The 262785-nt window shown below is 37.1% G+C and overlaps 10 protein-coding genes and 1 long non-coding RNA gene across 20 annotated transcripts; 6 read left to right on the plus strand and 5 right to left on the minus strand.

The window, feature by feature from the left end:
• Positions 1-2545: 2545 nt before the first annotated feature.
• Positions 2546-3607, minus strand: LOC139118093 (melatonin receptor type 1B-B-like). The gene has a single exon (XM_070681387.1). It carries the CDS (start codon positions 3605-3607, stop codon positions 2546-2548), a length of 1062 nt encoding a protein of 353 aa, XP_070537488.1.
• Positions 3608-25022: 21415 nt separating this feature from the next.
• On the minus strand, positions 25023-44814 carry LOC139118898 (uncharacterized). Of its 2 annotated transcripts, none has more exons than XM_070682460.1 (8): positions 44411-44814; positions 41024-41193; positions 39608-39710; positions 34555-34666; positions 32878-33075; positions 31735-31895; positions 29769-29880; positions 25023-27387 (listed from the first exon to the last, which is right to left on the minus strand). In XM_070682460.1, the coding sequence occupies exons 1-8, from the start codon at positions 44693-44695 to the stop codon at positions 27260-27262; spliced, it is 1269 nt and encodes a 422-aa protein (XP_070538561.1). In that variant the 5' UTR covers positions 44696-44814; the 3' UTR covers positions 25023-27259. The 2 variants fall into 2 exon arrangements, with proteins under 2 accessions (XP_070538561.1, XP_070538562.1); XM_070682461.1 differs by having other exon boundaries at positions 44558-44812.
• An 11778-nt stretch (positions 44815-56592) lies between these two features.
• LOC139118897 (interleukin-1 receptor accessory protein-like 1) lies at positions 56593-85952 on the minus strand. The gene is made up of 8 exons (XM_070682459.1): positions 85862-85952; positions 85431-85565; positions 73848-74141; positions 72010-72229; positions 70880-71010; positions 67844-68011; positions 58882-59028; positions 56593-57827 (listed from the first exon to the last, which is right to left on the minus strand). Exons 2-8 carry the CDS (start codon positions 85552-85554, stop codon positions 57196-57198), a joined length of 1716 nt encoding a protein of 571 aa, XP_070538560.1. The 5' UTR covers positions 85555-85565; positions 85862-85952; the 3' UTR covers positions 56593-57195.
• Positions 85953-86227: 275 nt separating this feature from the next.
• On the plus strand, positions 86228-121760 carry LOC139118896 (GRIP and coiled-coil domain-containing protein 2-like). Of its 4 annotated transcripts, none has more exons than XM_070682455.1 (24): positions 86228-86358; positions 96075-96224; positions 96586-96670; positions 99031-99110; positions 100287-100391; positions 101016-101120; positions 102384-102488; positions 103477-106450; positions 107024-107124; positions 107320-107442; positions 108307-108432; positions 109269-109460; positions 109779-109871; positions 110283-110546; positions 111753-111878; positions 112867-112998; positions 113163-113293; positions 114114-114236; positions 114819-114921; positions 115216-115413; positions 116294-116497; positions 117896-118039; positions 118606-118714; positions 119302-121760. In XM_070682455.1, exons 2-24 carry the CDS (start codon positions 96147-96149, stop codon positions 119373-119375), a joined length of 5775 nt encoding a protein of 1924 aa, XP_070538556.1. In that variant the 5' UTR covers positions 86228-86358; positions 96075-96146; the 3' UTR covers positions 119376-121760. The 4 variants fall into 4 exon arrangements, with proteins under 4 accessions (XP_070538556.1, XP_070538559.1, XP_070538555.1 ...); XM_070682454.1 differs by having other exon boundaries at positions 86307-86445; XM_070682458.1 differs by lacking the exon at positions 102384-102488.
• A 1911-nt stretch (positions 121761-123671) lies between these two features.
• On the minus strand, positions 123672-129066 carry LOC139118899 (mitochondrial fission 1 protein-like). The gene is made up of 4 exons (XM_070682462.1): positions 128935-129066; positions 127610-127819; positions 125902-126007; positions 123672-125574 (listed from the first exon to the last, which is right to left on the minus strand). The coding sequence occupies exons 1-4, from the start codon at positions 128977-128979 to the stop codon at positions 125483-125485; spliced, it is 453 nt and encodes a 150-aa protein (XP_070538563.1). The 5' UTR covers positions 128980-129066; the 3' UTR covers positions 123672-125482.
• A 1918-nt stretch (positions 129067-130984) lies between these two features.
• LOC139118900 (uncharacterized) lies at positions 130985-157295 on the plus strand. 2 transcript variants are annotated; one of them, XM_070682463.1, is made up of 17 exons: positions 130985-131063; positions 131683-131780; positions 132239-132283; positions 133604-133711; positions 134152-134262; positions 137126-137239; positions 140210-140315; positions 141122-141255; positions 142514-142718; positions 143603-143734; positions 145197-145404; positions 145635-145750; positions 147026-147157; positions 147807-148049; positions 148404-148553; positions 150537-150671; positions 151858-157295. In XM_070682463.1, the coding sequence occupies exons 1-17, from the start codon at positions 131009-131011 to the stop codon at positions 152256-152258; spliced, it is 2493 nt and encodes an 830-aa protein (XP_070538564.1). In that variant the 5' UTR covers positions 130985-131008; the 3' UTR covers positions 152259-157295. The 2 variants fall into 2 exon arrangements, with proteins under 2 accessions (XP_070538564.1, XP_070538565.1); XM_070682464.1 differs by having other exon boundaries at positions 133607-133711.
• A 1133-nt stretch (positions 157296-158428) lies between these two features.
• LOC139118901 (uncharacterized) lies at positions 158429-182654 on the plus strand. 2 transcript variants are annotated; one of them, XR_011548815.1, is made up of 12 exons: positions 158429-158611; positions 161884-161981; positions 162349-162393; positions 163437-163541; positions 164034-164144; positions 165018-165131; positions 166801-166906; positions 171075-171193; positions 177529-177655; positions 180322-181127; positions 181532-181660; positions 181885-182654. XR_011548815.1 is itself a non-coding variant. In XM_070682465.1 (9 exons), the coding sequence occupies exons 1-9, from the start codon at positions 158557-158559 to the stop codon at positions 176919-176921; spliced, it is 885 nt and encodes a 294-aa protein (XP_070538566.1). In that variant the 5' UTR covers positions 158429-158556; the 3' UTR covers positions 176922-176966. The 2 variants fall into 2 exon arrangements, 1 of the variants encoding a protein (XP_070538566.1); XM_070682465.1 differs by lacking the exons at positions 177529-177655; positions 180322-181127; positions 181532-181660; positions 181885-182654 and adding an exon at positions 176790-176966.
• Positions 182655-206740: 24086 nt separating this feature from the next.
• On the plus strand, positions 206741-212208 carry LOC139118903 (uncharacterized). The gene is made up of 4 exons (XR_011548816.1): positions 206741-206849; positions 207058-207155; positions 208013-210836; positions 212104-212208. It is a non-coding gene; the product is annotated as an uncharacterized lncRNA (long non-coding RNA).
• A 3625-nt stretch (positions 212209-215833) lies between these two features.
• LOC139118095 (uncharacterized) lies at positions 215834-226518 on the plus strand. The gene is made up of 10 exons (XM_070681388.1): positions 215834-215880; positions 219278-219519; positions 219794-219922; positions 220774-220984; positions 221411-221526; positions 221843-221974; positions 222268-222510; positions 223054-223203; positions 224849-224983; positions 225297-226518. The coding sequence occupies exons 1-10, from the start codon at positions 215834-215836 to the stop codon at positions 225695-225697; spliced, it is 1806 nt and encodes a 601-aa protein (XP_070537489.1). The 3' UTR covers positions 225698-226518.
• A 2325-nt stretch (positions 226519-228843) lies between these two features.
• On the minus strand, positions 228844-256144 carry LOC139118904 (ankyrin repeat domain-containing protein 42-like). Its single transcript, XM_070682466.1, is given in 18 exon segments — positions 228844-232240; positions 235677-235697; positions 237196-237216; positions 238322-238457; positions 239421-239547; positions 242447-242590; positions 245310-245528; positions 247526-247621; positions 248173-248229; positions 250719-250742; positions 250745-250843; positions 251320-251352; positions 251577-251744; positions 252314-252449; positions 253459-253578; positions 254498-254605; positions 255121-255275; positions 256009-256144. Coding segments are annotated over 18 exon segments (1884 nt in total). The 5' UTR covers positions 256103-256144; the 3' UTR covers positions 228844-232114.
• Positions 256145-256297: 153 nt separating this feature from the next.
• LOC139118905 (GPI mannosyltransferase 4-like) lies at positions 256298-261119 on the plus strand. 4 transcript variants are annotated; one of them, XM_070682470.1, is made up of 5 exons: positions 256302-256435; positions 257001-257118; positions 257721-257940; positions 258572-258720; positions 259107-261119. In XM_070682470.1, exons 4-5 carry the CDS (start codon positions 258609-258611, stop codon positions 260744-260746), a joined length of 1752 nt encoding a protein of 583 aa, XP_070538571.1. In that variant the 5' UTR covers positions 256302-256435; positions 257001-257118; positions 257721-257940; positions 258572-258608; the 3' UTR covers positions 260747-261119. The 4 variants fall into 4 exon arrangements, with proteins under 4 accessions (XP_070538570.1, XP_070538571.1, XP_070538568.1 ...); XM_070682469.1 differs by lacking the exon at positions 257001-257118 and having other exon boundaries at positions 256298-256435; XM_070682467.1 differs by lacking the exon at positions 256302-256435 and having other exon boundaries at positions 257001-257940.
• Positions 261120-262785: the final 1666 nt, after the last annotated feature.

The raw sequence follows: 262785 nt of genomic DNA on the forward strand, positions 1-262785 counted from the left end.
AGTTGATGGCCTCCGAACGACGGAAAACGACACACATCCACTGATTAAATAAGATCCGCATCGCTGACAAAGGAGCTAAAAAGCTCTTTCTATCGCTTTGGCCTTTTAATATTATTCATTTTTATCGCACTCTTAGCTTATTGATTGTATCCTGCTTTGTATCCTGACACATTTTTGCCAAATGCAAATGCACTAAACGATATTGCATGCTGTGTGTTAGAATGTTCACCGACGGTGGAAACATGATACTGATGTCTCTCTTTTTTGCTATAACTCGCAAAAGTGGTTTATTCTGGTAATTTATTTAATCGCTTTTGTCATTGATGGTAAATTACGATAGTAATTCATTGAACCCGTCAACCATCACACCATTCTATAAAGCTTTATAAATATTACCATTGAGACAGAAAGAACCTTATCTGAGTTCCAATGGATTCCCTTGATTGAAGAGATGGACGGAATGGTGTCCATGAATTATACTCAAAATCTCTTGAATATTTTTGGCAAAGGTATGGCGCATTCCATTCAAACAGTCACAAGGCTTCTTCATCTTAAGGATGGGTTTTCTAGGCGTCGTATTATGACTGATTTTGTTTGGTCAATTGGAAAATACAGTAGGTTTGAAAGACTTAAAATGTTCTCCCGGGATACCCATGGGAGTAATTCTTTACACTGTTTCCAGACATGGACAGGATCAATAACTATTGGGTATCAGTACAATGATACCAACGAAAACACTTTAAATAAGTGATGGAGGGATATAATTCAGATAGGAAGCATTTTACACTTGCGCTGATGATTCACGACAACAATAATTTATATTTAGAGCCAAAAATGAGTAATACTTTCTTCTGAACTCCACACGAGAATATTCACTTGAGTACAATAATACTGCTATCATACTAGGTGTCTAAAGGTTGTAGGAAACCATGCATTTCATACATACTTACAAAACGGAGTCTTTAAGCCGACAAATAAAAGTGGTTTTAATGGTGTCTTTATTTAGTAATATTGGGTCTTCGTGCCACTCTTCTCTACAAAAAAATGGTCATGACAGTATAATTACAGCATAAGCAACTAACGAAAAACCGTTCAGATTTACATGTCAGTCAACATCTTTCTCAATCCTATAGAATGAATTACATTTGTAGGTAGTTATTTGAGAGCATTGTATGTAGTATTTAATGTTTGACTTTAAATCATGTAAATGAATAACCTTGTTACACTAACCACAACAACATTAAGACAAATCAGAAGGAAATCATATTCATCTTCAGTTTATCAGCTCTCATATAATAAACAAAATCTCTAGTTTCGATTTATTTCATGTTTTCGTTCATATTTTCGATCCGTTCAAAATGGATAGAGCAAGACATCTTGCAAAATTTAGTGTATGTGCGGCAATATTCTTTTCGCTCGTGAGAAATTTGAAATTGTCTGCACCATGACAGCAAAATACGAGAGCAAAAATTTCGCCGCATCATTTATCATGAACATAAAATTCCATTAAACGATCAACATCAAAACCGATGTAAGAAGCACTTTACGTGACTAATGAATGTCATGATGATGAAAACCAGGCTAGATTATTTTCATTCTGCCCTTATTTCGCTTCACTGAATGAAATAGGTAAAGTTTTGATGATAGAGAAGTAATAATATGGTTGTAGCTCTGATCATGGCTGTGTTTGATCTTTAATCCTTTCACAATCATAGTTTGACGCCACATCATTCCTACTAGTTGTTATTAAGAACCTATTTACAGAAAATTGGGGGGATGCGATATGAACAGCTAATAGAGGGAAAACAGTCTTAGAAACGGGATATCTTCCTATAAAAAAATGATACAACAGAGATCAAAAAGTGAGATGAAAAAGAATGTGTTCCTTTGGATAATCATCCAATCGAAATAAAGTGTAAGGTTCCTCGAAACATAAATGTTGTTAATTCACAGAATGGGAAAGAGTTGATAAGCAGTACAGAAACAAACTGACAGAGGGACTAAGCTGGAGAATTTGTCTTAAATAGAATATCGTCACTACGTTACACTTGTAGCCGCAAATTTTATTGTTGACCAAAAGGTACGAACGATAGCGGGTTACATATGTGTCATACAAGATGAATCCGAGAAAATGTTTAATAACTGTGCTCCTTTACAACTCTGTCAATGCAAGTCTGCTATTAATTTTGGAACACGAAATTATTCGAATATTACAATAGTCTATACAAAACGAACTATAACAATACACGAATTTCGATCTATAACTTAGTATCGTTCTATCCATATCATCCTATCCCAATTAGGTTTGGTTTGCTGGGAAACTTTGTGAAGTATTCTCTTCGGTGCTTTACAAACATTTTGAGCAAAGTGACTTATTATTACACTATTATGAATACATCTGGAAAATAATTGCAACACAAATATCGAGTATTTGGCTCGGACTGGGTACAGTTTCGTTCATTTTAGCGCTCTTCATGTTCCGATGCTCGTTGCCAACCTCTCGAACATATGACCTTTGCAGTCCGCAGTCAAAAAGTTTGTTCATTTACACGTTAGCACTATTGTTCGTACCGGGCAAAGTATCATTATCGCCGTTGTTTCCAGGAATTCTCAAATCTATCGCCTGCGTTGGTACCACTTGGTTCTTTGACCACAAGTATGAGCAGAGTATTAGTCTGCCCGTTAGTAGTTCTTTGTACGCCTCTTTGAAATGCCTGTTATTAGCTCCGTAAAGCAAGGGGTTTATGGCTCCTCCTATGTGTATCAAGGGATACGCTAGGACGGCACTCTCCGGTAACTGCCTCCGCTCGCTTACACTTGAAACGAGGAGAATAATGGCATACGGCAGATAGAAGAGAAGTATCAGTGCAAAAACGGCAAATATCGTGAATAGCATGCGCAGCTCTTGTGGAGATGGACCTGAACTTAAATTTGAGCTTTGAGGCTGTGTGGCGGCATGGGCCCGCACACGACGTCTGCTGTGCATCACATAAGCTATGATCAGAGTGTACGACAGAAGGACAAGACATGAAGGCGTAAATGCAAGGAACATAACTATGAACGGGGTCCCACTCATTCGACAGCGCAATATAGATGGGTCATAAAAAGACAGCGAAGTGTCTTGGTACACCGTGTAGAACGACACTATAGGTGTGCCCCAAGCAAAGGCTATAGCAAGACTCACAGTGATTCCGCTGGTCAGTCGCTGATATCTCGTGTTAAAGACAATGAACACGTAGCGATTGATGGAAATGAAAGCAGTCAGCCAGAGCGAGGTGGACATCATGAAAGGATGAAGTAAATTGTGAATGAGGCAGTACATTGATCCAAAGTGCCATTGCCGACGGTAGAAGGTATAGCTCATCGGTAGACAGAGGGACAGTGCTGCTATGATATCTGTAATGCTGAGATTTACCAAAAACACGTTCATCCACGTTCTCAGTTTCTTCTTAAAAATGACTATCAGGATGAACAGGGTGTTACCGATTAGGGCTCCTACCGCAAACAGGAGTTCCACAGTACCGCAGAGTTGTGTTACCCAATAACCCGGCACATCATCAGTAGACCAAGTGTAGTGTTGGTTGCGTGTAGCATTCGTGTCGTTCATTGCGTCTGCGGTCTTAGAGTCAGTGAGCCAGGTGCATCCAACCCTGTAGTTGTTAGTTTGAGCGATTCACTTGTCCCTTTGGAAAGCTTCGATATGAAACCCCAAATAACTAAGACATATTTATATAGGAAACGTGGCAACTTCTTCGGTCAATAATCAGGCACAACTGAAAATGGAAAGGTTATTGAACTGCCTAAACACAAGCACCTGATTTAGCATTTGAAGTCATTTCGCTTCTACTGTCGTGCAAGGCTACGTTCACAAAAATGTTGGGAGGGGGAGCTGGCGGAATCGGAATTCAAATCCTATTTTTTTCAGATCCCCCTTAAATACCCTAAAAATGTTCAGGTCCCCTCGTCTTTATGATCAAAATTTCTCAAGTCCCCTCCCCAAAATTATAATATAGCCGTATTTTTATTAGAAATTTAGCAATGTATGCAGAGTAAAAATGTATTGCGTAGTTCTGCTCGCAAATGTTCGACACTACCTCTTATCAGCTTGTTGTAGAGCCATAAGGCAGTTTATTAAAATGATTCATTTTAAATGCATCAGTGGACTTTTTTGATTTATCAGTCTAGGCCGACTTGAGTTTATTTAACTCTGTCCAGGGTAACAGCACCAGTTGAAGAGCACAAAAAATGACAATCATGAAAGAGTATGCAAATTGTGAATTCCTGGCTACATTTGCAAAAATGCGAAAAACCGGACACAGTGACATACCGAAAACATATTGTTCCAAAAGTACTTGATATATAGGACTTAGATGCTACGTATGTTCTACAAAATTGGCAATACTGGAAGGTTAGAATATTCCATCAAATAAACGTTTGAATCTCAGAAATTTTGGGTGTAATAATGGCAATTTTTTAAAAAAATGAATGGTTTCATTTAGTCACACATTTTTCTATTTAAATTCGAGTATTTATTTTTCAAAGTTTCACTTTTGCATTATTGTGCTATGAGATGTGTAAATTTCTTGGACTGCATGAACTTGAAATGAATGGGTTTATATATTTATTTAAAGTGATTTTCGAGAAAAACAATGACTTTTCATCGTACTTTTGTAGAAAATCAAGCATGGTGACCCCATCTAGTTTCTCTAATATTTGATTATTCCCATATGCCAGAATTCGAAAATGTATGGTAACTGTTAAGTCTCGTAGTCTTTCATGTGTTGCTCTCTGGCCTGATTAAATTTGTGCACACGTATGTTTTACTGTCAATTGAACGTCCTGTGACCCAAACTCTTCTTTAACTACATCAGAGTCAGCGCTACGTGTGGCACTGTCACTGCCAGTATGCAGTGGTAGTTACACTTCCCGTACGCAGTAGCGCTGTGAACTTTGTATTTTGACAATATTTTTGTACACTTTATACAACTGTGTTCTTGTTCTTCTCCTTACAGCATGTTGAACTGTCCAGTATTCAGCTAACCAACACAACCTGTGTATGTTTACCGTGCATTTGTATCATTGATAAGATTTCAGTCTGGAATCTAATTCCATTATCACCACTATTTAGATATATAGGCCTTGTTGACAAACTGATGTATTTCAGCACGCTATTGAGAGACACCAATAAACTGTATTTGATACATTGCATAGAAATATTTAAAAAAAAACTATCAACAGTTGCAGCTCTGCCTCGTTACAAGGCCAACTTGTCGTTTTTATGAAGTTCATATATATATTTTTTTAGATTTATTCGAGAGTAACGTCTTAAAGTGCGACAAAATGGTTCTAGATTTTGTTTAATTATTACCAACATTGGAACCATTTGATGACATCAAAATGTTTGGGACTAAAAATGTTTTCAGGTTTCCCCCCTGTAGGCAAAGCAAAACTCTCAAGTCCCCCCTCGAATACCCCAAGAATTCCTCCAGCCCCTCTCACCGTTTTTGTGAACGCAGCCCTAGCTCCAATGAAATCAACACATTGTTAAAAATCAAAATCATTGGTGAAAGAGCTAAAAAGAAATCAGGGGGCACGTTTCCTTGTAACTCTGGAATATTATAAAGTTTCAATGCCAAAGATGACGATTCTTGTCACAAGATTACTTTGTAGATTGATATGCGTGCATTAACTTCAACAGCATGGTATTCTTCCTTCTCTCTGTATAAAGTTTAACGGTCACCCAGCCATTATGAGATGGAGGCTTTCAAGCAAAGTCATTTCTATTTTCTACAGTCAGGCCTTGAGTGACTGCCGTCGGACATAGAGGCTATCATTCACATGTTCAGAGTAAATGCAAAATGAATTTAGACTACTCAAAACGAGATGACAATGAAACATGAACATCGTTAGGGGTGTACCATTTGATATCATAGGGGTGGTCTGGAAGATTGATGAGGGAGTATTCTTTTTAACCTGATCCATTGTATATAATTTTGTTCCACGCTCTGATTTCTGGCAACTATTTTTTGCACTCCTTATTTTAGTAGACTTTTTCCCAACAACAAATGACGAGAGTCCGTTACCGCGTGTGGATTAAAATGTCGTACATTAGATAATCATAATAAATTGGGGCATAATATTTAGACATCATAATGATACTTGTTTAGTTATTAAAGTTCATTCTGTCGGTAAAACCCGTCTGCCTATCTCTGTCGGCACAAGGTTCGATGGATATTCATGAAACACGAAAACGTGTCGAAAAATGTCCTCTATTAGTGCTTTGCAGGGATTTTTGTAGAGCTGTCTTGATATCCTTTTTGTCTGTGATGCTGTTAAACTTTTCTATTCAAACGAGATAGACATCATGTTTATCCTGGATGTGTTCCATTTATACCTGTGGTCCGGGTTTAAGTTATTAGGCTTAAGTTGATTCAGTTCAAATTAAATATTTGTCATTATCCGTTAATTTAAACTATACCTTTGAGCAAGCATATGACCGTCACGGATAATCACTGTTTCTTTGTCAGGTGTTCGCTAAGTATTCCCTATTTTACGTACCAATGCAAGCTGCCTAAATGAGAGAATTCTTATTATTCACATTTAACTTTGCGATGTCAGACATCAGCGAGAAGAAACAAGCTAAAAAACTGAACAAAAAGTTGTAAAAGCAAAAAGTTACTACATTTACTGGCCACGATTATACCCTTTGGATCCAGCTATGAGAAAGATACATTGTACTCTAAACATAATCCCCTTACCAATTTCGCCAACGAACCATAGCATATATGACGCAGCTCAAAATTTGCGCCCGAAGGGCGCCCTGAAAATAAGAAATGTGTTCAAGAAGTAACTTTTGATGGATTTTGATTTTCTTTTATCTAAGTGCGTCATCTTTTTTTTGCCAAGCCTTCTCTTGCAGATGATTTTTCATCGACATTTACTGTGAAGCTTTTTCTTCCGAAAATTTTCCAGACCCCGAAGGATATCAATTTGTCCATCCCTTGGTTCTATTTCATAAGGATCAACGTCATTCGTTTACGTAACTGAAGTAAACTGTGCCTCAGAAGAAACTTCAGAAGTAACTTTCGATGGATCTTGATTTTCTTTCACCTACGTGCGTCATCTTTTTGTGAGGCCTTCTCTTTCAGATGTGTTTTCATTTACATTTACTCGGAATAACTTTTTTAAATCTTCCAGACCCCCCAAGGATATTAAATTGTCCACCCTTTTGTTCCATTTTATAAAGATCAACGTCATGCGTTTACGTAACTGAAGAAAACTATGCGCTAAGAGGCCCTGGTGAAGATTTTTTTCTGTGGATTCTGAATTTTGACTCTGACGGGTGATGCAGGAGCCAAACTTTTGAGATACTTGGTATAACATTTGCACTTTGACGATGCATTGTACATTTTGATCGTGACGAAAACCGACATAATGGTTTTGAGCACGGAATCATCGCTGAACATATCACCTATTGCTCCTAATACTTCAATGATGACCATTTCCGAAATCAGTGGCAAAATCGATGGAAGTCGACCGTGCTTGCGCTCGACGAATTTGTAGAAGGTTGCTTGGCAATAAGTGATGGTAATAACTATCCCTGATTGATATTATTCCGCAGTTGGGTATTCAACTTCAGCTTGAACAATTTTAATATTGGATGTGAACACAGGTATTTACACTTTGAAGGACGTTTACGTATAGGTTCAGAAAGGGAGTAGCAGTAAAATATTGTCCGGAGGGTGTAAAATGGGTGTTCTTCATATAGTGAAAATACCCTCAGCCCTTCATAAAAGTTAGGGACTGAACAGAAATGAAAGGGTGGGGAGGGCCGTTGTTTTGTCAAAATGACGCTGCGCTAAAAATAGTGACCCTTCAAAATCGTTTGCTCAAAAAATATTAACCTTCCCAAATTTCCATGCGCAAAAGGATAAAACAACCAAAAAAGTAACCCTTCTCGTGCATGACACATTCCATGTCAATGTTTTAATTTTACTCTGATTTCTAATTTGACCTTTGAACATTCAAATAATACTTTTCAGCCTTTAAAATAATCACTTTTATGCAATTTTTTTCAAGTAATTCAATGAAAAAAGATCACATCTCACAATAAATAATTCTATCAACTACTTGCAGTACAATTGACTATTCAAATCAACAAGGACAATAGCTGTAATTGTTACCTTTATTTATAGACTGGCTTGTAATTGTACGGAGAGCACTATTATTGTTTGTCAAAAAACTTATTACAGCCTATAAGTCACTACTGAAAAACATTGACCTATAAAAGGACAGATATAGCAAGTTTTGTCGGAGAAAATGTTTTATAGTTTACCCCTAGACTACAATGAGAATTGTATTGATATTTTTAGCTTAAATTCCGACATTTGTTTTCACATCTGCACTTTCAAACACCCTATCCTGATCTAGAACATTTGTATTAACTGCCAAACACTTATAAAGCAAAGATTTAGTTATTTTATTATTGTAAAAGATTATCCATAACTTTCTCATTGGCTACAATGTATAATGAAATTTGTATCAGTGAGATTCGAATCTCAAATTTCTTGTACACATATGCACTTGTAACTACCCTTTTCTAATCAAGTACATTTATGTTAATTATCAAATGTCTATAAATGCACAGATTTAGCTAGTTCTATAAGCAAAAAACAGGATGGTTGGACAGTCTCATATACATTACGTTTACTTTTTTGTACGTGGCACACAAGTTTTGTAGATAACAAAAGAACCGACTCATTTGAGTGTCGGGATAGAACACACGAGGGAATGGCTAAATTAGTTATAGAGTTGATCATAGTGACCGAAGTTAATTAGGACAGCACTCTGGCTAAACAATACGTACTGATGCCAATCTGTTTTTATAGACACACAACGATAAACATCGGAGTGGAGAGTTACATGATAAGCATTTCACTCAAATGAGTCGGTTCTTTTTATCTACAATGCTATCTACAAACTTGTGTGGGACGTACAAAAAAGTAAACGTAATGTATATGAGCCTGTCCAACCATCCTGTTTTTCGCTGTATGAATAGTTGTATCATAGGCTCCCATGTGTAGTGAATCAACACGTTTGATGAAATCCAAAAATCAAATTTCTTGTACACACATGCCCACTTCAAGCAATGTACATTTATACAAATTATCAAACATATATAAATAGCTTATTATGAAGTGGGAAATTGTTAATAATTTGCCCAATAGATTCCAATGTATTATGGTTTGATCTTTTTGGGTGAAGCACTATATCGGGCATATCTTGCCTTCTCATAGGTGCGATAGTTGTGCAAAGAAGATGACCCTCCCCTAAAGGCATGCGTGAAATTTCATGACCCTTCAAAAACGCTTTCGCAAAAAATGGCGACCCACTCCAAAAAAAAATAAACAACCACAAAAAAACACAAAAAAACACAAAAAAACCCACCGGCCCATCCCCTCCTTTAATTTCTGTCCAGTCCTCTATTTGATCATACCAACGCGTACACCTACCTGTAAGCAGTTCTTGTTACAGTGAAAATGTTTTCTATACTGACATGTTGAACTAAGGGGAAATATCAATACTATCTGAACAATAGGAGAATGGAAATGCAGGCATAGAATGTATGATAAAACGGCGTTATTGCACAAAGCTTGGTCGGTATCGCATCGTATTCTCGTGATGTGTCAGCATTTTGATCCATTGCTACGTTGCGAACGCTTGAATACGATATCGACTTTGATATCGACCACACTTCGTGTAAAACCCCCTAAATATTAATTCCGACCTTGTTTATTTTGTTATTGCATATGAGATTTGAAGTTGAGATGGGTAGCAGATCCGTCGAGTCACTCCGATAATATCGCGATAGAATTCGGATTAGCAACCACCCCCCCCCCCTTCACTTTTAAGAACTCTGTCCATTAGTAATCACATTTATTGCAGAGATGTCACTTCTCCTCTTGTGCATTGAGGTGTTGTGATGTGTTGTCTGCTCCTGTTCGCTGCACATTACAAGAAGACACATTTGAAGAAATAGCGCAGTGGAAAATAGCCTTGACAGTTGGCTGCAGTAAGTGCTGAACAATGTGATAAAACTTGGGTATATTCAATATTATGAAACAGCATGTTGCTATAATTAGAACGCTTGAAACGTTTAAGTCAACAAATATACATTCAAATCTTGGATTGTTATTAAAATATGGAATTTTACCAATTTTAGCAACAACCATAATTTTAGGGCGCGTTGTTCGAGCGTAGTGTTCAGAAATATTGCCGCAAGTCATGTATTGAAGTGAAATAAACTTTCACAAATAAGTTTTATTGTATCTTAAAAGCGTTTCATTCACATTTAGTGGGAAGTGTTACTCTAACGCCGAGTGATGAAATTCATGGGATTGTATTCTGCCCAGATTTGTTATTTCCAGTTTCTATTGACACTCCCACATCTTAATACCAGTCTCGGTTACCCAGACTTATCTGTACTTCCGCAGCGCTACAGGGAGTCTATCTCCCCTGTAGCGCAGCGGAAGTACAGAGAAGTCTGGGTAACCGAGACTAATCTTAACACAAGCCTGGAACTCTCCATCTGGAAAGCGTTTCCGCTTTCCAAAACAGAGTCTCACGTGATCACTATAAAACATTTATTTGCGTATCCAGCAGTGTCTAGTTTACTCGGAGCAACAAAATTAAAACAATCATCATGGCTGTAATCAAATCACTTGTTCCACCGGATTAGTGACAGTAATGTTGCATTTTAATATCACAAGGAAGCCTTTTGCCTGTTTATAGCCTTTCAGTGCAGTAAAAAATATCTGTATATCGGATTTGCCTTGTTTGTTCGGAGCGGATCTCTAAAGCACGCTGATAATACATGATTTTAATTATGCTGACGTTTGATAAGCGTGGTTTTCTGATCAGTAGCTCATTTGCATATTCAATGAATTTCTTTGTAATATTTGTGATTTTTTTAAACAATCTTTGCTCTCATTTTGGTCATGTATTTTATTTCTTCAATCATGATCAGCGCGCTGAGACGTACATGTATTGCGCTTTAAAGAAACTTTTAATAATAATAATTATTATTCTGTAATAAGGCTATAAACAATACTTAATCCTCTGATTTATGCGAGACCCCTTATATATATTTATCCACGGTTGTTGAGTGACCATGATTTATCATACGAGGGTTGGATGAAAAGTTTTGAGCCTAACTATGAAGTCCTACTGGAATGAGTTTCTTTGCTATTTATTTTTCAACATAGTCCCCCTTGCTGTCCACACACTTCTGCCAGCGGTGCTGCAGTGCTTGGATCCCTGTTTTGTAGAAGAACTCATCTTGGTCGTCAAAAATGTGCTAAACGGCGGATATGACATCATCATTATCATCATCATCATCATCATCATCGTCAAAATGCTTTCCAGCTAATGTTTGTTCATGTTTGAGAAGAGATGAAAGTCTGAGGGTGCTAGGTCCCCGGGGATAGGTCAGGAGAGTATGGTGGATGTTGAACGAGTTTGAAGCCGCAGGCACGCACTGTTGCCATGGCAATGACTGACTTATTGGGTGGAGTATTTTCCTGATGGAACTAGACACCATTTTTCTCAACTTTCCTCGTCGTTTTTTATAGCCTCCCGTACTTCTTGTATAAACAGTCAAATACACAGCGAACTGAAAATAAACCATCAACTAGTCAACTAAATGTAGAATGCACTGATTTTGACCAGGCCTCTGATATCCTTGATCGATCATACATTAATTTAGTTATGCTAAAGTGTGATAAGCACGACTTTCTAATTCTTGGCTTGTTTGCATATTTAACGAATTTCTGCAATTAGGTCATATATCTTTACTATATACACCAATTTCAATAGGACCGCTTGGATTCATTTGTAATACATAGAGTTGGTTAGTTATGTTGAAAGTTTGGTGAGCAGAACATTCGAATTGTGACCTCATCGAAATTATTCATGAATTTCTGCAATTAGGCTATCTGTCAATACTAATTTTGTGGAGGGACCGTGACTCTAACTGCACTGATTTTAACCAAACAAATTGAACATACTTAGGTCTACCCATGCTGAGAGTTTTATGAGCACAACTTTGTAATCATGTGCTCATTTGCATATCTAATGATTCATTGTTTATTGATCAATACTGAATTCACCGGAATTGGCCAGACTTTTATTCTGCTGAAAGTATGGTTTGTATTGTTACAATGTAGGTGATAAGTTTACGGTGGACCGGCTGCTCCTTAGCTTTGGAGAATAATTGTTTAGTTCCATCAGAGGTACTCGGAATCTTCAAAGTATTAAGGGACGATTCAGAATTTACTTCCAGGGGGGGGTGGAGGATTTTCAGGGGGGGCCACCCATTTTTCCCAAGAAAATTTAGGGGGGGGCCAGACAAAAATACCACAATCTTTTAGGGGGGGGGGCAAGGAAAAAAAACATCAATTCAATATTTGCCCAGAATTTCTGATCTCTACAAAAGAGAACCATAGATGCTACCTGGGTGACAGATAAACTCAACGTGTTTAGTTAAACTCCTTTAGCTGCCAAATTCGGTAATATTCACAGTGGTTTGTTTTATGCATCTACTGCAGTATTTTGTTCTCCTCCCTGAAGCGTCATGAAATGTCCAGTATTTAGCATGTCAACACAAACCATACAGTAAACAGTCCGAGTCGGGGTTGTTTTTGTTGAAAAGAGATCTCGAATCAAGTCCAGGCTAGAATACATTTATCAACAATAACAATGGTCATTTATGTTCACACTGGTATGTTGCTAAATACAGCATTGGGTGTTCTATGTAGTGATAGAATAACAAACAAATGCTGATACACAGAGATGAACATTGAACAAATGCTAAAAATTACAGCAAATATTCAGCATCATCAGGTTGGGTTTACCTTGTAGCTTGTAAAGCAGTGTAAAGTTGCATGATAAAGAAGTGTTAATTTGTGCAAATGTATGCAAATCACTCGATTTCTTGGCTTCTTTTGCCTCCCAATTTCAAAATTTCCGAAGAATATAACTCCACTCCGACTGGGTCAAATTTTCTGAAATTTCACATTATGTTTTTTAAATGCTATATAACAAAACGACTATCAATTGGTTTTGTTTGGCAATAAAGCTCTTACATTTTTAAAAAGAGGCATTTTGAATAAGAGGCATTTTAATTTTGCTGATCATGATTTTAATCAATTATTAGAGTGTCAGTTTTTAAACCCCTACAATTTTAAAATGAGGATGGATAATGCCAAATAAAATAGTCGTTTTATTCTACATATACTCTCCTTTCAAGTGAAATATTACATTTCAGAAAATACTGTCTAGTTTTTGACTTAAATAATTTTTATCATTAATACCAAAATTGAGGTTTTTTACCCAAAATATACACCCACTTCATCCTTTGAGTAACTACTGCTACCATACTAAACTTTAGAGTCTCTGCTTTTTGAAAATATATGGTATGAGGGGGTTTCCTTGTCATCTTTGATGAGAAATATTGCTTTGAAAAAAACTGTGTTGGCAACATGCAGCTCCACCTTAATTCAAAACAAAACGACTTGCTACTCTGCCACTTCTTAAAGTAACATGGTCACGTTGGTTCTCTGGGATTTCGTCAGTTCAGTGTCTGTGTCACTATTATATTCAGAACCAACACCATCATCATCACTCTCAATGACTCCAATGACAGAGATTTCCAATTCAGAGTCACTGCTATCTGACTCTGACTCATCTGTGACAGAAGTTGTTACATCTTTCCCTGACAGTTTTCTTAAATTGAATGAAGATTGTGCATGTATATGTGCGGTTATAATTTGAACTTTTTCAGCTTTCAATTTTTTTGTTTTGGTAATTTATGTTTATCAAGGTATTTATCTAATTCTTTTACGTTTAAATTTGAAGGTTCCCACTCAAGAGCAACTTTAACCAGTCATAGTCCTCGTATTTTTTATCCTCTCTTCTTTTCTGCTCCTTTTTCTATGTTTCATTCTCATCAATTTTACCCTTTCTAAATTTTTTAAATGTTCTACATAACTTTTTACAGTGCTTACATCTACTATAAACTTTTTTGAAAATAAATTTATGGCCGTCTCATCTTCAAGTTGCTTTTCAGCGAATAGTTTTTTAATGTTGAAAATAAAAATATTATGTATTACTGTCAAAAATATATGGTGAAAAATTTACAAAAGGGTTGATTTTCCAATAATCCTGTATGTGCATCCAGAAGATCATGTGGCTCTGCATCAATGCTATGGTGTCGGATTGTTGAAATATTGTGTACACAAGAAATTTGCTGTAGTCCAAGAAGTGATCTCAGTGTGTATGAGGCTAGGAGAAATATGGATAGGCTTACACATTGTGTATTGATGCTAATACTTTTGTGTCCCATTCATTCTGATATGTATAATCAAAGATTTGTCAGTGGCGGCTGGCAGAAAAGGCAAAAAAACAAATTAACATGTATTGTTTCATGTCATCTGAAAACATGCGCATCATGACTATTTTAAGATTAAAGTTTGTTAAAAAAATTTGAAATATGAATGCTCTGTCAATTTTGAAAAATACTGCTGACAAAATGTGAACTTTGACTTACACAGGGTTATCTGCATTTTAATATGAACATTGGATTGTTAATGGAATGAGCAGAATAACATGTGAATTCATGTTTTGATAAGGTGTTTTGTTCAAGAAATGATCTAAAATATTCCTCAGCATTGTTGCTTTCCATGGCAGCTACTTGGTTTATGACAACCAAATTAGAAAAAAGAGAAAATTAAAAACAAGTTGGCTTTCACCAATTTATTCCTAATGTTTAAAACTTTCACCGTGAGTCTGCATTCAGCATCATCAAATGAAAATGTATGCTGAACTTGTGCATGTACATGTACATCTTACTTTCCAGAAATATCTGGATATCTGCAAATGATGTACAATTAAACTTCTAGATATATATCACTTTGCCAATTATCTGCTCCTCTGATTTCCTGTTCACCATTTCTAACTGACATCTTTGCTTGTCTTTGTGTGCATCATATGTATCAGTGAGACATAACGAAAAAAGTATTCATATTTGGTAATTAACTTTTCTTCAGAAATTTACAACCAGATATGTTTATTGCTACCCTTTCCAAAAGTGTGCCACTTGCAGTCCCTGCAAATCATTCTTTTTATAGTCACATAACCCTGAAATGATTTGTTATATAATCGATTAAATGTCCACTACAGTTCCTGCAACTTGTTAGACTGGATATGTCTATATTTTATATGCATGCATGTATATATTAGGGGGGGGGGGGGGGGCCATGGAAAAAAAACACGAAAGATGAGGGGGGCCATAGATTTTTTCTATAATTTACTAGGGGGGGCCATGGAAAAAAATCACCCAGAAAATAGAGAATCCTCCACCCTCCCCCTGGAAGTAAATTCTGAATCGTCCCTAACTCTACGAGGCATGTACTACACGGAAATGATTCGTAAAAGACAAGCTTACAATAGCTATCGCCCAAGGTATAGCTTCTCCCATCTCTTGGAGTGTCTCCAAGTCGGTGAATAGCGCAGGTTTGGGTAATTGTTCGCCTGTCATACTGAGGAAGGATCATCTTTCAAACATGCGTGAAAGGCATGGGTTCAACCACAGGCGTACGGAATGTTTCCTAGATCGTCGTCGGATGGGAAGTGACTGACACTGTACTGTGAGGCCGAAGGCCGAACCTCGGTACTGTATTCTTATACAGTACCCGAGGTTCGGCCTTCGGCCTCACAGTACAGTGTCAGTCACTTCCCATCCGACGACGATCTAGGAAACATTCCGTACGGCATGGGTTCAACAATACACAAGGTTTGAATTACTTAAAGATAACAGACTCCTCAAATTATATACACATGCGATGGTTTATACACATTAATGCAAATTCTTGACGTGATCTCCTAGAAGTGTAGTGTTAATGACGCAAAACTCCTTCGTGAGTACTGATGATCCTCAGTAATGAAGTATTTCTGGCCAAACTTCCGATCAATGGCCAACACCATAATCACTATGACAATTATTGACCAGTTAAATTTCTCTAGATCCGTACCGCTATTGAAATCATTCACAGTTATAACCTGATCACTGACCGTTACGCAGAATTAGTAATATAAACAGAATGATATTGCAGTTAGGATAAATATCTTTCTGCGACAATGTGACATGCTTATTCATTACGGTCTTTGTTTATTTATGATTCTCTCCAATGTTGCCATAAATTAAAACTGAATAAACTAAATTTGATGATTGGACTTCAACAGGGCACTGATTATACATAGATTATGTCATGCTGGAAGTTTGATGAGTGGACATATCTTAATGTACTTATTTGCATATGTGAGAGAGGAACAATTAACTGCGACGCAGACTTTGAATGCGGACACATAAGTGAGAGAGAAATAATTGAATGCGACGCAGACTTTGAATGCGGACACATAAGTGAGAGAGAAACAATTGAATGCGACGCAGACTTTGAATGCGGACACATAAGTGAGAGAGAAACAATTGAATGCGACGCAGACTTTGAATGCGGACACATATGTGAGAGAGAAACAATTGAATGCGACGCAGACTTTGAATGCGGACACATTACATATGTGAGAGAGAAACAATTTAATGCGACGCAGACTTTGAATGCAGATATATGTGTGAGAGAAACGATTGAATGCGACGCAGACTTTAAATGCGGAGAACACGTAGTTTTTGGCCACCGTAGTATATAGATAAATAGATAGATAGATGCATACACTCTTGTAGCTGTGGAAACGCAGATCACTAATTCACTTCCGGGTTCGAAGATAGTTCGGAAGAAAAATAGTGCAGACCTTGAAGTTTTGATATCTGCATGGATGCTTGTTTAGTTTGAACTTTAACGTCAAGAATTTTTGTAAAGATATTTTTCTGCCTGAATCAAAATGCAGACTGTTGTGAATAATGGCTGAAGCATTTGGTGGTAATATGAGGAGTTCTAGGGCTAATAGAAATCATAACAATAAGCCTGAAATTTGTCAGAAACACCACTGAGGGCGCTATTTTCATCGCTATCTCAAAATTTCCGTGGACTTGCCCACACGAAAAATTAATCAGTAGTTAAGCTGACATTGACCTAACACCTGTTAAGAGGATTCGTGCCGCTGAATGTTTTAAAATAGGAAAATCGAGCTCAACGCTACTGTGGTGGCCTATGGGAAATGAATTAGTGGTCTTGTGCCTAATTGACGGCCCATAGGAAGCCCTATAGGGGACATATTTCAGTACGTATGATGTCCTACGCTGAAAATAACAACCTTTTGCACTTTCTATTACTCCGAACAATACTTGGAAATATAAAGGTATGTGGAAACCAGCTCAGACACTAATTTTGATATACTTGGGGGGGGGGGGGGGGGGGCCTAATCCCTGGGGGCCTAATCCCTGCTGGCGGCCATATTGGACTCAGTCAGGAATAGGGGTATGGCATAGCTTTTTGTCAATTTCTCCCCTAATTCAACTTAATTTGTCAAACCAGTACTTTATTGTTTAGACATACAATTTCTTTCTTTTATATCAAAAATTCGTGCAAATCCATTCATAGCGGTTTTCTACAGAGAAATTTATTATTCAAAATTTCCGTAAAAAGTCGATGAAAATAGGCCTGGCCCCTGAAACCGGGTTTAATTTCGGGGAGAGATACTATTTGTGAAATCATTATCTTTTTTGGGAAGAACACAACTAAGCAATTGTAAAAGTATTCTGATATGAGTGTTTGGGACACAAAATTTGTTTGCCAGGAATGTGTTTTCATGTCATGGTGTCATATGGCTTGGTACAGAGGTGACGCAAATTGCTGCCATAGGGCCGATGAATGTATGTCATGAGGCAGGTGTAGCAATTGAAGTGTAAGGTTAAATTTTCTTTGATTTAGTATTTGAGTCATATCCACCAGTACTTTGATTGGTGTTAAAGTTGTGCACTTTTGTCAATTTAAGGTTCACTATATTGGCACAAATTCATATCACCACCCTTACCAAAAACATAGCGCTATTTTCAGTAGGTGATAGCGCTATTTTACAGAGGTGACAAATAGGTGACAAAGAGGTGAAAGTTTTGTGTACAGAGCTTTATTTCCAACTGAAACAATGGATATCTACTTGAAATCTACCTACAACTATTACAAAACTACAAGCTAACAGGTAGGTCTATCATAGGCGATAAGTAGTAATTTCAGCGAAATATTTATGAGATGCAAATTAAGTCATTTAAATATCTACGAAAATCTACTGCACACCTACCACTTGCCTCACCTGGAAAAAAAGGATTTCAACCTACATGATACCTACAGAAATCTACTAGTCACCTACTGAGACACCTACCTTGTACCTAGTACAGACCTACGACAGACCTACTAACATGCCTACATAAATCTGCAACACACCTACTAAGATACAACTAGCACCTATTAGTGACCTATGATAGACCTATGTATGTGACCACAGTAACTACATTCTAAAAAGCACGGAAATGCACATTTGATCAAGTAACATTACAATTTATGAATTGAGAATTTTAGCAATCTTTGGTTCGAAAATTTTACAAGAAATTTATTTTTTTATGTGCTTGTGCTTAGACTCCAGTTAACTTACCATGCTTGTCTTGTTTCTGTGGAATAATATCGTCCCTTGAACTTGACCATGGTTACATCCACAGACAAACATCGCTCAGAATTTTCTAAGATTACACTGGTGATCATGTTCCACGAAATCGACGAATTTTCCAAAGCTTGTCAATTGCAGGCTCACCTCTTTTATGTATTACTCTGTCACTGTCAACAAAGTTAATTAACATGTCTCTCGGCACAGTAGCACTGAACTGAAGGCAGGCAATGGATCAAGTTGGCCAGAAATTCAAGCTAAAATATTTGAAAAGCATACATGCATATCAACCAGACCCATCTTGGTGTTACTAGTCCGAAACAAACTTGAAAATGTTCAATCAAAAATGTTCCGGGTTATCAAGATGTTCTCAGGCCATTTTGACTTAGAATCATTTTGCTTCGCCTCCATGCTGTTCAGTTAGTTCGCGTATCGTTCTATTCCCACATCCAACTCATTGTACCTCCATGGCTTCGGGTAACGATGTAGTTCAATATTACAACAGGTACCGTCATTCTCCGATTACGAACTTCCCGCCATGAAACATCAATGTTCTTTATCGTCAAACCATCTCTCGTTTCAAATTCATGACTCCACTCACCCAAATCGTCGTCAGAATTACCGCAACTTGAAGTTGTTGAAGCATACGATGTTGGTCTTGAATCGATGTTAGCGTTATTTCCGGGTTTGTCATTGCTGCACTGTCTTCGTCAACTTTTAATATTGTCAGTCGATTCATGGCGATCACATAGTCGAACCAGAGACTGAGAGTATGTCATCCTCGATGTCGGGACTTGGTAAAACCATAAAATGACTCACTGCTGCTACCACAAAAAATGTCAGCAAAGCGATGTCCAACCTCCGTGCTATCGCTCAGATCGGCCAATTTTAACATTTGGGTCGAAAACAAGCGCAAAGGTCACATAAATATTCACCAGCCTGCAGCCGACAAACTTTTATCATAAGAAAGGCCGGGAAATCCCCTAAGCAATGATCAATTGGGTGTACCCCTGTAGGCAGAATTCTTTATTCAAATAGGGTTTAAAGTTCAACCACGGCTTTTACGTTTGTTTGCCTGTGAGGGCGCCTCAATTTTCCTTTAGGTGTATGATAGGTCTATGTAGGTGTGCTTTGCCTACACAAATCTATTTGTCACCTACAGTTGATCTATTACAGAAGTAGGTGTAAGATAGGTGTTATTAGGTACTAAGTAGATGCATAACAAGACTTATTCCTGGAGACCTACAAGTAAACTGACACCTATTTAACACCTCTTGAGATCTACCAAAAACTCCTAAGAACCTACAAAAATAGTGCTATATCTACCATAAATAGCGCTATCTTTTTGGTAAGGGTAATTCACTTCCGGGTTCGAAGATAGTTCGGAAGAAAAATAGTGCAGACCTTGAAGTTTTGATATCTGCATGGATGCTTGTTTAGTTTGAACTTTAACGTCAAGAATTTTTGTAAAGATATTTTTCTGCCTGAATCAAAATGCTGACTGTTGTGAATAATGGCTATGAAGCATTTGGTGGTAATATGAGGAGTTCTAGGGCTAATAGAAATCATAACAATAAGCCTGAAATTTGTCAAAAACACCACTGAGGGCGCTATTTTCATCGCTATCTCAAAATTTCCGTGGACTTGCCCACACGAAAAATTAATCAGTAGTTAAGCTGACATTGACCTAACACCTGTTAAGAGGATTCGTGCCGCTGAATGTTTTAAAATAGGAAAATCGAGCTCAACGCTACTGTGGTGGCCTATGGGAAATGAATTAGTGGTCTTGTGCCAGCTGTGAGAAACGCAGCTATCCGTTGGCGGGGTAGCGTGCGTTGCTATGCGGGTCAAAGGTCAACCCCGCCATGACCTTTGACCCGCATAGCGACGCACGCTACCCCGCCAACAGATAGCTGCGTTTCCACAGCTAGCACTCTTGCACACACACATGTGCTTGCACACATCCATCCATCCATTCATCCATCCATCCATTCATATAACCAAAACTAAAATAGGCCTTGAGCTAGCTAAGTATACTTTAACTGCCTAAAACTTTAACTACTCCCATGGTTATTTATAAGAATGATTAATGTGAAATTCTCTTTAGCAACTATTAAAATCAATAACCTTTACTCTTTCAGCCGACTATGTCTATAAGCATGATGGGTTTCTACAGTGAGGTACTAGCTGCCTCATCAGCATTTTATCATGCCTTTCGCATATGATATTGGCAGTGTCAATTCATTGCATGCATGGGTACAACTCTACGCCAGTGAAAAATTCAAAATTACCTCGTGATGTTTCATTAATTAGTTGACCTAAGGGACCATTTTATACTCATGCATGGCTTTGGAGAGTTGGGTAAAAATTGAAAGAGGACTTTTTTAAAGTGAACACACCTGTACAGATGGCATGAAGGAAAAATCATAACTTTTGACTTTAAGTCCCTGCTGCGTGGATAAACTTTTTGGAAGCTGTGACCCCTGTTTGGATTGTAAACACCTCTTGTCTGTGATTGGTGTATAAACTGTTTTTGGAAGCTGTGATCCCTGGTTGGATCGTAAACACTTCTTGTCTGTGATTGGTGTAATTACTGTTAAGTAGGGTTGTCCCAAGTGAATGGTAAATTTTTACTCATGGGCTGAATAATGAGAAATTTTAAGGACTGACTGACCCATTCTGTTATGATATTGAAACCTCACAATCTGACTATGGTAATATCTTGGAGTTGTTTCGATATGATGTGCCCAGTAGGTAGCTCCAGGGTGCATTAACCCTCTGAGTGCCAAAGTCAATTTTTGTCATCTTTATAAAATATACCCTTGTCAATTTTTTTGAGATTTTTGCAAAATTTTTGATAAAAATTAGTAGCTAATGGAAGTTGATGTACATTTGATTCAAAATTATCAAAAAAGTTACAGAAAAATTCATAAAATTGGTAAAATGTTGCACTAGTATTTTGGTGGGAAAAAATTACACTGCACACAGGTTTAATCATGGACAGCATCCAATAAACCCAGGTAACTGTAGAAATTAAGTTCTGGATTTTGGTACATTGATGGTGTGCTCCACTTCATGTGTTAGCTTCAATCTCAATTTCACAAGAAAAATTTTCCAGAGCCAGACTCAGGACAGCATAAAAGCATTTTCGTGGGGCAATCTATGTAGCAGTGAAAGATTACAAAATTTTGGTGTAGAGAATATTCATAAAAATCTCCGAAAACTTCGTACTTGTAAGTTGTAGACAAATATATACTAGAGTATTTGTGAAGGAAGCATTTCAAAAAATAAAAATCGCTTAAAACAAGGCATGCTTGCCATTCTAGTGAATGCTAAATTATACAGATATGTAGGTAGCAATGTCAAACTAGACTCTTGGACTTTAAAGCCCCAAGAGCTGCGAATGTGTAATAAACCCCATCCTGGGTTTTCTGAGTTTTCTTTGAATAACACCCATTAAAGATTAAAAAAAAAGAGTATAACACAGTCATAGGTGTTGACAGTGGCATGTAATTTCAAATGTTTTAACATCATTTTAGATCTCCCTAATTGTGTGACAGAGAAATTAAAGATTACAACAACAAAATATTGGCCATTGTGTGTAGTGCATTCAAGTAATTGGCATTATGCTTGTTCTCTTTATGATCATGATGTGTATATGCAGGAAATACTGTTTTTTGTACTTTACCATGGGGCGCCATTTTATGAGTGCGGCACCAGTTTATTTGTTAAAAAGCGTAGGCATGGTCCAAGTCAGTCAGCAGTGATACTACGATACATGTCCTTCAATAAGCACATTTACATGAACCAACTTTGGTTTGAAAATAAAATCATGAAAATAATGTATAAAATTTGCTGCTATTAGGGCTTTTATATACCTGGCCTCATGACTTGTCTGAAAACCTCAAAATCCTGAATAGATTTGCTCGCGTCCACATTCAAAAAGACAAGGACACCAGGTCAAATAATTTAATTTCTGGTACATTTTTAATATAAAGAATTGTAAAAGCATCAACAATAGCAATAAACCTCTGGTTAAGTGTTAGAATATCAAAATCTGTGTACTATTTTGTAATGCCACAAGGAAATCTGAAGGACAAATGTTATTTCAATTATTGCAATGGCAGTAGTGTGTTATTTTGATTGCCTGATTCAAAATATTCAGCAACCAATCAAGGCAATGAAACAAACTGGTGAAATGAGATGTTATAGAAAGCCCCTCAAATTTTTATCACTATTTTGTACTCTGGCTTCTGGTGATAGTGTATAGTTTTGCCAGTAAAATTGAGAAGATGATTGACAAGATATTTGGTCACTGCAAATTTGCTTAAGGCCAAAGTGACTAAATTCCTTGTTTTGCGCCCCCATGAGATTTTCATGAAAATAACACTGTATTTGAATAGGACAGTGTAGCTTTTCTGTCTTCAAATCTTTGTTTACAAATTTTTGTAAAATGTACTTGAAAACAACTAGTGCTTTCAGAATGTCACTATGTACCAGTGTAAATTATATGAACAAGAAGCTTCTTCTTTGATTCTTATATAGACACTCATATTACATTGAAACAATCATTGGTATGTATTAAATTTGCACGCATAAAATTTTCTATGTGTGTTTTGAATGGTTTACTTATCAAAATTTAGAGAGAACGCAAAACAAAGAATTTAATCACACTAGCGTAATCCATATCTGGTGAACAAAGTGTGTTAGCCATATTTACTCAAGGAGCGCCAGTGGCAATCCGGTATAATGGTGGCGCACTTCTACTTGCCTTAATAGGCCAGTCAATGCACCTGAAAATCAGTGATTGATTCCTACAGATACTGATAACCACGCTTCCTTTAGCCACCATACAGTTTTTCATAAGTACTGCAATCTTTGCACAGAGACGGCAATGCATGTCTGAAACTTCTTTAAAAAAAGTCATCGTTGATGACACAGTCCCCACTTGTTAATCGGTACTTTGATTACAGGTCCTCAAAGAGGATAGAGTCCTCTTCATTAGGTCTGTGATAAAAATACTTTTAAATGAATTCGCTTGATACATGTGTGAGTTATGGTTCAGGACATGAAAAAAATCGTAACAAAATGGTCGCACAGCGGCCATATTGGATCGTATCACAAAACAGATTGACGTGCATATGTATGACATAGGTCAATGTCCTTGTACCAACTTTGAATAAAATCGGTTGAAACGTGCCTGAGTTATGGCTCTGTACATGAAAAAATCGTAATAAAATGGCCGCCTGGCGGCCATATTGGATCGTATCACAAAACAAATTGACATGCATATCTATGACATTGGTCAATGTCCTTGTACCAACTTTGAATAAAATCGGTTGAAACATGCCTGAGTAATGGCTCTGTACATGAAAAAATCGTAATAAAATGGCCGCCTGGCGGCCATATTGAATTGTATCACAAAACAAATTGACGTGCATCTGTATGACATTGGTCAATGTCCTTGTACCAACTTTGAATAAAATCGGTTGGAACATGCCTGAGTTATGGCTCTGTACATGAAAATCGTAATAAATGGCCGCACAGCGGCCATTTTGGATTGTATCACAAAACAAATTGCCGTGCACAGCTATGACATTTGTCAATAAGCTTGTACCAACTTTGAATAAAATCGGTTGAAACGTGCCTGAGTTATGGCTCTGTACATGAAAAAATCGTAATAAAATGGCCGCCTGGCGGCCATATTGGATCGTATCACAAAACAAATTGACATGCATATCTATGACATTGGTCAATGTCCTTGTACCAACTCTGAATAAAATCGGTCAAAACATGCCTGAGTAATGGCTCTGTACATGAAAAAATCGTAATAAAATGGCCGCCTGGCGGCCATATTGGATCGTATCACAAAACAAATTGATGTGCATATCTATGACATTGGTCAATGTCCTTGTACCAACTCTGAATAAAATCGGTCGAAACATGCCTGAGTAATGGCTCTGTACATGAAAAAATCGTAATAAAATGGCCGCCTGGCGGCCATATTGGATCGTATCACAAAACAAATTGACGTGCATCTGTATGACATTGGTCAATGTCCTTGTACCAACTTTGAATAAAATCGGTTGGAACATGCCTGAGTTATGGCCCTGTACATGAAAAAATCGTAATAAAATGGCCGCCTGGCGGCCATATTGGATCGTATCACAAAACAAATTGACGTGCATCTGTATGCCATATGAAGTAATCCTTGTATCCAGTTTGAATGAAATCGCTCCAGGCATCTCAGAGATATCTGCGTGAACGGACGGACGGACGGACGCATGCACGGACGGACGCACGCACGGACATGACCAAACCTATAAGTCCCCCGGACAGTGTCCGTGGGGACTAAAAATGACCAGAATTTTTTCAAATTTATCTGATGTATAACAATATTGCAACGATTGATGACTACAAAACTGAAGAAGACGCATGCTTTTGCATTAAGAGGCACACATTCTGACCCTGCAAGAGAGTTCAAATTTTAAAGCTGCTATGAAGTTTTAACTTATCCTTTGTCACAGGAGAAATATTTTTCATCTCAAATTTTCTTCACAAGAAAGAGGACATTTTGATAAAGTTGACAATCCTTACAAGTTTGTAGCCAGCTCACATATAAAAAAATGAGAAAATGAACTTGCAAAATGTTAAAATACAGTAAAATGGCAGTCTGAAAAGTCTCCCAGAAAAAGGTATGAAAGTGCCACAATTCTTGAGTTACATAGAAGTTAATATATGCATTCTAGTGTGTTCAATTATATATGGAAAATAAATTGAATAAATTGATAAAAATGTCGGTTAATGTTGGATGAAACTTGTGAAAATACTGGCTCAAAACTCTATATTTCAATAAGCAAGTGAATAAAAGCTATCATTTCTAATAAAGAGTGTGTAGACAGCTTTCAAGTGTACTTGGTAAATTACAAATGTAAACTTTGTTTGCACAATACAAAATGTCCAGATATATAACATTTAAAACTCTAAGTCTCTTTCAAAGAGCCTTCTTCAATAAGTTTGTGGTCTTGAAGGAACATAGATTATACTTTCATCAAACCATTTGCATGGCTAAATTTTGACAAGATTCTTTTAAAGGTATACAGTCACCTGTAATCTAAATATGCCCACATATGGTTCCTTGGTATTCAAAATGCCCATGTGAGGGCGCTGTTTTTAAAAAGCAGCCATCCGCTAAAAAGCTGTGATTGGTTAGATTTTCACTTTATATGGTAACTGTGGCAAAATTGGAACAGGTGAAAGTATACCTTTAAACGTAACAAAATTCCCAATATCCCAATAGTATCAATACCTGAATGGGATCATTCTAAAAATCAATCAAAATCTATCACAAAAAAGGACATACATAATATATCTATCTATATATATATTGATGGTATTGAAAATATGATAAAAACAATTTCAAATTTTGATAATTTAATTTCTTTTCTTCTACAGTCTTACAGAAAATCTTTGCTGTGAATAAAATTGGAATTATAAAAGTTTGAAATTGGAATTGTGTAAAAAACTACTTTCACAGTAGTGTCATATGACCATTACACCATCCGTATTTTCAGGTAAAATGTACATGTACTCTGTCTCAATATTACCAGTTATAGTAAACAAGAATTTTCATATGCAAAGTAAATTGTAAGTTTGGACAGTGTCTTGAAAATGGCATGTACTGGGCATATCCGTGAGAGTTTTCACCAAAAGTCAAGAAAAATAGAACACTAGCAATAATAAAATTTCTCTATGGACGAATTTATACAATCTTTTTAATTTGTCAAGCATTAAGAATTATTTCATGCAAATAGAACATGGCAATTAAACAATATTCTGGAAACTAATTCTAGATATTGATGATACTCATCATAAATATTTACACCTCATAAGTACACAAATCAAGTGTATTTTTCTACAATCTAATTCACAGAGTAAAAATTAAAGATTTTCATGTTTGGCTGCAGTACAGGGTGTTCCGTTCAAAATGCACTGTTCCATGGAAAGTGAGGACTTCTTTTTCAGGCCTATAGCTAGAGAAAAATTCTTTCCCATTTTAGCATTGAGGACCGCGACTAACCATTTAAATAATGCCCCTTGATGCATTTATCAATGAGATACTGGTGAGCTGCAAATTTGTATTGTTTACAATTGCTTTTTTCTTACCCAAACTTAAGGTAATAATTGAGTTGATGTACCTGATAACAGAATTGGCTTATGTCATTCATGTGGTATCATCCCTGCAATCGTAGAAATCAAATTTGAAAGTTACCGATCAAGTAGTTTTCTACACCCTTTGGTATCATGCTGAATTCTCATCAGCTTTAGGAGAAATCATCGTCTGAAAACCAGGGTTAATTTCACTCAAAAGAAAAGGAGATTTATTTGATCGCATGATCAGTTCATGATGGGATTTTCAAATCTCCGATACAGATCACCAGTTTTGTGTCTCGATAAATGTGCAAGATCAGAATGCACTTTTAACAAGTCAATGTCTGGGCCATGTAGGCCATGAAAACCTGACTTCAAAGTCATGGCACCTTACATTTTTCTCTCTTCTATATAATCCTGCTGTCAGTGTGGTTACTGCTCACACATGATTGCTGATAGACTGGTCTGCATCTGTGTGCAGACTGAAGGCTGTGTTGAAGACATAGTTGTCTGGATCACTCTGTTTCATTAACATTATACCTTTGCCACTGACAGCTAGGTAGTAGCCTACAACAGATCAAACGAAGAATTTCTATCTGTAAGTTGTGGGATCATTATCATTCCACTATTTCTGTTAAGAATCATAAAGATGTGAAGCAAACGCCGTCTTTTCTGCAAAATCTTTGAGGGCAATGTAATGAACACAATGCTAATTCTTGTGAATGATAAATAGCGAATATGTAAGTAGGGATTTTACATGATATTGATAGATAGCTACAATAATGATAATTTATATTTCAAAAGAAAGTTCTCTTCAAGACCAATTGATTGCATTTTGTTTGATGAAAGTTGGTTCAGTACGTGCAGAGATATGTCCTGTTGAATTTGAAAAAATCAGCTTCCTATTTAGAAATGATGCCATGGTAGACACCTGTAGTTTTCATTACAACCAGGTGACCCATATTGAACATTGTTTGAGAAACTAGAATTGCAATTTCTAGTGCTTTTTGCAATAACTCAAGCATTTCTTTTTGAAAACTGATGATTTTTTTTGTGGAAATTGCTGATGAAATGTTCAATGGTTTTTAATTTTATAAATGAAAAAATTATTTAGAATGCTGTTTACAAGGTACACAAATAAACAATACCTGTAAACAATCAAATGATACCTGTGACATTGATCACTGTATGCATTATGTATTGTGAACACCAACAGAAATATGATAATCATATTCCATCATATATTACTTTGCATATATGAAAAAGTTATTTAGATTTATGTTTACAAGGTTAACAAATAAACAACAATACCTGTAAACAATCAAGTGATACCTGTGACATTTTAGAACTTTATTTAAATTTAACAAAATATTTTTTTATATTTTTTTTAATTTGAACTTCGGAATTTTTTTTTAATTTTTTTTTTGTGTGATTACAACTTTTATTAAATGATTATGAAATATGTCTGATTAATGTAGATTTTAAGTTTAACAATTACAGAGAACTTTTCCAAAAAGTCAAAAAACTTTGTTCTCAACCCTTTTTCTACGCCGTAAAACAGCAACACGCATTTATAGAATGAAAACTGCATTAAACTGGATGCAAAATTACGCTGCCCCGGAAATACCATAGACCCTCAAAGTCAGTGGTCCGAAATACAAACCAGTATAAAAACCAATTTTTCCAAAGTCCGGAACACCATCAATGAGGAAAGAACAAATTAATAATCTACGGCCTTTTTCTTCAGAGAGAACCAAAATAGTCCCCTTCTCGGGAACTAAAGATCGAAACTAAAATTTCAGTATAGTATCGGCAAAGTGCGGTGCACGTGAGAAGTTCAGTGTGGTATCGGCAAAGTGCGGTGCACTTGCGTATGCCTACACTGCAGTGCTGGCTTGTCATCTTCTCAGTGTCTATCGAAAAATATCACCCGGAAATCAAACTACTTCGAACAAGATAACGTTTGAAAGGGTAAAGTATGTAAATATATTTCTAGATCCTTGCGTTTAATAAGAAATCAGACAAATCTAGCTGCAAAATCGTGAAAGTCGGAACTCAGCTTAGACCGCCTAACACAGAACATGCAGCGAAGCGCTGATTACTTGTATGTGATTCCTGGGAGTGCCTGGATGTAAAGTTGGGGTTAAATCATACTCGCTATAAAGGGCCTACTTAAGCATCATTTTTCGCATCGTCAGACTTGTAATTATTGCAGAATTACAATTAATATTTATCATAAAATTAATTTTTGGGCCGAATGTTTAAGGAAATCAAGATTTTCTTTCAAAAAAACACACAACAAAACACAAAGTTTGATCATTGATTGAGTTTTTCTCGGCCGATTTTAACGTTTGCCCCACAAAATGAAGCCCATGATCTCGTCTTTCGTACCACCCCTTAAAAAATAGTGATGCGATCGGAATAAGTCATGCGTAGAGCCTATCAAAGAGGTATATATTCGATCTCTTTCGCGGGACATTTGAGATCACGGCACAACGCTCATAATGGACGCCAAATCGCCGGTACGCGTGAGTTTGTAGTCGTGCTGCTTTGCCATTTATCGTAGTACAAAAGTGAAAATTTACCAAAATGAAGTTAAAATAATAATCTTTAGCACTACAGTTTCATTTTCTCTGATTATTTGGTCTATTTAAGAATTAACATGAAAGTTCGGACTAGACCTGCATCGAACGCGTACATTCAACACAAATGTCATGTGACCTAAAATCGCGAATACCGTAAGTGAAATGGCTAAATACTCCATGACTAGAGTAAAAACTCACAATTTATTCATATCTGCTTGATTTCACAAAAACCTTATTTCGCATATCATTTTTTGATGCCAGACTGAAATATTCAAAGGACCAAATGATCTGAAAGAAGTTGCTTGAGTACTGACGGATAAAATTAAGACGAATCAACATGCCAGATTTTTGTATTTTTCTTACCTCTAAAACAGGCAGATTCAAAGACATCTCTGTCGGTGTCTTTTGCCCACTTCCTTCTGTAGAATATCCTTCCATCAACATGTTTCACTTTGTCCAGGCTTAAGTGGGGCTTCTGAAAGATGAAGATAGAGGCTATTTCACCAAAGACTTTCACAATCAATTCCTAAATCAATGTTAACCCTTCCACCCCCAGTTCCCTGTATACAGGTCCAACTTTACCATAGAAAACAATGGATTTGGGACAAACCATGGTGGTGAAAGGGTTAATGAAAGCAAATGGGCAATTCAACAACAATGCCACTATCTTTTGGGGCTTTTATCATGGTTTCATGCAGTCATTTATTTTCTCCTTGTGATATTATATGATTAATTTTATGTATATAGTACTGAATGGTACATGAACTAACAAAGCCACGACCATGAGATATATCACTTTGATTATGGCTGCTTAAGGCCAGAAGCAACAGTTCTTCTTCTCGATGAAAAACATACAAAAATCTCTTGTACGAGATGAGCAAATTCACTCGGTATTCCATTGTTCTGGAGATCTGTATCAATGAAAGCTTAGCAGTCTAGTTTGCTAGTCTCACAGTGTAGTTTGCTAGTCCTGTTGTCTAGTTAATACTAGTCCTGCAGTCAAGTTTGCTAGTCTTGTTGCCTAGTTTAGTAGTCCTGCAATCTAGATTGCAAAGTCCTGCAGTCTAATTTAGTTGTCTGGCAATCTAGATTGTGTGTCCTGCAATCTAGTTTGCTAGTCCTGCAATCTAGTTTACTAGTCCTGCAGTCCAGTTTGCTAGTCCTGCTGTCTAGTTTGCTAGTCCTGCTGTCTAGTTTGCTAGTCCTGCAGTCTAGTTTGCTAGTCCTGCAGTCTAGTTTGCTAGTCCTGCTGTCTAGTTTGCTAGTCCTGCAGTCTAGTTTGCTAGTCCTGCTGTCTAGTTTGCTAGTCCTGCAGTCTACATGTGCTGGTCCTGCAATCTAGTTTGTTAGTCCTACAGTCTAGTTTGCTAGTCCTGCATTATAGTTTGCTAGTCCTGCTGTCTAGTTTGCTAGTCTGCTGTCTAGTTTGCTAGTCCTGCTGTCTAGTTTGCTAGTCTGCTGTCTAGTTTGCTAGTCCTGTTGTCTACATGTGCTGGTCCTGCAGTCGAGTTTGCTAGTCCTACAGTCTAGTTTGCTAGTCCTGCATTATAGTTTGCTAGTCCTGCTGTCTAGTTTGCTAGTCCTGTTGTCTACGTGTGCTGGTCCTGCAGTCGAGTTTGCTAGTCCTGCATTATAGTTTGCTAGCCTGCAGTCTAGTCCTACTAGTACAGCAGTCTAGTTAACTAAGTTTACCAGTCCTACAGTCTAGTTTGCTAGTCCTGTAGTCTTCCTGTGGTCTAAGTTTGCTAATCCTGCAGTGAACCGTGCAAAAGTCCTGCATACATTCTCCATCACACAAGTACCTCAAATTGCTGGTCTGTTAGACCAGTGGAATGGTGTATTAAATGATAAGAATAAGAGAAGAAAATTGGAAATTCAGAATTGCTCATTCCTGATAAATGTGGAGCATCTGTTCCAAAAAGGGGCTTGCACTTGCTTTATGAATGTACTTGCTTTTGTCAGAAGCAGTAGTGAGATCAAAGCAAGAAGTCAGAGAAAGGGAGTGGCTAAGGAGTTCCCTCAAGCAGTGTGCCTGAATTCCTGATTGGCTATCAGAGAATCACATTCTTTGCCTGCTTTCACACATGCTGGGGTGCACTTAGGAAAGATAGTGGGCTTATATATGGACCTCGTGAAAATATTGGACATACCGGTAAGTATAATTTAGGACAGAAAGAAACTTGATGTGGAATTGAATGACTTTGCTTCTGGATAGTGGTAGTGAACATGATTCCTTTGTCTATGGTATGAATTTTCATTAGAAGATAAGAAGGCCACTACAGCTGTGTCTTCCCTTTATATCAGTTTCAAAAGTTGAACCTTTGATTACCTTGAAGACAAGTTTCTGATATCTTCCCGCTGAGACGGCTAAACACTTCTTGTATTCACAATTGTAGAGGATGACTGCAATGGACGGGTTTTCATCTCCACCGATTTCATTGACTGAGCTAAACGGCCATATAACTCTGTACTGGTACATGATCCATTGTCCTGTGATTATTAAAACCAACAACAATGAAGTTACAAGCCGAGTCTCAAAAAGTCTTGACATAACTCCATGACCAATGGACAATTACTTTACAAAGGAACAATATCAGTTGTTAGAAGACAGCAGTGATTCATGCAAAGTCTATTAATGAAGTTTTAAGAGTACCGGTAATAAGAGAGCAAATATAATTTATTATAAACCTACATCTGTAACATAACAGACTTTCATTGTACAGTAAATTTCAGTATCCGTGGATACAGAGTCCAATAACTTTGGGTGTTACTGAATGCTACTTGACCTTTGGCCTTATAAATTATATCTCAGTACCGGGAAAAAAACAATTCACTTTTTTCAAAATGATACATCTAACCATCAGTAAATCATACAGTGGATGGTGGCCAGTAAAAAGCTTTGAAATAATGCAAAATAATTTTCTGAACTACAATTTTTTCACAGTTCACTGCACTGTGAAGTAGTGTATGTAGCGTATCACACCGCATTATAAAAATGTTATAGTTTCCATTTTTCTTGTAAAATTCGACACGAAAAGGTGTATCATAATAAGGGTTATCACTAGACACTGTGATTAGTCCCAGTACATTGCAAGCTTTGGTATTGTCTTCAACACTGAGCATATCCGACAATACCTCTGCTAGTATCTTGTGAATAACCTTGTAGTATTTTGTGAACACAGAATATTCATTTTCCTCACAAGCACCTCAGAATGTGCCAAAAGACCAATCACTTTATCGGCCAAGGACATTTTTTTATAAATACTGATAATATATCACATTATGGTCCATTTGAATATGCATTGTTCAAGAAAGGCCCAAGGCTTGGTTCCAAATAAATACAACATCAAATTCTCGGGTCCATCATTGAATATGCATATTGATTCCAGATCCATGCAGGAATAAAAGAAAACATGCGAGAAGCAGGGATCTGAACGAGTTACCATAGGCTCACATAAGTCTAAAAACTCACCTGATTTGTCATCAATCTTTGCTGGGGCTACTTGTAATGTCTTGCCATTGCTCATGGAAAGAAAGGAGCTGGAATCATTCGAAGGATAGACGTACGTATTGTACTTGTCATAGTACACCACCAGAGGGAGCCCATCATCAGATTTCTCTATAAACTCCTTTTCAACGACAGTAACTTCTTCAAATACAATTTTACCATCTAGAAAGAAAAAAAGCACATCATATGAAAGAGATCACATGGGTATTACATAAATAAACATTTTCAAAAGAAATCCATCGATACTTTTGGGTGAATTTCTCAGTATTTCAGTAATGTACATTGATATGATATCTACATAACCAATGTTATGTGTGTAAAGCCTATACATATTGCCAGCATCGTCATTGTTAAAGAGTAAATTTTACGACAAAATGCATTTCCCAGAAATAACAAATGAACATTTTACTCAGTGTGGTTGTGTTGATAAGCCAAACAGTGACCCTTTTTGAGATGACATCTTTGGACATACTCTTTACACGTAACCTTTTGAGCCATTCTTGACAGGTGTTAAGCATGTTAGCTGGGTACATATTCTGGACACCTGGTGCAACCACGAGGCTGAGGTTCAAGATGTATTGATGACCCTATTGCTTTTGTTACTTACTATTTGTTTCTTGGACCTTGTAAATTATTTATTAACCTTTACTAATCGGACCTCTTTTGATGATGTTATTGGGGAGTTCACCATAACTCTCTACTTGGTACACAGAACATAACAAACTACAGAATTAACCAACAAGTTTGCCGCTTGAATGTCTTCATTAAAAGCAACGGATCAAATCAAAATAACACTTTACAGCAGCTTGACTGAAGAATACAGGGCCATTGTTACACTGCGGTACAATTCAACACTATCCTATGGGGTATGTTTGTATATATTCACCAAAGGCACCCTCTGGCAAGCACTGATTTCTACCATTATGAGGATGGGGCACATGCAATGTATGTTGTTGGATGAATAATGTTAATGAACATAAGGAAACACAAAAAAGTTGATGAGTTTATGGGTATCAATCTAAGCTTCCGAGACAATGTACCGGTATATTACAGAAGTATGCACCTTGAAAGTGCAACTTTTGCTTAAACTTTCCTCAAAAAAACTTTCAATCATTCTTTTTCAAATCAAGAATGAAAATCAGCGGTTACTGCGCAAAGTTTGGAATAAGAGAAGCAAATCACCCAACATTTACCTATAATTGAAATTCAAAATGGCTGCCATCCCTTTGTTAAGTCCATGGAGCAAAATACAATTTTTGATTTTTTTTAAAAACTACGACACAGAAAATGTTTCTTATTCCAAGAGCTCAAAAATGGGCCCAAACAAGTGATAAAAATGAAAAGAATTGTGAAAATTTCAGTCCAAAAATCTGTCCCGAGGTGCATTCTACCTTAAGCACGTAATGGCTTGCTGTATTGAGAAGCTGAACACCACCCATTTTGATAAAATTGTGGAAGTAGAACAAGAAACTGCATTTTCCAGAACAAAAATAACAGAAAAACATCAAATACACACACAGTTGGCACTCAAACTCAAACAGACAGACCCACACATATACTGACTCTGACATACGCATTAGTATCAAAGACAACCTGATAAAGTACCTGAATGCCAAAAATTGATGAATCTTGTTGACTTACTGTGAGTAATTATTTTAATCTTAATTTCGGTGAATGTATAAACCTCGATAGGACCATCCTCATCATCATCATCATCATAATCAGGCTCATCTTCTGCCTTCCTCTTTACAGTCTGTGAAGGAAATATAATTTCACAGGGTTAACTTTTCGTTGCAAATGTTAACATGATAATGCTCACATGTACATTCTTGATAGAAGAGCAAATCATACTTGAAACTCAAACAAAAAAGTATATAATATATAATACTACACATTATTATACACCTGCATCAGTAACCTATAGAATTCTGTAGAACAAATAGTTTCGGTATTAGAGGACGCTGAGTACAATAAGTATAGGATAAAGCCCAAGTACGAGGGCTCTTCTGGTATATAAAGTCCAACCCAACGATAAAATGTCGAGGCCGCAGGCCGAGACATTTTATCGTAGGGTTGGACTTTATATACCAGAAGAGCCCGAGTACGAGGGTTTTATCCGACATAAAAACTATCGCCCCTAACTGATATATTTTCGTTTCAATGTGTTTACGTCAACCGTCCCCTTTGTCAATATAACATGTTTAGGATATGAATTAAAACTTTTATTTGTGAAATAGCCTTCCAATGTAATGGAACATCCTATAAATGCCCTAGGGCACATTATATAAATGCCCTTGGGCACAGCAGATTTTGTGTTGCAGCTGGTTTCCGCTGTGTTACCAAATTTGAATATTAAAACGTACCAGATGTCTACAGAATATGACATGTTCACTTTTGATTGGACAGTACTTTACTACGGCGCTGTCATTCGTTTCTGGAATTTGGTGACCAAGGCTTTACGAGTAAATAAAACACCCTGAATTTAGCACTCTGATTGGTCAATCAACAGTAGAAAAACTATCTACTGTTGATTGACCAATCAGAGTGCTCAATTCAGGGTGTTTTATTTACTCGTAAAGCCTTGGTCACCAAATTCCAGAAACGAATGACAGCGCCGTAGTAAAGTACTGTCCAATCAAAAGTGAACATGTCATATTCTGTAGACATCTGGTACGTTTTAATATTCAAATTTGGTAACACAGCGGAAACCAGCTGCAACACAAAATCTGCTGTGCCCTAGGGCATTTATAGGATTTTCCATTACATTGGAAGGCTATTTAACAAATAAAAGTTTTAATTCATATCCTAAACATGTTACATTGACAAAAGGGACGGTTGACGTAAACACATTGAAAACGAAAATATATCAGTTAGGGGCGATAGTTTTTAAGTCGGATAAAACCCTTGTACTCGGGCTCTTCTGGTATATAAAGTCCAACCCTACGATAAAATATCTCGGCCTGCGGCCTCGACATTTTATCATTGGGTTGGACTTTATATACCAGAAGAGCCCTCGTACTCGGGCTTTATCCTATACATGTTATTGGATGCTATTTGACCTTTGACCTAATAAAACCTTTCTGTCAACACAGGGGAAAAGAAGAGAGGATTTTACATTTTTACAAAAAATTACATCTAAACATTTAGTATGTCACACAATGAATAATGGTCGGTCAAAAACCTGTTGAGTGAAATTATGCTGCTGAACTACAATTCCTAGCATGTGCACTGTGCTGGTTGAAGTTTCGTTCCTTGCATTTAATGGATGTGCTGAATGTGTTTCCAGTCTGCTCATGGATCATAGGACATAGTACGAGATGGGCATCCTCAAAATGCCAGAATTGCAACTTTTTCTGGTAAAAATTGGACAGAAAAGGTGTTCAATTATGTGGTTATTTACTAAATACCAGCATCTATGTCCTCGTTCATTGTACACTTTGATATTGTTCCTTCTTGGACTCTGCTGCACAGTATGTACTGGGACACATATCCTGGTATTTTGTGAATAGACCTTTTCCCGGTTATCCCACAATGCATTGCGGTGACTTTATCAAACACCTTGTATAAGCTCAAAACAGCGAAAACATGCTGATTTGTTTTGTACAACGGATTGTGTATAATCTAACCATCTGCGGCGAAAATATAGGTCAGGGTGTAATCTACCATAGAGTTCTATGAGTAACGTACCCTGCGTGTACCCTACGGCTAAAAAGTTCTATGCGTAACGTACGCTTTGAATACCCTGGCGCGCACTGCATCACGAAACCAGTAAAAGAACTATAGATTATACTACTTTGGTACTGAGTGGGTTAACCAGAGTCTTAAAGTGCTTTTCTAGGCTAAACTAGACTGTGACTGTGCATATTTTCTTTGCCATTTTTCTTAAAGACGCCCATTGGTTATAAATACCGGATTACATGAAAGGACACTCATTATGCAAAGAGACGCGGTGCGAGTAACTTGAACTGAGAGCTCCAGAGATTGCGGTTTTTGGCGTGTTTTTTATGGAAATATATGAAATAGGAATGCTCTACAGCAGGGTAAATACCTGATCAATACATAACGATTCCATATTTTTTAAACCAATAAGTTTTCGGGACAAGTTTAGTGAGTAATTGTGCGTAGCCAGTGAGAATGTCGATCCAGGGGACGCCGATTGGGTTTTGAATACCACTGTCAATCAAACCTTGTGCAAAGTAAGACACGAGTCAGCTGTATGTGTACCTAATGTCGATTTGCATTCGCCTTATCTGCTAACGGTGACTAAAAAATAAATAAAATATGTGTCAAGATTTCCAGTGTCGAAAGTCGTACGCAATAGTTTCTTCACAGTTCTCCAATTTTAGTACCTACCACTAGTACCAGCCGTATTTCTGGGGATAAAAAACGTAATCAGACGACATTCAAGTCGATTACATCTTAGTAACCTTGAACACGGTCCCTCCACAAAACGTGCCGTGAAGAAGAAATGTATTTTCGGGTTCTCTCTTACTGGAAAGTTTGATGGCCCTGAAAAGGGCCGTTTGGTTTGGTTTTGTGGCTTCCACCGTACACCACACGATGGCAAATGTGTATGGTACGCCTGGCAGATTTGGATATAACGATCGGACAACATAAGTCACGTAAAATGGCATGTCAATTTTCTTCTTGTGACGAGTACGTCATTGACCTGCATCAGATGCTGTTTTCGGGCCAAAAATCGCTCATCACGCCAAGCGTGTGTCCGGTCTAGGATGTCCCAATACTTCCGACTGAGTCAGAGTCAGACAGACGTGCTGTCATTGCTAAACTAATGATGCTAAACTCAGAATGATAAATCAAGAAATGTTCAATACCCCGGCACAGAGGTGTGAAGCGGTACGGTATCCGTGTATAGTTTTCCGATGGAGTGTCTTTTGTCGAGTCTACTAATAAACCAAATGTTTATTTGACCATGGAGCTAAAAAGGGATGATTTGACTTCCTCTATTTTGTTCCGTCATGGAGGTAGAAGGAGAGCTCTCTACCTCCATGGTTCCGTGGTCACTTCAAGCATACGTATCCACGTGAGCAAGTGCCATCGTATCGATAACCGACGCGATGCAGTTCCGCTGCATATCGATCAAAGTTCATTACGTCTGAGAAATTTACGAGATTTCCTGTCCAAGTTTTTGAAATGCATCTGATTTTTGTACGTTTTTGGTTCCAATTCAAACGAAGTCTCGCAACATAAAATTGGCAAATAATGTAATACACGATGATCTGGACTTGTTTTCTGACTTCCGACCGCCATCTTGGCCTCATAAAAGTTTTACGTTGGCTGGTTGAGTACGTCCGGATCACGGTTCAATCTTCAGAAAATACTCATTTTATATTATTTCGACACCGATGTTTCCAAATTTAATGAAAAACATTAGTTCTTAGAATTTGGGAGATTCGAACGATGCAGATCGTGTTTATTGCATACCAGCACATTGACTTGTAATTTTGCGGGTCGAGGCATAGACAGTGGAGGGGGAAGATGGTAGAGGACACTGTCCGCATCCGGCGCCAAGCGACACACTGCTGGAATCGGTGAAATCTGTAACTCGAACGCACTAAGAGTATGGTGAAAACACCTCATGCCAAAATATACGTACTCTGACGTGCTCATCGACATTCAACATGAATTTATGTTTGTAAATCTACCAATATAGCGGCGTTTGACGCAAAACAATGAAAACGATACTATGTTGACAGTGTGGAGTAACCACTAATGCGCGATCCTGGGATTGAGAACGGCGGCTTTAAAGGCACAGCCTCCCTTTAAAAGGGCGCGAAGGTATGGCGGCATTCATTGTGTAAGTGGACACCACACAGGCAACATGCTGGCACATGCTCCAGAAAATACCACTTTTTAGTTTTTCCGGCCGCAAAAACACAGACAGACTGCCAAACAGTCAGTGCGAAGCAGGTGCCGATCAAACCTTGCGGTTATATTCAAATTCTGAAGCGACTGGAAGACAATTTTTTAGGAAATTTGAGTGTTGGTGGTGGGGAATCAATGACCGTTGGCGATTTGAACGGACCGTCCATCAAACGCTCCTATAAACTCTGTTTGGGGGAATAGCAAAAGGTGACAAAAGGTTGAGATCAGTTTGTGTAATTAAAGTTATCGAAATCAAACATCGTACTGGCCAAGTGTTTGACTGGGAGGAGAACTCCATTAATGCGAGAACCTGGGATTGAAAAGTGCGGCTTTACGTGCCTGAAAAGTGGAAGACTTAAAATTTTGCTCAAACTTTTCCCATTGAAATCTTCAACCATTCTGCTACCTGATCAAGAATAAAAATCTCGGATATGTTCAAACTTTGGTACTGGAGGAACAAATTACTTAACATAATATCAATATGTGATATTCAAAATGGTCATCATCCCTGGATTAACTATCTGAAAGAACTAAGACGTTGAATGAATTTTCTTTCTCCATTAGCTTTAAAATGAGCCCTCACAAGTAGTAGATCAGACAAGAATTGTAAAATTTGAGAGTCTGGATATCTGTCTTGAGGCACAATCTACCTTAACTTTGGCAAGCTAGCTTTTGATTTAATGATAAGACACTGGAACTGCAGCTCTGATTCACTCATTCAGACCACAACCACTCTCTTGAGGGCGCTATACAAGATTTCCACCCACCATACACCATCAATGTCTGTATGCAGATTTACTGTACTTACCATAATGATTTCTTCATCAACTTGATAGAAACGGTCCAAAATGTGGCTGTGCTCAACTGTAGCTACTTGAAGTCCATTTACTGCATGTAGGATGTCCCCAGGACTGTTTGGAAAGGAAAACCATGTCATGAAAGTCATTCTACAAAACAAGCTTACAACCAAGGCAGCATGTCTGACTCGACTTGGCATCGCAATCAGATTCAGAATCACTTTGAAACATTGCATGAAAATGATTCTAATACTGATGTACTCAAATTATCAGTTTCCGGGTCAGATGTGAGCATTTTCCGGACATTAGAGTGAGGCATGAAACATGTCCTATTAAGTTGCACTTATCAAAGACTTGAACATTTGAAGGCCACTGAAAATATACACATGTACACATTATTTTGAAGGACTTAACCTGCTATAATTACGTTCAAAGTTAATTCAAACACATGAAGGTTTTCACTCAGCACCACTTTTCATAGACTGAAAGATCTGTCGTTCGAGGGCAATCTCTACACTCCCCCCCCCCCCCTCCATGGAGCGTAAAGAGCGCCCTCAAACGACAGATCTTTCAGTCTACACTTTTCACTGACTTGATTGCAGGAAAAGGTATTGGGTCACATGGATGATTGACATAAGTTGTGAAGTCAACACAACAATCCTGGCCTGCTGACACATCGAGGTCTCATTAAAACACATGTTTCATATTCATCAACAAGTGGATGTCTAAATGAACAAGTCTAAATGTGCTTGCATTCAGCACTGCTATGCTAGAACGGGCCTCGGGGACAGATATTCGGACTCTCAAACTTTTAGAATTCTTTTCTGATCTACCACTTGATGGGGCTCATTTTAAAGCTCTTGATGTAAGAAAAATTTTCACCAATTTTTTCAAAAATCGAAAGTAGTTAACATGGGGTTGGCAGCCATAACTTGATTACTTTAAGAAAACACATTTTAAACTTTTGATGCATTTAACAACATTAGGTTTTCTCAGAACAAGATGTTCATGAAGTATTTGTCTCTTTAATAAACCTGAGGTTTTAAAATTTTTTTTGAAATGAGATTTAAAACAGTTGACGGACATGAAAGTTTTCACAAAAAATGTAAATGTCTGGGAACAGTTAACCAATAAAGTAAAATATAGAGACCTCTATAGTTTGTGAAAGTTCCTTTCCTAAATTGGACAAAATAATAGAGGTGGGGACAGTTAGAGAGAGAGAGAGAGAGAGAGAGAGAGAGAGAGAGAGAGAGAGAGAGGGAGGGAGGGAGAGAGATCAGTTTGGGGGAATTAGAGATTGACCAAAGAGATACCTGCATGTATATAGATAAAGCCATATCAGGGTAAGTGATGATTTGTTTGTTAAATGTGAGAGAGGGAGAGATATTTGAATCAATATAATAGACATCATAAGCAAGCATGTATACCTCAACTTTGACCTCTTGACAAATTCATGACTTCCATCAACTTCAGTTATCACATGTTTCTTTTTCTCGGGTGCACTGTTGTCAACATCAGTACTGAGTTTTATCCCAAGTGAGTGAAGATGACCGTCTGTGCATGGTATCTTTAAATCTGAAGTCTCGTTTGCAATATCCTGAAAACAAAAATATACAAATATGTCAATTCACCTTTTGACACGTGAAATGATCAATGGATAAAGACAAGCATGCAGTTATCATATAGTTGTATACAATTAGTTTTTGAACATCGGAATTTAAATGTCTACTAAGATTAGCTGTCAAAAATGGCAATATTGCGTATTGTTCGGTGATGCTGACGGCCTGCTGTTTGGAAGATGACTGCCAAATATACTGCTGCAATTGTTGTGATATGGCCTGCAACCAAAAGAGTCAATTTTGGCCACTCATAGCTGTCACTTATTTTTCACCCTGTCACCACAATGGTTCAGCCCAAACTCATCATTAGCAAAGGTGCTTGCAGACCTTCACGTTACTTAGTGAACAGTGACAGGTTACATGTAATCGTCTGACCTAATAAAATGGCATCTTGAAAATATACCCATATACTACAGACAGATGTGTAATTACCCCAAGTGCTTATGGATTCTGGGAAACTCGTATAAATGCGCAATATTTCATGCGTCCTCATGTTTAGTTTTCTATTACACTGGTGTTATATTTTAAGAAAGCATATCGAAATGAGACTTCTTAGTTGGTATGTAAAAGGTACAAAGTACAAACACAATCTTCATGAGAATTATGCAATGATGAACAAATGATCGACAAATTCCACACATTTTTTTTCTCTGTAGTTTCAAAATATGTACTGCCACATTCTGAAATCCTTTTGACATTGAGAGTAGTTAAGTGAGCCTTCAGGATTCAGTCGAGTTTATTGGCAAATGATGATGGATTTACTGTAATCACCAATTATAGTACTTGAACAGCTCAAATGATTGTCGCTCATGAAAGCTGAGGCACTAGAAACATACATTGTAGTTCCTTACTTTAGTTTCAACTCCCCCTCCTTCATGCTAAATTGGTTTGAGGAAAACTGTTGTTTATCATGTATGGAGAATACCAACCTGCCTTCAACATATACATTATGCAAAATGTACACACGAATATAGATTAACAAACTTTATATTTAATACACTTCTTCAGTGTTTCAAACAGTCTGTATTCTTCTATCAGAGTTCAAGTATGGTTTTTGCTTTTCAGGTTGTCATTATTTATGTTCCATTTTTCCTTGATGAACATGCAGTAAGTATTGCGTTGGAACCGTAGTCCACACATGTAAAACTGCACATGAATACGTGTTCCATGACTCTACCTCTTCTGTCATGTTTCTCTCGTCCATTCTGTTTTCCTTTTGGTCTGATGAACCATCAAATTTGCCTGTCTGGATCATCAGTCTTCTACATAATTGGTAGCAAGATGTTCAATTGGTACTAACTTTTGAAAAACAGTGGTTTGACCACAAATAGGTGTGATTTTGCTCATGACGGCACAGCACAATTTGTGCAAACTGTGTGAAGACTGTTCATTAAGTGTCAATCTATAATGATTTTTCCTGGCACAAATGCATCGAAAAATATCAAAAAAAAAAGCTTTTCATAATTGTGTGTAACAGACTGCTGGTCATAAATACTCAGGGTTGTGTTGCAATTATACACTTTACATATTGGTATTTGTTATAATTTCATGGTCTGATTCATTTTTTTTGTTACAGCAGATTTCAATTGTGATTTTGACGAATGCAAAATGGACTGGGGTCATACATGTACCTCCTCCCCCTAAACTACAGAATTACAGATCGACAGCCCCTACAGAGGGCCCTGGGAAGGCCATATTGGATGTGTCTAATAAAATGCCACCAATGAATGAATGACAGTAAAACTATCATGTTGAAAAATTCAGCTGCTGGAAAACAATTTCTTTAAATATCCAGAGAGTTTTGATTCATCAAACAGCAAGTACATGGAAACTAATTTTTTCTCTAGTTGTTAGGATTTCTCTGTACTGATTGTTTGGTGAATCTGAGGAATTCATGAATGCAAAACTACCTAAATTAACTGCAACTTTATAAGATCCTACACATCTAAGCAGTTCATGACAAGTTTTGCTTAGAAATCACCAGGCATCACCAAAAGCACAGACAACATTAGCCCTGCGTACAGGTCTGTGTGTTCCTGGCGTTATACGGCTGTATAACGCCGGGAACACACAGACCTGTATGCAGGGCTAAGACAACATTAGCAACCGCATTTAGACAGCAGTTCTTGAACAGAAAAGTTTCTTTCAAACTCAACATACAGGTGTTCATGGGAAGTCAAATTCATACCATGATGACACACAAACTTCTCTATGTAATGTAGAATTTATCTTCAGGAACTAGTTTGGTGAGTGTCATGCAGCAGTTTTAATTATACATATATAACTATATTTGTAATTTTCAATTCAGTGTGTGTTGGAAAATCATGGTGTTGTAACAGAATCTTAGGGTTGTCACGGCATTTTGCAAAAGTACATTCATGTCATTAAATGTGGTGGTAATGTTGCTAACAAATCGATGCTGCTTCCGCGTGCATGTGACATGACTGGAATTGGACTTTCCTGTGACGACAACGAGCTAAAAATAACTGGAAATATTCAAATTTCTAACCACTGGCGCATTATTACGGCGTCACAATGCACTTCCCCTTTCATTGAGGTACATCCATGCATTGATTACTGTAGCTAGTGGTGTAGCCGACACCGCACCGCTGTTCTGGTGCTTTCTACATCGATGAATCATGAAGCAGCGACGACTTTTTTTACTCATCATTGGTCGTGTTTAACTCGTGTTATCGTGGCAGGTAAGCTTGACTGTGAGGTTGTACAGAATTACAAATCAACATATCGTATATAGTGTCAATATATATTATATAAAAGACATGTACATAACAGAAGAAAGTCATGAGAATTATTGCCCACACAGTCGCTTGTGGTTCGATTATGGTAAAAAACCAGAAACCTCCATGGTCGATACACGGCGATAGCCGCTGTATGAAGCATTAGAAATCTTTTCTAATGCACAACACAACATCCCTCGCCGTGTATCGAATCCCGAACGACTGTGAGTGCCTAAATTCGATCGTCACAAGATAAATTTACAATACCCTTTCTAACTAACACCAATGAGCTACAGCATCATCACCATGGAGTTAGGAGCGAGACAGCACAGTGTCAATCGTTTTCAGCGGCATGCTGCAAGTGCAGCCGTATACGATAGTATGGAGCTACTTGGTTGCTCCATGGTAAATACGTATACTATCTTCAGCAAAGATCATTTCAATATCACTTACTTACCAAACTCGCCTGCGGCTGCACACAAGACCTTACTACCTCTGCAATTTTATGTTCGAGTTCGTCGATGCCATGCTGAACCGCACTGGTCACCTGTCCAATGACAGTCTTGTAAATCGGTTCTGAGTTTGGATGAACTATGTCACGTACCTGTCCACTGGCACTAAGCTCTTCGCTCTCGAGATCAAGTCCGCCAAAAGCAGACGTGACGGACCTCTGCCTTTTAGTAGCCCGGCCGTTGGCGACTGGTGAAGGCGATCGATCTCGGACAGTATTGTGTCCTATCATATCTAATGTTGCACGGGTTCGGCTTGATTTTGATGTCAAATATATTGCTTCTACGGACGTTTTGGCGAAAGCTGCGTGGAGGCTTCCGCTTATAAAGCTAAGCTATCGTCTGCGCAGCTGCAGCTGGTTGTGGGAATTCCCCCAGCTACTAAGGTGCGTCCATTATTGTGTGGAGGACCAAGGCCAATCAAGAGAGCTTCTTTCTAATCCACAGAAATTTTACATCGTACCAAACTACGATACAAAGGCATTTGATATGTTTTATTTGGCTATGTATACCTACACAATAAACATTCTCCTCCAACGGTTTGGTCATTACTGTCCAGGAACTTTTCGTGTTATACACACACTCAGTGCCACCCCTGTCTGAGGTGAGAAGACCTAACGTCACAACAGTCTACCTACACCCCGTCCATATTTGGTATTACCTACATATGCCGCGCCGGAAGTTCCTGTCAACTGGAAGTGTTTTCCTGAATTACATTCACTACAGACAAGTTATATAACTGTTTATCAATCGTGCCATCAACAGCTTCACACCAATGACGAAATGTAAAATTCTTCCTCATATCATCTTTGCTTTGACCTGGTATTTGCAATATTCAGTAGTATTGGTAGTCGATTTGCATTTAGTTCTTTTCTTGATAAACTGAACTCCAAGAAAGAAATGAGGGAGTTAGGGACTGGTCAGTTTCTTCGGCCTGGGGGGGGGGGGGGCCCGGTGGATTATTTTTTGCCGACGTCAAAAAGTGGCTGACCCCCCCCCCCTATTCCAAATTTTGAAAACAGGGTGACCCCCCCCCCCCCGGGCGCGACAAAGGTAAAACAAAAGATGGACATAAATTATATATATATATATATATATATATATATATATATATATATATATATATATATATATATATTATATTTTACATTTACATATATTTATATTTTAAATAGTCATTCTATGTTTTAGTGAAATTGTTGACATGTCAGTTGTAAGATAGGAATTTCAAAGTGTCAATCTTAAAGTTTAAATACAGTACATTTTGAATGAGCTGTATTTTGAATGAGCTGTGAATGTATTTCACACTTTCTCTGCTTAACCAGATGTCCTGAACTGTTGTACAGAAATGGATGTCAATCATTAATATCAAAGAGGAAAAAGCAGTGAATCAAAAACTTTGATGGGTGTTAAGACTTGCCAACCATCCAATTAAATCTACTGAGGAGCCATAGAGAGCTTTTTTAGCCAAATCTGATGTGTACAGTGTCTGAGAGGACCTTTTCTTGTGTAACATTGAAACCATAAAAGCACAGCTAATAATGACAAAAACTGCCTTTTTTAACTGTTATTTTGTTCATAAAAAAGCATCTTTCTACAGAAAACCTATGAAACAAAGGAAAATAATTGCATCAATGAGAAGGAAAGATATCTTGTCATTTTTCTATCTCTAAAATAAGTCACTGTATCAAAATATATTGTGAAATATTTGTGCATGTTGCTTTCTCATACTGAATTCTCACAGAGAGAACAGAAAAGTATCAGGAATTTGTCATCCTTTTCATATGAAATGCAGATTTCATAATGGTACACTTTCACTTAGCAAACATCAAGATATCTCTGAAAGTATGGCGCCCGAAGGGCGCGCCAAAAAATATGAAACATCCTGATATCTCTGATATATATGCCTTGTATATTAAAGTCATGCACCTGAAGGGCATGCTGAAAGATGTATGATATATTAAAGTAATGAGCTTGAAGAGCACGCTGAAAAATATTGAACATACAGATATCTCTGATGTATGTATGCTTGATATGTTAAAGTTGGGCGTGCTGAAAAATATGACTGATTATTAAAGTTACGCGCCCGAAGGGCGCGCCGAAAAATACAACTGAATGATGAATTTTGTGGCTGACAATAGCATTTTAGGCAATGATGAGCCTGTGTCAAAATTCAAAAACACACTGACCCCCCCTATTGGGCATTTCAAAAACATGGTGACCCCCCCTATCACCAAAGTCAAAAACAGGGTGACCCCCCCCATGAATCCACCGGCCCCCCCCAGGCTGAAGAAACTGACCAGTCCCTTATAGAGAGATGCTGTTATTAATTGGTGAAGGATGACCAGAAGAAAACACCTGCTGACATCCAAGAACGAAATTTTGCACTCAGCTTGTTTCTCTTTATGTTGATATTTGTTGATAAAGTTGAGGAATACAATTTTTCCATTGGTGTTTAAATCATAGTTGCAAATACAGCTACCGGAACATGCACTGGGGCTGCCATGACTTCAAAGTATTGTGGAAGGACCAATACAGAGTGAAAGACTATACAGTCCTTCCTAAAGTGTAGCAACTATGTATACTTTGTCAAAGTAAACTTGCTGAGCAATACCTGCAGCTCAGCAAGTTTAGCCGGTGAAAATTGAAGTGTCCTTGAGACCGCAGTGTTCAATATCCAGAAAAAGTGAGTCGCTATGGCGGTCCTATCACCTTGTGCCAAGCGATTTTGGAAACCTAGGTGGTGGAGAAGTCAAAAAAGTTGAGAGCAGACGACTAGTAGTGCTGAGCACAGTACTCAGTGATGATATTAAAGAAATCGAGATACACAACCACTGTACGAAACCCCAATAAAATCACATGTAGAGATTGCAAAGTTTCCATCTTTGCTCCAGGTGCTGAATTAGATTTGAATCGGTTGATTTCATCCGAAAGATGAATTTTCTTTCCCAGAAAGTTTCAGAGTGATTCTTTATGGTTTTGCAGTTGGCTGATTGTTGGCCACTCACAGTGAGGAACAAACTAAGGTGGAAAAGCCACAATCGAAACATTTGATTTAATCGGCTTAATGGTATATAAGAAGTTTTACATATGCAATTATTATGCTAATATGCCACAAATCTAAATAAGGGCATCCCAAGGAACCCACAAATAATTTGAAAGCTGTTGGTCCAGCATTATCAGAGGTGGTCTGACTAAAAATGACAAATTACGGCCAAAATCAATCCTAATTCTTCGTATAATAAAAAATATAAGCTCTTTTTGGTATTTATATATATACCAAGTATGAGCTAAAAATGACACTAACTGAATTGTGACAAGCAATCACTTTATTTAAAAAATAAAAGCAAAATAAGTTTGTCATAATCTTAGGATTGAAATAGCTTGGACTGTAAAGACATCTTGAACTGAGATGACATTCATTTAAAAGTCAGACATCCTAAATGTCAGTGATATTTTACATGTAAATCCTACACAAAGAAAAAGCAGCCTATGGCTCAAATTACTATAGAAAATTATCAAGACAACAATCCACATGGAATTCTATAACTTCTGCAATGAAATATATAAAGTTTGTTGCACATATTTCTTTGGCCAATAATTACAAAAAAAAGACATTCTGATGTAAATGATTTTATCGATAATAAACGATTAAATTTTAGCAATTCCATAATTGTAAAAAATATGAAGCTTAATCAATTTAATTAAAATAAGAAGCAAGGAATAGCTAGTTTTCTTTCTCTTTCTCTTTCTGTAACTTTGATCGCCTATTTTTGGTAGGTCTCTATCTCCCAAACACAAACATGAGTACCATACAATACAAAGACCATTGAGAGCTCTACATCTGATCGTGAACAAGATTGCATGTTCCGTAGCCTGTTTGCAAGCAGTTTGAAAGAGTGTAAATCTTTATTCACTTCTTTAGACCAATCGGATTGATTCTACCTACAAAATGTGCTGATATCATCGGTTGAAATCTGTGCCTTCTTCAACTGGATTTTAAAATTCATTTTGTATTACAATGAAAGCATATTAATGAGTGTCAAAGTCAATTTTTGTCACTTTTATAAAATATACCTAGTCAATTTTTTTCAGATTTTTGTCAAAAGTTTTGCCAAAAACTGTAGCCTACAAAATGTGATGTCCATTTGGTCCAAACTTATCAAAAAAATTACAGAAAAATTCATAAAAATTGGTAAAATGTTGCACTAAAATTTTGCGGGGAAAAATTATAGCACTCAAAGGGTTAAAACGTTAATCACAGTGATATTGTTTTTCCCTCTAGGAATTTTCACTTTTACACATTACAGTCATGTGCACATTCTTTTGTGAGACTATACAGTGAAAATTCTCAAAGATGTGAAGCATGATGTTTGTTTTGCATTGGAATCATTTTTGAAAATTGGTTGACGCACAATCTCAAAATATCTCTCGAAATGGTTTTGATACAGTTCATAAAATCACAGACCCTCAGGAAAAACTTTCTCTCGGGTCGATGATAAAATAGAACATTCCCTCTGAAACATTTCAGATGAAAATATAAAATTAGCTGGTTTTTTTGCCAAACTCTGCCACAGCTGTAGTTATTATCTGAGAGATGTTGAGCTTTTACAAGAAAAAATGCACTACAGGAAGAGAGAAAAAAAACTTTTTCAAAACTGAAAATGAAAAGTGTGCGGCACTCAAGTTTTGACAGCAACATTGAAATTTAAATTATGAAGTAGTCCAGATTGGTTTGTGCATTTTCTAGTCATTGCAAATGGGAACTGTAACTATACATTGTAAGTCTTTCAAAAGATTGTACATACTTATTTTTACTTGTACAGAATGACTTTTTTTGAAATGTATTATCAATCATTTGAAAGGACATCCCGGATGATTACACGAGCGAAAGCAAAATCTATATGATATCTTGCTGTATCAGGCTGTAAAATTAGCAAGTGTGACAAATGTGGATTTTTAGACTGGCCAATTCCTAATTTTCATTTTTCTTAATTTTAAAAGGTTTCCCTATCATTGGCTGACAGAAAAGCCAAACTTTCAATTCTGCATTTTTTGATCATGTATTGTGCAATAGCATGGTCCTTTAGCTGACATGCCTTGTGAACATTTAACATTTTTTGCTAGCAATCTTCAGAAATATCGCATGGCTTTCTTTTGGCCTCTGACCATGAACTCAAATATCTAAAATACCGGTACTTCAGAACACACCTGCTGATTGATGAGTCAGCGAAGGATACATTGTCAACTTTGTTACGTGCAGAGAAACCGAACAAAAGGGTGAACTCAGCAGTTAACGTTTAAACAAAATTTATTACGAAATAAAACTAATTGCTAAGTCAGGGATAGAGTACAAGCTTTAAAAGTGTACAGACTACTTATCTCAGCTGGGACGGCAAAGCTCCAGTCTCAGAGTTGTAACAGTCAGTCGGATGAATGAACAGCCTTTGGCTTGCAGGCTTGAAACTGCACAAAGTCCACAGTATAAATCCAGCGTTGACAGTGAAGGTCTTGAAAAGTCTTGAGAATGACTACTGCTGGAGTTTAGTAACACACAAGAGACACGATCCCAAAAGTCTGACTGCAAGCCTGCTGTCCCAGTATTTATACTCATGTGTTTACATAAGCATATAAGAACAATCTAGAACTTTTATTGACATGCTAATTACTGTTCTAAAATTATCTCCCTTACACAACTAATCAACTTTCCAGAACATTCCAAACATGACTAATTGAATTCAAGGTTGTGAGGTCATCAAGGGCAGTGACCTTGAGAATGTTCTAGACTAATGGAACTCAGGTCTTGATGAGTGTGGGGTAAATGACCTACATAACACACCCCCTCTTCAAAAAAAGAAAATTTTTCAAAGAAAAATCTTTCTTTTGCAAATGTAATCTTGAAAAAGATTCAAGTACTCAATTTTTTTTCTTACTCTAAAGTAAAACTTCTTGAAAGTGAACAACAATAAACTCTAAATACGAGAGAGACAGTCTGCAATTAAATTGTCTCTGCCTTTGATATGTCTAATGTCAAGATTAAACTCCTGTAACATTAAACTCCATCTTAGCAATCTCTGATTTTTGCCTTTAAATTTCTGCAGAAAAACAAGAGGGTTGTGATCAATATAAACCACTATTGGCTGATTTGAAGAAGTAACATAAACTTCAAAATGCTGTAAAGCTAATATCAAAGATAAACACTCTTTTTCAATTGTAGAGTAGTTTCTCTGGGATTTGTTAAATTTGCGTGAAAAATAGCAAACAGGATGATCTATTCCATGACTATCCTCTTGCAATAAAACAGCACCAGCAGCCGTATCACTAGCATCTACAGCTAATTTGAATGGCAAAGTGAAATCTGGTGCAGACAACACTGGGCACTTTGCAGTATGGCTTTAAGTGTATCAAATGCCTGTTGGCATTGCTCTGACCAAACAAACTTTACTTTCTTTTTAAGTAAGTTAGTCAAAGGCTCAGTAATTGTGGAGAAATTTGGACAGAATTTTCTGTAGTAACCAGCCATACCGAGAAAGCGCATCAGTTGTCGTTTGCAGTTTGGTATGGGAAAACTTGAAATGGCACTGATTTTAGCATCAACAGGTTTTACCTCACCCTGTCCTACAGTATGTCCGAGGTAAGTTACCCTTGCCCAACCAAACTCAGATTTGGCAAGGTTGACAGTCAACATTGCTTTGCTCAGTCTCTCAAAGAACTTCCGCATGAGCTTGATGTGTTCCTCCCAGGTGTCACTATACAGGACGACGTCGTCAACGTAGGCTGCACACCCGTCTAGCCCGGATATGACGTCGTTGATCATCCGTTGGAACGTTGCCGGAGAGTTCTTCATCCGAATGGCATCACCTTGTACTGGAACAATCCGTCTGGTGTAACAAAGGCGGATATTTCACGAGCACGAGCCGTCAGAGGGACTTGCCAAAATCCCTTCAGTAGGTCAAATTTCGTCACATACTTGGCTTTTCCCACTCGGTCGATGCAGTCATCAATCCTCGGGATTGGGAAAGTGTCTGTCTTTGTTAAAGTGTTGACCTTCCTAAAGTCTGTGCACATACGATAACTGTGATCTGATTTAGGAACAAGTATGCACGGCGAACTCCAGTTACTTTTACTGGGTTCAATAAAGTCATTGTCCAGCAGGTATTTGACTTCTTCCTGGAGATATTTTGCTTTTGTTGGATTCAGTCTGTATGGATGTTGTTTTACAGGCTTACTGTCCCCAACATCAACGTCGTGATAGATGACGTTTGTCCTCGTTGGAACATCTTGAAACAGGTGTTTATATTCATGGAGCAGTTCTTTCACCTGTTGTTGTTGTTCTGGCTGGAGGTGTGCCAACTTTGTAGACTCCAGCTTCTCCAGGATTTCTGAGTTCTGAAGCTTGACCGAGCCCAGCTTTGAGTTTAGAGTATTTTCACTCAAGTCAGTTTCAGTATCACTATCTTCATAATGGTTTGAACTGACTGCACTGACAGGCTGAGTTATAGTAGGATTATCCCTATCCAAATATGGCTTAAGCATATTTATGTGACATAGCTGTTTTTGTTTTCGCCTGTCAGGTGTTATTATGATGTAATTTAAATCACTCAATTTCTTATCAATTAGGTATGGCCCAAAGTAACGAGCATGGAGTGGTTTGCCAGGAATTGGAAGTAGAACAAGAACTTTTTGACCTGGTTCAAACTTCCGTTTTGAGGTGCTTTTATCATATTTGGTTTTCATTGACTGCTGAGATGACTCAAGATTTTCACTGGCTAATTCACATGCTTTAGAGAGTTTTGTACGAAAATCTGACACATATTGCAAAATATTCAGACAATCATCATCGTCTGATAGGAATTTCTCTTTAACGAGCTTAAGTGGGCCACGGACTGTATGTCCAAATACAAGCTCAAATGGGCTAAAACCAAGAGACTCCTGAATTGACTCTCTAACAGCAAAGAGCAAAAAATGAATTCCTTCATCCCACTGCTTCTCTGTGTCAAAACAGTAGGTCCTAATCATGTTTTTCAAAGTTTGATGAAATCGCTCAAGAGCACCCTGACTTTCTGGATGATAGGCGGATGACCTATACTGTTTAATGCCTAGCTGATCCATTACTTGTTGAAAAATTCCAGACATAAAGTTGGAGCCTTGATCGGACTGGACACATTTAGGTAGGCCAAATAAAGTGAAAAATTTGACTAAAGCTCTCACTATAGTCTTTGTCTTTATATTTCTCAGTGGTATGGCTTCTGGGAACCGAGTTGATGTACACATAATTGTCAACATGTACTCATTTCCTGATCTTGTTTTTGGTAGGGGCCCAACACAGTCTATTAGTATCCTACTAAATGGTTCTTGAAATGCAGGAATTGGCTGTAAAGGGGCCTTTGGAATGGTCTGATTTGGCTTTCCTACCATTGACATGTGTGACAGGTTTTACAGAAATGTGCTACATCCTGCCTGAGATTAGGCCAATAAAAGTGACTGAGAATTTTATGATAAGTTTTCCTGACTCCTAAGTGACCAGCCCAGGGGGTTTCATGGGCCAGGCGCAATATTTCAGCACGATAGGGCTTTGGAACCACAATTTGATGTTTTATAGCCCAATCGTCATCAACCAAAACATCTGGAGGTCTCCATTACGCATGAGAATACCAGATTTTGTATAATAGGAAACAGAGCTATCTGAAGTTTTACCTTCATCATCTACCCTGTCAAACAAAGACAAAATATCTGGGTCTTTGTGTTGTTCTGCAATGAGATTTGATCTAGAAAATGTCTGACTTTGGTCAGCAGAAGTTTTACTGGAAGTTTCAAATCCACGAGGGATAACGGAATGATCCGTGTCAAACACCTGACTGAGAAAGGTGTCATTTAAGTCAACATCTGTGACATTATTTTTGAGAGTATTTTGATTCTCGGAAGTTTTCTTTGACATGGCTCGAGTAATGGCACATGAAGGAAATAAATCGGGTATCTCTTGTTCAATTGGCTCTGGATCCTGATCTAAACTAGGATTATCAGTCACAAGTGGATTAGTAATGACCTTGTCCCCAGCAAGGTCGTTTCCAAGAAGAAGGTGAATCCCTTCAAAAGGCAAAAAAGGCCTAATACCTAAAGCCACAGGTCCAGAAACAAAGTCCGAAGACAAATAGACATTATGGAGAGGAACAGGAATGTAGTCATTACAATCTACCCCCTTAATAAGAACTTTAGAACCTGAAAATGACTTTTCAGAAAACGGCAGGGTATCTGCCAACAAAAGAGACTGGGAAGCCCCGGTATCTCTTAAAATTTTGACAGGGGTAGCGGAAGAAAAATCACTAGAAAGTGATATAAAACCATTATGAATAAATGGCTCGAAAATACCCATAATGCTATCTTGAGAAGAATTGACCTTGACCTCATTAATTGGGGATAAGAGGGATTTAACCTCAGAAAATGTGCTGCACACATTATTAGACTCTAATTGAGTTGATGAAGAAATAAAGCCGGTTGGCTTAGATCCACTTTGACCACTTTGACCTTCACGTTTTCTTTTCAATTTGAAACACTCTGACATTAAATGGCCGTCTTTCTTACAATAATTACAAGAAAGTGTACCGAACTGTTTGTCAGAAGGAGTTTGAGACTTGGGATCTGATGATGTGGGAGTGTTACTTGAACTCTGTGAACTGTTGTCATTTGATTTTCTACTCTCCTTTGAAAAATTCTTGGATGAAAAGGACGAGTTAAATTTACCTGCATTGTTTCTGTATGAAAAGGACTGGGATGGTTGCTGAGAAATGAAGATTTGTGGGTCAACGAATAATCATCGGCCAAACGTGCAGCAACCTCCAATGTATCTGCCTTTTGTTCATTGATAAACGTCTTGATGTCACTCCGGATGCACCTTTTAAATTCCTCAATCAAAACAAGTTGTCGTAATTTGTCATAATTCTGACTGACCTTTTCAGAAGAACACCAACGATCAAACAGTTGTTCTTTTGTTCGAGCAAATTCAACGTAAGTTTGATCTTTCACCTTCTCACAATCCCTAAATTTCTGACGGTACGCTTCAGGCACCAACTCATAACCCTTGAGAATTAATTCCTTCACAGAATCATAATTTGAAGCCTGCTCTACTGACAACTGAATGTAAATTTCTCTGGCTTTACCCACCAAAGCACTCTGCAAAAGCATAGACCAGGACTCCTTAGGCCAATTCAGACTCTGAGCAATTTTCTCAAAATGGAGAAATATTTGTCAACATCCTTTTCTTGGAAAAGGGGGAACTAACCTGAAATGCTTAGTGATGTCAAACTTGTCTGAAGGGAAGAATTTTCTGACTGTCCAAGCTCTAAACGTTTTATTTCTACCTGTAATCGCTGTTCTTCTAATCGCAATTCTTTTTCTCTCTGTCTTTCTTCCATTTCTAATCTTTCCTGCCTTTCTTTTTCTTTCTGTCTTTCTTCCATTTGCAATTCTTTTTCTTTCATTTCCTTTTCTAATTCCAATTTCTTAAGCTCCAAATCTGCCTGTATTTCTAATTCTAATTTTTTGAGTTCGAAGGAGGACTCAGGCTCATAATCTTTTAAGGCAGACTCCTCAAAATGGCCAGAATTAACTAAATGTTTTGCAATCTTGAACTGTATTTCCCGCTTGCGCATAGATCTTTTGACATCTACTTTAAGGAAATTTGCCAGTGCTATGAGGTTGTCTTTTCTGAGGGAATTAAATGTGTCCTGATCGAGGTCATCCATAAATTCGTCTGGCTTGAATTCCGCCATGATTAAATTTCGCTGAGTTCACAGTGTAAAGTAGTTTTGAAAAGGTAGGCAAAATGTTGTCAAACGGCTCAAATATTCGTCTCCCGGACAAGCCCCCAATTTGTTACGTGCAGAGAAACCGAACAAAAGGGTGAACTCAGCAGTTAACGTTTAAACAAAATTTATTACGAAAATAAAACTAATTGCTAAGTCAGGGATAGAGTACAAGCTTTAAAAGTGTACAGACTACTTATCTCAGCTGGGACGGCAAAGCTCCAGTCTCAGAGTTGTAACAGTCAGTCGGATGAATGAACAGTCCTTTGGCTTGCAGGCTTGAAGCTGCACAAAGTCCACAGTATAAATCCAGCGTTGACAGTGAAGGTCTTGAAAAGTCTTGAGAATGACTACTGCTGGAGTTTAGTAACACACAAGAGACACGATCCCAAAGTCTGACTGCAAGCCTGCTGTCCCAGTATTTATACTCATGTGTTTACATAAGCATATAAGAACAATCTAGAACTTTTATTGACATGCTAATTACTGTTCTAAAATTATCTCCCTTACACAACTAATCAACTTTCCAGAACATTCCAAACATGACTAATTGAATTCAAGGTTGTGAGGTCATCAAGGGCAGTGACCTTGAGAATGTTCTAGACTAATGGAACTCAGGTCTTGATGAGTGTGGGGTAAATGACCTACATTGTCAACTTGTTTACCTTTTTTGTAAATTACAACGCAAATACGCAACAGGACGTACAAAAGATACAACGCATCACCCTTCTGACCTATGAGAAGAAATCTGACGTGTGTGTACATGTTCTTGAAGGCCTCAATACTAAGTTTTATGGCTCAGATGTTGTTTGGATTGGGAGTGTGAATGCTGTTTCTTAACCACTTAACCACTTTTCAGAGGTCCATCCAAATTATTGAAAATACTGGGAACATCTTGTAGTCAGGTGATGGTAGGTTTACAGCAATATATCTAAACTGACGTGAAGATGTTGTTAGGAAGGGAATTAAAAGGATGGCAAAGGGTTTTTTCTCATTATTTTCCATACTAACAGGAGTACTGTACCAAAACATTCTGCCATGTTGAATTATTCAGTGCCATCATTATGTCAATGAGACAACATCTCATAGCAATCCAGCTGATTTCATATCAACTCTAACATAGTTTCATTTTATGAACATTTGTCCATCATAACTAAAAATACTTCATTATACCTGTATCTCTACTTCATTATACCTGTATCTCTATATCAGAACTCTATATCTGTAGTTCATATATACATCATATCAATACACCAAAAGTGGTGTACTGAATTTATCATCTGAAAGACAAAACTCTGATGCTGTCTGAGCACATAAAGATGTCAATATTTTCAGCAAATTCAACAGCACCAGTCTCACTGTGAAGATGGCTGTGTTGTTCTTTATTCAGAAGCTTTATTTACAGAAGAAGCGGGTTAAAATCTTTTCACTTCAAGTCTGTCGGTTACTCTAAATTTTGCCGTGTGACGAAATTTTGATACATTATTTTTTGAGGATAATTCTTTTTTTTACAAAGAGCATCTTCTTTGCCTTAGCTGTCTGATTGCTTTGATATTTAATTCCTAAATTCCTCAGGTTGACCTAACCCAGGATTGTTCAAATCAAGGTTGAGTGAGCCAAACGGACAAGTATTTCTGTCATTACATTTGGTCAACAATTCTTCGGAACAGCTTTCCAAACTGATAATTTGGCTGAAAAGCAATGACCTGGTTCAGCTTTGGTCAGATTTTTGTACATTATAGGCTGTAGTGAAAGATGTCACTTGATTCTTGTCAGCATCTGGAATTTGCCGAGCGGAAGAATGAAGTAGATCATGTCTATTATAACAGCACTTGATCAGCCTTGGGACTTCCGTTGGAAGGTGCACTTTTCGAATGTACATTTAATTTGAAAATCAACATGGCATTGTTGTGTTGATGGGCCTTAGATGTTCATGTACTGACGTTCAAAAGTGGGTTGGAAGCCTTCGTCATCTTGTCACTTTCAACACTGACATTGACATGGTCTTGGCAAAGGGAAGAATCCGCTCTGACTGTGCTGTTACCAGGCATGTGTGTTCTATTAGAGCTGCTTCTAGGCGGCGAGAATCCACCTACTAGGGCTGGTCCATCCTCCAGGTCTGTGGTTGGTGACCCACTGTATCCACTTTCAATACTCTGTTGGCTGAGCAATCGCTCACAGTCCGGCTCGCACACGGACGTCACTGGCTCATCCTGCTGCTCAGATATGGCTTTCAAAACACTTGATCTGCCTGCAGCACTCTTGGGAAGCTGGAGCAACAGTTTCTTCCAAAATTTCCTGGTTTTCCCCACATCATCTGGCTGCCATTTCAGACATTTAGTGACGCTGATGACGTGCCCGAGGGCTTTCATATGATCAGTGTTTGCATCCTCAGGCAGTTCCTTGGCCAAAACAATAACCAAATTACTGCGCAACTTCAGGGACTGTTCCAGGGCTACATGGAATTGAAATGAACTCCAGTGTGCAGTTAGATAGTCGGGTGTCAAAATTATTATCCAACTTTTGCTGGCCTCAATAGACTCTACCACATTGTCCGCAATTGCTAAAATAAAAAATATGGGAAGAAGAAATGGATTTTGATTAATTTCTAATTCATAGGAAAGAAAGAACTGTTATCATTTCATCATTATTTCCTGACAAAATTTCTGAAAAACCTGAAATGGACAGCATTTTGGCCTTGCACAATATCATAACTTTTCAAAATTAAATTTATAGATAGATTTGGAGTGAAAATTTGCTGTGCTTTTGCTACCCTACAGACAATTGAAAAAGCTTTCCAAAGATTGCATTGCATATCTGTAGCAGGCTTGTAACCTCAATAGTTTATATCCCCGTCACAAATTCACATTTTGATTCAAACTTATATTTACAGACCTTTTACACGGGGTGAATACTTTTGGTGGTCATGATACACGGGTGTTGCTTGCTTTAATATGGTGGGCAAGTCCAATGAATTGCCCATCATTTTACCAGTATAAATATTCAATTATCATCTTTACTTTCTGGAATTTTGATGCTGCATGATATGGCAAGAAAATTATTTTTAAATGAATATTTTGGCAAGACTGATCAAGGCTGGCCCACACCACGTTATTTTACAAATCAGCACTACTATGCTAGAATGCGCCTCGGGGACAGATATTCAGATTCTCAAACTTTTACAATTCTTTTCTGATATACCACTTGTGGGGGTTCATTTTAAAGCTCTTGGTGTAAGAAAACTTTTCCCTCGCTTAGTTTTTTGAAATTCAAAATTCTTATTTTTATAGAGTTAACACAGGGATGGCTGCCATTTTGAATTTTAAATATTGGTAAATGTTTGGTTATTTGTTTCTCTAGTACCAAAATTTGCAAGGTGACCTCCAATTTTTATTGTTGATTTTGAAAGAGAATGGGTGAAAGATTCCTTAAGGAAAGTTTGAGCAAAAGTTTAAGTCTTTTACTACCGAGGCACAAACTACCTTAAATTAAATTGCTATGGGAATGTCCCCATAGAAAATTCCATTGAGTTCATAATGGACATTGTGCCCCTGTGTTATTCATGTATGCCAAATTTTTCAGCACAATCAGGGATACTAGTACTTCAAATGACATACCGTTTCCAGCCAAAAAGTCTCTTTCTTCCACACACAACTTGAATTTGCATTGATTTTCCAGGTACTGCATGAGCACATACTTGACAAAACGGAAATCATCGTCTGTTCCACTGTGAGAGATGAAAACATCGTACTTCTTGTCTTCTCCTGAGCGAAAAATATATATGTGAAAGATGAACCAGCATTAGTGATCAACACGTCATGGCTGCAGATGGAATTACCTAGGCAAATAAACAGGGGACAACCAATGGATAGCACAGGATCAGCCAATTCCATTGGAGCGTGTAGCAATGCAAAAGACATCTTTGTAATATTGTCATTTTCTTGAAACTTTCACTAAAAACTTGGAATAGTAAGTCATTTTGAAAATTATACTCAACAAGAAGTATTACTATGCTATATTTCAAGATAAAATGACCAGATGATTTTTTTCCTGTATAAAAGAACCCTCCCCCCCCAAAAATGCAATTTTTCGTAGTACCTTTGATAAATATACATGTACCATCATGCAACTTCATCAAGTGGTCAGCAATACTCATACTCATACAATTTCAAAGTCATTTGTAATGGAATGTTTTCAAACTCTGCACTGCAGGAGATAGCAATCTTCTGGTCTTAATCTGCTTCCCTACATATTTTACGACTGAAATTTGTCCCAAAGAGGTGTGAACTGCATAAAAGCAAAGGGTATGCCATATTTCTATAAAGATCACAAAAAGCTAGATGAAAACACTTTTTCTCATAATTTTGCTTGTCTACTCACTGTACCCCACATGCAAGATAATATTCCATCACAAGTTGTACCTGTGTTTTACTGAAATTATCGAAAAATAAATGACGAAAACGTCAGCGTGTCTACAGTTGCATATGCATGGGGTAGGGGTACTTCAAAACCCTCAACTCAAAAAGTAGGATGGTGACCCCTTTTTTCTGCTTATTTTTGTTTTATAATTAATGAAAACAAAATTATTGAAAATCAGCGAAACGACAATACTTTCAATTTTGCACATCTGGGACAGATATTTGGACAGCTATTTTTACACCACCTTTCTGAACCATCCTATGTAGGGGCTCATTTTGAAGCTCTTTGAGTAGGTACAGTTTTAAAAGTCTTTTTTTTTTGTGAAAATCGAAATTTAACTTTTCCCCATAGAGTCATTAGCACAGGGATGGTGGCCATTGTGATGCAAATATCATTAAAATCTAAGGTCATTTGTTTCCATAGTGCTGTTCTTGATTTTGATGCTGTGTTATCAAAGTAATGGTTGGTATTTAACATGCCTTGGAGAGCAGAACCAGAACTTGAAATTGACATCCAGAACAAAACCAGTGAAATAATAATCATCAAAAGTTGAACAGCTATTGGACCTTAAAAATTACCAACCAGGTACCTGCCATGTTGAATCACCATTTTTGGGTTTATTTGTAACGAAAGTAATAATCTTGTTGTCTTATCTTGAAATCTGGCATGGTAATGTCACTTTTTGAATACATTTATCAAAATAGCTTCAATTACAGTCGTTTGTGTAGGGTTCAAGAAAATTAAATTACAACAACATTTCCTAACATTTCTACATGTGAACAGAATTGATTTGACAAATTCTATCTGAGTGGCGCGTCACATTACTTGATCAATCATTCTTAGAGTTCTTTTCTTTCCACCATCAAGTCAACACCTTTATGAATTTTTGCCTTTGGAAAATAAAAGCAAACTTGGATATTATTATTTTTTTATACTACTTTATTTTGGACAGCATAGCAGTACATATACAATTTAGAATAAATACATTAATATGATCACATGGGAGAAAAAAGTATAGGGCAACTCCAGTGATTTGCTCAATCTCATATTCTCTTCTTTTTGCAGAATAAAAAAAAGGAAAAGTTAATCTTCAATATATAGATATACAGAATAGATACAAAATGCATGCTCACTGGGTCAAGGACTTTGGTACACGTCATCAAAGCTAGAACGCCATGCTTACGTGCATGTTTGCATGTTTGTCAAGCCTTTTTGCTGAACTTTTGATACTGTTCCTGGCTAAGCTAAGTTTGAAATACAGAGAGGAAAATCACATTTGTAATAAGATTTTCAAGTGAAAATGTCCATTTTGCTCAAATTATGCAGTACGTGTCATCTCTGGACTTTTATTTTGCCGATTACATTCCTTGAACATCTCATGCAGCCAGCGTCCGTATACAGTTCCTGCGAACTTCCTCTATTTTTTTAAATCAATTTCATCAACAGTTGCAGGTTTGGGAGGAAACCGGAAACTCACTATTTGTTCTTAGTACATCGTAACAAATTAGGGCAGAGGTCATGGCCTCACTACTGATGTAATGCCAAGAGTTTTCTAATATACTTCTCTGGGACATAACAAGATACTGCTGGAAGATGATGAATTTCTTCCTAAAACAGAATTTGTCTTGGGTCAAATTGCATATGACTGTACCGTCAGTATTTACTTGCAGACCAATGTCCTCAGGACTTTGGACTTTGTTGCAGAAATGATCATTTTGACATTCTTTCATAGCCAGGAGGTTTATATCACGATAAGATTCATAATTTAACAGTGTGACCATGACCTCCTGCATCTAAAAAGCACACACTGTACCATATTTTTGACATGACAGTTTGACCATAACTTTTTTTTGCACAGACGTCATTATCAAAAATTTCTGATTTGACAGCCTTGACCATGACCTTATTTATTTAGTCGCACAGACTTGACCATCAATTCTTTATTTTTCCTACTGATTTGCAGGTTGTTGGCATGGAGATGATTTACAAGCTAGTGCATTGTACATGTTGAAAAGCACCATTATACAGACTTAGCTCTGCCTTTTAAACGGCCATTAATGCTAACTTTGAAAATTTATATACTATTTTTGACTGTAATGTCAACCATAACTTCTTGTCTTCTTCTACTCTAAAAAATATGTTGATATACACAGTATTAAGCTTGTCAACTAAGCCTGTACATACCAGTATAAACTGCACTGTTATTGCTGACAGGTGAACTCTGGTCCTGACTAGAATTCAAATGTTTACAATAACAGTGTATTTTACACAACACACACTACTAGTATGTTGACAAGCTAAGTAGTGGGTGTTTCATCATTCTTTTGGGAGTAGAATAAGAACTTGCAATCGACATAAAAGATAAAAAATAAGGGAAAAATAATTGGCCGTTTAGTATACATATTATATTGGGGAGGTCATGCTATCATTCTAGTTATGTACTGTTAAACTGTGACTTCTATTAATAAAGACATGGAATTCAACCATTTGAAGCAAATGCACTTCACATTGTCTGAAAACTCTTTCCTGAATTAAAACCAGTATCTATAACCCTTAACAGAGCAACTATTATAGGAATATACAGAAATTTACACCTATTCAGGGAATTTTTGAAAAAATTTTCTGACTTTTCCCTCGCTGACTTTGGATTACTGCTCTACTGAAAACACATTTTGAATTCAGTAAATGTAATGAGATATTGTTTTACTATTGATACAAACGTCTTAACTAAGAATAAAAATCTTACCTGAAAACTTTTTGAATAGGGAACACAAAATACTAAATTAGATATCTGTATTGTCTATTGACTTGCATTTTGCATTTATTACTCAATAACTTCTAAGAGTTCATCTCTGATCAGAATTTTTGATCAAAGAATACTGCATTGCATCTTATGAGGATTTAAACAGTAGTAAACTTCACACAGCAGTTTATGGAATTTACACAAATGTCAGTTTATTCACATTGATAAAATGAAATTACAAGAAAATATATTTCATTGCATGTATCACATTACAGGCTGTCAAACCAGCTGGCAAAGATTGTGCGAGAGAATTTTCAAACTAAAACTAATTTCCTGGAAGTGCGTTTTGGAGTTCTAAGAACCTACTGAAGGTTGACACTTTCGCTGAAAACAGAACATGATCTGGGTCATAACTGGAAGTCAACTTTATCACATCATCAACACTGGCTTAAACTGAACAAATTGATGCAATCCTCGAGGGTTCATTCACAAGCTATGGAAGGGCCCCCTAAGAAAACCCAAGTGTTCTTCTTGTGTGCCTATGACTGAAGGCTAGATTAACCTTTTCACCACCATGGTTTGGCCCAAACTAATTGGTATCAATGGTGATTGTGGAACTGTTACAGAAAATATGGCTGAAGAGATTAAGGAACTGACACACCCAATCTTTTCCAAAGTGTGGAAACATGTTTTCTTTGCCTAACATTCGACACTTGAACATTTGAAACCCTTGCAGTTGAGTGAATTGAATTATACCGGGCAGCTTAGAGGCTTGTCCGGCTTTTGGTTCAGGGGCTGGCAGATGGTAAACACAGAGACCTGATTGTATCAAATTTTGTAAAACAGTCTATCACTTAACTGTCTTCAATATAGCAGTGTTCAGTACTTTTCTGTCTGACATTCATGTATGTTGCAAAAATATGAAAATTCACTCATTATCTATCTTGCTTAGAACCCTTAAAAGGAGGCGTTGTCCACACTACGCCTATGAGGCTTTATTGTTTACATGTATAAACAATGTATTTCACGCACAATGTCTAGATTCATTTAACATCAACACATAAAGGTGCAACATTATAATTAAAGGGACATAAGCTGTAACTTTTGACTATTTTTTCACTACTCTGTTTCAATGTATCAATGTATCAACTACGGAATTTTACTAAAATCCAATCATCATGACCAATGCCCGGTGTCCTGCTTCCCAACACAGCCTGTATATGTGAAATGACCATTGTTATTGTTGAGAAATGTATTCTAGTCCGGATCTGAATACAAAATTTGAACAATAACAATGCAGATTATACTCATATAGGGTATATTTATGAGTTAAATATTATGAATTTCTCCATGGTTAAGGGATTCAAACCAGAAACTGCAGATGATACACAGAACAAAACAAAATAAAAAAATGACCAAAGTTACAGCTAATGGATCTTTAATCTTCCAAATGTTATCTGTCACTGTTATCTGTTTCAGTTTTGTGACTGAAGCATTCAGTCTAACAGTGTGAACATATTCAGCTTTTAAAATAAATTGACATCTATGTGTATTAGTTGTAACAAAATACTTCAATAGTAAAAGAGCTATGAACAACCGCATCAAGATTTAATTACATTTACCACAATGCTAGCCGACTCGCGCATCTGTATCCATTCACGGTTGAACAGACAGAGGTCATGACCTCATCATGTCAGAAGTTGCACAAAAATTAACAGTACAAGTATGTGCGTCAATCCCCACCTGACGATGTATATACCTTTTCATGTCTTACAAAACTGGGGTCATGAAATCATTTATATAAGTAAGGGAAACGGTGAAAAAATACCCTATATGGTAGTTGTAAAGACGAGTACTGGTACATGCATGACAGTGAAACTGTAAATGTATTCAATGAAACAAAGGCACTCTTCCGAGTTTGTACTTTGATTTCTATTTAAAGAGAAAAACATAATCTGACTTCCATGCAAATTCACAAGAAATCTCTCGAGAATCTTTTATGAGTGTTTTCCTGGTAAACTTTATTTAGTGAGTACATGTATCCTGAATCTCTGCTTCCAAGGAATGCTGAAAAAAATTCACATTATAACCTGGAAGAGGATACACTCTGTGTATAAAATTTGCCGGACACAACTTGAACAGTTTATCTTTAATGTATGAATGTGATTCCTGTGTATCTGCATTGAAAATTAAATGCATAAGAAAGGAAAAACAGCTGAAAAGAGGAAATCTGTATCAAAGGCAGTACACTTGTCTCGGTAACATGCGATCATTCAAAATTTTATTTTCACTGAAAATGCATGCCATGTCAACAAGATTCAATAACAGAACTATCACTTTTACAAGTTACTTGTCATACAATTACTGATGAAATACGACACATGCATTGAATCATTGCTTTTCTATATAAAGTACCCATTGGTATATATTACATCAATACAATATATAAAATTTCACATCTTGATTAAACCTGACTTCATGGCAAATATAATCATAACCATTTCTTCAACATGTGTACTCTCACAGTTACAGGATTTGAGGGAGCATCACTTGCCACTATGGTATTTTACATAAAACAGAATCTTTGTAGTCATGTTTGCTATACAAAGTTAAATGGTCCAGCCGAAGTGATTTATTTTCAACTTGTAGCGACATAACAAAACACTCAAGCTACAACAAAACCTTTTACGGAAGATGTATTTCAAGTCTCTTTCCAAGATCTTGCAGACTGGGAGGCTGTGTGACGTGTCGTCTACACTGTTGAATAAATTCATAGCAGAGTTTCTCTGAATTCTTGATGGAGGCAGACGGGCTCTGCTCAGACTGCTCATGACTGGCGATCAGTATCTTTCTTGACCAATCAGAATCAGGTTTCTTCAGGTGAATGTCCACTGTTTTATGCGATATCATTGGTGCACTGCTACTCATACAGAGTCCCTATACATAATTCTCTCTCATCCGGTTTACTGATACTGCACACATATTGTAACTGTCATGAAATCACATTGACTTTGGCACAACATATATCTTTTTAATGGCTAGAAAAATTATACTGTGCTTAGGAAGTTCAGTAAACAAAGCAACATTTTCCTGGGGTTTTTTTTGACACTGCTCAATAATACTCATTTCAATACATCAAATCTCTGAACGATTAAATACTTTCTTGAGAAGTTCCTGTTTTAAGGTAAAAAGCCTGGCAACAACATTTTTTTGACAATACTCTTCTGGTTTGCCGCCTATGTGAACTCATTTTGAAGCCCATAGCGCATGAAGTTTCACGATTTATTTTTGTTCTGAGAATCGAAATTTAAAACCTTAATAGAGATAAGACGAGGTATAGCAGCCATTTTGAATTTCAAATATCCGTAAATTTTAATTTGTTTTTTTTTTCTTTGTGCTCAGCATATATCTTAAGGTGAGTGAAAAAAGGCAGGAATGGCAAACGAAAAACTTACACAATGTATATATAAGACTGGGGCACATCAGTTATCTGATATTATTCAGACTGTATCCTGGGTACATAGCTTACAACTGAAGGTTTTCTAGTCATGTTAGCTGGGTTCTCTTTGATACGCCAAAGCAAATGTTGGAAGGGTTTCTAAACCATGAACCTTGTATTTCACTGCAATGGTCAGATGAAACAGTGAATTCTGACCAAACTGTATGATTGTAAAGGATTAAGCAAGACAGTCAAGCTGGCCTACGCGATTATTGGATTTACCATTTTGTGCTTGTCACTGAACTAAAAATGTAAAAGGGAAATGTGGTACTTCCTCTATAAATTACAGCTGTATGGTACAATGAACGGCTCCTTTGTGAATTTTAAATCACAGAATGCTTAGTGGTGACAGCATCCAACAAACAAACAACTCTACCCTGTATTCCTCAACCCTATCACTGTAAATATCAAGACAAGTACATTAGAACAATGAATTTCATCAAAAATACTTCTTGTATACACTCAATTACATAACAAATAAATTATTCAAATAACTTAAAATAAGTCAAAATTAAAATAAGTGACAACAACAAATATATATTTTCATAAATATGTTTTTGGGTCAAAGGTTTCGTATTTTTGCGACCGCCTTCAAACTACTTTTCCCTTTCTGGAAGTTGTACATAAGTTTACAATATGTAAATACCTTAAGTATGATGTAAAGGTTTACAAGTATAAAAAAATGCATTTAAAATTCTGTTTTATGACAATACTGAAAAAGTCTTTTAAAAATACAAAAAGCAATAAGTAAATGTTCAATGAATGGACAAGATAACTATTTAACATGTCCTATTGATGGACATTCCTTCCTTCATTTTCAATTTAATTTTTTAATGTATTTTGTCCTTAAAGCTCCATAAGCTGTAACTTTTGACATTTTCTCTTATTTTTGTTTTCAATGATGACTTACTTATGTTAATTGTCCTACCAAATAACGCAGAATCACACATTAGTTTGGGATCACAACACGTACCGTCGGCCAACAACGAGCGATTTTATGTTGCCAATTCCATTCTGGTCCGGACTGGAATACAACGTTGTTGACATCTGGCGCTTGGCGCTGTTGATTTTTTAGCGGCTGTGCATCGGCGGGGGAGGTAATTTATGATTTATTTTCACGGAAATACATCATTTTAGAAGAACTAAACATATTTTATTGACGTTTTAACATGTTTTACTGAACAAAAAAATAGGTAAAAATAGGTAAAAATTACAGCTTATGGGGCTTTAAGTGAGCTGTATTCTATTTATTGAATGTATGAAAATCCACTGATTTAAAGAAATAAGTGAAAGAAGGAAAGCCATGTTTCCAGAATGTATTGTAGAAGAATATGGAAATCAAAGACCGTCTACACGAGGGCTTCAACGTTTTAAAAAAATTTTGATTTTATCTGCTGTGAGTAGATTATTGCTGAAGTGCTGCACATAGATTTTATGGCATAAATACCAAGTGTACAGAGATATAGTCAGAATCAATTGATCATAATGTGAACAGAAATTATAAGCTCCAACCAGTTTACCCCTGTTCCCTGTATACTGGGTCCAAAATCATCATTGATAACGATGAGTTTGGGCCAAACCATGATAATGAAAGGGTAAAAGGGGTGAAATCTTGTCATGTCAGGAATGATTCATTTCTCAGGAGCTTATTCAAAATTGGCAGTATCATTTGAAAAAAATTAGCAGTGCAATGCATTAGTACTACATCTACAACGTAATTCCACTTTTCACAAGTTTTCATTTGACAACAGTGAAATAACATGACTAAATGAATGAGTTGTTGTTGCAGCCCATACACCAAATGGTTAGGAAAAGGTGTTGTATGTTACCCCTGCGTGTTCTTTGGTGAGGTTGGTGCGGTCGTTTTCAGATTGTGACTCTGAGGGATCCTCCCTGTTGAGTGAGGAAGGGCACTTACCATTCTCCTCTGCTTTACTGATGTGGTATTTGTAAATGAGTTGTAGATTCAGTCTGTACTTGATTCCAACAGCAAGAATGATGAGTGTCAGGACAACAGTCGATGAAACGGCGATGGTGATGATGAATAATACCGTATTTTCCTTTATGAATGGCTCTGGATTTGGATCTGAAGAAGAACAGAAAATCTTACAATGAATAGAAATGGTTTCAAGAGATTGAACACAGGCATGTCAATGATCCCTTTTACTTCAAAGCTATGATCTACTAATTCTTCTTAGAATGTCAACAAGCATGGTCAAAGTTGTAACCATCCTCTACTTTTCTGGTAACTCAAAGACGCCCATTGTTATAAATACCAGATTACATGAAAGGACGCTCATTATGCAAAGAGACACCGTGCGAGTAGCTTGAACTGAGAGCTCCAGAGATTGCGGTTTTTTGCGTGTTTTTTTAATGAAACTGCTAACTGTGACTAAAAATAAATAAAATATGTGTCAAGATTTCAAGTGTAGAAAGCCGTGCGCAATGGTTTCTTCACAGTTCTCCAACTTTTGTACCTACCCACCACATTTCTGGGGATAAAAAACGTGATCAGACGACATTCAAGTCGATTACATCTTAGTAACAGTGAACACAGTCCCTCCACAAAACGTGCCGAGCCTGGGATTGAGAACGGCGGCTCTAACAAGTAAAGGGTGGACTGGATCTTGAGATACTGTCCTCATTAGGTTTTGAAAGATTGACCTGTGAGGGCGCTAGACCTAATGATGAAACTATCCTCCATTATCTACAACAACGTGCAAGAATGTGTGAAGGACTCAAAAGGTTAACATTTGTAGAATTTCATTGTGAACTGAAGATGTCACAGCAACTTGAGTCAACACTTCAGTTGTATCTGAACTGGTGGTGTTGTATCTGAACTGGTGGTGTTGTATCTGAACTGGGAGTTGGAATTTATTGAGGATTCAGACATCATTTTCTTTTATTCAGTCCATCATCCACAGGGCAAACATCCCATTACAGGATGTGATACCCACTACCCAATGGAGCAATGAGGATTAAAGTGCCTTGCTCAAGGGTACAACACTGTGCTAGAGCCTCGAGCTCACCATCCTCTGATAGTGAGTCCATAACGTTGGACTCACAGGGTCTTGAACTCACAATCCCCGATAGTGAGTCCGGTACCCTAACCACTGCCCTATTTTAACTCCACATTTTCAACTGAACCTGGAAACTGTATCCTCTCCATTAAAGCAAGCATTAATGGTTATTTGTAAAGTTTTGTGTATTATGTTCCATTTTTACGACAGTTTGTTACAAAGCAGGTACGATCGAGCACAAAATTTCCACAATGTGATGCATTTGAATATTTTCAACTTGCAATGAGTTGTTACTGTCAGATTTGCATATCCAAACAATATTCACTATAAAGATACTGTTCTGGAGAGTTTGGGAAAACAGTGATGGCCACTTTACTCAGCATTGTATGATTTGTATATTATTTTGTTGTGAAATTGTGTTCTTTTGTATGGTTATTAAAATAGAAATAAATTGCTTGAAAAATACAGGGCTGGCCCACTCCTCAAAATCTCCTAGTTGAGAACCCTGTACACTCTTAGAATCATTGTGTTGAGTTTCAGGCATGAGACGTGTCCAAAGGCCACAAGCCTTCTGCCAGGTATCTCTGAAGTCATACTGTCGTAACAGCTCTTGAAGCAAAGATTTGTTTTGAGATACCTGGAAATGTAAATAGGGGAGACAAACAGCAGGGTGTGTCAACTTTGGGACTGAATGCTTCCCCTTTAAGTACAGTGGGTTGCATTGACGTATTGGCATTGCGCAAACTCGACGTATTGTCTAAATTTAGGTCTTGCCAACACTGTCAGGTGTAATTATCAGCTGAGCAGTAATTCCAGTCAATCACAGAGAAATCAACACTGCATAAGTTGAAACATTGTCTTGCAGGAGGTCAGATGTAGTCAAAACAACTACACCTGAAAGCAAGTGATATGACTTTGACAGTGCGTGGACTTGTGCTGTGGTGTTGTTTTGACTGCGTCTGACCTCCTGCTAGACAATGTTTCAACTTTTGCAGTGTCGATTCCTTTATGATCGACTCATAATACCGCCTAGCTGATAATTGCATCTGACAGTGTGGGCAACACCTCAATTTAGACAATTGGTACGTTCAGATTGACGACTTTGCGTCGGCCCAGGTCCGGACCTGGGCCGGGGCCGACGTAAAAAACCAATGTGGACACGCTGAGTCGGCCCTGGGCCGACTCAGTTTGGTCCCGGTTAGAAGGGGGGGTTCAGAGCAGACTCAGGGCCGACGCAAAATTTGGTCCGACGCAAATCGACAGTGTGGACACGTTACGTCGGCCCTGGTCCCAGTTGACCAGGCCTCCGCTATGGATCGAAGTTGAACTAGTCACCCTATTCGCACAAAACAAACGACGTTTGAAACTAAAGTTTACACCTATCGAAAGTTTTCAATCCAGTCTTTACATTTTAATATCATCCCATGTACGCTGAACTTCCCACCAACTTTTGTTCCGCAAACGAGACCATGTCATGATTCGATTCCACAGTGCACGTAATAGACTAGAGAGGCATGTCAAAAATGCCGCGCACTGGTTATTTCTCCACCGCGGTCTTATATATACCATATGCTCATCCAATAAATAGTGAAGATCTCTCCGATGATTAAAAGGGTGAGTGGTAGTCATATTTGCCCTTCTTGTGCATAAAAACACAGGAAAATCATGAACAGTAGAAACAGCATGCCATATTCAAATGCGCCATTTTGAACTTTGACAGGTCAGAGGTCACAAAGGAAGGTAAAGTTACGTCGGCCCTAATTCTGGTACCGGTAGGTGTGGACACGGACAAATTTAATCCAAAAGGATAATTATTTTGCGTCGGCCCAAATTTCAGTTGGGTTGCCAATGTGAACAAGATAAATATGTCTAGTTCACATAATGCCAATGAGTCAACGCAAACCGCTGTAACATCCTAATCAAGACTACCTTACCTCCATAGCTTAGCTTCAGAGAAACCACCTCAGTGCCATAACCATTCTGGGCGTACACGGTGTAATCAGCATAACTGGATGACTGTATATCATAAATGTAGAGGTATGACCCTATGGTCTGCATTTTATCTCTGGGGGAAAAAAGCAAATCACAATAAGAGTGAGATTAGAAATTTATATAGCCACTTACAAGATATAAGTAAACATTGTCCAGAATCTCTCAATAGTTTTATATAGTACCCCAAAATTTACATTCAGCTTTGTGCCCAATTCTTCCCTTAAGGTAGTATGCACCCAAAAGTGAAAGACTTAAAAGTTTCATTCAAACGTAAAGTTTCATTCAAACTTTCCTTAATGAAACATTCAACCATTCTGTTATCAAATCAAGAATAACATGGGGCCCAGGGGCACTGAGGTCCTTTGTGCCTCTGTGTTTATTATTTGACATGAATTTGAAGTACTGTATACTGGCAAATAGTCAAATTGTTTAGACAGAAATGAATTTCACTGACAAACATGACAGTTATTTGAACTGGTTGGTAAATATAATTGCATGGCAAACCCCAAATGTGCTGGTCAGGAGTTTGAATTGTAAATTTGAGTGTGCAATCTAAGTATCAACAGCGTTTGGTATGTATGAAGGTGAAAGAAGACATGGAACCCTTTAATAAAATATCCAAGACTGGACTGTGACTTTAGACCTGGTGATTTTATTCAAGAGCAGCCTTCATACTTAGGCTTAATCCTTCACACAATGTGACAGGTGGTTTCATTGTAGTTACCTTGAACATTGTGACAAAATGTACAACTTTCATTACTCAAGACAAAGCAATGTCGTCACTCAAGACACGTCACTGCCATTAATCAAGACATATTGTTACAAATTTATACCATCCTAAGGAATATTGTTGTTATTACTCACAGGGATGTAGAACATAGCCAGCAGCCAGCAAAAACAACTGGCTGTTAGCTAAAATTTGCTGGCTGTGAAAATTTAGATTTAGTAAAAAATCAGGACATTTTACACAAACTTTATGTGCACATACACTACTTGTATCCGCCTGTACTTTTATTTTTGCTATTAATCGAGATGTCTTTGCATCATTGTTCAATAACTTTTAACATCTTACCTCGGCTTCCAATTTGTAATGTATGTTGTGTTGTCAAGTTGTGTCTCTACATCATATTCACCAGTTTTATTTTCTTTTATCCAATAAATCATTTTATCCTCATCCCCACCATATCCAAAATAGAATTCACAGTAGAATGTGACATTGCCTCCATGTAATCTGCTGTAGTCACGGCAGCGTTTTGAGTTGAGCTCTTTGGGCTTGTCCATGAACTGCATCGCTGTATGAATCAATGAGAAGTAGCATTACGGGTGCAAGTCATTTATCAGCATTATTTTTGAATAATCTGAAAACCAGGGATTGAGAATTGCCCCTTTAAAGTAGAACGCACCTCAGGGACAGACATTCGGACTCCCAAACTTTTACTATTCTCTTCTGATATACCACATGTGGGGGTTCATTTTAAAGCTCTTGGTGTAAGAAAACTTTTCACCGGTTTAGTTTTCCGAAATTCGAAAAATTTTATTTTTCTCCATAGAGTTAACACAGAGATGGTGGCCATTTTGAATTTCTAATATCGGTAAATCTTGGGTAATTTGTTTCTCTAATACCAAAATTTACACGGTGACCCCCTATTTTTATTCTTGATTTTGAAAAAGAATGTTTGAAAGATTTCTTGAGGAAAGTTAGAGCAAAAGTTTAAGTCCTTCACTTTCGAGGTGCATACTACCTGTCAGCATTGTTTTTGAATAATCTGAAAACCAGGGATTGAGAATTGCCCCTTTAAGCAATCTGAACAAAATACAGAGTATTCCTTTCAATTAGCTCAGACTTCTGAACTGCTTGTAAATGTAAACTTTCTTGCTGCCTCCTAACAAATGGATCCGTGAACCGTCGATGGAAATGGAAAGTGAACCGCCGATGCCACTTGCCAAACGGGACAAGTGAAAAAATAATGAACTATAATACAATCCATGAGAGCAATTTTCTTGTATGGGAATACAAACTTAAACAACAAATAATAATCATTTTATGTCATTGCGAGCATTAGCATAAGGTTTTCTATAAAATTGCATGAAGAGTTGATGAAAACAATAGCACTACAGAATCGCTTTCAATAAAATGCCATTTAAACAATACCACCCGTTAAACACAGATTTTGCACATGAAAAGCTCTTTAGTTGGTTGAGCGAATGTTTACAAAGTTCACTGCCCTATTCACGAGACAAGGTTTCTCTGTCAAAAAATTTGTCTGTACGATCAAAAAAAGGAGAAAAGTTGAATTTTGTGCTGTGAATAAATGTTTATATCACTATAAAAATAGTCTGGTAGTGAAAATTAGCACTAAAATGTGGGACTTTCACTAAAACGTACTCTTCAATGTTCAGTTCAGTGAGTGGCATTGCAGTCGGGCAAGGGAACTTAATTCCCCATTGCCCAAAGGACAAGTGGAGAATAAATAAGTATCTTCCCTGTGTATGTCGCATACGCTAAAGTGTTCTCCGCAGCAGCGCCCCCTTGTGGTTAAACTCTTAAATCTTTTGTTTGTTTTGCTTTTAACAGATACTATATTGCTATTACTATTTTGCTTCTGAATGGTGAATAAAGGATTGTTGAGAGCACTGGTAGAAAGGATGCAGTTATCTCGTAATCTAACAGATAAAGATACCAGTATTATTATTAATTTTCAATTAATGATAGGAGAAAGAAGTGCTTCCTTGAGATTTCATCTTTTGAGAAAGATTCGAGGGAGAAAGATACCATAGAATATGGCTTGTGAGACAGCTGTACCTTGACTGTAGAAGACTTGCAAAGTCCACTGGCAGTCGTTCGTGTCAAATATTTACTGCTAAATTTAAGATTCATAAAACAAAAAGGTTTAATTATAGCAATCTTACGTTCGACCCATAGAGTTTTGGTGTGGTTGATTGAATGGGTTCCATTGCTGGCACTGCATGTGTAGTTTCCGGCTTGTTTGTCTTTAAGATACTGGAATTTCAGAGTCTGATTTCCATTCAGGTTCTCCATGTATGTCTCTGCCGGATCAATTCCCTTCCATGGGTATGGAACGGAGCCCTTGTACCAGATCATACTTGTATACCCACTGGCACAGCAAGACATAGCCTTGTACTGGGTGACAGTGCCAAACTCAAGATCTCCCATGTCCGGATTCGTGAAAGTCAGTGTTTTATCTGGATCAAGACAAAAAATAAATTGATTTTAACCCTTTCATTAAAGTGGCTTGACCAAAACCCACTGTTTTCGTTGGTGAATTCCAACCAGTGTACAGGGAACAGGGGTGAAACGTTTTGGTTCTGCAAGTTTTTTATTTTTTTACTACTTACACCCACAGCAGACATGTGACAAAATTAATTTTGAAAACACAAAATTCATACTTGCTATCATAAAATTTCAGGATTCACAATGTAAAATCTTGATTTTTCAATAGCTGATTCTAAATAATGACAAATGTCCAAGAATGGGTATACTATTTATGGTCTTTCGTTTTTTTCATTGGCATTGTACTATTGTAAGGGACGATTCAGAATTTACTTCCGGGGGGGGGGGGGGTGGAGGATTTTCAGGGGGGGGGCCACCCATTTTTCCCAAGAAAATTTAGGGGGGCCAGACAAAAATACCACAATCTTTAAGGGGGGGGCCAAGGAAAAAAAACATCAATTCAATATTTGCCCAGAATTTCTGATCTCTACAAAAGAGCACCGTAGACGCTACCTGGGTGACAGATAAACTCAACATGTTTAGTTAAACTCCTTTAGCTGCCAAATTCGGTAATATTCACAGTGGTTTGTTTTATGCATCTACTGCAGTATCTTGTTCTCCTCCCTGAAGCGTTATGAAATGTCCAGTATTTAGCGTGTCAATACAAACCATACAGTGAACAGTCAGGGTTGTTTTTGTTGAAAAGAGATCTCAGATCAAGTCCAGACTAGAATTCATTTATCAACAATAACAATGGTCATTTATGTTCACACTGGTATGTTGCTAAATACAGCATTGGGTGTTCTATATAGTGATAGAATAACAAACAAATGCTGATACACAGAGATGAACATTGAACAAATGCTAAAAATTACAGCAAATGTCTTTTTAAGGTTGGGTTTACCTTGTAGCTTGTAAAGCAGTTGAAAGTTGCATGATAAAGAAGTGTTAATTTATGCAAATGTATGCAAATCACCTGATTTCTTGGCTTCTTTTGCCTCCAATTTCAAAATTTCCAACGAATTTAACTCCACTCCGGCTGGGTCAAATTTTCTGAAATTTCACATTATGTTTTTTAAATGCTATATAACACAACAACTATCAATTGGTTTTGTTTGGCAATAAAGCTCTTACATTTTTAATAAGAGGCATTTTGAATAAGAGGCATTTTAATTTTGCTGATAATGATTTTAATCAATTATTAGAGTGTCAGTCTTTAAACCCCTACAATTTTAAAATGAAGATGGATAATGCCAAGTAAAATAGTTGTTTTTTTCTACATGAATACTATCCTTTCAAGTGAAATATTACATTTCAGAAAATACTGTCTAGTTTTCGACTTAAATTAATTTTTATCATTAATACAAAAATTGATGTTTTTTACCCCAAATATACACCCACTTCATCCTTTGAGTAAACTACTGCTACTGCTACTCTTCTTTTCTGCTCCTTTTTTTATGTTTCATTCTCATCAATTTTACCCTTTCTAAATTTTTTAAATGTTCTACATAACTTTTTACAGTGCTTACATCTACTATAAACTTTTTGAAAATAAATTTATGGCCGTCTCATCTTCAAGGCGCTTTCAACGAATAGGTTTTAATGTTGAAAATAAAAATATTATGTATTACTGTCAAAAATATATGGTGAAAAATTTACAAAAGGGTTGATTTTCCAATAATCCTGTATGTGCATCCAGAAGATCATGTGGCACTGCACCAATGCTATGGTGTCGGATTGTTGAAATATTGTGTACACATGAAATTTGCTGTAGTCCAAGAAGTGATCTCAGTGTGTATGAGGCTAGGAAAAATGTGGATAGGCTTACACATTGTGTACTGATGCTAATACTTTTGTGTCCCATTCGTTCTGATATGTATAATCAAAGATTTCACAGTGGCGGCTGGTAGAAAAGGCAAAAAACAAATTAACATGTATTGTTTCGTGTCATCTGAAAACATGCGCATCATGACTATTTTAAAATTAAAGTTTGTTAAAAAAATTTGAAATATGAATGCTCTGTCAATTTTGAAAAATACTGCTCACAAAATGTGAATTTTGAGTTACACAGGGTTGTCTGCATTTTAATATGAACATTGGATTGTGAATGGAATGAGCAGAATAACATGTGAATTCATGTTTTGGATAAGGTGTTTTGTTCAAGAAATGTTCTAAAATATTCCTCAGCATTGTTGCTTTCAGTGGCAGCAACTTGGTTTTATGACAACCAAATTAAAAAAAAAGAGAAAATTAAAAACAAGTTGGCTTTCACCAATTTTAATTCCTAATGTTTAAAACTTTCACCGTGAGTCTGCAAAATATTCAGCATCATCAAATGAAAATGTATGCTGAACGTGTGCATGTACATGTACATCTCACTTTCCAGAAATATCTGGATATCTGCAAATGAGATGTACCATAAACTTCAAGATATATATCACTTTGCCAATTATCTGCTCCTCTGATTTTCTGTTCACCATTTCTAACTGACATCTTTGCTTGTCTTTGTGTGCATCATATGTATCAGTGAGACATAACGAAAAAAGTATTCATATTTAGTAATTAACTTTTCTTCAGAAATTTACAACCAGATATGTTTATTGCTACCCTTTCCAAAAGTGTGCCACTTGCAGTCCCTGCAAATCATTCTTTTTATAGTCATATAACCCTGAAATGATTTGTTATATCATCGATTAAATGTCCACTACAGTTCCTGCAACTTGTTAGACTGGATATGTCTATAATGTATAAGCATGCATGTATATATTAGGGGGGGGGCCATGGAAAAAAAACAGGAAAGATGAGGGGGGGCCATAGATTTTTTCTATAATTTACTAGGGGGGGGCCATGGGAAAAAATCACCGAGAAAATAGAAAATCCTCCACCCCCCCCCTGGAAGTAAATTCTGAATCGTCCCTAATATTGCTGTAATCAGGCTCAATGAGTTAGCGTAGCCAGCAAGGGCCTATTTTATTACACAGTTTTCTCAGGGTTGATCTTGCCAAAATTGGAAGCTACATACATGGGAAAAAATCAAGGTCTATGAGAAAGTCTAACATAAACATTATTCTTTCATGATATTGATAGCTTCTTTACCGAGATACAACACGACTACTTCAGACTCTGCCTACACCACACTACACTTGTACCTCAGCATACCAGCAACTCATGGGTCAAAAGGTCACATTATTATTCATGGTGTATATTCTTAGAAATATACCTGGAACACGGACAAACAATTGTGGCCGATAACCTCTGAAAATCCATGACACCATTTCATTTTTTTCTTTTCTGGTACAGTGCTTGAATCACAACATTAATAACAATGCCATATGTTTTAATACAGAAATATTTCGGTTTGTCGACTATTTCAGCTCTTCTGTCTGTGCATATAAAATAATGTCATGACCTACATGTATGGATTCAAAAACTGTAGTTAACTGTCAAAGGGACACAGCAGTTATATTGTTGTACATAAAAAATATGATAAGATAAGCCATATGACTGATTGTACTTTGGAATGTACTGTACCTTTGACAAATTGGAAGTAAAGTCCATAGCCTTCGGGTTATGAACATGTTTATATCAACATTCTTCTGGTTTTATTTAGAATATGGAATTCTTTTTTACCATAAAAGGTATAGGGTTGTTCACAGTTTACATGACTGTTCTCTAATTAATATGCAAAAATAAATATTTGTCCGCATTTTTAGATTACACTTTTGAAAATTACGCATGTAAAACTGACGAAAACACATCTTAGTACATGACTACTAGTGTAACAATGAATACTAAAAGGCATATCAGGTGCAGCCAACGGAGCTATTCATCGAAAAAGCTATTCTGGGAGCAATTTTTGAGGGAAGGGGAAATTTTAATTTTGCTAGGGCAGGGGACATATTTTTAGGTGGCAGGGGAGCAAATTTTAGTTTTTTTATCGGGCAGGGCAGATATTGGTTGATTGTCCTGGGGACAGGGCTTGGCGAAAGACGAGGAGAGGGGAAGCTACTTTAAAAACAGGGACACGGGAATTTCAGCTATGGTATTTCCGGGGATGGGGACACAGTGCAAGTACTTATACCTTTTAAAGGTTACCCAGACTACTTAGCCTATCGATTGACCCTACATCTCACTCTATGTACTGCGAGATGGAAACCAAATACAAGGCAGTATGTGTCTGCATGGGAATGTTAATTTTCAGGGGAAATTTTTTTCTCAGGGCAGGGGAAAATCGACAGTTTTTTTTTCATCACAGGGTAGGGTAGCTTCATGTCTGCAGAGGAAATGGAATGACAAAATTTTTAGGTGAATTTTTTCCACGGCAGGGGAAATCGGCAAGTTTTTTTCGCCACAGGGCAGGGGAGCTTCAAACTTGCACAGTGGGGAGGGGAAATAGGCAAAAGTATGTGGGGAGCGGGTAAAAATGAATTGAAGTTTGAGTGCGGCAGGGTAAGTCGAAAAATTTTCAGTGGGAGGGCAAATTATGAACAGCTAATTAATTACCCTCTTGACTTAAAATTAGTCAGGTCACATTACTTGTCCTGCACAGTATATCTTACCATAGTAAGGACCCCTTTAAAAGTGCATTGTTCGTTGGCTGCACCTGAAGCAAGCGGCATGTTCACGACTCAGAGTACAAGCTGCAAAAACGGCCATGTATGCAACATTGATAAAATTTGTCTGCATTTCAAGCTACGTGTCCGATGTCGCGCGCGTACAGCTATATTTAGTAACAAACCTGTAACCGTGAACAGAGCTATTGCATTTGAGGGTGAGTAAGTAAAGAATCCCTATTTCTTATCCTCAAAATTCAAGGCTGAAAACATTCTCATTGACAACTTTCACTTCTCATATTTTTGGCATTTTTGATTATCCACATTACCGAAGATTTGACTCATTATCTTTGTATCCCTACATTATCCCTTTTCCTGCCAAGTTCATATTTCACCATCAGGTCAAGTTGGTTGAAACTAGTCATTAACGCAAAACATGTCCAATATGGTACATTTTAACAAAGACTTGAGGATTTGAAGGTCACTGAAGACAAGAGATACTGTAAACATGATTTTTACAAACTAAAGCTGCTATAACACACCAAGCCAAATGGATGAAAATACATGGCTTGGCTCAATACCACTTTTCACTGATTTGGCAGATGGGGAAGTGATACTGTCTGGCAGGTAAAGGGTTATCTTGCCCTGTTTACAATCGTATTCACTACTGTTCAAAGAAACATACTGTAAGGTCAGGTCAAAGTGCGAAAAATTATTTGTTTAGCACCCACATGCACAGCTTTTCAGAACGTTTCGGAAAAACACCACAAACTTTACTTGCAGAATTTTCCATGTTGAAAATATTCTGTTGCAAATATAAGCCAAGACTTTAACACTGCAATAAAATACTTCCTTGAAACGGTCACACTACCACCAGAGGACCATGTGGTGAAGTAAAACCGTACCCTCTAGAAGCATACCGGTACAGTTATAGGAATGGGCAGGTTGTCTTGTATCAGAAAACCGTCAAATAGCTGCATAATCATTTTGTGGTAAATTTTTTGGTGTGTTTCTTAACCGTTTACCAGCCTATGGCACCTTTCAGAATTTTGAGACGACACACTGAAAAGAATTGAAGTAATCTAAGCCTTATCATTTCTGATCAAAGAATGCCTAAAATTTTAAAGTTTTGTGAACAACTGCCCCTAAACACAAAAAATATCTTATTGGCACTTCGTAAATGCTAATGAATACTGAATATTTATATTATCTATTTGTTATCATCCTTAAATCATACAGGTTGTTTTCTACAAGGTGCTCTTTTGTCTTCATGAGAATGTATCTCATGATATAGCTAGCTGCTTTCAACTGGTATATACCAATAGTGTTGTATTGATTCCCATTAAAGGCGGAGCCTCCCTTTAAAAGGGCGCCAACCTATGGCGGCGTTCATTGTGTAAGTGGACACCAAACAGGTAACATGAGGGCACATGCTCCAGAAAATGCCACTTTTTAGTTTTTTCCGACCGCAAAAACGTTGGCAGACTGCCAAGTGGTTAGCACGAAGCTGCTGCCGATCAAACCCTGTGGTTATATTCAAATTCTAACTTGACTGGACGATGTTTTTTAAAGAAATTTGAGTGTGGTGCTGAGGAATAAATGACCGTTGGCAATTTGAACCGACCGTCAATCAAACGGTTATATAAGCTTTGTTTGCAGGATTAGCAAAAGGTGACAAAAGATTGAGATCAGTTTGTGTAATTAATGTTATAGAAATCAAACATCGTACTGGCCGTGTGTTTGACTGGGAGGAGAACTCCACTAATGCGAGAACCTGGGATTGAAAAGTGCGCTCTTTAAGTGATTAAATACTAGAAAGGACATTAACTACACGCATAATTTTATTATTTCTTTTTATAGATGTTTACTCAGTGTTTCAAGACATATTCCACAAAATGATATTCTAGGTACATTATGCTGATATCGGTTACATTTAGTGATTCAAAAGGTAAGTACTCTAAAAAGGGTTATTCTTGGTAAATTACATTGATATCCAGCTCAGTTACTGTTATAGGACACCACATGTTAAAAGAACAGGTACCAAGTGTTGCATACTAATGACCTGTAGGATTCCAGGTAATCTAAAAACAATTTGCAACATCCTTGGAAGTTACAGTGCACAAGCTCTTTAACAAGCTATTTGAATCAGCTACAGGGTTCTCCTCAACTATCGTGATTTTTAGGGGTGGGCTACCCCTCATTTTAGAGCAATATATATTCAAAACTGTACAAACAGCATTTCACAACAAAAGAATATGCAAATTCTACATTGTTATGTAAATTGGTCCCCCTCTGTTTTTCCAGGTTGTGGAGACCACTGATCTATCTGGCAACATTCACAATTCATTAAATCATGTACCGGTATGACAGAGTACATGTATGATGCTTTGGATAAATATTATGTACATGTACTGTATGGTCGAGGCAAATGGCACAAACCAATGTCAACTTGGCCAAAACTTGCCCAAAGTCCAACATGGCCTAAACAAACTTTGTCCCACATTTGACCAGAGTCAAAAGACTATCAAGCCTTATTTCAATTATTTATTGATCTTTACATTTAGCTAAGTTATCTTGGCATATTTCAACTTCTGTAGTTTTCATGTCCTTTGATTTTTGTGTTAGAGGAAGCACGGGCAGTGTGATAAGTTAAAAGTCGGCTGATGAGTACATTGTATGAACTCATCAAATGTCATTCATAGCATTTGGATAAGATACATATGGTTTTTTTCACATTATAGTTCTATGAGACTTTGGATCTAGTTCACCTTCAGTTGTATTAGCTTCAAGGCCAAGTTGATTTCAGTCAAAGCAAAATGGTTTTGGGCCAAGTTTCCATGGCACCACTTGTATTAAGCTTGGATGACAAGATGAATTATTTGAACACGTATGCAGTGTTTGAAGAACTATAAAATGTCTCCTATAGTATAGGTCGTATGTGTACTGGTCAGCTCTGTACGACACTTCCTGAAGTGTGTAATGTTTACACAATAACATTCTCAGACATGTTTATGTTTCCAAGATATGATTACTAGTAATGTACAATACATAGTGAAAATGTGGCAACCATTCTAGTGGATTATGGCACACACGGAATTTAGAATTCAAAATATGTCTACAAGTTTATAAAGTACACACTGGCTCCACATACACTGTACTCTATTAAAGAACATTTTAATATTCATAGAATTTAAAAAGTCTAGTGCATTCTGATGTACCGAGTTTAATAGTTTTTTTGAAAAGGATTTTCAGTGCTCAATACCACCACGATGATAGACTCAGACTGTGATACCAGTAAGTGTGCAGGTTTACTTAGCAAATGATGAAAAACAGCCTGAGTTGATCTGAGCATGAACCCACACGGTAGGTTCATGGTCTGAGTGGATGACTCATAAATGCCACTCCTAAAATAATTCTAGCCAAGCAAAGGGGAGTGACCGGATGGTATTGGTTGTTGCACTGATCCCACTAGTGTTGGTGTTTTCTTGTTCGGCAACAATTTCATTTGCGAGTGCTTTCAACTAGTTGTAACAGTGACACATAAATATGTTCTTTGAGGCCCTTGAACTATTTAATGGTATGGGAAACTTACACAGAGATAGTTTTGAAAATATTTTGACAAAGTCAGCATTCATTGTATTAATCCTTTTGTGGCCAGGCTCATCTACTGGCATCATGTCCAGTCAGTTTAAAACCCTTTGAGCACCAAAGCCAACTTTTGCTGCCTTTCTAAAATATAACCCCAGTCAATTTTTTCAGATTTTTGCCAAAATATTGATAAAAGACTATAGCTAATGAAATGAGATGTCCATTTGGTCCAAAATTATGAAAAAATTACAGAAAAATTCTTAAAAATTGGTAAAATGTTGCATGAAAATTTTGATGGGCAAAAATTACAGCACTCAAAGGGTTAAAACTGGGTATAACACACCATGTCCTACATAGCAATTTCAACAAAAGTTACTTTATATGAATTTAAGGCCTCTACGCCCTAGAAGGACATAATATCTGCTGCCTGGCTTGCTGAAATATGAAAAATGAAAAGATATTCACTGACTTGACTTAAATGGCCGGTAAAATGGTCTTTCTTCCCATTCGTACATGTACATTTGGATGACTTCTTGGGAGATATGATAGCATTTAGACAAGAAAGTTGGCGCAGCCAGAAAAATCTGTGATTTATGACATTTCAGATTGCAATAGGCAAGACATGGTTTGCAGCAATGAGCTGACAGCAAGCTATTCTTTTAAAAGATCATACATAAACTTGAAATGGTTCTCCTGGCCCTGAAGTGCACTTTTACACTTCTAGTCATCAATTATTCAGCAAACGCACACAATAAATGGCCATCATGTCAGTCTATAGCGGCCACAGGAAGTGATCTTTATGTTTGTGCAATAGACCATTTCATGGGTGTATTCAAAGTGATCTTTTTGGTACGTACTTTTTTATGATTTATCCTCAACATTGTCAATGACTTATTATCTGCACATTTCCATACTAAAACAATACTTGCTAACGTGCATAAATGAATACTAAATAATCCAATCTGTGAGCATTACATAGAATTGAGTACCTGTTTGGGGCATTTTTTGGGATGAGGGGAGAAAATAAAAAACTTTCTTGGAATCAACCATGGATTCACATTAATGTTTATGGATATTATGAGAGATAAAAATAACCTCACGGATACCATACGCTGAGGTTTGCATGGCATTATTACCTTATTAGCATAGCACGTAGCTACCAGCAAATATGCTACTGTTTTCTTAATCTGTTCAGTCTGTAAGTGGGCATGGCAGCTACAGTTTATTGACTCTTTTGACTCTTGCAGATCGATATAACAGACAAATGTATTCCTACAGAATGATGCCCTAATAGTTGGTGCAAACAAGAATAAAATTTGTACATACATCTATTTTTAGAGAATTTTTTTCAATTTTTTTTTAATTTCAAAAATCATAACATATATTCCACATTGATGTCCTATGGTTTCTGAGAATCATGAAAATTAGCATGTGTAAAATTTTGAAAACTTTGTCAAATTTTCTTCATGAAAACTTCGAAAATCTCTCCTAAAGCCAAGCTACTTTTCTTTCATATCACTCACAGTCATGTGATCTGACGTCTCTTTGCTGAATTATATAACAAAGGACCCAAAGGACTACAAAAATGCACATCATGCTAATGAAAGCCGAGATTACCATATCAGGAAATAGTGTTTTTACTTGTCTATCCATATAATTGAATGAAACACTGGTGAATTGGTTAATATTGCACAAATAACACAAATACAAAGCAGATTGACTACTGGGCTTTGCAAGATACAATCTGACCACATCTTTCAGTTTCACTTTTGTGAGGGGCAATATAATTCTAGTTTCATAAGTGCAGTTTCACTTTTGTGAAAAACAGCAGATGTCCCTTATCATTGTGGAATAAAGCTGTATGTGGAAGTCACAGCTAGTCAATGCTGGCATTTAAACTGGGACAAGAAATCTAATAATGTGTTTCATCTCAGGCTGCATTGATATGATTGTTTTGGGGTCAAAGTTCGTAGAAAGTGTTTCTGCTGGATTTTGTGTTCTTTGCATGAAAAAAAGATACTTTAGAAAACCAACTACGAATTATTGATATAATATTTGTGTAATTAGTAATATAATATATCAAATATAACTGTGCCGCTTCACACACCAAATTTGGTATTAACTAGTATCAGACATGGTCTGTGTACCAAAGTCTGTGGGCTTGTCATGTGATAGTCATGGGAAAACAGCTGAGTGATCACAAAATTGCTGGGTACGGTAGGAGCTCCAGAAATCCACATATGTCTGAGCTAAATGAGAGCTTATACAAGCAAAAAAAGTTTATACCATTACAAAGAGGTCTGAATGCCTCAGTGGTTCAGTGCATGCACCTGAACTTTATTAATTAAATGGTACACAAGTACCGCAAGTACTGCCAAGTGACTGGCTGGATAGTCTTATAACTGCATAATAGATTACAAAGCTTGAAGTTGCAAGAGCAGCCAATCACTTTGCTGCGGATCCGTAGCCCTACCACTCCCTTTGCTGGTTCTGTTGGGGGGAGTGGGGCACAACCAGCAAAGGGAGTGGTAGGGCTACGGATCCGCAGCAACCAATCACTTAGCATGTAATGTCTGGTGAGAGCAATGCCACAATTCACATGAAATTATGCAATTGGGACTACACATGCTTTTGCAGCCACTCTGAAAGACTTTCTCCTTTGAACATGCTCATCATGATAACAGACCTCAATAAATATAAAATTGACAGCACGATACTATAGTCTAAATTTTCCATTCTGAGAAATGCCCGACAACTTGGTGAAAACATGAAATGTATTGACAGCTGATGTATGCAGAGGAAATGAAGATGGCTAATATCATAAAGCCCTTGCCTTGAGACCTTCTTACAAATGATTTACAACCGTTCCAATACTTTACGACTTACATCATTAGTCCCCTATGCACTCACAAGAATAGGCTATCTGAAAATGTGGCATACGACCATAGATATTTGCGCCAACTGCCAGGTAAATTATTAACTGGTATCAACGGTGTGTGTGGACGAGTTGTAAGTTCTTAAAAACTACAAGAAATATGACAATTACTTGTTTGATTGCAATTTGTCAGTAGGTAATGAATAATGATGATGAAGCATAGACGGCAACTATTTTCTTCTTACCTTTAGCTTTATCATTGTATTGGTCACACGTTTTCACTCCTTCAGAGAAAGTTACAAATATCAAAACACATATTACACCGATTACCCATTCAACTTCAAGGGCACACGTCTTTGTCTTCGCCATAGCTTCTTGGACTGTTAGGGAAAATCAGAACATACAGTAAGTGCTATGGTACATATGTGGGTTGATGACTACACTTACACGGAGGGAAAACCCTGCCGCTAGTACTGCAAGATCAGATGCCAAACTTAGGAGCTGACGCATGTGATGAAAGATATGGTAGCCAACCTCTAGAATGGTGAAGTGTGCGTCTTAAGTACCGTTACCGATGTCCACAGATAATTCCTTACATCATACTGGGTTTGACATTGAGTGAATTCACCTGGAAAGTATTGACAATACCACAATCCCTGTCTATGACAATACTGACCCTGTTTACTTCACCCGCTGTGTCGCTCTCCGTGTCTCTTGAGTTAGTGCAGTACTGAGTTGTTCAACACATGACACAAGGCGGAGTTTCCAGGTAATGCGGAAGTAGACTTGCTTCAAACATTGTATGGTAGGTATTGTAGGTTCGTTATCTCGTTGAGTCGTGGTACGTGTTTTTTTCGTAAATATGTGAATCGGGAAATATTATTTGTTATTTTAAGCATTTCTAATTTGCTCGTTTATCTCTTTCGTTCCCAGCCGAGATGTCCATTCTGATAAAAAGCCACGCTCTAGTAGTCATGCCATCTACCCCATGACCCTGTAACATTAATACATGGGATCGCCCAGTTCCTGGTGTACTGCGCAATCTCAGTCCACGTTCATAGGAAGGGAAGGTGGCAGCGCAACGTAACTTTGTTTTCATTCTCGTTTCCACACCCGGTAAACCCGTGTTCTCGCCTGATTAGTGTAGTTTATAGAGAGTACACGGTGTAACAGGTCAGTAATATTTCCATCAAGGAATTTGTTGTTTGGAGATCACACCAAATATTTATTTGACGGCTTTAAATTCGACCAGCCATGGCGGTGAGTACATTCTGACACATCATGTTGACTCGAGCTCGGCATCATGATCGCTCCCCGTGTAATGGTGTAAAAGCGTCCAATGCAAAAGTAAAGCTTGTAACCCTATAGGTTAGATGTACAATTCTGAATGGGATGATGGGTTTATTCTCGTAAGACGTTGGGAGAAATGCATGGTTTGGCTGATCGCTCAAAATGTAACTTGAGATGTCCGCATGATCTCTTCCTCACTGTATACCTCTATGGTCTGGTTATGTTATTGCTGAAACCGGGCCACCGAAGTGAGAGTTGACTGCATTTCCGTAGCTCACTACCGGTAGGACTATCCCCAGCGATATTTTTAGGAATGAGGTGGAAGCCCACTTTTTCCAAATACCCAAATCGCCAGGGCAAGTTGTGAACTAGGGAACTGCAGCAAGGCACAGATCGGTCACCTTCTTTAATCTACTTTTCTTGCCAAGTCCATATTTCACCACCAGGTCAAGATGGTTAAAATTAATGAAACACAACATATTCCATATGGTGTATTTTAACATAATACTGTACATTTTAAGGCTGTTGAAAACATAAATACTGTAAACTTGATTTTTTTGGACAAAAGATGCTGTAACATACCAAGCCAAGCCGGTGAAAATACGTCATGTTTTGGCTCAATACCGCTTTTTACTGACTTGGCTGAGGGGAAGTAATAGTCTAAATACTGTCTGGCAGGAAAAGGGTTAATCTACTTACTTCCCCTTTGAATTTGCACATTGGAAACAAAATCAATGGGGAAAACTTAACTCTGTGTGGCAATAGGCCTTCCTTCTGTGATGAGAGGCCTATAGCCAGTAACACACAGCCCTACCACGCAGAGCTAGGGAAAACTGTACTTAACGCAATACCTGCAGCTACTAAAGAATGGTTACTAGATCCCGGAATAGTTCCTTAATATGCTTCCCTATTTTCTGTAGGATGTCACACATGATCATATCATATGTGACTTTGGGAATAATATGAGCATGGAGATATAAATGAGACCTGCTTCCACCTCTGTGGATTGAGCTGCATGGCAAGTTTTGCTTTTGTTCTTGTCTTGCTTTCGGTTTGTTTATTTATTTGGGGGGGATTGTTGGGCAGATTATAGACCTCTGATACTACTTCAGCAAAGTGAACCATTCCAATATTGACAGGTGGGGCAACTGTAGAAAATGGAAACTTCTAAGCTTCTACTAATATGATGATCCACACAGTTTCAGCAGTACAATGCTCTCTGCACTTATGCAGCAGTAAATGTCAACCTCCACTCCCCCACCTCAAGGCATAGTGGGGGATTTAGAAATTAGTGTTATAAAATCTGTCAAATGCCCCACCTCCTGGGGCAAGACAATCTAGAAAATCCCCACTTAAAACAAGTAAATCTCCCACATTACTCCCACCCACAATAGGTGGGACATTCTTAAATTCTGCACTTGTCTGTGAAAGTGACCACAGGGATCAATATGAGACAATTGCGCCACCCCCTCGGGCATAGTTTCATAGCAAATAGGGTCTAATCCATTGTTTGTCCTGTGTCGCCTGAGGTGGGGTCCCTCGGGATTACATGGACTGCTGCATTACAATATTTGTGTACAGTCAACTCCAGTGATTTGTGTAATAAGGATAGGTTATCTATTAAATCCGGCAAACACCCGGAAGGAACAAGTTGCGGAGGTAATAAATATATTTGGCAGTTTTTCATCTCAAAACTTGACAGCGTGTTGTTGGGTAGCAGTCAGAATAATTGTAACAACTATAGCAGTATAGCTCTGTTATTGAACCAGTGTTTTTTTAACCCTTTGAACCCGGGTCGGACATAAATGTCCGATGACATCATAGAGTACCAGGGGGTCAGGGATTTAGCTGAGTGGTTTTGACTGTGATGTCTTTGCCAGGTGACTGGGCTGGATGCTGTAAGTTGTGAGTTTGAATCCCATCGAGAATTTACTGCATACACTGTGACAGTCTTATATCTCATGGCGTGAAATCACTGTGTCCAATGACTGAAGAAATTTTACTTATACTACTTCCAAAAAGTGCTTGATGTACAAAGTATGTGATAGATTGCTGTGATTGTTTCTTTGTAACTGCTATATAATACATGTCAGACATGTAGCTGTGCTGGTAGAGTAATCAATGTAGCCATAACCACCAAAAATTGGAGTGATAATTGTATTTATAAATCTCAAAAGTGTTGAAAGTCACAAACAATAATATTACTACAAGTTCCTCATAACATTCCCGCTTCCAGCCTACTGTTCTGCTCAAAAGTACTTGAGCCCCGGGGCTCACGAGAACTGCTAGGTAACGCTAACTTTGCTAAGCTAGGCTGCTTATTAATTTTCAACTGTCAAGACAACCAAATACCAACACTAAATCTTATCAAAACTTTTGACAGTTTCCTCGATGGGAATAGCTTAAATTTGGAAATATATTGCAACTGTTGATTAAAATCAGTCATGATTGGTAAAGCAAGAGCTTGCACACAAGGAAAACACAGGATTTGAGTTGAAAACAAGAATTTATGTCAGTGGTAGTATTCTGGGGTGCCACGCATATTGATGTTACGCAGTTCATGTGTGTGATGGGCATTTGAACATGGCGGTCATTTTGAATTGAACAGTGAAGGAGAGGAAACTCTACTCAACTAAAATGCTGTCAAAGAATGACTTACAAGGCCATTTACAGTTTAAATGCCCATTGGGGGGAAATTGAAAGGATGTTTCAGGAAAATTGAACAGTATTTTCAAGCAAAAAATAAACCAAAAATGCAGAACTTGTGCCTTTTTAGGAAAGGCAAAAGTGTTCAGGGATAAGTTAATGAAAGTGCTGAGGGAGACTTGTATATACCTCCACTGTATTCATTTACAGTACTTTACGAAGAGCTTATGTTGTATAGTGCTACATTAAATAATTTAACCAGGTCATATAACCAAGGGACTAGTACTAGTGCCCTAAATAGTAGGTTTCCTTACTCAAAGACTTCCTCCCCACTCACTAAGTTACCCACTCACTGGTATCTGTCACCGAAACAAACAAATTTTTTCCCAAAAGGCTAATTTCCACAAAAACAATAATCCTAAGTTACTCTATGAGTAAAATCCCCAAAACTCATGTTACTAGTAGTATTTTTTTTCCAAATTTGTAGAAGGGGGAGGTACATGTATTGAAATTTCCCCCTTTTTCCTCACTGTCCCTAGAATATCCTCTTCAGCCAAAGTGGTTTCCTGAGATATTGTTCTTTCTCTTCTGAAAGCCCTGTACTATTCTTTAGAATATTTCGATTTCATTTTCTCATCAAATTCCAATCTTCTGAAAGCCCTGTACTGTTCTTTAGAATATTTTGATTTCGTTTTCTCATCCAATTCCACTCTTCTGAAAGCCCTGTATTTTTCTTTAGAATGTTTCAATTTCATTTTCTCATCCAATTCCACTTTTGGTCAAAATTCCATTCCGGTGAAAAAATCCTAAGTTCTGCCACTTTCTCTGTTCAGCTCAATGAGTAAATCTCGAAGAATGTAAATCAAAGAGGGAAAAACTCAGAACATAACATTGAAAGAATAACTTCAGGTGAAGTGAAGAAGGCACACAGGAAATGGTTGTGTTATATAATTTGGCAATAACTGTTTTGAAAACGAAATTATTATCAATAAAAACAGTGTAACATAATATTTTGATCTCAATCAATGATAGGAAATTCCTCAACTACAAAAGATTATAAATTCATGCACAACTAACCTGCATGATAAATAGTACGTAAAACAAATGTAAAAATGGTTGCTTGCTATTATAATAATTATGCTAATGTTTTTCAAATTATTACCATAATTGGATTTGAAGTTACTTCTTTGATACTGTACTGTCAATTTTGAAAAAAATATTAAAAGGACTGCAATAAATTTGGCATTTGTTGTCATTACAGTAAATTTGCATGTAACATGTGGTTGTGGTACCACATTTTACCGTATGTACCCTAATATGAGTACCAACAATTAAATCTCGAGCATACGATCTAGAAGCATGATGACTTTGACTGTCTTTTACAAATACACTGACCATTTTTCCAATAATCAAACTCTGTGAAAACATTCTCACTATTTTAAGTAACAAGACATTATTTTTGAGCTGCAATAGTAGTAAATTTTATTGCATTTTTCAGTACATAAGCTTTGTTTGTAAAGTACAGTTCCCTACAGTGTACCTGTGGAAATACCACATGTTCATCTGGTCAACACAGCCTTCTATATAGGTTATTGCCAATTGCATGTGTATTGCTGGCAACTGTATTTTAGTGTAGGCTAGAATTCATTTTTAACTCACATTTGGTTATACCAATGTGAGTTTATCGTATAAGCTGAAGTCGATGGCGTCTGTATGTATGTGTGTATGTATGTATGTATGTATGTATGTATGTATGTATGTATGTATGTACGTACAGTATGTCCGTCAACATCAAAAACACGCAAACCGCTGCACATTTCAGCTTGGTATTTGGTGTGTGGATGCATCCTGGGCTATAGATGGGATTTTGTTCAAATGAAGTCTGCATTGCCAAAATTATGCAAATGAGCTTACAAAATGTGAAAATGGTCAAGAATCAATATCTTGAGAACCGCTGTTTTGATTGCTTTGAAAATTTGTGTGCAAGTACCTTAGGTGAACCTTATACAGTTTTATGAATATTGTGAAGATATCCTTAATTTTGTATTTTTACTGAATTTTTTTGTGATTTTTCTCATTTTCAGTAAAAATTCTTCTTCTCTGAAACCGCCAGGGTTTGATCTTTGCGAGGGTGTTACGCTTCTAATTTGTTGAAATTATGACAAAATTGGGAAAATTGCTATTTTGGAGCAATTTTGTCATTTTTGGTCAAAAAATCTTAAACAGTATTTTCTTTTTAAAACCCCTTGACAGACAGCTTTTGAATTTGGTACACAAACGTACAGAGATGACAATAGTTAGATAAGTGGAAATTGTCCTGAAATATACAAATTTATATTTTTAAGACAATATTGTCATTTTGGTCAAGAAAACTTGTTCTCAAAATTACTTGTTTGATAGCTTTGTAATTTGGTATAAAGTCTCCAGGGATGTTATTAGATACATTTTCTGTTCAAAGTGTTGGGAAACCCCCAAATTTGTATATTTCAGGTAATTTTCTCAGTTTGTGACCTTAATGACCTACACCAACCCCCAGGATATGTTGTGAGACAGTTTTGAAGGCTGTGAACATAATTTTGTCATATTTGGTATCAATTTGTAGGAAATTTGATCCAGAAAACAAAGCTTAGGTGAATATTTCATTGCGGACCAATTTTTGCAACTTTTCTATGTAAGACATACAAGAACTGATGAGAAATTTGGATCCAGGATAATTCCAGATGTTGTAATCACCACCCACAGTGGAAGGCATTTCACCATCTGTAACTAACTTAAGTGCTGTTTACATTAGAATGATAACAAATATGCAAGAAATATGAAATCCTCTTCTGCTGTCCAGTTTGCGTCAGATTTATCTTCGACCATCTGCTTTGAAACAGTCCATGGAATTTCCAGCAAAATGCAATTGTTTAACAATAGCATTCGTGATACTTTTGATCGCCACGCTCCTACAAGTGTAAGACTCGTCCCAAACAGAAAGCCAGTTCCCTGGATTGACAATTCTATCGTCACTGCACGGAAAAGCAGAATGAAAGCAGAGAGAGTGTGGAGAAAATCAAGACTAGAGATACATCGCCAAATTTACAGATCATATCGGACTGATGTCGTGCACCTTGTGGAAGCTGCCAAGAAAAAACATTACGCTGATCTCGTTGACAATAGTACAGGCAACCAGAAACTCTTGTTTCAAATTGTTAGACAATTACTTGGCCATGATGAGATTTCTATACCCCTGCCAACTCATGAGGATCATCTGGAACTAGCAAATCGCTTTGCTAAGTTTTTTCTTGATCGTGTGAAGTTACTTGTTCACAAGTTGATTCTATACCCAATACTTCAAATTATAAACTTTCAAAGCCTACCACTGTAGCGAGTTTTGAGTCTAAACTCGATCTTTTTAAACCCACAACTGCTGATGAATATCTAGCATTATCGGTTCTTCACCATCAACATACTGTTGCTTAGATCCAATTCCCACAAAGATTTTTAAGAACCCTGTTATTGTAAATGCTCTTTTACCACATCTTACTCAGATTTTCAACGACTCTTTGCAGTCTGGTTCTGTACCTGATGCATTTAAGTTAGCCGTTGTTAAACCACTACTCAAAAAACCATCTCTAAATCAGAAATTCTCAAAATTTTCGGCCTGTTTCAAATTTGTCGTTTTTATCGAAGATTCTTGAACGTATTGTTGCTGACAGATTAAATACCTCTATTGTCAGCCATTCATTAGATGAACAATTGCAATCTCCCTACAAGCCAGGAAATAGTACTGAAACCGCTCTTTTAAAGGTAACAAATGATATTTTGCTTGCCCTCGATGATAAGTGTGATGTATTCTTGGCCATAGTTGACCTTTCTGCTACATTTGATACTGTCAACCACACTATTCTATTAAATGGTTTACGAGACCAATTAGGTAAATGCACTTAAGTAGTTTGATTCATATCTTTCAAATCGAAGTCAATGTGTTCTTATAAATTCCACTCAATTATCATTTCATCCACTTGATACTGGGGTACCTCAGGGATCAGTGTTAGGTGCCATTCTTTTCAATGTTTATACCTCTCCGCTCGGTAAATTAGTCGCCAGTCATGGATGTCTTTATAGTTCTTATGCTGATGCTTTAATGTTGTATATGTCTTTCAACAGAGATAATGCTATTAGAATGATTTCAAATCTTGAAAATTGCATTTCAGATGTCAGACTCTGGATGTCTACAAATTTTCTCACTTTAAACGATGATAAAACAGAATTTGTAATTTTCTCCTCGGATTGTCCATCTGATAGAAATATCACAGAAATTTGTGTTGGAGATGCTAAAATTCCTGTTTGCTATCAGGCCAAAAGCCTAGGCGTCATCATTGATTCTCATCTCACACTGAGACCTCATGTTTCAGAGATCTGCCGTACGGCAACCTTTCATCTACGACGCATTGCTCGTATTCGTAAATATTTATCAAGGTCTGCCACAGAACAACTTGTCCATGCTTTTATCACATCTCGTATTGATTTCTGTAACTCTCTGTTGTATGGACTTCCGAATAATTTAATCATTCAGATTCAACGTGTTCAAAACATGGCTGCATTGCAAGAATTGTAACTCGATCAAAATCTCTCTTCATATCACCCCTGTTCTGTACCAGTTGCATTGGTTACCGGTGACACAGCGCATTGTATTTAAGATGTTAGTCCTGACTTTTAAGTGTATTCACGGGCTTGCTCCCAGTTATCTTTCAAATATGATATCACTCTATGTTCCATGTCGTAACTTGAGGTCAGCTGACCAGTTCAGACTTCGTCCGGTTCGATCGCGCACAAAGAAGTATGGAGATCGTTCGTTTAGTGTGGCAGCTCCCATACTCTGGAACAGTCTTCCATTAGATATTCGGCGTTCTCCTATCCTGTCAATTTTTAAAACTAATGTCAAAACTTTCCTTTTTAAATCTGCTTTTTAGACTTTGGTTTTAGATGGTTTTATTGTAGTTTTTTTTTTTTACTGTTTTAATTGCTTTTGTGATATGTAAATTTTCTCACAGCGTCCTTGATCACTTTGTTGTGGATATTGACGCTTTATAAATAAATTATTATTATTATTATTATAACACTCATGGCATTAATAAAAAATCCCCAAGGTTGTAAATATGTTTCCTGTCATCTGGCGTTATGTAATACCAAGGGATGGAACATTTGATATTCTGGAGGGGGTAGGGTTTAGAAGATTGATGAGGTAGCATTACTTTTTTACCAGATCCCTTGTACATTTTTTTACCCACTCCCACCTTTTCTTCTTATCAAACCTTCTCTGTCTATTTTTTGTTGTTGACATTTGCTTATGTATTTAGGATCTGCTTGTCCCATTGCTATAGAAGTTGATATGCATGTTCCTAAAGATGACCTCCAGTACCTAAGTTGCAGACCTTATTTGCATTTGTTATTCTTGTTTTTCCTGGTTTAAATATTTCTCGAATAGACCAATTCGAACCGAATGTGAGCACACTGTCCTTGACGGTATTTTTTAACAGTGACATTACATATTGATCACAAATTTTTCGTTGTGTTTGAAAAGCTAATAGTACTCATCTTTCAACATAACTTACTACTGTTGGAAAGGGGAAGAATATCTGTTGATATTCTGGAACAAAAATGATGATAATATTACGGTAGCAAAAGTCACAGCTTCCTGTTCTTTGTATGCGATATATCATGCATGCCCATGATCAGGAAATACCGTTGGCGATTGAAATATTCATTTGTTGTGTTTTCTGTAATAGGGTATATACGGTAAAGGGCATGCATAGGTCAGCATGTGTTGCTGTATTATTAGCATCATTGATCTGTAAATTTACTGTATGGATTGCAGGAATGCTATTCAGATTCTATATAACAGATATATGTGTTTTGGGAATGTAAAACACCTTTTCAAAAAAGTAATAAAATAAGTTTCTTTTTCTGCATAGTTAATGATGTGCTATACAATGTCACATATAGAAAACCTTGTCGCCCAGAGCCAAAATATAAATACAAATTTTCTAGGTGCATGCTGGGATCATGGGTTTGTGATTCTGTCCCAGCTGTTCAAATGCTGGAGCATTGCTACCAAGGCAACCAAGCCTACTTTCAGCCTTTGTTTGCTTTAGATGTTGTCTACATTTGAGGGTCATACAGGTCAATATTTGCAGTCATATGAAAAATAATTACATCACATAGGGCACTGCAGTGTGGATTGATGATGATGATGATGATGGTGGTGAAATAAGAGGAGCATTCATCCATAAAGGGGAAAAAATGTCAAGATATTTAAGTTTCTGACCTTGGCCATGAACGCTAATCATCAAAGCTTTTAAATTTATCTTTGAACATTTCTGCAAAATTATATGGAGACATTCAGCAATTTTGTGTAAGCTTTGTGCTACAGCAATGTAGGTCATTGCTTTCATTAATCATTAGTGTTAACCTTTGTTAGGGTATGATGATGGTTATGATATGGTACATAAGAGCTAAGTAAACCTTTCTTGGGCATCAGATTGCAGTCTGCATTGCTGTCACCAGTGTGCCTTCTGAGGGACTGTCGATTGAAGACATGTGCATGGTAGAGCAAAACTTTGTGTTTGACTTCAACACCCCCTTCCCTGAACACAACTTTTGAAGAGCAAAAATTAGACACGGCACGTACTGGTAGTAAATGTTACATGTAGTCTGTGTACAATAATTGAAATAGAGCAAAATCTCTTACCCCTAATATAATGCAGAAAGTTCTCACCGCCTCAAGGCAATTAAGTAAGTACTGGTACGGGTAGGTGCAGGGCTGGCATAAAGTAATTTACAGAAATTCCTAAATTGACTCAATGAGCTTTTGACTTCAAAGGGCACACCTTTGTAAGTTTCTGATCTGGAGAATGAGAACTTGACTAACACCTGATACTTTCATCACTTCCACACAATTCATGTAGACGGATTCTGATGCATGGGGAGACTGGGATGACAAATCGTTTGAGTCCGAGGAAAGAACCCAACCTGGCAAGATGAGTGAGGAAAACAAAGACGCAGCAACACCTGGTGGAGAGGGGCCAGCTAAAACAACCCCACAAAAACCCGGAAAGGTGAGTTACATATCCACTGTTAGCTCTCTTAGGAGATGGTCAAAAATTGGAACACATCTGAGATCAAACCCTTAAAAGTGTTTCACTGCTTCTTCAAATAATTTTGTAGCTTTGAAACTGAAAAATAAGTGAGAAGCTCTCTGAAAAAGATTTTGGGTGAAAACTTTATTCTATAAAAGAACTTCAAAATGAGCCCTACAAGTGGTAGACAAGAAAAATATGGTGAAAATTGGTAGTCCAAATTCTGCCATTGAGGCGCATTCTAGTTTAGTATGGTCACATCAAGGTCAATATCATGTGTCTAATCATCATACCTTGTCTGATGATTGTACTGTGTCTATTGCTTGTTACATTCATCCAGCTGGATACATTGTCAAGGGAAGACTTGGTCAAGTACATCAAGAAACAACAGATGTTGGTACAGAAGATCAAAGGCAAATGTGACGGTAAGATCACCGTCTGGATGGTTGCTCATTCTCGTTGTATTGTACCATTACTGGAAATTTTGTAATATGTGCAATAACGATAATGTGTGTGATCACTTGGTGGTACGCCATGCAGCAGAATTGCAAATCTTGTTGGCTGGTAATATTTCTCTTTTACACCTGAAGTGAAAAGAACATCACTCATTGTAATATTTTAATTCATCTTCAGTGATTTTGTTTGCATACTGTACATTGACCATTCACCAACAAAAGTGTATTGATTCACACAGGCCTTCTTAGAAACTTGGCAAGAGCATGCCATTTGTGATACTTTCTCTTATTAACTGTAGCACAACCCCTTTCCTGTCAATAGCCTGGTGAGACCCATAGCATGTGAAGAGATTATGGGATGTGGATATTCTGGTCAAAGTTTGGTAGTATAGACACTAAATACTTCAGTGTTAGAATCTGTAAAATGGGATATCAATGATTAGGGTGTTCAGAACTTTGTAAAAGTGGGACAAGTGTAGTTCTACAGCAGCTAGCCATAGAAGTGCAGCATTCCGTAGCAGTTGTACCCCTGTACAGGCTAGCATAGGAATATTTTTTATGGAAAAGTGACCAGGTCCGTACCCTCCTTGAAAGTCCTTGAAAATGGAATTGAGTTCTGGCAAGTCCTGGGAAAATTGATAATGCACCAACAGTTTCAAAAATTACAAGATTACCAGTCGTGATATTGTAACATTGATGTGTCGAATGATATATTAACGTAATATATTGTGAAAACAATATCAGGAAAATGGTATTTTGGACCTTAAAAAGTCCCTGTAAATGACTGAGAAAGTTGTTGAATTTTAGATCATTCTGAGAATATGGACCCTGAGTAACTGACACTTTCGGTAAAATAGCTGGTTACCTTGTGCAGCATTTTGCTACAAATTAACAGATTCAGTGATTGGCACTCTGTAGCACACTGGACCCATCTCCCTTAAAGTTATTAATCAATGCTTGTCTGAGGGTGCCTTTCATAATCTATGAATATAAACATGCTCCCTAGGGTAGTGTTGAATTGTACTATGGTATAGGCATAGTGTTGCCGAGTGCTTTTGATTGATGACAATTCATGAACAATACTTCCAATATGTCAGTGACAAGTGTCACCCACGGTTCAATAGCGTTTTGAACAGAAATCGCCTTTCCTGGTTTATTCATGTAGTAATGTATAAATGATAATAGAATAGGGTACAACATGTGTTACCATGATCTTATTTTACTGGTGTGTTCATCTGATTGTGAACAATACACATTCCTATACACAAGAATTGGTTCATGCTGGCCCTACTTTACATGCGGTTTTGTATGGATCAAAAATAATTCTCATATCGCTTAACCATTTCACCTCGAGTTTTCTGTATACAAGTTTCAATCCCAATCCATCTAGTTGCCTTTGCAAAGATCAATACTATTACAAGCCACAATAACCACTTTTTCGTTCATGGGTAACAAAATTGTTCATTCAATCATTCTTAAGATTTAAAAAAAATAAATTTTAAAAAAATGTAAAAATCATATCACTGCATCATTACTTAAAAAACCTAGGGTGAGAAGAAAACCTATAAATTGAAGTGGTGATTCCCCCAGTGGGATTTTATTGGTTTTCAGTGAATAGGAATGAACTACTGTACTATGCCAGCTACTGTATATGTGTGGGTGGAATTCCTCTATTTCCTTGTTGTAGAGAATGAAAGAGAAAACATCTTATATTTGAAGGTAGTATTTGCTTCAAAAGTGAAAGACTTAAACTTTTGCTCAAACTTTCCTCAAGGAATCTTTCAACCATTCACTTTCAAAATCGAGAATAACAATCAGTGGGTCACCGTGCAAATTTTGGTACTACAGAAACAAATAACCCAAGATTTACTGATATTTAAAATTCAAAATGGCCGCTTTCCCTGTGTTAACTCTATCAAGACGAATAAAATTTTCAAGTATCAAAAAACTAGGCTGCAGTAAAATTTTTTACACCAAGAGCTTCAAAATGAGCCCCCACAACTGGTATATCAGAAAAGAATTGTAAACTTTTGAGAGTCTGAATATCTGTCCCGTAGGTGCATTCTACCATTAACTGAAGACTGTTGATTATGAATTGTTCATGCACTCACTATGATGACAAACAGGCACAAGTTCCGAATGGCATTTTATGTAAATTGTTTAAAATATGTAAATTAGTCACCACTCCAATGGTTTCAGAAGCTGAGGTCACTTACCGGTACATGTAGACTAGTACACTTAACCTTGCATATCATGTTTTGATTTTCCATTGCACATCTGCAGAGTAAAATCTTGCTAAAGCTGTAATTCTCTGTTGCATTTTTGTACAGAACTGAGTAAAAAGAATGCAGAACTTGAAAAGCAAAAGAGCACAGACTCTGGCAGCAATGAAAACCAAGGAAAAATAAAGGTAGGATGATAAACACATTTTCAATTTTTCCTGTTGAAGTTGCGTGTTATATTTAAATCTAAAAGTATATCGTCTTTGTCAGAAAAATGTTTGTTGATGTTAATAAAAATAATTGCTGTATAAAATTTAATAGATTATCATATACCTACATTCACGTGCCTGTGTAAAGCTATGGGAGAAAGCGCCCTCAGATCCGTGCATTTTTTTTACGTATCACGCCCCGGCCCGGTGCCCAAATATGGGCAATCGCGTGCATTTCTGAACTATTTCGATTCTGGTTACTACGCGCGTTGCTATCCGCAAACGTTCCATTTGTACACAAAGCCAGCGCGAGATTTGGAAAACGTCTGCTCGCTCAGATCGTAGTTGCGCGTGGCGACAGTGGAGCCGCGCCGGTAACATCGGCTTTTATTTCTAAATTCTAGTGAAATCCTGTGTATACTAAGTGCGTGCCTGTTCAGTATAAATTACAAGAAACTGACATCACACTTTTGTCCTTCTTACACCTCGATTTCAGCCTTGATCTCTGTTGGTCACGTAATAGTACGCGTATTGCTTTGCGCGTTCTAGAATTCTGCAGGTAAACAAATGACGTCATTATGTATGTCAATCCGCGACGGGAAGCGGCCATCGTATTTATGAAAAACTGACACAAATGGCGATGAATTTTCGATATCGCACGCATTTTTATCTCCTAAACAATGTTGAATATTATGTAAAATACATATTTATCATTCCATAAGGTATATGATAAAACCTTTACGACCCTGATACGGCTTTTGCAGCCCTTGGTCGTACGGCGTACGGGCCCTCGCACGCTCGGGCCCTTCCGCCGTACGACCTCGGGCCGCAAAAGCCGTATCAGGGCCGTAAAGATTATTATTTTGTGAATTACATGCTTTTACAAGGCATAAGGAGTATGATACCATATAAAATAAATTTTTTCATTGAATGAAATTTTCCTCTGAGCCAGTAAACGTCAGCTTCCGTTCACTAGGGAAATAGAAGTCAAGAAGATGAATTCTGTGGAATCAACCACTCTCTGATATCCGGGGCATTCCCCTACTCCTGTGTTCAGACTTTCCGCACAGCTGTGACCAGCTGTTTCTTCCGCCAAGGAAGTTCCCTGCTGCGGGGTCCCATCCGCTGATCAGTTCACTGTTTCTCGTTCTGCAGGAGTTGGAGTCAGAATTATCAGATCTGAAGGCTGAACATTCAGAACTTGTGGCAGCCTACAATGGAGTGCAGCAACAGCAAGAACAAGCAATAAAAATGCATGAGGTGAGAATCATGCCCAGATGTTTCTCACACATCTAAAATTTCGGCGTACCTGCTATACACTAGGTCATTTGTACCGGTAGAGAATGGACAATTTTAGGCCAATTAATATTCTCAGCAACATTCCAGGAGTGGTATTGCCACAATTGATGATGTCATACCTGCCATAGACAAAGCACAGTAGCCCATAATGGCCGCACTCTGTGCGATACAATGTATTTTGAGTACCACTTCTTGAATATTGCCACATTCTCTTTTGATAATGACTCATTATTCGGTGATTTGCATATTGAAACAATGCTCATTGATATACTATGTGTTAATCAATACATTTTAAATGTATTCGTTTATTGAGGAAATTGAGCATAAGATGGCCCTATCTTCATAACGACAATTCAGTAAATTCTCTGTCAGAATCAGGCTTTCTTAGGGGGCCTCCTTAGCTCTGTGAAGCAACTAGACCCCTTAGGATTATGGTGAATTGTAAAATTGTTTGGTGTGGGCCTAGGATTATTCAGTCTGGCCTAATTTTACAAATTTATTGCAAGTTCAACATGTTTGTAAATTTTGAGAAGTGAATTTTAAAAGAAAATCATTCTCTCTTTCATAAAAACTGCCTAATTTCAGGAGTTGGAGAATAAAATCAGTGAATGGACAGAGAAGTACACGAAATGTGAAGAGGAAAAGAAACAAATTCAGGACCAATACAATGCAGCTTTAAAAAAGAACCAGGTGGGTTTTGATGAAAGAATCATTCTGGTTGGTTGAATGAAATTATTTGTAACCAGTGAGCATGAGGTTTTCAAGTATGCATTTTTCAACCATGAATATTCGTAAGTGGTATGCATGGGGTCAGTATTTTCATGAGAGCTGAGGTAAGGTATGCATCTCAGGATACATACAAGAAGTACAATTTACCTTCTAATGTACAAGTACTGTGAATTCATTTCACGAATGTCAGAATTTCTTGAAATCTTGTTCAGACAGCTTCATGTCAATACATACAAACTTTGTTAACTGAAATTTGCAGGAGTCCATTTCTAGGAAATTTTATGTCTCAATTGTCTTGAGGACACGTTGATTAAAGTCTGTCCTACTATTTTACCTAGCCCTGCACATTTGGAAGTTTATCATGAAAGATACTGTCAAAATAATTTTGAATTCCTGCAGCAAACACTTTTATATTCTGTAAAATACTGGTTGATGAAATGACCTACGGAAACAAAAGTAACAAAGAACTTTGACCTAGCATTTATCATCTTTCACCTTGAGGATAATTTACATATTAGAGGGCCAGTAGCTGAAACTTTTGATGATTTTTTATATTTTTTTCGTTTTTAAATGTCGACCACAGTTTCTTGTTATATTTTCCAAAGCATATTGAGATACACAGTATTCAGCTTGTCAACTCAGGCTGTACATGTGTAAACTGCATTGTTATTGTTGATAAGTGGATTCTGGTCCGGACTAGAATTCAAATATAAACAGTAACAGTGCATCTTACACACATAGACACTGTGTTGATAAGCTAACAAGAAAGTGCTTCAGCATGCTTTGTGGAGTAGAATAAGAAACTCTAGCTGACATTCAAACAAAATGAGGGAAAAATCTTCATAAGTTACAGCATCTGGCCCTTTAAAGTTAAAACACGCATAAAATAGCCAGAGGGTCAGATGTGCTAGGTCAACCTTTTAAAATGTAAATATATGTAAATTAATATGTAAATTTGTGAATTATAAACATTGTGATGTCAGAAGTGCAAGTTACCACTGCTGACCTTGCACCTTTGACCTGGCATGTCAATTATATGTAAGAATTCAGACATAAAAACGAATAAACAGAACTTCAGAAAACTGAACACTTTCTCTGTTCAGGACAAAACAAAAGGTGCATGCACTTGTCATAACTGTGTAGATAGAAGGTGTTCCTGTCCATTTAGGGGTACATTGGTTTTAAGGTGGATCTTCCCCAATTTTTTATCCCTATGGTTACCAGAGCATGGCAGAACAGTTTGAGTGCATGCAGATGAAGGAGGAAACCATGGCAACCACATTCCAGTGCCTGCAGCAGGAGTGTCAGACACTGTCCAAGCAGAATAAAGTAGGAAAGAGTAATTACTTATTTACAGACTTTATCAAGTCTCTGTGATAGTTCCTGACCCTTCACCACTAGATAATGGTGTAGTCCCATTGTTTCACTGAGGTGGTTGGATCCATCATACAGAGAAATGGGGATGAAAGGGCTACCTTTCAACATGCTGCAAATAAATCTGTTGTTAGTATATGTTCACCAAAAGTGATACAGTGTGTAAGGATTGGTTTTGTTCTTTAAATTTTCATGCTGAATATGGTCAAAAACATTCACATATGTGAAAGTCACAATGTACTAAATTCAAGATCTGTATTGGTGTAATAAACAGTAATACAATAGCTCACAGCAACTGGATATTAATGATGTTTGCCTAAGAATAAATGTAACATGTATATTTGAGTGAAGGTTTTTGTTACTGGTATTTAGCTTCTTTAAAAGAAGCAATACATGATGTTTTGATTTATTTATTTAAGTGTCTTATGTGGACTTATGTTATACAGCAATACATATAAGGACACACTGACTTATGTTGCCACATCCAGCCCCATGGGCTCGTAAGACAATGAAATACAGTAGTTGTAATGTACAATTAAGGAAAGAAATATGATTGGACAATTGCTTCCATCACTCTTCAATTTGCACAGAACTTTTTGATGTTACATTGTAAAATTCTCTGTGTGTAAATTTATCAATTTTTCTTCGTGTTTGCTAAATTTGAATTCTACTCTAAATTTAAGCTGAAATGTGTATGATGTATTTGACTTTGCCTGTTATATGAGCTAGTTTCAGGAGAGCTTGTCTTGTAAACTGGTTTATGTATAAAGTTTTTCATTGTAATATATAATAGAGAATATGTATGTAATATAGAATAAGTTATAATGTAGAATTTCAAATTAAATCACAAAGTTCAATAAGCAATTGTTGGAACTTGCAACCTGCTTGTCTTTTATCTTTGTGTTGTGTGACCTTTCAACTTTGAACCTTACTGATGTTTCAGGATCTGAATGAGCAGGTCAACGTCCTGACTGTGGCAAGAGACGAAACCCTGAAGGCTATGAAGGCATTGAAACAGCAGCAGCAAGACACCGGCAGTGCCAGTGCTGAGCTGCAAGCCCAGCTTGAGGCTGTGACAGCAGAAAGGGACATAGCAAAAGGTGAAGTACAGCAGGCTGTCGAGAAGATCGCTACGCTGCAGGGAAAGCTTGAAGATGCAAATTTTGACCGAGAAAAGCTCGAGGAGAGCATGGCAAAACTACAAGGTGACAATCAAGATTTTAAGTCAAAAGTTGAAGAGTTGGCAGCCATCAGGAACGAATTGGAAAGTTTAAAAGGAGGTGTGGGTCAGAAGGAAGCTGAACATGAGAATTTGAAATCAGAACTGAAGAAGATCAACGAAGTGAATGAAAGCATGTCAGGACTCAATGAGGAATTAAAATCACAGATCAACTTACTCACCAGCGAACTGGAGAATGTCAAAGAGGATCTGGGAAAAAGCAAGGAAGAATGTGAAAACATTCAAAGAGAACTCAAACAGACTGAGCAGCAGCAAACTGACGTCGAAATGAAACTCGAAAATGCCATTAAGGAAAAGGAGCAGATGAGATCCGAGTGCGAGGCGCTGCGATCGGGGAAAGTTGAAGCAGAGAGGGCAAAGGAAGAACAGGGAAATGAACTGAGTAGGGTTTTGTCTGAAAAGGAAAGATTATCGGCAAGGGTGAATGAACTTCAACAAGACCAGGAACGGTCTAGCGGAGAGCTGGAAGGGGAGTTAGAGAGGGTAAGGAATGAAAGAGATGGATTTGCGACAGATGTTGCGAGATTTCAGTTGGAAAAAGATGAGATGGGACACCAGTTGGAGAATGTGAAGCAAGAGTCTGAAAGATCAGAGGTGGAGATGAAAGCCAAGTTTGATGGTCTGCATAATGAGATGGAAAAGATGAAAAAAGAGATGGCAGGATTGACGGCAGATCGTGAAGATTTGTGCAATGAGCTACAAGACTCAAAGGTGGAGTGGGAGAAAAGGGTCAATGAACTCAAAGGTCAACTCAGCAGCTTGGAATCTGAGAAGGAAAATCTCAAATTGGAGCTGGAGAAAGTGTCCAAGGAGAGGGACAACGTCGCAAATGATTTACAAAACACCAGCAAGGGAGCAGAATCTGCAGCGACAGAGATTCAAAGTCAACTTTCCACCCTGCTGGAAGAACGAAATCATCTCCAGGGGACAGCGGAAAAACTAAGGGAAGATAATCAAAGGCTTAGCGAGGAGATGAAAAAGGTTGCTGAAGAGGAAGAGGGCGCTAGACAAGACCTTGTAAGCGAGCTGAGTGATGTAAAGTTTGAGAGAGACGAGCTGAAAATCAAAGTTGAGTCACTGGAGGAGGAGCGAGTGAAGTGGACAGGAGAGATGGAAGTTGTCAGTCACAGCCTTGAGGAGTCTATCAACAACCTTCAAGGCAAACTCTCTGAAACCAGTAATCACTGTGAGCAACTCAAAGCACAGGTTGGAGTGCTGACCGAGGAGCGTGATAAACTGGCCGCCAATTTGAAAACACTGCAGAAGGACACTGAAAGCTCGTCCAGCGAACTTCAAAGTGAACTGGAAAAGGTCAGAGGTGAACTTCAGAGCGCTCAGGATGCCTTGAAAGTCAAGGAGGCCAATCTTGAAAATGCAGAGCAGCGGTTAACAGAGGTGCTCAAGGAGAGTGAAGCTGGCAAAGAGCGTCTTCAAGGAGAAATACAGGTCATGACCTCTGAAAGAGATGAAATGAAAAAGAGGCTAGAGGAACTACACTCTGAGCTGGAGAGTGTCCAGGGTCAACTCAGGTCAGCGGAAGAACAGAAGCTACAATTGGAGGAGAGTGTCCACAAACAAAGCCAGATGAAGGATGAGGAGCTTGGCAAGATTCAGACAGACATACAGAATCTGCATGGGCAAATCAAGTCACTGGAGGAAACAAATCACCAGTTGCAACAGCAATTGGAGGAAAGCATGAGCAAACAAAACGAGGTCAAAGGTGAGCTGGAAGTGACCTCAAGAGTCAAATCAGAGCTGGAAGAACATTTGCAGAGGGTGAAAGAAAATGTTGAGAAGGAGAGAAAAGAATTCAGGGAAAACATTGAAAAGTTGGAATCAGAAAACAATCTTCTGAAAGGAGAACTATCGTCACTGAAAGATCAAAAACAGATGGCAAATGAAGAACTGCATGTTGAACTCACCAGAATCAGAGAAGAGAAAGTCGCCCTCACAGCTGAGTTTGAGAGTGTACAAAGGTCAAAGGTTACAATAGAAACAAAATGTCAAGAATTGGAGAACAATCTTAAAACTGAACGAGAAGAGAAGGAAGAAATACGTAAAATCCAAGAACGGGGTTTTCAGGATAGCCAAGCAGAAATCAGTGAAATGAAAAATAAGATCCAAAACTTGGAAAGTGATAAGGAAGGCTTGACGTCCGCTATGAGCACTTTGAAGGATCAGTCTCAGAGTAAAGATGAGACCAGCAATAAAATGAAGGAGGAAATTGGTAACTTAGTTGCAGAGAAAGAGAAACTGATGTTGGAGTTAAAGACACTGAAAGAGCAGTATCAAAGCAGTGATGACAAAGGTAGCAAACTTGCAGAGGAGATATCTGAGCTTAAGTCACAGATTGCTCGGCTTGAAAAGCTGAAACAGGAAATGGAAGCAGAGTTACAGGCCAGTAAGAGCAATCTACAAGAGAAGGAATCCCAGCACCGGGACCTGACATCACAGTTGGAGGAATCAAACAACAAACGCACAGAGCTGGAGGATCAGCTCCGATCAACGGAAGAGGAGTTTGGGGCGTTGAAGGAAAATCTGTCCAAGGTGACAGATGAGAAAGATGGAGTGCTCAGGGAACTGGAAAGCGAACGGGAATCTAGAAAGAAGACGGAAGAGACAGTGCAACAAATGTCGGCAGAGAAGGGAGAGGAAGGAGCCCTTCAAAAAGAATTAGGTACGACCAAATATTCAGAAGTAGATATTTTCATTATTTGAGAGCTGTGCTCTTGCATCTAATGGCAATTATTGTCTGTATCACTAAATTCTGACACATCTGCTCTGTGTATCATACAGTGTTCTCTCCAGAACAATTATAGAGTGGTGGCCACCACTCTTTAATTTTTGGTAAACAATAGAATCTCATTACCATAACAATTACATTTATTGTTATGCAAATTAGCCACCGCTCTACCAGAAAATCCTGGGGAGAACACTGTACATACCAGTGAAAGAAAAGCGTACACAAGGTGGTCAAAAATTCATGCTCTCCAAAAGTTCGAATAAATATGTGTCAGCAAGCCACAAATGTCTTTTGCCATTGAACCAAACATTGTTCAAATTTTAAAATTCGAAACATTTCGCCAAAACATGGTACAGCACTCTAAATACAGTACATATATATGCATTACATTAGTTTTAAGAATATAAGGTTTAGCATGTACATGTACTTATGCCAAGCAAGACTGAATTTGTAGAGAACATTTCAAGTAAGTTCCTAATGAATTTGTTTTATATCTTTGTATTTCAGCGGCAACCAAAGCCAAACTGCAAGAATCTGAGGAAAAATCACAGAAAATGAGAGCTGTTGCCGTAAAGGCCAAGAAAGAAATGACAGACGCCAAGAAACAGGTGATGCCTACTGAACAGTTGATGTATTCTCAATGCTGATTAGTCCAAATGTGAAACAAACCGTAGCTCAACAGATTATCATCCAATGAGAGCTTGTATATTAACTTTCAGTTGGCAGCTTGAGGCAGTACATAGTGTCTTACGTTGTATTGGGCAAGTCAATATTGACATTTATTCGTTGTTTCTTTGTGACAGGTTTCTACTCTGACCGAAGAAATGTCAGCGCTCATCTCAGAGAAGGAAGAAATCCAACAGAAAATTGGAAATATGAGCAAACAGTCAGAAGCTGCAGTGAAACAGCAGGTTGAGAGTTACCAGGTAAAGTCACCTGAATCTGTGAGAATAATTTTTAATCTCACAGTTGACGTGACAACACTCTCACGAATATTAAACATAGGCTAAATTTTAGTGATTACAAACGCTGTTTTGATGTTCTTGGGATTTCTGTCATCAAGTTTTTAGTTTCTAATGTCTTACACGTAGAGAACAAGCTCTGTACATTCAGAACAATATTCTATGTTATCGTTAACAAATGAATTCTGGTCCGGACTAGACTTGAGTTGTTTGCAATACAGTGTTATTTGTACTGTACATGCATACAGGCTGTATTAACCAGTTTAACAACGGGTTATGACATGATTCTGGGAGTAGAACGCTAAACATGGCAAGGAATTGTATTTACAGACAAACCAAAATAATGGAATGTACATCAAATGTGAAAGCTACTGATGCTTTAAATTCACCATTTACACCATAGACCCGTTTTTTTGAGGGTCTATGTTTACACCGACTGGTTCCTGGTCTCAAATAGGCAATAATCAGCCACATAGAGAGAATAAGATAGATTGTATTTGAAAATCATTGGATTGCAAAAACTGGAATGAGTATATAAATCTTAAAATATTCATTGAATTGCATTCATGCCATATATTGATAATACGACTGTGTTGTTCTGTGGAGAGTGATGCAATTTTCATACTGAAGTCTGACATATCCAACCCTATAGGCAGAATGGATTGGAGTCTCTGGTACCCAACTGTTGTTGCAACCACACTAGACAACTTAGTGAAATTTTCTCAAACTTATATTGAAAATCTTTGTTTTCGTTATTTTCTTTGTTTTGTTTTTATTGTTTTTGTTGCCCCCTTGCCTGTTTTGACACTAGTTTTGTACATTTGACAGAGCTTGCAGAGGGAATACGACAAGCTGCTTGATGATTTGGACGTTGAGAAGGAAGCAAGAAAAAACTTTGATAAACAGATCCAAGGCCTTGAAAAGCAAGTACAGGAGTACACAGAGCAAATCAAGGTAGGTCTGGTTTCCAGTGTTTAATCAATGAAGCCCCTCAGTGCCAGTGTCACTGATTTATTGTGCTGTTTTTCATAAAGGTTGTTCAAGGAATGCCGTGAGTTTGTTCCCGGGAAGCGATGGAAGCAGTTTTTAGCAAATCTGGTGACATACTGTCAGTGATTATCAAACTCACAGGAACTAGTGAAGTACTCTGATGCTGAACATCTGAACAGGAATGTTTTATATGTAATGTGAAATCATCAACACTTATTTATAGCCTCCGTATGCCTTCACCCTTTCATCACCATACTTTGGCCCTATCCTATTGTTATCAGTGGTGATTGTGGGTCTGTTTACATAGATTTGGGGATGAACAGGTGAAAAAATGTGTCAATTGAAGCTGGTATTATGATCTAGTGATCTAGTGTATGTGCTTGTTTGTATTCATTATTATTGAAATTAAAAACAAAAATCTTAGTATTGATACCCTGCACACTTTCATGATAGTTTATAATTTTGTGTTTACATGTATCAGGTTTTTGAAATTTGATTTTTTTTGTAAAATGATACTTTCATAGATTATAAACAGGCAAAATTGTCACATAATAGTGTGTCTTTCTGTGTCAGACTCACCTCCAGCTTTTGTTTGACCCATTTATGTGAGACATTTCATTGCAACATATTTGGGAATGGGATTCTAACAGTCCAAAGGTTGTTGCTGTGTGATAATGCTGTTATTGCAAGAGTAGAACGTGGGAATAATTGGCCAGATACATGCTACTCGGGTAACTTGTATAGGGTTTAATCAAGACTTCTTGTGAAGTTTATATTTGCTATATTTCCCACTCTCCCAGACTTTGAATGAAGAATGCGCCAACACTAAACAAAGCAGAGACGATCTCAAGACTCACTGTCAGGAATTAGAACAACTCAAGGAACAACTCCAGCAGTTCATCAGTGACCAAGAAAAGGAAAAATCATTGACGGAACGTGAACGGGACTCAGAGAGGATGCAAAAAGAGCGTAAAATTGAGGATCTGAATGAGGTAGATATATGAAATATCTGTGATGTGTGAACTTTGACCCCAGTGATGTTTTCTTCATATTCGTGTCAATCCCCTTGGCTTTATCATGAAATGAAAATGTGGCTGTCAGAAAGCTAAAACAAATAGCAACAGTTGTAACTTGGATAGTTTTGATATTCTCTGTCAACCACGAAATTAATTTGCCAATGCCATGGTGCTCCCGCCTAACCACAACAACAGACCACCAAACTGCCATACCAATAACTTACAGGGTGGTGAACTGCCACCCTAACTCACTTAATAGAGATTCTTAAAGAATGTGACAAAATTTCCTTTCAGGCAAAGAGCAAGATCAGTAGTCTTGAGGAGCAGATAGCAAAACAGAAAGAAGAACACCAATCTACAGTAGAGAGACTAGAGAAAGCACAGAAGGTGAGTTACTTTGTCTGAATTGTGATTTATCCTGGAGTGAGAGAGGTAGCCTACCATTCCATTTCAAAGTGTCCATGGTTTCATCTTAAAAAGTTCAAATACTAAATGGCTATGCCGAAAACAGTGATAAGAGAGTCTATAAAGACCCCACAGGACAGTAAACGAAACCTCATATTGTAATTTAATATGATCTTAGGGACACTGTCTAAGGCACCCTATGATACCCTAATGGAGTCATTGACATGAAATTTGTATATGCAACCAAATGTTTTATGATAAAGCAATTTCGAGCAAATTAAGACTTTCTGGTTTTAGATATTTTATAGTACAAATGAACAATACACATTAAATTCATCATTTGGTATGCTTGATATCTGAGATCTGTTTTGTTCTCTGATGTGTCGAATACAGGAAGCCTCAAACAGCAGTTTGATGGATCTTGAAATCGCAGACTACGAGAGAAGTGTGTCTGGTCTAAATGCCACCATTGCAGAGAAGGAAGCCAAGGTGACGGACTTGACACAGGAAGTTGAGAGACTGGAAAAGATTACGGAAAACCTGCAAAAACAGGTTGAAATGAAAGAGACACAGAGACAGCAGTCCGAAGAGAGAGGCAACAAACTCAAGCAGCTGTTGGTGAAAACTAAGAAAGATCTTGCAGATGCCAAAAAATCCGTAAGTTTCTAGTTTTACCCTTTACGTACCTGCCAGACAGTATCACTTCCCCATCTACCAGTCAGTAAAAAGTGGTATTGAGCCAAAACCATAGTATTTTCACCCACTTGGTTCGGTATGATATAGTAGCTTTAGTCTGTAAAAATCATGTTTACAGTATCTCTGTCTTCGGGGGACCTTCAAATCTTCAAGTCTTTGTTAAAATCCACCATATGGGACATGTTTTGCTTCACTAGTTTACCCAACTTGACCTGATTTTGAAATATGAACTTGGCAGGTAAAAGGGTATGGTGATATATTTTTTGCTTTACACATTCTTGAATTTGATTGACCAAAAACATAATAAAAGGAGGAAGTTCTGTTGTACCAAAAACAAGTTCAATTTCAGGTTTCCAAACTGCTTCCAACAATGTTTTCTCAATCAGTTGTACCAACCAACCAATGGATCTTAAATCATATTAGCTCTAAATGTCAATGCAGAGTAAATATATTTTTTGTGTGATATTTTGATTTTTAATCTCAAATACGGCACCATTGGCAAGACTGACAATTTTTGACAGCTCAGTCCAAACCGTACACACACATATCAGAATGTGCAGATGGGATACATTTCAAAATACTCAAACTGTTATTATACTTTGCTGGTCTTCTACTTGAGTTGACTGACTGTGAGACCTTTATCGTAAATGAAGTTTTCACAGATGGTCTTTGTTGAAATAAAAATCGAACTTTTCCCACTAGGGTGTGTTAGACATCTTGAATTTCAAATATTGGTAATTTGTTAACTCCAACTTCGTAACTTTCCTACAGAAACTTTATTCCATTCTCTTTCATTATCAAAATTAAAAATCAGGGATCACCATGCAAATTTTGATGATATTTAGCAAAAGCTTAAAACTTCCAACTTCAAGGGACATATAACCTCAACCATTCGATTTCTGTGCATTAGCCTATGTTAGCCCATCTCCTGTTACAACTAATAGGTAACTGCTAATGTTACAATGAACACTAGAAAAGACATTTGAAGGGCTCCGATTACAAGCTACAACAACAGCCAGGCATGCAACATCGAGAAATTTTATCTGCATTTCAAACAGCAGTGTCCGATGTCAAGCACTTGCAACTATACTTAGTAACATACCAGTAACTGGGAACAGCACTATTCATCGTTTCTTATAAGTTATATTTTTTGATTTTTTGTAACAGGAGAGTGAGCAGAAGAGTAGTGATGCAGCCTTGAGAGGACAGTTAGAACACATCACACGTCAGTGTGAGGACTACAAAATGCAGATAGCTGACGCCGTCATGCAATCTCAAAAATACCAAGAACAGGTGAAAACAAGAATCTCTTGTTAATGGCAAAATTTTGTGTTTTAGTTTTGTAGTGCAAGAAATTCATAGATTGAGTAAGACTTTCACAGGAAACCAAAGGACTAACATCATAAAATAGTTAATTAAGGTAGGGTTGTACTTAACCGACACACTTTTTTCAAAGCGATATTCTTATCAAAGATGATATGCAAACCCTCTCAAAAAGCAGAGAATCTGAAGTTTAGTTTGGTAAAAATAGTTGACTCCAAGGATGAAGAGGGTACATTTTTTGTTTAGAAAACCTCAATGAATGATAAAAATTAATTTTAGTCAAAACGTGGCACTACTCTACGATATTAAATATCTCATTTGAAAGTACAGTATATGAAGGGAAACAAAATGACAATTTTGATCTGCATTATCTACTCGCATTCTTAAATTACAGAGGTTGAAATACTGACATCGAAAAAAGAGATTAAAATCATGATATTACTCTTATTCAAAACAATTTACATGTCCTGTCATTTGAACCTTCCCAACTTATACATCCAAGTTTATTGTTTCTTCCTGCTGATAAAATTGTTGTTCACCTTCACATACTCTGCACTATCTGTACCTGGTCTTTGTCATTTTCAAAGATTTCCATATCAACCACCAACAGTGTTAAAGTGAGAATGACTTATTGCTTGTGACGTCCTCTTTCCTCCTCAAAGATTTAGAGGGCGCTGTTGATAATAAGGCAAAGGAATAGCCAGTAATACTTGATACCTAGTTTTGGTAGCAAGAGTTTAGTTGTTGAAGGATTTGAAAAGTCTGCAACATGTACAGTGATAATTTGCCCAATGCCAATGAAAGTTGCCTTTATTTCTTGCTTGCTATGTCAAATGTTTGGATCTTTTGTAACAGAAAAGCCAGTCACAATCAAAGCCATTCCTCACAAACTCATTTGATGCATGGCCTTAAATTTAAAGTCATTTCCACAATAGATGTGATTACTTCTTTTTTACAGCTGTATTCTTCCAATGAAGCACACCTACGCACCACAAGATCTCTTGAAGCCAAGATTTCTGCTCTACAGCAAGATTTAGAAGGCTCAAAGAGTGAACTCATCTCTTGCCAAGCAGAGTATGAGAGTTACAAGGTAACAAACAATCGAACAATTCAAGATGGCTGACACAATGTAAAAATGCGATTTTTTGAAGATCAGCTTCTATCCTATTCAGTTTCTAGCCAGTTTCTGCAGTCAGAAATTCAATATGCCACCGTGAAGTGTTGTTTCACTCATACATTTTATTTTGGTCGTAGGTAAGAGTTCACACAGTGTTGAAGTCCCAGAAACGAGAAACCCCTCAGGTCAGCACTGAAGCTGACAAACAAGAGAAAAGTCATCTTGAAAAAGTGATTGAACAGTTGAAGCATAAACTACAGGAAACCAAGTAAGTTAAGCAACTGATGTCATTCATTTCAAAATATGGTTCCTAGATACAGCAGCTTTCCTGTCTTATACAGAGTGTGTACCAGCCTTGTTATAATATTAGCATGTCAGGGCATCATGTATCACGTTTGCTTTGATTGACTCAACTATTTCATTGTACCATCAAACGATGTAAAAGCACTGTTTGAATTTATGGTAATATGGCATGGTAAATGCCGAGATTATAATAAGAACAGATAAATTACACTCAAAACATTGTCAAGCAGCATATACCAGTATACACTTTAAAGCCGCACTTTTCAATCCCTGGTTCTCGCATTAGTGGAGTTCTCCTCCCTGTCAAACACATGGCCAGTACGATGTTTGATTTCTATAACATTGATTACACAAACTGATTTCAATCTTTTGTCACCTTTTTCTAATCCGGCAAACAGAGCTTATATAATCGTTTGATTGACGGTCCGGTTCGAATTGCCAACAGTCATTTATCCCCCAGCACCACACGCGAATTTCCTTAAAAAACGTCTTCCAGTCACGTTAGAATTTGAATATAACCACTGAGTTCGATCGGTAGCAGCTTCGTGCTGACCGCTTGGCAGTCTGTCAGCGTTTTTGCGGTCGGAAAAAACTAAAAAGTGGCATTTTCTGTATCGTGTGCCCTCATGTTACCTGCTTGGTGTCCACTTCCACAATGAACACCGCCATAGGTTGGCGCCCTTTTAAAGGGAGGCTCCGCCTTTAATGTCATGAGATCCTAAACCTGTGTCTGTACAAGTGACGCTAATTTATTCATTTATGCGATTTTGTTTGTTTGTTTGTAGTAATCATCTGACAGCTGCCTCCAATGAGTATGAGCTGTTACAAGAGGAGCATGACAGACTGTTGCAGAGACACAGTGACATGGTGCAAGACAATCTCAGAAAAGAAGCAATTTGGAAAGAAAAGTATGTAGTGTATCTTAAACCTATTACCACCATAGTTTGGGCCAAACGTATTGTCCTTTATTCAATAGACAGGGACAAACATTTTGTACAGACAGAATTCAGATAGTCAAAAAAATGATACTTGAGACTAAGCCAAAGAATTGATATAATTAAGTTAGCCAAATACATTGCATATTTGAGGATTTGATGTGCTTTATGAAGCGGGGAATGCTTCACAATATACCATTCCACCCAGTTTCTTCCCCAGAGGGACAACTTTGCCATGGAATATAATTATCACCAAAATGAAGTTGTGAATGACATAGCAAAGGGCTTGTTTTATTCCCTGGGGACTGAATATTGGTATAATCCCTTTTGTTTACTTTGGAAAAGTGGTATGTCTTTTGAAGGATCATTGGGTAGAAGAATTCAGCTCATTTTGTATTCACCTCCAGCATGAAACTGTACAACCCAGTGACATTAATTGGTATAGATCACATTCTCTTAGTGGGTCCTTTGGTTTGTCCAATGGTATTCTGGGAAAATGTGCTGGTTTTTCAATCATAACTCTGTTTATTTTGTTTCTGAATGGCTTTTCCATAGGCAAGAAAGACTGCTGATGGAGCACCATTCCGTCAAACTGGAAAACATGGAAACCATCCAACAGCTGACAACACAGAACGAGGCACTGACAAAAACATTCAAGGTAAGAGTTCCATTTTGAAGAGAGTTTAGCGGCAACTTTTGATAGTATCTTTATCATCTTTTGTTCTGAAAAAAGTGTAGGGGTCAAGGGTTTTAATACAGTGTGCTTACTTCACTCAGATACAGCATGATTTGTGTATTCAAAAAACATTCATTTTGGTAGTAAAGTTTGCGTTTGAAAGAATGATACGTGGAAATTATGATGTTGGTATATTAAGTGGACTGTATTGCTTTATGTGAGAGAATTTGCATGCAAGAAATTTCCTTCAATATATTTCCCCACTATATTCCGTAGGAACAAATGAGGGTGATGATGGATGACCATCACCGTGCCATGGAGAGTCTTCAAAAGCAGCTAGAGAGCTCGGAGAATGAGCTGTACAAGTTGCAGCGAGAGCAGCAACAACAGCAGCAGCATGTCGCAGCGTTCATCCAAGGCAAAGAAAACCAACAGGAGTTGATGCAGCCCAAGGAAGAACGTGAAGCTGGAGAGGTCAGTCTTTTGATTTCATGACCGTAGACCCTTTTTTCCAGTCAGATATGAAATTTGACATACCACGAATAACCGTTTCTATTTTTCACTGAGATGTAGGGACCTCTGCAAACACATTACAGACTTCGGGGACCCTATAAAAATTGTTTTTAGGATAGGAGAAAGGGAGCCTTTTGCAAATTATAGTCTGTCGTTTTTCCATTTAAAGAATGTTAATGTAAAATGTTTCCTGTTTCATGTGCACTGGGAACGTCTCTCCAAATATTACCTTCAAATGGTTTGAAACATGCATGCAAATTATTTCCCATGTTTTCCATGGAGTGAAAGTAGATGGTATGTTTCCATATTTCTTGAAAATAAGAGCTATAGAGTGGCTGATATCTGCCATTACATATTTGTCAATTTGCCACAAAGATTTGCTTAGGCCAAGAAAAGTGAAAAGTTTGTTTCTCATCCTTGCGCATCAATTCAGATATGCTGAGTCAACCTTTTTTTCTGCTCATGAGGAAATAAAATGGAAAAAACCTGCAAAAATACGTGACGGTAGTGCATAACACAGTGCTGTATAAAACAGAACTGTAAACAAAATAACTGACACTAGCATTCCATTCAGACGAAAATCCTTGAATTTGAGTTATTTTGAGTTTATTGACGCTGACATCGGTTGAGACGTCGTACCTTGGGTCATGTGCCCATATTTGTTTAAAATTTGAAGACTTTAGCTATTTTTGAACACAGCATGTGAAAGAAGTACATGCATTTTGAATAAACAATGTGAAAAGTACATACATTTTAAGAAGTCACTATCTTCCATTCGCACATTGCACGCTTGTAAGTTCACAATTATTCCATGTGCACTTGTTTATTCAATCTTTTCCAGGGAATGGAACACCCCGACCTGGAATCTCCCAACCTGCCACCAACACCGGTGGTACCTGGTCCAACCGTGGTGCCCCTGGAACAGCTACTTAGCAGCAACTTGGACGAGAAGCAGAGCGTGACGAGCATCAGTACTAGTGCGGACGAGGAAAACCTCAAACAGCAACTTGCGGCTGCTGGGAAGAGGATCGAACATTTTAACGAGGTGCGTTGACTAACTGGGAACTGCTCTGAGAATCTGGGATAGACCCTTTTCAGAAGTCTAGCGCCCTCCTGTGGCCACTGTGAATTTGAAGTCAAAGCGAGGCCACTGGGGGAACCCTCCAGCCACTGCCCAAGTTTTTCCCCAGTGGCCGCGCTTTGACTTCAAATTCACAGTAGCCACAGGAGGGCACTAGACTTATGAAAAGGGTCTATACAATGTAGCCTTTTTGAGGATGAAATCTCTCCTTTGAAGATCAGTCTTCTTCTCCCTAGGGTGAATAGTCCGACCAATTGAATTAGTTGAAAATATTTTTCATACACTTGATATCCAAAATATCCACCCCAAGTTCTTTTTAATTTAAATATTAAAGTCATTATTAGGATTCCCTTTACCCTTTTCCTGCCAGACAGTATCACTTCCCGATCAGCCAACTCAGTGAAAAGTGGTATTGAGCCAAAACCATACATATTGGTCTGTTCCAACAGTCCATAAAAATCATGTTCATAGTATTTGTGATTTCAGGGGCCTTCAAATATTCATTGTTTTGTTAAAATGCACCAAATGGGATACATTGTGCTTCACTAGATTTCACGAACTTGACCTGATGGTGAAATATGAACTTGGCAAGAAAAGGGTTAAACTGTCTTAATGTTCTCATTTTTGAAATATGAAAATTACCTGTACTTGTAGCAGTTTTATTGAACCTGAATACAAGAAGTCGACACCATTCAACTTGTTAAAAACTAAAGGATAATTGTTGGTCCAGTGTCAAATTTCAGTCAATAGTAACTTTTACCAATTTGGTACTAAAATGATAAATTTTCTTGATTGCGTAACCTCAGTAATGGTGAACTCTGTTCAGGTAAAATGAGTGTGGTAACACTGGCACTTACAATGAGCAGCTTGACAAAACAATGACAGCCAGAAGGTTAAAGTTCAATCTTGTTCATTCCACAGTGCCTGAAGGACACTGGGCCCGGTCCTCAGTATTTATATACATGTACTTGGGGTGCCTTCTATAAGTTATTAATAGAGACGCACTCCCTGAGATAGTGTTGAATTGTAATATAGCTTGGAATTGAACCAGTATACTACCGTAAAACCTGTCTAAACCAAACCTTTCGGGGACTGAGAAAATTGTTCGTTTGGAGAGGTGTTTGGTTTATAGAGGTCCTTTTAATATAGAGATCTATTGGAATAGGACTGGGAAAAGGGTTCAGTTTAGACAGGTTTCCAGATTAGGCAGGGTTCGGTTTAGACAGGTTTCACTGTACAATGTTGCCTTCATGTAATATACACACACTGTCAATAGCATTACTATTTGTTCACCTATGAAACCACCCTCACACTTCTTTCACCCTCCCCCTTTCCCTCCCAATGTTCATCTCCTCCCTACAGATCACAAATGAAAATGAGGCCACCATAATGCGTCTGACGGAGCAAGCCAAAGTCTTGAAGGATGAAATCCGACGACTTGAGAGAAATCAAGAAAGAGACAAATCAGTTTCCAACATGGAGTACCTGAAGAATGTATTGATGAAAGTAAGAGTTGCTGCCTCTCACTTTCTTTCAATTCATTTAGTTGGAACATGTACATGTGTACTGTGTGGTGAATTTCCATCAAAATAAACACTCAAACTTACCTAAAACACTGATACTTACTGTGATGTTGCTGTTTTAATTTTCACCTTAATGCGGTGTTGAAGAAGAATGTTGTTTTAAGGTCTGTGTCAAGCGTCAGATTGTCTTGCCAGGAAATTTACTGACTAGATTACAATTTCAATGGAAAAACAACACCTGGCATAACCCTCTTACAGACTAGAACAAATTTGATCCCCGGGATTGAGTCCCCTACCTTTAGATGGGCTATATCAACATTGAGTAGCTGTAATATTCTCAGTAGTTTTACGTGTACGTTTATGACTTTTACAGTTACTAACTTGTCATAGTTATGTCAGAGATCCGACTTTGCCGTACCAACATTCACCCTTGAAAGTATCAAAGACACACCTTGTTAACACTTATGCAGTGCAGTATTTCAGTATTTATGCATTAGTATTGCGGATGATCTTCAACACACCTGTATCTATTTTTGACAATATTTACAGTTCATCACACTGCCCCCTAGTGACGAGAAACAGAGGTTGATTCCAGTGATAACCACCATGCTGAAACTGAGTGCAGAGGAGAAAGAGAGGATAGCAGTAGCAGCCAAGGGTAAGCAGAGAAAACAGACTGACTTGTCAAGACAAACAAAGTTTGAAAAGGGAGTTGGAGAATGAGATGTGAATGTCCTACTGATTAAAGGGACAGTAGTTGATGATTTTTTCAACATATTAATTTTATTGTCAATTACAGTTTCTTGTTGTACTCTCCAAAGTGCATTGAGATAGACAGTATTCAGCTTGTCAACTCTGTCTGTACATGTGTAGACTGCGTTGTTATTGTTGAAGATTGAATTCTGGTCCGTACGAATATTCAAATGTTAAACAATAACAATGTATTTTACGTGTATATACACTGGATTGACAAGCTAAATGGTAGGTGTTTTTCAACGTGCTTTTGGGAGTAGAACAAGAACTTACAACTGACAAAAGAAAAGATAGTGAAAAAATCACTATAGTAGTTCAGTAGCCAATTAAGTAGGGAATCTGAAATCAGTGTCAATTTCTTTCTGAAACTGGCAAAAAGAGTTCGATGACTAAGTCAAAAGGTACTCTAGTACTTAATTTGAATTGACACATCTGCGACAGACACATCATAATGTGTTTCATTTTCTCTCTCTTTCTTTTCTTTCAATAAAGTTGAAACTGGAGATGACGAGGGTAGTGCTGGATGGGGCGGCTATTTACATCGCTGGTCGGGAGGAATGGTGTAGTCGCAATGAACAGACATCGGTGCGATTGAAAAAATACTACGCCAATGGATTCTTCTAAGAGTCTCTTCAGCTATTCAGGACTGCTCTGCAATATTCTGTTCAAGACAATCCACCATCACCCTACTTTGTTCGACTTTTGGTTTTCCTATTTTTAACATTTTCATAAAAACTACAGTAAGGTGGGGAACCTGTAAAAAAATTCAGAAATTTCAGGAGAACAAGGGGACTGTTTAACATTATGTGAGATATAGGTACAGATATTCAAATTTTTTCAAGGTTTGTGATGATGTCAAACATTGGATGTCAAAAGGAGAAAATACTTAATTAACCATTTTGACACTTTAAGATTTTAAAGTCATCATTGAAGGTTTTATGAAATACGGTATGTGACTTGCGAACATTGGATTTGTAAAGGAGACGTAGTAATATCTCTTTCTCCACCGGTAACAGATTGTAATTATACCTCAAAAATGTTGTATGAAGGGCAATGTTTTATCCAACTTGTTTTCTGACCACCTACCTAGAAGGGATTTAAATTTTTTGTTTTTTTGAAAAGGTCATGGAGTGGTGTCAGTTTATTCAGTGTCAGTACAGCTCCATAATACTCAGCCATTGACCACTGCATAGGTCCAACTCAACGGTCAAAAGCAGTCTATTGCAGGTGCCAACGTGAGCTGGCAAAGAATCTAGTGTGGACGTCCGTGAATTTGAGTGAAGTTTCCAACACGGGTTGTAAGTGCATAAGTATGGGTACAGTCGAATTATGAAGAATCAGGGTTAAAGTTTATCAAAGACCTCAGATTCTTCTCAGGGAAAAATACTGAAATGTTGCATCAGTGGTAAAAATTTTTGAAGTTTTCATTCATCTCGTATCAACGTGCAGAAAGCTAGGGACATCTGTGCATATTATTTGACAGGCGGTATCATGAAAAATTGCGTTCCATGTTCGTCTGATGCAATAGCATTGTGAACAATTGTGAGAGTCATGAACGGCAAATTTCAGCTTTATGGTATGGAGATTTTATAGACTTGCTTGATGTGGGACATTGATAACAGATACAGGTATTCTACCGTCAGTTTAGTGAGAAACACCGTTCATTTCAGCTGCAAATCAACATGAAGTATATTCTCTGAAGAAGCTCACTTTAAAATTGCTGTGAAATATTTGTAAAATGTACGAAAGTCACAGAAATTTGTGATTAATTAAAAAAAAAAATTGAAAAAAGTATGAGATGGGGAAGGGAAATTCTATTGTTATATGGGAATGGGTTTTACAATCTTTTTGGTAGAAATTTCTACTTAAATATTGCCAATGCTTTTTGTCAGGGGCACCACTCATGTGTGGTGATTCAATGTGTTACATATTTCAATAAGTATTTTATAAAGTAAGGGTCCATATGAAGTCCTGTACAAACTCCTCATTTGGTGTATTGGATCTCCTTTACATTTTTACGGATAGCAGTAGAAGATTTCAAGCCCAGTGACACCTTTCATACTTGCATCTGTCCACTGCTTGCTTCTTTCAGGTAGCTCATACTCCTTATTCTCCGAGTTGTGCAGTGCTCATTTTGTTCGAGCTTGTAATTTCAGATTTCGTCCTATTTTGACATGGGCATGCCTGTCTCTGTCAGAATGAAAACAAATTGGCCTTTTGCACTTTCAGTGAAAAAAAAGATCTGTAGTGTAGCAAAGAATTCTGAGTTCACGTTCAACAGTTTTACAAATCAACAACCGAGGGAGTCCTGTTGCTTCATGAAAATACTAGTAGCTACGAGAGGGCCCCTTAAGAAAACCTGATTGATTCATATTGAGAATGAACCCAGTGTTCTTTTGATGTGCTTGTCGGGCTCAGTTTCCTCTACAGATATTTTAATCCAGTGCTTTTATTCATTTTATTTTCACTGTATGAGCAGAAGACTCTTTATTTTTTCTTCAGTATGAGTTTCCATCAAGATCACGCCACAAAGTGATACCCCTGCTGCGACTGTACTAGATAAAGAATGTTTGAGGGAATACTTTGATTTCACAATTCATATTGTTTTCCAAAATGTATCACAAATGTCAGAGGAGTGACACTTCTCTTACTAAGTTGGCTGCCTCATTTTAGAACTTTACATTCCTTTAAATGTTTCCAGTATTGTACGTAGTTTTCAAGGAAGATTTCCGTGACAGTCATGAATTGGAGGGGTACTTCATCTTCCGTGACAATGGCTAGTGGGGAAGGGATTCTTTCATATGCTGTAACTCCAGTACTTCAGTATTTGTTAGTTTACTTGCCTGATTTATGCGTTGTTTGTTGAAAATTTTGACACCCCCTGTATTGAGATTGTGCGGAATCATGTTTTTCAGTGCAATAAATCAACTGGATTTGGAACGGGAATGAAAGTCTTGAGTATTTTATGATATTATGGCATAATTTATCTGTGTGTTTTAGATCCAAGTTGTTCGGTACTGAGATTCATCATCAAATACTGGTGTCGACCTATATGTGGCATTACTTTATTATTTTTCATGTGATACCAAGCAAACTTTAAGCCAGAAGCAGACCTGTTTCATTGGGATGCACACCACTCAGACAGAAAATCTGTATAAATTACATGGATTTTCAGCTCAGGACCAAGTGGCTGCACATTGGATTTTAAGTAGTCAGTAAAACCCTAAAATGTTGGTAAAATCTCTTTCATCTTAGCTGTATACTCACGCTATTCACATGGCATCAGTTTGAAAAAAATTATACCACTTTCTTGTCACAGAAAAACTGTCAAAATCTCATGCAATGATAAATGGCATCACGGAAACCCTACTATTACAAAAACTGGGCTCTGTTATGTGTAGGAATGTGTGATTCCAGTATTTCTGAACATCTTGTTGCCACAGCATCAAATAACAAGGTACCGATACACTGGCCCCGTTGCTTGGCTTTTCCTGGCAGCAGTTACTGGCTAGCCTAGTCATTGTGTGTAACACTGTCACTTACAATGAGCAGCTTTACAAAAAATGACAGCCAGAAGGTTACAATTCAATCTTGTTCATTCCACAGTGCCTGAAGGACACTGGGCCCAGTCCTCAGTATTTATATACATGTACTTGGGATGCCTTCTATAAGTTATTAATAGAGACGCACTCCCTAAGATAGTGTTGAATTGTAATATAGCTTGGAATTGAACCAGTATACTACCGTAAAACCTGTCTAAACCAAACCTTTCGGGGACTGAGAAAACTGTTCAGTTTGGAGAGGTGTTTGGTTTATAGAGGTCCTTTTAACATAGAGTTCTATTGGAATGGGACTTGGAAAAAGGGTTCAGTTTAGACAGGTTTCCAGATTAGACAGGGTTTGGTTTAGACAGGTTTCACTGTACAATATTGCCTTCATGTAATATACATGCACTGTCAATAGCATTACTATTCACCCCATTATCTACGCAACAGCCACAGTCTGCTGCACTTTATACCCTCAGTTTATTCTGTTCTGATATGTATATGCCCACAGACTTGGAGCAAGTCTAACACCAAGGGTCAAGGAATACAATGCTAAGTGCTGCTTGCATTGTACAGCCATGCCCAGAAAGTGTACAGTGAGTTTCAAAAAGACAGATTACTGTAAAATTTTAGACATGTAACCGTCGTCATCAAAGGTAACAACACGTCCTGATAATAATACCGAACAAACAAATTGTATGCCTGTACACCATAGATTGAGTGCCTTGTTTGTGAAAATTTGCTGTGTAACTGTGGTTAGGCATCAGAGAACTGCAACTTCAAAAGCGTCAACAATTGCAGTGATATTGCTAATAACTGTGTATAGTATATGGTTGCTAATAAAACCACTGTGTAAAGTAAATAGTAAATCATATTACAGTCAAATTAGAAAAACAATCAAACTCCATCATATCCATGACAACATTAACAGTACCATTGTCACTGCAGCAAGAAACTTGAGAACTCTGATATGGAAGTGTGTGTCCTTGGATGACTTTTTGGTTTTCTTGTTTAACCCTTCAAGTGCCAAAGTTAAATTCTGTCACCCTCATGAAATAAACCTAGTCTATTTTTTCAGACTTTTCTCCACATTTTGATCAAAACTGTAGCCAATGAAAATTAATGTTCATTTGGTCCAATAAATTACGGAAAATATCATAAATATTGGTGACACAATTGCTCCAAAATTTTGTTGGGAAAAGGTACAGCACTCAAAGGGTTAAGGTAGATTGCGCCTCGAAAGTGAAAGACTTACACTTTTGCTCAAACTTTTATCAATGAAACTTTCAGCCATTCTCTTACTAAAAGTACACAGTGTTCTTTTAACATATACCAGTCATTTATTTCAGTAAGAAAAAAAACAAAAGTACAATCTGCTTTGGTGATGTTCTGTTAACTCGTGGGTGGAAATTTACAATCCAACCACTGAGGGCGCTGTTACATGCCTCAATGACACCTAAAAGATGAAACCGCATATAAAACTGAATTTCCTCAATATTTTTCATGCAAATTTTAATTAACATGCAACAATGAAGCAAAACACCAAGAAAATATCTGGGTGAGATATATATATGTATAAATTCACAGGAAAAAAGCGATGCAAATAATTTCTACCATGGGAAGCCTAGTCAAAGTATTTAAAGGCAAAGCACCTGATAGACATGATCATATCACAAAATCTAACGCAAGTGAGGCAGGTTTTCATGATTCTAAGTCGTTCACATGAGTACTAAAATGAACACGATTATTTAAATTTTAACACGATAACATCTTATATTTAAGAAAACACAAACATGATCAAAAGCATTTCCTTTATGCGAGCAAGACAACTGCAGCAGAACAGTAAATTGTCACTGCAGCTTGTCAGAATATGCACCTACAGTAATATCATCTCAGAAAGACCCTTTGATGATTGACGTGTGCTTCTTTACAAGTAGTATTTCTCTTAGTAGGGAAAATTACCAGTTTGATGTTAATCTAATAAGCCAGATGAAGGTTTGTTGGCAGTACATTAAAGCTGAATTTGAAACTATCAAACTGTCTAAACAAACTCTGTGAAAACATCGCACAGGGTATAGACAATTTCACCCGATGAACCTCTATTAAAGTTGGTGCCGTTTTACACATACCAATCCTCGTACTTCGAAAAGTAAAACACAAGTCTCATATATCTGAGCACTGCCATTGAAGATACAGAAATGAGAAATAAAATCACATAAAAGATACGGTGAGCTTATTTCTTGCAGGCATCTTTCGTTCTGCTTTGGCAATTAATGTGCAAATTGTGGTAATGCTTAACCACAGCACTACACATGGGGCAGAATAATCCTCTTGGTAACCAATCATCGTTCTCCCGGATGCAAATTTGCATAAAGCCGAAAAGCTCTACATTTGCCCAAGATGGCCATAGCAATTGGGAGAAATTATTTGTAGCCATTTCTTACTGCTTCAAGAATGCCATGAATGACAAAGTCAATACAATCCTGACATATTAAGGCAGATGGATGTTTACATGAGTAAAGACATGGCTGCACTGCTTGATAAAAGGCAAAATAAAACCTTATGCATTGCTCCAGATCGCAATATTGGCTTAACTTTCAGTCTGTTATAATATGAGGTAATCAAATCTGTAGACCTACTGTCCAGGGACACCATATTTTATTTTGCTTTGACAGTGAATTTTGCATTTTTGCAAAATACACCTGTGAGTACCAATTATTAGATGAAGTGAAATTCATGCAGCACTCCCATCCTGACCCACCCTCTTAGGCTGTAGGATCAATATATTTTTCTCTTATACTTATTCCTTAATCTTTACTAATCCCTGCCACACTCATAATATATTTCCTACCTCCTGGCTAAATCCATGGCTTTGCATGTCAGGATTCATTTGAGGGAAGCTATCCTTGACAATATCTTCTGTAAATCTTTTCTTTGCATACACATGAGAACTTTGTGATATGATTAAAGAACATTCAAGCTTTAAAAATCAAATTTTAACCTCAATAAGCCTCATACATTTTACATGCAATTCTCTTCTGCATGACTCGACTACATGTACGACGCACAGAAAGTCTCAAGAATTTTATGTACATCAGACAATCAGCAATGCCGCATGCACAGCATGATCATGATTTCTTCGAAAGAGCCACTCCGATTCCAACCAGACTTCCCAGAGCCAGAGCAGCACCACCAACAATTGCCATTCCCATCAAACCCTCTGTTGGAAAATAAAAAAGAATGAGATTAAATATTCCTCTGGAATAAGCAAGTAAATTTTGGAGTGAACAACGTATGAAAGGTCTCCTTGAAAATAACTGTCTTCAGTAAATTTTTTAGTCAGGTGAAAATTTTCAATCAAGACTTCATGCTGATTCTGCTAATGCCCTCCGTTGTTTCTGACAATACCATTCTAACCCCCATTTCAAATAAAGAGGTCTAACTTTACTACAGTAAACAGGGTCAACCAGTCCTATGGAGGGACTGGGGGTCAACCAACCTGTTATGGTGCAAAGTTCTTGATGTGGTTCATTGAAATTTCTCTTACCTCTGTTCATTTTCTTTTTGATAAGTTTCTCAAGTTCCTGTGCTTGATGATTTTTTGGCTCCTTTTTCAGAATTGCACGGATGTAGTTGAGTGCTTTGTTGTACTCCTGGAGAAAAATACGAACAAAAAGGAACAAAAACAGATTAAGATCAGCACTAGATTCAAAACCATGGAGTATAGTCAAGAATAATTTCCTATTATTACATCTTGACCGAAATCTTATCCGACAACTAAAAAGAGACGCACTGACTGAAGAATCTAATGGTGGCAGGAAAACACATTTTGTTGATTGTTTTGTAAAATTCATAGTTTTTCCATTCTATATTGCACTGCTATTAATATTCTCGAACACAGTATGCTTAGAAGCCATGGATGGACACAGACAATCGTAAAAAGTTCAACACATGATGTGATACAAGAGAGCACAGCAAATAATTCGTACTGGCTAGGTAACAGTAATATTACAAATAATTGATTTTATTTCAATGTCCTAAGAGTTCGCGTTTACGCAAAAATCGTGCGTATTTACGCATTGAAATTGACTCCCTACGCATTTTTTTCATTGTTATGCGTTTTCTATACGCAAAGGATAACACCGAAAGTACTCCCCACGACTGAGCTTAGGCGACAACCAGACGAAATTTGTTGCAACACATTTCTGTCAATCACTCATTTTGTGTGGAAAGTTTCAGATTCTCTGGGCGTTGTCTGAAAAATCAGCATCGAAGTTCACAGGTTATCACGTTAGGCACGTTATCATGTCAGCTGTGCCTATGAATTACGTTGCTAATTTTCAGGCGAGCGATAGTTTCTGAAACTTATGACACAAAGTGAGTGATTGACAGAAATCTTGCGACAAATTATATAAATGCCAACCGCGCACGATCATCGCGTCTCGCTGTTCCCAAATTTTGATCAAGCACACATGCAGCATGGCGTCGAAGCAGACAAATCTGTTTTCTTTAAACTTTGCTCTACGAGTCCGTGAAAAAATGATTCATCGGTAGAGCTCGACGGAATCCCGATAAATTTTGAACACTGCAGAAGTGTCTGGATAAGCTGCCATAACTCTAACTTTTGGGTTGCCCGATGTGTTTTGACAGTCGCATGTATACCCTTCGCTGTTACGTTTCTGAGAATCAACATTGTTCAAGTTGTTCGTTAAACTGTTTTCATTAAAATAATGTTACATCGTACAATCCGAATATGTAGTGTAGGTTTATTCAACGGAACATTATATTTTACAGTCAGTTTTTCATCAATTGAGTGCGGAAGTGAAATTACGCACTCAAATCCAGCCATTACGCAATTTTAGCAGACTAATGCGTATGCCGTACGCGAGGAGAAAAAAGTCACCGCGAACACTGGTCCTAATTGAAGGCGCTATTTGAAGTTACTGCAATGCATTTGTAAACATATTATATTACTTACATCGGTAAGAAGGTAATTATGTATCACTTTATCAAATGAGCACTGATTTTTGCTGAAATGTCGGTAAAACACACTTCTATGCACCAACCATCTCGCTATGAACAATACGATTACTCTGATGGCTTAGGGCTCAAGGGGTGAATGAAAATACACGGCAAGGCTGTCAGTTGTAATCTATTTATATATAATGGGCACCCTTGTAATCTGGCAAAAATTCCACATTTGAGAACTCCATGATTTGCCTGCCTTGGGTTTGATTGAAAAAAACCAAACTCACCTTAAGTCTGTAGTTTCCTATCGCAAGGTAGAAGAGATAATCTCTCTGGCTTTCATCGTCAGAGTTGATGTAGAGTTGTTCAAGGAGAGCCACACCTTTCTGCATGTCTCTGAGATACCTACTCCTTATCAAGCACCAGGAGTATTCAAATGTGGCCCTCGCACTAACCATCCCCTTGCTGGCCTCCTCATTGTACTGCCTCTCAAATTTCTATTCAGAGATGAGAACAGAATGTTTTGTTAACCATATCTGTGATCTCAACTGCCAAATATCTTTTAGTGGGTATTACAAAAAACCTTCATAATATATTAAATGTATCACCCCTGTTTCTCTATACAGGTCCGTCAACCTTTCTGAAAACAAAGGGATTATACCAAATTCTGGCAGTGAACGGTTTGAAGCTCTTCATTGGTTTCTAAATCATTAATGGATCTTTTTCTTAACTCCAAACAGCATTGCCATTTGCTGCGTTTTTGAGTCAGAGACTGGGATGGTGAATATAGACACGGTGCAGGGACGGTGATATGAAGTACAATTTCAAAACTACCACAGTGCCTACTTGTCTCACTGCTTTCCCCAACTTTTGCATGACATTAGTAATTTAATGCACTTTATATGTATTTGTTAACTTCCTCATATGACAATCCCGAGTAAAACCAATAATTTCTCACGTATTACGTCACAAAGATTGCCCTAAAACATTCGTGAATGACAGTACAGTTACTGGTAGATAGCCCTGAATAATGTGTTGCAAAAATCATTTGAGAATTTTTTACATCGAGTACTTGTGTAGTTTGGGCTATCAAGCCTTAAGACGGCTGAAATAATTGTAATTTTAGCCTGGTGTGTTGGCTGTTCGGCCTTGCGGCTGAACTATGGATGTAACAACCCGGTACAAAACAAACTGGTCAACGAGAAACATAAGTGTTCCCATCAGCCGACGATCAGAGACCTGATCTGATGTAACATGTAACATCAATGTACTCATGGACCTGTTTCAAACGCTGATAAAAAGCATGTGCGCTTGGACAGTAGGTGAAGCATATGTTCGGGTATAGAAAAACTAAAACACCTTACTTCAATCCCCTGAACGAGATTTGTTTTTTTACAACTGTGAACAGTGAATACAATATCACGAAAGACTGTGTCATCACCATCGACCTTGTGAACTATTACGACGACATCAACCGAACTTAAAGGGGTTTCCGTCGTAAAGCACATCGCATTTCGGATGTGTTGGGCTCTAAAACCATTCAAACTGTACTTTAGTTATCCCGTCCCGTGAAATTAAGATTGTCACTGTAACTTTACAGTCTGCCGCCTACCCTGAGATCTTCGGGTGACACTACCTCTTCTACGACCGTCTCCATGTTGAGTTTCCTGGGTCATGTGAAGTCACCACACATGCGTCATCCGATATACACGTCACCCTCGTCCGTTTCATGGAAAAGGAGGGCGACGCATACGGCCGGAGACGTAAATTCATTCGGATTTATAACGATGTGAAACCCACATAGTGTATGCGGATCTTGCCAGGTACAGTCATACGTCACGGATATGGGGTGAGACACGAATATCTGCTCATAAGGATATTATCATCATCCTAAGCGTGCAATTCCTAATTTCAAACAACCGCTTTGACTATGTGATGTCAACATACGTCAAAACAAACAAGCAATCAAACAAACAAACGACTGTGTATCTGCTTGTTCACTTGTTTGTTCTGTTTACTTGTTTGTTTTTGTTTATTGTGTATTTACTTTTTTGACCGTTTTCAATGTCACAATTGATCCGTCAGTCGTTTGTTTTTTTACCTGTTTGTTTATCCGTTTGTTTTTTATGTTTATTTTTGTTTATTCTATTTTATTATTTACTTATTTACTGTTATTCAGTCTGAGTTTCCTGTGGTACAACATAAAATGGTAATACTTTTTTCAGTATTTTTCTTTTTGTATCATATCCACGCTCTTTTTGTACATCTTACACGTATCATGTTGAAATATTCAGTATTCAAACTATCAATATCATCAAAATATGTGTTGTATTTAACTAGTTGAAATGGAATGAATGAAATAATCGAATGGCTGTATTGTGTATGGATATGGCGGACAAAGAATCGTACATTGCAAGTTTGTAAAAGCGTGTTGTTTTGACGTACTTGATAGAAAGGATAGTGACATTTCAGCAATAAATCTACATACGTTGATATGTCTATTCGAAATACATATATTGTTTGGCCGCGAAATGTCACGGATTGTTATGTTCACCTTTCTTACATGCCTCGTGGTGAGTGCAAATCAGTGCATTGATTTGAATAGATACATCCGGGGAGTTAGCGGGCCGTGTGACCGATGTACAGACCGGTTTCCATAATTACCCGGTCCGGTGAAGCCCTTCGACGTTTTCGACTTCAAAGACGTAAAATCACAGGGGACTCAGGCTTCTTGTTTGTTTGTTTGTTTATTCGTGTTGGTTTATATGTTACGTATGATTATTTCCATATGCAATAAAGAACCAATAAAAAGTTGTATTTGTGTACATTTTGTCTATAAAGAACGGTGTGTTTCCCTTTGTTCAATAAATGATACTTTAAAAAGTCTCAACTACAATATCCCACATACGAAATAAAGCATACCCCGCCTTTGCCATGAGGAGTAAGCATCCATGTGTGTCCACCACTCTCTCTGAATACTCACCACTTCTATTAGGACTCACAAGGGATGCATCTCTGCTTGCCATTTTGCCCAACCATCCTATTTTCAAGTCCAGCAAAAAACTCCAAATAAATGCCTGACAAATAAATACCTGATCGGAGTGTTGCTGGACCTACGCTCTGAAAGTTTCGAGTTAGGATGTATTCTCGAGTCCGATGCCTGTTTCTTGCGATGGTCTATTGGTGGATCTACGTTCTGCGAGTTTCGACAATGGTGTATGCTGCCGATCACTTGAGTCCGATGACTGTCTTATACAAGTACGACCTGGGGCAGATATCCAACAAGACGAGTAAGTCTCGAACTCATAACTTTGTACTTTCCCTTACAGACATTGATGTCCCCGCTCGACGTTTTCGGCACAACGGGAAAATATACCCATTTACATCAAGGTAGATACATTTGCCGAAAACTTTGATTGATACTAACACTTTAGGTAAAGCATCACAATGAAACTGCCATTCTAAAGAAATGCCGGGGTTTGATACATTTTGAAAAATGAGTCGAAGAACTTTGAAGCATTCTGCGAATTTGATCAAAATTAAACCAATGAACTTGTACAGATTTAGGTAACTCATGGTTTACGTCATAATTAGTGTACACTCTTAGTGTGAACTTTCTTCGGTTAAAAAGAGTGCACGCATGCGCAGTCCTGATCACAGTTACTTCTCGGTTGAAATCGAGCGTCATGACGTTGGGTGCTCTCTATGCCTTAGAACTGTTGTACTTGCTTCTAAACTTAGGTGAGTTTGGAAAAATGGGTAGAATCTGTGATTGTGTGTCAGATCGTTTAGCTACGTATCTGGCTGCGCTGTTATGACCAGTTAAGTTCAATGCTTGCTCTAAAACAGGAGAGAACCTTTTTTGGTATTTCCGTCTTTCATCGGAATGCGGGTGTAGACTCAGTCGAGACTGAAGTGAATGTATCGAGACACTTTGAAAATTTTTACTGTAAATCTGGTATAAACTATGCTAATTCGGTGTGACATAAACCTAAAAAAATCATGCTCAGAGGGGATTTGAGCTTCACATTGACTGATACTTGGTTATAGAATATCAAACAGAAAAAAACCACCGATTTGCCATGCATGCAGTCACCTTTAGAAATATACCACACTGTTAGTAATAGTATTACTTTTCGTCGGGCATATTTTAATCTATACGTTGTTATATTTCTATTACCATATCAATGTTCTCTATATATTACACCGCTTTCAAATAAGCGGCCTGACATTGTATATTTTGGCACAAATCCTGTTCTTATTCTTATGATATTTTAAGCATGTTCGCACATTGACTTCGCGTAGTCTTTACGTTTTACTATGTCGTCAAAATATGATTTAATCATTCTATTGATTCTAGGCACAAGGATTGAGTGTGAAGGAAGTGAAAATAACACTCACATATATGGAGTGAATAGGCCAACTTTGTCGTGTTTATTTGAAGTTCTTGTTCGTGAGGTAAGGTTTTACCAGCTTGTTTTACGTCAACGTTTCAAATGCGGAACATGGTAGAGGAAGTATACTCTGCATCATGTAAACACCGAACCCATTGCTCACAACTCGAAAGTTGCTTTGCATATGTATGCACTGTAGGACACTCATTCGTAAGTTGTATTGTAAAACAGACAATATAAGGGGGAAGTATCGATGGCAATACACATTCGAATGAATCAAGTACGGTACTTCTGCTTTTCTACTCAAGTGGCACCTTTAGTGACAATAGATATATTCAGCTAGTTTTTGAGGGAATGATACATACATACATACATACATACATACATACATACATACATACATACATACAGACAGACAGACAGACAGACAGACAGACAGACAGACACACCAACACAGACAGACACACAGACACACAGACACACATGTACTATATAAACCCGATATTTCTTCACATTCTTCAGGACACTCCTGTCGGTGATATTATCTTTACCTTTCCTCATGATCAGGTAAGTGTATGTCATGAGATTCAATCCGAACATTCCTTCACATATGACTAAACAACATCTATTTATGTGAACAACAACTAGAATATAGAAATCAACTAAACTTTAAGCAACTTTGCGGCGAGTAGGAATGAATATAAACACTTGGTGTTGGCCTAACCATCAACACAGCCAACGGATGCATTAAACAAATTGAAATCATAGTAAGTAGAGAAAGAAACGAAATTATAAAATCTTTCTGGCAAGCAAACTACCTTTTGCAAGGGCAAAAGAAATCGAAACTTCAACAACATGTCTTGATTTCAAAAAAATAAGCATATTATTCCATAGATTTGTACATATTTAGTGTCGAAAACAGTGAGAAGAAATCCACTCTTCCACCAGGGCGATTTACCAATGCAAATTGTTACAAGTAAAGCCTGAAGCACATGTGTTTCCTTAACATAAAGTCATTCTGAGTAGAAAAGAAAGCATTAAAGTGGAGAACTTTCATACATGTATTTAGGAGAGGCTAGTGTGATCTTTATTGGAATAAAGTGGCGAGGAGGTTTTCTGGTGAGGAGTGCAGAGATGGAAACCAGTTTTCGAAAAGGATAATATTTTCAAATGATAGCGGAAGAGTAATTGCGAAAAGTCCTTATTTTCCCTTCCATGGAAGATTATTTACATGTAAAATACCTGCAATACTAAAATCAAATGTGGAAAAACCGATTGCAAAAATTTTCCGAAATTTGATACATATAGCAGGCTTCCAAAGTATTCACACACAGTATTCTACTGAGCCGTTATTAACTATTTCCATCGCAATGTAGCGCAGACAGTTTTATTATCAGTTTTGCAAGATGTGTTTAGAGTCGGTGTCCAATAAACGTAAGTTATGGTTTGTCTTCATCATCATCATCATCATCATCATCATCATCATAGTTTATTCGCTAATGTATGTTTAAAAATAAAAATACACCAGAAATCTCATTGGCTCGTGCTCTAAACCACGAAGAATACAATTAAAACATTTACAATATAAAAACAGATCAGCAAACACCGATAAGATACAACACTCAATAAATAAGTTACGAACATCTGGCTAAAGGGTCCACCCCATTCAGTTGACGGACTGCTGAAGGGTAAAAACTTTTCCTATGATGTTCTGATTTTGCTGCAATAGAGCGGTAATTTTTGTCGTATTGCGGATTTTTATCAATGGGTTGACTTGTATTTCGTTATTTCGTTAGCTTTTTATGTTTGTGGTGCTAGCGTTTTAACTATTTAGCATCTCTGTTTTTAGACTTTGTACATTTAATGATGATGATCTTTGAAATCTAGCAGATCATTAGAACCAGTAATATGAGTTATGAAACATCAACAGTTTCAAGCTATTCTTCTGATGTACCTCCTGCACGTAGGACTATACAGATAGTAGATGGAAACACGGTGAGCTGATTTCCACAATCCTTACAACATTTAACTGCGCATTCTACATAAGTACAGGTACACGCATTTCTTACGTACACACATTCCCATACATGCTTTTATTCATGAAACTTGTGTCGATTTATGTACATACTTACATACAGTCACTATTTTTAAACAGAATGCAAGGCACTTGCACAGTTTTCCTGTAGTGAAGATAAATACATGTAGACAGACAGAGGGACAGACAGACAGATAGATAGATAGATAGATAGATAGATAGATAGATAGATAGATAGATAGATAGATAGATAGATAGATAGATAGATAGATAGATAGATAGATAGATGCCACCATGTATATTTAGGCCTACATAATGCACATAAACACAACACGTACACTGTGGAATAATTTTCAATATGAATAGGCCTAATTAGTTGTTTTTTATTCTATCAAAACAGAACGAGCGTTTTACGGTAGACTCAGAAACAGGTGATGTTTCTGTGCAGGGATACCTTGACCGCGATATAATTCATGAATACATCCTGGTGATTGTGATTAAGAATTCTCAGGTAGGATATAACTATGTGCCCTAACTGTTGCATCATGTCGTTGCGCTATATTTTATCGCTAAGAAGAATAATTCGGTATTCATTTAAGGTAGAACGCGCCTCGGGGACATAGTCGGACTCTCAAACTGCTACAATTCTTTTCTGATCTACCATTTGTGGGAGCTCATTTTAAAGCTCTTGGAGAAAAACAAAACTTTCCCCGGCTTAGGTTTTCGAAAATCCAAAATTTTATTTTTTCCCCATAGAGTTAACTGAGGAATGGCGGCCATTTTGAATTTCAAATCTCGCAAAATGTTGGGTAATTTGTTTCGCTAGTTCCAAACTTTGCACGGTGATTCCCCCGGGTTTTATTGTTGATTTGGTAAAATAATGATTGAAAGTTTCATTCAGGAAAGTTTGAGCAAAAGTTTAAGTCTTTCACTTTCGAGGCGAATACTTCCTTAAGGTGATTTCAACTCCCTCTTTCTCGTCGGTCGTGTACGTTGTGACATGACCCTCGTAATATGACATCAAAGCAGATCTAATAATCATTATCATTGAAAGTAAATAAATTTAAATTATGAGGTACAAGAACCAGATACGGCCATCTTGGTGCTACCAAGTTGTACGGGTAAGCATACTCTGTGAGCATGCTACACCTGCAAATATTGATTAAAATGACAAATTTGGTGTAATTTGGCTGAGCCATCAAATACCGATGTGTGTCAAAAGCAATGAATACCATCACTCATCATTTGAAATACAGACGTGTCATGATTCAATACCACGCCTTGCGCCTCTACGTCTAATACAAGACTGTATAAATAATCTTACTAATATACTTTATGAGAACTTCCGTCTCATTTGCCTTTGAGGAAATATTTTTTTCTCACTTGTAAGTCCTCATATGAGTTACAAGCTTTACAATATCCCAGGTGTTAAAATATATGCAAACTAGACCTTATGTAAGCTGGTAGATAAATTCAATATCTCTCTTCGACAAATGATTCATGATCGCTGATGGCATCGGTGACATTGGGCCTTAGTTAGTGACCACTGCCTATCTGACTTACAGATTGGTATATGGCGGGTGCCACATGTGGGGCAGGATGCGCTTACTATTTTCGAAACACCTGACATCACTTCTTGGTCTTTTGGCCAGAGGTCCATATATCTTTCTTTCATGAATTTGACTTTGTTTGTGTACTGTCTATTTACTGTCTGTTCTGTGCTGTTTTGTGTCTATGTTTACAACTATTGTCTTACGAATTCTGACCTAGTGTTATTGGATTATGGATTGGTATGATTGCGATTATGTTACATTACTGGAGTAAGGAACGTTTATGATTTCAAAACTGAAAACGTCCCTCTTGTGATACAGCCTAACATGTCATACATTGAAATTAGAACAATATATCAAAGTTTGATCCTGAGCCTACTCTGTCTGTTCTTTCTTGAATATCCAAGTCATCTTGATAGATGAGATGGAGCTTTATCTCTAAGTGTTATTTTATTTAGCTTAAACACTTAGCACTCATTCATATCCAGATATTTTAGGACACTACCTGAAGTCAGCTTGAAGTCTGCAAGAAACGGTGCACATTTTGTGCCAATAGGAATGCCTGTAGTTTGCATGAATGTAATGCAAGGAAATTTGATAAATATGTCGCTAATTAGCAAACTTTGCATCTTAATCACATCCACAGCAAGTGTCTTGTTGCTGTTGAAATATCCTGAAATATTCTTGTTGTCTGCGGGCGCAACAGCATACCTATTAAATAATGCATTTAAGCATTCACGTATACCGAACGGTCACCAAAGCGCAGATGTCGTGTTGATGACAGCATTTGAAGAGTGAAAATGTCAAATGTCTTAGCTAGCTTTACCGTAACGGTATCTTGGACTGAGCGTAGCCACTGAAAGACATCCATGTCTTCTCCTTCAAGAAGAGCCCATTTTATCGCATTGGTACGGCAACGCCAACACTGATGATAAAAGTTAAAGCCCCGATTTACATTTGGTGGCAAAAACTTACACAACTGTCGAAGTTTAGAAGTGCACGTAATAGTTGGACCAACTGTTTGTAACGAAAGGGAATAAGACATGCAATAACAGGTAGCATTGTGGGAGATGCTTCCGATGTGTAGATCCTTGAAGACTTTGTTGAAATTGAGACGGTTTCTTCCTATGCTCTATGTATGGGCATAGGAAACTACAGGAGCGTCTTGAATTTTAAATATGGAGGTACTATATCCAAAACTTGCTTGTTGTGTAAAACCACTGATATTACTTTTAAGAATCACTCCGCTGACTGTTGATACATAGAGAATAATAAACCCTTTTGTTCACTGTTAAATATATTGTGACGTCTGCAATAATAATGATATCATTATGCTATAATGCTTGGTCATATTCATCGTCTATTAACAAACATGCTTCTTGTTTCTGCTATTTCATATAACTTTGATATACTGTCGGTATATACTATGAATATATACAGTACTTCACCATACAAGCCGGTATCACGATTGCTAACCTTCTGTTACAAAAGCAGCAGTTAATTCAGTACGAAATCGTGGAGACTTGAAGCACGCATTTTATGAAAGCTACGAGGATAATCAACTTCAACGGGAATTATTGTGCACTGTATCTTGTTCATATAGCGGAAGTGCAGAGATGTATATCAGGTCTGACTTGTTAGTTAAAACCTTCCATACATTCATTGTCAGTCTGTTTGAAGATAAATAGAGCAAAACATGCACTTTTTGATGAGTTCAAATAAATTTAATGACTAAAGTGGAAGATGCCGTATGATAAATGATTTACTTAATGGTTTTTCATCTCAGTCGTTACCTTTTTTGTTCTTCAAATGGACGCAACGCAGGAAGAGAGTCATTCACGATGTTCTCTCAAAATAACCCTTGAAGACGTGGAAGGATGGCCGCCCTACTACAATGAAACGTGTGAGATGCCGACGAGGAGGCCAAGAAAAGGATTGGTATGTCATCACGTTTCTTTCAGTCTGTGGTTAGAGGTGAAATCTTTCAATAAACTATTGATGCGATAGCTAGCCCGTTTGTCATTTAGCGGCGATGTTTATTAAATACAAGGTAACACACGAAATGTAATAATAAGTAATATGATTTAAATAGCATTTTCTGTTTTCAAATACACCTTTACCTAGAAGTCCAGGCGTTGAAGATGCATTAGACGAGACTTCTCCAACGATTTTGCTTCACACAGTTTAACTTTGTGAATAGCTAGCTCACAATTTAAATGTCATTGTGCTAGATAAATATTTGACATCCACCAACGCTTCACAAATCGGGCACGAAATCCAAAGATATTACCCTACACTATTCCCTAGGTACCGGTATCAATAACAAAACAAGTTGTTCGAAAAGTACTGGTCACTGTAATTTTTTAGTGACTAATATTGCCCACCAAATTCTCGATACCTCAAATACGATTTTGCCACCTCGGTGAGTCACGTAAGTCTCAGGCGGTCGACTTTATTTTCATCATGGCGGATTTCTACAGTTAAAATATATAAGATTACAGAAGTCAAAGTAAAGTTTGAGATTATCCAGAAATTTCATACCAGAAATGCCTAAAAAGATGAAAAGATGAATGAGTGTAGCTAGTTTAACTAATTAACAGACTAAACTTATTGCCGTGAAAGCGTTTGCTTTTATGTTACAAGTATTTATCAGATCACTGTGTCTTACTCTTGCTATATATAGTGAGAAGTCGACGTTTTTACCCACAATGCACTTCAAGATCAAACGGTTTTACTCCTTAGCACAAAACAAAACCTACAAGGTAGCGCGAATTGAAGTAAATAATGTTTCTAAGCTAAAATATAATCCCGTACGTTAAGGCTATTACGAAAGTTTGTTGAAAACTCACCCACGTCTCGTCGAATTTAACAGCTTTCCTAGATATACTGTATCAGGGATACTTGCCAGCGAGTTACTCTGGTCTTTGTCACGCCCTCTACCTTGACAGACGTTCCGTTCTCTTACATTCTCTCTGAAATCTTATCTTGAACGACTCCTCCATTTATCAGCAATTTCATCCGCGTTCAACTTACCTGCCACCTCAATGGCATTCCTCCCTTCCTACCTAACTTTCATCTTGGAGGGCCGGGGATAGGAGGAAATTATACCCTTCTTTGCTTTGCAGGCTCCCATCCTTCGAATCCCGCGCACGATCACTATCACCAACCGAATAACGAGTCTGCACTCATTCAAACATTTTGTTTATCTCCTATATGGGCCACAGGCCTAAACTACGATAAAAGAAGTGTGATTCCCGGGTCACTTCATTTTTTTCTTCAAGAAATAAACGTCATTGTGACGTTTGTATGTATCTATCAGCTTTGATAAAGTTTTAAAGTTTTCATAAACATTTCTGTCGAAGACCAGTGCCATATGTTTTTGTAAAACGATTATTTTACATTTTTCAAGGTATAATCTGGAGATGATTGTTAAGAAAGTTAGAATATTGTATGCTCAGAATTAAAGGAAATAATCGCACAAGTATACCATTCGCAACATCTTACAAGGCCCCAAGTCTCACAAACATCTTTTAATAGGTATGAAAATGTGAAGGAAAGAAATTTCAATAATTCAAATGATCTCTAACCATCATAAAAGATCCCATGCATTAAAGTGGCACTCCCACTTGGTAATATTTTTAAAACACATTTTTTAATGCCAACGGTCGATATTTGACGTGGCGACTGCGCGCGGATCGCGAGATATCGATAAAAACATGTCATTTCCCGAGCGTATGTTTCACATCCCGAAGTTTTACGAAATCTCCCGAAGGTTTGTTGTTGTGCTGACTGACGATATTCTAGGGAGTCCATAATAAGTTCGAAAGACGCAATTAATTTACCTCTTACTGCGAAGACTTTATATACAGCATTATGCCTTTACCTCAGGTAAGTTTTTTTTAAACTTCTCCTTAGTTTTTGTCGTTTTCATTATTGTAAATCAGTTGTATTATACTTTTAACCAATACCACATATATATATCAGTTTTTTACGTGTAAGATATTAGCCGCCTCTGATGACTACGTCTGCCAGTGCTTAGACAGCCTGTGGGCCGAAACTTAGTTCCGTTTCGTAAAAAATGTTTCCAATTTGAATATGCATAAAATGTACAGTTCAGATTTATATCACTGATATCATCTCCTACCGCGTCAAGGTAGTTTTTGCCATACTAGTATTCAGTTTCAAAATGTTGAAATCCTGTCAATGTTAATTGCCACTGTATTGTATTGCATTGTCGACTCGAGTCGGCTATCCGTGCAGTGCGCTCTTAGCAAGGCATAGATGTTTTATACTTAGATGTACCGACCGCGATTATCTAGGGTATTTCCGCGATGAAATGTTGTCTTTTTTCAAGTAAAATGTACTCAAAATATTTAGACATTTTTCCTGTAAATAGGATTAATGTGTGTGCGACCAGAATTGAGTCACAGACCATCAATGCATCGATTATCTATGAGTAAGAATGCCGAGGCACTTCCAATAGTTTTCCCAGCGGCTATACTAGTCACCTATGCGAATTCTGATGGAATCAGCAAACTTTTTTTTTGCCGAGTCAGTAAGACTCAGCTTTCTCCCTCGGGGCATGACCGATCACCGACGCGAGTGACACTATGGCGTACATCGTCAGCGTACAGCAGCGTCAGCGTAGACTCGCACTCCCTAGCTTAGTTGACAATGGCCCTAGTGCCGAACGTTCGATGTTCGGAAGCTGAATTCAGGTGGGCCACCGGAATTCAAACTTTTACTTTTTTGAGGACATGGTTTTATCGATATCTCGCGATCCGCGCGCAGTCAGCACGTCAAATATCGACCGTTGGCATTCACAAAAATGTGTTTTAAAAATGTTACCAAATGGGAGTGTCACTTTAATTCCTTCGAAATAAAGCTTTATTCTAATCTTTATAACAGGACATGGCGGTTGAGATTTTCTTTGGGAAGACAAAAGTGCCACTAGAAACATTTGAACCACGAATCAATGCCACAAACTTCAAGGAGGACTCAAATAATGATGAGTGTAAGTCGAAACGATGAGTAACCTCATATTTTGATACTTGATCACACTTTCCGCATTTTTTGTTTGGGGGAGGGGGGATGAACTCGTATGATCGGAACTATACGCGGTAAATCAGCGTGACAGAATAAGTCGAAGAAATATTCAATGTGCTTTGGGTTTTTTTATTTCTATCCTGCGACAAAATCATACGTGTTTGTTGTCTATTTGATTCTTGCTGTTACATGTATTTAACACAGCCATGCTGAATTTATCTGAAATTTATCAATAAGGTATACTATTCATGCTACTTATACGGGCCTATTGTACGCTATGATCTTAAAAGGCCATATACTTACTTTTTAAAGATTGACTCAACTGCCCTAAACCCCGTGCGGACTTAATCCAAAAATCTAGCAATATATTTAGATAATGATTGCAATTTCCAAAGAAGACAAAAGACAGAAATACCTCATAATCTCCTTAACACTTCAGTTAATCCTGATCCCGGGCCTTTCGAGCTTTTATTGCTAAACTGTCGGCTATTTATGCAATTTGACGATCGTTTTATGTAGTGTAAAGTGTACATAAATTAGGGTACTGCTCAGGTTGCATAAAACTATTGTTCGGTATGATACATAAATTTGTGCGTTAGTGAATCACCTGGTAGTACCATCAAACGGAACTGTGTTTTCATAGACTTTTTAAAACATCCTCATATGTACCTACATACAAAATGTCGACTTTAAGTTGTTGGTCAAGTTTTCCTTGAAGTAAAACATTAATATGTAATGAACACTCTTACAAGTTCTCGGATGATATATCTTTAGGTATGTTGACAATGTTTATGCCGATACGTCCAAGATATGGTGTCATGAACTTCAGTTTGAGAGTATCCGATGTTGAAATGAAATGGGAGAGTGCAAGTGGGCTTATTGCAAATTACACAATATATTCTCAAAAGGTAAGTTAATATTATTATTATGTATAGCTTAATGCACAGGGCACATGCCACCTACGGTTTTAAAATTAAAGCTGGTACAATTCATTTGAAGGAGCCTCGGCAAATGATTCAAAGTGTTTCAACAGTCGCGTGTTCTGTAATTATTGAGGTAATTAAGCAAAATCAAACAGTTCTTCAATACACAAACGATGAGCATTAAAACCGTATCTATTCTCCCTAAACGGTGATTACAATGTCTACTCATGTTGATAATTGAATTGTAATTCTGGCGGCGGTTGGAGCGTACAATTTCACGACGGCTATGCAAGTGTGGAAACTCTATCCGACAATATGCTAGGCTACACAAAATAAACCTGGAATTCATAAAAGACACAAAAATATGGATGACAGACCGATTAATTTTGACCGTAATTTTGAAGATGTGAGTACTCAACTCATTTATACATGTGAGACCCTTCCAATTATCATCCTGTCCACCATCAATACTTTGATATGGCTATTGCCTTTGTACTGCAAAATCAATTACGTCTTCTATAAAGCCACGATTTTGTAACCGTGGTTTCACGAAATTGGTGTCCAGCTTGTCCTTGCGTCTCTATAATGAATCAAAGTAATAATACCGACATTGCCAATTAATAGAACTCACGACAAGTTCTCGAGGATAATCACATAGAAAATATTATAAAATCCTGTGGGTATTCAGTCCGTTCGAGTTGATTTTGCATTTGCCATACGGCTTTCTTACACTAAAATTAATGATTAAACCCTCAATAGCTCTATGTGCCCATGATTTTAAAAATATTAACCCACAATTCCCAACTATTTATGTCATTATGAATACATCCATTATCTGCTCCTTGTGTGTGTATACATTCAAGTAAAATTGGGAATTTTGCTCTACGATCATTAACAATTCTGCAAAGGCTTTTCATTTTCTGCAACCTACAAGACTTTTCTCCAATTTACCAGGATAATATTCGATGTTTCTCGGCCCTTACTCCTGCCAACTTGGATCTTATTTGTGCTTCATGTAGATTACTGATACATGTATATACTTTTCTCAAACGACCTTTTTAAAAGTCGAGCTAGGGTTATATATAAAACCAGCCCGTCACAATATTCTTGATCTATAGTTCACCACTGGCACATTCTCGTCATTCAATCCTTTCAGCCATTTGTGTTCACACAGGAGCACTTTCGCTCACGAGTTATTTTCCTCGAATATCGAACGTCTCGCGCCACTTGTTATTTCAAACAGGCAGATTTTCCACCCGATGCTTTGTACGATGATCACTGGTTCAACAAAGCCGAATATGGCAGCATCAATGTCAATCAGACATATGCATTATTAAAGGTTGACTTCAAAAATGTCAACACCAAGGCACCTCCGATGCCAATGCACGTGACGTTCTACAAGGGGATTAGAACACTTATCTCAACTCACGTTTGGATAGATTATATTGGTAAGAATACCATGGTATCACAATCAAGAACGTAAATGTTAAGAGTTTCATTAAAAAGAACCGGAGTCATTCCGAAAGAATGTATACAGTATCTACAGCAACAGAACCAACTATGACATTCATTTATACAATATACCTAAAGCCTTTTGCGTGAATGCCATCTAAGTATTAAACGACACGGCAAATATGCATTACGTTGATTAAGCTGATCTGGAAGATATACTTGATTTTGAAAGTTATCTGAGTTTACATTCGGTACTCAATAGCATGTGTCCTTCCAATTTTAAATTTTACTACCCTTTTCAGTAATAGAGCGCGAAGCCACTGCAGTGAACTGCAATAAAACTGCTCACACTAATTAGTTTCAGCTGTAGCCAGCTGGCAAAGTCGACAACATTGTATGTCCCATGCAGACAGTTTGTCTGGGGAAGTTGAAATAAAAAAGATTTGTACATGGACCAGTGCATGGTAATGTTACATTGTATCTTAATCTTGAACACAGGGTGCCAATCGTAAACTCTCATTTACAACTCGAGCCTCAGACAGAACTAGTTTTGCCTTTGTACAAGCAGACTTTTTGGTCTTTATCAAGTAGCCTTGTTCAACACCAAAGTGGCCACGGCTACAGCTGAAACTAATTAGTGTAAGCAGTTTTATTGCAGTTCACTGCAGTGGCTTCGCGCTCTATTACTGCAAATGGTTGTAATATATATCTTCATTGTACACAGTTTGCAAAGAACGACACCAGTAATATAAGTGACTTCTAATGTTCAGTTTTTCACATGGTAAGAAAGTAAGTGCGAAATGATTTGCTACCGTACAAGTCTGTCATGATTGACACAATTTACACCATATAATAATCAATTTTTCTCCTACACCGAAAGGTTGTCCGGAGGGAAAATATGGAATGATAAAGTGCGACAAAGTTTGTATATGTATGAACGATGGGGACTGCAATTTATTTAATGGTGCATGTAGGTGTAAACCGGGATGGTATGGACCTGCTTGTGATATCCGTAAGTCTAAGTCAACGCTTCTAGAGTTTTGAAAGAAACACAGCATTATTATGTTCCTGTAACAGAGCCAATTACTGCAGAGAATCGGCTTCATGAGGAAAGGCTTTACATTTAAGAAATCATACTTACTCTATCGGATTTGCACATACAACCCACAGAACCTAGATCCAGCAAAAACGTCCTTGACGACTGTTCCGTCACATCCCCGACTAAGCTTATTTTACTATACATGTGGCATTCTCCGCTATATAAGCCGCCATATTGCCATTCATCTAGATAGCCCCGGGGTTTTAATTTCTTGTCCCTATGGATTAATGTCTCCGTGAAGTCAAGTCGCCGAAGTTAAGTTCCTCAAGAACGGTCTTCTTTTATGCTTACTTTGATAATATTTCCGATTCTCAATTTTACCACTCCTCATTGATAATATGTAGTCTGCAGTAGGGTCTGATGTAATCATTTGCCGACCAAATATCACACGACAAATACTTCAGATCTGCAGTACAAATTACTCTGTACGTCGGCTTACTTGATGTCCACTCATTGCCTCGGCAAAGACGATGATGAAGTTCGCCCTTGTCAATCAATTCGATGCTAGCGTTCACCAAGTAAAAATATTTGTAATGACATGAGAACAGTCTCTTGTACAGCTGACCGTGTTTTGACGATTCTTCTAAAAATCTGAAAGTCAGAACCAGATCATAAGATCGTAAATTTTTTCTTGCCACAAAGCAAATTTATCAATTAATAGCCAGCAAACTAGTCGGAAACCTTGATCATCGGTTAGCTTGAATAGTTTTGAATTATTGAACGATATGTTTCATCGATATCGGATAATAAGGTATGGCTAGTGTGAGAATAGATGCTTTTTGAATGAAAATCAGGGCTTATCGGTCATATCCGGAAGTAAAGGAATGGATACAAAGTATCACATGGTTTCTTAATACGCATGCGTAAATCATCCACATTTGAATCATACCAAAGATGGCTTTTTATATATGAACACCATGTGGGATAGGTATAGTGAAGAGATGATTATAATTGTACATATATAGATTCTGATCAGGCATTGGAGAAACATTTTATACAAGCTTGTTTTCCTCTGTTTTTGGGTGTGAACAATTGTACTTTTTAGTACCATACTATTTATTTTTTGTTTTACACCGATGGGCCTGGAGCCTGATTTAAATAAATAAATAAATAAATAAATAAATAAATAAATAAATAAATAAATAAAATATCGTCAGGTAATTCTGAAAATTGATGCTGCAAACATCAGAATCATCCACAGTTTAGCGTGACCTCTGTGAGTGATTATGATTTTAATGCCAGTTTTCTTAACATGTAGGTTGTCAGTGATGAGTTGCATGTTGCATGTTTACTATAGCTTTACACATACTCCTCATTTTTTTTGGTAGTATAGTCCATCCAGCATCTGATTCACTCTATTTTTTGTATTATTCAGCAAAACCTATGGTTGAGATTTTCCCGAAGCAACAGTACGTTGAATATGGCACAATTACAATTCTAACATGTAAGACCCACAATATAGAATCGCCAGAAGAAAACAAATGGATCAGAAATATCACATGGTCTCTTAATAACGAATACTTAAGTCACCCACCTTTGAATCATACTAAAGATGGCTTTTTTACAGATGAACACAAGGTTGGGTAGGTATATCGAAGTGATAAATACCTTACAGACATAAAGTTTACTCAAAACCTGAGCTGACATTTCAAGTCTGTGACATTACGTGAAGATCAGTGAATTTCCACTATATTCGTAAGCTCATCATCTTCTGTATGTTTCATTAAAGTCAGAGATCTCGGTGTGACTGTCGTAGATAATTGTATGGTGCAATCAAAAGCATTAAGCTGACGATCTGCTTTTATTTTTGCAGAATTTCTGTCTTACAGATTAAAGGAGGTGTTTCCGAAAAAACGACTGGCCAGTATGAATGTTCAGTAACTGACAAGTATAATAGTGTCTACGTCGCTTCCGCAACTGTCGCCACGGGTAAACATTTCTTTGGAGTTTCATCCACCCACATAAAAACTCAACGCAGATGATAGTTTTTATAAATGCATGAGCTGAGTAAAAGCGTAAACCTTAAGAAATACAAAGAAACATTTATGAAAATGATGCGGAAAAGTTCAGACTTGGGTTCCAGCCTGTGGCTGTGACGTAGGGATGGTAAATTAGGTGATCTGTCCCTCGGGAAAGGATAGGCGAAATTGGAGCAATATACGCTACTCCTATGCCCACACATGTAGGGGTAATCTCGAAATGATGAAAGCTGGTGCATGAAAATACAAACAAGGAGATTTAATAAGGTGGTATGTTCATTGATATATCAATGTCGGAATTTCAGAGATGTTGGACAGGATCGTGATTATCGTTTATGGCTGATATTAAACAGAAGATAAATAACTAGCGGAAATAGGTGCTTGTACGTGAAATGGTGCTTCAAGACGAACCTTGTCTGAGAACTAAAATGTTCCATTTAATACGGTGTACACTTTCATGGCGCAAACCTATCACGTTGAAGTTTGGAAGCTATGATGCCCGGAATCATATGACATGTACGCGTGTCCTAGGGTTGGCCGCGAATTTTATTACTCTCGCAGCTGCTTGAATCGGCATATAGTTTTTCTGTTTCTGAGAGCAACCTTGTCACATACAGTGTAACCGTCCTTACTCGTACCTATTTACCATTGATTCTTTGCTTATTTATAATAATAATGACATTAGCATATCAAATTAAGATATGTAATAATACACTGTAGTTCTGACTTATCAAAGTGTTCCGCTTGTTAAGGTAGAATATGCTTGGGGGGGGGGGGTAGATATTCGGATGATCAAATTTTTACAATTCTTTTCTACCCTACTAGTTGTGGGGGTTCATTTTAAAACTCTTGTCGTAACAAAGCTTTTCACCGTCATACTTTTTTCGCAATTCGAAAAGTTTATTTTTCCCCATGAGAGTTAACAGACGGATGGCGGCCATTTTGAATTTCAAATCTCGGTAAATTTTAAGTAATTTGTTTCTCTAATACTTAACTTTGCACGGTGACCCCTGTTTTTATTCTTGATTTGCTAAGATAATGGTAGGAAGTTTCAATGAGGAAAATTTGAGCGATAGATAATTCACTGTGATACATATAGGGCCTTACAATCACGGACTGGTCGAATTCTTTTATAGGGCATGATTTCATACTGTTCGCTATTTTCAACCTTCATACTATGCATGTATATTATATACCTTTTTATTCATTTTACATTACGTAATAGTCTGCCCTACAAATCTCTTCGGACGATACTGCAACTTGTCATGTGACTGTGTACCAGGGTCATCAACTTCCTGTGACCGATACTTTGGCTGCGTCTGCAACACTGGCTGGACAGGAAGACACTGTCATATTGGTAAAGAAAACACTCCGTATCTGTTAGAATTGAATCACAAACAGTTCTTTTTTACCTTAAGGTAAACTACACCCAGGGACAACTATTCAGACTCTCAAATTCTTGTAATACTTTTCTGATCCACCTTTTGTACGGGCCTAAATTTTAAGCCCACGGATTAAGGTATTTTTACACCGTATCTGTTTTATGAAAATAGAACATTTATTTCTTTCCAATAGAGTTAACACAGAAATGGTGGCCACTTTCAATTTCAAGCATAGGTAAATGTAAAAAACAATCCCTGCTTGTCATTCTTGATTTGGTAAGGGTATGGTTCAAACTTTCCTCTAGGGAAAGTAACATGGCCGAACACGATCTTAACTGAAAAGCGTAGCTCGAATCTGCAGAGTGTAGCTCGAATCTGAAGAAGGAAATTACAATATGAAGAGGACTAGTGTCGTTTTCGGCCACGGTAGGAAAGTGTTAGTCTTGCAGTTTCGACTTGACTTCCGCACTACGGAATATTGCTTTGAATAAAATCGAGAATAAAATCGAACAGTGATATGATGATTTGACTTATGTTAATCTCATAAGTTTTATTATAATTATATGTTGACCTAGCTTTTATTACTGATACGCATTAATGCTGAGAATGTTTATTTACCTGTAGACTTAGTTTCTCCAAAATTTGATGGATGTCCACAGGAGATAACGAAAGTCATCAGAGATGAAGACACAGAGACCAATGTTACGTGGCAGGTACCAACAGTAAGTGATAACTCGGACAATGTTACCGTACAGAACAACTACGCACCTGGCAGTGTCTTCCCCATTGGAACAACTGAAGTCAAATACACAGCAATTGACTCGGCAAACAACACTGACACTTGTCAATTTAGGGTCAAGGTCATAAGTGAGTAGTTTTGTAACATTCAATGGTCTATGTATGTATGTATGTATGTATGTATGTATGTATGTATGTATGTATGTATGTATGTATGTATGTATGTTCGCATGCACGCACGCACGCATGTATATATGCCTGTTTGTATGTACATTGATTAAGTTGCCGTTGCACAGTTTTATGTATATGCATTGTTGTATGATCATTTAATATGCATATGTCAATGTTTGTGTAAGCAGAATGCATGTTTTTAAATATGGTTGCTTGTTACAGTGTGTTTGTGGTTGTGCTGTGTTTCTGCGTAAAGCCAAAACACAACCTCAAAATTCTCATCAGTGTAACATTTTTACCGTCTCGTTATAGAGCAAAGGAAGCTGCATTTGGGCCTCATCATCGGGATTGCAATAGCTTGTCTGGTTTTTGTCATCCCAGTATGTTTCTATCTTGGATACCGCTACAGGCTACAGATGTATTTGCTTTTGACGACCGACATAGATGACTTTGAAGACGATGGTAAGTGAGCTTTTGTCTCTTTTAATGGTATACACATACAGATGCGTGCATACGGATGGCAAATATTTCTCTAGTAGTCACGAGTCGGAAAGACGTTTACTTTATAACAATGTAAATTACTTCCATTTTATCTTGATTCATGGCAACGAAAATTTAATTTCTTTGAGCTTCGCATAAGTTCCTATCTTAGTTTCGTTCAAAACTGCCATCAAATAATGATTGATAATGGACATTCTTGAAACAACAGGATTTGAACTAATTTGGAATAGTTGCATCTTCATATTTTTCAAAGTTCTCAAAGTGTTAGGTGCTCTACAGCTGAATGTTGCAATATTACAAATTACTAATGAGAACAAGTGTATAGATTATGCAATTTAAAAAGCAAATGAGCTTACATTTGCAGATTAAAGCGACATTACTTCACCATCCAGTTATCCCAATTAGTTCCAATCGTGTTAAACTAATAATGCTAAAAATTCAAGCATTGATTTACAACAACAACTATACTACTACTTCTACTACTACTACTTCTACTACTACTACTACTACTACTACTACTACTACTACTACCAATAATAATAATAATAATAATAATAATAATAATAATAATAATATCCTTTATTTCGAGAACCAGCTTATAGATATATAAAAAGTTAAAATAAAAACAAACAATGACGAAGACAACAACAAAAATACGTGCACCCATTAAAAAAGTCTCAACAATACAATACAGAGATTCTACAAACACAGTAAAACCTTATAAACAATCTGTCATGAAACATTTCCATCATCTACCCTTTTTAATAACATAATCAGACAAAGCTGAGCAGACTAAAGTGTTCGTGCTTCTATTCAATCTAAGATAAAAACCATCCCTAGCTGCACGTTGTTTACTGTCAAAGGTCAAAATGTGATTACGTACAAATGTACCTACAAATGTTTCACTTATGCTTAACCTTTGCTTAATATTCAAAAGAATTCTACAACTATTATTATAAGCAACATGAATGTCGCTCATACATCTTTTGGAGAAAACACTCCATAAATGGGAACTGTACATGGAAGAACAGAAAGTTTGGAAAAGACCAAAGTTGAACAGCTGTGAAATTTACGAATAAGTGAATTCGCCTGTGAATACAGCAATCTCATTTGGCGCATTATATCGTCATCGTCATTCCCAAAAAAGACTTCAAGATGACCATCAAATACGTATGTTTCCGTATGTTTCTCAACAAATTTCAACACCATTATTGGCAATGTATTGAAATTTTATACCGTGTTTATTTGATGTGGCATATCTAACAGAGTTTAGTTGACCAAGACCACTGAGTATCCCTACCCTCTTTGTTCATTTACTGTTGATAAGCTCGAGTTTACTATAACATGGAACCTTCACGAACATATTCATTCCTTTGTTTTAAGGTAGAACACACCTCGGGGACAGACATTCGGACTCTCAAACTTTTACAATTCTCTTCTGATATACCACATGTGGGGGTTCATTTTAAAGCTCTTGGTGAAAGAAAACTTTTCACCGGCTTAGTTTTTTGAAATTCGAAAATTTTTATTTTTTGCCATAGAGTTAACACAGGGATGGCGGCCATTTTGAATTTCTAATATCGGTAAATCTTGGGTTATTTGTTTCTCTAGTACCAAACTTTGCACGGTGACCCCCTATTTTTATTCTTGATTTTGAAAGAGAATGATTGAAAGATTCCTTGAGGAAAGTTTGAGCAAAAGTTTAAGTCTTTCACGTTCGAGGTGCATATTACCTTAAGTCAATATTATAGCACAATTTAAACTGCCCTTGACAGCTGGTTGGTTGTGCATGATTGTCATCCCTGTAGTACGCACACTACCATCCCAAACAAATAATGCGGACCCCTGATATTTTGTTACTTTAAACTTGGTATGATAGCCGTTACCATAGAACGAGGCCTACATATACGGTTAGGAAGGCCATAACAGTCGATAATTTTACAGGTGACAAAGAATACGACGCCTTCGTGTTGTACAGTAGCAAGGACGGAGATTTCGCCGAAGATATTATGGAGAGAATCGAAAGAAACGGCAAATATAAACAGTTGCTACATCACAGAGACTTTATAGCTGGAAAAGGTGGGTGTACGTAAAGTCAGCGAAACAATGTCGTTATTAATATGGATAGCTGAGTTTTGGCAATTATTTATATTTATATATTTGTCTAAGGTAGTATACGCCTCGAAAGGGAACGAATGAAACTTTTGATCAAACTTTCCTTAAAGAATCCTTCAACCATTCTCTTTCAAAATCAAGAATAAAAATTGAAGTCACAGTGCAAATTTTGGTACTAGAGAAAAAAATAATCAAAGATTTACCGATATTTAAAATTCAAAATAGCCGCCATCCCAGTGCTATCTCTATTGAGAAAAATAAAATTTTCGAATTTCGGAAAACTAAACCGGTGAAAAGTTTTCTTACACCAAGAGCTTTAAAATGAACCCCCACAAGTGGTATATCAGAAAAGAATTGTAAAAGTTTAAGAGTCCAAATATCTGTCCCCGAGGCGCGTTCTACCTTAAGTGAAGTACTACGAATTACGTCAAATAAGGTTGTGGTGTCATTTTCTTGAAACTTTGCACAAATATTCTTGGAAGTTGTGCAAGTGTAAAAATGAAATAAAAAATGGGGGTCACCACGCTCGTTTCCATGGAAACGGACGTTAAAATGGCGTCGTCAGAAATAAATAAAAATGATATAATTCACTTAAACTAAAGAAAGCAATTATAAAACGCTTAGCAAATGAGTTAATTTTAATAAATACCAGGAATTAAGATCCATATCTATCGAATGTATAGTTTTCATGATGTTTGTAAAGAAATTTTAACATAAGTATTGATTACAAAATGACGATATCGAAATTATATCACTACATAATTTTCGAACTTTCTTCCTGTCGCTTTGAATGGTGTCATTTTGACCAAACTTGGCGAATAAAATCCTGACATAATACCATTTAGTTTACACTTTTAATAAAAGGGTGTCACCACGCTATTTTTTACAATATCTCCAGGTGAATGGGTAATATGCGCCATGTAAATGGGAGACAAATGTTAATTTTGCGCTCATATTGAGTAAAAACCAGCTTCCTAGGGGGTCAAAATATGACAAGGTTAAAGGTCACATGTATTTCTAAGAGACTGGGTCAAAAAATTAGGTAAAGCGCAATTTATCGACTCGAAGGAGTCGCACGTCCTTTCACAATATTTCGCAGATCAGTGGACTTTCTATATTGAGTCAATCTCCCTCTTTTCATTATCAATAGCTATTTTCGATAACATCGAAGACTCGTTCGACAACAGTCGGGCTGCCATTTTGGTGATCTCTCCAAATTTCCTCGAGAGTGGCACATGCGAACAAGAGGCGAGAATTGCCCTGGACAACTGGATCAACAGAAGACAGAAACTGATTCCGATTGTGAAGGGGAACATCGAACACACAAACCACTGTCAGGTGATCAAACGAATCATCAAATTCATAACATATATTAAGTGGCCCGAATATGGTTCAAAGAAAGAGGAAAACACATTTTGGATGGAACTGGAAAACGCTTTGGATAAAAATATGCAAAAGCAGACAAGAATGGGTTTATTTAAAAAGGCATTATTAACTTTGTTCAGATGCCGCGGAAAGAAGTACTCTAGTGTCCCAAATCATGTTTTATGAGCGCACAGCTTATCTGTCAATTGCCGCAATTGTTACAAACATAATATTCTCATCACATACATTTATATCAATCGTCAAACATTTACAAAAGCCCAGATCAAGTTAGTTTTGTATTGTAAAAAAATATTCATAGTTTCCTCACAGACCACAATGTATAGTGAATCAAAATTTCGGTGAAATTCCAAAATCAATTTTTTTTGCCATAACTCCATACAAAATTTGACCCATCCCCATCATAGATTGTAAAATTTGACACCCCCCTTAAAAACGGTTTTTTAAAAGTCATGCCCCCCCCCCGATTTCCACCGACCCCACCGTAAAAAACGAATGCTTCCTTAGAAAATGAAAACAAATGAGAATCCAAAATAAATCATAAACATTTAAAGATCTACGACCAATGGCCTTGACACCTGTATTATGTAAGATACTTGAATCGTTTGTGGCACATGGCTTCTCGAAGAATTCAAAGATAAAATTGATCCAAAGCAAAGAAGTGCAATTAAAAGCACCTTTACAACGCACTGCATGATAGGTATGTTCCATCAATGGTATCTGGCAGCAGAATGGGGCTTAACAACACATGTTGTTCTGCTAGATTACTCAAAAGCTTTTGACCTTATTTATCACAATATTTTTATCAAGAAATAGAAGATATGAAAGTCTCGGCAATTTTGGTCTCGTGGATAGCTCCCTTCCTTAGTGACAGGCAACAACGAGTCTCAGACTAAATCAAAGTCTATGGAGCTTTACTACAGGGTTCATGGCTCTGTCTCTTACAATTTATTATGATGATAAATGATTTGAAACCCAATACTCTGACATATGAATTCATGGACGATACTGCTAACTTAAAGTCTGAGTATTTTCTAATTGCCAAAGCTCCATGCAGGAAGCTTTAAATTACACAAATGCCTGAGGTAAATAACATGAAACCGAATCCAAACAAGTTAAAAGACTAGTTCATCTCTTTTACGAAAGAAAAGCTAGAAATTTTCACAAAATTAACTGTCATAGACAGGGTAGATGTCCAAACAGTTCTCGAAGTTATGATAAATGATACACTGTCTTGGTCTGATTATATTGACTACAATAACTTCTTAAAAGACCAGGCTTGAGCATAAAGCATTTACAAACATAGTGTATGTCAATCATAAGACCTGTGGTCGAATATGCACCGACAGCTAGTAGCAGACAGGGCCATCCTTCTTGGATCAGTTCAAAATAGAGCATTATCAGAAACAGATTTTACAAAACTTAGAAATCATGTTCATGACATTTTGGGTCCAGATGTGAGTTTTAAAATCCCTCCAGTTAGCGAGGAATTTGTGTTAAAAGAATTATCAAGTTTAAATACAGCTAAAGCTACTGGACTTGATCGGATAAGTCCTAAGATTCTTAAATTATCATCGAACGCTATAGCTAGATCTTTATGGTACGTTTATAATTTAAGCTTAAAAAAGGTGTGTTTCCAGATATGTAGAAGGGAGCAAAGGTATACCCTTTTGCACAAGTCTGGATCCTTACAAGATGATGGAAACTACAGGCATGTTTAAGTACTCCCGGTCCTTTCAAAGATATTTGAGAAACATGTTCATAGTCATTTACACAGGTTCTTAAAACCTATGGTTAATGACTCACAGTCAGGTTTTCGAAAAGGTTTCACATGTGCGACAGTTTTATGTAAAATGGTTCAAACCTGGTCTAAGGCTATGGATAATGGTGATCTAAATGGTGTAATTTTTATAGATTTACGCAAAGCTTTTGACCTGGTGAACCATGATGTACTTCTTAAAAAGCTTGAAATCTATAATTGTGATATAACATCTATAAACTGGTTTCATTCATATATCTCAAATAGGAAATAAGTTGTCTGTTTTCAAGATCAAATTTCTGATGCTTTACCGATATCTACTGGGGTTCCTCAAGGTAGCATATTTGGGCCCCTTTATTCATATTGTTTATTAGCTCCGCTGACAGCGATGTGGAGCTTATCAAATAGGTTGATTTTCCGTCGTCATCCGTCGTCTTCCGTCGTCGTCCGTCGTCGTCGTCGTCCGTCAACAATTGCCTTCTCCTCTAAAACCGCAAGTCCGAATTGCTTTGAAATTTTATATGCAGTTCACTTGGGGTGACCTCACTTAAGTTTGTTAAAATCGTGGTAAAATTTGCATATTTGTATTTTTGGGGCATTTTTTTGTGTTTTTGGTAAAAAAATCTTCTTCTCTGAAACCGCTTGTCCGATTGCTTTGAAATTTGATATGCAGTTTACTTAGGGTGACTTCAGTTAGATTTGTTCAAATCGGGGTGAAATTTGAATATTTGTATTTTTAAGGCAATTTTTGTCATTTTTGGTAAAAAAATCTAAAAATCTTCTTCTTCAAAACTACCTGTCAGATAGCTTTGATATTTGGTACATATGTCCGTAGGGATGATCTATTTCAGATTTGTTCAAATTGTGCAGAAATATGCAAATTTGCATTTTTAAGGCAATTTTTGCCATTTTTGGTCAAAAAATGTATTACTCAAAAAGTACTGGTCTGATAGCTTTGAAATTTGGTATACAGGTTTCTATAGATGAACTAAGTAAAATATATATTGAATTTCTGACGAAATCTGTAATTTTGTATTTTTGGGGCAATTTTTGTCATTTTTGGTCAAAAAATGTGTATTTCCAAAAGTACTCATCTGATAGCTTTGCAATCTGGTATACAGGTTCCTACAGATGAACTAAATGTTATTTAATGAAATTATGATGAAATCTGCAATTTTGTAATTTTAGGCCAATTTTTGCCATTTTTGGTCAAAAAATGTATTTCTCAAAAAGTACTGGTCTGATAGCTTTGAAATTTGGTATACAAGTTTCTACAGATGAGCTTAGTAATATATATTGAATTTCTGATGAAATCTGTAATTCTGTATTTTTGGGGCAATTTTTGCCATTTTTGGTCAAAAAATGTGTATTTCCAAAACTACTCATCTCATAGCTTTGAAATATTGTATACAGGTTTCTATAGAGGAACTAAATGATATTTATTGAAATTATGAGGAAATCTGCAATTTTGAATTTTTGGGTCAATTTTTGCCATTTTCGGTCAAAAAATGTGTTTCTCAAAAAGTATTGGTCTGATAGCTTTGAAATTCGATATGCAGGTTCCTACAGATGAACTTAATTTGATCTTTTGAAATTATGATGAAATCTGCAAATTTTATTTTGGGGAGCAATTGTTGCCATTTTTGGTCAGAAAATTTTATTCTCAAAAAACTACTCATCACATAGCTTTGGTGGACATGTTCCTAGGGATGATCCGATGTGATATATTCAAAGTATGATAAAATCTTCTATTGTGTATGTTTGCAGCTATTTTAGCCACTTTTTTCTGGCCACTGAAATGAGCTATCAAAAATTTCCACCTTCTTCAACATGTGTCAAAAATAGTTATTCTCTACATAAACACAGCGGAGCTATATCGGCCGCTAGGTCGCTTGTTAATGATTTACCTTTAGCTGTCAACAACACCATTGAAATGTATGACGATGATTCTACAATCATGGCAAAAGGAAAGAATCTGGTAGAAATTGAAAAAACACTGAATTATAATCTTGAATCAATAAGACATTGGTGCATGCAAAATGAACTGGTTATAAATACAAGTAAAACAAAGACCATGCTTATGACCACACATCAGAGATTGTCACGTCTACCAAGAAATGTTCTTCATTGTAAATTGGTCAGAATATTTTAGATTCTCTAAATGAAGAAAGACTTCTGGGAATAGTTGTAGATCAACACTTGAACTGGAAGTCAAATACTCATTCAATTTATAAAAAGGTCAATTCACGTATAGCTCTACTTAGACATATAATACGGTATTTACCATTAAGTTATAGACGAACATATTATAATGCATATATACTTCCCCATTTGGACTATTGTTGTAGTGCATGGGGAACTAGTGAAAAAATATACACAAGTTATTCAAATTACAGAAACGCGCTGTACGTATTATGATGGGCAGTAAGTATAATTATCCAACCAATCGACATTTTAGATCATTACATATTATGCCTTAACCTGATAGAATTTTACACGATAATAAGTGTTTAGTTTTTTAATCCTTGAAAGGTATAGCCCCATTGTATATGACGGAAATGTTCCAATATGTCAATCAGTGTCACAGCCGTGTGACCAGAGCTAGCTCCAAATATAAGCTTGATATCCCTAGAGCCAAACTGAATGTTTTTAAAAACACGTGGTCAGTACAGGGAGCTATGGAATGGAATAAGTTGAAAACAGAAAAACAGAAGTCAAATCTTCTGAGACACTTGTCTCTTTTAAAAACAATTATTTAGAACAATATTGGGCAGAATTTTAATTTTTTCTTGTTTTTCCTGTTAAATGTGGCAGTTGTTATATGTGGTTATTTGAATTTTCACTTTTGAAAATTGTTTTTGTGGTTTTGTATATATTTGTTGTAATGTCGAGGGCCCTTGGGGAGATAAACTCTCTCTAGAGTTTACCAGGTTACTCTCATTAAGCCAAATAAATAAATAAAATTAAATAAATTATCATATATCCAGACACTTCATATCAAGAATCTATTATAACTAAATGCAACACAGCACCAGAGAAGAGAGATCCTATCATGTCATTCTTTCTATCATAAAATTTGTATTGATATTGACAAGGTTGACTGTTTGATCAACCAAGTTTCCACCAGAAAGACTCGCCACTCAAAACGATAGTCTACCACTAGGTGTCGTTAAGCATAGCTTTACCCCTTACTTTCTTTACGATGATCAAAGATATCTTTCCTTTTAATATGTGTGTTTTAGAACCGTTTAATGTCTCTTTATGACTTTAAATAGACAAGTTTTAATGTCAACTTTTCAAATTGTGTAAATTTTTAATTGTAAGAATCCAACGTTTCTGTACTTGAATAGTGTCTGGTTGCAAAAGTTCAATAAATTGATAATAATAAAAAAGACGGTCACATTGTGCAGCTTAAGGACTTTGATGCGGCCGTAAAATCATTGTAACTTGAGATATGGAATTTTCCCTCTACCTACTAGGAAAAATGGGCGTGATTGAATTGCCTAGTCGACTTGCGTAGTCTGTAATAACTTTCTCTGAATTAACATATTATCTATTTTACACGTCTCCTATCTGCGTTTATTTTTTATGATATCATAATTATTAGAATTCTCATATCAGTGTTTTAGCTTATTTGTCAAGAATTCGTCTAATTCGGAATAATTATATGCCTGCATGCTAACACAATGAAAAGAAACGAATTCCCTAACAACACCTACGTTTAAAGTTCAGCGACAAATTGTAGCACATATTGGTAGGAAAATGGAAGGCAATAGTTATGAATCGTCTCATTCTCCATCAATATATTCCTGTTATTCTGCACAGATCTTGCACAGATTTGTTAGAATTTCTGTATCTGATGAATCCAGAAGTCTGTTGAATTTATGAAAGTGCGGGACAACAAAAGTCTCAGATGGTATATAACCAGTATTCACATCTCAAATTTGCGTAAAAGAGGACAAATCAGTAAAAAATGATATTCATCTTCGATATATTGTGACTTACAAATACTGCATCCTCTATGAATGGGGCCAATACCTTGACGTTGCCCTTCCTCAATTTCTAATGAAGTGCGTAACTTTGGTATCTCTCTCTCTCTCTCTCTCTCTCTCTCTCTCTCTCTCTCTCTCTCTCTCTCTCTCTCTCTCTCCGCAAAATCCCCACTCGCGATGATTGCTTAGCGCATGAAACAGCCTTTAGAGTGACAACTACAAGTTCCTAGATTCTCAGTATTATACACACACACACACATACATATAATATATATATATATATATATATATATATATATATATATATATATATATATATATATATATATATGTTATGTGTGTGTGAAATTTTTTGCCACAAGGTTTATGAAAGGGACAGGCTATTTATAAGATCATTTATCATGTAAAAGTAAATTGATCAACTTGATAACAACTTCTAACCATATCAATAGTCAGTGCAAACAAGTACTAATGCGAGAACCAGGAATTGGGGACAGCCCATTGAAACAAGATATATGCTGGATATACTATGATCTGTGTGCTGGATTCACTGATTAACCAGTCTTATTGTTATCAGTTGGCACTCCAAAGACATGATTAATAACCACTGAGCTGAGCGGTCTCTTATAAGCCGGCAAAAATTGAAGCACAGAAAAGCACGCATGCGCAGCTTCTTGAGATAGTGAAGATTTCGGAGCTGAAACCGAGCGTCGCGATGTCCGGCACTATTATCTACATCCTGGAGCTGTTTGTTCTACTGGTAAATTATGGTGAGTTTGAAAAATGTATTTTGGTGTGAAAGCCTGTACGCGGATACCGAAACTTTCAGTCCTAGTTGATTTTTTAAAACACGTTGATTTCTGCAATGTAAGTGGAGGTATTTTCGGAGGCAGTCTTTTATGGCAACCGGGAAGTAGATCTTGTCTTGAAGAATTAAGTAAATCTGTTGTGGCAAGCGGGAACTAGACTCGATCCAAAGTTAAAGACTCCATTATTTTATTTACTCAGTTATAGAGCAATCATTGTAAATTCGACGCTGTAAAAATTTCACACCGAGAAGATACTTCGGTTTCGTCGGTATCTTTGTTTGCGATAGGAATATGTCCTTCAGAGGTAATGCAGGTTACACTGACGCTAGCGGAAGTCTTTGTGCGTTATGTAATCCTTCCTTCATACTCTATTTTACTTCCCGATCCAAGCCTTTTCTGTTTTATCACGGTCCAGGCACAAGTATACTATGAGTTCAAACCGACCTTCCCTTACTTTGAGCAATTTTATAGAAAACCATGGTTAACGTATTTGTTTTGTTTACATCATTGACACAAAGTAACTGAAAGCTGAAAGCCATAGTGCCAATTTACCAGTCACTTTAAAAATCTTACGTAAGGACCAGGAAATACCCTGCCGATATTCATTGTACCGTTGTAGACGTGTCTGACAATACACTTTCTGACGCGTTCTTACTCAATGTTCGCTCAGGTTCCGCCGCCAACGAAGCTGTTCTTGCAAAAAATGTATTCGTTGGAAGTTTTCAGTGGGTGGGCAAATTTAAAAAAAATAAGTCAGCGGAGAGAAAAAGTCGATTTTTACTGTGGGCAGGAAAGAAACTGCAGTTTTTACAGTGGGCGGGAAGACATTTCTGGCAGTGGTTAGCGGAAAATAGGTAGACGGAGAGTAATGGTGAAGCGATGTCTGTGACGGTACAGGGCAGTGGAGAGCTTGAACTGTTCTTGGAGTGGGGAGGTGGCAGGCCATAGATGCTGGAGGGCAAAGGGCGTTATAATATAACTGAGCAACTATAAGGGCTTTAGTTATGTTTTTTGTCGGCGACGTGGTGATGACTTTTTAGCTACTTTCATGTCTCTCAGTAACTACAAGTACTAGAAGTTTGGTCTTTGTATAACAATAAGGCTAAATTTTACCCGAAAACGTTTGATGTCCTATGACCGAATTTATTGTATCTGTACGACTGCAACAATTACAGGTATAATATCAACAGGCATGACGTATCTATAATTACTCGCCATAAGTCTCACCTGGTAATGGAATAGCGGCAGCATGAAATTGGTTGGGCCGAATCATAATGTCCCTTTTGCATTTTCAGAGACGGTGGGGAGATTTTTGGTTTTGAATTGCTCTGAAAACAATACTGCTACATGCTATATATACACACACAATAAAAGACAACATTCAAGAAGCGGTATTTCATACCTGCCGTAGACAAAGCACAGTATATCACAATGCGACACCCACCACAAGGTACTGTAAGTACCACATATTGAATGTGGCCAAATCAAACTGAAATGGAGGAAGTGACACTCAAGTGTGATTTGTGCGGCTATTTATAATGCATGAACCATTCATCTGTAAAACGTAAAGCAATTCCTCTTGGCCCTCAGTGACGACGTAAATAAGGTTGATATCGGACAAATTTTTTTCCTTTTAGTCTTGTTGGAGAAACTTTACATCCGACAAATAGATTAAAGAATGTGCGCCCAGAAACTAAAATTGTATGCCGAGCAATATTGTGTTTCAGATAAAAGTAAAGTTTTCTCCCGCCCCATCAGAAAGTCAATCGACTGATCCATCGCCAGGCTCTTCTATTTTAAACGAAGCAAAAGATAGTCGATTTGAATGCGAACAATAAAATTCCGGTTTCCCATTACAATCAGTGCTTCCCTGATGCTCGAGCATAACAAAAGAACGCTTACCTCTCCTACGAAAAAGAGGAAGTCAAGCACAGCTCAACAGTTCGGATCCCATACAAAGGATCTTTTTTGTAAAAATTGTATTTCTTCTTTGTCCTCAAATTTTACTTGGAGACATTTGGATAGTTTCATGTTGCACTTTGCTTTCAAAGACAAGCATCTCCTCCTCTACGAATCCCAGCATACGACATCGTCACTTTTCAATTGCTCTATACGCCGTCACCATACGTCATGCGCAAAATACTGCTCAGTCTACAATATTTCGTTCACAAAATGCACTGACACCCGGTCCGCCGGACTCAAAGCCTCACAGAAAGACGCGCGCATTATATAGCACAGTGAAAATACATTTTTCTAATTCACTGACGCGTTTCTTTTTTTAAATGATAATAAATATCGTTCAGAAAAACAATTTATTAAATTATGCAATGGGCAACGTTGATACGGAAAAGTCTACTATTTTCTGTTACGGGTATTACATCCGGCTCCCATGAATTGATCGATATGAAGCAATCCTGTGTAGAATCCGCAAAGGAGTGTGGGTAACCACGGATTTCATCTTAATTTTGACACGATCCATGCATTATTAATGTTCACCTACTGCCCCAGTTAACTCATAATAACAAGATGGGTAAATATTTTCCGACTTGTGTGACAATGAATTACTTCTGCATTACTATTTTGCAACAAGCAGTCAAAAGCATGTCATAAATTAATCAAAATAATATTTGTTCATGATTCAAGTATGTAATATACAAGTACAATGCCTGTCCCTTATATCAAATTATTAGTCGGTATCGTTCTTCATTACTTAACAAAATATATTAAATCACCACATTGTGGCAGGTTGTGTCATTGGTGTAAGCCGTCACTATAGAGCACAATCACAACTTTGAGTGTGATAATTCGTACACAGTTCTGGGCTGGGATAAGCATATCAAACTTCTTACAAAAGGTAAAACATTACAGGCAGCTGAAACCGAGTTTCACGATGTTTGAAACTATCGACGTCCTAGAAATGATGATACTCCTGCTGGTATATTTTTGGCGAGTTTGTATATCGGTCAGACTTCACTGCACGGCGTTCTTGAGGCGTGAAGATTTGTGTTTTGTTATATCACAGACAAGGAGAAATACATGTTTTTTCTCCTTGTCTTTGGTTCTATTTAATACAGTACTCAATTCTAATGCTGGCCGGTTTTCGGAAAGGTGGAAGTTAATCCGGAAATAATGCTTTTCGTGTGGGTACGAGGAGACGCTACCAGCCATGTTTTACCTTTAAAAAGGTTCCATTTTTGATATCAAATTAATGCGCCCACCGACTGCTATTTCAGGTACAATGATTGCGTGTGAGTGGAGCGGAAATCATAGACATTCTGACGGTCAAGGGGATACTGAATCGTCCTGCTCACATGAAGTTCTTATTCGTGAGGTAAGCTTAACATTTATTATAACATTGCAGAAAGTGGAAGTGGTTAGACGAGTTACGACCTCGTTCGATTGCAAATTCAAAAAGAGCACTCACTGTAAAAATCACTCTTGCTTTGCATATGAATAGTGTGAAGCTCAACTACACCAAGCGTTCGTATTCAGAGGCTTTACTGTAAAATTGATGTCGACGAAAACTCGTCGGAGAAAAGTATTTGTCTGTAAAGGCACACACAATAGTGTTCTTACTAGAAGCCTTAGGGTACCACGATCATGAAAAAAAATTATTACCTTGTTCGTGCAATGATCGTAATTAGAGCAAACTGACGTTAGAATGCACATCATTTTAAGATATATTTTTTATGTTTCAGGACACGCCTGTCGGGAAAATTATTTTCAGCTTTCATGATCAACAGGTAAAGTTATGTCTTGTGTTGAAATAATAGTTGATCACAGATCCTTCATTTGCAAAAGTTCCAGTAAATATATCATTAATCACTCTCTGTTACTCTTCTTTGGATTCTGAGTGAGAGTGCAGCCATATTTTGCACATCAAATGGTTAATGAATTTCGAAGGTGAATTGTATAATGAAATCTGCTGAGCGACATAAGTATATGAACTATAAATTGCGAAGCCTAGCAAGTCCTTTTATCAGATAATGTTTATTAACGAATGAATGAGTGAGCGAGAAAAAGAGCCACAAAATATACATTACTGAAAATATGTGTGAACCAAATCTCATAATGAATCACTGTGTGAAAAAAGAATGATGTAAAGCGAGGCATAATATAAAAGGAATAAAAACAGGCAAAGACATTTACCGTTATATATTATGTTCCAAAAACCAATTCATCTCTTAATACTGTTGAAGTAAAACAGGATTAATCGAAGGCTATTTTTCTCGACGATAAACTTTCGTTTGTGAATTTTCGAAAAATACTCTTTTTAAAAGCGTAAGCTTAGATTGTCCCTTTTCTCATAGTTTACGAATACATCGTGAGCGCGCAATTATGATATCGTTCTGCGGACAAAAACAAGTTTATCAGTGGATATTATGTTGAAATGTATTCATAGTCTAATAGTCTGGTGTTTAAAACGTCGATTTCGTGTTTGAAACAACTTGCATGCAACCGTGACCTCTATAGAGAAGCTAAGGCGGTCGTTAATCTTAGTCATATATTTTTGGCATAGAAGTACCTCTTGCAAAGGCCCTGGACAATAAGTGTGAACTGAGCACGATCGACTTACATATAATGACTAAAGTATTGGTTTACTATGTCAATCGATATTGAGTCACGGGCTTAATCTTATATCAAATCTCGTTGTTTTGTCTGTGCAGAGACTCCATTGACCCGCTTTTTATTCAGAAGTGATCTTCATCACGTTAATTTTGTCCCGATGAAGCATATGATTTAGACTGTACATAACGAGTTGAATTTATATCTTACATCTATACAGAATTTTGAAACAGGTAACGTCGTCTCCAATTGGTCGGTGCTTGTGAGACATACTTCTCAAACTCTTCTTTCTTTTGAAAGTGTAAGGATAATCGATGGAAACAAGGTGAGCTGAATATAAATTGTCAGTCAAAACTCTTCGACCTCGTAGTGTTTGTCCATGCCATAATTGAGTGACGCATACAACTTTTACTCTAATATTCAACGTCTAAAGATAAAATTTATATCTTAATACGAATATCATTTAGAGAATGAGCTTTATGAATATATGATTAAATAGGCGTATAATATGATTTTAAGTTTAATTGTCGTTCTATAAGTCGAAACAACATGAATACAATTCTGCGTACATACATACATACGTCCGTACGTACGTACGTAGTACGTACGTACGTACGTACGTACGTACGTACATACGTACGTACGTACATACATACATACATACATACATACATACATACATACATACATACATACATACATACATACATACATACATACATACATACATACAATACATTTTCGTCACTATATGTGCTGGTGCATGCGTCATATAGTATCCGATCCCATGACTTACTCATTTATGTAACCATTACAGAATGATCGATTTGTGATAAACCCGAAGACACAAGAAATCTCTCTGTATGGATACCTTGACTTTGATATTGATTCCGAATACACCTTGACACTTCTCACAGAGAACTCACAGGTAAGATAAGTTTTCTGGGGTACAATAACTGGAGTTTTTGGAGCTTAAATGTTCGTGCACTTTTCCGACGAATCACTGTCGGGATTTAGCTGTGCGGTTTTGACTGTAATATCTTCGCCAGCTGAGAGGGGGCCGTACGTTGTGAGTTCGAATCCCATCCAGAATTTATTTCAATTGGAACAATAATAGATCAGGGGGTTAATATTATTTGAAGAAACAAATATAAAATACCCTCAACGGTTATTTATTGGCAGCTAAACATCAACGGGCGATGCGAAATGCCTGTATAAGTTAAGGTTGGGGTGTTTTACAAACTCGCAACTCTCTCACAAGTATCCATTTCCTTTAAAGTTTTAATCTTCTTTTATCTGATAAAGAGGATATAATAGGTCAATCTTAAACATCTTAGGAATTTTAGCATATACGGCTTGTTAACACAACTGTCCATCACTTCAAGTGTACTGATTTTGCTACTACTTTTCACCACTCTTTGCAAAGATTTGTGAACATATTTGAATCCTTACTCATGTTTGAGGGCTTAAAACGTCCAAGTGTCCATTCGTGATCGAAGTATGCTATTCCAGGGATGGAAATTGCTGTCATACAAACACTTGTTGGCTGAAACATGACCCACATCTACACTCAAATTAAGAAAGTGCTATTGGCTTGTTGCTAACTACTAAGGAAGTGATACATCGATCGTAAATGCTTTAACCATAGAATGGTTCCTTTATGGGAGGACTATGCTGAAAATGGGAAAATGCGATACCAACATTTACCATTATAGAGTAGAGGTGTTGTATATCCATTGCTAATGTGCCATCTGGTTTGTTTTGTGAAATGTACTCTTTCATGTCCTTATTACGTCTACAGAACGCAAGTCAGACAAGGTGCATCATCAAAATAACCCTCGAAGACGTGGAAGGATGGCCACCATATTACAATGAAACCTGTAAAATGCCAACGAGGGGACCTCGGAAAGGACTGGTATATATTTGCATTTATTTTAATTGCGCAATAAACGCCAATAACATTGTACTGAATGAATGCATAGGCTGCATTTGTACATGAACACCACTTTTAGCTCACGTGTTAACACACGCGAGCTAATGTCCAAGCAGCGATGTCTGTCTGTCTGTCTGTCCATCTGTCTATTGGCGTGATATCTCAAGAACGGCTTGTCGGATCAGAATTAAATCTGGTACATAGATTCTGTTTGAGAGTGGCAAGACCTGATGATCCAATACGGGTTTGATGTGGCCATTTTCCATGATATGATTGTCTACGTACATAAACCATGGCATAAATGTACTTGTCAGTTTCTGTACTAATAGTATCTTATATGGCTGCCAGCTGGTCGCCATTTTGTTATAATTTTCTCATTATCACAGCCATTACCAAACATGCCTGAACACATCTCATTTTCAGTTTATATCAGGAAGATGTACTACGTTTTGGGGGGACTGCCTTATAGTTTTGGTAAATAGGGCCAAACGCTATAGATAAAGGTAATGGACACCTTGTGTGGAATTCTATGATAGAATGTTCGATGTTGTAAAAATCAATGGTTCAATCAAATGTTTCCCGATAAAACCAAATGCTGTCGTAAGTTTCGAATAGAGGTTGTAATTTTCAAATACAAGAAAAGAATGCGTGTATGCGGGTGCTCCATGAACTTTGTGGAGTGAGAAGGGTCTCGGTCAAAAAATCGTAACAGTTATAATTCGGTTATTGAACTACTCTTTTTTGTTGGTGGGGGGGGGGGTATAAGCCGAATGGTTTTGACTTTGATACACTTGGCCATTGGGTGCCCTATGTCGTGAGTTCGAATCCAATAAAGACTTTACTAAGGGGCCGTGGATAATTAAAACATGCGCACGGTAAAAGGAAACTAAGTGCGTTTGTCCTCTCCCCCCTCCCCCTCCCTAAACGAAAGTTTGGAAGTGCGAAAATCCAACCAAGCCTCATTCGGTACCTGCATCCAACAATCGGTGATTACGTCAGTATGGAATCACACACACGCTAACGACCCCCCCCCCCTCATACCCCTCTAAAATCAACCTCTGTTCAGCGCCAACTCAACAATGACACAACCAATAGAATGAAATGAAACAGTGTATCCAAAATGATTGTTATGTTATTTTGCTCGTGCACTGATTCACATGTATGTCAAAAGAATGCTGGTGTAGCGCCGGTGCCGCACTGGTCTGGTACACGCCAAACAATATAGCCCGATATTTTGCGATACAGAAAAACGTGTAGCGAGATGTTGCGATAAGAAAACTTGTAGTGCGATTTTTGCTCACAGTAATCGAAATACAGCAAACCCCCCCCCTAAACACAGAAGTTTCGTTTACCGTTCGCGTGTTTTAATTATCCACGGCCCCTACCTTACCCATCTGCCAAAAGGGCTGTGAAATTTAACATTCGTAGACCGCCAAAAATTTAACTTTGAAAAACTCATTCCCCTGTTTGTACCGTCGCCAAGTACATAATACTTTCATTTTGAAAATATGTTTCCTTAATAAGGAAGCAGCTATTGACGTCAAAAGTACCGATAGTGATAAATTATAAAAATGTTAAGAGTTTCATATTTGTTTAGGCAACGTTGTTTTCTGTCATTATCATGTTGATCAGTTTTGTTGTTTCATTTTAGGATATGCCTATTGCTTTATCACTGGGAAAGAACAAAGTCCCCCTGGAAACAATAAACCCTGGAATTAATACTACATCGCTCGAAGTCGACTCGAATAACAATAAATGTAAGTAAAAGCGATTTTGTAAAATTAATACCTCGAAATGTATTTCTCTACACAATTACCTTGTCTGAGTGGTCTGTTTGGTTTGTGTGCTCGTAGTGGTTGGAAAGGGTGTTATTCAAGACTAAAGCAGAGGAATGCAAGTGCGCCTGTCACCATTGCTTATAGCGTACTATTATGGATATGCTCATTGCACATGGGATATTAAACAAATTTACTGATGTTCTTTCTTATTTACATTTGCTTGTTTTTGCATTTATTGTTTACCTTTAGAATCATTCTTGCGTCTGGTGTTCACAAACATTTAAGACACCTTCCCGTTATTAAGGCTAGCTAGACAATTTATTAACTTCGTATGACTAGTTTTGGGTATTGCGAGAAGCGATTAAAAGAAATTACAACTTGAACACTGGAGTCAAGGAATCATTTCCATTGTTAAGCTTGCATTTCTTTAGTGGTATACGGTCTTTTGCTAGAAACTGCTCATGTTCACACTATATGTTATATTTTTGGTTCGTTTGTTTTTTACCAAAAGTAATAATTTCCATTTTGCGTTGATCAGTACTCCATGACAGCATTCTCCAGATATTCGTCTCATCTTGTATGCTCATATTTAACTATTCACAATTTGATAGACCAAGGATATAGAAATTAGCTAACCTCATAGACCAATAATAATGCCTTAATATCTAAAAGTAATTTACAATTAAGGTAATAGTACTAATAATACCGAGGTTATCGTTAGCCCAGTTAAAGCGATGAAATTCGTTTCTTCGCCTCGATAAAGTTTGTATATGCGATGTGTGATTGTGAGCATGCGTGCGTGAGTGCTTCACGAACTCTACAACGTGTGGAGAGGTCTCAGTCAGAAAAATGTAACAACTTAGCCGGCTATTGAACCACTCTTTTTTGGGAGTGGAGATTTAGCCGAGCGGTTCTCTGTGTGGCCTCTCCCCTAGGCGACTGATGCCGTATGTTGTGGGTTCGAACCCGATTGAAAACTAGCCGTATCTGGCGTGTGTCTATTGTTATTTAGTTTGACAGCCATCATCTGTTCAGTGCCATTACAACCGATATTACCCTAATGGTCATTCATACCAGGGTCCACAATAATAATAAACCATTAATCATACAATAAATTTGCACTCGACTGTCTAACTTTATACTGTTAGTGTCAACAAGTGGACGTTGCTAACCTATACAAGAAGTAAGATATTTGAAGACTAACCTGACGAAACGATTAAAGACATATTTAATAGATCACTCGAAATTCAGAAGAATGATAATTATATCAGAATTTTAGAAGTATTCCTGAGAAAGTATGAATTAAATGGATTTACTACAGGTAAACAAATCGAAAATGGTATAGCAGTTGGGAGTTTGACCATATTATCTATAATACTTGTGAAATCACAAATTTGAAAAAAAAAGTTGATTCGTGTATATGTTATGTATATGTATAGGTAATCGTACGGGTTCGAGTGGGTTTACACTTCTAAACCTCACGGCTTTAGCTGGCATTTTGTAAACCGCACGAGGCCGAAGGCCGAGTGCAGTTTACAACTTGCCACTAGAACCTGTAAAATTACCTACTTATACCACGAAAAAAGAGGAAATGTGAAAAATAACATGACCTAGTTGTGCGGCGCTATCAGAATGATCAATTTGCATTGCGCCTTAAAACACCTGGTGTCATTAGGGATTGAAATTCTGACACAATAGCATAGCAATCAGCTTTCTCATTGGCTAACAAACTGACTGCACTGATCCAGGTGCACATCAATTTGCCACGTGGTATGATGCATGTGCATGTCACTGTGTATCGGCCACGCCACCAGTATGGACGCATACTCGTATATCTCCGACACAATGTATTCAAGCGAAGTGGAACGGTTTTACTCGCAGTTTGACAACGTGATACTACTGGATGACAGAGAGGATTTAACCTAACGGCAAAACAGGAACGTAAAAGATTTCATGCGCCCGTGAACAGTGCGCAATTGACTGAAATACAAGAATCTCGCATACTTCAAAATACACGCAAGTCTACCGGGTCAAGCATGTCAGTGTCAGATGCATGGAGACGTACCCGTAGCGAGCAACTTAAAACAACTTAACAGGTCCGCCAACTGGTAAATTTCATGAATTTCGCAAAATCATCACAAAACATGTTTTGAAGGCTGATATACCGATTTTCGTATTTTTGACCTTGACCCAAAATTTGGAGGGGAAAGTAGAGCTGTTCGTAACTGCCCTCCCACTGGCATACACGGAAAATATGCCCTCCCACTGAATTTTGATGCCCGCTGCCCTCCAGTATCTATAGTCTGCCCGCTCCCCACTCCCCACAACATTTTAAGCTCCCCTCTGCCCTCTCCCCACTACTGAAATTTCCCATTGCCAACTAGATGCCTACTAGGCAACCCAGATCAACGCAAACCGTGGGAGCAGCTGGCAGTATAGCTTGGAACATTGCTCCCCTCTAAGTTAGGTGCTAAATCTCCCCTCAAGTTCTATCAACCACGCCGCTTTCCCCTCCCTCTACGTATCTTCCGGTGCCCACTGTCAAAAATTTTCTCCCCGCCCACTGAAAATAGTGAAATTTCTTCCCCGCCCACAGTAAATATAGATTTTTTCTCCCCGCCCGCTGATTAGTTTTGAAATTTGCCCGCCCGCTGAAAAACGTCGCACGAACACCTTTTTGCACGAACAGCTTAGTTGGCGGCACCTGACTTAAGTTAAAAGCAGCGAAATATTCAGGAACCTACCACATTTGTGGATGTGTGGAATATCTGGATATCTGTTTTTGAAAGGCCAGCTTAATATGACATGATAATATTTGAAAGTTTCGATGCAATGGGTCTACCCCGCGCGCTGAATGTTGTCATTTGAACGGAGTTTCGAGAGTGGGATTCCATTACTTTCCACTCAAATGTCATTCCTTTTCGACGGCAATATTTTTCAATTATTGATCATTTTCATTAAATTAAGATTGCTGCAGCAACTTCTTTGTATGAATAACGGCTTCGATGAACAACTATTTAAAGAATGCACTGGCCATCGTCCTGACGAAGGATTTCGCACGTACAAGCGTATCAGCAATTTCAAGCAGAAAACCGTGTCTAACGCTTTACAGTCCCCACAACCTGTGACAAAAGTTGATGTAAAAGTTGAAGAGTATACCATTCTCCGTGCTGCTCGTCAGATACCACTACGTTTAATAACCTCATACACAAGTTCATCAGGCAATATTTTCATTCAAAATCAACACGGTGATAAGTTGTCATTGAAATGTAATTTCGCTGGTTCATTAAAAGTTGCAGCGTGTACAATCTGCCAGATGTTTGATTTTCGTTCGTATGTAGATAAGTAAACCTTTACGCGTGCATTGATATGGAAAGTAGTAAACCTTACGTTTGTATTCACATGATAATGAAGTCTATTCATTAAACTGTAAGGTTTACTAATTTCCATATCAATGAACCGTAATGGTTTACTTATTTGCATAAGAACAATTGGTGTTGTGTACGCTGAGAACAATGTGTCACATGACCATGAGTGGTATAAATGGAAGAAATGTATTCAGGATTAACCGCAGGATTCGACGATCTGCTGCATTACACATGTCATTATAACTGATACTTTACTTTCCATGTTCTTTTTGGCCCTTGTGTTGTTCACGAACCCTTATGTTAAATTTACTTTTAGAATATTTCACTTTTCTCTCCGTCGTTGTGACCTTCTCCAGAAACTTGGACACCACCATGTTAATAGGCTCGGAAGGCATTTTAAAAAAGAAATCAGTTTTAGTCGTTGCGAGAAGTCAAATTTTAAATAAATTACAAAGTATACGATGGCGCCTCCGGTTTACTTTCAAAGTTTGCATAACGGTGATGGATGTTAACTGGTCTGCGGCTGTCTATTTCTCATCTTCACACCCTGCTCTAAATTATTGAGCATTTGATTCTGCAAAGGTGATAAAACCCACTTTTTGTTTATATATGTTGAAGACTTGATGACAACCAACCTGAGATGTGCGGTTCCTGTCATGTCGCCGTTTTAAACTTTTTCATAGTTTGATGGATGTAGGATAGAAATCTATTGGCCTAACTCTGATCGACAACAGTAATTGAATTCTGGCGGTATATATCTCTTAACACATACATTTTAGGCATGGCGACAATGTATTTACCAATACCGGAAACCCATGGACGACTAGATTTTAGAAGATCTGACATAGGGGCTGATGTTAACGGCCAAGAAGTACAATACCAGTTTTTTAAAGAAAGGGTATGTTGTTCCACATACACAAAAAAGATATGTTGTTGCTCATTATCGTTATTCACTTTGTAAGTATGAATACTCATTCAGTTGCATACTATAAAAAAGAATAGCCTCTTCCAGTCAATTTCTTTAAATCTTTACAGATGAAATATTCTCAGTTTAATCTTTGGTGATAAACTAATATATGCTGCAAATAATAATTTTGGGTTATTACTTGAACTTGATCGCTATTCGAGTATTCGAGTGATATGTCCGCATTGTGACGATTTGTGCAAGTGACCGTATCACGTATTGGATATTTTCCCGCCTTTATACCACCATATACCACTTACAGGGTTTCGGTAGTCGAGCCATAAATGTAAACACCCTAAATGTGAAATCTTAATTTTCACCGAAAAAAATCTAATACGCTTGAAAACAAAACGTTAGCCAAATAGTCAAACAGCCCCATATAAGGGAAAAAACCGTGTTGCAGCGTGGGTATTTTCAAGATGGCAGCCACCATGACAACCCATTCAGAAAACTGGTGAGTACATATTTTAGTTGATTTTACCGCTGGGAAGCATTACTTTGGAAAAATAAAAACATAAGAGTTCGCAGCAGTGTTTCAAGTATCTATACACATAGTTTATTACCTAACAGAATCTCAAACTACAAGGATTACTTCAACATTAAAAACACAGAGGGTGAATGCAAGTGTGTATATGTGTATTCCTGGGATAACAATCAGGTTGCGTCTTCCATATATATTTAGAAATCTCTCTTTTCATTCACTATAAAGATATTGAAAAGAGTCTTGGAAATATCAGTGTGCTCTTTCACTTGTCATTCAAATTGAGCGCGTTTGTGTGAGCTTATTATGATCGATTGAAAGGAGTTTTGAGCATAGCAATAACTTTCAGTATTTTCAGCAACATTCAAATGGTAAGAAAATGATCTAACAACTTCGGTATAATAGAGATCATCACAACAGTCTTAACTCTTCCCGGACATTAGATTTTCACAATTATAAGTATTGTGTCAATTCATAGATTTTACAATATGCATAATACATTTTTATTATTCAGTTTAATAAATTAACGTTAAAACAACTATGACGAGTAGTTGCATTGTAACTATCGTTTTAGCAGCAACTTATTAAATATGTACTAGCAGTGCCTCACAACAATGTAAAGCTGAACGTCGCACATATCCCCTCAATTCCAAATGAATAATATTGGCAAGCTGGTAGATAAATACAATATCTCTCTTCGACAAATGATCGCTGATGGCATCGGTGACATGGGGCCTTAGTTAGTGACCTACCTATCTGACTTATAGATTGATATATGGCAGGTGCCACATGTGGGGCAGGATGCGCTTACTATTTTCGAAACACCTGACATCACTTCTTGGTCTTTTGGCCAGACGTCCATATATATTTCTTTCATGAATTTGACTTTGTTTATGTACCGTCTATTTACTGTCTGTTCTGTGCTGTTTTGTGTCTATGTTTACAACTATTGTCTTACGAATTCTGACCTTGTGTTATTGGATTATGGATTGGTATGATTGCGATTATTTTCATAACTCAGGACAGCTCCAGAACCAATTCTTTGACAGCAAAACAGCAGACGACAAGCAAGACACAAACCTGTCATGATGTCTCACTTGGATGAGCCTTTGAGCTCTATGGTGCTCAACAGTACTACAAACTCAATAAGGTTTAGAATCAGGAAAGAATCAGTAAATTTAAGCAAGTGGGTCGAGTCACCATGCCACAAGCTCATTTGAAATACTATGGCCCGGTGTTGCTAATTTGCACCACATGCATTTTACATATAAAAAGACAAAGTCATTGGCTTTTCACATTTCCTTCGTTATTTTTGGGGGGATTAATGATTCTATAAATTTCTTTTACTAATTTACTAATTTGTTTGCTGAACTGGCAGATAAAGACCCCGGGTTATCGGTATAGACAATTTTACGCATTGATCAAAACAATCGCAAAACTTGTGAATTGTCAAAACTTTAGAATAAGCTTGTACCATCAAGTTGTCAAAAGAATGCTACATGTTAGTCTGGTACCTATCCTCAGTAATTTTGATGTTATCAAACAATGAGTCTAGCATCGCATTATAGTTCATGACACGATACAAGTGAAAGCATGCCGAGGAGATTATGTACCAAGGCTTACGATGGAAGCCAATCAGCGTTAGTGTTTTCTACTGATTGTACGTACGGTTATAGTTAGGGAGATGTTACGAAAATCATCAATCCAATCAACAGAGGATCATATAGTAAGAGAGTTACATGCATGTAATGTCCAAGGTAGGCTATCAATGGTACAAGGTTGGGAAGTGTAGACCGGGAGGTGAGACGTTGACAACATCAAGAAGACGGAATTAATATTTAGAACGAAATAAAGCTAACTTCAAAAATAATTACTTTTCCTTCAATTCACCAACAAATTCACATATAAAGGTGTGGTGGCGGGGTGCCGTGTTTCGGCATGAGCTAGGACCCTCACACCCCCGCGGACTAGTGGACACAGATACACACGCACCCAGAGAAGAGAGATTCGTTTGGTGTGCTCAACCACAGAAGCGGCCACGGTGTCTTTATTTCCCTATGTCAGACATAGATCAAGTCCATGTGAGTTGCCGTGTTAAAGGTTACAACATGTTTTAAACTTCAAAATCACTACTCAATCCTAATAAATCTTCTCAACAAACAGAATAAAAGTTAACTCTACATCTCAAATAACACTTTGAGTCATGTTTTGATGACAGATGGCTTGGTTATGAGCTATTAATAAATGTTTATAGAAAGAGTGCTTACCTGTGTAAGACATAGATCAAGTCCGTGAGAGTTTCCGTGTCAAAAGTCAAATTTGGGGACTTTCCCTTTCACGTCTGACACAAGAAGGTGTTCAGGAAGTTCCAACAGAATGTAAGGTATAGAGTTTCACGTCACCGAAACCATGAGAAAGCATGCGTAAACAATGATAAAAGAAATTCTAACAGTAAATTTATTCAATGCAGATAACATCTGGCCACAATAGAATACCAGAAATTCGTATTATGTTTTTTGAAAAGAAGTGTTACTCTTCACGTATTCATTCAAATTTATTTACTGCATTCAAAGTAAATGTTATAAAACAATCAAGTGAAATATGAAATAAACAGCAGCAATACAGTACTGTATAACATCGCAAGTATAGCTTGAAAGACTCCATAAAAAGACAAAGAAACTGACTAACTGGAGCAGATTATAGTGGTACATTGTAAACGATATACCATACAACACGAAGTTGGCTATTACTCTAACCGGATAAATATGCACCTGTCTTTAAAGACTGTCAGAACATGTTAATAAATACATTTAATACATTGGGGTGAAATACAAAATAAGACATTACACATATCTTGGCCACATAAAGCCCCTTTTCTACAAAGAACTTCTCTGCTAGGTATCAAAGGGACAGTACCGGTAACTTTGTTGGCTTTTTTTAGGTTTTTTGCTCATTGCATTCATTCCAGCCTCTTGTTCTTCTTCCTACAGGCATGTTTAATTGACAAGTGTCCAGCTTCTGAACAGTGTGTATATGTGTAAAAGTGTACGTACAGTGATGACATTTGAATTTAACCTGGATCAAATTCAAATTCATTTGCCAATAATTGTCAACGATCATTACACATACATAGACTGTGCTGATAAGCTTGACATTTTAACATGTTCTAAAGGGTGAACAAAATACTGACATTGATAAAGGGAGCAAACATAAAATGATTATCAAAAGTTACAACTTCTGTTACTTTCAACAAAGTCACCGACTGCATCACACAATGGTGGCTACTTTCTTAGTTCTCTTGAAGTATATTCTTAATTTGTTTACTAATTATTTTTTCAAACAATGTAGTCCTATATTTGTGTTTACTGGCATGTCAGGACCATCATTATGTACATAGGTACATTGTCTTCATCAGCTGTCTCAGTTTCATAAATTTTTGTTCTTATCTAGGTTTTGAGGGAAATTTTCAACGCCATCTCGATTTGATGACAAGTGATCATCGATTTCCAGAAAGATTTCCAGAGCTGCATGAAAAACAATAAGATTTTCATTTTTCTGTTACCACGGGAATATGACCAGTTTTGACAGTTTACAGAGTTTTCCCTACAGCTAAATGAACAACTTATTGATAAATGTCCCCGCTGATCTCAGGATCTGCTGTTCTCATAACTATTACTGAATTAAATTAATACCGACATACTCAAGCTGAAGGTCATATTGAAAATAAAACTGATAATTTATACCATTAGAAATTTCATTACAAGATCTCTATTTTACATGAGAAGCCAGGTATTTTTAATGAAGGACACAACCTGATTGTTTCCCATGGAAATGTTCACATACATTGCTTCAGTCTCGCGTACAGCACACACATGTATATTCATGTAGCAGTCATACACCTACTGAACTTCTTAATGTTGAAGTAATCTTTATAGTTTTAGCTTCTGTTAGGTCAAGAACTACGTACATACACGTCTGAAACACTGCTGTCAAATCTGTTATAATTATTTGTTTTCAAAAGAATGCTTATTCACTCACTCTGTATGGGCTGTCATGGTGGCTGCCATCTTGAAAATTTAATAGTATTTAGGGTATTTAACTTCTTTGCAAGTGTGTTGTTTTCCAGTGCATTAGTATTTTATCAGAAAGAGAGCTTACATTTCATGTAGGGTGTTTACATTCTTTTCTTGGCTATTCATGGAAGCCCTGACTTAACACGAGGAGTTGTAGCAAACGTTTGGCGTGAAAAATGTCAGTATCTTGCTTTCAACATATGTTTTCCGATTTCGAGGATGTTTAACGACGTAATGACAACAATAGCAGTGGTTGTCACTATAAATACGTAATATATCATAGCTTAGTCAATACCAGCGAATTTTGTGACTTCACCCCTATATTATTACTATAATGTGTCGATTTTTATCGAGCATTGAGGCCTAAGATGTTTACATCTGCAAAATCACCGGCATTGCCAAAACTGTAAAATAGTAGATGTATCCCTCTCGGCTTATGATGGACTTAAGCAAATTTTGCACTCCATAATGGACTTCGCCTCGTACATTATGTTGATCAAAGTTTGCTTTCGTCCATTATGAGCCGGGAGGGAGTACATTATTGCTAAAATACAGGATTCGGTTTCAACGTATCAGTTTCTGATAACTGAGGTAATGTACTGTTATGTCTATATAAATTTGAGACAGTCATGATCGACAGAAATTATATGAACGATTTACTATTAACAGTCTATTCGTTTTCTTCAAATGCGAAAGACATTGTTCAATATAAAGTTTAGAGGCAATGCCTAGATTTCTTTATCCTAAGTGTGACTAATATGCACTCTAAAAAATACTTCAACCTTTTATAATGGCATGGTTTCCTGCGGTCTCTATAAAAACTTCCAAAAACCAACTTGTCCTTGCTACATCACCTTGGTGCAAAAATGTCACCACAAAATTAATAAAATCTTCAACAAAACATTCCACAATCATACTGTTGAAAATCAGATTGATCAGAACTCATCTGTTATCTGTACTGTCTTCTTTCCCCCAGGCTGACTTTCCACCAGATGCTTTGTTCAACGAGGAATGGTTTAACATTAAAAACGACGACAACACTACCCACTACTCGCTGCTCAAACTGATGATAACAAACATAAATACCAAGGCACCCTTGATGCCATAGCATGCACCGTACATATAAGGGATCCAATATTCTATACTAGCGTGCTTTGGTTTAATTATGTAGGCAAGCACATTTTGAATCTTTGTTAGGAAAACGTTGCTTTTACAGGTTCCAATCACGTTCGTCCGCTTATAGGATATGAATAATATCTAAATTACCCATTGGAAAGCAATTTATTTATTTATTTATTTGTCATTCATATACAGGCCGATATTTCAGTGTCCAACACTGTTCTTCCAATTCTCCTGTCATGCAAGATGTACAAATCAAAAACCACAACAATTAAGAGAAAATTTACACCAACAGATAAAAAAGAAAAGACAACACAATAAAACAAGAACAAACAACTTACATAAAAGCACCAAAACACAAAACACACACACAAATCACTCACTCAAAACACTCATCACTCACTCACTCACACTCACACAAAGTTAAAAGTCCAAGCAATGTCCACTATATGAGTGTAAACCGTATTTCTCCTTGTTAAAAAGAGTTTTAAGGGAAAAGTATAAATTAAACGGGACAAAGAGTGCATCTGTAATGATGGTGCAGACTGCAGTATTAAACGAGTGTATTAAAAATAAATTTCACTTTGTTTCTGAAGGTTGTTCAGAGGGAAGGTATGGATTTAAATGCGATAAAGAGTGCATCTGTAAGAATGGCGCAGATTGCGTGTTTTCAATGGTGCCTGTAGTGTAAAATTGGTTGGTATGGACCCGCCTGTGATATACGTAAGTAGAAATACAGTTCTTGTCACCTAAAACATTTATGAAATGATCTCTAGCGTCAAATGTGTTGAAGCTTAGGGACCGTCTCAGATTGTCGCAGAAGTTCAAAAAGCGAAATTTATTCGTTTAGGGGGAGGGGGTTTGACCTCCATTAATTAGTGAACTTCACTTTCGCACTTTTATTTAGTGATCACAAGTTTTCGTGTGTTTATTTTAAATTAAAGAAAAACTGCACACTCGTGCCAACAAATTTGTAACTGTTTCCATCTCGTTTGTGCCCCAAACACAATTACCGATAGGAACATTGTACCTACACATTTCATTCATCAAATTATACAAAGACAAAAAGTATCATTTTTTAAAAATGTGCTATTTATAAGCGTCTGCTCTAACCACTAGATGTCTTTATTCTCACTTGTTATGCACCTGGTCATAGTCGTTTTAATATGATTGAACATGCCTGGGCCCCCTTGTCAAATTTTTTCGCTTATTTACCGCCCCTACCAAGTACAAATTGCGTGTTCACAAAGACAAACAAACAGCACAAGAGATGCAAAAAGGGAAAGTAAAATAAAATGAAACTTTTATGCGGTAAAATGCCCTGTTAGTACTCAAATCTGATCGTTTACTTTAATTGTAATGTGTCAAGGGGAATACGTCTTTAGTAGCTATAGCAAAATGCAACATTGTACTCTCAGGCAGACATGAACATTCGCACTTTTGAAGTTTCGTTTAGGGGGAGGGGGAGGGGGTTTTGATCTAAACGAAGAAATTTCGTTTCTTGAACTTCTGCGACAGTCTGAGACGGTCCCTTAGGGTTACATTAAATGCACGTTTTTGCGCCAAGTACAAATTAAGTCCCATTTGTATACAACGGATCAAATCTCATAAAGCGACAAATTTATATCATGGTTGTTAATCGTGGATTACATCAACCGTCCAAAAATCAATGCTCCGGAATTCTTCAGGTGATCTTGGAGTATTGACCAGTTTTTGTTTATACTTAAAACTGGATGTGTTATAGTATCGATAACTACTCGTAGATGTCGTAATAGTAATTACAATTGCCAATCAAAGCTACAAGCAGCGTTATTTGGGCGCAAGGATGATGGTAATTGTACCAAAGCATTTAAAGTCCAGTATCCGAGACTGTTCGATCCTTACTTCTTTATATACACAACGCAAGTTGTCTACAACTATTTAGTCGGCCTTAGATTACGCAAGCACATAATAAATGAACTGTACTTGTTCTGAAAGTGGTAAGCTACAGTAGGTACCTATGTCCAAAAACATCATACTTGTTATTTGTGCAGTAGCCGAGATACAAGAAAGTAGGTCAAAGATCATCATAAAGGGTTTAGGAAAAAAACCACATTAAAATGTACAGCTGTAGAACAAAACTTCTTGTACTTGTTGTACTGAGGCACATGAAAGTAGCTCAAAGGTCGCCCAAGGTCATCCCACTTTAAACTTTTAGAAAAAAACTGTTTCATATGGGTAATCATCCAACAAAACAAAACCTATAGCCCTTGTAGCTGCTTATCAGATACGTGAAAGTAAGTAAAACGTCATCTAAAATTTTGGAAAGACATTGTGTCTCATACTGGTCATCATCCAACTAACGATTTTTAGCAGAAAACATTTATCTCATATTGTCATCATCAAACAGAAAGCTAAGATATATGAAAGTAAGTCAAAGGTCGTTCTTCATTTTTGAGAAAAAGCGTTTCACTCACTGATCAATATCAATACAACCAAACTTCTAGCCGTTTAGTTACTAAGTTACATGAAAGTAGGCCATTGAATGTCATCCAAAAATTTTGGCAGGAAAGCTTGATGCCATACTTGTTCAGGTAGTCCGTTGAATCTGATGAAAAAAGATGTTTTAATATTTTTTATGGTTATCGTACGTTTGCGTAAATGGTAATATGGATGCCAAAGCGCGCACCGATTTAAATGCCTTTCATAAACTTGCTAGCACTCAGTACATTGAAATTGTATATTGGTTCTACAGAAGCAGATTTCATAGATTTAACTCAATTTCTTCGAAATATCAAAATGGCGGCCAAGGTCAGGTTACTGCCTGCAATTTATTTTCCAAATTTTGGTACACCAAGTAGAAGCATTCTGCAAAAGAAATTTGAAGTGGTTTAGTCCTGTGTTTTTGAGAATACGTCATTTGTGGCTTTTCTTAAATCCAATATGGCTGCCAACGTCATATGATCATGTGATCAGTTGACAAAGGATTGAACTTCTAACTGGCGGAAAAAGGAAAACAATCAGGAGCCTTTCTTCCATACGTCTATCTTATACGGCGGAAGAAGAAAGAGAGAAGAACCAGAAAAAGAAGTAGAATTCGAACAAAACCAATAAGGCCTAAGCCTAATAATGTCCGCATCATACAGGAAACTGCTTTGTAATGAAGAAGAAATTGAAGAAGAAGAAGAAAAACAAGAAGAACAAGCTGTAAAGCAGTATAATTCGCACAAAACCAATAGGGCCAAAGCCTAATAATGTATTTCACGCATCCTAAAGAGGACTGCTTTTCAATTGACGAAAACTTGACTGATGATCTCCACTATAGATGCATGGGAGAAAGAAACTTTCATGGTTTCTAAGACTTGCAGCTAATGCTTTTACAATCCTATAACATTATTTCTTTTTCATAGCGAAACCAGCAATTGAGCTTATTCCGATGCAAGATGAAGTGGAATACGGTGCTTACGCATCATTAATATGTACGGTTACGAATATTGAATTTGAAGAGAAGAATTTGTGGGGACCAATATATTCTTCTGGTCTTTCAAGAATGATTCTGGGATAAATGAGACGATAAATGGAAATACTGAAGACTTCTACAGAGAGGACAAGTCATAGGGTCAGTTTGATTGAATTTTTTTCGGTATGATTTAGATACACCATCGATACATTGCTCTCATCCATTTTTCACTTGTTGCAGTTTTATTCAACTTTTGAGGTAGTTTGTACATATTGCTTTAATAAGAAGTTTGTTCAATCATTTTTGTGGCATAAGCCTGATAACGCACACAGTCAAAAATACATCAAGATCAATCGAGAACAGCGTTATTATGTGTAAAGGGACTAAATGTAAATGTCTACAAAGGGCTTTACTTGTAAATGTAAATAGTATCTATATTCGCATTGTTTGGTGAACTTTGTTCGGCAGTAACATGTGTTTTCTCAACAGATGAAACAAGGCTTTCCGTATAAACAGATTCTCTCACAGGTTTGCAGTGTTTTGTCCTCCTTCCAAAAGTAAACATATTTGGCTTTCATGAGGCTTTACCACTTGACGCTTCAACGCATATAGTAACGCGACACATTCATCTATTTGGCAGGACATCTGTCTTGGAGATTAAAAATGGCATTTCTGTAAAAACGACAGGCCACTATGAATGTAAAGTAAAGAATAAATATGGCAGAGTATACAGCGCTTCGACAACCGTCGAAACAAGTATGTCATTCTTACAATTCACTTATGATGTAACGCTAACTTTTGTGCTAATTTTCTTTAAATCAGCATGATATTAGTATCATCATTAGCAATTTTTAGTGCTCTTAACCCATTGCCTCAACATTTTCATTTATCATGCATCTCCATCATAATAATTTACCCTTCTGAAACTTATATAGTTTTGACTTTTCAAGGCCAAGATCTTCAAACAACATTAAATATCGATCGAAAGTTGATCATATATCAGTACCTTTCAGCAATAACATCCAACTCTTTCGATGTTAACGTATGCTATTATTGATTATTAATGTACAGAGGAGAAATATGAGGATAAATAGCGACATGGTAACCAAGCAATACACAAGTGAATAATTTTCATATCCTTATTTTTACAAACTTCTAAGTATGCCCTAAGAATCTTTTCGGACAGTACTGCAATAGGTCGTGTGACTGTGAACCTAGTTCATCGACTTGTGGACGATACCTCGGCTGCGTGTGCAATCCTGGTTGGACAGGGAAACACTGTCATATTGGTAAATATGCCGTTTCGTTTTGATTTATTCCACAAAATAATAGTGTCTCATTTGTGTGGAGATGACTCTATTTACAGATTCAGTTACATACTTAATATTTTCTATGAAAAGAATGTATTATAAATATAATATAAGGATTTGGGTCTACCCTAAATGCCTATCAAAACTTTCATTGCAAACCCAATGCTCAGAAGTCAATGTCGATTATTTTTGTTCACATTCAGACACTATTCCACCTACTTTCGATGGATGTCCACAAGAGATAACAAAAGTAATAAAACATGACGAGACACGTACCAATATTACCTGGCAGGTACCAACAGCAAATGACAATTCGAATAACGTCACTGTACATAGCAATTATGCACCAGGCGATGTCTTCTTCATTGGAACGACAGTCGTAAGATACACAGCTGTTGACTCGTCCAACAACACTGTGTATTGCCAGTTCAGAGTTAATGTCATTGGTATGTATTACAATAAAAGGTAACTACTCTTTATCACTTGTTCAAAGTGTATGCTGCAGCATAAATGACACGAAGACTTTAAACAGTAGGAGCTCTTCCAATAACACTGTATATTGCCAATTTAGAGTAAATGTCATCGGTATGGATGACAATAAACGGTAACTACCCCATATCACTTGTTTCATGTGTCTTTAACACAAGGAGGATGTTCTAGTAATAATCGATAACAACTTCTGTCTGTCTGTCTGTCTGTCTGTCTGTCTGTCTGTCTGTCTGTCGGCTAACAGCTAGGCAGGCAGGAGGGCAGGGTTGATGGATTGATGACAGGTCTGTTCGTAGGCACGGTAGGTACGCAGGCATGCATTCCGATGGTAAAGTAGGTAGGTAGGTACAGAGGCAGAGAGGTAGGTACATAGTTTAGTAGGCATATGTATACTACATGCAGGCGTGTGTGCATTTATTGCTTATGAAGTACATTGCTGAAACTGAAACTGAAACTTTCATTTTTGACAGAACAAGAAACATTGAACATTTTTCCGAATGAACATTGTCTCTCAATCGGTATTCCGATAGCGTGCATCGTTTTCCTTCTTCCGTTATTCTTCTTTCTCGGATACCGGTACCGGTTGCAGTTGTATTTGATTTTCACAAGAGACTGGGATATAGACGAAGACCTTGGTAAGAGGTTATTTCTTCTTTATTGTTAACATTCTGGTGAAGTTTCTTTACACGGATTGTAGTCATTTTGAGTCGATGAAAGCACTGTAGCTTGCATATTCCTCGATCGTTTTCGTGAAATATTGTCTGTCGGATTACTTTCTGTTATTACTATTCATGTTACCAAAGGACCATAATGGAGTTTATGTTAATTGCAGTGAATGACCAATTACCATTTCAGTAAGAGTTGTCTGAAAAATCCATAATAACATTCACCTTACCCTGCTTGGTAACTTAAAGCGTGCCGATTTTGCTCTTAAAATATATCGTAATACTTAAAAGCAGCAATTTGAAGAAAAGTCGAGTGATCACCCATTTGTGGGGAAATACGAAAACTATGCAGCTACCATGGGCTTTATACTATGCGCTCTATTCAGTTGTAAAGTATTTTGACGATATATTGAAATTACATTAGTAGGTGGCCATTTTTGCATTGCAACTGTTAACACTATAATTTACTTAAACCAACTGATCAATGCCTTGAACAATTGTTGCAGAAAGCACAGTGATTAGAAGCCATCGGTTGAGTTTTAAGATGAGAAAACAATATTTATAAATCATGAAAGTAAGGTCAACCAAACGAAGCACGATGTTTCCGTGTTGAAAGATTCAATTCTCATTGCCCATTAATTTCCAGATGAGTAAATTGATTTCTAATTCGAAATTTGAAACCGATCTTTACCGTTTATCAGGTCATTGTCGTTGATTGTCGTTGGCATTAGCATTTGTATACAAAGCAAGACTTTAAAGAATGCTCATTGCTAAAATATATTAATTCATTTACATTCGTAGACATATCAGCACTGATATTCAGATATTAAGCCAATGGCTTAAGGCCTTTTAGCAAGAGTAATAGATTTGCGGCTATTCCTGTTCTCATGTTGAAACCTCAGCCTTATTGCTAGTGTAGTACACTACATTTCAAAACCCGTCACAGCCGTCATTTGTACGGGAAGCCACATATATTATGACATGATTCCATAATTAGTTAACTTTAAACAGCATAAAATTTCCACTAATATTTGCATGAACGTCCTAGTAACTTCTCGTTGTGTACCCCCATTTTGAAACGAGGCAGGTGGTCTATCTATCTCTCTAACTCATGGCTGTGCACGAAAAACAAAAGAAAGAAATGACCATTAAGAAGCCATATTTGATCATATTGTAAACCATAAGAACACACATATATGATACGGTGTATTGTCCATTTGTCGTACTAGAATGAAACCGGCTGAGCTATATTTCGGAAAAATCACACACTGCAAATATAGTAATATACTTTATACATTTATACCAGCCGTCACTCGGGTACGTAATGTAGATTAAATAAGTTATCATGCGTGTTTATAGTGTTGTTTTTGTGCATTAACAGTGTTGTCTTATGTACAACAGATGTTTCCTTCGGCCTTTAAAATGTTGTCCTGCGCATAATAATACACCCGTGGCCACTTCAGTGTTGATCACAGCTATTGATACAGACAGAAATTATGTTTGTACAAAGGCAAAACTAGCTCTGTCTGGGGTTGTAAATGTGAGTTTACGATTGGCACCCTGTGTTTAAGATTGAGATACAATGTAACATTACCATCGACTGGTCCATGTACAAGTCTTGTTTATTCGATTTCCCCAGACACACTGTCTGCATGGGACATACAATTTTACTAGATGCTACAGCAGTGTGCTCATAACAATGTGTTGCCTGAATAAATTACAACCATTTTCAGTAATAGAGCGCGAAGCCACTGCAGTGAACTGCAATGAAACTGCTCACTAATTAGTTTCAGCTGTAGCCAGCTGGCAAAGTCGACAACATTGTATGTCCCATGCAGACAGTTTGTCTGGGGAAGTTGAAATAAAAAAGATTTGTACATGGACCAGTGCATGGTAATGCTACATTGTATCTTAATCTTGAACACAGGGTGCCAATCGTAAACTCTCATTTACAACCCGAGCCTCAGACAGAGCTAGTTCTGCCTTTGTACAAGCAGACTTTTTGTCTGTATCAAGTAGCCTTGTTCAACACCAAAGTGGCCACGGCTACAGCTGAAACTAATTAGTGTAAGCAGTTTTATTGCAGTTCACTGCGGTGGCTTCGCGCTCTATTACTGAAAATGGTTGTAATTATCGCGTAGAGGCTTTAATGAATGAAAGAACTATCTTATGTCTCAATTTTGAACACGAGTTATGTCTCATTTACAACCCTGGCAGGGTCTGTTTTGTCTTTATACAAGCAGAATTTCTGTCTGTATAAAGTAGGCTTGATCAACAATAAAGTGGCCACGGGTGTAAGCTGTGTTAAAATGAATAATTCGCTTCAATTTATGTTTTCTCGAAAATATTTGCTCCCCTCATATCATCAAACTATTTCAAACGGGTTTAATGGACGAAAGTGTAACATCATATAATTTGCAGGTGACAAGGACTATGACGGTTTCGTATTGTACAGTAGCATGGATGAAGACTTCGCCGAAGCAATCATGAAGAATCTTGAAAAGAATGGAAAATTTAAACTATTGCTACATCACAGAGACTTTATAGCCGGGAGGGTAAGTTGACATTTGTTAATTCGATATTGTCATACCTTTTTACAAAATGAAATGTGTTTATAGGTGATTTCACCAATATTGTATACATGTGTCATTCAGTGAGTTTGTTTCTGAAGTAGCCACCGTTATGAAATTAGGGAAACATAATTTAATGTTCAGAGAGAATATTTTCTAACACCGCCTGAACATATGATGATAGAAAAATGAGTGATCCAAGATTGTTTTATTTTGCGCAAGAAAGAGGGTCCTGTAACACACTTTTTCAAAGCATACGGGTCTGTTTTAATTCTTTGTTACTTTCTCCAACTAAACAGCTATTCTCGACAATATCGAAGATTCGTTTGATAACAGTCGCGCCGCGATCTTGGTCATCTCTCCGAATTTCCTCGAGAGTGGCACATGTGAACACGAGGCAAGAATTGCCCTGGACAACTGGATCAACAAAAGACAGAAACTGATTCCGATTGTGAAGGGGAACGTCGAACAGGCAAACAACTCCCAAGTTATCAAGCGAATTATGAAATTCATAAAATACATTCAGTGGCCTGAGAATGCTTCAGAGAAAGAAGAAGATGCATTTTGGAAAGAGCTTGAAAACGCCCTGGATATAAATATGCAAAGGCAAACAAGAATGGGTTTATTTGCAAGGGCATTAGCCAACGTGTTCAGATGTGGGAGAAATGGATACTCTAGGGTCAGAAATGATATCATATGAGCCACACTTTTTGTTAATTCGTCACCGGCTTCCATAGATTTACAACATGCCAGCAGTCGTTTTGCCTCTGTCAAATGTACACTGTAAGAACACAAACGACAGACGCGTAATTTCGCTTTAAAAGTGCAGTCGCTTGTGTTAACATTTTACGGAATAGCGCTTATACAGTTAACAACTTGTTAATATAAAAAGGTCTACCTTAAACAGCCAATACGAATAACAATATGGCGTGTTCTTCTAAACTTAAATTTGTTACAGCTTATCTGTCCGCTTTCGTCTCGTACATATGTAAGCGTACATTGATGCTCTAAAATTAACATCAACTGAAAAATGCTCTTGCGTATATTTGTTTAAACCAAGTTTGGCGACTTTTCTTACACTGCTGGTGGACAGAATTGTCCCCGAGGTTATCGTTCGCCCAGTTAAAGCGATGAAATTCGTTTCTTCGCTTCGATAAAGTGTGTATGTGCGATGTATGATAGTGAGCATGCGTGCGTGAGTGCTTCACGAACTCTACAACGTGTTGAAAGGTCTCAGTCAGAAAAATGTAACAACTTAGCCGGCTATTGAACCACTCTTTTTTGGGAGTGGAGATTTAGCCGACTGGTTCTGTCTCAGGCCGCTCAGCTAGGCGACTGATGCCGTATGTTGTGGGTTCGAATCCGATTGAAAACTATCCGTATATTCTTATCCCGTCATACATCAAAACGGAAATCACGCCATCCCTTTACTGCATCGATCCATGAGCAAGGCTGGACTTTGGTATAAGAAGTTACAAAAGTAAGGAATTTCATCTCCTGCAAATGTTCATACAGAGCCACCTGTGGTGGAGGTTTCAGACATTACAATATTAGTGCTTTACCTCAATTGCTGTAATAAAACAGAGGGTGTTAGTGTAGCCAAAGAGAGTATATATTTTAGTATGGCCAAGTTATTGCGAGATAGACACTGGTATAGCATGCTAGTGTAAAGGTAGCATATACGTGCAACATGGAATGTGGTAAAGTTCATTTGCGAATTTTCTTAACACGGCATAAGTCAGCCTACTGATCAAGACAAGTCACTTTTCGCAGGGGCTGCAGTGACTTAGACTTTCTTCTTGTGGGGGCAGACAGAAGATTTGTCTTGTGGCGTGTTTCGGCCTGACAAGATTACAGCCAGATTAAATGAGTTACCTATGTAGACGAATTCTTTGTTGAACTTTTAATTTGTCACCCATTTTGTGGCCCACTTTATGTATTTCACAGTTATGAGCATTTTAATCATTGTAAGGAAATTGTTTTGTGCGACATTTTATTGATCACCAATTCTTAGCTTACTTGATGTCTTTCTCCATTTCAACTTTATCGCAGTTATAAGTAGGTTAGCTATTGTAAGGTGGCCGTTTTGTGCTATGTTTGTATGTCGTCAATTTGTGGCCTGCATGATGTATTTCACAGTTAGTTTTTCACTAAATCGTCACCCATTTGGTTGCCCATGTTCCCCACAAAGGCATAAGTTAGACATTCCTTATTTTCACAAGTGTTGTAGCTGGCCAGGGCACCACATCGCAGCCAGTGATATAGGGCCTTGGTCAGCGTTAACAGGGAATAAAAGGTGTTTATAAGAACAAAATGCATGCCAGGGTTAAACATGATAATATCAGGATACATGAGCAGATACTGAGTGTGACATAAGCACTTGTCATCGTTACAGCTCCAATAAGCTTCTTATGACGTGATAACACATCAATAAATGTCAAGTGGTAATTGAATAGCTGCAGCATGAAATCGGTTGGGCTAAATCATAAAATGCCCTTATCAGAAATGATGCGGGTATTCGACTTATGCTCTGAAAACAGTTCTCCCATATATCAGATACATACAATAATAGGCAACATTCAAATTATGGTATCGACACAAGTTGATTATGTCACAGCTGCCATAGACAAAACACAGTATCTCACAAGCGCTACTAACTGCAAGGTATTGTGAGTACCATTTCTCGAATGTGGCCAAATCAAACTGAAATCGGGTGCAGCCAACGGAGCTATTCATCGAAAAAGCTGTTCCAGGAGCAATTTTTGAGGGCAGGGGAAATTTTAATTTTGCTCGGGCAGGGGACATGTTTTTAAGTGGCAGAGGAGCAAATTTTAGTTTTTTTGTAGGGCAGGGCAGATATCGGTTGATTGTCCTGGGGACAGGGCTTGGCGAAAAACGAGGAGAGGGAAAGCTACTTTCAAAACGGGGACAGGGGAAGTTGAGCCATGGCGTTTCCCGGGATGGGGACACAGGCCAAGTACTTATAACTTTTTATGTATGCAGGGAAATGGAATGACAAAATTTTGAGGGGATTTTTTCCAGGGCAGATTTGGGGAATCTGCAAGTTTTTTTCGCCACAGGGCAGGGGAGCTTCAAAAATTCATAGTGGGGAGGGGAAACAGGCAAAAATAAGTGGGGAGTGGGTAAAAATGAAGTTTGAGTGCGGGAGGGTAAGTCGAAAAATTTTCAGTTGAAGGGCAAATTATGAACAGCTAATCAATGACCCTCTTGACTTAAATATGACATAAAACTGGTCCAATAATCATTTTCATTCAAGGTAATACATTACCAGGTCCATGGGACATTTGAGATTTACAAATTTAAGTAGGACCATCCTGAACCACTGATAGTTAGTGGTGATACCAGGTGTCCGGAATGGGTAAGCGTACCCTGCTAGCATGCTACACCCGTCAGGATTGGTCCCAAAATTGTCTAATATTGTATGAAGTGATACAGTATATGAATCACTGTTATAAGTCAAACAGGAATGCTGTCGCTAATCATTTGAGTGACCGAGGTGTCATATTGGCCACAATGTCATAATATCGACCGTAGAACTTTTTGAAAGTCCTCACGAGTCTTTTGGATGTATATCCCTGTCTCACTAGTTTTGATACTAATAAGCTGTGTCTCATTTGAAAATCCGCGTAGGAATCACAAGCCCTACAATATCTGAGAAGTTGAGACACATACACACCATAAGCAGGTGCAGATGGAATATTACTTGATAAGTGGGGATAATTTATGATTTCAAAATCAAAATCATCCCTTTTGTCATACAGCTTGGTGTGTAGCCCATTAGTACCCACTTGCAGGAACAGATCAAGATATGAAGCTGAGTTCCTACTCTCAGTTGTTTCTTTGATTTCCAATTCATCAGGATATATATGATGTCAGTAATTTGATATGTCTGGATTGTTCAGACTAATCAGATCATCAATATATCTGTGCGTGTTGTTAAACGCCTTGCAAGTTTTTTAGACCCTGCTTTGTAGAGAGATTGTAGGAACTCTGCTTCATATGAATAGAGAAATAAGTCAGCAAGAAGTGGTGCACAATTTGTACCCATTGGTATGCCGATAGATTGTTGAAATGTCATACCACCAAACTTAACAAATATGTTGTCGATTAAGAAATTAAGCATGTTAATAATTTCTTCATCTGTGTATTTGTGCTGGGCATCCATGTTGTTACTAAAATAACCTGACCCATGTTTGATGATAATGTATTGGTACCTTCTACTGCCATTTTTATGCAGGAAAGCTTGTTTAACAAGAGATGACAGCCTTGTTTTAATATTATCGTGGGGAATTGTGGTGTATAGTGTGGAAAAGTCAAATGTTCGGATTGACCTGTACTTGTTTTTCTTGACGTTTAAATCAAGCAACAATTCCTTGGAATTTTTTAATATCCACATTTGATTCAACCCACTCGTTTCATACACTTTGTCACAATATCGAAAAAGACCATTTTTGATGGTTGTTAAATTATAGTCAATAATTGTGACAGATGTTTAGTAGTGCATTTGCTTGATCCTGCAATAAACCGATGTTTGTAAGGGTTCTTGTGCAGTTTAGGTATCCAATACAACATAGGCAGTGTTTTGTCCTTCTCTTTCAAAGGAATGCCAAATTCACTGAGCATAGATGAATGGTTTGAAAAATATCTTCATCAGAGAGGTGGAAAGAGTATAGGTTGTATTACTCTTATCTGAATGAAGATTTAATTCATCTATTATACACTGGATATAATAATTCCTACAGACAAAGATAATGTTGTTTGAAGCTTTGTCTGCAGAACTACAACATATTCGTTGTGTAAAGCATCAAGGCATGCTTTGACAGATGGGTCATCTAATACTGAGGAAGAATTTACTCCTTTAGTGGGAGAACGGAGATGTGAAATACGTGATTTTAATTTGTCTCTGACTTTGCTCAGCCAGTCAGAGAGGCATTCCACATCAACTTCCTCAACTGCAGCCCACTGTCTCGCATATTTTTCAGCGGCATCCATGATAATTTTGAAATTAAATTTCCAATTAATATTTTGTGGCTCCCGATATTTTGGGCCATATTGAAAGAGTTGCCGGAGTTTGCTGTTGGTAATGATGGACAGGTCACCAGTTATTATGTGACCAAGTGGTTTATAGCAAAAGGGGGATGACAAGCAATTGCAAGTTCTGCTGTTGTTTGGAGGAAAGTTGAAATTTTTCAAGACATTGTTATAGTTAAAAAGTTTCCTACCAATGGTTTTTGTGTATGAGTAGGAAACTATAGGTGGTTCTTGAAATTTAAATATGGAGGTATTTTTTCCACAACTTTCTTATCATGCAATATATTGCTGATGTTTATTTGGTCAATCCCTTTGTTTGCAAATTGTACATGAAAAAATAAACGCTTGTCACTGTTCAAGAGTTCTGTCCTTACTGGCTTAAACAGCCGGTAATTGCTGATATCGATTATAATTTGAACTAAACGATAATCAGGGCTGTTTTGGTTGATGTTCATCGTTTGAACTCTTGACAGTAAAGATCTCAATTTCTGCAAGGAGCAAGCAAACAAAGTAGTTCTTATTTTGTGAACTCCTAACGGTTGATTAAGAATAGTGTTACGTGCAGAGAAAACGAACAAAAGGGTGAACTCAGCAGTTAACGTTTAAACAAAATTTATTACGAAAATAAAACTAATTGCTAAGTCAGGGACAGAGTACAAGCTTTAAAAGTGTACAGACTACTTATCTCAGCTGGGACGGCAAAGCTCCAGTCTCAGAGTTGTAACAGTCAGTTGGATGAATGAACAGTCCTTTGGTTTGCAGGCTTGAAGCTACACAAAGTCCACAGTATAAATCCAGCGTTGACAGTGAAGGTCTTGAAAAGTCTTGAGAATGACTACTGCTGGAGTTATAGTAACACACAAGAGACACGATCCCAAAAGTCTGACTGGAAGCTGAGCACGTCCCTTTTATAAAGGCATATAAGAACAATCTAGAACTTTTATTGACATGCTAATTACTGTTCTAAAATTATCTCCCTTACACAACTAATCAACTTTCCAGAACATTCCAAACATGACTAATTGAATTCAAGGTTGTGAGGTCATCAAGGGCAGTGACCTTGAGAATGTTCTAGACTAATTGAACTCAGGTCATGTGAGTGTGGGGGAAATGACCTACATAACACACCCCCTCTTCAAAAAAAGAAAATTTTTCAAAGAAAAATCTTTCTTTTGCAAATGTAATCTTGAAAAAGATTTAAGTACTCAAATTTTTTTTTTTTCTAAAGTAAAACTTCTTGAAAGTGAACAACAATAAACTCTAAATACCAGAGAGACAGTCTGCAATTAAATTGTCTCTGCTTTGATATGTCTAATATCAAGATTAAACTCATGCAACATTAAACTCCATCTTAGCAATCTCTGATTTTTGCCTTTAAATTTCTGCAGAAAAACAAGAGGGTTGTGATCAATGTAAACCACTATTGGCTGATTTGAAGAAGTAACATAAACTTCAAAATGCTGTAAAGCTAATATCAAAGATAAACACTCTTTTTCAATTGTAGAGTAGTTTCTCTGGGATTAGTTTCTCTGGGATTTGTTAAATTTGCTAAATTTGTAAAAAATAGCAAACAGATGATCTGTCCCATGACTATCCTCTTGCAATTTGTATTGGAAAACTTGAAATGGCACTGAATTTGGCATAAAGTATGCATGGCAAAGTCCGGTTATTTGTATTGAGTTCTATAAAGTCATTGTTCGGCAATACTTGCTTCCTCCTGGAGATATTCCGCTTTTGCAGGATTCAGTCTGTCTGGATGTTGTTCCACTGGATTACTGTCGCAGACATCTTCGTTATGATAGATGATGTTTGTCCTTGTTGGAATATTTTGAAACAGGTGTTTATATTCGTGGAGCAGTTCTTTCACCTGTTGTTGTTGTACTGGCTGGAGGTGTGCCAACTTTGTAGACTTCAGCTTCTCCAGGATTTCTGAGTTCTGAAGCTTGACCGAGCCCAGCTTTGAGTTTAGAGTATTTTCACTCAAGTCAGTTTCAGTATCATATCTTCATAATGGTTTGAACTGACTGCACTGACAGGCTGAGTTATAGTAGGATTATCCCTATCCAAATATGGCTTAAGCATATTTATGTGACATAGCTGTTTTTGTTTTCGCCTGTCAGGTGTTATTATGATGTAATTTAAATCACTCAATTTCTTATCAATTAGATATGGCCCAAAGTAACGAGCATGGAGTGGTTTGCCAGGATTGGAAGTAGAACAAGAACCTTTTGACCTGGTTCAAACTTCCGTTTTGAGGTGCTTTTATCATATTTGGTTTTCATTGACTGCTGAGATGACTCAAGATTTTCTCTGGCTAATTCACATGCTTTAGAGAGTTTCGTACAAAAATCTGACGCATATTGCAAAATATTCAGACAATCATCATCGTCTGATAGGAATTTCCTCTTTAACGAGCTTAAGTGGGCCACGGACTGTATGTCCAAATACAAGCTCAAATGGGCTAAAACCAAGAGACTCCTGAATTGACTCTCTAACAGCAAAGAGCAAAAAATGAATTCCTTCATCCCACTGCTTCTCTGTGTCAAAACAGTAGGTCCTAATCATGTTTTTCAAAGTTTGATGAAATCGCTCAAGAGCACCCTGACTTTCTGGATGATAGGCGGATGACCTATACTGTTTAATGCCTAGCTGATCCATTACTTGTTGAAAAATACCAGACATAAAGTTGGAGCCTTGATCGGACTGGACACATTTAGGGAGGCCAAATAAAGTGAAAAATTTGACTAAAGCTCTCACTATAGTCTTTGTCTTTATATTTCTCAGTGGTATGGCTTCGGGGAACCGAGTTGATGTACACATTATTGTCAGCATGTACTCATTTCCTGATCTTGTTTTTGGTAGGGCCCAACACAGTCTATTAGTATCCTACTAAATGGTTCTTGAAATGCAGGAATTGGCTGTAAAGGGGCCTTTGGAATGGTCTGATTTGTTCCTACCATTTGACATGTGTGACAAGTTTTACAGAAATGTGCTACATCCTGCCTGAGATTAGGCCAATAAAAGTGACTGAGAATTTTATGATAAGTTTTCCTGACTCCTAAGTGACCAGCCCAGGGCGTTTCATGGGCCAGGCGCAATATTTCAGCACGATAGGGCTTTGGAACCACAATTTGATGTTTTATAGCCCAATCGTCATCAACCAAGACATCTGGAGGTCTCCATTTACGCATGAGAATACCAGATTTTGTATAATAGGAAACAGAGCTATCTGAAGTTTTACCTTCATCATCTACCCTGTCAAACAAAGACAAAATATCTGGGTCTTTGTGTTGTTCTGCAATGAGATTTGATCTAGAAAATGTCTGACTTTGGTCAGCAGAAGTTTTACTGGAAGTTTCAAATCCACGAGGGATAACGGAATGATCCGTGTCAAACACCTGACTGAGAAAGGTGTCATTTAGTCAACATCTGTGACATTATTTTTGAGAGTATTTGATTCTCAGAAGTTTTCTTTGACATGGCTCGAGTAATGGCACATGATGGAAAAGGCCGGGAATGTCTTCCTCTATTGGCTCTGGATTTTGATCTAAACTAGGATTATCAGTCACAAGTGGATTAGTAATGACCTTGTCCCCAGCAAGGTCGTTTCCAAGAAGAAGGTGAATCCCTTCAAAAGGCAAAAAAGGCCTAATACCTAAAGTCACAGGTCCAGAAACAAAGTCCGAAGACAAATAGACATTATGGAGAGGAACAGGAATGTAGTCATTACAATCTACCCCCTTAATAAGAACTTTAGAACCTGAAAATGACTTTTCAGAAAACGGCAGGGTATCTGCCAACAAAAGAGACTGGGAAGCCTCGGTATCTCTTAAAATTTTGACAGGGGTAGCAGAAGAAAAATCACTAAAAGTGATATAAAACCATCATGAATAAATGGTTCGAAAATACCCATAATGCTATCTTGTGAAAAATTGACCTTGACCTCATTAATTGGGGATGAGAGGGGTTTAACCTCAGAAAATGTGTTGCACACATTATTAGACTCTAATTGAGTTGATGAAGAAATAAAGCCGGTGGGCTTAGATCCACTTTGACTACTTTGACCTTCACGTTTTCTTTTCATTTGAAACAATCTGACATTAAATGGCCGTCTTTCTTACAATAATTACAAGAAAGTGTACCAAACTGTTTGTCAGAAGAGATTGAGACTTGGGATCTGATGTGGGAGTGTTACTTGAACTCTGTGAACTGTTGTCATTTGATTTCCTACTGTCCTTTGAGAAATTCTTGGATGAAAAGGAGGAGTTAAATTTACCTGCATTGTTTCTGTATGAAAAGGACTGGGATGGTTTGCTGAGAAAGGAAGATTTGTGGGTCAATGAATAATCATCGGCCAAACGTGCAGCAACCTCCAATGTATCTGCCTTTTGTTCATTGATAAATGTCTTGATGTCACTCCGGATGCACCTCTTAAATTCCTCAATCAAAACAAGTTGTCGTAATTTGTCATAATTCTGACTGACCTTTTCCGAAGAACACCAACGATCAAACAGTTGTTCTTTTGTTCGAGCAAATTCAACATAAGTTTGATCCTTCACCTTCTCACAATCCCTAAATTTCTGACGGTAAGCTTCAGGCACCAACTCATAGCCCTTGAGAATTAATTCCTTCACAGAATCATAATTTGAAGCCTGCTCTACTGACAACTGAATGTAAATTTCTCTGGCTTTACCCACCAAAGCACTCTGCAAAAGCATAGACCAGGACTCCTTAGGCCAATTCAGACTCTGAGCAATTTTCTCAAAATGTAGGAAATATTTATCAACATCCTTTTCTTGGAAAGGGGAACTAACCTGAAATGCTTAGTGATGTCAAACTTGTCTGAAGGGAAGAATTTTCCTGACTGTCCAAGCTCTAAACGTTTTATTTCTACCTGTAATCGCTGTTCTTCTAATTGCAATTCTTTTTCTCTCTGTCTTTCTTCCATTTCTAATCTTTCCTGCCTTTCTTTTTCTTTCATTTGTAATTCCATTTTCTTAATTTCCAAATCTGCCTGTATTTCTAGTTTTCTCAGTTCAAAGTAGACTCGGGCTCATAATCTTTCAAGGTGGATTCCTCAAATTGGCCTAAATCAACTAAATGTTTTGCAATAATGTACTGTATTTCCCTCTTGCGCATGGATCTTTTGACTTCTACTTTAAGGAAATTGGCCAGTGCTATGAGATCGTCTTTTCTGAGGGAATCAAATGTGTCCTGATCAAGGTCATCCATTTCCTCTGGTTTAAATTCCGCCATGATTAAATTTTGCCGAGTTCACAGTATACAGTAGTTTTGAAAAGGCTGTCAAAATGTTGTCAAACGGCTCAAAATATTCGTCTCCCGGACGAGCCCCCAATTTTGTTACGTGCAGAGAAAACGAACAAAAGGGTGAACTCAGCAGTTAACGTTTAAACAAAATTTATTACGAAAATAAAACTAATTGCTAAGTCAGGGACAGAGTACAAGCTTTAAAAGTGTACAGACTACTTATCTCAGCTGGGACGGCAAAGCTCCAGTCTCAGAGTTGTAACAGTCAGTTGGATGAATGAACAGTCCTTTGGTTTGCAGGCTTGAAGCTACACAAAGTCCACAGTATAAATCCAGCGTTGACAGTGAAGGTCTTGAAAAGTCTTGAGAATGACTACTGCTGGAGTTTATAGTAACACACAAGAGACACGATCCCAAAAGTCTGACTGGAAGCTGAGCACGTCCCTTTTATAAAGGCATATAAGAACAATCTAGAACTTTTATTGACATGCTAATTACTGTTCTAAAATTATCTCCCTTACACAACTAATCAACTTTCCAGAACATTCCAAACATGACTAATTGAATTCAAGGTTGTGAGGTCATCAAGGGCAGTGACCTTGAGAATGTTCTAGACTAATTGAACTCAGGTCATGATGAGTGTGGGGGAAATGACCTACATAACAATAGAAATAGATCACTGAACTTGGGAGGACTGCTGGTATTACCATGTCTATGCCCATGGCTTCGTCGTCTTCTAGTGTGAGAGTTAAATAAACCCATCACATTTACACGACTCCCCCTAGGGCTGGATAAATTACCCACCCCAAGAATGTTATCGTTACATCCATAGGGCATAGCTGTGCCAAGTTCAGTGATCCAATAGTGTTCACGTTGCTTGCGGTAGCTCCTGCTAAGTTTAGAACTATTGGAAGGATGATAGATTTTTTCCAATATTCTGACTTTCATGTTTAGTATTGAATGTCGAGGACCGTTAAAATGAGTGTATAGGCACGTCGGCAAGTTATTATTTATACCTGACCTATGGCCACACATCCTCTTGGATAGTTTTTCTCCAGTCTCTCCGACATATATCAACCCACACAAAGTACAGTCAATGCCATAAATGACGTTTTTGGTTTGGCAAGAAAGGTCTTCAAAGCCTTAGTGTGGTACTCTTTTGGATAAGTTGCTCTGCATTATAGTGTCAGTTATTAAAATTGCACATGTTTTACAATTCCTTGTGTGACATGGCGACACAGAGCAGTCACATTCAAAATTTCCTTTAGGACATCTTTTAATATAATCTGTGGGCACAGTCTGGCTGACGAACCATTCGCCCTCAATGGCCCATCAGGGGTAGTTTTGTCGATCCGGTCTGGACCCAAATTAGTCAGTTCACATTACTTTTCATGCACAATATATCTTATCATAATAAGGACCCCTTTAAAAGTGCATTGTTCCTTGGCTGCACCTGTGAAATGGAGAAGAGACATTCGTGTCTGATTTATGCGGCTATTTATAGTGGATGAACCATTCATCGATAAAACTTCGAGAAATTCCCAAGCTCTTTATAAAAATTCAGACGAATATTTGACAAGACGGTGTTGGATAGATAAACAGGTATTTTTCAAGTGATGTCAAACAGTCTTCTCTTTCTTGTAATTCTCCGTGTTTAAATGGTAAGAATTCAGTTTATAAATAGAAAACATAGAAAAGACGGCATTTTATTTATTTTATCGAACTTCAGTACAGACTTCATTGTTTTTGTTTGAGTATGGCAATCCTCACTTTGACTGGGTAGGGGCTAAGTTTGCAACTGACTAGAAGGCATTTAAACATTGTTTAGAGAGCAAACGGGAAATTCCTACTGATATTGAATGCAGATGATGACCCAGGTCAAACTTACTACCACTGTTCCTGTAATATTCCATGAACATATTCTTGAAACTCCAATGTATTTGAAAATTATCGTGCAATAATTGAAACAAACAACCCTTTCGTTTTTGTAGAGACTTGTAGAGCGGGAAAACGCGTAGAAAGTGTTAAATATCCATGTTGTATATATTTCTTTCGTTCTGACAGTTTAACTTATTCTATGGTAATCCCCTGTTATTTTAGTTAACTGGAGTGAGCAGACATTTGTTTCTCAAAATCATAAGTGACGCTCGTCGTAATATAAGTTACGTTTGTGAATACGTGGTTCAGTACCACTATGTTTGAATGAATTTTCATTGACATGATACACGTTCAAAATGTAATATGTTTATTATTAAAGACAATCACTCTGCAAATTTTTTGTAAGCATTTTTTACTTCCACGTGTTTTTTTTGAAAATGGGCGTAAAAGTTTGTGATAAATATGACTATAGGACACTTAGACATTGATAACAAAACTGTATTTTGTGTTTTCTGTTATTTAAAATTGTACACTAAATATTCTACGCTACCTTTTTGGATTTATTTTTCTGTTTATTTGAGGTTGTATATATTATTAAAGTGCTTTCTTATGACTACCAAAACAAAGTTGTCGTATTAATTATTCCCTCTTATGAAATAAAGCTTGTGTTCTACTCAAGGCATTTTATTGTCTTTTCAGAATAAAGTCCATGTACTAAACACCGATGTTCTGTTTGGGTTTTTTTTATTTTCAGGCTTGAACACACTTGAACAACTAAATCTAAAGATGTACTTAATGTGTCCCATGTTTAAAACGTGTTACAGCCTCTTTGAACCGCGTCAATGAGTTCACGTTTGAACACCTTTTAGCGTTCAACATATGTTTTTATCTACTTTACACATTGATGCTCAACTGTTTGTAAATAACGCCTTGTGTTAAAAATTGAGCAGCGGTAATAAATGTATTAGAACTTTTGATGTGAGAGTAATTGAGCGCAATAACGCGTCTAAAGGTTATTAAAGAAATTGCGAGAAATTGGTGTTCTGCCCTCGAACGTTTACTCTACCAGTACAGAATAGCGTATAGACGAACGATATTCAGATTCTCATATTTTCACAGTACTTTGCTATGTTGACTGGTTCTGAACCTCGTGGAGCAAATGGAATTTTCTCCGTATTGTCTGTACGTTACACAAAAATTCCACCCCCCCCCCCAACCTCCAAAAAAACACCATACTGGTATCATCTAAAATGAATCGATGTGCGGATTGCTGTCCTACTACCTATTGGTTTGTCCACACATTCTTTTTTATGAGATTCCCCTTGTATCACCCCTATTTGTAACAATCAACCCTATTTGTAACAAAACTTAATTTTCAAAAAATTTTGCCGTAAATGTTGAAATATTAATAAAATATGGATATTTGTATGTTTGAGGGCAAATTTCTTTTTTTTCCTTGTCAAAACTGATTTTTCCGAAACTGCTTTTGTTACAAATTGGGTTGATTGTTACAAATAGGGGTGACATGTCAACCCTATTTGTAACAATCAACCCTATTTGTAACAAAACCTAATTTTCAAAAAAACTTGGCCGTATTTGATGAAATCTTGATGAAATATACATATTAGTATGTTCGGTGGCAATTTTCTTTGTTTTACTTGTTGAAACTCATTTTTTCGAAAATGTCGTGAGATTAACTTTCGTTGTGCAGGTTCCTAGGGATAAGAGCCCTACTCGTAAGATATAATCAAGTCGTGCAGATACATGCCAAAAGTTTGTTTCGGGCCAATTTTCACCAAATTCGGTCAAAAATGTTTAAAATCTTGTTTTCGTACCGAAATCATACTAAACCTATATGGGGATAACTTTTGTTACAAATTGGGTTGTTGTTACAAATAGGGTTGACGTGTCAACCCTATTTGTAACAATCAACCCTATTTGTAACAATCAACCCTATTTGTAACAAAATTTAACCAATTTGTAACTAAACCTAATTTCAAAATTATTCGCGGTATTTGATGAAATCTTGATGAAATATACATATTAGTATGTTTGGCGGCAATTTTTATTTTTTCCTTGTCGTAACTGATTTTTCCAAAATTGCTCGTTAGATAAATTTCTTTTTGCAGGTTGCTAGGGATAAAAGATATAATCAAGTCGTGCCGATACATGCCAAAAGTTTGTTGCTGGACAATTTTCACCAATTTCGGTCGAAAATGTTAAAATCTTGTTTTCTGACCGAAACCGTACTAAACCTATATGGGGTAAACTTTTGTTACAAATTGGGTTGATTGTTACACATAGGGTTGACGTGTCAACCCTATTTGTAACAATCAACCCTATTTGTAACAATCAACCCTATTTGTAACAAAATTTAACCAACTTGCAACAAAAACTAATTTTCAAAGAAACTTTGCCGTATTTGATGAAATCTTGATGAAATATACATATTAGTATATTTTGAGGCAATTTTTATTTTTTCCTTGTCGAAACTCATTTTTTCCGAAAATGCTCGTTAGATTAACATTTTTTGTGCAGGTTGCCTTGGCTAAGAGGCCTACTCGTAAGATATAATCAAGTCGTGCAGATACATGCCAAAAGTTTGTTTCTGGGCAATTTTCACCAATTTCGGTCAAAAATGTTAAAAATCTTGTTTTCTGACCGAAATCATACTTAACCTATATTGGGTTAAATTTTGTTACAAATTAGGTTGAGGTGTCAACCCTATTTGTAACAATCAACCCTATTTGTAACAAAGTTTAACCAACTTGTAAAAAAACCTAATTTTGAAAAATACTTGGCCGTATTTGTTGAAATCTTGATGAAATATACATATTAGTATGTTCCGGGGCAATTTTCTTTGTTTTACTTGTTGAAACTCGTTTTTTCGAAAATGCTCGTCAGATTAACTTTCTTTGTACAGGTTCCTAGGGATAAGAGCCCTACTTGTAAGATATAATCAAGTCGTGCAGATACATGCTAAAAGTTTGTTTCGGGGCAATTTTCACCAAATTCGGTCAAAAGTGTTTAAAATCTTGTTTTCTGACCGAAATCATACTAAACCTATATGGGGGTAACTTTTGTTACAAATTGGATTGATTGTTACAAATAGGTTGACGTGTCAACCCTGTTTGTAACAATCACCCTATTTGTAACAATCACCCTATTTGTAACAAAGTTTAAACAATTTGTAACAAAACCTAATTTTCAAAATACTTTGCCGTATTTGATGAAATCTTGATGAAATATACATATTAGTATGTTCGGGCAATTTTTATTTTTTCCTTGTCGAATCTCATTTTTTCCGAAATTGCTCGTTAGATTAACTTTCTTTGTGCAGGTTGCCTGGGATAAGAGGCCTACCCGTAAGATATCATTAAGTTGTGCAGATATATGCAAAAGTTTGTTTCGGGGCAATTTTCACCAATTTCGGTCAAAAATGTTTAAAATCTTGTTTTCTGACCGAAATCATACTAAACCTATATGGGGTTAACTTTTGTTACAAATTGGGTTGATTGTTACAAATAGGGTTGACGTGTCAACCCTATTTGTAACAATCAACCCTATTTGTAACAAAGTTTAACCAATTTGTAACAAAACCTAATTTTCAAAAATACTTGGCCGTATTTGATGAAATCTTGATGAAATATACATATTAGTATGTTCGGGGGCAATTTTCTTTGTTTTCCTTGTTGAAACTAGTTTTTTTCGAAAATGATCGTGAGATTAAATTTCGTTTTGCAGGTTCCTAGGGATAAGAGCCCTACTCGTAAGATATAATCAAGTCGTGCAGATACATGCCAAAAGTTTGTTTCGGGGCAATTTTCACCAATTCGGTCAAAAATGTTTAAAATCCTGTTTTCGTACCGAAATCATACTAAACCTATATGGGGTTAACTTTTGTTACAAATTGGGTTGATTGTTACAAATAGGGTTGACGTGTCAACCCTATTTGTAACAATCAACCCTATTTGTAACATAACCTATTGTAACAAAATTTAACCACTTGAAACAAAACCTAATTTTCAAAAAACTTGGCCGTATTTGATGAAATCTTGATGAATATACATATTAGTATGTTCGGGGGCAATTTTCCTTGTTTTTTCCTTGTCGAAACTCATTTTTTCTTAAACTACTCATTAGATAAAATTTCGGCGTGCAGGTTTCTAGGGATAAAAGGCCTCCATCTAAGAGGTAATCATGTTTTTCAGATACATGCCAAAATTTTGTGGGGGCATCAGTCACTAATTTTGGTCTAAAATGCAAAACAAATCTTCTTTTCTGACAGAAGTCATACTAACCCTATTTGTATCCAAAGTTAACGCTATTGTAACACTTAAAACAAAAAAAGAGAATTTGCTCTTCCAATAACATGGTTACAAAATAGGGCAGGTAGGTCGGCTGGTTTTTTCCCCCAATATTTCTTTTTAAAATATGCACTTTTCAGGGGTTCAGGGCGATCTAATACTTACCTCAACATTTCCAGAAAAAGTGTATTATACATATTATAGGACTAAATACATAAAAGACGTCGACGTCCCAAGCAAAAATCAAATATCAGGTGACGAACACGTGATTTTATGGGGGTTTTCTGTCTTTTTGTTACTTCTGTGTTTACGTTGCGCTAAAAAGTTTTGGGTCGCAGGCAAAAAAATAGGGTAGGTCTGGTTATCGGAACAGGACAACTTTTTCCTTTGCCATCCTATCCATTTGCAGGCCACCGAGACTTTGGTCGGCCTCTGTAAAGGATGCTTCATAGTAACTTAAATCATCATCAAACTTTAATTATAAAAACTTTCAATCACGTCGCCCTCGAGTTCGATATTTTTCCTTCCTTACTCTAATAATAATGCCGTACAGCAATGGCAATGCCGTAAAATCGATAATTTTATCAAGCTTCAGCAGCCGAAAACCATATGGAATTAAGGCAGAAAGGACCCATTATGTGGTTACTCATAATCCAAGCCAGGCACAGATAGGTGAGACACTACACATACGGTGTCCAAAGTTAGAGAGTGGAGTCGTCTATGTTCCAGATACCTTCGATCTGGTGTTTGACCTTATAGTATCGGTCACCCAAATAACCGAGTAGTTCAGAATATCACAAAAAATATAATCAAGTGCATTGTTTTAGAATTCGAGGGACAGATACTTCTCGATCTTAGTAATCATAATGTTATTGAATGTTATCGTGATCCCTATGAACATAAAAAGTAGAGATGAAACGTGATTCTGAAGAGTATTCAGAACGAAAATCTCCCAATCTAAGAAGTGGTGCGGCCGATGCAGATAATAAATCGTTGATGATAGTCTACCTCTTGAGGTTTATGATACGAAATGTGCCATGCACTTGACTCATCCCTTCATCAAAGGTCATAGGGTTACTTGTCCATCAGCGCTCGGCAGCAACATCGAGTGGGAAATTACCCTTGTGTCTCTGTCTCCCAGTTAATTTTCAGTGAAAATCTCCCTACAGCAGGTTATACAAACTGACGAATATTCAATTTGAATATTAAAATGATTGTAGACTTCATGACACAACTGACACTGGAAATGCATTCAAAATTTAAATTTACAGTTGAGAAATACCTAAAAAAACAACATTTTCCGACGTTGAAATACTTCAGGGCTCAAAGCAAAACTAAGAAATCATTCTTGATATTAAAACAAATGCAAACCAACCGGAACGTTCCAATGCCTGCTCAGAGGATCACCCAAAAACAACCTTTAAGGGACCCATCAAGGCGAAATTCTTAGATACTCGCCTACATGCAATACCCAATCGATTTCAAGAAAAAATGTAGAATTCTTCACAAGCAAATTAATAGACAGAGAATGCACGGCCACATAAACCAAACAGAAACCATACTCAAAAACGTAAATAGAAAACAAACAACAAACATTCACAACATAAAATAACTTGATCTTCACAACAACATTTAGGCTCAACACATATCAAAACAAAGGATAAAAAAGAAAGCCCGTCAAAATATTTGGAAGAACTGTGGGAAGCATTAAAAACCCTTTTGCCGAAACAACCAACAATAGCCTACAATAAAAACAAGTGTATGAATTAAAGTAGCGGCATTGAGGGTTCAAATGAATCCAAACAAATGCCAAGGCCGTATCTGTGATGAATTATCTGAAAATTAGGTAAAGCGTCACCACAAGGAACCTTAATACAAAATTTCAAAGCAATTGGATGAGTAGTTTCTAAGAAGAAGATTTTTGACCTGTTTTTTTAGCAAAAATGGTGAAATTGCCAAAAGAAGAGTCGTGGATAGATCAGCACAATTCAATACGTCTTGAAGGAATTATCTCCAGAAACCTGTATACCAAGTTTCAAAACAAACCACCTCGCAATTTAAAAAACAATTTTTTGAAAAACGACATATTTCCCCAAAATATATGCCTAAATACGCATATTTCATCAAGATTTCATCAAATACGGCCAAGTTTTTTGAAAATTAGGTTTTGTTACAAATTGGTGAAACTTTGTTACCAAGGGCTGATTGTTACAAATAGGGTTGACGTGTTGACACGTCAACCCTATTTGTAACAATCAACCCAATTTGTAACAAAAGTTTACCCCCATATAGGTTTAGTATGATTTCGGTCAGAAAACAAGATTTTAAACATTTTTGACCGAAATTGGTGAACATTGCCCCGAACAAACTTTTGGCATGTATATCCATGACTTGATTATATCTTACGAGTAGGCCTCTTATCCATAGCAACCTGCACAAAGAATTTTTATCTAACGAGCAATTTTGGAAAAACAGTTACGACAAGGAAAAAAGAAAATTGCCCCAAAACATACTAATATGGATATTTCATCAAGATTTCATCAAATACGGCCAAGTTTGTTTTTTGAAAATTAGGTTTAGTTTACAAATTGGTTAAACTTTGTTACAAATAGGGTTGATTGTTACAAATAGGGTTGATTGTTACAAATAGGGTTGACACGTCAACCCTATTTGTAACAATCAACCCAATTTGTAACAAAAGTTCACCCCATATAGGTTTAGTATGATTTCGGTCAGAAAACAAAATTTTTAACATTTTTGACCGAAATTGGTGAAAATTGCCCCGAAACAAACTTTTGGCATGTATCTGCACGACTTGATTATATCTTACGAGTAGGCCTCTTATCCATAGCAACCTGCACAAAGAAATTTAATCTAACGAGCAATTTTGGAAAAAATGAGTTACGACAAGGAAAAAAAGAAAATTGCCCCAAAACATACTAATATGTATATTTCATCAAGATTTCATCAAATACGGCCAAGTTTTTTTTGAAAATTAGGTTTTGTTACAAATTGGTTAAACTTTGTTACAAATAGGGTTGATTGTTACAAATAGGGTTGGCACGTCAACCCTATTTGTAACAATCAACCCAATTTGTAACAAAATTTAACCCCATATAGGTTTAGTATGATTTCGGTCAGAAAACAAGATTTTAAACATTTTTGACCGAAATTGGTGAAAATTGCCCCGAACTAACTTTTTGCATGTATCTGCACGACTTGATTATATCTCGTGAGTAGCCTCTTATCCATAGCAACCTGCACAAAGAAATTTAATCTAACGAGCAATTTTGGAAAAATCAGTTACGACAAGGAAAAAATAAAAATTGCCGCCAAACATACTAATATGTATATTTCATCAAGATTTCATCAAATACCGCGAATAATTTTTGAAAATTAGGTTTTGTTACAAATTAGTTAAATTTTGTTACAAATAGGGTTGATTGTTACAAATAGGGTTGATTGTTACAAATAGGGTTGACACGTCAACCCTATTTGTAACAATCAACCCAATTTGTAACAAAAGTTACCCCTATATAGGTTTAGTATGATTTCAGTACGAAAACAAAATTTTAAACATTTTTGACCGAATTTGGTGAAAATTGCCCCGAAACAAACTTTTGGCATGTATCTGCACGACTTGATTATATCTTACGAGTAGGGCTCTTATCCCTAGGAACCTGCACAACGAAATTTAATCTCACGATCATTTTCGAAAAACTAGTTTCAACAAGAAAAACAAAGAAAATTGCCCCCGAACATACTAATATGTATATTTCATCAAGATTTCATCAAATACGGCCAAGTTTTTTTGAAAATTAGGTTTTGTTACAAATAGGGTTGATTGTTACAAAATAGGGTTGACAATGTCACCCCTATTTGTAACAATCAACCCAATTTGTAACAAAAGCAGTTTCGGAAAAATGAGTTTTGACAAGGAAAAAAAAGAAAATTGCCCTCAAACATACAAATATGCATATTTTATTAATATTTCAACATATACGGCAAAGTTTTTTTGAAAATTAAGTTTTGTTACAAATAGGGTTGATTGTTACAAATAGGGGTGATACACCCCTTACGCTTAGATATCTGTCTGCCATCAGACTACCTACTTTACCATGAGGAGTCTCTGGTTCATAGGATGTAGCTGAACGGTTACGGGGCCATGGGCGTTTCCCGAAAAATAGAGCATGTATAGAAAACACAGATCTGTTGGTTTGGAGAACAAAACGTCGAAGTATGACGAATGAAGAAATGGTATTCATGATGCCACCTTGACGCTTACGGACGGCGTAAAACATTCGATATTGGATAAAACATATCCTTAGCTTTAAATTTGGTTTTGTGAAACTTTACACCCGACAACTGTATCAAAGAATTGAAGTGCAAACAATCATCATTTTCCAGGTATCGTAGACATTCTTCGTGTCTTTTTAAAAAACGATAAATACTGTTCGGAAAAATTAAATAAAATAAATATTAATATTAAATTACGAAATGGACAACGTTGATCGAGAAGAAACGTTTACAATGTTATGTTTAGCTGCTAACTGTGCAAAACTGCGGGGAAATATTTTCCGCCCAGCATGACAATGAGTTACTTCTTTTTTTCAAAAACAGTCAAAATCATGTCATAAAGTTAGCAAAACATATTTTTCATTATACTCTTATTTAGGATAGAAGTATAAATCCTGTCGATTTGTATCTTTCTTGATTACTTTACAAATTATGTTAAATCTCCACATACTGGCGGGCTGTGACAGTGTAAGCTTTTACTACAGAGCGCCATCACAACTTTGAGTGTGATAATTCGTGCGTAGTTCCGGAGGTGGAAAAGCATATACAGCTTCCTACCAAAGCTAAAACATCACAGGTCGCTGTCTCATGATGTTTAAAACTATCTACGTCCTGGAAATAATACTCCTGCTGGTAAATTGTGGTAAGTTCGGCGAAAGCAAATGCTTGAAGTTTTGTATTTTGGTATTTAAACATGTACAGTAGTCAATTCTAATGCTTTTTGAAAGGTGAAATTTTACCAGGAAATAATGCTTTTGGGTGGGTATGCCGAGATGCTACTAGCCATAGCTTTCCTTTAAAAAGGTTACATTTTGATATCAAATTAATGCGCCTACCGATTGCTATTTCAGGTACAATGATTACGTGTGAGTGGAGGGGAAATCATACACATTCTGATGGTCAAGGGGATACAGCTTTGTCCTGGTCATATGAAATTCTTGTCCGTGAGGTAACATTTACTTTAACGTTGCATAAAGGGGAAGTGGTTGGACGAGTCACGAGTCACGTTCTTCTTCGGTTACGCATTCAAAAAGAGCAACCACCGTGAAATCACACTTACTTTGCATATGAAGGGTATAATGTCGGTTGTGGTAGTTATTCGTGTGCAAATGCTCTATAGTAAGGGGTCGTGAATAATTAAAACATGCGCACGGTAAACGAAACTAAGTGCGTTTGTCCTCAACCCCCTGCCCTAAACGAAATTTTGGAAATCCGAAAATCCAACCAAGCCTCACTCTGTATCTGCTCCAACAATCGGTGATTACGTCGCTATGAAATCACGCATACGCTACCGACGCCCCCCCCCCCGCACATAACTTACCCCTTCTTCTCTGTTCAGTACCAACTCAACAATGATGCAACCAATATAATGAAATGAAACAGTGTATTCAAAATGACTGTTACATTATTTTACTCGTGCACTGATTCCCACCTATGTTAAATAGATGCTGGTGTAGCGCCGATGCCGTACTGGCCTGACACACACGATATTATGCGATATAGGAAAACGTATACTGAGATGTTGCGATAGGAAAACCTGTAGTGCGATTTTTGCGGACGGTAATCGAAATACAGCCAAACCCCCTCCCCTAAACACAGACGTTGCGTTTACCGTGCACGTGTTTTAATTATGCACGGCCCCTAAATGGGCCTCGACGAAAACTGTAGTCAGAGAAGTCTTGTCTCGTTCTTACCAGAAAGAGGTACCCACGATAACATGGAATGACCGTGACTGGACTAGACTTACGTGAGAGTGAACATGATTGCCTCCTCCTCATTTTCATATATACATTTTTTATGTTTCAGAACACGCCTGTCGGGCAAATTATTTTCAGCTTTCGTGATGAACAGGTAAAGTTATGATTTGAGGTTTAATAGAGTTTATTAAAATCCTTCATTTTTAAAAGCTCTATAGTAGCTTAATTAGTAGTCGCTCTTTGTGTACATATTTGGATTCCGAGTGAAAGTGCTGCCATATTTAACTTCTCAGATTAATGAATTTAGAGGATCAGTTGCGTGCTGAGCGACAAAGGTATATGAGCTACAAAATGCGAAGCCTAGAAAGTACCTTTCAAAAAAATGTTCGTGAATTAATGAATGAATGAATGGAAAGATGAACAATCGAAAGAACGACAGAAAGAGCCAGAAATATATACATTAGCGAAATTATGTTTGTAAACCATACATCATGATGAATAACAGCGGGAAAATAAAGACAGGGAATCTTAAAAGACACATAATAAGACAGAAATAAAAATTTACAAAGACGTTACTCTAATATGGTGTGTTCATGACACCAATTCATTTGTTCATACTGGCGAAGCAGGACTGGGTTACTCAAAGAGTATTTTTCTCGACAATAAACTTCTTTGGTTTATTTTTGAAATATACTTTTACATTTCTTAAAATTGACGGATCTATCGTGTATGCACGAGGATAATTTTGTTCCTTGAGCAAGAATAAGTTCATTAGTCATTGTTATGTCACATTGATTCATCATTAACAGGCTGCAATTATAAACGTCGATGTTGTCTTCGAACATTTGCATGTAACCTCTTTAATGAAACTAGGGAAGGCGGTAACCCTTGTAATATCTTTTTATTAAAAAGTATCTCTTGAAAAGTTCCTGGATAATAATTGTGAACTGAGCACGATTGACTGACGATATTGCGCCACGGGCTAAATCTTATACAGCATCTTTTTTTAGCCTCTGCAAGGACTTAATTGACCGAAAGTATTTACTCAGAAGTGATCTTCATCACGTTATTTTTTCGAGGTGAAGCATATGATATGAGACTTAGTAACGTATTGAATGCATATTTTCATATCTATTCAGAGTACAAGTAACGTTATTTCCATAGGTCCGTTCTTTTGAGAAATACTTCTCAAACTCTTCTTGCTATTGAAAGTGCAAGGATAATCGATGGAACAAGGTGAGCTCGATATAAATTGCCAGGCAAACTCTTCGACCTTCTGTGTTTGTCATTGTCATATTTGACGCTAAAACAATTTGCTCAATTATTTAACATCTAAGTATGAATTTAAATCTTTATATGAATATCATTTTGAGAATAAAGTTTCTAAATATATAATTAAATAGCATTATTACATGTTGATTATTTTCATTGTCCTTGTATGAATCGAAACTGCGTGCATACAATTGCACATACATACATACATACATACATACATACATACACACATACATACATAAATACATACACACACACACATACATACATACATACATACATACATACATACATACATACATACATACATACATACATACATACATACATACATACATACATACATACATACATACATACATACATTCGTCACTATATGTACGGGTGCATGTGTCACATAGTATCCGATCCCATGACTTACTCATTTATGTAACCATCACAGAATGATCGATTTGTGATAAACCTGGAGACACAAGAAATCTCTGTGTTTGGGTACCTTGACTTTGATATTGATTCCCAATACACCTTGAAACTTCTCACAGAGAACTCACAGGTAAGAACAGTTTTCTGAGTTAAGATAACTGGAGTGTTTTGAATCTTTAATTTACGTACACTTTTAAAGCATGTGCAAGCATACTGCTCTCTGAAGTCTCTTCCGTAGAATCACTCTGGGGATTTAGCTGAGAGGTTTGGACTGTAATATCTATGCTAGCTGAGAGGGGGCCGTACGTTTTGAGTTCGAATCCCATCCAGAATTTACTGAATTTCAATTCGAACGATAGATCGGGCGGGTTAATATTTTTGAAGAAACAAATACAAATACCATCAACGGCTATTTATTGGCAGCTAAACATCAACGGGTGAAGCGTAAATATCTGTATAAGTTAATGTTTAGGTGTTTTATAAACTCGCAACTCTCTCTCACAAGTATCCATTTCCTTTAAAGTTTTATTATTCTTTTATCTGATAAAGAGGATATAATGGGTCAGTCTTAAACATCTCAGGAAGTTTAGCATATACGGCGTGTTAACACAACTGTCCATCACTTCAAGCGTACGGATTTTTCAACTACTTGTCACCACTCTTTGCAAAGATTTGTGAATATATTTGAATTCTTACTCATGTTCGTGGGCTTGTGACGTCCAAGCGAATGAATCAGTATTCAGGTCACATAACCCTAAAGTGTCGCCCATTATTGACGCGTAAGGTGCTATCATATTATAGTGTCCATTCGTGGTCGAAGCGTGAAATTTCAAGGATGGAAATTTCTGTCATACAAACACTTGTTTGCTGAAATATGATCCACATCTACGCTCAAACTAAGAAACTGCTATCGCCTTGTTGCTAACAACTAAGGAAGTGAGACATCGATCGTCAATGGTTTCACTAAAGAATGAGTCCTTTACGGGAATAAATGCTAAAAATGGGGAAGTGTGATATTAACAGTCACCATTATAGACTAGAGGTGTTATGTGTCCATTGCTATTGTGCAATCGTTTTTGTTTTGTGAAATATACTCCTTCATATCCCTATTATGTATACAGAACGCAAATCAGACAATGTGCATCATCAAAATAACCCTCGAAGACGTTGAAGAATGGCCGCCATATTACAATGAAACATGTAAAATGCCGACTAGGGGACCTCGGAAAGGACTGGTATATATTTGCATTTATTTTCACTGCGCAATTAACACCAATAACAACTGAATACATGCACAAATTGTATTTGTACATGAAAACCACATTTAGCTCACGTGTGTTAACACGTGAGCTAATGTCGCAGCGATGTCTGTCTGTCTGTCTGTCTGTCTGTCTGTCTATTGGCACGATATCTCAAGAATGGCTTGTCGGATCAGAATCAAATCTGGTACATAGTTTCTATTTGAGAGTGGCAAGACCTGGTGATCGAATACGGTTTCGATGTGGCCATTTTCCATGATATGATTTTCCACGTACATAAACCATGGCATAAATGTACTTGTCAGTTTGTGTTCTGATAGCATCTTATATGGCCATTTTGTTAATAAGTTTCTCATTACCACAGCCATTACCAGACATGCCTGAACACATCTCATTTTCAGTTTATATCAGGACTATGTACTACGTTTCTTTTGGGGCTGCCTTATAGTTTTGGAAAATAAGACAGAAAGCTATAGATAGAGGTAATGGACACCTTGTGTGGAATTCTGTGAAAAGAATTTTCGATTTTGTAAAATCAATGGTTCAATCAAATGTTTCCCGATAAAACCAAATGCTGTCGAAAGTTTTAAACGGAGGTTTATAATTTTCAAATACAAGAAAAGAATGCAAGTATGCCGGTGCTCCATGAACTCTATGGCGTAAGGAGAGTATTGGTCATAAAAATCGTAACAATTACAGGTCGGTTATTGAACTAGTCTTTTGTGAGTGATAAGCCGAGCAGTTTTGACTGTGATGCCTTCTCTTAGACTATGTCATCGGGTGCCGTATGTCGTGAGTTCGAATCCCCTAGAGAATTTACTAAATTTCCTATCTTTCAAAGGGGCTATGAAAGAGGCAAAGCTTCTCAGGTTTCATTAGAAATTTAACATTCGTAGACTGCAAAAAACTTTGAAAAATTTTAACTTGTAAAAAGTCATCCCCCTGTTTGTACCATCGCGAAGTACATAATACTATCATTTTAAGAAATATACAATGCACAACATATTGTAGAATGCAAACATGATTGAGAATTGGAACTGAAATTCTTATTGTAGATCACAGGAAAATGATATTTGGCATTGAATTTGAACATATGTTTCTTAAGAATAGTATAAAGAAGCCACAATTGAGGTTAAAAGTACCGATAGTGATAAACTATCAAAATGTTAACAGTTTCATATTTGTTTTGGCAACGTTGTTTTCTGTCGTTATCATATTTATCAATCTGGTTGTGTCATTTTAGGATATGCCTATTGCTATATCACTGGGAAAGAAAAAGTCCCCCTGGAAACAATAAAACCTGGAATTAATACTTCAGCATTCGAAGTCGACTCAAATAACGATAAATGTAAGTAACAGGAATAAAGCAATTTTGTGTGATTAACACCTCGAAATGTATTTCTCTACACAATCAACTTGTCATAGTAGTCTGTTCGATTAGTGTGCTTGTATTCGATGGAAAGCGTGTTATTCAAGACTAAAGCGGAGGAATACAAGTGCGCCTGTCGCCATTGCTTATAGCGTATTGTTATAGATAAGCTTATTGCACATGGAATTTTAACCCAATTCATTGATTTTCTTATAATTTACTTTTGATTGTTCTTGCATTTATTGTTTACTTTAGAATTGTTCTCGCTTCTGTCATGTACAAAAAATTAAGACACCCTCCCGTTATTTAGGCTAGTTAGACAGTTTATTAACTCCTAATGATTTTTGGGCATTGCGAGAAGTTGATCAAGTTTTAAAGAAATTACAAAGTGTACAATGGAGTCACAGAATCACTTTCAAAGCTTAGCAAATAATTTGCATTTATTTAGAGATACATGGGCCTTGGTTAGCAGCTGCTCATCTTCTCATCTATTTTGTATTTATTTGTTCATTTATTTTTACCAAAGTAATAATATCACTATTCACAGTTTGATAGATCAAGGATTTAGAAAATGGCTGACCTACTACGGACCAATAAGCTTAAGTCTCGCGATGTGTGTCTCTTACTGTATTGGCTGTAGGTATGATAAAAAATTACATAAAAGGTAGGGATGCCTATGTATTCACGGATTAGAATGTTTTTGGATTAATTAATATCTAAAAGTATTATACATTTGATGTCATCGTACTAATATCTGGCGTGTTTAATGTTATTAGTTCTGTTCCCTAACCTGTTCAGTACCAACACCACTGATATCACCCTCAAAGTCATTCATACATGTCGTCAACAATAATAGTAGACCATTGATTAAAAAGCCTAAACATCTTAACTCGACTGATTAACTTTATACAATAAGTTGACGTTGTTAACCTACAAAAGAAGTAAGATATTTGAAAACAATCCTGACGAAACAATTAAGGACATATTTAATAGATCACTAGAAATTCAGAAGAATCTTTATGCAAGAATTGTAGAATTATTCACGAGAAGTATCAATTAATGGATATGTAAACGAAAAACCATTTTTCAAATTTACGATTTCCGAAGTATTATAGATAATGTGGTCAAACTCTCAACTGCTTTACCTCTTTCGAAACTGTATACCTGTAGTTAATGGAAGAAATGTATTCAGCATTAACCGCAGGATTCGACGATCTGCTGCATTACACATAACATTATAGCTGATACATTGCTTTCCATGTTCTTTTGGCCCTTGTGTTGTTCAAGAACCTTTATGTTAAATTTACTTGTATAATATTTCACTTTTCTCTCCGTCGTTGTGACCTTCTCAAGGAACTTGGACTCCACCATGTCAATAGGCTGGCAAGGCATTTTAAAAAAGAGATCAGTTTTATTTTTTGCGAGAAGTCAAATTTTAAACAATTACAAAGTTTACAATGGCGTCGCCGGATTACTTTCAAAGTTTGCTTAACAATGTGTTGGATGTTAACTGGTCTGCTACTATCAACTGCGCATCTTCACACCCTGCTTTAAATTATTGAGAATTTGATTCTGCAAAGGTGTAAAACCCACTTTTTGTTGATATATGTTGAAGACTTAATGACAGCCAACCAAAATGTACGATAGAAATCTATTGGCCTAACTCTGATCGACAACAGTAACTGAATTCTGGTGGTATCTCTTTCGTATACATTTTAGGCATGATGACAATGTATTTACCGATAGTGGAAACCAATAGACGACTAGATTTTAGAAGATCTGACATAGGGTTAAGTTGCCGGCCTTGAAATACAATACCAGTTTTTTAAAGAAAAGGTATGTTTTTTCCGCATACATAAAAAAGATATGCTGTTCCTTATTATCATTATTCACTTTGTAAGTATAAATACTCATTCAGTTACATACTATAAACAGAATAACCTCTTAAATTTCTTTAAATCTTTACAGTTGAAATATTCTCAGTTTAATCTTTGGTGATAAACTAATATATGCTGCGAATAATAATTTTGGGTTATTACTTGAACTTGGTCGCTATTCGAGTATTCGAGTGATATGCCCGCATTGTGACGACTTGTGTAAGTGACCGTATCACGTATTGGATATTTTCCCGCCTTTATACTACATATACCACTTACAGGTTTCAATAGCCAAGCCATAAATGTAAACACCTTAAATATGAAATCTTACTTTTCACCGAAAAAATCTAATACGCTTGAAAACAAAACGTTAGCCAAATAGTCAAAGAGCCCCATATGAGGGAAAAATCCGTGTTGCAACGTGGGTATTTTCAAGATGGCAGCCACCATGACAGCCCATTCAAAAAACTGGTGAGTACATATTTTGGTTGATTTTACCGCTGGGAAGCATTGCTTTGGAAAAAATGAAAACATAAGAGTTGGCAGCAGTGTTTCAAGTATCTGTGCACATATGTTTATTACCTAACAGAAGCTCAAACTACAAGGATTACTTTAACATTAAAAACACAGAGGGTGAATGCACGTGTGTATTCCTGGGGATAACAATCAGGTTGTGTCTTTCATATATATTTAGAAATCTCTCTTTTCATTCACTATAAAGATATTGAAAGGAGTCTTGAAAATATCAGTGTGCTCTTTCACTTGTCATTCAAATTGAGCGCGTTTGTGCGAGCTTATTGTGATCGATTGAAAGGAGCTTTGAGCATATCATTCAGTATTGTCAGCAACATTCAAATGGTAGGAAAATGATATAACCACTCCGGTGTAATAGATATCATCATAACAGTCTTAACTCTTCCCGGGCATTAGCTGTTCATAATTATAAGTATTGTGTTAATTCATAGATTGTACAATATGCATAATACATTTTTATTATTCAGTTTAATAAATTAACGTTAAAACAACTATGACGAGTAGTTGTACTGTAACTATTGTTTTAGCAGCAACTTATTAAATGTGTACTAGCAGTGTCTCACAACAATGTAAAGCTGAACGTCGCACATATCCCCTCAATTATAAATAAATAATGTTCATAACTCAGGAAAGCTCCAGAACCAATTCTTTGACAGCAAAACAGCAGACGACAAGCAAGACACAAACCTGTCATGATGTCTCACTTGATGAGCCTTTGAGCTCTACGATGCTCAACAGTACTACAAACTCAATGAAGGTTTAGAATCAGGAAAAGAATCAGGAAATTTAAGCAAGTGGTTCGAATCACGATGCCACAAGCTCATTTGGAATACTATGGCCCGGTGTTGCTAATTTGCACCACATGCATTATACATATAACAAGACAAAGTCATTGGCTTGTCACATTTCCTTCGTTATTTTTGGAGATTAACGATTTTTTAAAATATTTTCTAATTTACTAATTTGTTTGCTGAACTGGCAGATAAAGACCCCGGTTATCGGTATAGACAATTTTACGCATTGATCAAAACGATTGCAAACTTGTGAATTGTCAAAACTTTAGAATAAGCTTGTACCATCAAGTTGTCAAAGAATGCTACATGTTAGTCTGGTACCTATCCTCAGTCTTTTTGATTTATCAAACAATGAGTCTACCATCGCATTATAGTTCATGACACGATACAAGTGAAAGCATGCCGAGGAGATTATGTACCAAGGCTTACGATGGAAGCCAATCAGCGTTAGTGTTTTCTACTGATTGTACGTACGGTTATAGTTAGGGAGATGTTACGAAAATCATCAATCCAATCAACAGAGGATCATATAGTAAGAGAGTTACATGCATGTAATGTCCAAGGTAGGCTATCAATGGTACAAGGTTGGGAAGTGTAGACCGGGAGGTGAGACGTTGACAACATCAAGAAGACGGAATTAATATTAGACTAGTTACATATTTAGAATGAAATAAAGCTAACTTCAAAAATAATTACTTTTCCTTCAATTCACCAACAAATTCACATATAAAGGTGTGGTGGCGGGGTGCCGTGTTTCGGGCATGAGCTAGGGCCCTCACACCCCCGCGGGACTAGTGGACACAGATACACACGCACCCAGAGAAGAGAGATTCGTTTGGTGTGCTCAACCACAGAAGCGGCCACGGTGTCTTTATTTCCCTATGTCAGACATAGATCAAGTCCATGTGAGTTGCCGTGTTAAAGGTTACAACAAGTTTTAAACTTCAAAAATCACTACTCAATCCTAATAAATCTTCTCAACAAAACAGAATAAAAGTTAACTCTACATCTCAAATAACACTTTGATTCATGTTTTGATGACGGATGGCTTGGTTATGAGCTATTAATAAATGTTTATAGAAAGAGTGCTTACCTGTGTAAGACATAGATCAAGTCCGTGAGAGTTTCCGTGTCAAAAGTCAAACTCGGGGACTTTCCCTTTCACGTCTGACACAAGAAGGTGTTCAGGACAGTTCCAACAGAATGTACGGTATAGAGTTTCACGTCACCGAAACCATGAGAAAGCATGCTTAAACAATGAATAAAAGAAATTCTAACAGTAAATTTATTCAATGCAGATAACATCTGGCCACAATAGAATACCAGAAATTCGTATTATGTTTTTTGAAAAGAAGTGTTACTCTTCACGTATTCATTCAAATTTATTTACTGCATTCAAAGTAAATGTTATAAAACAATCAAGTGAAATATGAAATAAACAGCAGCAATACAGTACTGTATAACATCGCAAGTATAGCTTGAAAGACTCCATAAAAAGACAAAGAAACTGACTAACTGGAGCAGATTATAGTGGTACATTGTAAACGATATACCATACAACACGAAGTTGGCTATTACTCTAACCGGATAAATATGCACCTGTCTTTAAAGACTGTCAGAACATGTTAATAAATACATTTAATACATTGGGGTGAAATACAAAATAAGACATTACACATATCTTGGCCACATAAAGCCCCTTTTCTACAAAGAACTTCTCTGCTAGGTATCAAAGGGACAGTACCGGTAACTTTGTTGGCTTTTTTTAGGTTTTTTGCTCATTGCATTCATTCCAGCCTCTTGTTCTTCTTCCTACAGGCATGTTTAATTGACAAGTGTCCAGCTTCTGAACAGTGTGTATATGTGTAAAAGTGTACGTACAGTGATGACATTTGAATTTAACCTGGATCAAATTCAAATTCATTTGCCAATAATTGTCAACGATCATTACACATACATAGACTGTGCTGATAAGCTTGACATTTTAACATGTTCTAAAGGGTGAACAAAATACTGACATTGATAAAGGGAGCAAACATAAAATGATTATCAAAAGTTACAACTTCTGTTACTTTCAACAAAGTCACCGACTGCATCACACAATGGTGGCTACTTTCTTAGTTCTCTTGAAGTATATTCTTAATTTGTTTACTAATTTCTTTTTTCAAACAATGTAGTCCTATATTTGTGTTTACTGGCATGTCAGGACCATCATTATGTACATAGGTACATTGTCTTCATCAGCTGTCTCAGTTTCATAAATTTTTGTTCTTATCTAGGTTTTGAGGGAAATTTTCAACGCCATCTTCGTGATTATCTCGATTTGATGACAAGTGATCATCGATTTCCAGAAAGATTTCCAGAGCTGCATGAAAAACAATAAGATTTTCATTTTTCTGTTACCACGGGAATATGACCAGTTTTGACAGTTTACAGAGTTTTCCCTACAGCTAAATGAACAACTTATTGATAAATGTCCCCGCTGATCTCAGGATCTGCTGTTCTCATAACTATTACTGAATTAAATTAATACCGACATACTCAAGCTGAAGGTCATATTGAAAATAAAACTGATAATTTATACCATTAGAAATTTCATTACAAGATCTCTATTTTACATGAGAAGCCAGGTATTTTTAATGAAGGACACAACCTGATTGTTTCCCATGGAAATGTTCACATACATTGCTTCAGTCTCGCGTACAGCACACACATGTATATTCATGTAGCAGTCATACACCCACTGAACTTCTTAATGTTGAAGTAATCTTTGTAGTTTTAGCTTCTGTAAGGTCAATAACTACGTACATAAACGCCTGAAACACTGCTGTCAACTCTATTGTAATTATTTGTTTTCAAAAGAATGCTTATTTACTCACTCTGTATGGGCTGTTATGGTGGCTGCCATCTTGAAAATTTAATAGTATTTAGGAGTATTTAACTTCTTTGCAAGTGTGTTGTTTTCCAGTGCATTAGTATTTTATCAGAAAGAGAGTTTACATTTCATGTAGGGTGTTTACGTTCTTTTCTTGGCTATTCATGGCAGCCCTGACTTAACAAGAGGAGTTGTAGCAAATTTGGCGTGAAAAATGTCAGTATCTTGCTTTCAACATATGTTTTCCGATTTCGAGGATGTTTAACGACGTAATGACAACAATAGCAGTGGTTGTCACTATAAATACGTAATATATCATAGCTTAGTCAATACCAGCGAATTTTGTGACTTCACCCCTATATTATTACTATAATGTGTCGATTTTTATCGAGCATTGAGGCCTAAGATGTTTACATCTGCAAAATCACCGGCATTGCCAAAACTGTAAAATAGTAGATGTATCCCTCTCGGCTTATGATGGACTTAAGCAAATTTTGCACTCCATAATGGACTTCGCCTCGTACATTATGTTGATCAAAGTTTGCTTTCGTCCATTATGAGCCGGGAGGGAGTACATTATTGCTAAAATACAGGATTCGGTTTCAACGTATCAGTTTCTGATAACTGAGGTAATGTACTGTTATGTCTATATAAATTTGAGACAGTCATGATCCAGACAAATTATGTGAACGATTTACTATTTACAGTCTATTCATTTTCTTCAAATGCGAAAGACATTGTTCAATATAAAGTTTAGAGGCAATGCCTAGATTTCTTTATCCTAAGTGTGACTAATATGCACTCTAAAAAATACTTCAACCTTTTATAATGGCATGGTTTCCTGCGGTCTCTATAAAAACTTCCAAAAACCAACTTGTCCTTGCTACATCACCTTGGTGCAAAAATGTCACCACAAAATTAATAAAATCTTCAACAAAACATTCCACAATCATACTGTTGAAAATCAGATTGATCAGAACTCATCTGTTATCTGTACTGTCTTCTTTCCCCCAGGCTGACTTTCCACCAGATGCTTTGTTCAACGAGGAATGGTTTAACATTAAAAACGACGACAACACTACCCACTACTCGCTGCTCAAACTGATGATAACAAACATAAATATCAAGGCACCCTTGATTCCATTGCAAGTGACCGTACATACAAGGGATCGAATATTGTATACTGACGTGCTTTGGTTTAATTTTGTAGGCAAGCATATTTTGACTTTTTGTTAGATAAACGTTGCTTTTACAGATTCCAATTTACCTCAAAAAGATCACGTTATAGGATACAAATAATATTTAAATTCGCGTTTCAAAAAGCAATGTTCACCACATGAGTGTAAACTGTTTTTCTTTTTGTTTATGAAGGTTTTTCAGGGGAACGTATGGATTTAAATGCAACAAAGAGTGCGTCGTAATAATGATGCAGACTGCAGGGTTACATGAGTGTATTAAAACTGTGTTTCTCTTTGTTTCTGAAGGTTGTTCTGAGGGAAAGTATGGATTTAAATGCGACAAAGAGTGCATCTGCCAGAACGATGCGGAGTGCAGCGTTTTTAATGGTGCCTGTAATTGTAAACGTGGTTGGTATGGACCTGCCTGTGATATACGTGAGTCGAAATACAGTTCTTGAGGTCACCTAAAAAAGAACAGGACTCTCTGCATTTATTTATTAAATGATCTGTTGTTGCTTCAAATGTGTTGATGGTTTAGGGTTACATTTATTGTTTTTTTTTTGTGTCGAGTACACATTGTCCTATTTGTATACAACGGATCAAGTCTCTAAAAGCGAACAAGAGTAATATCATGGTTGTTAATTGTGGATTACATCAAGCGATCTGAAGTAAATGATCCAGAATTCTTCAGGTGATCTTATGGTTTCAAGACAAGAAATTGACCTCTTTAATCTAACAATTGCCTGGTGGTTAATAAGCTCAGAACCCCTGTAAATTATATATTTTCGGAAAGCCTAGATATAGAGGAAGATTTTGGTGACCCCAGTGTCACAATTGTTTACAGCTAATTTGCATAATCTTTCAAAAATCGGTTTTCCCTGTGTTGTGTCTCAATACTTCAAAATATCTAACTCAAACTTTCTGGAATGCAAGCTGTTACAACGCTCTTTCAAAGTGTGTCTCAGATTTTCTATATCTTGCTTAGTTTTTATTTGAGCACAATTTTGAAGAAATCAACTAGGATTAAATTCATCGCTCTGGAAGTTTTTCTGGCGTAAAATTTGTTTAAAAAGGTTTAAAAAAATTCTGAGAAGGAGCACCTATAGGGGCAGAGCCTAATAATATGTTTCACACATCCTACAGGGAACTGCTTTGCAATGGACGAGAAATGACTGATGATCGGCACTTTAAAGACATTACAAATATCAACTTTCGCAGTTCCTAAGACTTGCAGCTTATGCTATTACAATCTTATAACTTTATTTCTTTTTCATATATCCTATTAGCGAAACCTGATATTGAGCTTATTCCGATGCGAGAGGAAGTGGAATACGGTTCTTACACATCATTAACATGTGTGGTTACGAATACTGAATTTGAAGACAAGAACTTTGTGGGGACCAATGTTTTCTCGTGGTCTTTGAAGAATGATTCTGGGATAAAAAAGTGTATAGATGATAATACTGAAGACTTTTACATAGAGGACACAGTCGTAGGGTCAGTGTTGATTGAAGTGTATGTTCAGATTGATTTAGATACACCATCAATCTACCGCTTTCATAATAAATTCGTTCGACCATTCTTTTGACATGAACCTATGACGTACACAGTCGAACAATGCTACAAAATCAACCTAGATACTTATACCGTGTTGTTGTATATATGTAAAAGGATTATATATAACTGCCCGCAAAAGGCATGACGAGTAATTAGCATTTACGTTAGTATCGTTTGGCAAACTTTGTTTGGCAGCAAATATCACCGGTATCAACACTTGTTCCCTTAGTAGATAAGATATGGCTTTCTGTATACACCGATTCTACTCACAGGTTTGCTGTGTTTTGTCCTCCTTCCAAAAGTAAACATATTTGGTTTTCAGAAGGCTTTACCAGTTTAACGCGAAACATTCATCCATTTTGGCAGGACATCCGTCTTGCAGATTAAACATGGCATCTCTGTAAAAACGGAAGGCCGCTATGAATGTAAAGTAACAGATAAATATGACAGAGTATACATCGCTTCGGCAACCGTCAAAACAAGTATGTCTTTCTTACAATTCACTTATGACGTAACGCTAACTTTTGTGCTGATTTTCTTTAAATCCGCCTGATATCAGTATCATCATTACCAATATTTAGTGCTCTTAACCCATTGCCTCAACATTTTCATTTATCATGCATCATTTATCGTATATCGGCACCTTTCAGCAAAAACATCAAACTCTTTCGATGTTAATATATGCTATCATTGATTATTAGTCTAGAGAGGAGAAATATGAGGATAAAAGTGCGACATTGCAACCAAGCACTACACAAGTGAATAATCTTCATATCCTTACTTTTACAAACCTCTAAGCATGCCCTAAGAATATCTTCGGACGATACTGTAATAGGTCATGTGACTGTGCAACAGGTGCATCGATTTCCTGTGACCGATACCTCGGCTGCGAGTGCAATTCTGGTTGGACAGGGAGACACTGTCATATTGGTAAATATGCCGTTTCGTCTCAACTATTTCACGTCCCATTTATGAGGGGGAAGACTCTCCTTACAGAATCAGTCAAAGTGTCTCATTTGAGAGGAGAAGGATCACAGGATCAGTCACACACTTAATCTTTTCTATGAAAAGAATGTATAATATATATATATATATATATATATATATATATATATATATATATATATATATATATATATATATATTGTGTAAGGATTTGGGTCAAACGAAACTGCTAAAACTTTAATTGCAATTCATGGTCAATTATTTTTGTTTCCATTCAGACACTATTTCGCCAACTTTCGATAGATGTCCACAAGAGATAACGAAAGTCATAAAAGATGATGAGACACGTACCAATATTACCTGGCAGGTACCAACAGCAAATGACAATTCGAATAACGTCACTGTACATAGCAGTTATACACCGGGCGATGTCTTCGTTATTGGAACGACAGTTGTAAGATACACAGCTGTTGACTCGTCCAACAACACTGTGTATTGCCAGTTCAGAGTTAATGTCATTGGTATGTATTACAATAAAAGGTAACTACCTTTTATCACTTGTTCAAAGTGTCTGCTGCAGTATAAATGACACGAAGACTTTAACACAAGGAGCTCGTCCAACAACACTGTAAATTGCCAATTTAGAGTCAATGCCATCAGTATGTATGACTATATATCACTTGTTCCAAGTGTTTTTTACACAAGAAAGATGTTCTGTCTAGTAATAATCGATAACAATGTCTTTCTGCTTGTCTGTCTGTCTGTCTGTCTGTCGGCTGGCAGGTAGGCAAGCAGGAGGGCAGGGAGGATGGATGGATGGTATGTTTGTTGGTAGGTACGGTAGGTACGCAGGCATGCATTCAGGCTGTTAGGTAGGTAGGTAGGTAGGTAGGTAGGTAGGTAGGTAGGTATGTAGGTTGGTACATAGGCGTAGAGGTAGGTACATATTTTAGTAGGCATGTGCATACATGCAGGCATTTAATTGTTTACTCTATGTATGCATTTAATTGTTTATGGAGTACATTGGTGATGCTGACACCATGTGTTACTTTCATTTTTGACAGTACAAGAAAAGTTGAAGATTGGTCTTTCAATCGGGATTCCAATAGTGTGCATCGTTTTCCTTCTTCCGTTATTCTTCTTTCTCGGATACCGGTACCGGTTGCAGTTTTACTTGGTTTTCACAAGAGACTGGGATATAGACGAAGACCTTGGTAAGAGGTTATTTCTTCTTTATTGTTAATATTCTAGTGAAGTCTCTTTAAAAGGAATGTAGTCGTTTTTGGTCGATTGGATATTTGCTAGATAGTTTTTTTGCGAAATATTGTCTATCGTATTTCTTTCTTTATCGCTATTCAAGTTATCCAAGAACTATAATCAAGTTAATGTTAATTTAGTGAATGGTCAATTACCATTTCAGTAAAAGCTGTTTAAAAATTGATAATAACATTAACCTTACCTTATTTGGTAACTTAAAGAGTGCCGATTTTGCCCTCAAAATATTATAATACTTAAAAGCAGTGATTTTTGAAGAAGAGTCGAGTGGTCACATATTTGTGGGAAAATACGAAAACCATGCAACTACCCGGGCTTTATACTATTCAGTTGTCTAGTATATCGACGAAAAAATAGTATGTTGTTCTTTGAAATTCTAACATTTAGTGGTCATTTTTTGCTTTGTAACTAATAACACTATTATCTACTCTAACCTACTAATCAATGCTTTGAACAATTGCTGCAGAAAGCACAATTATTAGAAACCATCGGTTGAATTTTAAGATGAGAAAACAGTATTTATAAAAATCATTAAATTAAGGTTAACCATACGAAACACAATATGTTTCCGTGTTGAAAAATTGGTAATTCCCATAGTCCATATATTTCAAGATGATTGAAATTGGTTTCTAATTTTGAAATTTGAAACCGATGTTTTACCGTTTATCATCTTGCTGTCGTTGATTGTCTCTGGCATTCTAAACAAAGTAGGTATGTAGGGAACGCTGATTGCTATATATGCTATATATATGCTATATATATATATATATATATATATATATATATATATATGAATTAATATACATTTTTAAAGATATCAGCATAAATACTAAGCCAATGGCTCAAGGCCTTTTAGCAAGAGTAATAGATTTGCTGCCATTCCTGTTCTCATGTTGAAACCTCAGCCTTATTGCTCGTGTAGTACACTACATTTCAATAACTGAAACAACCGTCATGTGTACGGGAAGCCACACATATTAATGACATCATTCAATAAACAGTTAACTACAAAAAACATAAAATTTCCGCTGATTTTTGCATGAACGTCTTAGTAACTTGACCTTATGTACCCGACGTTTATTAATAAAGCGCGCCAGGTGGTCTCTCTATCTCCCTAACTCATGGCTGTGCACGAAAAACAAAATGAAAGAAATTACCATTAAGAGGCCGTATTTGATCATATTGTAAACCATAAGGACACACATATATGTAAGGTGTATTGTCCATCTGTCGCACTAGAATGAAACCGACTGAGCTATATTTCGGAAAAATCATGCATTGTAAATATAAAAATATACTTTATACAGCCGTACCAGTTGTCACTCGGGTATGTAATGTGCATTAAACAAGTTATCATGCGTGTTTATAGTGTTGTCTTGTGCATTTACAGTGTTGTCTTAAGTACTACGGATGTTTCCTTCGGCTTTTGAAAAAATGTCCTGCGCATGATATTATGTAACTGTTGTTTTAAAATGAAAAATTCGATTCAATTCAGCTTTTCCTGAAAATATTTGCTCCCCTCATACCATCAAAGCATTTCGAAGGGGTTTAATGGACGAAAGTGTAACATCGTTTAATTTGCAGGTGACAAGGACTATGACGGATTCCTATCGTACAGTAGCAAAGATGGAGACTTCGCCGAAGCAATCATGAAGAATCTTGAAAAGAATGGAAAATTCAAACTATTGCTACATCACAGAGACTTTATAGCCGGGAAGGGTAAGTAGACATTTGTTAATTCGATATTGTCATACCTTTCTACAAAATGAAATGTGTTTATAAGTGATTTCACGATGTGTATACATGTGTCACTCAGTGAGTTTGTTTCTGAAGTAGCCAGCGTTGTGAAATTAAGAAAAACGTAATTTATTGTCGAGCGAGGATATTTTCAGTCACCGCTTAAACATATGATTGTGGCTTGATCAGTGATTAAAATTGTTTCATTTTCCGTAAGAAAGAGGGTCCTGTAGCACACTTTTTCAAAGCACACGGGTTTTTATTAATTTTTTTGTTACTTTCTCCAACTAAACAGGGATTCTCGACAATATCGAAGATTCGTTTGATAACAGTCGTGCCGCGATCTTGGTCATCTCTCCGAATTTCCTCGAGAGTGGCACATGTGAACACGAGGCAAGAATTGCCCTGGATAACTGGATCAACAGAAGACAGAAACTGATTCCGATTGTAAAGGGGAACGTCGAACAGGCAAACAACTCCCAAGTGATCAAGCGGATTATGAAATTCATAACATACATTCAATGGCCTGAGAATGCTTCAGCGAAAGAAGAAGACGCATTTTGGAGAGAGCTTGAAAACGCCCTGGATATAAATATGCAAAGGCAAACAAGGGTGGCTTCATTTACAAGGGCATTAGCAAACGTGTTCAGATGTGGGAGAAATGGTTACTCTAGAGTCAGAAATCATGTCGTTTGAGCCAAAATTGTTTCGTTAAAGGGACAAATTCGGCCATTTTCATGAATTGTCTTTGATACGAGACACTATTTATATCGTTCGATATGTTCAAAGATAATGAATGGTGACCATGCATATATTCGACCCCGTTTTTAGAGACGATACGTGAAACCAACACGAGAAAGTATTAATGGTCAAGACCATTTATTCTTTCTAGCGATGGTTTCATTAAATTTATCTAAAACCGGGGTCGAATATATTCATCGTCACCCATTCATTATCTTTGAACATGTCGAACGATATAAATAGTGTCTCGTATCAAACAAAATTCATGAAAAATGGCCGACTTTGTCCCTTTAATTCATATTGCCATAGGATGTTATAGATTTACAACATGGAAGCAGTCGTTCTGCCCCTACAAAGAGTAGACAGTTAATCTATTCATTCATATCTCCTCGAAAGCCAATATCTGAAATCCTCGTTCTTAAAGTTTAAGTCAGCTACCCTCGTCGAAATTTATCAAGGAGACAGGACTGGAGATATCGGGTCTCCCAGACGAACTTCTCTATGAAAATTGAAATAACCTATTGTGAGCTCAGAAATTCAGATCACAGCTTGTTGGATAAGAGAGGAAAGTTGGAATCCACTTCTACAAAGACGGGCCAAAGTGGGTACTCTCAAGAGACTTTAATAAATACAACATTCCCGGCTATCGAAACCTTTCGCAAAATCAATAGCCTTAAGAGTGACTTGAATATCCAACTTTTCATATACTCCATTATTTCTTCAGTTTTACAAATACAATCTCCTATTTTCCTAGCTTTTATAAAAGCCCACTGAGTAACAAATACATTTGGAAGGACTTTTTGTAGACGCTTAGCGATACATTTGATGACACTAGAGAAGACGCACAGACTATACAAGGAGCTGTGTAACGACAATTTAAGATAACAACAAACTTGTTGTATAGAGACATCTTCACACACGAGTTTAACGTAGGTAATTTTACGCCCAAATGGGACCTTTGTGATCTTTGCATAAGACACAAACACAGTTCAGAAATAGAAAAAAGACCTGAAGAAAAACCGAAAAGACCAACAAAAAGATAAAACCTTTAGCAGTCGAGAAAAAGATGGAGGTTATGCGGCTTCCTTTGATTTGGAGAAGGTGTTACCAATGCGTATTAGTGATCTGTCCGTATTCTATTATAAATGTAAACTCTCCATTTACAACTTGAGGGTATATAACATTGGGAACAAAGAGGGTCACGATCACTGCCACATACAGCACGACGGGATAGCTTCCAATGGATCCAATAAAATATCGTCAAATCGTGTGTACAAATCCGTAAAGGAGAGGTCAGGTAAGAGGATTACCAAATTTGTATTATATTCTGACAATATCGCTAGCCAAAACAGTAACAGGTTCATCGTTGATACGTGTATGAAAGGTTTGAAAGAAACGAATTTAATGTTGACATAATCCCTCACAAATTTCTGAAAGGGGGAACACCCATAATGAAGTTGATAGCATGCATGCATTTGTCGCAAAAGCAAATGATTATAATCCAATAGTTTATTCTCCGGATCACTGCTATTTTTGGCAAGAAAAAAATGGAATTGAGCCCATCATATACATATCGCGGTTCAAAATGGTAAGGCTTGATTTCAGTCGAGGAAAAGTAATACTCGATGTCAGAAATATCGCTGTCCGAACTCTCCAAGCTCCAATCGTCTGTATCGCCGATAATGTCAGGCACGCTCGTCCCATGAGCCCTTTCGCGCCCATGGAATTCCTAGCTCATTTTCATAAATGCTGTCTACTTCAACTTCTCTTTTCGTCGCGCCGTAGTCGTCAGCGCATGCAATTATGTTGCAAATTTGAAATGCATTTTATTCAAGGGTTCTATCAGCAGGGATAAATGATGAAATTCGCAGGACTTAGGTTCCCTTTAAGCATTTTACTTCATCCAACTCCTAATTTGCATATTTAATGAACTTTTGAAAGTAGAGATATATCTGAATTGACTAGACCAAAATTGATGAAACTTGCTATGTACGTTGAAGATACTATGATATAAAATTATTGAAAGGCATTAGGCATTTTTACTTTGGCCAATTCCATATTTAATGAATTTTCCTAATTAGGGATATTTATCATAATTGACTGGACCAAAACTGATGAAACTTGCTAGTAAGTACATTAAAGATACTATAATACAACATTATTGAAAGTCATTAAGCATTTTTCCTTCAGCCACTTCCTTATTTGCATATTTAATGAACTTTTGTCTGAATTGACTCGACCAGAGTTGACGAAACTTGTTATGTACATTGTAGATACCATGATACAACATCATTGAAAGTCATTTAACATTTTTACTTCAGCCAATTCCTAATTTGCATATTTAATGAAAACATTTCGGTCAATTCCTAATTTGCGTATTTAATGAACTTTCCCAATTAGGAATATATACTTGGATTTACTTGATCAAAGTTGGTAAAACATTGATGATTTATACCAGGTTATAACAATATTGAAAGTCATTTCGCATTTTTATATCAGCTATTTATAATTTGCATATCTAATGAGCTTTCACAGTTTGGCATATATAGCTTGAAGGACTTGACCATTGGCAATTGCACTTGCTACATAAAGTGGTGATATAATGACAGCAGTCGAAGAAATTATGTATCATTTCAGCTAATTACATATTTGTATACTTAATGACCTTTAGCATTAATCTGTGGTGAACATTGTTCATTATGTTGATCATAACACTTTCAATGAAGTTGCAAACATGTGGCAAAGGTTCGAATTTACACATAACTGCAATATATAATGAAACACGTGAGCACTTTCGGTTCATATCTGGTTAAAGTGACAGAAATAAAAAATGTGCACATTTTGAGCCAAACAAACACATGCACAAAGGTTTCAAAATATTCTCACACAATTTTTGTAATCTTCAACTACTGAGCTAACAAAATGTATACTACATATCGGGTGTATAGATTCATTCTTACGGTTAAGAATCAGTTTCAAGAGAAGAGTCTGTGAACGTGGTTCTCCATGAATTAGTGTTGTGATATCATCCGTGAAATTCAAACATGTAGTAACTGATCAACTCACCAAAATTAATATTTATTCAAACCATTTACGCCGGATTATTCAATTGTTGTAAATTTACAGATTTATTGCAACCTACTTGCTGAAAATGATACAGACTTTAAAACAGTTTTAAAATTTACAAAATCTTTTAAGGCGTTGCAATTACTTGTCATAATATTTACAGAATCTATTACTACCTGTGATTCAAAATCAAGGGGGCACATTACTTACTGTGCTGTGTGGAAACAAAACAGAGGGAAATTTTGACATTTATTTTGTAATATGAATGAAACATGAGTACAAGTATGTTACCATAATATTTTTTCCATTGTGCTGTAAGATTTCCTTCCCGTTTCACAAATAACTCCAATAACTATATGAAGGGCAATAACTCCAATAACTAAATGAAGGGCAATAACTCCAATAACTAAATGAAGGGCAATAACTCCAATAACTAAATGAAGGGCAATGACTGCAATAACTAAATGAAGGGCAATAACTCCAATAACTAAATGACGGCCAATAACTCCAATAACTAAATGAAGGGCAATAACTCCAATAACTAAGTGAAGGGCAATAACTAAATGAAGGGCAATAACTCCAATAACTAAATGAAGGGCAATATCTCCAATAACTAAATGAAGGTCAATAACTCGAATAACTACATGAAGGGCAATAACTCCAATAACTAAATGAAGGGCAATAACTCCAATAACTAAATGAAGGGCAATAACTCCAATAACTAAATGAAGGGCAATAACTCCAATAACTAAATGAACGGCCATAACTCCAATAACTAAATGAAGGGCAATATCTCCAATAACTAAATGAAGGGCAATCAAACTTTAAATTGTATTTAAAAGTCCCAATGTAAAGAAAAGTTACACTTGTTCCGATTGGGTTCGAGAATAGCAATTTGACTCTGTGGGGCTCTGATTGAGAAAGGAGTTTAAAAACTTGCAAAGGAAAAATTCACTGCTAAATTTATCAAAATAGAGATAGTCTTAAACCCATACCAATTATTCTAAAACATGGCACATTTCTAAATGAATGATCTTATGAATTCTTTCAATTGATCAGAGTACAGTTACCTACAATGATGTTTAAATTAAAACTGATTATTTTTCACTATTTTACATGTTCCAAAGCTCGTTTTAAAGTGAAGACATTTTGTCATCAATATCAAAATCTACAGGCAGATACAATGCAGGGCCCTTTATGACGCTGTTGAAAATATATTGAAGCTGCACATCACTTGATTCATAATTTTGATCATAACTCACTAAATAAAATTTATCTTTGAGGGACATGATCCTTTTCCCTCTATATCAGTAAATTCATATGCAAGCCATCATGGATACTCTTTTAAAATAACAAGCATCTCGAAAAATTTAGTCACTCACTGAGAATAAAACTTGGTCACAACCTAAGAAAACTTGCTTCAACAAGTAATGACATGTGAGTCCCACTCTGCCTCTCAGAAACATGGTTCATTTCTACGTTCATTTCCATGTTTTTTGAACTATATTTGTTTGATATTTTCATTGCATTATTGTTACCAAGAACGAAAGCTGTCATTCCGATGCAGAGTAGCGAAAACACATCAAGCAAAAATTAAATTTACAAGCCGACTAATTCATGAATTTACAATACTCGTCGCCAGATTTTTTGTGGCCATTCACTGGGATGCTACTGCCTAAATGGAATCTCCATGTTCATGGCAATTTAACCTTCCATGTTGTAGATTTACTCGTAAATATAAACGGCAAATTAGATGCTTTAAAAATGTTCATCGATTACAAACAACAACTTGTGTTTTTTCTTTCCAACACTGTAATGTACACCATTTTTCTTATTAAATATGATTATCTTTTTATGTACATTGTCAAATATCTTTGGAGGGTTTGATTTTAGAGTAGACATGTTTAAAGGAATGAGTAAAAATATTTTTAATTTCAGACATTCACTAGAGCTCATTTATCATGTTTCATATCAATTGAAAACACATACAACATTGATTTGTTTGTTATTTTCACTTGGAAATGCACCGATTGTGTGAAGCAGACATGGGCCTGTGGCCTGTGTCATATCTGATCACATAAATCTGATTTAGTTTGATATTGTCCATACTAAAAGCAAACAGATATCAACATGGAAGTAGCCGTACAATGTTAGAAGGCTTTTAACAAATGCCTAAATGTGTTAGCACATAACCGAATATATGTTATATTTTAGCAAGAAGCTGAACAGATATGCCACTAATATTGAGCGTGAATATATCGTAAAAATGAAGTTTTATATCTACCCATGGAATATTGTCATATATTTCACAACCGTTGACAAATGAAAATGACAATGTATACACATGTAAATTTATGCCAATACATGAAACCTTTCTGAAAAACAGCGTTTTTGTAAAAATAGTTGACAAAATATTATCATCAAATTAGTAAGCTTCAGTATTACATTTTCTTCTCAACAAACAAATCATGAGAGAATTTTTTACAAAAGAAGAGTACTGAAGATTGATTTCTCTAAAACTGACATTTTTTTGTTCAATTTAAAAGATTGCTTAATTCAGAGAAGGATATCCTATTTATAAACACAAAGATATACATGAAGTCAAATAAAGTCTTGAAAATTATTTTCTTGTGGTTTTTCCTTTCTGTTATTTCTATTGGGTCTCTTCTTTGTCATTATGTAAGTCAGCAACTCAGTGTTCTCCCCAGAGCAATCATAGAGTAGTGGCCGCCACTCTTTAGTGTTTTATAAACAATAAAAACTCATTACCATAACAATTGTTTATTGTTATGCAAATTAGGCATCACTCTACCATAAAATCCTGGGGAGAACTGTGAGTGTTGTTTGCTATCGTCATCACAGAACTCACTGAGATGATATACAGACATGAAATTTAGAACCCACTTGTGCCGCTGTTCTCTAATACGATTGCATGAGATATACCAACTGGGAAATACTAGAGAAATGATTTGAGACCCAAGCCACCGCCCAAGCCACATGCTAGGGGGTCTGGCTGCTTCATGAAGCTTGAGAGGCTCCCTAGAAAAACCTGATTGATTACTTACAACATAAATGCTAGGGGGTCCAGTTGCCTCATGAAGCTTGAGAGGCTCCCTAGAAAAACCTGATTGATACAGTGACGATTGAGGCAAACATTCTTAAGGCGCACTGGAGTGAAATATTAATGATCTTAGTTAGCAATGTACTCTAAAATTGGTCTTTTTTACGTAAACATTCCATTGACATATCTCCTGGTACTTGTATGCTGTGAGTCAGCCTCACACAGAACTGACATACTCTTCAAAATTAAAAAATCTGATCAAAACTTTTTGACGCTGTCTTGGAAACATTTCTGCGGACAAAGACACCACCACTGCTTGGTCTGGTCGACTTCTTCTTTGTCTTTTTCTTGGGCTTGGTGTCTTCCTCACTCTGTCGCCATGGAAATGAACAAATGGAACTTAAATCAGTGGACAAATTTCAGTAGAATACTAACAGGGTTAAAAAAGTGAAGTGTTACATAACAAGTGAGTTACTATGGTTACATTTGAACACTGCATGTACCCCAACCAAATTACTTTAGTCCCAACTAGATTAATTACAATGAAAACCTTCAACTGTCACTGACCTAAAAGGTCACACATCCTGCTACTTTCAGTGATGAGACATGGCACTGTACAGTGTTCTCGCAGAGCAACTATAGAGTGGTGGCCACTCTTTAATTTTTTGGTAAACAATAGAAACTCATTACCATAACAATTACATTTATTTTTATGCAAATTACTCGCTACTCTACCAGAAAATTCTGGGGAGAACACTGCTGTATGATGTAATCTTTTTTGTGGTGACATATATATAAAAGTGTAACCTTGCCCACACTACAGATGTGCAAAACTATTGTTACATTGCTTCTTGTGATATCTGCTGTATATAAACAATATGAATGTTCTTTTTGCCTCAGAGGGCCATGCACTCCTTTGAAGTATGCCCTCTATGGCTACAAACTTTCTACACCGAAGGACACTTCTCAGATCAGCAAAACCAGTCATGACTGGTTTCTGCAAATGTGTCTGTGGACATGAGAGCTCTAATATCTATGTGATGGTACAGGTACATGTCCAGCTGTGGTGACACCAACAAAATCATCCCTAATTTTATCATGTGATAACTTGAGGTTTGCTCTGAAATTGACAATTTCTATGACCAAAAAAGAAATATCATTTCTCGAAAACTCTTTTTTAGAGCAGAAAAAAAGGCTGATGCAGCTAGTCTAGCTTGATGCTCCTGGGGATTAGTGACAAACTGTTTTGGTCTCACGGGTGAAACCTGAAATTTGATAGAAGGGCAGTACAAGCTAATCCACACGCACAAACACATTCAGAAATACATTTATTTCCATATGTGATTGTACACACAGATAATGTTTGTAGCACCATCACTTGACCTCTTGGGTGTACTGTGTCAATACAGAGCAGTACTGTGCAAAATTTTGATTCTGGAGCATAGGCCCATTGACAGCTTCTCATTTTGACACGATCAGTTTCCAGTCCCCACCCATTTTCATTCCCACTGTTGCTCACACCGGTACAAGAGGAACGTCAATGGGCAGATGTACCAGACCAGCCTGACACTTACTGAAAAAACCCTCATCATGTGTGTACATATGGAACTTTAAATGATTGCCACGACCATGAAATGAAACTCAAAAATATAAAACAATGTTGGTTGCTAGTTGGAAGTTCATAATACATTTATTTTATATAATGGTAAGAGGTATATTTGTAGAGATATGACAGAAAGATGACCACTGACATTTTAATGGAGAGAATTATAATACAACCAATAACTATAATACACTATTACAACCATTAATACTATAACAAAGTTGATTATTATGGTTAAAAAGTATGCGTAACGTCTTAATATGACATTTTGAGCCCCAACGCCAGTTTCAGTCTGTTTTAACGTGACATTAACTTTATGGCATGCATTACATAGTAAAGGAATCAATTTGTATTGAACAGAATATCAACTGTTTATAGGTTGTAATGATTCTTCAAGAACACTCGGGGAATTCTAAAACACCAATCTATGAGATTTAAATGGTATTTAGCAAGAACAGGAAAGTCTTTATTTAACCTACAGGATGCTTCCTGAACTATTTCCAATTCAAACATATAGACAGGGATCTCTGTGCAAGTGTTTGTATTTAGAGAGCTACATACAGTTTATGAATAAGAAGTGACGCTTCGGACACCTGCACAAATCTTAAATCACCACACACACTTGAACTTTGCAGAGGGTCAAGGATGTGCGGTGGATTTGCAATTTTCTGAAGTCTGTCCCTGAGTTTGTCTATCTGCCTTCACCCTTTCATGATCAAATTTTAAGGTAGTATGCGCCTCGAAAGTGAAAGACTTAAACTTTTGCTCAAACTTTCCTAAATGAAACTTTCAACCATTCTCTTCCCAAATCAACAAATTCAGGGACCACCGTGCAAAGTTTGGAAGTAGCGAAACAAATATTCAACATTTTGCAATATTTGAAATTCACAATGGCGGCAATCCCTGTGTTAACTCTATGGGGTAAAAATAAAATTTTGGATTTTTAAAAAACTAAGACAGTGAAAGTTTTTCTTTGTTCAAGAGCTTTAAAATGAGCTCCCACAAGTGGTAGATCAGAAAAGAACTGTAGAAATTTGAGAGTCCAAATGTCTGTCCCCGAGGCACGTTCTACCTTAAGGTACAACCCCATTGGTTTGCAATGGATAGGTTGAACCTACATGTATATACAGAAGTATAGGGATGAAAGGGTAAGGGATGAAGACAAAGCAGGAACTTGACCTTCAGAGAGAAAGACAGTAGAATGGTTAGGCCTTGGTAACTCGTAAGCTAAGCCTTGACTGGCTTTGTGGAGTACTTTACAGTGATTACATATCTTGCAACTAACAGAGGTGTGTGTTGTTGGTTAGGAGTGTACACATACAACATAAATCAATATGCAGTAAAGCAACGGATGGATCCGGAATATGTTAGCCAGGGAAGATACCGGAAATGAACTGCATCTGATGTGTCAGTGTGACTTCCATGAAATTAATAAAGTATGCTTGCTAAAATTACAACAGCACTGACTAGGAAAAATTTCATGGGAAAAAAGTCAAGTTTTGTATGATGTGTCCTGGTTCTCTGATACTTGAAACACAAATTCAGGCATTACACGCAGACTTATGTCAGAACTACGCCTGGTAGCAAATCTTGTGGGTAGTTTTTTGGTTTTTTGTTTTTTTTTTATTTGGGGGGGGGGATATTTTGCTTCCTATTGAATCTTTTCTTGCTATTGAGGTTATCACATGATATTAATGTGAGATATGATAACCAGTGTTATCAGGAGAAAATACCAAAATGATACAGATATTTGTCTCAAGCCCAATTAAGACAGTTCACTGCAAATTTAAAGATGTGTATTGCACTACCATTTCAAACTTGAATGTAATAACCAAAACCAAAGACAATTTGTTATTGGATAGCCGAAATCACAAATTCAAAGTATCAAACCTGTAAAACATTGCTTAAAAAGCATGCTTTCTGAATAATTTCATCAAAAGTTACAGTAAAGGCAATTTTGCATTCAATACAAGCAAAGCAGTTCATTGATGGTTTTTTAATAATTCTGGGGCCTGCATTTGAATTTCACAGATTGGAATGCCACATTATTAAGCCATCTTGTGTCTGTCACAGTGTCTGTCATGGCTGTGTGTCACCAAAGTAAAATGTTACACCCACACTGCCATGACAACACCATATGAATATCAGGAGGTCACATGACACATCAGATCCAATCAAATCCACTCTTTGCAGTTTGCACTTACCACAACTGGAGAGGAGTCAGGCTGGGAAATTATGCAGGGAAAGCAAAGGAATGACAAACAAACAAATATACATAAACAAACAAATAAAAGAAATGAAAATATTGCCATTAATTAATCTAAAAAACCCAACCATATTGCTGAAACCAATTATCATTTAAATGCAAAAGTTTTGCACAAACCACACGCAATTTATACTACAATTAGCTGCACAGGCATCCTGACTTCAAGGGTGGCAGCCTTTCTACTTGTGAGAGGAAATTATAAGATGATTAGACAGAAATAAAAATTTGTTTGGTATACTGATTCTAGCAATGAATCAAGGTCATTTGTCTGAATACAGGTCAGCAAAAATTTATATTGTTATCCTGGTGGAATACTGTATTGAGGGAAACCCTTCCCAATTTTAGTAAAATGCTGAATTTTAGTACAGAAAAGAGATAAATATGTCTCGGGACATACTGTCTCTTACTTTCAATGTTGAATTAAATCACAATTCTATTCAAAATGACTACAGAAGAACTTGATAATCTCACATCTTACAATTAAACTTTTGAATGCCCGAGTCAATTTTTGTGGCCTTTATGAAATATAACAAAGACAACTGTTTTCAGCGCCAAACTTTTTTTCAGATTTTTTCCAAAAATTTTGATCTAAAACTTTAGGCTATGAAAAGTGCTATCCATTTGGTCCAAAATTATCGAAAGAGTTACAGAAAAATCCACAAAAAATGGTAAAATGTTGCACTAAAATTTTGGTGAGAAAAATTCAGTACAGTACTCAAAGGTAATCTCACTGGAAACTCCAATAGTCTCAGTGCCAGAGCTTTTTCAAATATTCAACAATTTTTGTGAGTGCTACAAATGAATTTTCCATGCTTATTGAACAGAGAAATAATAACTGAGTTCAAATCAAAAAGCGGATAGTGATGATGAAATTGTTTCGAGAATAAGTGGTGACTTTCTGAGATCAAAAGTACTTGACTGTATAGAACACAATTACTGAATTAAAATGAGCAACTGCTATGCAAATACTCAGAAATTCCCCTTTAACACAAAGACTCATCTTTAGGAACACAGATATCCCCATGTGAAAGGGGAAATTCTGATCTACAACAGTAACTTGGTGATGGAATTTCATTTGCTGATTGTATCATTATTATTCTGAAGAGAAAGAAAACCCAACTACATGTAAGTCAAGACTAGAGGGATGGTATAATCTTGAAAATCATGCATTACAATTTTACAGAAAAAAAACAACACCTTTATTTCCACAGTACAAGAACCAATTTATATAAGGTATCGATAGCAAAGTATCAGAAAAATGCTTTTGTAATAATAATATAAAGTCATGCATGCATTACATTATTTACAACTCCGCACTAAATCTACCTCTCCATTCACTAAACCAAATATTATAAACCTAAAATTATTTTCTTTATTCCCAATATTCACTACAAGAATTCCCAAATGACGAGAAAGATTATTTTTTTTATAATTTCAAGTGTCTAATTGCAGCATACCTCCACAAAAGTCACAAATGTCTGGTAAAGAAAACAAAAAGGCATCATGCAATTGTCAGGTCAGTTAGTTTTTCACCTCTTATCCCAATTTTTTTTCTGACTTAAATATTGTTTCCTCATATGAAAACAATACTGGATTCTTATACTAAGTGATCAAATTTTGTTTTGTTATTTTCATGTGACAGTCACAGAAAAAATACAACACATGCAATACCAGTAAAACAATTTTATTATTATTTGTTTGGTCAGGTTTTGTTAAATTCCTTGATGATTTTTTTAACCATTTTCGCTTTTAATATGAACTGCATGTTTTTGTTCTATTTTGCAATTATCATGTTGAAACACCCACAATTTTAAGGCTAAATCTCAACACAATGTCTCTCTGTGTAAAAGGCACTGGTATTGTCTACAGTTGAATTCTAATCTGAACTAGAATTCACTTGTTAACAATAACAATGCAGTTTACACTTGTACAAGCGGAGTTGACAAGGTGAATACTGTGTATCTCAACATGCTTTTGGGAGTTGAACAAGAAACTGTAGTTGATATTGAAAACAAAAATAGAGAAAAATTATCCACAGGTACAGCTACTGGCCTTTTAATACGAAGGAGGAACTCATTTAGAAATAAAAAAGCCTTATCTGTAGGATAGACAGGAAATTTGAAAGAGCATTTAAAATCTGTATGAAGTAACACCGGTTATGTGCACCTCAGGTTTGAAAGCACTATACTTTGGTATACTCTACTCAAGAAATCTGTCAATTTCCTTTTGAAAACCATAGGGCCGGGTAATATCAAATTTTAGAAGAAAATGAAAGAGTTAAAACTTTCTTACTAGTGGATATCAAGACAAACTACCAATTGCTTTGTGAACACCATTAGAAAATTTTGCATGTTGCTGATATTGTAGAAATGGAGATAAATATGTCAACTAGCATGTACCGGTACAGTTTTATGCCGTAAATTTGAAAACTATGATATTCTGAAAATTTGAAAGAAGTGCATATAGCATGCTGTTTGCTTCATGCATAAGTATGGAAAGCAAAAGAGTCTTCTTTCTTTTTACTCAAAGGATCTAGATGACCTTTGAACTCTATTTGTGTTTCTCATAGTCAGTTTGCCTTACCTCTTTCTGTTCCTGGGCTCTCTCTAATTGCATGTTGAGATGTGAGATCTCAGTTCGGCATTCGTCGAGTTGTGACTCTAACTTCTCACGCTTCAACCTTTCATATTCCAGCTGAGAATCAAGTTCTTGTATAACCCTGTATTTACAGAAATACAAATATTCTAAGTCATTTATAATATATCATACTTTTTTGAAAAACCGTAAGACATGGTCTTGCCATGTTGTGTTTTCTATTTGATGATGTATACAATTCTTCCACCATCAGAGTTCAGTACTATAACATATCCTCACTTTTTTTTTTTTTTTTTTTTTTTGGGGGGGGGGGGGGGGGGGGGGGGGGGGAGATTGGATGGATCTACATCCGGGGATCATGGATAAGAAGGTTATACAAGAGATCAGTAAAAAAGTGGTATCATATAAGAAACACTGCCGATAGATTCAGACCGGTCTATGTTGGGTGCAAAACAATAACACCACAGTGCCAGGTATGTATGAAATATCTAAGGTGACAAGACAGCTGGCTGGTGAAGACCCTGATTAAGGTATTTGTTGGTCTGTATAATGCTAATGAACCTTAACTACAAAAACTTTTATGAGACAGGCCGATCACCTCGGTTTTCATACAAGAGTGCCATGGCTTGCTTTCTATTATTTGACACACATTCAACATTGAATCGATGGAATTCAGCATGTCTTTCTATCATGACATTTAACAAATTTTGAAAGAGACAGATGGAGCCACTGTTGATTACCAGATTGACCAAATTGAATCAAATTCCCCATCTGATTTCAGCAACAATAAATTTTTTGCCAGACTCCTTCCAAGTATTTTAACAGTGTAAGAAAACATCTGAAAACAAGTACCCTAAACCACAAAAGTAGTCCTTAAAATCAATACAAGTAATATCTACAACTTTGTCTTCTTACGGAAAATGTCGTAAAAACTTACATCCGCGAAAATCATAGAATTCAAGTGGTGCAGTCAAACTTAAACCCGACGTTTCATCTGATAAAATCATAAAAATGACAGACCATGGAAACAGTTACCATGACAACCATTCTCCTTGGATACATCCTAGATGAGGTTTTCTCCACCTACCTGTCACTCTCCCTCTCTTTCTTGGCATCCAACTTATCTTCATCCAGTCTACCTCCCAGCTGCCGGTAGTTCTGTTTTGCAATCTCAGCCAATCTGGCCAACTCCTCAATGCGCTTCAATGCACGACCTGCGACAATTCAGTGGAAAAAGTGGGTCAACGTCTTGCCCCTCTGTGCACCATGTATTGAAATTCATTTTTGCGCCGATACCGAGCCACTTTGTACAAACCAATTTAATATTGGAAATAAACAGCCAAGAGTCATAGTTCTATACACTATATACTTTGGAAAAGTCAATTATAATTAGGTCAGTATTAATCATAATAATATAATGACAGGCAGATACAAATTGCTGTCTTAATCATACTAAAACATGAAAATCAATGGTCTGTGAGTAGATATAGAAATTTCAGAGCGTCTATCTTTCATCATTTTATGAATGATTCAAACTCTCAGTAAATACATTATAATTTTGAATGGTGAGCTATTTACATTTGATTGAGGAATTTCATTTTATTTGCAAAAGTGGACAAATGTCAATGTAGCAATATTTGTTTGATTGAATGATTGTACTCTACTAACACTTTGAGAAATGATTTTCAAAGGAAAAAACCGTCGGAATAATAATGGTAAAAAACTCTTTTTATAAGTGGGATGTATATATACAGAGTATTAAGGTGTCTATACTCAATTGATAATATTATTGAAATAATCTACTAGGTTCTTTTATCTGAAAGTTGTTTCTCTATTTTTGAACAGTACATGTGTGGTACTGGGTATGGTACTACACTCTTTTCCCCAAGCGACTGAGTGTCAACATAACTTGAATTTCATGTTACGCATATACCATACTCATTGTATGAGAAATTAGAGTTTGTATTTCTCCTTTTAGTGATAGGCACCCTGGGTGTTGTATAAGAGTAGCGTATTACGGAAAATCAAATAACCGACAAAAAAGGTGAACTAGCAAATAAACTTTACATTACACACTGGATATCACGATATAATCCTTGTCTATTTTTGGAAGACAATATGTTGATATTGACTGCCTGTGATAGACAGAATTATACAAGGTACTTAAGTGTATGGTCAGAAAGGAGTCTACAGTTGGGAGAGATAGCAGATCAGATCGGCAGTTTCCAAGACAAAGGCATTCATGGCTTCAGAAGGGGAAAAAATCACTCTTTGAAGGTGAGTAACATTGGAGGGAACCACTCATTGCAAAAAGGGGGGTTCTGGTTATGGGGTCTTGGAGGGGATAATTGTATCACACTTTGCAAAGGGATCAGCCAATCAGTATTCTTGCTTCATGAGGTAATTGCACAGCATCAAAATGTGCACCAGTCAAGCACAGCAAACACTTCCTCTCTTTCTTGTTGTTTGTCGGCAGAACTGCAAATTTGTCTTTTTATATGGATTTTGTTTAAAGTTAGACTGCAATCCGTTGTTTGAGGGCGCTCTCTACGCTCCCCTTCGAAGGGGCATGAAGAGCACCCTAAAACAATGGATCTTTCAGTCTATGTTTACATATGAAACACTTGAAATTCACAAAGACCTTTTCTTTTCCTCAGATTTTTTCAACTCTCTGACCAGACTGAACGATAGAATTGCACCAACAGGCTGCAAGATACACATATAGAGTGTATCTAGGACGAGTGGACGGAGAGCCAGCGTTGTTTCCTTGACTGGTGCATGGTATGAATAGGTGAATTAAATGCAAACACTGCACAAAACTCTCTCACTCTTTGCTATGTCTGTCTGACTTGAAGACACTTTAGTGTTGTTAGTAGATCCTACAGACCAGCTGTCTTCTGAACAAGCTGAACTCAACTCCTCAGAGACTAACAAGAAAGACATCACAGTTACAGAAGCTGAGAAGTGTCATGACATTAGAGGGCCAATAGCTGTAACATAGTTGTGTTCTACTCCGCGTGCCCCAAACCATTGAAATACACAGTATTCAGCTTGTCAACTCAGCCTGTACATGCGAAGACTGCATTGTTATTGTTGACATGTGAATTCTGGTCTGGACTAGAATTCAAATGTAAACAATAACAGTGCATTCTACATGTATGAATGCTGTGTTGACAAGCCAAACTGATGGCATTTCAATATGCCTTGAGGAGTAGAACAAGAGGCTGTAGTTTTCGTTTTTTTTTTAAATGGCGCCGGAAAAAAATCATCACAAGTTAGCTACTGGCCCTTTGAAATTCACTCAATGAAACACAGCAACTATGTGCAACGAACGGTTCTACATCAAATGATACATATGCAAATAGGGCTTAGTTTACAGAGCATCACATTTCTCTGACCAGTTCGTTAACATATAATGTTTGTCTGAAGCATTTGGCAGGGCTTTTCAGACACCGTTCAAGAATAGCAATAATGGTACAAACTGGTTGTGATCAACAAAGTTGCAAATAACAATGTCTGAAAGCACCTCTAACACAAGCCACAGCAAGTACACAGATGTACATGCACGAACGAAAAGATTTGTACAAGTTTCTGTTGCCAACAGCCAACTTTGTGCACTTTGTGCACAAACGTGTGATAAGAAATATTGTATGATCAGTAGTGCCCAAATGTAGGGGTTCAGTCCTCTTATTGTTACAAAGAAAACCGTAACTTGAAGTTGAAACCAGAAATTGAGAGATATGACAGGGTATTAGCACAAGACGATTGTTTGAACAAACTCAGGAAACAAGCACAAAAGATAATCATATACTAGAACAGGGTTAGAAAATTAGTGACAGAGCTGTTCTCAATTTGTGAAATACATCAACAGCTGTTTGACGATACATTCATCTCAAATTTAAATGGCTGGTGTATGTAATACTTTCTTAGTTACAGAAGTTGTATGTCAATAATTTTTCTCTCCCACAGGAACACAGTAGAGTTCACCAGTGTACAAAAAAATATCATGTGTAGGCATTACTCATGCTGTAACTCTGAGATCATATTGCAAAAAGAAATGCCATTGATACAACTGCAAACAAACAGACATAGACAACTCAAAAAACAACTTACCACGTGCTTCTTGTTTCTGTTTAGGACTCAACTTCAGGACCTCTGTATCGTTATTGCCGTAGTCAATATAGCGACGTGCTCGCCTCTCTTCTCTGTCCTCCTCATCTTCAGAACCAGCAGGACCTTGACCTTCGTACTCAGAATCTGATGCAAAATAGAACAAGTCTTCAGAAAGGTCAAATATTGATGTGAAGGAGGATTCACAGATTGAGCAATAGCGCCACCAGTGGCAAAAATGTGATTATTGACATAGAAAGTCTGCCGCTCGACTGTCACTGGGGGCGCTGTTGCAAAAGTTATTGCATGGTGATCATTAACCCAATATAATCAAGTTTCTCTGATGACAAATCAGGCAGTGTGCCAAGAGTGGCTGTTGCCATGGTTACCACCTCTGTACTTTACATGTGAGTTACAGTCATAAATACTTCTTATTTGTTTAAAGTTACACAGAGCTCGAAAATTATCAGCACTCTGGTGATGTAGTTCACATAGTGTCATTCCTATACTTTGTTTTGATCCTGTTACCATAACACGATTGCTGTCTCGATAACATAATGCCCCAAACACAAAAAAGTGATAATCATTAATTGTTAAGATCCCACAAGGATCTTGACAAATTTGAATTTGATATTGAATCTTTCTGGAATGAAATTAACAATGAGTAGTGGACATAAACAATGATGTTGGGAACACTTAAACTTAGTTTCAAGGCACTCTACATAAATCTTTCTTTTTCTTTCAATATAATTGATATCTGACCTAGGTAAACAGACAAACTGTGTTAGAGTTTGACACTGACAAACACATACACATACACGATTCTACTTGAAATGATCTGAAGTGGTTGATGTTAATGTGTTGGAAACAAGCAAGGTTTACATCATGTCAATAGCAATGTTTATAGGATGAGCAAAGTCGATACAGAGTAAATAGAAATGAATTCAGGGTAGAATGGATCAAAACAAAATGATTAACTGTTTGCATGCAATGACTTATGCCATGGTAGGTTTTCCCTGAAACATATATTCAATTGCCATTTATCATAGCAGACACCAATTAAGTTAAAATATTCCGAATTGATCTTCTTGATGTTAAGCATAATGTGTTAGATTACAAAAATTGATGAATTTATACATAAAACTGTTACTGCCATTGTGCTCATGAGCACCGATCAAAGTTCATGATTTCCACTTTATTTTTTGCACCAGCCACTATCAAACATGCACTCATAAAATTCACATGAGTAATTAGAGTTAAAGATCACACAAATCTCAAAATCACATAATCTCATTAACAACTTCCAAAACTTTCCTTGAAAACAAATTATATTGTTCTGTTGTGATATTTAATACAAAGTGTTCTAGTATTTGTCAAAGAGCACTGATGCATGATCCAATTTTTCAACCCTTTCATGCAATATATGGTTTGGCCCAAGTATATTTTTATCAATTGTGAATGTTGACCTGTTTAACTGGAAATTGGGGGTGAACAGTTTAGACACAGCTGTGTGTACATGTAGCACTGGTCTTCATGGACCAGTATGCCGGTATCACATTGTCCTCACTTAAACATCACAGATATGGACAAAAAAAACAACGGTTACACGATATCATTTGATCATTTGATTGGCAAGCACTTGTGGATTTCATGAAAATTTTGATTCATGCCCTACAAAAGTAAATCATGAAAGGGTTGAAAATGGTTGCAGACACAGCCACAGAATACAGTACTGTACATAATACACTGACACCTCACACGCACCACCCTGAGTTGTGAAAAAAAGAAGCTGCTGCTAAGCCTGCCTGGCTTTAGACTCTTAAAATTATATATCATCAGTCAAGCAGAGCGATATTCTGCTTATAAGTGATACAGCAGAAAATTCCGAGGTATATTCTAATGTGTGTAGTTTATGCACCAATTTTTATTTTGCCATGCAACATTGACCTCATGCGTATCCGTGCATGCCCATTAATGATGCAAAATGCCATACCATATGCTGATGTACAAAATTTCATTTTCCCATACAAGCTGTCTAAGAGAAACCAAACTGCGGAATTACCAGTAGAAACAGCCAAGAACCACCAAGTAGACACCAATATCTAAGAGATAATTTACATGCAAAATTGCCATGCTTATTATTTAACCTTTAAATAATTCAAAATTTCTCTTTAGAGGCTGTACGCTATCAAAGATGAATCATTGAAGCACAAGAGCCTCAAGGCTGGCAGTAAACAATCTTTTTGGCATTTTATTCCCTTGCATCAGAATTCATTGAGCTGCAAATTTGATGAAGTCTAAAAGTACAAGGACCAGAAATGGCTTCGACTCACATGTTGGCTCTAAGAATTCAGCACTAAACGTCTCTCTGAATAAATCGTTTTCATAATTTTCAAAGATCACGCAAATCTTGATCATAACATAATGATGAAAATATCCTTTAAAATATGTCATGATCAAGAGCATATCATGTTTTCCAGGATATCTTCACATGATGAAAATATCCTGGAAAATATGTCTGGAAAACTTTGGATTGACAGTGAGGGTCTGCTATTTCCATATTTGAATAATATCTAAAATTCGGTTGAAAGTCAAGTTTCTCGGCCACTTTTGGATAGGATAGAAATATCTTTGACTCAAATTGAGTTATCACAGCCTGCCTTGATTTAATCATCTTTATGATCAACTAAATGATGCATAGTACAGCATGCAAAATTCAAAGATCAAGCCATTGTCATATGCAAGCACGCCGGCACCAAGCATCGAAAGATCCCAGCCCAGCCAGCCGACCACATTCCTAATTTTTACGGTACAGCAGAACTACCATGGACAGGTGCTGATGTAGATCACATCGTTTAGAACTCACATGGATTAACAGACTGGACGGGAAGTTCATGCTTGAGTTCTTCCAGCATTTCCTGGCTGCTCAATTTACGCTCACCGGGATTACGGGACTCAGGCCCGGAAGAGGGCTTGACTGTCTCAGGGGCATGACCTCCGGAGGCTGATTGAGACTCAGTCGCGTTAGCCGTCTCAGAGACATAGGCTCCAAGAGAAGAAGTTGGGTTAGTGGAGAGAAGATCATCTGAAAACAATACATCAATGTCACACAAAGGCTTTCAGTACGTGTCCACATAACATTGTCTTCCTGCCATCGTCATCGTCAATGCTAGAATTTAGACTTTATTTTGGAGAGCTGTAAGCCACAGTACATCATCCTAGCAAAATGTTTGTCGGTATTATTACGCCAAGCACCATTTGGCAAAATTGATTAGACCATAAAAAATCTTGAACGTAGGATTCCTTACCCTTCATACCAGAATCTTTTCATTGGAAAATTTGTGAGGATTTTATCAAAATGGCAATATTGAAAAAGTAGTACCATATGAAGATTACATCCGGCTGTGAAAAATATCTCAAAAACCTTCAAATAAGACACTTTTTTGTGCCAGAACTTTTTTTTGAAAATGATATTCATGGGTAGACTACATTGTTATGATTGACAAGTGAACTGTGGTCAGGACTAGAATTCAAATGTAAACAAATGATTTTGATATTCTTGTGAATTTTGAGACAAGAAAAACATGTAAGAAAAGAATAACGTTAAGAAATAAAAGCTGAGGAAATGTTTGGTTGGTTACTTGAATTATTAAAAGTTTGTTAAAATCATCAGTTTGAGGAAGGTTGGAATTAAGCTACTAGATATGAGTGTTCTATATTACAATCATCACAGTAAGTGACGAGTCTTGACATTCATTGATCTGGCAATACATATGTAGCTTTCAATTTTATCAATCACGCAGGTACTTGCAACGATGATGTGAAACTAGTTAATGTTTGTTGATGTGATGGTAGGATTTTGGGAATGTGACAAATCTGAGAGTAGAACTGTGCTAATCTTGTGAATGTTACGACAGTTGGGAGAGCTGTGAGAGTTTGTAGACAATGTGAAGCGTGGACACATACATCAAGCGCATTGTACAATAGAAGACAGGTTTAAGTTAGTCACAATAAGTTAGATCATGCAAATCACATCACAACATGCTATGACAGAAATACATCCAATCAGGGCCCTCTATATGTATAACATTTACATTAAATTTAGAAAACAGAACAGCGTATAAAGTTAGATAGGTCATCTTTTCACCATTTAACCCCTTGAGCACTGCAATTTTTCCCACCAAAATTACTAACTTTTATAAATTTTTCTGAAATTTTTTTGATAATTTTTGACCAAATGTACAACAAATTTCATTGGCTACACTTTTTAATCAAAATTTTAGCAAAAATCTCAAAGAATTGACAGGGATATATTTTATAAAGGTGACAAAATTGACTTTGGCGCTCAAAGGGTTAAAGGCCAATTCTATGCCTTCGCTTCTTTGTGAGTTACAAATCCATCACTGTTAAAATATCTACACTGTCTCTTCCCCTTTAATTTTCCATCTTGAGATTCCATTTTTCTGATTATTTGCTCATAATAGTCAAAGCCCTCAGGAACAAGAATATATTTATAACTGTGACTGCAAAGCAATGGTTTTCATGACATGCATGTGAAACCATGCGCCTGAAATTATGTGGAACATTCTGAGCGACAAAATGGAACACGAACCCTATAAAGATGTGCTGTTCAAACATCTGAACCCGGAAACATATATTATTGGTATGAATGACTTATAGCACAACATGTACACAGTGGATGTATGAGAAATGGGTTGTCGATGTCACAATATACCACGAACAATTAGAACACAAGTGATGTAACGTGATATTCAGTGCCATTTTTGATAATGAGATGATTGACAAGTAGTTACAAGAGAAACATTCTTCAACATCCATGTCCATATTTTTACTGTTTTAATCTAATAAATTCAAGTAAATAGGAAATGGATTGAATCAAGAGAAACTGCCAAAACTTGTTGTTTTACTCAAAACGCGCACATCAAGATTGAAAACCACCTTCCAGCTCCTCAAACCAATTGCATCACGTTTCTAACTATTAAAGACGACTGGATACAAATTATTCTTTGTTCTCTCGGCTGTATGCCAAGGATTATGGGTATAACCTTTCGGTGAACTTACCAGAATCCTCATCACCAAGCAGTTTGATACATGCCAGCTGTGCAAATCTCCTAGCAACGTCCTTCGGAGTCTCCCCAGCACCGTTCATGATGTGAACTGTAGAGGGCAGTCAAACATATCAACAAGGCTGCAATAGCTTAGATTGTGGAGTATGGCATTGGTCAAGTTTCAAAAAATGAATTTCTGAAAATTACCACTGTTAAATGTCATATGTTTGCCTTTATAAAACTGGCCAACTTAGAACAAGGAAGACCACAAAAGATGATATTAGAACCACATTTATAAAGTATATCTCCGTTATCATGTTATCACAGTGCACATGTAATACAGGGGAGTTCAAGATCTTGTTCCCTGATTGCAAGAAATGTTAATGTACAAGTTCTTATACTTTTGTAATATAAATACAATTTTCAAGAAGGAATGTTGATAGGAAATAAATTTTACAACTGATTTAATCAAAGCTGAATGAAGTCCGAGAAAATGGCATAATGGCTTTTCTATGATAGGTGCCGTACAGTGACATATAAACATTGAAAAAATCCATTGAATCCATCAATTTGCTATCCAATAATCCGGTCATTTTTTCAATTACTTGTGTTTACTCTGAGTAAACAGGAAATATGTATCATGGCTTATGATTAACTTACCATTGGCTCCCATCTCAATCAGCCACTGCAGGCAATCAACACGACCGTTACCAGCGGCTGAAAGTGAAAATACACGTGTTTAAATTTTTATACATTCCTACATTCTACATTATGTCCCATCAGTGCAAGAAGGTTGTCACTTATATTTTGGCGCTTCCTCTTGAAACCACCTAAATGCCTTGTTGCGTGGGTCATAATTCAATCAAAGTAAAATCTCTGTGTAAAAAATTATTCAATTTTTATAAGCACATTTATCACATCCATATTATGGCTACGACTATTAAATCATTATGATTTTCTGACGTACCTGTCAAATACCGAAATTTGCAGATACGACCTTACCACACTGACGTAAGGATTATGAAATACATTCTAACTAATCATCATGTATACCGAATGAACATTTGGGCTACTGCAAACTTGAGCAGACTGCCTGTTGCTGGCAATACATGCAATGACGACAAATTTTCAGAAAAATATGTACTCTGTTTCAGTTTTGTAATATTTGAGTAGTACTCAATAGATTGACAATACTCCCTCTCCTCTCTATCAATTTTCAGTGCTAGCTACATTCTCGCAGGCCAGAGCAATAATTTTTGCTCCGCTGACCTACGCAAAAAGTCAAGCTCTGGCAGATTACGCCGGGAAACTGCGGAAGTATGAATGGGGGTTAATTAATTGTTCATGAGAACATATCATCAGAATTAGCCAATCACGAATACGTTTTTACAAAGTCATGTCGGATCGTAAGCTCCTCATTGTCTGTGTGTACACAATCGACATTCAGGGCCTGAGATCCTCTGGTTCTGTTGCACCTCTTCCGATATATGTTGCATTAAATCCGACAGCTTTCAAAATTTTGACCGTTTTTCTGTCATGATCGAGAGCAACGGCGACACCATGTGAATACTATGGCTTCGATAGGTACACAGACTACGGCCATCAACGAACCCTACCCGGTCCCACTACACTGCAAGGTCGTCCCCGTACACTCAGTGTGACTATTTTCGGACGATCTCGGTTCGGACATTCAAAGACATGCTGTTCGTTGTACTCACTTTGCTCCGTATTGATAGCGTTTTACAAGTCATGATACTGCATATTAAGTCAGGTGACGCTGCTGTCCCGTTTTGAATTGTTAGTTTTTTCGGTAGAAGCTATTTCGGGCGCTATAAAACTTCGCGAAGTTAACACAACGTACGATCTAAAGCAACACACAGAGACAGCCCATATCCGATGTAAGCACCATACACGTTGAAATATAGTTGCGTCGTCCATGGGTTGAACGTAACTAATTTATCACAAAATTTTACAAACAGTTTTCTCAACACATCAAAATTGAAAATCGAGGGTTTGAAGTTTCAAAATATCAATATTTAGCCCCTATAATCACATTCCAATACGACGTCCGATTACTACGCACTCACTATGGAGTCAACAATTTGGCAACTTTGACCCCCCAAATACCACTTCCGTCCTGTTAACAGTTTTAGGATAAACACAATAAAGTTTCGAAGGGTATGGTAATAAGATTTCGTACTGCTCGTTATTTGTGAAACGGCTTTGGGCAAAATTCACTATACCCTGTCTGAAAATTGTCACCAGGTCACACTGAGCGAGTGTACGCATAAGCTTATACGTGTTCGTACCCCGCTGAACTGCAAACCCATGGAACAAACTAAACCTCTCTTGGTTTGATTCCGTTGTAAGCGTAACTTTTGTGATGAATTAATGAAACATAATCGGACTTGAACAACTACGCAATTTCCCGAGATCTGTGATTTCAGCAGTGTTGAGACGATCGGGAGCCTAGCGTACATTTGTGATTTGTATCGCGGAGCACCAGCTCGAATGAAAGGGCCCAATATACCATTCATACGTTTCTAGCTCCATGTATACCCACAGCACGATAAGAAAGCTTTCAGTGTGAACCTTAATGAAGAGATCGATACATAAACGTTTATACATAACTTGTGGTAAAGTAAATTTATGATCAATAGTTTTGACCAACGGGTTTTACACAGCGGTGTTGTTCTACGTCTGGGTCGGACACTGTGCATAGCGAGGCGTGGGGCCAGCTGCTCCAGTTATGCGATACCCTTCGATATAACGCCCGTGAAACACGATGGGCCGGACGGCCTGCCATGCCTGGTAGCATACAGACTTGCCACCGCTGGTCCTTGTGCAAAGAAACCCATCTTTTCTTGTAAAATAATTATCAATGGCGTCTTTTTGGTGTGAATAGAGCGGTTGAGTCCAAAAACATTAAACATTTACACATTGCGCGCTCTTCGTCAACAGTGAACGCTGTGTGGTGGTAAGCACCAAGATCAGCTGTGTAATGGGCAATCTGATTGGCTCGTAGGTTTTTCCTCGACTATCATAGAGCCTTGCAGCAATGCGTGAACGCTAAACGTGGCCAGTGATACCACGGCCTTTTCGGCGTTGGGTGATAAGACTCGCCGAAGAGGGCGTGGTGTACGACGATGTGTTAGCTAATGATGAGAGCGAAAAATCTAAGGTCTTCTCTTTCCAAATAATCTCACCTTTGTGAGCCGGTGTGGAGCCTTGTCGTCTCGTTCATTGATATTGACGACACCTTGCTCTATCAGCATTCTGAGATGACTCATGTCACCCTTGGCTGCAGCAACGTGAGCTGGGAAGGATAGATCTGTATGTACAGAAATGAAAAGACAGGAAAGAAAAAATCTTATAAAGTGTTGAACAGTTCCACAGTCGACAAGTAACAGTACTAACACACACAAAAAAAATCAAGGACGGAAAAACTTGAACTTTACTGTTTTCATGAATTTTAACAGAAATTTTATTAAAACTGATGAAATTTCATAGCCTTTTGCGTAAATACAGACTTCAACACCACCACTTCCATAACACATAGTCCCCATTGTAAATTTTATAATCATTTGAATAAACTGCTAAAGGTTACTGATGTTACATTTACCGGTATACTCTTATTTTCTGGATGGGTCAAGTTCAGATAGACCATACCCATGCCATGGTCAAAATCTTACACATGCTCATAGTGGGGTTTTCATGTGTCACTGTTCAATTGAGCTATGTTGTGTGAAATGTGGAAACATTAGAATTCTTCAGCTATTAAATAAATTGTAAACATTGGTCACTTACTTTCCTCTTCTTCAGGATGATCTCTTTCCCACTCTGAAAAAACGAAAAAAATGTAGGGTTTATAATTTCATACAATTTTATGATACTGCCTCATGCTCATGGGTTTAACCCTTTCACTGCAATGGTTTAACCCAAAACCATTGTTATCAATGGTGAATGTGGACCTGTTTACAGGGAATTAGGTGTGAACAGGTTGCGCCTACGAATAAGGTATCAGAGATGAAGGACTATACAGAGGGGGTTATTCCTCCACTTACCGATGGCGCTGATGTAGTCCACACAGGTCTGCTTGTAGAACTGCGCAGCAAGGGTCTTGGGAGTGTCTCCGTTGTCATTCCTGGCTGTGATGGTGGAAGTGATGCTCGGACCGCAGGATACCAGGAATTTCAAGCACGGCATGTGTCCTTCCATTGCAGCCAAATGAGCTGACGACAAGAAGATAAAATGGAGTGATCAGGAAAAAGATTGCGACTCTTTACAACATTGGCGTATGTGCTATGCTATTTCAGTGTTACATCCAGGAATGTTACAGTAAGGGAATCATGCCCCCTTGCCACAATAACAATGGGGTGGGGGGGGATTGGAATTATTGTGGGGCTCTAAAATATACACCTTTCATAAATTTCTGGAAGTTGCATGATTATTTGTTGTCCTTTGCAGGACTAATCCCTCTCAATATTTGATAGGCAAGGGGCGGCTTGCCAAAATGCAGGAATCCTGAAATCCTCGAGCAGAGATGAACCATTGCTATTTTACAGGTAAAAATTATAATTCTACCACAATACTTCTCATTCACCTATACATTTACATCAGTTGAACCCGTGTTCACAAACATCAAAATCCTAATGAATTGCAAAATATGGTAAACTAATTATATTCATCGTAAACCCTGATAAAAATGTCTCTGTAAAGAGTATTTCAGAAAAATTAGCTACTGTTAAATTGATACATTTAAGTATTAAATTTCTAAATTACTCATTAATTGTAAATTTACCTGGTGTGTTTCCAGTATTGTCTACATCATCCGTCCTGGCTCCCCATTTGACAAGGAGCTGCAGACACCCTAATCTACCATGGAATGATGCATTATGTACTGGGGTCCAACCATTCTGATCACGGGCATCAACATCCTTCAAAAGAAAACACAAACAGGCATTCATAACGTTCAATGAAAATTGCGATATCAAATTTCCATGGAATGTTTTTGCCAACAAGGCAATTGAAAGAAGATACCATACAATTTATACAGTAGTTACCCGTAACTTGATTTGAGACGTAAAACTTTTTATTATTTTGTATTGAAGCTCTTAACCTTTTCACCCCATGGTTTGGCCCAAACCTATTGTTATCAATGGTGATTGTAGCCCTATTTACAGGAAATTGGGGGTGAACAGGTTAAACCACGTCACAATAAATTTGTGAATACAGTATAGATATGCTAATGTTGGCAGTCAGTTGAGCATATGCAAGATGTGACTCTCACATTATCAATTAGTATAGTGTAATGTTGACAAGCAACGACAAAAGTTGATCATATAAAACATCTTGAGTTGTATTTTATTCACTTTATCACTGCAAATTACTACAGTCCACAAATTAATTTGGCCAACTACTGGTACAACAAATAATTTCACTTAAACACTGTGAGCGCCAAAGTCAATTTCTGTCACCTTAACAAAATATAACCAAGCCAATTTTTTCTGATTTTTGACAAAATTTTGAAAAAAAACTGTAGCCAATGAAATGTGATGAACATCTGGTCCTAAATGATCAAAAAAATTACAGGAAAATTCATAATTATTGGTAAAATGTTGCACTAAAATTATGGTGGGAAAAAATTACAGCACTCAAAGGATAAAGTGAAAACAAAGTCAAAGCGAGTGAACTGTACGCAAGGACATGTGCCTAACACTGACTTAATTCTTGGACACAAATTCCTTTCTGGTTGCAATAGCTTTGATTGTCCAATATTTCTATCATCAGTAAGCGGGAAAACTTAAATTTGAAATTTGAAAAAAGTAATAATAAGTAACCCAGTCACATGCCAGTTACTTGAATATTTTAACCAATTGTTGTATGTTTCTTGAATTTTGCATTCCTCAGAAATATTATTACAATTATGTGTATGCATATACTCACTGTTCCACATCTTAATATTGATGCTAATGTGTAAGAATTGCCATGAGCTGCTGCAAGGTGGGCCGGAGTGCTCCCTCTGAGATCCCTGGAGTTCATACTGCACCCATTCATTGCCAAGGCCTGTAGAATTAAATAATACAGAACTTGAGTAAAACTGGAAACAAAAGAACACATCCCAGCTTTCCAAGTATAACAATTATAAATTTTAATAATTATGAACAATACGTATATTTATGTAGTCATGCCATTGGTATGACAATTAAGTCTGAATATCAAATACAGTGGTTTGTGTTGAACCGTTGGCAATATGGCAACTAGACATGATGATGTCTAAGTTGATAAATTGGCAACACTGTCAGGTGTAACTATCATCTAGCAGTAATATCAGTCGATCACAAAGAAAAAACTCTGCAAAAGTTGAAACGTTGTCTGGCAGGAGGTCAGATGTAGCTAAAACAACATCACCAGATCCGTACAAATAATGCTTGCATATGATGCGTCCTGAGCGGGAAGTGTGCGGATCTGTGGTGTTGGTTTGACTACTTGAAACTTCCTTTCAGACAATGTTCCAACTTTCGCACAGTTGATTTCTTTGCTACTGACCATTATTACTGCCTAGACAATATTTGCACCTGACAGTATTGGCAACTCTTCAATTTAGAGAGTATGTCTATTTTCCATATTTTTCAATGCTTCAATGCAAATTACTGTAAATTGAGTTGAGAGTTGAATCTTTTATCATAACTCAGTCTTTTCACCACCATGTTTGGCCTTAACCCACTGCCATCAACGGTGATTGTGGACCTTTTTTCAGGCAACGGGGTGAACCATAGATAGAAGAGGGGGAAAGACCCCCACTCCCATCTATGGGTGAACAGGGTAAACTACAACATCATATTCTGTAGAGGCTAAAATTGAGAGTACAGTGTCACGGTGGTGCAGCAGCAGGTTAGTGTTAATTATGATTTGTAATGCTTTGTTTATTTGTTTTCCCTGTGTTATTTACTCTAAATAGTTTGAGACAACAAGTCAAACTTACCTGTATGGCTGCATCTTGTCCCCTGATTGCACCAATATGTGCTGGTGTCCAGCCCTGCGGTGTGGTCACTGTGGTGTCAGCACCATGCCACAACAGCCAGTGCAAACACTGTAGGAGATGAAGAAGTATGACTTCAGATACATGCCTTTGCTTATCTCTCAGCTTAAGCATGTGTAGATATTTAAGCAATAATGTACCCTGTCCTAGCCCATGGATGAAAGCAAACTTTGCACAACATGATGTATGAGGTGAGGCTGAGTACATAATAGAGTGCAAAATTTGCTTTGAGTCCATTATGAGCAGGAAAGGTACATTATTGCTTTAGTTTTGGCAATGCCAGGGAATTTGTAGATGCAGAAAACATCTGGGCCACAATGCTTGATAATCAGATATATCCATCAGTAATAATTTGGGGGGGGGGGGGGGGGGGGAGATGGGATCACGAAATTCAATGGTATTGGCAAAGCTGTAATATATCAGATGTACATGTACTTTACACAGAAGATACAGTATCTTCCACAAATGCATTCGGCAATGAACACAAATTTTCCACACGAAAAGGATTGAACTCATGACTACTGCCACATAAAAGTTTATACTGAATAATTTCTATTACGCTATACCTCTATGCTTCCTGTGTGACATGCCCAGTGGAGTGGTGTGAATTTATCCTTGGAATCGACTTCATTTATACTTGCTCCTCTCTTGACCATGGACTCCAGCTCCAGGACATCACCATTCCTCACAGCTTCATGGACACTGCTCAAATACTTAGTACCTGTGAGAGTAATGATAATCATCATCAATCATCAAATATTGACACCTTTTTGACTACCACAATTGGGTGAAATTGCTACAACAAACATACTTAAAGATTTTGCCGGAATTGAATGTCGCTGTAATTTATGCAGTATTCAGTGAATTATGTGTCATTCTGACTGAAATTTCATAATCATGAAAATACCGAATCACAACAAAAAGATAAACAAAGCACGCTATGTGTACAGCGACCAATCAAAAATGAATTGAGAAAAGTCGATCGTTGCAAACGTTTGAATATTGAATCACACCTCGCCACATGCCTTAAAATTTAAAAGAAACGCCTAGAGGTAATAATACATATATGTACAAACGTACAATGTCTATCATTTCACTGAATAAACACATTTTATTTTTCCGTTTTACAATCAATTTCGCTTTTTATTAAGTTTCCGCGTTGTTTCAACATCAAATTCAATATTACATTACACTTTATACTGATATGGCACAAGACAGACCACATCATGACAGTCTAAACACAACCGACATTCATCGCATGAGGCGGCCATAGTTACCGTTGTTTGGTTTGTGTTTACATTCAATTTCGTCAACTTTTGGCGAGTCTGATCGGTAAAGCTGAGGATTTTAGCAATCGATACTGGGCCCTGTCGTTTACCTAAAGTGTAGGACTACATTTGCGCGATAAGCTGTTCCGAAATTCGAAAGAAAGGGATGTATGTCTCAGTACCTACCTGGCATTTTTAACTGGTTTGCGAGCGTCAAGCGAGAATCTGAATAATTAGGTTGAACCCTGACCTCAAGTTGAACCAGTGACCCGATCGTCATCTTAGTTGTCACAATCTGCCATAATATTATAGTATTCCTTTTGAAAAATGCAAGCCAAAGATTTTAATGAAGAAAACCTTTATTTTCTACTGATTTCAAGCGTCATGTGAAGTCTTTTTTGAAATAAAGGGAATATTCCGCTAACGACTCGTCGTTGGTGGCGGTATTTGGAAAATGCACCCAGGTCGTGAGCCAGGTCATTCCGGGACATGCACACTTCCTTGCCGCCGCGCCGTCGGTGTTGTCGTTCGCGCTAATTTTAAACCGTTGCCCAAGCGTGAAGAGTCCGAAATCAACGAAACCTGAGCCCCGTGGGCGTTTTTTGTATGCTATGTAAGTTACACGTGAACAGCATGTTAACACATGATGATTAATATAAACAATCATAATGGAATATTAATTTCATTATACTGATCATATCAATTATCACATTCGCAAATTATCGGTTTATCATTCACACGTTTGTCAATATTATTATCTATTTATTAGCCGTGTTAACAATAATGACATTGGCTCAGAAAGAAAGAGAAGGGGAAGAAAATGTATAACACTGAAAAGTTTTCAGATTCACTTCATTCAAATTAGCTCAGAAGTGATTAAACTTTCTGTCTGAAAATCTGTAAGAATATTCACAAATATTCACGAATATTCACAATATCCAGTAGTAGTTTCACGGTTCAAATGAGACAGAAAAAGGACTCTACCCCCATTTGTGCTGGGTGGTTCGACTACAGGAATTCACTAGTCTACTTTAAACCAAATTGTTTCTGTGTGCTACCTCCATGATTGATTACTGTGCTTCTGTAAAATTATGTCACTCATTGGAAAATTGAATTGTTTTCCATGAGTAATAAATTATTATTAGCCGGACCAACATATCTTTCCTGTGCCAACATAGCCTCCTGCAGGCATCAGGAACATGCAGATCATGCGCGCTGAGCTGAGTCTTCTGGCTTCAGCATTATAACCACAGAAGCCAGAACACTCAGCATCCTACTTTCTGTGCATTGTTGACTGTAAGTGGTTTCCCCACAACACAAATTATTCTTGGAAAGCTATCTGACCGTAGGACCCTCTTTTATACCTTTTATACTGTTCTTGCATACATACGGGACCTCTAAAGATAGATGCTGCACCTCTAGTTGATCTGATATGTACGTCTGATCCTAAAAAGCCCATGACATTTCAAGTTTACTGGATTTACAAATGTAGTGATATCATCAGACAATTGTTTTTCTGATAATCAATGAAGATATGAAAACATCCTTTCTTATTTCAACAGAATTACGGTGTTTATGAGAGTGAACAGAGCCAGTGTTTCTGCTGATGCAAACATTGTCTAGAACATGAATGTAGTGTCAGGACATAACTTTCCCAGCCCATATTAGCCCCAAACACAGATGACAAGTGTAGTCATGGATTATATTTTCAGGGGTATATTTCTGAAATAACCAGGAATTTTAAAGGAATCTTTCAACAATTTTGGAAATTAGCTTAATATAAATCACATGTTTTGTTGTAAATGAACAAGATTTCCATAATTTGATAAAACAATTGAAAACCATTATCAGTGACTAATTTTGATGATTGGCCTTTTTTACCTCTCATGGTATATCAGATCAGGAAACAAATCAAAGTGTGGATAATAATGGAAATGGTCACGAGTCAGCTTGAATCACCATCACATATGGGAATACTTACTTGTGTCAGAGATTCATGGTGCTGGTTCAGTGTCATCCATACCATAGCCGTAGCAACAGTGTTGTCTGTTCCATACCCTAGCAACAGTACCATCCACCATAGTAACAGTCCTGCCATTCGTCATTGTTATCAATCAGGTACAGTACAGGTGTAGACTGGAAATATGATATCATACTAGAAGGTAATTCATGGTACCACTGGTATGTGCAATCACCTGAACAGATGTCATCATACCTTACACATTCATGCACCTGGTGTTGATATAGGATGTAGATCATTACTAGCAAACGAAACTGTATTATTAAACCTAAGACCCTAAAGAAAGATTTGTTTTTGGTCCTTGACATTCAGCACAAGTGATGCAACTATGCGCTTTTCTTTTTTTTTTCTAACAATGCTAGTTTGTCACTATTTATGCGACAGTTATTGTCTGCTATCACTGGCTGCAAAATACTTCCACTTTAGCAACTGTGACATGCAAAACAGGGATATCAAGGATAGCTGTACCGATGAGTATGTAACCAAAATAGAGACATGTCGCGCAGGTCCTGAAATGACGCTCTTACTGACCAGAAACAGATCATTTTTTTGGCATAATCCGATTATGAAAGCTGGTGTGTTCACAATAGTAGTGCTTTCTCTTCTGCAAACTGTTTTTTATCATGTTTTCTGTCCAACATGACCAACACCTGCTTTTCTTGTATCTTGAAGCATTTCTGATCCAGTAGTATTAATTCATTCTGTCGCCATGTTCACCTTCTTACGCAGTAAGTAGTCTTTCTGGAAAGTTGATCAGACTCTGGAAATGGACACGCTATGGATTGTCCTTGTGGTGATCCGGGTACTTTGGACACTGCTGCCCCAAACAGGATTTGTTTATCCCGATGAATTCTTCCAGAATCCAGAAGTTATGGCAGGTGAGGTAAAATATTTAGAGGCCAGAATCATATCAACAGGTTCTCCCTAGGTTCTGCAATCAGCATTATGAATTATAGAACTGGTCTTGATTCTTGTAATAACTGTGAATTCACTTATTTCTCGTGAACTTGTGACTGTTCTTATAAAAAATACATGTGTGGTTAAAGAGAAGGGGTTATTTGGTCAATGCTCAAAGGTCAAATTGGACTCATTGACCAACGTTAACACTGTATGCCAGGTACGTTGGCGATTGATGAAAGTTAAAATACGTTTGTCATGATGTACATAGTAAACTGTAAACTTTGCAGCTATATTGACTATAGTTTATGATCACCATTCTGTTGTCATTTTCTCTTTATGAGCCATGTGTCCTTGCATATTTCAGGCAGCATCTTCGGATTTGATGTCTACATTCCCTGGGAATTTAACGATCAGCTGCCATGTCGAAATGTCATCTTTCCCTTCCTGACAAGCGGAATTCCATTCCTTATTCTGAAGACGATGAGACTGTTCATCCCAAGCATTGTGACCACCTACACACTCATGGTCTTTCCGAGACTCTTCATGCTCTCGCTGTCATTCATCATCGACTACTGCGTGTACAAATCCTGCAGAGCTCTGAATCTGAATCCGAAACCAACCCTGGTAGTGCTAGCCAGCTCCTTCGTCACACTGGTGTTCCACTGTCGCACTTTTTCAAATACCATCGAGTCGATCCTTTTCGCGCTTTTACTGACAGTAGTTATACATGTGCATGGGAGGTTTGCAAGAGACGGAAACTGCACCTCTGCAAAGGACACTCCAGATGAGGATGTTTTATCCAAAGTCAAGCAAGCAACCTCTGCAGTCGCAGTCATAACAACATTTGGCTTTTTCAACAGACCAACTTTCCTTCTTTTTGCCTTGTGCCCTATTTCCTATCTAGTTTATGTCATCTGTCAGAGATCTTCAGCAGTGAATGTAGCCAGTTTATTACCCGCAGCAATAGCTACCATCTTTTCAGCAAGTCTCTGCATTTTGGCAGATTCACTATATTACGAGTCAGATTTGCTGTTTGTTTTATCGTACGGTGTTTACGATTTCTCTTTTGGCGACATCCTCAGAGATATCATAATCACACCATTTAATTTTATTGCATATAATGCTGACAATACCAACTTAATAGAACAGGGTATCCATAGTTACTACACTCATATCCTTTTCAACATCCCCATTCTTTTTCTTCCTTTGATAGTGAACTTGGTATCAAATTTGCTGCACTCTGACAGACATGGCATATTTTTCAGGAAGATTGATGCGATTGTGATATTTTTGGTTCTCTCTGTGGCTGTGCCCGTCGTTCTACTCTCAGTGTTTCCACACCAAGAGACAAGGTTTTTGATTCCACTGCTAGTCGCACTCAGTCTGTTGTTTGCCAAAGTAAACCAAAAGCTTTCTAAGGCCTTCAAAGTGGCATGGCTTCTCTGGAATCTGATTGGTTGCTTCAGTTTCGGTGTTCTCCATGAAGGCGGAGTTGTCCAATCTGTGGACCACATCAGATCAATGATGATGAATAACAACAATGTAACCATGTATGACTTTGTCTTCTACCATACCTACACTCCTCCAAAGCATTTATTTGCATATGATCCGTACGGAACCAATCAGAATACAAGGCAGGGTCATGTGATGGGACAGTCTGCCAATCAGATTTCCAGAAACCCTCTCATGACAATTCACAGCCTTCCTAGTGTAGAATATCCACACCTTCGTCAAACTATAAACAGGTTGGTCAGTCAACACCTTCCAGAGGACAAATATGCCCTGTACGTTGTGGCACCATCAACATTGCATCATTTATTCTGCATGCAAAACAGTAAATACAAATTTAACATCCAAAATAAATTCAACCTTCACTTTCCATTCTCTGACTTTCCAGGTTTAAAGGCCAATGTCAGCTGTGAAGGAAAACAGGAGGAACATAACCTTGTGACTTTTTTCACACAGAATGTTTCCTTAAATCTTTATAAGATTGATTTATTATAATTGCCGTTATACAAGTTGCCAATTGCAATATCATTGCTTCTTTTGAAGAGTAGCTCTTCAGATAATCACTGTGACTTTATTTTGAAAGTTACAGAGAAATGATCCTGGTTTCCTACAAAGGAAATATTTCTGGTCACTTGTACTGCTTTATTTCTACACTTTAGAAAAAAAAGGATACTCACTTCACTTGGCAGTGAAATTGCAGTCATTGAACATCTTGTTGCCATTTTAAACAACAAAGATCTCATTTTTACTGAACAGGAATTATTAGAAGTTATCCTTCATGCATCTTGCCATTTTTTTCAGAACTTTTCAAAACAATGCATCTCTTGTAACTTTTCTTAATTTTAATAAAAACACATTAATAAACATATCATAATGGTAACTCTCATTATGTATTATTAGTCCCCATGGACACCGTCTGGGGGGACTTATAGGTTTGGTCGTGTCCGTGCGTGTGTGCGTCCGTGCGTGCGTGCGTGCGTGTGTGCGTCCGTCCGTTCACGCAGATATCACAGAGATGCAAGCAGCGATTTCATTCAAACTTGGTACAATAATTACTTCATATGTCATACAGATGCACGTCGATTTGTTTTGTGATACGATCCAATATGGCCGCCAGGCGGCCATTTTCTAACGATTTTTTCATGTACAGAGCCATAACTCAGACATGTTTCAACAATTTTATTCAAACTTGGTACAAGGACATTGACCAATGTCATAGATATGCACATCAATTGTTTTGTGATACGATCCAATATGGCCGCCAGGCGGCCATTTTATTACGTTTTTTTCATGTACAGAGCCATAACTCAGACATGTTTCAACTGATTTTATTCAAAGTTGGTACAAGGACATTGACCAATGTCATAGATATGCACGTCAATTTGTTTTGTGATACAATCCAATATGGCCGCCAGGCGGCCATTTTCTAACGATTTTTTCATGTACAGAGCCATAACTCAGACATGTTTCAACAGATTTTATTCAAAGTTGGTACAAGGACATTGACCAATGTCATAGATATGCACGTCAATTTGTTTTGTGATACAATCCAATATGGCCGCCAGGCGGCCATTTTCTAACGATTTTTTCATGTACAGAGCCATAACTCAGACATGTTTCAACCGATTTTATTCAAAGTTGGTACAAGGACATTGACCAATGTCATAGATATGCACGTCAATTTGTTTTGTGATACGATCCAATATGGCCGCCAGGCGGCCATTTTCTAACGATTTTTTCATGTACAGAGCCATAACTCACACATGTTTCAACCGATTTTATTCAAAGTTGGTACAAGGACATTGACCAATGTCATAGATATGCACGTCAATTTGTTTTGTGATACAATCCAATATGGCCGCCAGGCGGCCATTTTCTAACGATTTTTTCATGTACAGAGCCATAACTCACACATGTTTCAACCGATTTTATTCAAAGTTGGTACAAGGACATTGACCTATTTCATACATATGCTCGTCAATTTGTTCACGTCATGTAGCAGTAACATGTCAATTATTGAAGTTTCGTAAATAGGCTGATATGTCAAGAAATACTGCATCAAATTCATGTTAAGCTCACATTGCTTTAACATTAGAAAAGACATTTATCAGTGTCATTTTAATTAATTTGTAATTGCATAAGTAATGAACTTTCCTAATTAGGGTGATATAGCCACAAATTAATACAACGTCAAATGTGATGAAACTTGATACAGATGTTGATCTCATTGTGTTGTAAATACTGCATCAAACTTTATGAAATATGGTACAAGTGATAATCTGTTAAGTGTTAGGATTGTATGCAAAAATGTTTTGCAACATCCTGTTGATTAATTCCTAGTTGACTCATTTTATGAACTTTAGGATGATGGCCTTCTTTGGTTTTATGTTTTCATCACCATGGAACTCATTCTTGCCCATTGAGCGCCATCTGTATCAAAGTATTTTTATCACAGACCTAATTAATGAAGAGGACTCTATCCTCTCCAAGGACATGTAATCAAAGTACCCATTAACCCTTTTCCTGCCAAGTCG

This window comes from Ptychodera flava, chromosome 19 (genome assembly GCF_041260155.1).
Source record: "Ptychodera flava strain L36383 chromosome 19, AS_Pfla_20210202, whole genome shotgun sequence".
Taxonomy (NCBI): domain Eukaryota; kingdom Metazoa; phylum Hemichordata; class Enteropneusta; family Ptychoderidae; genus Ptychodera; species Ptychodera flava.

Coding starts and splice junctions, on each gene's coding strand:
- LOC139118899 (XM_070682462.1), bottom strand. CDS start 128,979: ATGGAGACGGTCGTAGAAGAGGTAGTGTCACCCGAAGATCTCAGG. Junction 127,820..128,934: donor TGTCACCCGAAGATCTCAGG/GTAGGCGGCAGA, acceptor ATCTCTGAATAG/AAATTTGAGAGGCAGTACAA. Junction 126,008..127,609: donor TAGGAAACTACAGACTTAAG/GTGAGTTTGGTT, acceptor ATTTTTCTCCAG/GAGTACAACAAAGCACTCAA.
- LOC139118896 (XM_070682454.1), top strand. Junction 106,451..107,023: donor AGCCCTTCAAAAAGAATTAG/GTACGACCAAAT, acceptor TTTGTATTTCAG/CGGCAACCAAAGCCAAACTG. Junction 112,999..113,162: donor CAGAGTATGAGAGTTACAAG/GTAACAAACAAT, acceptor TTTTGGTCGTAG/GTAAGAGTTCACACAGTGTT.
- LOC139118905 (XM_070682469.1), top strand. CDS start 258,609: ATGGACACGCTATGGATTGTCCTTGTGGTGATCCGGGTACTTTGGACA. Junction 258,721..259,106: donor GAATCCAGAAGTTATGGCAG/GTGAGGTAAAAT, acceptor TGCATATTTCAG/GCAGCATCTTCGGATTTGAT.
- LOC139118901 (XM_070682465.1), top strand. CDS start 158,557: ATGTCCGGCACTATTATCTACATCCTGGAGCTGTTTGTTCTACTGGTA. Junction 165,132..166,800: donor GGGGACCTCGGAAAGGACTG/GTATATATTTGC, acceptor GTTTCATTTTAG/GATATGCCTATTGCTTTATC. Junction 166,907..171,074: donor CGACTCGAATAACAATAAAT/GTAAGTAAAAGC, acceptor CATACATTTTAG/GCATGGCGACAATGTATTTA.
- LOC139118897 (XM_070682459.1), bottom strand. CDS start 85,554: ATGGCGAAGACAAAGACGTGTGCCCTTGAAGTTGAATGGGTAATCGGT. Junction 72,230..73,847: donor CAAAACTCTATGGGTCGAAC/GTAAGATTGCTA, acceptor TGATTCATACAG/CGATGCAGTTCATGGACAAG. Junction 57,828..58,881: donor AGACTTTTTGGCTGGAAACG/GTATGTCATTTG, acceptor TTTTTATTTTAG/CAATTGCGGACAATGTGGTA.
- LOC139118093 (XM_070681387.1), bottom strand. CDS start 3,607: ATGAACGACACGAATGCTACACGCAACCAACACTACACTTGGTCTACT.
- LOC139118095 (XM_070681388.1), top strand. CDS start 215,834: ATGCCGAGGAGATTATGTACCAAGGCTTACGATGGAAGCCAATCAGC. Junction 215,881..219,277: donor TACGATGGAAGCCAATCAGC/GTTAGTGTTTTC, acceptor GTTGAAAATCAG/ATTGATCAGAACTCATCTGT. Junction 219,923..220,773: donor TGGACCTGCCTGTGATATAC/GTGAGTCGAAAT, acceptor ATATCCTATTAG/CGAAACCTGATATTGAGCTT.
- LOC139118900 (XM_070682463.1), top strand. CDS start 131,009: ATGACGTTGGGTGCTCTCTATGCCTTAGAACTGTTGTACTTGCTTCTA. Junction 142,719..143,602: donor CGTTTGGATAGATTATATTG/GTAAGAATACCA, acceptor CTACACCGAAAG/GTTGTCCGGAGGGAAAATAT. Junction 148,554..150,536: donor AGATGACTTTGAAGACGATG/GTAAGTGAGCTT, acceptor ATAATTTTACAG/GTGACAAAGAATACGACGCC.
- LOC139118898 (XM_070682460.1), bottom strand. CDS start 44,695: ATGATAGGACACAATACTGTCCGAGATCGATCGCCTTCACCAGTCGCC. Junction 29,881..31,734: donor ATCAGAAACTTGTCTTCAAG/GTAATCAAAGGT, acceptor TTCATCTTTCAG/AAGCCCCACTTAAGCCTGGA. Junction 27,388..29,768: donor TGAATCTGCCTGTTTTAGAG/GTAAGAAAAATA, acceptor GATCTGTTGTAG/GCTACTACCTAGCTGTCAGT.